General features: G+C 38.5%; 2 protein-coding genes and 2 long non-coding RNA genes across 15 annotated transcripts; 2 read left to right on the plus strand and 2 right to left on the minus strand.

Annotated features, from left to right (window-relative positions):
* Positions 1–15,617: 15,617 nt before the first annotated feature.
* LOC130145749 (uncharacterized) lies at positions 15,618–16,813 on the minus strand. Of its 2 annotated transcripts, none has more exons than XR_008820670.1 (2): positions 16,671–16,813; positions 15,618–15,811 (listed from the first exon to the last, which is right to left on the minus strand). It is a non-coding gene; the product is annotated as an uncharacterized LOC130145749 (long non-coding RNA). The 2 variants fall into 2 exon arrangements; XR_008820669.1 differs by lacking the exon at positions 16,671–16,813 and adding an exon at positions 16,196–16,282.
* Positions 16,249–109,319, plus strand: ZNF236 (zinc finger protein 236). 8 transcript variants are annotated; one of them, XM_056331026.1, is made up of 33 exons: positions 16,249–16,489; positions 28,912–29,054; positions 30,347–30,511; positions 35,197–35,375; positions 38,552–38,676; positions 42,012–42,184; positions 44,567–44,713; positions 46,642–46,713; positions 53,036–53,239; positions 54,805–55,033; positions 56,766–57,038; positions 59,164–59,367; positions 62,560–62,704; positions 65,631–65,891; positions 66,144–66,394; positions 67,088–67,189; positions 71,944–72,098; positions 73,241–73,347; positions 73,449–73,600; positions 73,716–73,925; positions 74,417–74,696; positions 75,139–75,242; positions 79,289–79,654; positions 81,562–81,707; positions 82,918–83,149; positions 83,587–83,766; positions 85,036–85,188; positions 86,551–86,741; positions 88,443–88,574; positions 94,459–94,656; positions 101,950–102,079; positions 106,961–107,137; positions 107,558–109,319. In XM_056331026.1, exons 1-33 carry the CDS (start codon positions 16,249–16,251, stop codon positions 107,683–107,685), a joined length of 5,955 nt encoding a protein of 1,984 aa, XP_056187001.1. In that variant the 3' UTR covers positions 107,686–109,319. The 8 variants fall into 8 exon arrangements, 7 of the variants coding, with proteins under 7 accessions (XP_056187001.1, XP_056187002.1, XP_056187003.1 ...); XM_056331027.1 differs by having other exon boundaries at positions 81,592–81,707; XM_056331028.1 differs by having other exon boundaries at positions 53,069–53,239.
* A 1,907-nt stretch (positions 109,320–111,226) lies between these two features.
* MBP (myelin basic protein) lies at positions 111,227–231,449 on the minus strand. 4 transcript variants are annotated; one of them, XM_056331380.1, is made up of 9 exons: positions 231,299–231,449; positions 203,103–203,177; positions 171,963–172,053; positions 131,197–131,627; positions 117,790–117,897; positions 117,259–117,294; positions 116,643–116,675; positions 115,556–115,681; positions 111,227–113,016 (listed from the first exon to the last, which is right to left on the minus strand). In XM_056331380.1, exons 2-9 carry the CDS (start codon positions 203,151–203,153, stop codon positions 112,960–112,962), a joined length of 933 nt encoding a protein of 310 aa, XP_056187355.1. In that variant the 5' UTR covers positions 203,154–203,177; positions 231,299–231,449; the 3' UTR covers positions 111,227–112,959. The 4 variants fall into 4 exon arrangements, with proteins under 4 accessions (XP_056187355.1, XP_056187356.1, XP_056187354.1 ...); XM_056331381.1 differs by lacking the exon at positions 231,299–231,449 and adding an exon at positions 230,991–231,087; XM_056331379.1 differs by lacking the exon at positions 231,299–231,449 and adding an exon at positions 230,556–230,921.
* LOC130145877 (uncharacterized) lies at positions 130,062–130,271 on the plus strand. Its single transcript, XR_008820717.1, has 2 exons — positions 130,062–130,160; positions 130,197–130,271. It is a non-coding gene; the product is annotated as an uncharacterized LOC130145877 (long non-coding RNA).
* Positions 231,450–288,358: the final 56,909 nt, after the last annotated feature.

A 288,358-nucleotide genomic window follows, 5' to 3' on the forward strand; every position in this document is an offset into this window, starting at 1 on the left:
TTCTGTACATCTTGTCTTTGAAACACTGAAAAATAATTTCATCATAAAAAGTAAAACAATATCCTTAATATAATGGATAATTGTGCCAACAACGGGATCCTCAGTGTGATCCTCTTAGGGCCTTGCTCCTTTATCATCATGATTTGAAAAAACTTACATAAAAATACAAAATGACTCATGAAGGGCGTTAAGGCTGTGACAGAAGCTTTTGTCTGACCTTTTGTGGGCTCAGAGGATTTAAATTAGTTCTGTAAGTAAAGAGCAATTCAGATAAAGATACTTGAATGAATAAATAACTTGGAGAAAAAAGGAACCATTTTATTCAGGTTAAAGCTGAATTCTTTATGCTTTCTTTATGCTGAGTTGATCTTCTTTTCCAAGTGAAAAGAATATTTGATGGCATAAAACCCCCACCTTTTTTCTCTCATACAAAATTTGCAACCAAAGGACTGTAAGAAGAAGGAAGAATCATGAAAAGAAGTTAAATTCAATGTAAAGGCTAATCAGTTATTTTTCATATGTTAGGTGCTTACAAATAGATTTTAAAATTTATGGGGGATTATCTGCTCCTTTTTAGCTAATCTAACATAGGGCACAACAAACAAATTTAGTGAGCAGTAGGAAGTAGGAATTATAAGACTTTAAACTGTGATAATTAACAAATTAAGATAATACTAATAGGCAATCTCTGTTCACACCTTATTGCCTCAGTTTTTCTGTATCATGTTAATGTGGAACATGATTATAATTTCACTCAATTCCTATATAATAAGCACAGCTAATTGCACAAGAAAACTAAGCAATATTTTGCAAAACCCGAAAGTCTTTAAAAACTATTTTCTGGGAGTCTCTGCCAGCCTAGTACCATTTAATAACAAATTATGCATTTTAGCTACAGGTATTAATGACAGCTATAGATAATATGCTATCCAGTGCCCAAAATTAAGCCCCTGTAATGACAGTTTAAAAATTGTAACGTCTTCTAAATAAGTAACTGGATTCAAAGACAACAATAGGTGTTGGAGAGAGAAGATTGCACAGAAGACGACTTCTGAATATTAAGAACAACACAAAACACTTTAAATTTAGTCATCTACTCCTAAATTTGCGCTAAAGGTCACAGAATTAATTCCAAAACCTGTAGACATCTTCAAGATTGTTTATGTTACTGAGTCATTAAAAGGTTGGCTGCACTAACATGATAAATACCACAAGACCAGAAACCCAGAACCAAACTATAAATTTGTATCTCTCAAGAGTGAAAAGGTTCTCAACAAAAAAGGTATTTGAGACAGGATTTAATTTTAAATGTTTCTTCACCAATAATCACCAGCCTTTATAATTTTTGCACTGTTGAAAAGAGTTTGTGGAATACACTGGTGAACCTAAGGCTATGTCTATGGTAGTGAATTAAACAGTGCTTGTGAGCATTCCCAGACACTGGAATATGACTGCTGTGAAATTATTAGAGCAGTCTCTGGCATGCTTTTGGCCTGTACCAACTAGCAGTCTCCCAAGCAATTCCCAGGCATGGTCTGGGAGTTAGAACATCCCAGGGATCATTACCACCCAAGGATTTGCATCCAGCCACCATGTTCTGGAGGCTGCCTGTGTTTGTTTACTGGTGTACTTGTGAGTCAGCCCATGCCAGTTGGCTTCTGTGCCTGGGAATATCCTTGGGAACAGGTTATTTGCTAGTATAGACATACACCTATCCCTTTCCCACCAGTGCTGAGGACAAGTAGGAGGCTTCAGGAAAGTAAAGACAAAATCAGCAAAGTTTCATTCAGTTGGAATCACTTTTGTTAGCCAGATCCGTAAGGATGGGGTTTTGTTTCCTTTTTTTTTTTTTTAACAAGCCACCTTCCCCTGTTATTTTAATCCTACTGCAACAAAGGCGACACAGCGTTCAGCTGAAGTCTGAAACAGTTTGAGCTGCAGGTTGTTTCTTCTGTATGTTGATTAAACCCAGGCAGTATGTTTGGCTGGAGCTACACTTAAAGGCAGAATATGTCAATATTCCGTATTCTAAGTAATCAGAAATGAGTGCCTCCCCACTTCAAGTACTGTCCTGGGAGCCAAGACAGCAGAGCATTAATTCTCGCTCCTTCACAGAGTTCCTATCTTGTGTTGGGCAAACTGTTTTCAGCCCAGTCCATAACATCTAAACTGTTAGGATACAGGATTCTGCTTCCTCTCTGCCTCCAATACAACCCATTTAAACCTGCAAGAAGATGATGACGCCCCAAAGCAGATCAAGTACCCCAATGGTTAAGGTAGTCCTAAAGAGCTGCTGATTTTAAATTATTCCATCTGAAGAGAGACAAAATGGAAGGGCCAGTGTCTCCCGTTTGCAGGCTGAACGCTCTAGCCATTAGGATAGAAGGTACAGTACAACCAAAGTTTACTTGCTCCCTTCCTACTTGTAACTACTTACTCTCAGGAAATCTAGATTCTTACCTTGCAGTCTTGATACAGATATGCAAGTCCCATACAGAATGAGTTTTCAGACAACCCTACATATTACCAGTACCTCTGGGATAATTTCAAGTGGCTCCTCAGAACATGACACTTTTGGGTTATCCTCACTTTGTCTAGCTCCCAAATTTCAGGCTTTGGATTCCACTCTTGAGTCCCAATCTCATAAAATGTAGCTGTGCCATGCTGAAGTTATGGCCATCTAATTGCTGTAATAGCTCCAGCTTTCAGATCTCTGCTGTATTTACGCTGTCTTGTTACTTGGGGCCAAAGCCAAAGCACCCTGGGGCTGCCTGCGTGTTGACTATCACTTTGATTCTCATCTGGAAAATCAAGGTGCCTCTCCAAACAAGAAATCTGCGCAGACAGCAGGACTGGCTCGTACCTGATCTCCTGCTCCTCCAGGCCATACAGACATAGCTCAAGCCATTTAGCTCTTTGAATTCAAACACAGATTTCAAAGTCGGCAGAAACAAAGCACTGCCTTAATTTCCCAAGTGTAATATGGGGAGGATCAGAACTTTTCTACCTTGCAGGGATCAGGAGGATAACACATTCCCATTTTGGAGTCGCTCAGGCAATAGACCATGGGAGTCATACAAAACGTGCAGCCAAAAAGGTGAAACATCTTTGGTGGTGCTGAGGGGGCTGAACAGTGGAGCAGTTATGGATCACTGATTCTCAGGGCCAACTCACACTGCCCCAAAATCCTGGTGAAAGCTTCTTTATGTGCACCAGCTGAATATAGCTGAAGGACGAGGTACTTGCAGCTCTGTGGCACAGAAGTGGAGCCGGGCAGGAGCCAGCAAAGCAGGCTGGATGCCAGCTGAGTCCCCCAGTGCCAGGGGAATTCTCAGCTGGGAGAACCTGGCTGCCTTCCAGCCTTGCTCCACTGCATGTACAGATATATATATATGTATGTATATATGTACAGCAGAAATTTTAAAAGAATAATTATCTTCCATATGTCTTCTAGTTTGACTAAGATTCTTATCTCATATCTAGTCTAGTATAGAATAAACCTGCAGCTGCCTGATCTGTGATTACCCTCAGCTTTCCCGTAAACCAGATGGTTAAGCAATCATGTTAACAAAAATTTCTATGCCTCTTCTCAGAAAAAAAGGAGACTAAATATCCCAACAGTGTAATGGCTGGAATACCTGTACTGGAGAAGACATATAGGTAGGCACTCCAAAGATCTGCGGTAACAGAAAAACTCTTTTTCCACCTAGCACAGAAACGTGGATGAATGTATTGGCTAAAAGCAGAAGAAAAGAGGGAATACCTAAACGGATTTCAAGATAAAAGTAAGTGTTCATTTCTTCTGCCCTGACCCCCCCTACTTTACTAGTTACCAGGTGTTTCTAATTTAACTCATTTCATTAACTTCTTACAACTTGCTCAGCCAGCTCTGCAGACAATTGATTTTTATTACTACATGCCTCAGTGACTTTCTACACTAGATTCTTTTTTCTCACTGACTATACAACTCTTCAAATCTCTTCAAAATTATATTTTATTTGTTTCTGTCTCTTCAGAGTTAAGTCTGTCTTTTCAACCAACCTTATCACTTGTTTAGCACATTCTTCTATAAAGCAAATATAATATTATATAACATCAAATATTTACATATACGGTTGCTGCTTTCAGAGGTGTGATTTCAAAGTTTTCATTATGGTGCTGCTGCTAGTGAAAATTGCTGGCAAGACAGAAATATAGCCTGATTATGATATTGTAACTATTTGATATATATCAGACATGTGAAACAACAATATTGGAAACTACTTCTGAGTAATAAAGGAGCTTTTAAGATCCACAACTGACGATCTCAAGTGATGGCACTGAAACTTCTTAATCAGATTGTTTTCACCTCTAATTACGCAGGCAGAGTTCACACTGACACCTGCTGTTAAGACTGCCTCATTTTTCCCATTATAAGACCATTTTCAATTTCATTGCCAATTTAACTGTGTGGGCTGATCTTTTCTGGAATGTGTCATCTTCAGATTTAAATAAAAGGAAAAAAGAGACAGTCAATGTTTCAGATGAAATGTTTTTGTGATTTTCAAGAATTACGTGGGGGATAACAGCTCACTTCATATGGCTCAGCTACTTCATTTTAAAAAATGAGTTATGTACATCTTTGAAACAAGAACTTGAAAATCAGCAGGCTCACTTGCTGAAGTTCCCTAGAAAGGTATCCATACTTGGCCAAGCTACAAGCCCCAGAAAAATCAGGCAATACACACTGGGGTAAGGGGAAGGGTATTACAATTTTGTATCCAACGTCTTTAAAGATTTCACTTGCTTTTACCTCTGACAAATTGCCAGGAGTGAAAAAAGACAGCTGGGGAAGGCAAACACCGACAAAGTAGGTAGAATGATGTGGACAGAGGTGTAGCAGTGGGTTGTATGAAACAGAAGAATAATAAACAAGTTCAGTAAGGACATGGAATGCCAGTGAACACTGAAAAAACCAACAAATGTTAACAGTTTAAAAAAGAAGGAAATACTGGGGAGGAGGGGAGGAGGCAACGGGTGTTTAAATGATGTAATATTTAAATCACAGCTCCAAAGTCTTGATGTTCCTCTGCTCTTCAGTAAATAATTCAGAGACAAGCTGTTGTAATTTTCCATCTCTTTTTATTCATGTGTCCACAATAATGATAACCCATTTCTTTTACTTCTTTGGTAATAAAATAATGACGAAGTTCTGTGCCAATGACCTAGTCAGCCCAGGCAGGTAACTCACATGGAAGATGAGCACGCCATTGTTTTAACCTCCCCCCAGGAAAGTCGCATCAGGTTTCTGTGCAGTTGACTGCATACCTGGAAACTGAGTCCAGGCATATGCTATTACGAAATCATTTGTTCTTCTCATAAAAGTGATATTACCCGATTCATGTTATGTAGGGACCAACTAAGGCGACAGTTCTGAAACACCCTTCATAAAAGTAATGATGTTTTAAATTACTGGCATCCCTAAAATTGTTAGTGTTGAGTGCTCATCTCCTAAGACCTACATACAAAATTATTGTTTGCTGTTTTATTAGGATGTTTTCACACTTTATTCTTCTCCTCATCACCTCTTGGAGAATTTGGAATCAGGAAGATGGGGGGTTTAACCCTTACTTTACCCCTAGTTTTCTGTATGGCTTTTGAAAATTCAGTAAACTCATCTGCCTTTGCTGTCTACAGTGTCTATAAAATAGATAGGAACGTATGTAATCTACCACCAATTTACAGAGCTTTCCACATATACATCGGCAACTACATTTTGGCCCAGGTCAGCAAACACTGAATGTAACAAAGACTACAACTTACATCAGTAAAGGGCAATCCTCCATGTCTGTCTTTGATGTAACACAGCTTGGCATTTACCTTTTCTTTCTCCTGTACTGATGACTCACAACCCCAACATTTTACAGTCATCTGCCACCTAACTAAAACTTCATTAAGTAGAACACCTGCAGTGATTTTAACCACAGTCCATAGTAATTTAGCCACTAATGGTCCACATCAGGCCAGCAGTCATTAACTGGTTGGAAACTATCTGGTTGTCTCAGTCCTATGGTGTTTTAAGGTAGAAAATAGATGAACAATTTGTTTCTTTTCCTTATTTAAATAAGGAAGAATATTAAAATAAAGATTTGTTATGATGCTGACATGTATTTTTGAGCTGGTGTATTTTTCAAATACTGATAAATATTATAAAGAAAAATTCATTCAAATAGCTGCCCTTCTGATGTCAATTGGAATTTATCATGGGTTTTGTTTAGTTTTGAGTCCCAGAAGGTCATCCAAAAGCTTCATGTGGAGTTGGACTCTAAAGTATATCAAAAGATATGTGTTTATAATCTACATTTCAACAAAATAGTTAAAAGAGAGAAAAAAAACCATACAACAGTTGAAAACTAAATGTAAATGAGTATTGAAATAATTGTATTTGGTTAAAAAAAATATTCAGTCTAGTATCTTGCATTCAGTTGTGGTCACGCATCTTGCAAAGTCTTTGTGCACAGAACTGCTGGGCAGCATTCCTGAAATCTCTGGATGCCCTCAGGGACTAACGGGTGCTATTAAAAGGTATTCTGCTTAGTATCTTAGTTTCCCCATTTCCCTATTTTTATGATTTTTGCCTTTTGACTTTTCCTTCAACTTTTTTTTTTTTTTTTTGGGGGGGGGGGGGGGTTTAATTATTCTAATGATTATCTGTTGCCCCTAATGATAATTTAGTTTCTTCCTGGTTCCTTTTTCTGTAGCTTGTCCCTTGTCATCGAAAACATGTGCTTTCAGCCTAAACAGTTGTAATTAAGTAATTTCTCCTATGGAAGTTATTCTGTATCACTGATCATCCTTCTTGACCTTGACTAAATCTTCTCCAGTTCCTTGTATGTTTTTGAGGTATCAGGGAAGGACAAAGCCAGCACAACATGTCAGTGATACAGTGAAACCACAGATTTACGTCACGGCAGAGTGACATTATCTCTTTGTTCTTCATTCTTCTCCTAATGGCTCCTAATATTTTACTCTTCTGATCACTACCAAGCACTGAGTGATGTTTCTGTGTGACTATCTACCATAACTCCCAGCTCTCACTCCAGTCAGCTCAGAGCTCTTGTAAGTGAAATTAGGATTTCTTCCCCTCATGTACATCATTATACATTTATCTACACTGAATTTCAGCTGTCATTTTATTGCTCAGTCACTAAGTTTTACTACCCTGAATAAATTAATATAATCAAACTTGATTACCTCACCACTAATGTGCTTTTAAAAGTAATTTATGAGCATGTTGAACAGCAAAGGCCCTAGCATAGATCTTATGGAACCTCATCTGCCACAACCTTCCACTGCAAAACCCGACCATTTATTCCTGACTTCCAACCATTGAACCATATAAGGATCTCCCCTTTCATGACGTGGTGCTAAGTTTCCCTAAAAGCCTCTAATAAGACACTTGTCAAAAGCCTTATGGAAAAACCAAGCAAGCTATGTGAACTACATCACTGTTACCCACCTAACTGTTGATAAGGCTTTGTCAAGATATTCAGTAACTCTGTTCCTGCTGGCTCAACTGCACAGTACAGATGCCATGCTTAAAAGCTTTGTAGTTTCCCAGGCCTCTTCTTAAAACTTTTTTTACTGTCCTTGGTCTGTGGGTGCCAAGGCAGGTTTGTGCAAGAACTCACCAGTCATGTTTGAGGAGCTATTCAACTATTTTAAACTGAATTCCTTTAAAACTCTTGTGAACACCACCTTGCCCTAGTGATGTGCTGTTCTTTTGGTCCTCCATTTGCTCCATGTGTTGTCTTCTATAACCATCTCTCCACGCAGGTCCTCTGAGGAGTATCTCACAAAGAAGACTTTAGATCAGAACCTGCCCAATTTCTTGTGCAGTAAATGCTGACGCAAGTAATTAATATAGCCCCTTTGCAATGGCCTAACCCTCCCTTGAGTGCTCTCTTTATATCACAGTTGCCATCCTGGCCCTTCAAACTCTGACTTACTTCCCTCTTTTGATGTATTTGAACAAAGATTTATTGTTACCTGTGGATCCTTCTGCTAGATTCCTCAGAATTCTTCTTGTCTCATGTTACTGTGCTTTTACATGTTACCTGCCAGAATTTATGATCCTTTCTATGTTTTTAATATGGACGTCAGCTTTTTGAAGAGTCATCCTTGCTTTCATGATGCTTGTCACTTGCTCCTTAGCTATGTGGGTTTTCCTTTGCCTTTTCCCACACTTTTCTTCATAAGCGGGGTGTGCTGGCCTTGTGCTTCCAACATGGAGATGACCTAAATAAATTCCAGCTGAACTAAGAGGATTTAATTAGCTTAGCCAACCTTTTTTGAAAAGGTGCTTCTTTTACACCCTTTTTGAGAGTTGTTCCCAGAAAATTATGCAGCCAAGCAGTAGAGCATCCCTGGAGCTGTGTTGCCCTCAGGCAGCCCTTGGGTGCTGCTGTGGACCAGCTCACGGGCTGCAGCCCCTCCTGGGCTCTCCCTAACCAGCTGCCCATGACACGGCTGCTGATGGTGACCTCTGTGTTATGGTCTGATGTAGTATTTGCCCGATTGCTGTGCGTAACTGAGGCGGCCCATGATTATTCCATTTCCTGCTTTGGCTGCTCCTTTGATGGCCTTAGGATACTGCCACCAACACCATCAGCTTTGCTGGGCGGTTATACAAAGCCAATGATAATTTTTTTTTTTTTGATTTAGGCTTCAAATCTCAGTCCATGTGGACTCATAGTTCCTTGATGAAGTGGGGAGTTTCTTCATTAGATTGTAATTTTTTAAAAATACATAACACTACCTCACCACCAAGAAGACCTACTTCATCTTTCACCTTCATCACCAAATTTTTTGTTTTGATGTTACAATCTGCTGTGGTTTATCTCCCTTTTGTCAAGCTTTTGATATGTGTACTATGCCGCTTCTTTCAGTCAGGGCTAGACTTGCTTCCCTCACCCTGGATCTTAGATTTCAAGCACTTGTTTCTGCCATGGTTTTTTCTTTAACAGGCAGCCTATTTGATTTTTCTCTGACTTCAAGGAAAATAATGGCTTATTTTCTTACCCTTATATTCCCTGCAAGCATATACTCACTTCTTTTTATGCTTTCTCACTGTGGGCTCATTTATATTAATAAATAATTGTGTGTGTGATACAGTGTGAAAGGCTCCCATCAACCAGTAGGAAAAATATATGCTTGTGAAGTTATAAAAATCCCTTAGCTACCTATCTAAATAAAGCACAGATTAGCACGGGTTATAGCAGCTAAGATCTCCCCCCTCCTGAATGAAGTTGGAAAACTTTATTTTTTCTTCCTCAGGATCAAAGTATTTAGCCTAAAGTCTAGTTCTAAAGTCTGTAAGTTTGTTTCCATGGAAAACTTTTTGAGGAAAACTGTTCCTGTGCACTTGAGTTGTCTTGTCAAACTTCTTGTCAAACTACAGCCTATGCAGCATCCAGATACCAGGGCTCAGTAGTGTGTCCAAATACAAGCAAATCCAATATATTTGGACAAATACAAGGTGTCCAAATACAAGGATTTTTTTTTCCCCTATTAAAAAAAATCTTTCACATGAAAAGACCAATTTACCAAACATAGTCTTCATGGTGAAAAAAAGTACGTAAAGTGTAATTTCTATGAACTGAAAGCCTTATTTCAGAAACTGCTTTGCAGGAGAGGTCTTTATATGTGGTGGGCAGAATGAAGTCCTGAGCCTGTACTCTTTTCTTTCAACATATGAAACATGCATGTGTCAGAAACAAGCTTACTCTTGCACGTACATGAAATCAGAAACTTGTAGGCACAAAGATAATATATTTAGTAGCCGGGCATTCTTTACAACAAAATGGACATAGGAATGCATTTGAAAAGACAGATCTTGGTCATTACTTGTAAAGACTACTACATATTCCAACAGCATCTGGATATACCAAGGGAAGACCAGGGAAGTTCATGCTTTTAGAGGACTTCTAGGATTTTACATTCTCTCAAGAACTAATGAAAGGGTTGTGTTTTTTTAAAAAAAACACAACTGCAGTCAAGAATCTGGGGAAGCAACAGACCAGTACATTTCTGAATTATGTAAGAAAGCTGCATTCTGTAATTCTCAGATTAAAATCCTCATAAATTAGAAATAGGAATGAAGCTTCAGGAGACTGAATGAAAATATGTAAAAGCTCCGTGTTAAGATTACAAAGAGATACAGACATGTGCAATATGGACAGCAACTCTCCAACAGAGCAGTCTCAGAAATAATTTGGCACGTAACATAGGAAAAGAACAGAAACACAGCAAAAAGCCTGCCTGAGAACCCACCCCCAAAACTAGAAACCATCAAAAAGCAATACACAGAAGAGAAGACAAGCAAACTACAAGATCAGGTAAAATCACTCATGGTGTACTATGAAGAAAACATAAGATGATGGATGGACCTTCTGTCTGAGGTCACACACTTGTAGCGGAAGAAATCATGCCAAAACTTGTAGACAAGGGAAAAGGAGAAAGGAGAGGGAAGAGGGGAGGAAAGAGGAGGAAGGAGGAGGGGGGAAAAAAAAGGCAACATAAACCAGAAAAAAAATCTCAGCCTATTGTAAGACACCAAGACAAGGCAGCATACAATCAGGAAATTAAATGCCAAATACAACAGTAAGGCATCAGTGAACCTAGTAGATTATGAAGACTCCTGTATTATTACTTGACAATAGAGAGCAAAATTGCAACCATAGAAAGACAGATTAAAATTATACAATGTATGATCATAAAAACAGAAGGATCATGTAATAACCCCAAAAAAAGGATGCACAAAGAAAACATACAGAGAAAGCTCAGAAACTGCAATTTCAAGTAGTACAGACAACACAGAAACTAACCTCACTAGAAGAAATCATGAAACTTTATTAGAGTAAATTTCTGACAAGTGATTTAAACAGATTCAAACGCAAAGCAAACCCAACACCCCATACTGTTTTGCAGATAATACACTACAGCATCCCTGCAGCAAAGCTGCTGGAAGATTAGCAGGTTGTATGTGAACAACTGGAACGTCTGCCAGGCATGTTACATCCGCAAACAAAATACAGTTCAGCTGTGGAGTACCTGCACCACAGGGTATACATTACAGACACAGAAGAAAAATGGGAGAATCAAATGCAATAGAAAAGACACAGCTCTAATCATAGAGCCTCAGACTGATCAATGTGATAGAAATTACTGTATATTTAGGAAAGCTGCACAAGAAAATTGGGATATCTGTGTTCAGTTTCAAAAGTGGAATGAGCCTTTAAATCCCAGTGTAGGAGCCAACCTCAGTAACAGTTTTGTAGGAATTCATAGCAATCCAATTAGAACTCCAACACTGACAACAAATGTGATTTCTATCCGTAAGATGATCCGTTTGAGTTAGGGCCTAGCTGGTAGCAGGGGAAAATCTCACAGACGTGACATACCAAGTTCAGTAGCATATATTAAAAGAAGCTGCTAGACTCAGTGTTGTTCTTGGAGTAGCCATCTTGGTCTCAAAATACACAAAGATTTCACCTTTAATACAGTCGTACTATCTCAATATACTATAGTACACCAGTTTACTACCTTACTATGCTGAATTTTCTCCTAAAATACTGAACTATACATGCAGCCTTATGGCTGCCAATGAGAATTTGATGGGTATTATTCAAGTGGCTACCAAGTATTTTAATTTACCTTTTCAATTTTCATTAAATGCTTTTTGTAACAAGTGTAAATATTAGATTTTTACAGAGTATTAGTTTTTCACTAAAGTACTGTTTTCCACTGGAATAGCATCTTTAGAAGCAAGCTATCTGTCAGGGCTGGAAACCTAAGTCCTTTAGCTGCACAAAAGCAAATCAAGAAAGAACAGGAGGCACCCTTTCTTTAATAAATGAACAAACCAATCCAACAAAGCAGAAAACATGTATCTTTCCCTGGAAATTAATATATTAACATTGGAAAACTACTACTTTAGTGAAATCCTTCATACAAAATGTATACTGCAGTTCCCACAGCATATAATTTTAACAATTGCATACATGCTAAATAGGCAACAGGTCTATTCTAGCTTTTGCTATTATAGTAATGTGAGAGAGAACTGCTGCTTTTATTGACAATTCCACATTACTGCAGGGTCTAGTTCAGGTTATGTCCTATAAGCATACAGTTGCTCTTTCTGGTACAACTTATTTCATTTTGGCAACAGGTATAAGTCAAGTTCTAAGTGTATTTGTGGTTTTGTGCCTACAGTAGGCCAATGTGCTGGTATAGCTATCAAAACACCCTTCTATAGAGGCCCAGCTGTACTGTGTATGTATGGTATAGTGATGTCCTTTATTTCTTTCACCTCTGGCTGAACACAGATCTACTTTGTTATATCAGTATTTCCATCATGCTGGAAAATTGTGATGTTTTTTTTCTTAAAATGCCGTTGCCTAAAGTCAAACCATGGTACAAAAATACATTCATTAGAAGTATGTTTGTTTCCAGTTCACAAGCATTCAGACATGCAAGAGCTAAAATACGAGAATTCAAATGTCATTATACTTATTTAAATGTCATTATTTTAAGGAAATCGTGGAGGGATTTGCCAACCTGGAGTACTACACACCTATGGGTTTAACTGACCCAGCTTGGAAAACATGGACAGAGAGCTGTTACATGACCCAGTTCCTTAAAATGAAAAGGGGGGGTGAGGAAAAAAATTATTGAGCACATTCTCATGAATTCTTTAAAACACATAAAAAGGATAAATTTGAAGTTTTATTGGAGAGAGTAATGGATTCATCCCGACTAAAAATTCATGCTATCATCAAAATTTTCAATCACTGGTTTTGCTGGTTGAATGCAGCAAATAATTTTATGTGCCCTCTTAAAAAAAAAAAAAAAAAAGGTTGAAAAAAGGTTGAGACATAATCTGACAAATAGAAGCAGTCTGTTCATATCAACCAAATCCAAACTAGTTAGACAGCTGGCATGGGAATTTTAGTCCAAACAGTTCAAGTGTGGCAAAGACATATGCAACTAAAAATAGTATCTTACAACAGTAAGGGTCTGACAACTGTAACAGTAAATAGTACCCTACTTAGTAAGTAGCTTTACTGAAATGGTTCACCAGATTTCACTAATTTGCCTTGAAATTCAGTAGCACATCTAGTACCACTAGCTGGTAGTAAAGCCTAGATTTCAATTTGTTCTGTGGCATTATGTGAACCTTACCCTCCCTGTTGCTATATTATTCATCTGTAGATAAAAAACAAGCATAACTTTTAACACTGCATATTTTAAGGGCTGACGCTATAGCTACTTTTCTTCCTAGAAGTTACTGATACTAAATAAAATTAATGATAGAAGGAGTTAAAGGCCAACCATCTAGCACTCTGTATTACATTACTGATTCCATCTGGGAAACAGACCCACGTTTCCTTTGCATGAACAGCAGAGCATGAGTAATGGTCTGCTAGGGTCTCACCTGAGGAGGCACTGGGTTGCAATGCTAGGGCACACCCCAAAACGGAGAATTTTCCTGCGTAGCACCTCTAGAGTAATGCCGGAGACTTTAGAGAAAGACTGTAATAGGTTATTATTTAAAAAATACAACAAATCATTTTGAAATATCAGTATCTCTGCAAATGCAGACAATGGGTTCACTAACAAGTAGAGCAACGGGTTTAGGTATGCTTGCAGTGCCTTTCTTCCAGGAGCTGCAACATGCAGGTGAAAAATATGTCAATCACATAGACAAAGAAGGGGAATTACACAGATATTAAACAGCTTCACTAGACTGAAAATGGCTGTAAAGTAAGACAGTATTTTGAGCATATGATTTACCACTGGGCTTCCTTATTAAGAAAAAGTTATTTTTATATGCTCTTCAACATTTATTCCACATACTCTTGATAAACTGTTATTCGTCTCCCAGTACCACAGGCTCCTTGAGGATCTGAAGCAAAATATGATGTCTTTTCTACTTTTATGCAGAACCAGTTTTGTACAGAATGAGAGAGTGATGCAGAAGTGTTAGAAGACTGATAGGCGACAAACATGTCACATAAATTTGAAACAGATGATGCACAGACTTTTGCAGTATAAAATGAACTAAGACTGCCATGTATTGCTGCCGAACACTGAAAGGCATGCAGGGAACAATAATATTGAAAAGCTAAAACACAAATAAAAGTTGGCTTTTGCATTAGACTTGAAAAATGAGGTGCAATTTTCATTACCATCAAAGTTGCCTGCACATACAATCCCACTTACAGTCCTGTAAAATGTACATCAGTTTTTTTCAAAACTGAAGCAAACCTCAACATTCAAAGTCCTTAATCATAAAGCAGAAGCAGCACCTCAAAAAAATGATAATACAGATAATACTGCTAACAAAGTTAGGACAAAATCAGAAGTAGTTAAAATAACATGGTTCTGCAAAGTTTTTCTAGATACTGATTTGGTTGGGGTTCTTTGGTTTTGAGTCCTCTCCCTAGGGTCTAAACTGAAACCATCTGAACAGCTGCCACCTTCTCTCATGTACTTGTAGGTTGTCGTTCACTGCTGAGAACTGGCAACTTTAATTTTCAGCACAGAACTAGCGTATAACCACCAGAGGCCACTGCTGTTCTTTGCCTTTTCCCTGCCTGTAGCTGGGCTCTAGTGAGCTCGCAGGAGCTCCAGGCGAGGATCACAGCAGCCTCAGTCCTCCTTTCTGTATTTATGCTCCGGTGCTGCACTTCTGCAGAGAAAATTAAATGCACTACACTTTTTACTAGGAGATAGAATAAGAAATCATCTACACATTGCTTACCCAACCGTAGCCTTCAGGAAGAAATGAAACCTTGCATTCCAAAAGCCTGATTTCATTCTTGGATATGATTAAATTCAGTAGCTAAAGGCAAGTTTTCAGATGTAATTTAATTAGGTATCTGAAAGGCATTTAACTTGGAACTGATAAAAAAAGTAGCTCCACACGTGTAACAGAACAAGATAAATGAATTAACTAAGTGACAATTAACATTCAATGATGAGAAAACTATTAAGTAATGTTTTGCTACTATAGTTTACAAGTATCTGTACCCAGCCTGCCGTATTTTTTTTTTTATCAGTGTTCTGAAGTACCTGCTTAATAATATTTGCAGAGACTGCAGAAAGGGACTTTTAAGTAATAAACGTAACGAAGGACAGGGTCATCCAGCTTGCTTAACTATGGCTACATCGCAATTTTAATAATACCATTTTAATACAGGCTACTGAAACAGTATATAATAAACAAAACAGAACTGGCCAGAAATAAAGAATACAGCCAGATGCTGGCCATATTGGATAAGGGGAGAAGAAAAGGGATATCCAGGAAAGCAATAACTTGAACATTGTTAACAGTTCAGCAACCAGGCTCAATGGGAAGTAGGTAGGTAGTTTCATCACCGTAGGCAGTATTCTTATAGCAGTTCCCTTTGTATAGAAATAGACCCTTTTTTAAAATTAAAAAAATTAAATTTTAAAATTAAAAAATTAAAAGACGCAGAAAGAAAATGTAACTCTGAAAACACTTTAGAATCTTAAACAGGCCAAACTACTGAGGTTATGAAAAAAGAATCATCAAGTCACCCATCAAAAACGAGTGTTTTGTATTAGAGGTTTTATTTAGCAAGAAAGAGGTGTAATAAAAATCTCATCTCAGAGGCTGAAGCCTATGAATTCCAAGATGACATACAGCAGCGTCTCGGGAGGCGATGAAAGCCATGAAGCGCTGGAACAAGCTATCAATAAACACATCTCCATCTTTACCGATCCTTTCCCAGAGGGCACGCTTCCCCTGCACACAAATCACAGGTGGCAGAACTAAACATTACGGCTTATAATACCCCGAAATTGCTGTCAAACGACGCAGTGGTCTTTTAGCACCTCCTCGGGATCCCCCCCCCCGGCAGCAGGCGGCGCGGGCGGCAGGGCTCAGGGGGCCCGGCGCGGCGGGCAAAGGCCGCCCGGGGGCTGGCGAGCCCCGCGCCCACGTCCTGCACGGCTCAGGCGAGAGGCGGCACGCACGGGGGGCGCCGGAAGGGAAGGCAGGGAACGATCGCCCCCAGGGACCGGGGCGCGGCTGAGGCCCTGCCCGGCCCGAGGCCGCCCCGCCTGTTTCTACGCCAGCCCCCCTGCCGCAGCGACACGGCGCAGCCCCACCGTACCAGCCCCGCCATACCGGCCCCCGCAGCCAACAAGCTCGGCCGGGCCAGGCGTTACCCCACCCCCGCCATGACCCCCCGCGCCCGGCCCCGCCCGCTGCCCGCTGCGCGGCGCATGCGCCGCCCTGCCCGTACGTGCCAGCCGCCGCCCGGGGCACGCAGGCACGCGCAGGGCCCCCCGGCGCGGCTCCCGGCGCATGCGCAGCCGAGCGGCCCTGCCACCGCCCCTCCGCCCCCCCGCCGGGCCGCCGTGCGCCCCCCGCCCGCGGCGGCGGTGTGCGCTCAGTGCGCCTGCGCCGCCTGGCCCTGCCGTGAGTTTGCCTCTTCCCCGCTCGCTCTTCTCCCCCCGCCCCCTTCCCTGCCCCGGTGGGCCCGTGTGCGCCTGCGCCAGCCCCCGCCTGCTGCGCTCCCGCAGCGCCGAGCCCGTGGCGGCCCGTGTATAGGGCCGGGTTCGCTCTCTCGTCCCCGCCCCCTCGTCACCCCTTCACCAACCGCCGCTTCCTCCGCCGTTGCCAAGTGTGTGTGTGTGTGCGCGCTGGGGGGGGGGGGGGGGGGGGAGGGAGGGGGCAGCCATGCCGAGGGGGCGGCCTCCCAAACCCAGCAGGGAGAGTAGCAAGGCCGGCACCGAGTCAGGTAAACTGCGCGGCCGGGCGAGCGCGATACGCGCCCGGGGGTGGAAGTGCGGGAGCCGCGAGAAGGCGAAAAGCCTCCGCGGTCTCCGCATATAGTCCCCGGATATGGGGGAGGAAGGCCGGGTCTATTGTGTGAGTGTATAGGCGAGAGGGCGGAGGGGAGGGGAGGGAGCCTGGCCCGGCCCTGCGGAATGATACCGAGCGGGCCGCTCCGCCGCCCCACACGGCGCGGGAGGCAGGCTGGCCGCCGAGCCCCGCAGCCTCTGCCTGCAGCCCCTCGCCTCCCCCTGGGCGAGCGGCGGCGGCGGCTCTCATGGCCCCTCGCCCGCAGAGCGTGCGGGCGGAACTGGTCGCGGCGCGGCCGCTTGCCTTCGCTTGCGGCCCCGTCGCGGGCCGGCGGAGAGGGGTCTCTCGGCCCGGGCCAGCGGCCTTGCCTGCCGCCTCCGGCCGCGGTGCGGGCGCCGCCAGCGCGGTTCTGGCGCCGGGCCGGCTGGAGCTGGTGCGGGCTGGAGGAAGAGCCCGGGCAGGCTGGCGGCGGGCAGGACAGGAAGGCTGCCGAGTCCTTCCGCCGCTTTTCCCCTTCCCCTCGCACTGCCTCCCTCCCCCCTGGCCAAATTAATGAGAGCTTCCAATAAAGGGTGCTAAACGAGTGAAATTAAGACCCAACTCTTCCATCTCTCAGATTACAAGACGAAGGGCTTGCTTTGTTTGAGGCTTTAAAAGGCACCCTTGTAGTCGTTTTCTTTGTGAGTGTATATATATATATATATATGAAAGAGCTGGGTTTCTTTCCCAAGCATGTATGAGTCTGTCTCACACTTCAAATTTTTGCTTGCATTTTAGCGTCGTTTCATGACTAGAAAATACTATAGGGCAGCGTTGCTTTGCTGGGCTTTGGTTTATTTGACAGCAGTTTGAAGTGAGTGAGTTTTGTGGCTCTTTTGTGTACATTCCTGCTGATGTTACTGGCAATCCGTGAGTAGTATCTGAATAAAGCCCACAAACTGCAAAAATCGCGTGTTTTGGGTAGACCTGAAAGCCTCATCAATGACTTTCAGTGCAAGCATGTAGCAGTGGATTCTTTGTAACAGATAGAATGGGGAGAGATTTCCTAAAACACTATTCCTAAAAATACCACGGTTATTTCAGTCATGAAAACACAACTAATTAATATTTTCAGTATATATTTAGAATATCTGGTTTTCTGGCTCTTGAAGAGGAATGTGTTGATGAGTCTTCTGTCTAATACTTTTTGTAGAATTGAAATGTCTTGGCAGGCCAAAAAAAAACCCCACGAAACCCCCCAAACCTGTACTGTTAAATGAGTGTTGGGAAGTCGGGTAAAATGTTTTCTCCGGTAGGGAAAGCCAAATGGGCCATAGTTTCCTACCAGAAGTTTTTATTGGGTTTTTTTGTTTGGTTGGTTTGTTTTGCTTTTGGAGCCATTGATCTCAGCTTTTGACCACCAGGTATTAAGTATATAACCCAAAGAGCTTTGGCTATTACCAGTTTTGGTAGCTGAGGGTTTTTTTTTTTTTAAATCTCTACTTAATTCTCTAGTAGTTCTTGCAAGGGTACACATGTATCATATGTGTGTAAGCACCTGTAATAATGGCACGATGTATGAATGAGAAAAAGATCAAGAGATAAGCTGTCCAGAAAACATGTCTAGTAGCCACATCCCTAGTGCTTATAGTTGGACAGTGATCTTAGACCCTTCCTATGGTGAGGTGTGGCTGACAGAATTTACTGTAAGTTTGTTCGTATTTTTCATGTATTTAAAATTTTAAAGTTTTTTAAAAATAAATTTGTTAACTTATGAAATTGCAGTCAAGCTACCTCCATGAAACAGACAGCAGTTTACAATTACAGGGTGTAGGGCTACTGCAGGGATTCAGAGATTTCTGCAGTCTGCAGCTGCAAGGATTCTGCCCTGTGTAAGCAAATACTGTGGGTTCTAGAGTCTAGTCCTTGAGATTTCAGCAGTTCAGAAAAGCAGCAAAGTCAGTGTTGGCGAGTGTCACTCTTTCTTCTACACTTACATGTGGCTAAAAGAAGGTCATGAATCAAGAAGTTCTGGCTGAGCAGGACAACTTGACTCTGGGAAATTTATGGTCTCAGGACAGTTGGCTGTTTGTCCCATTCATATACAGGCTGACAGACTTTGAAAACTTGAATTCCACAGGGTTCACTTTTAGCAGGAGGAATTTTATTTAGAAAATAGCTGTTCACACAAAAATAAATTTCATATCCTTTGCTTAGGAAATGGTATGGTTTTAGGTTTTGTGCCTTTTCAGGTCTCCAGGATTCCTACAACCCTGCACGCTAATGGCTTTCATGAAAGAGAAGTGTTGCTCTCTGTAATTGTACAGTCTGTATGTTTATGGTAATACAGCTTTATTTGGAAGAAAATACAGGTGAATTGGCAATGTTTTGTTGTGCAGGTTCCTTAGATGACTTTCACCACCTTGCATGTTAAAAAACTGAACTCTAGATGGCAATAGTCAAAACAATGTCTTGGCCTCAATGGCTGCTATTCTAAGAGAATTTTTTTTGCATTGGTAGTGTTTTCCCAAAACCATCTTGCAATTATCTCTCTTTTTAAAATTTGAACTGTTCAAATTGACCTCTCTGGTGGGCACAAACTGAAACACAGGAGACTCTGCGTGGGCATAAGGAAACACTTTTTTTTACTGTGGGGGTGACTGAGCACTGGCATTGGTTACACAGGGAACTTCTGGAGTTTCCTTCTGTAGAGGTAATAAAAACCCATCTGTATGCAATCCTGGGCAGCTGGCTCTAGGTGGCTCTGCTTGAGCAGAGGGGTTGGACAAAGTGACCTTCAGAAGTCCCTTCCAACCTTCCCATCATTCTGTGATTCTCCTTTGAGGTGGATGAAGTATGGGGTATGAGTCTCAAAAAGCTTGAAAAAGCTAATCTTCTGTGATTTGGGGTTTTGCTGCTCCTTGATTCTTGTTCTGGCTGCTTAGCAGTGGTTGTATATCAGATCATTTTACAGAGGTGTGGTAGGTCTTTAGCTCTTGTCTTTTGGAAAATTTCAGGGTGAGACCTTGAATATATATGAAGCAAGAAGAATGCATTAAAAAAAATGCTACTCCAGATGTTTTTAAAGAAAGAAAAGGAAAAGCAGCTCTTAACACATAATTGGTGTTAACACACTAATAACACAGTTACACAGGTTTTCATGACATAGCCTCTAACCTGAAAGGAAGTTAAAAAAGAATTATTCGTGTGTGGCTTCAGCGTTTCCAGTCTGGCTGCTGTGATTCTAAGTAACTTGCGTTACAGTATTTGAACTGCCAGAGTTTTAGGCCATATGAATCTTCTGTAGTCTGCTGTGCATTGTTGCCAGCATTCATTTGAGAATCACTGGCTGAGGGGCAGTTCTGTTTACTCTGTTCCTTAGGAGTCTCTAAAACACTAGAAAGTGATTTCCACTGCTATTGTGCAGCTAAGGCAGCACAAAGAAAACATGCAGAGGGACATTTATTGTGTTCTATTTATACTGGTATGTGTTTTGTCATGTCCCTTTCTGAACATAGTTATTCTCTCATTTAAGCTTGGATATGTTAGCAAGACAATCCCTCAAACTGTTACCTTTACTTTTAGTTTTACTGACTTTGCATAAAACATTCTTTGTGTGTTTTTTTTAAGATATTAGTGTAATAGAAGATTCTTGTTTTAAATATTTTAGGAGCTTGACAGAAGTGCCTGAAAATTGAAAAGAAAAAGCCGTGAAACACACAAGTATTTTGGAAGGTGCTATATGATTTTGCAGTGAGAAAATTTTTTAAAAATATGGTAGGCCTATATTGTAAGGGTGTGATTTTGAAATATCTTACTCAACTCCTTGTTTCAATTAGAATTTAGCAATGAAGAGTTGCTATTAAGTTGGAATTGAAATAAATACCAGGCTTTTACTGTTCACTTAGCTAATGAAAAGACTATGTTTGAAGACATATTTGTTATAGATACAGAGTAATATTTTGAGTGCTTATGGCTAGGTCCTGTGAAAACTTAGGTGAAAACTTGAGACTTTGTCACTGGTTCTTTCTGCTAATTTGTGAGTTTCCATTTTGTCCCAATAAAGGTCTAGTTGTTACCATGCATGCATGGGTAGTCACTGCTTTGCTATGTCTGTTATTTCAGGTGTAGGAGAAGGATTTTGAGGACTCTGTTACTGTCTTGCACAATCATTCTTCTTTTCTTCCCCTAAATTTTCCTTCCTGATCGTAAAAGTCCTTTCCATTTGTACCAGTGCTGCTTGTCACTGAGTAGCAGCAACATAAAATGAGCAAATTTGACTTCTACAACTGTCTGATCATTTTCAAATAGCAAAAGAGGAATTCTTTGAACAGCAAAGTGAAATACTTGCGGGGTGTCCTGAAGCAGTTTTTAAGCCTAGAGTATATGTCCTGTATTTAAACGGAAAGGCTACTTTTACACGTATAAACTGAATTCCTTTGTGAGTGCAGTTAAAACTTGAGTATTTTTACTTTCAGAGGGTCTGAATTTTAACAGAAGTCCCATATGAAGAGTGGTAAATATTAAATAAATATAAGAAATGCAGAGAAAGTGATGTAGCTTTAAGTCTGCCTCTGCGGAGCTGGCTGTATTTTGTTTGCTGCCTGTCATGTCAGTCCTCTAGCATTAGTTAAGGTGTGGGTATATTGAATTAGGGGAAAGTCAGTTCTGAGGCTTTACATTCCAATATTCTATTGAAGAAGAATGCAACTTGAACTCCCTGGTTAAGTATTTCCTGAATTTATATTATGTAGATAATTTTAGTAGCTGTGCACTATGATTTTCTATAGTGACCTCTGACGAGAGGAATAGGTGAGTGATGTCATGCAGGCAAGAATGAAGAGGTGGTGTACTGCTTCTGTGGTGTGGGCTAAACCATTTGAATACAATAGGTATAGGCAATTCCTTTTAAAAACATATAGGAGGGACAAACTGCTCAAACTTTTGCCTTAGAAAAGATAATCTTTAGGTTTTAAAAGTGACAGTTCTGTTTGGTCATCTCACTGTTTTGCAGTAACAAAATGTAATTTCATGTATGAGGATTATGTTGGGTCTCAGTGAGTAGAAGATAGACTTTGATTGCACTGGCATACTTTTAATTCCATATTACAGTCACTATACTTGGAATTTGTTTATGACTTTTCCCCAGTAAATTGTGGAGTTAAATAACTTGGTTTAAGTTCTGGCTGTGTGATAACTTCAGCCCTTGTTTTGTCCCTTCTCCTTAGCTTTCTGCCACTTGCAGGTCCTCATTATTTTATTCCCTATTACAGTTGTGCTCATACCTTCATACCTCATTAATTCCTATATATTAAGTTCTTCCAGTTATAATTAAATTTCTATTGGAGACCTCTCATGTCTTTTTCCTTTGAGTTTTTCTGCTGTAGTGAGATTGTGTTCCCTCTTGGGGAGCGGGAAGATCATGTAGGAAATCATTTAGTTCATTCTGAAGTTTCTGTTGATTTTGTAGTGGCTGGGCTTGGGTAAGTAAAGGTTGAGGTCGCAAGCATGGGACATCCAAGTCGTGTAAAAACAAACAGCTGAAAAAAGCTAGTTTAGTATATTCATATGCAGCTGTCAAAGAAGTGTAACTCCTGTTTGGGAATATTTAGCAATAGATACAGCATTATTTACCCGAATGTCAGATGAAGCTATCAGAGTTGGTTAAGGAAATACAAATTTGAAGTTACCTGTGTAGATGGGGGTGATGTGGATGGTATATCTATGTGGTGCGTTGACACTGGCCAGCAGTTAAGCACTCTCCAGCCCCTTGCTCACTTCCTTCTGCAGTAGGGTGGGAGGAGGAACTGGAGTAGCAAAAGCAAGAAAAACCTTGCGGGTTGAGATGAAGACAGTTTAATCAACGAAGGGAGAAAGTAAAAAAGAACAACAAACCCAAACAAAACCAGCAAAAACTCCCAATCAGCTGGTACAAAGGGAAACATGCACCACCTCTCATAAGCAGGCTGATACCCAGTCAGTCTCTGAGCAAAGACTACCTCAGAAAGACCACCTCCAAGTTTGTATTGCTGAGCATGATGTATGGCATAGAATATCCCTGTGGTTAATTCCTGTCAGCTGTCCCCTCCAGCCTCTCTCCCACCCTCAGGCTACTCATTGTGGTGTCAGAGTGAGAAACAGAGGTGGCCTTCACACTGTACAAACACCACGATAGGTAAACATTGGTGTGTTATTGGCATTGTTTTAGTCACAAATTTAAAACAGAGCGCCATAGGGGCTGCTGCGAAGTTAACTCCATCCCAGCCAGACCCAGTACAGTCTATTTAGCATCTAACCAGCTACAGTGGAGCTATCAGTTCTCTGTCCTGTCAGGCTTCTCTGCTGCCTGCAGTGTATCAGTGTGGCTGTGCCACTTCTGGAGTCATCTGTGGTAGTGAAAGTAGTACGCCTGCTTTGTGTTGGCAGATGCTGAGCAACTGGCACCTGGACATCCATTCCAGCAGTGTGCTCCTGGAAGCTAAGTGTCTGGACTGGTGCCACTTTAAATTGCAGATTGGATATTGACCGAAATGTAATAAAAGTACTTGTCTTATATGAGCAAGTCTCGACTGATTTTTGGATTTTGGTCTGATAATGTGGACTGAGAGCTGAGTCTTTGCCCTGCTGCTCTCATGAGAAGTCATGAGGAGTGACTGCTGTTTTTGTTTGGTGAGAGTGCTGAGTTAAACTAACCTGATTCTTCTATGGTTGCAGAACTAAGCAAAATGTTTTAATGATTCATTGTAATTTGTGTTCCATGACTCCAACTGTAGTATGAGAAAACATCAGTATTGCCATCTTTTTTTTTTTTTTTCTCTTGTCCTACCACTTTCCACTCATAAATTAGTAAATAGGTTTTGATAGGGTCAGACCCTTCTGTCCCTAGACTTGCCAGCTGCCATTTAACTTCAGTGACAAGTTTTCATCCATGAATTCCGCAAGCTTGAGTGTTGTATTCGCAGTGTCCTCTCGGTTGGATGTGAGCAGGCTATTAGAGATCTAATAAGGCTGTGCTGCATTTACAGCTGAATGAGCCCATCTGCGCCTTGCAGAGAGGACTACAGGCTGCCATGAGGCACCGTGCTGCTTACATAAGGAAGGAATGGTTGGGAGCGCTCTAATTCAGTCTTCCTCCTTCTACATTGAGTTGTCAGCAGTGGCTTACAGCAGAGAGCACCTGCTCGCTGACTCAACTCCCGAGGTCAAGTTTTCAGAAATCTGAGTTGACCCGAAGCTGGATTGCTGCTGCTCTGTGAGGGACAATTAATTTGAAAATAACTTTGTAACATTAAGAGTATTTAAATAAGTCCATTGTTAAACTGAAAGTTTATTATTGTGGGTACTTTGCAAATCTGATTCTGGTGTTTTGGGGCACTTTGGACAAACTAAGAATACAGACAAATGCATGTTTGACATTGCATAATGAGCTAAGTGTTCCCTGTTTAGTTTAATTGTATTGATACTTGACTGTCTCAAGCTGTGATGGAATAGGGTTGATTTATGTTGCAATTAGACAAACATGCAAGTTGAAAAAAAATGACAGTAGCTGTTGCATTGTTTCCATGCGGTTAATATTAATTAATGGCAGTGTTTTAAACTTTGCAGCTGTTAGTGAGGTTTATCATTTGTTGTAGTATGCAGACCTGAACAAATCCCTTATTTTTCAGGGGATTTTTTACTTTAAGACTAATTTTGTGTTTAATCTATGTTTATGGTCATCAAGAAGTAGCTTCTTTCTAGTAAGAGCACCGTTTTTTCATGTGATTGTGTTGACATTATATGCTTAACCAATTAATGTCTTCTCTAACAAAAAAATCACACTTTTATTTCTCTGTTGTTGACTTGAATAGCATTCTTTAGTTCGTTAACAGCAGACTTGTGTTTCCATCTGGACAGTGTATCTGACAATAAGTAGACTGTTTAATCTGTGTACCTAATATTTATATTTTTCTGAGAGCATAGACACGACTAGATATTTATGATAGGGTTGCTAATCTGATACATGATGAATTGTGACCATCAAATGCTATGTCACATATCAATAATTTTATTTTATTTGCCTTTTTACACAGGGAGTGTTTAGGGTTGTGGTGGGGGGTTTTTTTGTTTGGTTTTTTTTTTGTTTTTGTTGTTGTTGTTTTAAAATCAACAAATTCCTCAGAGCATTTAAAAGTACAGGATTCACACCCAACTGCCAATTCCTTGAATTAGCATCATCTGCATGCTTTTGGGTGTTCAACAATATTAGCCTTTCAGATAGGTTCAGTATTTTGTAGTGTTTGGCTTGTTCCGTGATCCAAGCTGATGCATCTAAAAGCATTTTTTCTCTGATATGAGGAAAGAAGATTGCATAACTGAGTTTTAGTGCTGATTTCCCTGAAATATGGTAATGTAGGTTATTACTTTGACTTACTATGATGTAGAGGTATCAGTGTAAATAATGTCTTCATCTGGTTATTAATTCTTCTAAAAAAAACTCTTGTCAAACTGTTACTTCATTTTTACATTGAAACTAAGACAGACCCAAGTCATACTTTATAAGCCTGTGATGCCTGCCTGAAAAGTCAAAATACAGCTCACTTGCTTGTTACTTTTTTAATTGACAGTGTCTTTCCTGTTTTTCTGTCTTTTCCAGTTCTAAACACAACATAACAGTTTAGTCCTTGCTGTTATCCAATTGCTTGGTTTCAGTAGGGATATTAATCTGAATACTCTCCCTGTTACTGGAAGAATAAAATAAAAAGTCACTTCCTGCATCTTCTATGAAAGGAAGCTGTGCAACTCTCAGCAATACCCAGTATTTGGCTGGTAATTGAGGACCAAAGTATTTTGTGAGGACCAAAGTGAGAGTACAAGTGAAAAAAGGTTGTTATAGCCTCATGTTTCCCTTAAGCTACTTCAGACATAGCGTTAATGAATATTTTTATTTTAATCTCCGTTAGATCTCAGTCCTGCACTTTGAGTGAAATAACTGAACTTTCAGAGTTCTTTTAAATCCAAACTAGACTGTCTTTCTATTCATGCTGGCTGTAACTACTTAGAGCAGTCTTCAAGTCTTCAGCCTGATCTTCCAGTAGTTGAGCCTTTGAAGAATTCTGGAATCTGATAAAAATTTATTTGCTATGCCTTATCCTTTAAGGATTTCTGCAGTAAGCATCCTCTGCCAAGTCAAGCTGGAGTTTACAGTCCAGTTGCTTATTGTAGAGTCCAGTTTTGGTTCTGAAATGTCTTTCCTTTGCTCTTTAGCAATATGAAATATAGTACCAAAAAAGCGTAAGATTTGGCTTTGGAAAGAGTTAGATTTTCTTTGAATGAGTAAGTCTTACAATGTTACAGACATAAGCAATGAATTTTCTAAATGTGTGCTTTCTATTTCTTCTTCCTTGGGGTCTGAGGGCCTTGAGGAAGGTGAAAATGCTTGCAGGCAGTGCAGGGTTTATGGTCACCCATGAACTAGTTTGGAGAAGTTCGTGATACTTCAACACAGGGTGTGATGTGCTCAACCATTCATTTCCCAAAGCTGTGGCTGATTTTCTGTGTTTACCTATGAAGTATTTTAAGGTTATGCTGTTGTTACCCCTTTCTGTTTGTTTTACTGGTGATCATTTCCTTATTTGTAAAGCAAAAACTGAAGTATCTTCTTCTGGTATGTTTTTGCATCAGGTGGTATGATTTCATACACTTGCAGTCATCAAATTCTATTGGAACATTACCAAGATTTTTAATTGTTCATTAAAATACAGTTAAACTCCTTTTTGAATTCCAGAGGAAAATTCATAGCTTGTCAATTAATCAGTATTGTGGTTGATACTGGCATGATACACATTTAATAAACATTATATATAGAAACGTTATTGACCTACGAGTAAGTCCTTTGGTAGTATTATTCAGATGCCAGTGAGCATGTTGCTTTTTCTGTGTTTCACATTGTAGAGAAGTTAGCACCTTACACTTTTGCTACTTCAACCACTTAAGCATTGTTTTTGTATGTTGTCCAGTGCCTTTGATCTCAAGAGTGAGTGTTTAAAGATAGTAATCTCTTCGGTTCATGGAGAGGGCTTAAAGGCCTTTCTGAAGTCATGGATTGTATAAATTTTCAGTTGCCATTTTAAAGCGAGAGGTCAGGCCTTCCTGGGGTTGAACAATTACCACTTTTTCTAGGGGAAAGGAAAGCTGCTTGCATTACATTTTCATATGGTCCAAGTATTGGAGTAGGTTTTTGTTCACCGTTTCTTGTCATGCCAGTATTTACAGAAATTGATTTTGTGCCCTTTATTCTACTCGGGTATATTTATCACAAGGTTGCTTAAAGGACAGTGACTTTGTAATTAAAGCTGTGCTTTTCGGCTTTTGAAGAAATGTGACCATTTCAGGGATGTTATTGGTACTGTCTGCATATACTGTGAACTTATAACCGAGAGCCCTTTAAAGGATGCAGTAGGTTTTATACATGTTAAAAGATTTGTGATACTTACGTAAAGTATTTCTCTCTAACAGAAAGATATGTAGCTAAACTTTGCAAAGCAGAAGTTAATTGTGTGACTTAGTCCAGAGGTGGGAAGCGTAAGTTCCCAGGACGTTGTTTTGGTTGTGATTTCTCACTCAGATTATCATGTACTGAAATGTTTTCTAGAGCTTTCTCAAGTACAAGCTTTTAGAATTTGTTTATGAGAGTTTTAGCAGGAAAAAAAGGTGGTCAGGACGAAAGGTGTTGGTTGTTTCTTTTGTGTGTCTGGTTTTCTTTGTTGTTTGTTTTGTTTCCTCTGTAAGTGGTGTGTTGAGTGAGACAGTATGTTGAGATGGGTAAAGTACTGAGCAGAAGTACTATATGCATTGTAATCTTCGGTTTCCTCACAGGAAATGTAAACAGGATGCTGTAAACTTCTAGTTGTGTTGTTACTTCCTATGCTGAATTCTTACATACGTGGTAAGAAGTATAGACTTTCTTAAAGGGAAACATCAGCCCTTGTGTGTCTAGATAATAAAATCAACATTCCCTTTTTTGCATCCTGTTGCATTCTGTTGTTTTGACGCACTTTGAGTTGTGACAGTGTTTGAAACTGAATTCTGTGGATTTTTTTCTCTTTATTGTCTTTTATCTGCAGCATGAGTAAATAGATTTTTATTTTCGTTTTATTAATACTGCTTTGAATGATCTTACATATTTTAACCCCTGCTGCCAATTGCTGTTCTTAAAGGTTTTCTTACAAAAGGATAATTTCCTTAGTAATACAGTATCTTTTCAAGTGTAAGATGTGTTTAACTTACTTGAATTAATATTTTCCATATATCCTGAATATTTATAGGACTGACTTCAGCGATTTGAGACAGAGGATATAGAAGCTTGCAAATTGTGTATCAGAAGTTGTGTGACTGTAGGAGTTCAAAAGAAGAAAACTGTATGGGCATAGAGTGGGTCTATTTAAAAAAAAAATTTTCCTCTGTTGAATTCATGTGTACACACTTTGGCTTGCAGTTTATTGCATCTCTGTCAGCTATTTGCAACATTAGTGTTGGTTTTACAACTGCAAAGGTAACCAGTAAGGGGGTTACATTGCCAGAAGCAGAAAAAAGAAAAGATGCCTAAATTTTTCTTAAAAAGAGGTGTGGGGGGGATGGACAGGGGGACAAAACAGGACAGAGGGGACAGAAAACCAATGTAGACAGAACTGTTGACTGTGTTGTGTGATAAAGGTCTTTTTAGAAATGTGTAATGTAATATTAAAAGTAACCCCAGCAGTGTCTGTCTTATACCTAGTGTATTTTGCAATATTTTATTTTGTTGCAAACTTGATGGGTGTTTATGAAGCACAGAAATAATGTATTTCATATTACTAGGAAAAGGTGATATTTATCTCCTTAGTGACTGGCAGTTGGAGAGATGGAAGTATGCTGTTGATCTTGTGCCAATGGAAGCAGTAATGTTTATGCCCCATATCTTCAAGATCCCATGAATCCTGTATAAGACAAAATCTTACACGAGTTTGAATAGTTTCTGGGTTTTATAATAAATTACAATGTGACTTCTTACAAATGTTTTGATGCTTGTTTTGTAGATGATGTTCTGACACCAAATACAGAGAACAGTAATTTTCCCTACCAGGTACCTAACTTCCATAAGTGTGAGATCTGTTTGCTGTCCTTTCCAAAAGAGACCCAGTTCCAGCGCCATATGAGGGATCATGAGCAAAATGACAAGGTATGAATTGTAGTAGGTGTAAACTTAGAAAATACTAGTGCATATTGATCTTTTCTATACTGACAAGTAAAAGTAACACAAGACAGAAATTTTTTTTTTTTTTTTTTTTTTTTACTCACATCACTAGTAATTACTATTTGGGGACATCAGAGTTCTATGAAGTTTCTCTTTCATGCTTCCTTATGTTTCCTTTGAGACAGGACCTTACTTTGATGCCATTTATTTAGATTGTTGTTTCCAGTTCAGTAGTTTCTAATTTTAGCCATTTTCTTTCATTTTTAAAATATTCAGGTAGATGAGATTTCTTTAATGTTCAAACTGATACTACACATTAACAATAAAAAGAAAATAATGGTTGTATTGAATAACTAGAGCCTGCTGGACTCTTATAGCTGTTTTCTATAATGTTGAGCAACCTAATCTAGTAGATATGTATTAGCCAGTAGATTAATATCACTACTCTAGCCGCTTACAAATAAAATTTGGGAAAGAATGAGAAAAACAGAGATATGTGATTGAGACTAGGCTGACTTTAAACGCAGTTTTTGCCACAGGTTTCATCTGTATTCTGAAGTATTTTATTTCTGTTCATTGCTTTTTGTTTCACAAAGCTAAAACTCCTTTACACGTGTGTGAAAAATAATTTTATTACTGTTTGAGGTAGCTGTAGGTACAGATTGTAGGTACAAAATGTAGGACTTTGGGATGGTAATTCATGTATACTATTAACTACTTAAGTAAAGTTGAGATATAAAAAATGGAGGTTGATACTGTTAAAACCATTCTATTGCACACTTGTGGAGGAACCATTATATCTAAAAGTGAAGGTGCTCTTAAAGAATGAAAACTGATGGTGCGGTTACCACTTGAAGAGCAGCCAATCCTAGCATAAACTAAGCTGTTTGCTTTGCTGGTTCAATTATTAATTTTGCTTAAGGGAATCTCAATCACAGTCTCTGTTGAAGTAAGAAAATTTATTCCAGTCTCTTGCTCATTCTTCTCTTCTGCTAACTTCCATCTCCTCAGACAGTCTGTTTTGGGTCTGCTTGCTTTAGTTCCCCTGCCTTCTTTCACCAATGGTTTTGAAATGCTACGTAGACATTTTCAGTAGTGAGATGCATAGAAGAGAAAATAACCAAGACTAGTATTACTAAGGATCATTATCATATGTAGGTAGTTGAGTTGCTCATTTTTATTTCAAACATTTTTATTTGTATGGTCATATGTGTCACCTAGGGTATATGTATTTAAGGGGAGATTGAGTTTTGTCTTTATTTTTGTGGTTTTAACAGCCTCACCGATGTGACCAGTGTCCAATGTCATTTAATGTTGAATTCAACTTGACACTTCATAAATGTACTCACAATGGTGAAGATCCTACGTGTCCTGTGTGCAACAAGAAATTCTCCAGAGTAGCCAGTCTGAAAGCTCATATAATGCTACATGAGAAGGAAGAGGTAATTCATTGAACCTCATAATTTAAATTTTGAGAAGACATGTCATAATGGCTATGCTCCATCCCTTCCCTATATGCTTTAAATTGGAGGACTGAATAAATGGTCTCATTCAGAAGAAATATAAAATTTCTAGTGGCGAGTCTGTTTTAATAATAGCAGCAGAAATTAATATAAGCAAATGTTCTTATCCTGTCTTTACTAACAAAGAGAATCTGTGCATGTTTAATAGATAACCAGATCATACGCGAACATTAACTGATCAGTTATTTACATATACTTTTATTTTGAGCAATTTCTGTGACTTCAGGTAGATTGATAAGCCGACACGTAATAGTTTGGGTGATCATTTTTGATGATAGATGTCATAGTGAAGCATTCTTGCCATCTTCTTTCTTGCATCATGAAGCTGTTCCCTTATCTAGAGCTCCCACCCCTTTTTTTGAGTGGTAGTTCACTTGAGAAGACTCTTTATTCCTTTCCCTCTCACAGTTTAATTTTCCATTTTTATAAGGCGTGGGTTAAATTCTTAGAAACAATGCATAGTAGTATTTTGCACACTTTATAGTCATTAACTGCATTACTGCTGTTGCCAGAGTTGATTGTACAGCCCAAAATACCAAGTTTTCATTCATGTAATTATCTCTTCCCCATGTAAAGCCTTTTTTAAAATTGCAGTTTGTTGGAGAACTGGAGCTGAGTCAAGTATGCACTTTTATTGCCAGACTTCTAATCATACACATAACAACTGTATGTTTCTCCATGCCAACTGCAGACAGCTTGCAGCAGTTTTGACCAGTAGCTTTGGAGTGATAGGCCTGTCTGCATTTTCCCCTAAACCAGGCAGAGAATGCCATCTGTAGAGAATGTTGTCTAAGAATGTTCTTCTGTAATCTTGCTATCACTTCACATATTACCACATACACATCTAAGTGATGAGAGGACCTGAATACAATTCTCTTGCATGTTGATATATCTATAGTGGTACATCGCGTAATGGCTATTTATTGAGGAAACTTGATTTATGAATTACTAAAAACATCGGAGTAAGGAAGCTGAGCATCAAGAAAGATGCCTAAGAGTGATTTTTAGTATTCATTTCTATCACAAAGTGACTTTTTATCCACTTCAGCAGCTCTGATATTGATGCTTGGTGCAGATGTCAGAAGAATAGGTTGTGTGATGCCTTCCAATTTAAAATTCAGTCTGCAGCTTGAAAATTGTTTATAAAAATATGAACACCTTTCAATTGCTAATGAATATATTCTTATAATGCCCTGTAATTCAGTGATAAAACAGAGATGAACATAACAATTCACAGAGAATTGCAGGAATGACTTTCCCAGTAGTTATGCAGAGGGACTGTAGGAGAGCTGGAATTTGAACGTGACGCAGAGGGTCTTGACGATGGCAGTAGCTGTCATTCAGGAATTTTTCGTAATGTGCAGGGTAAGAAGTTACCAGTGGAGTGCATTCTCTGTCCTGTTTGCTATTCCTGCTTTTGTTGTTCAAAGGGTTGAAAATTTGCAAACAGCAAAGACACATACGAGAACATAGCGATTGAGGAGCTTGCTGTACGAAGCTGAAGTTTGAGTAACTTTAGCCTTGCTTTGTGCTGCATCAGCCAGCTTTATCTACAGCTGAGTGCAGAAGGGCAATAATAAGAAACTAGTGTGATTAGCTTCTTGAGCTCTCCAATTACATTTGGGAGAGCATGTCTGTCTGTTGAAATGCAGATTTTCATAATCAGTTGCTCCTGTTAGAGGTTCCAGATAGAAGCAATTTCCTAGGCTATTGAAATCAAACTTGCAAGAGACCTAACTTTTCTCTTCACATTCTGTGGTGATTTATGTGTGATGAACTAGGTAACAGGAAAAAATATTTGAAATTCCTCACTTTCAGGTAGCTTTCTTCTAAGAAGCCATAAAGAGCATACCTTGTATAAATATGCCCAACCTTATAGATGATTCTTGGTTTTGTCCATTTCTTCAGTGGAAGTGGACAGTGGTACCCATGGCTACTTTTTGACCTGGTGAGACCGGAATGCTAAATTAAAACCTGAAAAATTCTGATTTATTACATTAAAACTGCTAATATGTTGTCTTTCTCCATGACCATGAGGTTTTCTTGGGCTTTAGGAAAACTTTAGTGTGTTGAAAAAGTTAAAACTGATGCTTGGTGGATATGAAGTGAAAATTCTCTTGTTATAAAATCCGGGGGGGGGGGGCGGGGGTTGCGGTAGGTGTTGGGGTTTTTTTGGTGTGTGGGTTTTTTTGGGTTTTTTTTTTTTTTTCTTTTTTGTGAAGAGTGTTTGCTGTATTTGATTTGTCCTGACTTATGATTGGGGAGCAATGGTCTGAAAAAGTGCAAATGAAAATCTTTTTTTCAGGTAGATTCAGTGACACTAAACAGGTGAATATCATGAGTATTAAAGGGTACCTTCAGATATTGCATCTGATAAGACAAAGATAGTTAATACAGGCAGAATTAAATGCATATGCATAAAGTGTTATAAAATTATTTCTGAGTTTGGGAATTTTAAGTATTATCTAACAATGTATGATCAGCCCCTTTTGTTTAATGTTAGAAGGTGGGTTTAACCACACTGAGGTTAGCAATGTGCATTTTTTTGTTTGCTTGAGGGACAAATGAAATAAATCTGGTACTGCCTATTCCAGAGAGGCTATTTGACGTGATAGATTGCTCTGTACAGTTCTGGTTTACCATTACCTTGCTTTCCTACAGCAAATTCCACAGTAACGAATAAAAATACGTGGAATTGTGTTGTCTCAAATATTTCTTAGGCTGTTATTTTTTTGTGTGTGTGTAAGTTGCTTAATATGATACGTGCAATAGTAACTTAATGTTATAGATATGTGTGTCTGAAAGATGCTGGGAAGCAATTGAAAACCTCTCAATTCTGAGAGGGTCCATGAGCTTGGTATAGTATGTGCACTGTAAGATTCTCTTCAGATAATTCTCCCCCATTTGTATGAAAGAATCATCATAAACCAAACTTGCATAAGAACAGTATTTTTCAATAAGAAGGATTTTTTTTCAGATTTGAGTGTAGGTCCTGGAGAAGAAAGTAGTATTTATTTATTGTCCTACACTGTAACTTGAGTCCAGTAATAATGATCTCTAGGTTAGATTAAACAAGTAATTTTTGAGGTCATTAATTTCATTAAATTTCATTTAATTTCATTAAAGGACTTCAGATTTTTAAGTTAACTTCTTGTGTAGTTATAGGACAAGGGGTAATGGCTTTAAACTGGAAGAGGGTAGATTTAGGTTAGGTATTAGGAAGAAATTCTTTACTGTGAGGTTGGTGAGACACTGGAACAGGTTGCCCAGAGAAGCTGTGGATGCCCCATCCCTGGAAGTGTTCCGGGCCAGGCTGGATGGCGCTTTGAGCAACCTGATCTAGTGGAAGGTGTCCCTGCCCATGGCAGGGGGTTGGAATTCAGTGATGTTTAAGTTCCCTTCCAACCCAAACCATTCTATGATTCCATGAAACGTCATCTGGTGATACCACAGAATTTTGGGGTTTTTTTTCAGGCTTAGGGCGCAAATTTATTGTCATAGCATTTTAAAAATAGTACGGCATATCTTTGTTTCTCTTGATTAAAACATTCTTGTCAGTATCTGTTTTTAAATGCACACTGGGTTGTTTTTTTTTCTCCTGTTGATAATTCAAGAAGAGAAAAGGGAGGAGGATAAAAAACAGTTCCATTTGCAGTGATAATCACTATTACTGAAAAATGAACTGAGACAAAAACTGTCTGAAGTTTCTTAGGCATACCAGTAAGGAATATGTAACAAGATGTGTTGCCAAAGAGATGGTGAATATTTTTAGACATGTAATCTTAACACTCTGCTTAGATTTTGTAAAATAAAAATACATTGAGAAATAAATGGCTTTGAAAAGCAAAAGGAAGTCAAATAAAGGCAGATCTTTTAGTTTTCATTGAAACAGTATTTGACTTTGATTCTTCTGTATTTTAGAGAAATGGCAGTGCTTTTGCATGAAACATTACACGTATAATCTCCATTCTAAATAACGTGGAATACTCATATAACTGGAAAGTGGTGTTTAACACTGCTGTAACATTAATTGGTTGAAGAGGTATCTGTCAAAAACAGTATGAGTCCCTATTTATTTCTGTTGTCTTTTTTGTGAAGCTATGTTAAAGTCAGTAGTAACTCTGGGGGGATCAATGTTAAAAAGTGACAGTCTGAATCACTTTAACCAGTAAAAGTGTAAAATCTCTTGAGTCTACAGTTAAGATGGTTTTGGTTAGAAAGTATTTTTTATAAAGTTTATGTAGACCATAGTGTAATGACACTGGTGTAGGTTTCTGTGTGTGTCTTGAACTAGCATACCAAGAAAGTACAAAGTGGTGATGATGGTACTGAACTGCTTGTTTCTGCTACCATATGAACTATTTCAGAACTAATTTTCAGTGGAGTTTCTTAAAATATAAATATTGCCATAAGCTTGCAGTGATTACTGTTCATGATTTATATTATGGGGCTCATAAACTTTTTTGCTTGTGTACTTTTGCTGCTGCTTGCTTGCAGCTGCCAATGTCCATAGAAGGATACGTTCATCTACTTGAGCAAAGCTTGTGCGTGTGTATTGCTGCTTGGGAATCTTTTGAAAAATCAGTCTCTATTATTTCTTTCAGAATCTTATCTGTTCAGAGTGTGGAGATGAATTTACTTTACAGAGTCAGCTGTCCATACACATGGAAGAACATCGTCAAGAACTGGCAGGCAGTAGGATCCACAGCTGCAAGTCTTGCAAAAAGGAATTTGAAACTTCCTCACAGCTAAAGGAGCATATGAAAACTCACTATAAAATAAGGTGACAATTGTGGGATTGTGACAAAATGAGCAGATGTTACTTTTATGGTGATAGCTGGGGAAGGCAGGAGTAGTATTTCCAGTCAGCAAACTATCATGATCTATGCAGATAATTTCTTTTCTCTGGTATGCTGTTATGAAATGGCATTAGGTTTTTAAAACCTTGTTAAACTAGGTGGTTATTTTTGGAGGCTTTTTTTTCCCCCTTCCTTCTGTTTTTGTATTTAGGCACCCATACTAATCCATAGTTCCATCTACTAGCTATTTGTAAATACAGGTTAAGTTTTCTTGATACAAAGTGATTTTTGAAGTGTGTTCATTCACGATTTTAAAGGCTAATGGCAGTACATTGAAGCAAACGTACACTAATTTTACATGGCATTTATTGTAATTGCAAAAGTCCTGATGCTTACCTTCTGCAAAGACATAAGTTGTTCCTTGAAGTTTAATCATCTTTTGCAAGTGGTCCTCATCACAACCTGCTATGACTTTCTTGTAAATCTGAAAAAGCACAAAATAAAGGGAAGAAGAGGCTTAATAAATGCTGTTCTTATTTTCGGTGAATGTTTGTTTTGTCCTTTATTTCAGCTCTCTAGTTTAGCTTCAGTTTTAGGAGGGTGAAAATTCCTTTAAGTTATAAGAAAGAAAACTTACTTCTCCTGATGAAGTTTATACCTTAAGAAAGCCTGAAGTTTTGATAGATTATTTCTCTTTCAATCTTCACTCTGTTTTTACAAAAAAGACAAGAAAATACATTTTTAAAAATGAGAAGTATTGGCGATTTCCAATTATTTTCATTAGCAGATGATAGAGGTTGTAAGATCTTACTAGTTGTGTTCCATAAGGTTTAAAGAACTGTAGTTGTGATTTCCATTTGCAAGCTGAAAATTGAGGGTTTGAAGTATAAAGTTATGTTTGTATTGGGTTATATAAGTGCATTACATTACACACAAAAGCATTCTTTTTACAGACATCTCGTGTAAGTTAGAATGAATCAATAAAGATTAGAGGAGTGAATGCAGTCTGATGGCTGTGATTTTGAGAGAGTATTGTGCATGCTACATTTTGACATAAATGAAATATAAGTGCTCCATGATGATTTGTTTATTTTCCTAAATGTGGATTATTTCTGGATTCATAGCTTCCTTATGTGAGATTCGCCTTATTTATCAGTTCAGATGTAGAAACATGTTGCATTTGAATTTGATAAACTGCTGTCCATAATGGTGTTTACTGTCCTTTCACCAGCAGTACCAATATAACCCACGTATGTGAGCCAGGTTAATGAATTGTGTTTCCCCTCCATTTCATCACAAAGCTAATGTAGCTCAGAACTTCTGTATTTCAATAGAAATGATTTTGAAAGGAAAAACAAGGAAATTCTGATTTTGTTTTTTTTTGTTATTTAACATATTCTTCTCATACTGTTAAACAGGAAAAGATGAATTGATGGATTATTAAAAGTTAGTTTGATCTAATTTGTTTGACTGTACAGTATATTTAAAGTTCAAAGACATAAGTCAGTTTCATTCCTGCTTTTCAGCTTCACAATATTTTTAGGATTTAAAAATATAAAGAGCCTTGCTCCCTTAGGTTTTTTTCATAGAGTGGTTGCACTCCCCCTTCCCAAAAAGGTATTTGTTTGGTCTCTGAATCATTTGAATGGAAAACTATTCCGAAGTTCTAATTCAAATTTAGTATCTGCCTTTTGCTAAAAAGCAAATGGTCATTACGACCCTAAATGATGAAATTCTTTAAAGGTGATCAGATCTTTAAGGGTTGTCCCTACAATTTCCTCCAAATTGAATATTATTTCCTTTAGTAAAGTGCTGCAGCTGTAGTTGAAACAGACATTGCTTATCAAAGAGTGTATTCTGACAATCAGGCTGGTCTAGATCTGCCCTGAGATGGAAAGAAGAGGTTGTAACATCTGTCACATGTTATTTCTCCTCCTCTTCAATCTTCAGTCAGCTTTACTCTGAGTACTTCAGTAAGTTTTTGTAGATAAAATTAATATGTGGAAGTAAAATATATTACCCGCATTCTGTGCTCACTCTGCAAGATCATAAAAAGAGTTTAAAAATGCATGTAATACTTGTTTGAAGTAATTGGAAGGGAAATGTGCTTTTCTTTAAATATACTGAATATCTATGTTCTCTTAGAGTAGAAAGCACAGCATTTGAGCAGAAGTTTAATGATTTCCTGTGTTAGCAGGGAAGTAACAGTTCATGCATATCTTTTACATTGGTACACCAACTTGTGTTTCAAAGGTGGTGGTGGTGTTTTGCACATCTGCTGCACGTTAGCTAATTCTTTCAGATCAGAAAAAATACCAGGTACTTACCTTTGTGTAATTTCAGTTAGCTTTAAGCAGTACTGACAAGTTGGATTACTGTATAAGTGTAGATACTGGGGCACTGTGGAAAATGTGGAGTACTCTATATACTGTATTGGTTTGTCCACTGCCTTCTGGTTTCCGCTTGTTTAGCTGAGTTGTGATGGCCTGTAAGATCTAGGGTTTTGTTTTTCCTTTTTTTCCAACATAAAATCAGTTGTTGATTTTCCACATTGCTATTGATGTTCTTCAGCAGTCATTTAAACTAATTAATCTGCTTTGTAAAGAAATGAATTTTGGGAATTTGTATCAACTGTTAACTGTGTCTCTGTGGAGAGTGTGGTTTGTATTTGAGGGGCAGTGGTGAATATTTGAGGCATTACATTCTTAACCTATTCATGTTAGACTTCAGCAACTGCATTGGTACTCTAGTTAATGAGATCTTCATACTCAAGTTAAGAATTAAAGTCTTGCTATGTTCAAGCAAAAGAAATGGAGATGCACAGAGTTGAACGTCCCCACCAAAATAATATCTGTGAAGTCACTGTATAGTTCTGGAAGAATTCATAGTGAAAATGTCTTTAGAGAACCTCTAAGATGTATTGATTTTATTACAGAAATAACTACAATTATTGGTGCTTGTAGGTACTTAGAAAGGTGCTGTTTTCATTGTTCTTTCAGTATCATTAAAATTGTTTGCTTTTTTACTGTTGCAGCTGATACTATATATTGTTATCAGATTTACACTGTTAAAAATTATGAGGTAAAATAAGCTTCTTCAAAGTAATGTTTAATATTAAGATTATTTTATTTAAATTACTAATATTTTTTTTAAATGACAGGGTATCGAATACGAGATCTTATAATAGAAACATTGACAGAAGTGGGTTTACCTATTCCTGTCCTCACTGTGGAAAGACGTTCCAGAAACCGAGTCAGTTAACACGACATGTTAGAATACACACAGGTAAGGCTGTGGAAGTAGCTATTTTAGTTTGCATCTGTTTTACAAAATTCAGTTAACCTGTCAAATGCTAAATATTTTTTGCCCTGTTGGGACTTGAAATAGCATTAATACATTTGGCTTATTAGATGCTGTTACCTGCTGATTTAAAACAACCTGTATGTAATTCCTTTGCTTAGGAAACCTGTATGCTTTTTAAATTTCCAGAGGTATCTCATTAGAAACAGTTACCTTTTTTTTTTTTTTTTTTTTCTTTGGAGTACTTCATAGGTTTCATTTGTTACAGAATACCAGTTTTGGTACTTAAAGTTTCAGCAGGGCCTAAAATCAGAATCATTAGAAAAGGGCCAGTCAGCTGCTCCAAATTAAGATCTTACATACTCCAGAGAATAGGTTCTAAAATTTAAAATCCCCAAAAGCATAGATGTATATGAGAATGAACAATGCCACTAACATAGTGGCTTTTGGTTTTAGATTTATTTATTTAAAGTTACTGCCATATATTTTCTGTACTTACTGTAACTGCCATTTCTGGGATATCCAAAGTGAACTTGGGAGGTGATGAACTTAGATTGCAATTTTGATACTTGGAGAAGTGCATGTGACTGGCCAGAATTGAATAGTAAATGTTTTTTGCTAAATTACTGTAAATAAATATGTGCATGTTTAACCCTTAAGCAATTGAAATAACTGAAAAATGCCAAGCATAAAATAATATGCAAGTTTTTGAAGTGCACAGGGGACTATAAGAACAGTTTTTAGGTTTTAACCAGCTATACATAATATAGCAGGAGTTTGGCTTTAAATGAAACCTTCGTTGAAGGTGCTCCAGTGATGTGCAATATGTATGTATTTTCCATCCTGTGAGTAAATTGCTTACATAATTGACTAGTTTATAGCTAATTGAACTAGTCAATTATGTAAGCATGTAATGTTGTTTGTATTAGCAGTCTGTTCAGACAGTGATAGGATGAGTTGCTGTTTACAAGAATGACCTTGTTTACCAAGACAGAAATCTAAATTCCATTGCATGACTTTCTTGGGAAACTTTTTAACTTTTATAGATCTAGTTAGAGAATAGTAACACAAGATGTCACCCTTGTACCTGCTCTGAATTTTTCCTCAAAGTAATATCCAAAGAAAGTAATTGAAAATTAACTTCGCGTCTATTCTCTACTTGATACATTATTTTAGCTTATTCTGGTCAGAATGAAACAAGACTATAGTTGGTTGAGGACTTTTTTTTTAAGCTTTAAAAAGATCAAGAACATTTATAGTTCTTTTTAAGAATAAAAAGACATTTGCTGTGGGGAGACCAGAGATGGAAAATGTAGTCCCAATCTGCACATGATGGTAGGTCATCTTAAGTTCCAAGTAGCTAGCAAATAGTCATTTGATCTGTGAAGTGTATTATGACTCTGAATCTGCAGACAATCTGTCTGGCATCCAATTGCTTGAGGTACTGTAAAACATGTAGAAAAAAAGAACTCTTCTTTAAAGAATTTAGAATGCTTAAGTCTTTAATTGTTAAAAGAGCATGTCTGTGCTACTTGTACTGCATTACATTAGTGTCTTAATTGCAATACTTCTTTTGTTCATAGCTATTAGTTTCTAGCACTTACATGCTTTGGGAAAAAATTTTCAGTCTCAGGGTTTGCAACTCCCATATTAATAACTAAGTAATGAACTCCCCATTTCCCCTCCCAAATCTGTATTTTATTGTTATACTTGAGAAACACAGAAATTCCATGTTTCCACACTATAAGATACAGTTTTTATAATGAGTTTTACTTAAATAGGCAAACTTAACCTGAAGCTATACTTGTATGTGTCCACCAGCAGCTATTGGTGGAAGCTAAACTTTTTACCTATGAAAACCCAATAGGAATTTTATCATTTTATTCCAAGATGATCTGAGTCAGTGTTCTGTATTTTAATCTTCATTAAAAAACATACAGTTAAGACCTGCAGACCTTAAAGGATCTTCAAAATCCAGAAGTAGCAGAATAGAAAATATACATTCCTTCAGAGTTCATACTATGTGAGTTACATGCTTGTAATCTATTTCTGAAAATAGCTGCTTTCATTTTAAAGTGAATTTAATTAAGAACTAATCATTCTAAACTAGATGTAATTACAGCTATATAATTAGAAGTTATATAAAAACACTGATGAAAACTGCTTTAGTGTGCATAGTATTTAGCACGCATTAATACTGGTGGAGCACACAATGTACAGCATTCTCATTGTGTTTTTGCTATAGAAAGGTGCAGAGGCAAAGTGTTAAATGTTTTCGAGGTCCTGGAGTTGTCACAGCTGAATTATTTCATGAAAAGAAAAAAAAAAAAAAGATTAATACCGAGTTCACAGTGGAGATTTCCAGTAGTCATTTAAGACACATGGTTATAAGAAACTGAACTTCGTTCTTAGTATCTGTGTGTTTAAAGTAAATAGCTTTGTAATATGTGTATGCAGTTCTATTATGTTTTGTCACTTAGAATTTCTGGGGAGTTTTTCATGCTTAATTCATTACTGTACAAATAACTGTTAAGTATTCACAGTACTGAGAACACCAGAATCAGGAAATAGTGACAGAGCATTCCTGTAACATTATTGCCTAGTTTTTCTTTAACATTCAGTAGTAATATGAACATTCTACTTAAATTGTTTTCTGAGCAGGGCTGTACAATATCTCATATAATAGAAACGTTATTTTATTGCGTATTTTCAGTAGGTGGTTGTAAAGAATGAATGGCTCTTAATATTTATTGGGGAGTGGGAACCATTGGCCATTTTTGAAGTGTTGCTGTGAGACTTTTTGATTTTAGACTAAATAAAAGGTTAAATTTTTAACTGTTAGTTATTTATTACTGTCCATTCCACCCTCTGGTCCCCTGTTTGTTTCTGTGCAGGTATATATGCATTTTATGGGATTTGGTGTGAAAGAATGGCATGTGTAGTTTTCGTTTTGTTTTCCCTTTTTTCTTTTCCTCCAGTGGTTTTGAGTAACAATTTGATCTGGCAAACCACGAGTTGAGGGAAGCTGTTCTAGATAGTTGTTTCATACAGGTTTCATTTATTTTACCCCTTTTAACTGATAATCATCAACTAGGTTGTAAAAGTTTTTCGCTAAGCTTCATCAGAGTAGATGCCAAGATGGTCAAGGTAAACAATGTCATTGTCAAAACACCGAATAACGTATGTTTGTGTGTGTGTATGTACAGATCTCTATATGCAATATTTTATTTTAGCTGATACAATTTTTCATGGAAATACAGGAAACTGTTAATGCTTATGTAAAGCCCCTTATCCCACCTCTTCCTCCTCTTTCCTTTCAGGTGAAAGACCTTTCAAATGCAGTGAATGTGGAAAAGCCTTTAACCAGAAGGGGGCATTGCAGACCCACATGATCAAGCACACTGGTGAAAAACCCCATGCTTGTGCCTTTTGTCCTGCAGCCTTTTCTCAGAAAGGCAATCTTCAGTCACACATACAGAGAGTTCATTCAGAGGTAAATACAATTATTCATAAAGTGGTTGGTGCTAATATACTGCTTATTTCATTTTCAGTATTTAAATTGTCCTGTTTGCTATTCCTATGTTCTCTGGTGCTTTCTGTAGCCAGTGTAGGTTTACTGCTGTAGTATAGGTTTCAGTTTATTGGTTTTACCTGTGGGCTTTTCTAAAATAGCTTAATCTGAATAAATGTGTACTTAGGATAATTAGCAAAACCTTCATTTACCATTGTCATTTCAGAACATTGATAGATTAACAAATGTTTAGTGATTTCAGGTGTATAAAAATGTACCTATGTCAGTCTTGGGAGAATGAGGGCTAGAATCAGATGAAAGTAAGCCAAAAGCAGCAAAGCAGAAAATGGTGAAAAATTTCAAGGCCAGACAGCAACCCACAAGCTCCATCATAGAGCATACTTGCAAATTGTCTTTGAAGTATATATATTGCTCCCTTTTTCAGAGGTTTTTCAGTTATAGGTAGAAAAAAATTACAAAATGAGATAAAAAAACATTGTTGTCTCTGACCTCTTCATGCTGATTTTTTCTTCTTTGTGACAGACAATTTTAAGATTTGAAAGGTACTGCTATGCTAATGTAATATGATCCTTTGAGCAACATTGGCTGTGCAACTTTGTTCAGCAATTCCTTGCTGACTCTAGTGATTTGTGGTTGGAAATGCCAGTAGAAAGAGACCTAGTTTTGATTTGGAAAGTATGAAGTGACAGAGGCAGCTTTTTTCTCTTTTTTTTTTTTTCCTGCATGCAGAATATCATCTCTGCTTTCACTCTTTCCCCTAACTCTGAGATTTGCTTTCTTGTTTTCCATTTTGTGTTCAACGATAGATCTTATTTATTGGATTCTTTTTTTTACTAAGGACCCTTTTAGCATGTTAGTTTTTTACTTTTAGGATGTGTCTTAGCATATTAATGTGTTTTAGTGGTTTGTGTTATGCATAATTATATATCATATGTTTACATTTTATATAACTTTGTGACTAGTCTTCCTCACTGTTCACAGGTCCCTATATGTGATAGCTTTTGCTACGTAAAAAAATGCACCAACATGAATTTCATAATTTACACTGATTTTTTTTCAATACTACAAGATTGTTGGGGATCAAGCCAAAAATATTTTCCACTTTTTTCTCATGTTACTCTTTTTTTCGTGAGAAGCTGGGGGGGGGGGGCGGGCAGGGGGAAGGTAGGTGTGTGATAAGGGACTTGAAATGTTGTCTCTTAATTACATCCTTTGCAGTGTTTCATGATCCTGAACCTATATTTTAGTTACTGCTTTGGATCCTTTATAGATATTTTTTTTCTTTCTTGCTGTCACTGTGTTTCCTCCAAGAGTGCATGCAGAACTCTGTTTTCTTTATTTTAGCCTGAGACAGTCACAAAATAACATTACAGGTGATAATGAACCAGCTTGATTCTCACTTCCTATTCACCGTTTAGTTGTACCAGTGTTTTATTAGTTAGTGCCTCTTCTGAAAGTCTCGGTACCAGTTTAAGTTAATGTCAGAAAATAAAAAAGTCCATGCTATATTGCAAGCAATGCAGCATGTTTCCTTTTGAAGACACTGTTGTTCCCTATATATTGAAAGTACTGCCCTGGATCTTACTTCTGTGGGATAGGCAGAGGAAGCCGGGGAAGTGAGGGTTGTTCTGCTTTAATTACCTCAACCCCTTGGCCTGAAGCACCCAAGCAAATTGCTGCTGATCACTTTCTCATCCTGCATGTTTAAATTAAGTACAAACTATATATTAAACATCCCTGCCCTTCACCATGTTGGGTTTTTTTGGTGGTTTGGTTTTGGTTTTTTTCATGGAGTCCCTATGGCCCAGTCTGTCTTGCCTTCATTCTTCTTTGACCTGAAAAGTGGATTTTTTTTTTCTTGGAAATTTGCAAAAGTAAACAGAAGAGCCAAAATTTGAAGATAAACTATCTACATTTTTTCTCTTTGTGTTTCCACATTTCTGTTTGTATTATGTATGATGTTAACATCTTCAGACACATCTTAATTGACAAAGTTGCATTTTGGTTTTCTTTCTAAGCATGTAACAGTAGGAAAGTATAAGGAGGGAAAAGTCTGAGGCCTCATTTGACAGATGACATTTGTTTTGCATTCTGGTGCTTCCTGATATTGAGGAGTGGTAATAGGAGATGACAGTCACGCATGTAGATGACAGTTGACTTGATATCCAAGAGACACCAGATAGATCCATAACTGGGTATCAGTAAATATTTCCTAAAAAGGAAAAATACACTATTTTACTTCCCATAATCCCATAGTGTATTTGTTATGTGGATAAATAAAGAAAAACATAGTATTTGGTAGATGTAGGCAAAATTTACTTAGTTACTTTTGTTTTACTGAAGGTGAAGAATGGCCCTACATACAACTGTACAGAATGTAGCTGCGTCTTCAAAAGCCTGGGTAGTTTAAATACACATATCAGCAAGATGCACATGGCTGGTCCACAGAATTCTGCGAGCTCTTCAGCAGATGTGTCTCATGTTACAGCGGTAAGCTTTGCTCAGTATATTGTGAAAATGCTTTTAAGAGTTTAATTGGGTGTAGATCTTCATTCCAGTAATTCTTCAGATAGGTTAGAACTAAAAGACCTGTAGCTGTCTCTTGTAATTTTACATTTTGTGCAATTTCTGGAATTGATTTGCATGATTACATATTGGCAGTATGTAAATTGGCCAAGTATATGCAAAAAAGGGTTTAGAATTTGAGGGTTTGGTTGAAAATACAATTGAATTCTACAACTAAGTAAACTATAGTTAAAGTGCTGACAGATTGTGTGGGTAGGAAAGGTTTCCTCTCCAGATAACATAAAAATAATCGAGAAGTTTTACAGGAACAATGAAGTTTAGAACTATTCATATTAGATATATTGATTTCAACTAATTTTCAGAAATTGTTCATGTAATTCTAGTCCCTATAAGCACATAGTGGATTATTCTTCTTCTGAGTATTTCTTACAACTGATTTTAACTGTTAGCTTCTTATATGACAGATGATAAGGGAAAAATGTTAGCTGTATTGGAAGCACTAAATATTTTTCTTTCTTTACCAAGGTACAAGAAGGAGCTAAAGTTCAGAAAGTGCTTCTGGATTCCTAAGATTTTTATTTTTATTTTTTTGAACCAGTGCATATTTGATATATTGTAGTACTTTTTTTGGGTCTTTGGATAGAACTACCTTTTCTACCTTTATTCTGCTCTGTTTTGCATAACTTCCAACTTTCATGCTTTAATGTTCAATGAATGACAAGTAACACCAGACTTTGAAGAGGAGGGTTAAAATTTAAAGTCTTAACTCCATTGTGCAGCTATATCTTGTTGAAAACAAGTGTCTAGTAGTGTTTGGAGAACCATTTTGAATTTTTTTTTATATTTGATATTTTTTTTTTTTGTGGCAGATGCTGTTTGTCTCTTCAGGTTAATTAATTTTTTTTAAAAAAAAGACTATTGTGTCCTGTTTGCTTGCAAGTACATATAATCTCTGGTTTTGTACATTTCTACATTCACAAGCCTAATCTTAAAAGCAGGATGGAAAAGAATTCCTTTGTACTACCTCATGTTTGCTTTCTCTGGCCAGCTCTGTTTTTTCTTGTTTTGGTTTGCTTAGGTATTTTGCATTTACATTGCATACAGCAGTGTGCTGGTATTATCTTTGCTGCATGATGCATACTTCTCTGCTTGCATGAAAGTGGGGAAAAGTAAATACCTCCATACAATATATAAGCAAAATGGGAGAATTTTTTTTTTCTAAAAACAGATGCCTAGAATTTTAACAAGGAAGAACAAAGAAAACTGACAAGTCAATTTCATACTAAGTGTTATGCTTTTTTATTTTTATATCTGAAACTGCAGATACATAATGATTATTTTTTTTATTGCTATAGAAAGATGCCACGTTCTTAGATCAGCACTAGCATTCCTAGATTAGTACCAACTTGTTCACTCTGCTCAAAACTTGCATAGCTGCTTTAACAACAAATGACCAGTATAATAATTCTGTTCTGAAGTTTATGATCAGTCTCTGTCATCCCTCGTTATTACCTGGGGATGAACAATGATTATGTCCTTAACAAATACATGTTCCAAAAGCTGAAGTTTCCTGAAGTGCTGTGCTGCCGAATAGTAGTGTGATACATGAGTACATCTCGTAAAATATGCTTACTGTAAGGCTGTTATTTGTCTTTTGCTGAATCAGTGCTTATAACCAAGTTGTTGGTTTCTGTAACTTGTGTTATTTCAACATAGATAAGCTATGAAGCAATGTTACTGATTCAGTGTACATTTGTATCTCTCCCACGGGCTCATTTCCTAGTCTCCATATTGTGGGAAAATGAACAGTGCTACCTTTCTGTGTGATATTAGCAATGTTTTTCTTCTTTTTGTACAAAGGCTTAAAGTACTTCCTTTTCATTTCTTTGTAGGACTCTGTCACGCAGCCTTTAACAACATCCCCTGCTAATCTTTTGCAACCTGTTGATAACAAGTGGAAGAATGTAAGTCTAGAGTTTCTGTCATATCTTTGTGTCAAGGCTGAAAGTGGGAGAAACTTTACAGTGTTGTAAACTTTCATTGAACTGATGAAAAAGGGTATGCAATGGTCCTCTGTGATAAGTTGTTCAACTAATACGTGAAGGCAAGCTTCTTGGTGAATGAAGAAACTTATTTAGAAACAGAACAGGTCTTGAATGGATTATATATTCCCTCCTGTGTTATATGCGCATGATTTTGCATGTAATTCTGTTCATTAGTTCCTCAAAATGGAGACAAATACTCTTGTGTATAAAAAGACCAGGGGACAGTAAGGACTCTTAAAAATACTGGGTTATCCTGCCTGTCTGACTTCACAGGGATACCGTGGTTTGGGTGGGGAGGGAGAGACCTGTGTTCATTTTGGTTGAGCTGGTTGGAATTGAGGCAGCAGTGGACCCATGGAACTCAGGAAAGGCCCGTGGAGCTGGAGAAGGATGATGCAGGGCTAGCTTTCTGGAACCCAGTAGCAAGCAGCGTTGATTCATGTGCGAGTCACAGTGAGAGTAGTAGCATGTTTTGTTGCGACCATGTAGCATATTGTTTGTCAGCAGTAGGTTGCAGCACGGTGTCTTAGTGACAGAATAATTTGACTTAAGTCCTCCCCTTTCCAACTTCAGCCACTGATCATAGTTTTGTGTACTAGAATCCACAAAACCAAGGACTAGGAAATGTGGCAGTATTGCTTTGAAGTCACCATAACCAGTCTGTCCACTTTTCTTTTTATCTTGTAGTGTGAATTCAGTGTTCCAAGACCAGTTAACTTAGAGCAGAACTATATGAACTAATTGATTACTAATATTTGCTGTATTAGATAAATAGTTATACTGTGTTTCTTGCAAGACTTTACAGAATATTAAAAATGGCTGTTCTTCAAAAGTAGTTTATTTAAAGTAATGTTTCATTTTCTTTTTAACCAATTGAAACTATTTTCTTTGGTAAAGACTGGTATCAGAAGTGATGCCTGGTTTTTAGGGAGGCTCTGTGTGTGAAAGCACAGGCCTAAAAAGAACATCATCATCCATTAGGATACACTTCATTGAAAATATACTGGATTAAATGTACCATATTACATATGCTAGGGAACATTATGAAGCAGATTATCCTGAGTGTCATCACGTGGCATGTGCAGGACAGCCTGGGGATCAGGCTCAGCCAGCATGGAGTTACGAAAGGCAGGTCCTGCTTGACTGACCTGATCTCCTTCTATGCCAAGGTGACCGGCCTGGTGGATGAGGGAAAGGCTGTGGATGTTGTTGGCCTGCACCTTAGTAACGATTTTGACAGTCTCCCACAGCATTCTCCTGGAGAAACTGGCTGCTAATGGCTTGAATGGGTGTACTCTACGCTGGATGAAAATCTGGCTGGCTGAGTCCAAAGAGTGGCAGCAAATGGGGTTACCTCTGGCTGGTGGCCAGTCACTAGTGGTGTTCCCCAGGGTGCAGTACTGGGTCCAGCTCTGTTTAATGTCTTCATCAACGATCTGGATGAGGGGATCGAGCGCACTCTCAGTAAGTTTGCAGGTGACACCAAGTCGGGGAGGGAGTGCTGATCTGTTTGAGGGTAGGAGGCACTGCAGAGGGGTCTGGACAGGCTGGACCGATGGGCCAAGGCCAGTTGTGTGAGGTTCAACAAGGAGAAATGCCGGGTCCTGCACCTGCGTCACAACAACCCCATGCAACGCTACAGGCTTGGGGAAGGGTGGCTGGAAAGCTGCCTGGGGGGAAAGGACCTGGGGGTGGGGGTGGACAGCTGGCTGAACACGAGCCAGCAGTGTGCCCAGGGGGCCAAGAAGGCCAACAGCATCCTGGCCGGTATCTGAAGCAGTGTGGCCAGCAGGACAAGGGAAGTGGTCAACCCCCTGTACTGGGCACTGGTGAGGCCCCACCTCGAATCCCATGTTTAGTTCTGGGCCCCTCACTGCAAGAGGGACATTGGGGTGCTGGAGCGTGTCCAGAGAAGGGCAGCGAAGCTGGTGAAGGGTCTGGAGCACACGTCTTGGATGGAGCAGCTGAGGGAACCGAGGTTGTTCAGCCTGGAGGCTTAGGGGAGGCCTTATTGCTCTCTACAACTGCCTGAAAGGAGGGTGTAGAGGGGTGGGTGTCAGTCTCTTCTCCCAGGTAACAAGCAACAGGACAAGAGGAAACCAGGGGAGGTTTAGATTGGGTATTAGGAAAAATTCCTTCACCAAAAGGGTGATCAAGCATTGGAACAGGCTGCCCGGGGAGGTGGTGCTGGAATCACCACCCCTGGAGGCATTTAAGTAAGTCGTGTAGATGTGGTGCTTGGTGACATGGTTTAGTGATGGACTTGGCAGTCCTGGTTAACAGTTGGACTTGATGACCTCACAGGTCTTTTCCAACCTAAATCGTTCTATGATTATGCTCTGTGATATTCCTAAATACTGAAATTTTACAAAATTACAGTCTGCATATAGTTATGCCAGATTTATTTTCCAGAAAAGGAATGTGAAAATTGCCTAGAATGTAGTCTGTCTATTCATATTGGTATTGTAGAAGTCACTTAAAAAAAAAAAAGATATTAAAGTTCAAGTCTTGCATAGCGTCTCCCCCATTTCTCTACCCCTACTCTCCTGTAAATTGACTTTGTTTCATGTAGGGTGGTTTGTATTCAAAAGCTCTCCAGCAAATAAACTTCCAGAGAGAAACTGATGGTGTGCCGCCTTCTTAAGAGTCAAGAGGATGTTTTTGTCTTTTTTCATTGAATCTGAATGTTGAAATTAGGCTCCTGTGTCAGGATGTCATATCGTGTGGTTCCCTGTACTTGATGCAGAGTGCCATGTTTTTTTTTCCTTAGTGGGAGGTGCCAGTTCAGAGCAATGGATCCCATTGCCTCCTTCTCCCGGAATTGGCTGGTGCTCTTGCTTACCAAGTGATAAAAATGGTCCAGTTCCATCCTTAGTCTTAGCATCTTCAAACTTGTTTCTTTTCCAGAGAATGACTTAGTAACTGCTGAGCCGCCAAGCAGTTTAAGTGTGAACCTTTACAATGTCAACTTCAGTCTCCATGTGGTGGATTTAGGAAATGAAGCAAGGAGAAGCCTGGCTTTCTAGTCTAGCAGTTAGAGCAGAAACCTCCTTCTGCTTGCTAGAGTACCTCCTCTTTTTACAGTAGTAACTATACTGTAAGAGGTGTGGGAATCCTGTGGAAAAGGAGTGCGTGGCATCACCTCAAAGCTAATGCAGACAAACCTCAATGCTAAAGTGAATCATCAGCAACTTTTTTACATGTTTTCAGATATTCTTCCCTTGATACACTGTCTGCTTGTTTCTGTGCCTGCAGATGCACAGCCTGCTTCTTGACGTGCAGTTGCTGTCATCTGTTGAACTAGGATAAATGTTCAGATATTTATGTTTAATGTTTAGTAGAGCTAGTTGCATCTTTAATGGTTCTTCGTTTTCCCCCTTGTAATGGAGGTGATAAAAAGTATGGTTGTTTTATATTTTCACATAGAATGGTGTACTAAAATTGTGAGGCACCATGAGTAAAACTGAGAGAACTTGTAAAAGAGGGACTTGGGGAATCACTGTCGTGACTGTGTTTCTGATGGGGTCCCTGGGGGATTAAATCTTGACTTAATGCTTTATCAATGACCTGGAAGAAAATAAAAAATCATCACTGATCAAAGTGATACAAAGATTGAGGTAATTTATAAAGAGGACAAATCACTGATACAGAGTGATCTGGATTTCTTGGTGAGCTGGGTGCAACAAGCAATTTATTTCCTAATATAGCTAAGAATAAAATCACATACAGAAAAACAGGAAAAGTAGGCCACATTCACAGCACAGGAGTTCTCAAGGATTTTGAATTCCCCTTATAAATAGGCATGAAAGAGGTAATAATAGATACATCAGCTGAAAGTTAGGTTTTCCTTGCCTGGAAAGACTAGTATTGGTCTTTTTATTTAGAAAAGAAACTGCATAGAAACAAAAACGTTTTATGTCCTGTGTATTTCATTCTGGCAATTTTTGCTTTTGTCATTTGGCTGTTTATAGTGTTCACTATTCATGAACTTGTGTTCAAAGATATAGGAGGAATCGGAGCCATCAGAATTCCTGATGTATTATATGATGTGTTTTATTATTGAAGAGATTCAAGGTGCATTTCCTATTTTTGCCCGTCAAATAAAATACTGAAGGATGACTTGATCTGCTGTTTTGAAGAAAAGGGAAAAATCTGTAATCTCTCTAATAGAAAAGAAAAGTTCTGAGGGTTGAAGCCAGACGAATTCACACTTTGAAATAAAGTATGGAATTTTAGTGTGGATAATTTACTGTTGTGGCAGCTTGTTGAAGTTGGATGGCAACAGAAAAAGTTACCACAATAAATTACTTGATTTAAAGAACTGCTCTAATTTCTGTACAGTTATTTTAATTGAAGGAGTAATTCATTCAGAGCAGTCACGCAGCCTGTGTTAAACAGCAGATCAGACAGACTAAGGGTGATTACAAGGTCCGCTATTCTAACTGAACAAATGTGGAATTATGAGGTAGTAAAATGCTTCATTCTCCATGCTATTTTTAAAATCTGAAATTTTTTATAATGAAAAGGGTATCTTTATAGTAATGGTAACAAATGTGCGTATGTTTATATTCTTTTTCAAAAAAGATAAGCTCCATGAGACTGTATGTAAACTGCAGTATAATATGTGAACACACTGGCTAATTACATGTACTACTGTAATTTTCATGTCAATGATACTGAGCAGTTCCTTCATTAACAATTCTTTTCTTTCTCTTTGTAAAGCCTGGGAGAATTTTATAGCCTTTTAGTGTAGGCTTCCTGCTTTACTGAAGAGTTCTCTGCATTCCATTCCAAGAAAATGAATGAACCCTATAAAGAGCTGCTACATGCTTTGCTTCAATTCCTATTTATTGCAATGAAGATGGCATATAGTGTGTTTTATTTTGTAAAATACGTACTGAAATGTTTATAGCACTTTTGCTGAATTGGAATCTGAAGGGATGGAGTCTTTCCATCTGTCCCACTGGTGAGGTGAAAAAAGACAAACTAATGGTTAAATTGGCAAAATAGCAAGTGCTGTTCTCACAGGCATGTCGGAGAAATGAAGTAAGGGTTTGTTTTATATAATCTCATGAGACAGCATTAAGAACACTTCATCACATTTGCACGACATAACTTGAGTCAAGACAATTTTTCTTAATATGTTTTTTTGTAACCATCCTTGAATATGGTGACAGTGTCATTTTAACTGTCCGGTGTAGTGTGTCAGTATAAAGAAAATCTCAGAGGATTTTTCAGATTGGGAGAAATATTACAAATGTGAAGCCTAAGATTATTCTTTGTTAAAAATGATCTGAAAGAAGATAGCATTTTATATATATATATGTGTGTGTGTGTTTGTGTGAGTGCACATATATACCTGGAAGTGATTACTTTTAGAGAACAGCAGTGAACATTAGAAGCAAGTATCCATTGTGTTCTACAAAACAGAATTATGGGGCTAGCTATTATATAAATATATATTTCTCTTCTGCAGTGAAGTAAGTGAATGCAAGCAGTGATTTCAGTAATGGTATACTTATTTGATCTTTATTTCTGATTTAAAAAAAATTCCAAGGCTTTTTATCACTTTTTTCTTCATATTTGTTTTTAAGGTAGCCTAAGATAGAATTATCAAATCAAAGATAGAGGTTTGACTTTTAGACTTTAAGGTTTTTTTCATATGTTGGCAGAGCTCCGTGGGTATTTAAATTTGTAAAGTATAAGGAAATTATTTTAAAGCTAAGAGATACAGAATATTTGAAGTTGAAGGGGAGAAGTTAGTAGTTTGTTTCTGAAAGGTTTTGATGTAACAACACAATTTCATGCAAAAAAATCTCAGCTAATAAAAGCTTATTTTTCCAAAGGACTTGCATTTGTTAAATGTGAACTTCAAAAAGATGACCATGTTAGTGCTGTTTATTTGGTTTGGAATTACTTTTCTTGTAGCCTCTGCATGCGGAATTCAGTAATTGATCCTGTGTTTTGTAAACTGGTTGAAGGTTCAGTAGTTAAAATAAACTTAATTCAAGCTGCAAGCTTAACAGTTTTCACAGCTTAGAACTCCAGAAAAGGGATATACAGAAACAACTCCTTAGTGGAATGAGCAGGTCTTGAATGACAGCTCTGTATAATCTTTATGTCTTAAACAAGTGGACATCCTTGTGGTAGACAGTTAACACCTTTCAGATAAGGGAGCCGAACAGGTGAGTTCATACATACTTTTCATCTTCCTTTACAAATGTACTGCTATATATTTCAGGCCACACATTTTCGGTCTCCACTTCTTCAACAGACAGAAAACCAGGTGTCCTCAGCTGCTGCTCATCAGGGTCAGCAGGCTGTAACTGATGTCATCCAGCAGCTTCTTGAATTATCAGAACCAGGTCCTGTAGAAAATAACCAGCCTCAACAACCTGGTCAACAACTCAACATTGCAGTGGGAATCAATAGAGATATTTTGCAGGTAAGAGCTCTGTGTTAGAATAACTACATTTCAGTGGTATCTTTCTTGCTTTTATTTTGTTCTGTCTTGTTTATTTGTTCTTGATATTTTCAATGATAGCATTTCTTCTGCATTTCTAAGTGATTTATCAGTCAAGAAAGAATTCTTTAATCACCTGACCAAGTATCTTTTCTGTATAATATTACAAAAGCAAGATTATAAATATTGATTATATGACCTAGAAGAAAGCTTTAAGTGTACAGATGTATACCTGGACATTTTATGGATAACTTTGGCTTATTTTCCTGTTGCCTAAGATGGAGCTTGTCACATGTCCTAAAGTTATGCCATGCTTAAAACTTGATGACATTTAAGAGGGGAAAAATGCTTCTATCTGGTTAAAAAATAAGAATGTATATGGGGCCTTTATCCTGTTCTGATTAAAAAGGGCTATTTGAGTATTTCCCAGCTGTGCAAGAAAATTCCTTCCTAGGTTGACCAATGCTTTTTCTAACCCATTATTCTGTCCTTGATACTGGCAGTAGGAGATGCAATGTAGCAGAAGATATGCAGGGCAGTAATTCAACTTTCTATGCTTGTTCTGTAGCCTCCACTGCATAAAGGCATAAACAGGATGGAACAGGGCAGAGAATATTATTCTTTACTACTGACGGTAGCCTGCTAACCTTTAAGCTATTTTTTTCATATCTAGTTTTTTGAGTACCATTTCCATTTCCTTTTGGAGGACTTCAGATGTTACTTGTAGCTATGTGCAGGTTTACCATGTTATCTGTGATGAGTTCTCTGACGTCTGGAAGGTGATGTGTAGTTGCAGCAAATTACAACATGAAATACTACTATTATCTTGATAGCTATTTAAAAAAAAGTGGGTTGGTTCTTAAGTTACTGTATGAGCATTTAATCACTAATCTTATTGTTGTACAAACTAAACAGAACGGAGTTTTCTTCTGAGCAATCAAATATCTACACATTCCTACTGAAATGTGTGTTTGAAGTCCTTGATCCAGAACCTTTTTGGGCACAATAGTATCCATAAAGGTGCCTGCACTCCAGTCCCTTCTGGGTGTACATGAAAAAGGGTGCATAGCTCTTGTTTCAGTCAGGTGGTTATTGGTGATTTGTTACAGAGGCTTTTGAGCTCTTCCAAGCCTTTCTTTGGTTTAACGTCCTTCATTTTTCTTTATACCATCTATGGCTTTTCCAGAAGCTGATGGGCTTCAAATGTGACTTTGTGGCGATATATTCTCTCATGTAGTAGTCGTAAGAGGTGGCTATATATTCCTGGCAAATGATTCTGTAGAAATAATTGACGCTTTTCTGAAAGGTAGCTGTTGGCACATGTATTAGTGCAAGAAATGCAACTTAAAATCTCACAGACAATCAGAACTCGGTGTTGTGTAAGAATGTGTTTGGAAGTTTGAAATCCAGCTGGAATTCTGGGAGGGTGAGACATATAATTCCTTTAATTATATTTGCATGATATGTTTTAAATAGTTGTTTGAGAAAAGTTGGGTAAACTGTGGAATGTTTCTTTTGTAATCTGTAAGTTTTTCATTCTCTTTTAGCAAGCTTTAGAGAACAGTGGGTTGTCTTCCATTCCCGTCTCTGCACATTCTACTGACTGCAGCCAGACTAAGACTCCTGGAGCCCAGGATCAGAACCCAGACATCCAGACTCACTCAAATAATCAAGCTGATTCTAATAATACAGAACAAGATAAAGAGCAAGAGAGTACAGATAAACTGGATAAAAAAGAAAAAAAGGTTATTAAGAAAAAATCATCGTTTTTACCTGGTAATGTGGCCACTGCTTGCTACATTTTGTGCTTTAAGGACTGTAGTATTTATGAGTGTGTTGATGGCTTTACAAAGGGATATCCAAAATGTATTGTGTACTAGTTATGAACTTAATTTACTCTTGTCTAAAACACAGCATGTGTATAAGTTATGATTAGTAGTATTTTTAACTTTCCTTATACTGATACAAAAACATGTTGGAATGGCATTAAGTGAAATTACACTGTTAAATCTTCTGAGTTTAGATCAGTGGAGTTTTTGGAAGAGGACTAAACAGAAAGAATGTGAATCTTTTTTTCCTTTTTTTCCAATCATCCTTCTCTGAGAAGGACTGAGTTTTCACAGTGTGTCCCAGAGCAGAGTTCTCGCAAGCACTGCTCTTTGTCTTTGGAAGTGAGGCCTCGCAGAGGCAGAAGTGCAGTACTGCTGCCTCATGCAGATCTTCACTGATCTAGGCCGTGTAAGGAAGGATGAAGGTTGGCATTGTCGATGATACTTCGTGGCACCTCTGGAATCACACTACTGATGTGATATTGTCACCATAAATACATGTTAACGTTCCACCTCCATACTGTATTGTGCGTATGCAAGCCTGGATTTTGTCTCTGTGTGCTTAAATGCAACTTTAGTGTTAAGGTAGCTCAAGCTTGAAGGTTGTTAGAAGTGGTTTGTTCCAAGTATAGCCATCATACTTTAATGGCTGGCCTGGTGGAGACAGTGCTATAATAAGCAGTCATTGAGCTCTGGCTGTAGTATCTTCATAGATACATTGATATTGCTTTTTCCTTTGCAAGGGGTGTAGAAATTGATTAAAGTTGAAAACTCATCTTGTCCAGCATAACTCTACTAAAAATCAGCATTAATTCTTAGCTCTGGTACTAATAACTATTTTGTTCCTGGTGTGTAACAGTAACAACATTTTTAACTCTGCAAATAAAAATAAAAGTTTACTGCTGTACAGTCAAACACAGCCGCCTTTATTTTTTGATAAAATCAGTTTTGTTGATGTGGTTTACAGAAGAAAACCACTGCATGAACAGATGTAAATGAGCAAATATCTGATTGAACAACTTATATGAATTAAAAACCCAGTAGGATTTAGAAGATTCTTTTGCCATTTTTGTTGAGAAAAGCTATGCTGTTGCTTTAGGACAGAGCTTAGGGTTCTTGGATCATAAAACAACTTTTGTGAAAAAGTGGCCTTAAATTGTAAATCTTTCAGACTTCTTATGGAGTTTTTACTCCTTTAAAAATTTATAAAGTCTAATTTGTCTGAATTTGCAGAAGAGAGTGCCATATAAAATATCTCTTCCAGTTAGATAACTCTTTAGTGCTTGAAATAGTTTGGTGTGGTTATGGTTGAGGAGTTATATTAATTGTTGTGTACTTTTGTGTTAGAAATGGTATTTATAAGTTACCTGGTATATTATATTGCATTAAAACTACATTCCGTATTTCTAAGTGGTGTGCACATTGCATTTGTTCTGTTCTCTGTAGTCAGACATTTTTAAGGGGTTTTTTTTTATCTTCTTCATTTTCAGTAGCATAAAAATGTTTGAATTTCAACAGGATTCTCTTGGGTTTTGTTTTTCTCATTCCAGCCCATCATTGTTTTTGTGAAGTAGACAGTATCTGGTAGAGAAGTTAATTGTTCACAAAAATGCGTTGTAATGGCATCTATTTTGCAAAATGTTTTTGTGACATATTCATTTTGATGTTCTTTATTTTAGGTTCTGTACGTGAAGAAAATGGAATAAGGTGGCATGTTTGTCCGTATTGCTCTAAAGAATTTAAAAAACCAAGTGATCTAGTGCGTCACATTCGCATTCATACTCATGAGAAGCCATTCAAGTGTCCCCAGTGTTTCCGCGCCTTTGCTGTTAAGAGTACTCTGACAGCACACATAAAAACACATACTGGCATTAAAGCTTTCAAGTGCCAATTTTGTATGAAATGCTTTTCCACCTCAGGGAGTTTAAAAGTTCACATTCGTCTACATACAGGTAAGGCCTCAAAACTGCTGTTGTATTTTCTAGGATGTGGATGAGACCTTGGATGAAAAACGACAATGTGAAGCACTTAAATTGTAGAGATGTCTATCATGTCATTGACATCTATTAAAGAATGAACTGTTTTTAGTGTCTTACATGATGAACTTTTATATTTTTGTTTTAGCATTTCATGGCTTTGAAACTTGGGGCTCTTAGAAAAAATATGGACATTTAATTTTCTGCTGATGAGTCAGCTGTCGCTCCTTTTTAATACCGCTATTGTGAATGTATTTAATTGTGCTTTCTAAAGACTCATGCTCTTAGAATTTGAGTTCTGATTTTACTTATCCCCAGTTACCTTTTGTAATTATTCTGCATCTTTGCTGCCCTCCCATTCCACACAGTTTTTGATAATTTCACTGTATCACTCAGGACTATTTCGTTACTTCCCATTTTATCTTCAGCAGTAACGTGTACTTCGTGTTTTCACCAACTTACCTGCTTTCAATATCTTACACTGCATATCCTAAAACTCCTCTGTTCTTATGGTCCTTGTTCACATCATATGTGATGTCTTCAATACCTGTTTTTCTGTGGCTGAACTTCTATCCTCTGTATAGAGAAAAATTAATTTTCTACTCTTGGTGGACTACCTGGTTGTTTTCCACTTTTCTTTTCTTTTCTTTCTTTGTTCTTTGCAGGTAAGTAAATTTTCAGCAAGATAAGCTTGTAAAAATGTGCTGTTCTTTCATTTCACTCCTGTTTCTGTATTTACATTATGCAAAAGTATCATTCATTAGCTGCTATGTGTGTTGGGTGTTCAATATGTTTTATAGTCAGATGACTTTAATCCATGAAATATCGATGTTGGATTCATCTGCAGAAAGTTTTTAACTTTCTTTTCTGTAAACTTGTAAAGCAGTATTTTTGCTGTTACTTTAAAGTCAACCTTTATTTATAAAGAAGTCAGACTTGTTCAAAGTTGCAAAAGCACTAGGTGGCTTGAAAAATAGGTAGTCCAGTGTTCGTGGAACTCCAGCATGTATTTAGCCATTGTTCAGCACGCCTGTTTTTCCTGTCTGATGTGTTTTCTTCCTCTCTTTAGCAGGTTAGGCTTACTGGGTCAGGTTAGAGGTTCATCTAGCCCCCATATGCCATCTGTGATGGCCGTGTGTGGAAAAGGGGAAGCCTGCATTAATGCTGTTTAGCAGTGTACAGCTAGCTTCCAGTAATCTTTGGGTTGAGGGCTTTATGAAGCAGGCTGTACCTCCGCACTTAGCAAACAAATTGATACTGAACCCATATGAACTTAGTACTATAACAACCTAACTAATGAATCCAAATGTTGAGCTACATGTTGAGTAAAGTACTTTCTGTTGATTCTGCTTGGTGGTTTCATATGATGTTTAAGTTACTGTATTGTGAAGCATGGTTCATTCTTATTTCCTGTGCGTTTTTTCTACCTACAATTTTTATAGAGCTTTCTTGATGATACCCAGTCATGTTTCCTAGCCTTCTAAATCCAAGATTTCCCCTTGAGCAAAAGCTGAAAGTTCACCAGCTCTGTTTGCCTTTGTAATTTACCAAGATCTCTGGTATCCATTCCAATGAGAGATTTTCTACCAGATTTTGCATTGCAAATGTCTTTCTTGATTAATTCCTGTTGGTGTGCTTTTTTGACTGCCATCAAACAGCGCTGACATTTTCAGACACCAACCTGGAATTTCTTTAAACTTTGTCACATCACTGTTCCTCTTCTTTATCCTATTAGATATAATTTTTCTGTGTGTTTGCTCATTCTTTTTTCTCACAATTTTTTAACAGTTTGTTTTGGAAGGACACTTGACCCACTATCTGCAATTCTTAGGGTAGCTTCTGGAACCCTTTGAAATTTTGCATCATCCAGTTTCCCGATAACGAGCTTGCTTGAAGTGATAAATGCTGCAGCCAGTTAGTAGTTCAGCAATTTCGTATTTACTTTTGATGTGATTTTATGGATCTCTTGAAAACCTATTTAATAGTGAACACTGATAGAAAACAGAGAAAATGCAGAAAAGAGAATCTGTATTTCAAAGCTACATTTTTAGAGTGGTGGAAATAAAATCACAAACTAATTTTTTTTTTTAATCTTTTGCAGGTGTTAGGCCTTTTGCTTGTCCTCACTGTGACAAAAAGTTTAGAACATCAGGCCACCGGAAAACTCATATTGCTTCCCATTTTAAACATACCGAACTAAGAAAGCTGCGACATCAACGTAAACCTGCAAAAGTTCGAGTAGGAAAGACGACTGTTCCAGTACCAGACATCCCTTTGCAAGAGCCCATACTCATAACTGATCTAGGTAAAGAGCAAGTAAATCCAAACTTTCTTGAAATTTGGATTTCACTAGAAAATAGAGGTCACAGTTTAATTAGGCAAACATGTTCAGAGTTTACTCAGAAAGATGCACTTTGAAATAAGTCATCAGAAATAATCAGACTTCAGAAAAGTGCCATACTTTATAGTTTGCTTGCACTAGAATTAGTTAAGAAGAATATTTTTATTTACAGAGAAGTTGCATAATCCTTACCAGAAAAAAGTGTGTGCATTTTCACATTGCATTAGGAGAGGAGTATAATTTAAATATTGTTAGACTGTGGGTATAGAAAAAATGACAGACAGTTTATGACCTAGATTCTTCTTAAGATAATCCTGTTTGTTAAAATTACATACATTAATGTGTTGGTATGTTGTATAGTTTTAGTGTATTTCTTATAATTGTGACCTCAACTGGATTAGTGGTAATTATTAGTGGTAATATTTCAAAAAAGGGCAGAATAATTCTGGAACATGCTATAGAGAATTCATACAGTTATTTTAATTCGTTGTAGAATAATGGTTACAGTATTACATAAAACCACCTTTTCAAAGAAGGTCAGTTTCTGTTATAGCTCAATCAAGAAAATATATATTGTTGTCAATGTAGTGGGCAAGGCATTTACTCTTCCCTGTTTGACTCACCACCAGCCTGCTAACCCCCCCTGCCTTGTCTGTTGCGGAGTCAACTTTACATAGCAGAATCTTATATTGGTAGTATCTTTAACTTCTAATGATAAAATCTTTATCATACTTTAAAAACCCTTTTGCTTTCACTGCTTCCAAAAATTACTGTATGCAGGTGTTATTTTGGTATTGGGTATAAGACATTCAAATTTTCAGGGTAGCAACAAAACTTAGCTGACAGCTTTAGCTATTCAGATCACACAGTATTTCTTTAAGTGAACTCTGAATAGGTACAGTCCTATTTCTTCATTTTTAAAGAAAAAAGCACTTTAGATCTGTGCAGTGAAATTCCAGGTTTTTTGGGAAGAAAAACATAGAAGAAATACTATAAAAGTTGTTTCCTAAAAGTACTGGTAACACATGAAGTCATCTGATACTGGAATGTTCAATGCAAAAATGAGAAGTTCCACCATTTGTCTAGAAGGTGTCATGTTTTTTCAACCTACTGACAATATGTCCATGGTTCCCAGAAAAAAAAAATACTTCTTTTAGAGTTGACAAGAAACTAGTATTGTTGCTCTGTAATAGTGGTAAAATCTTTGAGTGGCACATTTGATGGGAAAAATAAAACAAGTTGAGATACATTTTGCTTTTTTAAAAAAGTCTGAATTATTCTAAAACTATTTAAGTAGTCTACAAACTGTTCTTTACCTGTAACAGTTTGTTTCATTTTATTGCATTAGTTGATAGTATTTATTGACTAGGAAATGCAAAAAAAATTTGTTCTAACTTTTTGTGTGTGTGCTGTCGTTACAAAGATGGAACCAATGGGAGAAAATACCGTTTTTCTAGAATGTTTCCACTCAGAACTATTTACTGACTTGCTATATCCAGTGTAGAGCCACTTTTAACTGTTCTAACAGTCTGGAGAAATGTTTGATTTATCAGAGTTGAACAGGTTGAGTAAATAGTTTGGAAGTGTTTTATTAGGAATTTCTGTTGATTCTGTTCTCTTAAGTATGTTGTTAGGAATTTCTGTAGTGCTTCTGCAGACCAGAACCATTGTAACCTGGGATATGCTCACAAGTTACTCATCTGTCATTCATTAATTAACTGAATTACTATGTTTTTGTTTGATCAAAAATAATTGGGAGCAAATACTTGTCATACGAAATTCCTTCTCTTGTAATTGGAAGACTTGTCATCTGTACACTACTACTAATTACAATAGCAGATGAATGAGAGAAGGAATTGAGAAAGTAGGGTTGTAGGTTTCATTTTGGTGGGGTGTTTGGTTTGGTTTGGGATTTTGGGGTTTTTGGTTGCATTGTGGTTTTTGGTTTGGGTTTTTTTTGAAGAAAAAATGTTTTTCCTAGACCAACTGAGCGAGTTGGGAAGATGAAGGAAGTTTTGGCATATATGGATTTATAAATATATGTATATAACATACATGTATATACAATATACTTTTTCAAGTCTGACACAAGAAACTTGTTCTTTTCTCATTGTTGCCATCTGCTCTCAAAATTGAGAGAATTCCCTCTCCTTGTCTTCTGCTCTTTTCAATTTCATTTGGAAGTCAGCAGAGACCCTTTGGGCTTTCCTTTCTGAATATGAAACATATCAGCTAGATGAAGCAGTCTGAAGAAGGAAAAGATGGCGTACAAGGCTTCTGTGTGAACATTTAGGACCATGAAGGGATCTTCTGCATATTTGTTGAAACTTTTCATCACTCAGCCTTATGTTACTAGTATTGTGATGAGTGCTTTTGACTTCACAGATGTGTGAATGAGGATGAGTTTGTTTACTTGAGAACTCTGCTGCTGTTCCCATTCTGTCACAGTGTTTGGGATGATACCATTCTGTTGGCCGCTTCTGAGACAGCGTACTCCTGCATTAGCAGTTGGACCTTTAGTAGCAGGAACTTTTAACCAAGTTTTCCAAAATGACACTTGACTGACTTCAGGGACCAGTGTATAAAGAGCATTTGTTTAAATAAGTTGGTTTGGGCTTTTGGTGTGGTTTTCCCTATAAATTTTTGAAGATATGCAGAGAATTAGCAAGACTGATTAGCCAGTCAAAGGCAAATGCATGTCTTTAAAGGCACGTGCATATCATCATGTTTTGTACTTTTCACAAATTGAGTTTTAAATATTTGTTGAGTTATAATATATATCTGGGGTACATTGATTAGATGTCATTTGGTTAAGGTAGCAATTGGGAGAGAAAAATATTATTTGATTAGAGTATTTTTTTAAAGTTAGTGCTTATTTAGGACATAAATGAGTCTTAATGTGATGGGGTGGACCTATGGATAAAAGAAGAGCTATCACTAAAATGGATAGAATGTGCAATATAATATATATAATGCTAAACAGATGCATGCATAGTTTTAAATAAGTGCTGTCAACATGCACATTTTCTTTATATTCTCATATACTAAAAGTTTGGTCACTTTTTTTCCAAATAGTAGCTCTTCAGACTACTGCAACTTTGGAATAACTTTACGAACTAATTTTTCCTTTTTGTGTGTGTGTGTTTATGTGTGCAGGTCTTATCCAGCCAATCCCAAGGAATAGCCAGTTCTTCCAAAATTATTTTAACAATAATTTTGTGAATGATGCAGACAGACCATACAAATGTTTTTATTGCCATCGAGCCTATAAAAAATCTTGTCATCTTAAACAACACATCAGGTAAAATAAAAAGAAAGGAAATGTATGTAATAACAAATCTATGGAAAATCATGAGATTTATATAGTATTCACTGAAAAGACTTGATATTTTACTATTTCTTAAGTAGTGAACTGGTGATAACTGATTTTTCTGGTTAAGTTGGAGGAGGCTTTGGACTAACTCATACCTATGTGCAGTCCTAGTAGTGTAAGTGCTTGTATTTAGTGTGTAGTTTAGCAGTATTAACATTCAGCCTCTTTTTTTTCCTAAACTATATATAAATAATAGCAAGCATTGCATGTGCATTCTTGTTTAAATTTTGTAATTGCATATTCCAGGTCATCTGCTTTGTGTGTAACTCCTATTTTTGAAGAAGGAAATTAGCTTTTTATTCTGTGTGCTGTTTTCTGTTTACTAAACTTAAAAGAATTTGGAGTTACTCTGATTGAGTAAGGAGTTCTTGGGAGTAAATGTTGAGTAAATCTTCTTGGGAGGATCATTTTGTTGCTTGGAGTTCAGTTCAGGTTCCATATAGTGGGTGTTTCTTACAACCACGAGGTCATGGAGTCACAGAAGAATTTAGGTTGGAGGGGAACCAGTCGGAGGTAACTAATCCAAATTGTTTTCAAATGAAAGAGTAGCTTCAAAGTTAGGTTGGGTTGTACTTTTATAGGCAGTAAGCTTTGATGTTTAGTTAACAAATATTGCTCACTGATTTATAAAGTATGAATAAGTGGAGGAGAAAATACGAAAAAACCCCAAACCCTGAAGATGATTACTAGGATCTAAGGAAAGATTCCGTACAAGCAGGTGGCAGTATGCTTGTTTCTGCAATGTAAGCTCTGTACTGCTTTCTCACTTTCTCTAATTGAAATCATGACGAGTTCCTCATGTTCTCCTTACAAGTTCTGTAGTAGTAGGTTCTCAGGCTGGCTTGAAACAGTTCTTGGTTTCTATATGCTGTCTTAACAGGATGGGGGTAGCCTTGCAATGTCTTATCTTTTCCTTTTGTAATATCCTGTCAAGATTTCTCAATGTCTTTTGTAGACATGATCAAGCTGGACTCATTTAAATCAAAATAATTTTAAATAGTAAGTGTTGCTGGTTTGCATCGTTACCACCTTCAAAGTCCTTCATTGAAATAGTTTGATTTTAATTTTTTCACACGTCTCAGTTTCAGTAGCGGTCAATGACTAGTTACCATTAAAATGTTAGTTGCCACTAATGAGGACATTGTCTGCCTAAAGAGGGCCTAATGATAAGCTAAATTTATGCATATTTTACTGAAGCATTTATGTAGTTTACAGTTTTATTTATATTCATAGTTTTTAATTTTTTCTTTGTGTTAGAGAAATGTAGTTGACTGATTTACCTAGTTAATTTTTCTTTTTTCAAGTTCTGTCAAGATTCTTTGATAATTAAGTGTTTTAATCACACAGAACATGAACAGCTTGTGACTTAAACAATTGGTTTACATGCACTGAATACTCAATTATTTTTTAATATTTTTTTTTATTTTGGTCAGAATACGTTTTGAGTTTGAAAGTTCTGTTCTTCAAATGCCTGTGCTTGAATTCAGTCTGCTGTTGGGTATACATTTACTCCAGCCTCAGTATAAACTAGCTTTAAAAGCCTCTTATTATGTGCATCTTTCTTTTTCTTCTGCCATACTGAAAATGCAAAGTACCAACCGCTTGCCACTGTGCTTCTTTCTGATTGATGTTTGCAGGTGGTATTCGTGTACGTTGAGTACTGAGTGAGGGTTAGCTTGGCTTTATTAGGGGTTTTGTGGAGGAATTAGAAACTTCTTTTTCCATGTTTGTTCTTCGTAAAATGGCATTGCTATACCTAAACTACTAAACTTGACACTTGTGTGGTCAGTCTGTCTTCACGGAATGGTGCTGATCACTGCTTAGAAAGCTTGTTTCCCTCTCTGAAACAGAGGGAAATTTGTATTACAGGTATATTCAATAGAGCTCTGACTGGATAATGTGTCAGATTCTCCCACAGGCACACCAAGAAAGGGTTGGTGTACCCTACCACTGACTTCCATACACATATATTGGTAGCAAAACAGTCATCATGTTATGTCATACTTCTTTAGTATGGCGTCTGATGTGGTGGTCAAGGCTACTGTAAATCCTAAGACATCCCTAACTTTTCTCAATTATATTAAACCCTGCTTCCTTTATCTTCTGTTTCCTAGCATTTACATGGCCTTCCTCTTGGTTCTCAGTCCTGGGATGCTACAGTCGTAGCCTTTAAAATTTTTGTTGCACTCCATTTCCTAACCTGACCTTCAGTCTGTTTTATATCTCGATGTAGTCATAAAGGGGACGTCCTCCAGCACCTCTGAAAGGAAAGATATAGTGAGTGGGACACATTGATAGTATAGGTGAGAGAGTTTCCCCACTTGAATATTGTTTTCATATAGCAGTCTGCAAGACTAGTACTGTGCCTCGTTTAGGGGGTATTCAGGATGGACACAGTTCTCTTCCTGAAAGTTTCATTATTAAATGTGGTAGCAGTAGGATATTCTATGAGGAGGACCATATATTTTTCTCTAAACTTTTCTGAACATTGTTTTAGCTGAATTGAGGAAAAGACATGTGAATGATACTACAGTAGTCTGAAGAACTGGTATGTTATCTGGCATGGAAAAATTCAACCCAGATGTTTTAATTGAGGCAAAATATGATCATTAAAGGAGATTGGACTGTAGAACATAACTAAGACTGTCAAGACTATATTGCTTCTAGCCCTGCCAGCGATGACATGCAGATTATTTAAAGCTTTACATTTTGGATATTCTTAACTGAGGCCATTTCCTTCCGTATAGCAGTCACCTTAGTTTGGTTTATTTTGCTAATTTTAAAATATAGTCATTTAATAACTTCGTAAATCACACTGTTAAATCTACTTTACCTTCTGCTTTCTCTTAAAAAGGTCACATACTGGTGAAAAGCCATTTAAGTGCTCACAGTGTGGAAGAGGTTTTGTGTCAGCTGGAGTTCTGAAGGCACATATTAGAACACACACTGGATTGAAAGCTTTTAAGTGTCTTATATGCAACGGGGCCTTTACTACTGGTGGTAGCCTAAGGCGACATATGGGGATCCATAATGACCTTCGACCATATATGTGTCCGTATTGTCAGAAAACATTCAAAACATCACTAAACTGTAAAAAACACATGAAGACTCATAGGTATGTTTACAATTTTTACATGAATCCTTCAATGTATTTCAGTAACCCTTTCTTAAAGATACTTGGAAAGGCAGCTTTGCTGTGTAGCAAATGCTCATAATTGAATAAGGATGTTTATAGGTAGCAAACACTTAGGTTGCTCTGAAAGCATGCAGTAAGTTATGATGTATAGTAAAGTGAAAAATTGTTTATGCAAATGGTTAGTATAATTGTCTAACAGAAGCCATAAAAAGGCCTTACCTTCCATTGCAGATATGAACTTGCACAGCAACTTCAGCAGCATCAGCAGTCTGCTTCAATAGATGATTCTACAGTAGATCAGCAGAGCATTCATGTTTCTACACAGATGCAAGTGGAGATTGAAAGTGATGAGCTACAGCAGTCAGAAGCTGTTGCAACAGATCAGCAGGCTATTTTAGAGTTAGACCAGCAGCCAGTAGTAGGCCCAGAAGAAACAGCACTAGAGCAACAATTGGCTGATCAGCCTTTAGAGCAAGATGAGGGTGAGTGTTTGAAGTATGGTAAGGTTTATAATGAGCTAAGTTTGCAGGCTCTCAAATAACTTCTTTACACATGTCAATGATTTGAGTTTCAAGATAATGCAAGTAAACAACTAGAAAAACACATGGAGTAAAAGCTAACTAATTGTGTATTGTACTTTTTTTTTCATTCATTGGTGTTTAGTTTACTGTTAAAAATATAAAATGATTGATTAAGGTTTGTGCCATTTAGTTGTATCAATAAAATCTACTAAGCAAATACACAGAAAAATAATACTATGTGCACAAAACTTTACCACAGCACCTCTATTATTAATAAAAAGCACAGCTATGTAGTCTGCTTAAGAAGTAATACCTGTGTTTTGAGGTGGGAGGATGCAACATATTTCATGTACTTATTCTATCAGTAATAGTGGAACAGAGTATTTTAGTTTTCCTTATTTGCTCTTTTTCATAGTGTAATGAGTTAGCAAGTATTACAGAGGAGTATAGCCTACATAAAAATAGCAAAGATTTAAATACCTATTCAGCTAATAGTTTTTTATTTATTTTTAGTGCAGTAAAAATTTAGATGACTGTAAAATGTGGGGTTTTGGGAACAACTGAATTATCCAGTTAATTACATCATCTTTTCTTGATATTTTTTTCTCTTCTTGTTTGTTCCTTTTCTTCCTCCTCTTTCTTTCCCCTTTTCAGATAGGTTTGTGACATCCCAGCATGCTTTACAGGAGAACATCACTCAATTTGAACAAGCAGCTATAACACAGCAGTCATTTGATCAACAGGGCTTGTCACAAGGTTAGTAATAAAGGTTTTTAAAGTGATTTTTATAAATCTGGCTTTACAGCATAGTTATCATAAAGCATTTCAGAAGTGAGCATCCACAGTCAAAGTAACTGCAATGCAGAGAACTTGCAAAAACTTGTTCTTAAATTACTGTTTTGAAACTCTTATTTGGTAGAATATTTTGAGTACTTAAATATGAATAGATTTTGCTTTTATGAGCTGATGTGTAGTCATTATGGGGTTTATGGTCAGGCATTTCATATTCTTTCCTTGTTTGTGTTTGAAATCGCTGTTGCAGTAGACAGTTTACACAGTTTGCCCCCTTTTGTTTTTTATAAAGCTATGTAAGTAACAAATCAAGAAATTGTAAACATTTGGAACCCTTCCTCCCTCTAAATACTGAGAAATATGTGTGAGGCTTATGTAGCCTGCAGAGAATGAAGTAATGACTGTGTTCATTTGCTTTTCACAGCTGAATTTCTTGAGTTGTTGCTTGATATGAAACAGCTAGTTTGGTTTTGGTTTGGTGGGGTTTTTTGGGGTGGGCAGGGAAGGTGGGTATGTTCAAGGGGTTTTCATTGGTTGGGAAGGATACCTCACTGGCTGACGAGTTGATGTCTTCCTCCTTGTTTCAGACTCCAGGAAATAACTTCATATTTATATAACTTGTAACCAGTAATTGGTATTTCCATCTGCTTAAACTTCTCTGTTCTTCATTTCATTCCCTGTTTAATTATATAGCAGCAGTAAAAGTGTGATTGACTGTGCTAAGTTGCATGACACTATGAAGAAGTAGTATAATTTGTTGCAGGTTTTAATTCTGTAGGTTGTGCTGCTTTGTGTGTAACTGAAAAGAAATTTACAGTCTCCACCTTTATTAAACAAGACTGAACCAGGTTCTGTTAAAACCCTATGGATTATTTTCATTGGTTACCTGTTTCCAAATGAATGAAAATAGACTAGAGAGAAAAAGTGCAGCCTTTCACTCTGTGTTACTTTCAAGAGTGTCGGTGGTTTTTGTTTGAATTTGAAAATCCAATACATAAACCTTGTTTTGTTATCTCATTTAGACTTCAGTTTCTTTGTAACTGTATCTTCTCCATTAAATAAATATTGACTACTAAGTGATTTCTTGAGGAAGGGGGAGACTCTTCTAGATCTCACGAAGCAATTCTTCCATCATCAGAAACCTAGGCTGATCGTCGGTACATTTATAAAATTGGTACAGAGAATCGGAACGTTTGTGGTGTGGTTTTTTTGGGCTTTTTTTAAGTCTCATTTGTATAAGATCTCTCCTATTCTACTTGGAATCTCATCCACAGATTCCCAAATCTTTGAAGTTTCCTTGAAGATCCTGGAGCCCTTCAAAATTTTTGAATTTCAGGTAGGTAAGCATTTGCGCGGATGCATGCGTTAAATTGGTCGACCCTCTCCCTATGTCTGCATCTGTGCTTCATGCTCCTAATTTCTTTTTCCTATCAGCTAGGCAGAATATTCAAGCTTAAAACATGTCTTTTTTTATCTTTGATATCTGTAGGCTGTATTCTTGTTAAAATATTTTGGCTCAGTGTTTATTAATAAAACGATGTAGGAGTTTTAAAAAAATCTTTGGTGGGTTTTTGATTTTTTTTTCTTTTTTTAAAGAAAAAAGAAAATCTTTGCATTCCAGACAGATGAGGCCGATCTCTAGGTCTGCACAGACCTGTCAGTACTTTGTTTATTCTTTCTCTGTTTGTAATGCTTCTACAGAACTTCTGGTTTCAGATAGATTTTCTTCTTAATACGTTCAGGCTTGTAAAGAAGTGCAGATCTTATGAGGGTGTATCATGATCTGTTATTTATTTGAGCTAGTTTTGAAGACTGAGAAAAAGCACTTGTGTTCTTTGTAGTTTACATATTCAGGCATCTTTATTTGAAGACTTCTTAGTGAGGTCAGAACAGCCAGATGGATCTTTATGAGAAAATGTCTTTGGATTATTGAATATCTTCTGTCACCAAATGTGTTTTCATATAGATTATCACCTTTTCTTCCTTTAAGTCTCCCTGTAAGCATGGTTGAATGTTAATAACTCAATTAGTGGTGATAGGAGAATGATTTGAAAAACTACAGAAGTTCGAATACTGTTATTCTGTAGTCCATACAAATACACACTTGCCACCAGACTGCTGTTTTGTTTTCCTGAGTAGTTGATGAGCAATCTTAGGACTTGGAATTCTGATTCTTTCAGTAACTATTTACACATTGATTCTAGTCAATACTGTTCAGCTAGTCCAAAAGTTACCTAGGAAGCAAACCTGCAGAACGTTTGTTAGTCACTGACCTGCACTGAGATGCACATGTGCGCGTAGATATGTTTGTAATGTTAGAATTCAGATGATCAGTAAAGAATTCAAGTTGTGCCTCAACTAAAATACTGTATTTGCTATGAACTATCCTACTGTTGTTTTCTCATTCTCATATGCAAGACATATATCTTTCCACTAGTAAACTGACTTCTAGCATATTCTGTTTTTTCAGTATGTTTTGTTAATGTAGAAGAGAATAGGTTGGGTGGTGTCATAATGCCAAGAAAAAATTTGTACTGCAATAACACAAAATCCAAGTTTAGAGGACTTTGTAGTATGAGGCTCCCCTTATTGTACAGAGTTTAGGATACTCTTGTTCTTTGAAGATTAAGCAAAAGCTTCTGGGAAACAATTTCTAATGATGACAACGAGAGCAGAAAAAAAGGTTCTGAAATTTATTTGTCTCTCAGACTGAACATCTGGGGTTTGGTGCTTGGTTTGTTTTTGTTTGTAACGCTGTTCTGTAGAAATAGTATGGTGATAGCAAATGCCTTTAACATGCTCAGAATTGTTAAATCTTTTTAAAGTTTTGAGTGGAAATTGTCCTTCATACTAGGGTATTGAGCAAAATGGGGACACATCATGTATGTTCTTGTACAGCATTGATTTGTATCTATTCCAGAACTACTTTCAGGAGTAGTATTTCTTCCTTCAGTTGGTCCCCAAATACCTCTAAATTCAGAACTCTTCTTCCTGAGTGTTTTGTTGCTTGGTCCTGGGAAATTTTTCAGGATGTCAATAATTACTTTTATTAAAACACTATGAAGTGTGTCATGGTATGGTAAATTCTTTTATCTTTCTTACCTAGTAAAAAATACTTACAGTTTCAAAAAAAGTTGCAGTTTTTTTTAGATAGCTGTTTCTTTGTACATTTCATAGTTCCGTTGGGTTTTTTTGGGGGTTTTTTTTGGTTTTTTTGTAGGGCATGGAAGTGGCATTGCTTTTGCTTCAGTTTCTTGAGGCTTGTTTTTCGTGTGTTCTCATCAAGTGTAGTGGGAATACCAGTTTTTCCATAAAGGTGCTTTTAAAATGAATTTGAAAATAGAAATTAGCAGCCCTCTTATCACCGTAGAGCTTTGCATTGCTGTTCTTCAGGCTACTTTTTTTTTATTTTGTCATTTCAATAAAAGAGTTATTGAGGTGCAAGGTTCAGCTTATTGAATTTTTTTTTCTTTTAATCTTGGTAGTTCTAGGAGAGAGAATAATATACAAATTGCAGCATTAGGTTTGGTGAGAAGTTACAATCTGACAATGCTTTCAAAATTTGTTTACATGTATTAGTTTTTGCTCTATGGTGTAAGCAATAGCATACAAATAGGTTTTTTTCTTCTATTGATAACAGTATTCTGCTGTGAAAAGTGTCTTTTGGGAAAATTTCTGCTTAAACTTAACATATCACAGTTTTTGATACACTGTAATTCTGAACGTTCTTTAAGCATTGCTTTTTGGCCTTTGATGCTGTGATCATCTGACACGGGTTTGTTTCTACCCTGTTTTCATAATCTTCACCCTTTTTGTCCACTAAAGGCAAACTGCACAGAAATAGTAAAATTGCTGCCCTTAATTTAATTACTGGTACTTGTGGTTTCATTTTTTTCCACATAACATTGATTATTTTTTTTATATATTAGAAGGCTTAGAGGGGTTGATAAAAGGGCATCTCTGATAGCATTGAAAACCCCTGCAATCTGAGCTGTATTTCCCTGGCTCTGAATCATTGATACTGTCATTTCATTCATTCATTTAGAAAAGGAGGTGATTAAGATCTGATATTTCAGAAGAACAAAACTGAAAAATAAATCTAGGTCTTTATACTGGAAATGTGAATAAAAATGTTTATTTTTTACTTTGCAGTTTGCCTTTGAGAGGCTCTACTTTACTATTATCTAAAGAGTGGGAATATGTGGAGGAGATCCAAAGTAGGAGAAAATGGGGTTACTTTATCAGAAACTGGAGTTCTCCTATTGGGTCATCTCCTCCACTCACCCGCCATCCTCCCCACTGAGCTTTGCATCCTTGTGATCGGCTTCCAGTGTAGTTAAGGGAGCGTGGTACCAACGTGGATAAAGGGAGATGGGTCAACCTGTTTGACACATGCATGCTTACGTACAAGAAATTCAAAATTTCAATGGCTCTAAGGTAATTTTGGCACTTTGAAGAAACTTCAAGCAGTGTTTTTCTGTGGAGGAGATTTTCCAATAGAATTCCAGCTCATGGTAAGTAACCCTATTATGCATATTACATAGATGCCAGAAACATTTGTGTATTTTGACACTCAACAGTGAAGAGTATAAAATGAGTATTGTTGTATGGTAATACCGCTTAATCTCTTTCAAAGGTAGTCTTCAAAAAAGGTGTGGTGTTATTCAGAGTCCAATTCCATGTATTTTCTAGGTTTGTGACTGTTTAATTTCTGGCAGGTTTTACTGTGAATGACAGCTACAATCAACAGTCTCAATTTCCAGCTGTACAACAACTGCAGGATTCAAGCACACTTGAATCTCAGGCTCTTTCAACCAGTTACCATCCACCATCCGCAATTCTTCAGGTTCCAAATACAGACACTATTAATGTAGTAAGTACTGCCAGAAGGCAAAATTCATTGTTCTGTGTTCAGTGATGAGTTTCTTTGAATTATTTCATTGATGATTAGATAAACTGAGCAGTCGGAAAAGGTTCATGATTTCTTTCTAGATTGCTTGTGTTTAACAACTGGAAAATAAAAAGGTGAGTGGAGGATAAGTGACCTGGCCACATGTTTCTAAAAAAAAGTTGTACTTTTTGATGCTTGAAAAAGGATCTAATGCTATACAGTTGGATTAAGTCTAAAACAAAGAAAAGGACCTAATGTTATAAAACACTTCTACATTATTGCACTGTATTCTGTCCTAAGTCTTTAATTTCTATGGATATAGATATAATTAAGCAGTAAAAATAACATCACAAACATGTAGTGATGATTCATGGAGCTTGCATATTGTAATGTATGATGTGGTTTTGTGGTTCTCATCTGGTTAAATTTGTAAAAGAGTTTAATTGCTAAAAATAAAGTTTAAATATAACTTCTTATGATGGTAGCAGTACCTAGAATGAAGACTATCTGTAGTAATGTGTTTACCATGATGACCTGCATCATTATTGTCCCTTCATGCTTGTTTGCAAAGGGCCAGTGTCGGTCAGAGAACTGAGGTGGGTTTTAGGATCTGGAAGAGTTTGAGTGATTTCAGCATACAGGCTTTGGAGTTTTCTTCTCTTCAAATCTTAAAACATGTTGTCATTCTCAAGGATTTTTCTGTGGTTGTTTTTGGTTAGAGGAAAAAGCTGTTCAAGAAGTAGTGAAGTCTGTCGGCAACATTGCATCTTGCTACTCAGTGTGGGGCCCATACTGTTTAAAATGGCTGCTTTAGTATTAAGTTTAACCCTTCAAACACCAACAAAATACACAAGACTCACATGTTTTTGTCTAGATTCACAGGGAAGTGGAAGTGCAGCACGTTGTCTGCTTATTCTGATTCAGCAGGTGCACACTTTGCTGCTTTCTTTCTCACTATGAAAGAGTGAGGTATCAATTGCACTCTTAATTTCTGGTCAAAAATATATGAAATGATAAAACTGATTACTTGTGTTGTCTAGAAATGCTGTAATCTTTTTCTTGCCTATTTGTGTGACTGTTTCAGTACTGTGTTATTGAAATTTACTTGAGACTTTGATTTCTAGACTACTCGCTTGATACAAGATCAGTCATCACAAGAAGAACTTGAATTGCATACCCAGCGGCCTCATTTTCTTGAGGATAATGAAGATCAAAGCAGACGTTCGTATAGGTTGGTTATACTTTTAGGTTCTGTCACAGAACTTCCTGAATCTTTTACAGCTAACAGCTAGTAATTATATGCAACTAATGAAAACCATTTTCTTCTAATAGATGTGAATATTGCAACAAGGGTTTTAAGAAATCCAGCCATTTGAAACAGCACATACGATCACATACTGGTGAGAAACCTTATAAATGCCAACTCTGTGGCCGTGGCTTTGTTTCCTCAGGAGTTCTTAAGTCACATGAGAAGACTCATACAGGTAATAGAGTATACCAGTTCAATATTAGCTTAACTCATGCTTGGGTTTCATAAATGTCTTGTGTAAGTCAATTTAAACAAATGGCATGCTACTTATTTGTTTCTGTTACTTTAAGGAGTTAAAGCATTCAGCTGTAGCATTTGCAATACCTCCTTCACAACTAATGGCAGCCTTACCAGGCACATGGCAACTCACATGAGCATGAAGCCTTACAAGTGCCCATTCTGTGATGAAAGCTTTCGAACAACTGTTCACTGCAAAAAACATATGAAAAAACATCAGGCAGTCTCAGCTGTAGCAGCAGCTACTGAAACAGGAGGGGGAGGTAAATTATTTCGTTTTTACTCTTCTAGTCATTACAACATAGCAAGTACAGATGTTTCAGTGGATTACATGAATGCTGTAAGAGTAATGTTATAAATTAGCCTTCCAGCATGCATGATGTCTGATGTCCAGAGCTGCTGAAATTGCTCTGTTATCTAAATTGTTTAAAGAAATCAGTTTTTCAGGAGCCTGTCCAGTATATTAAAGGTATTGTATGTTACATAGTTAGTGTGTCACTAAAATAGAACATTTTTTGTCCTAAATTACTTTTATCTGTATTTAATGATTGTAAAAATAATAATTATAAATACAGCTTTATTTAAAAGGATTGCAGACATGAGTAGTTAGACCTCTGAAAGAGATTTAAATCCAAGCATGTGAGGTAGTGGCCATGGGTTTAATAATAAACCCTTCTATTTTTGTGATTTCAGCTGACAGATTATTTAAAATAAACAGACATATGTAATAGTTTTTGGTGTTTTTTTTTAATAGTTGCATGTGTTGAAGATGATGATGAAAACTCTGAAAGAACTTCCAGGAAATCTCGTCCTGGTGTCATAACTTTTACAGAAGAAGAAACAGCAGAACTGGCAAAGATTAGGCCTCGAGAAAGTGCCACTGTCTCAGAAAAAGTTCTTGTCCAGTCTGCTGCGGAGAAAGACAGAATTAGCGAGATCAAAGATAAGCAAGCAGAACTGGAAGCGGAGCCCAAATATGCCAACTGTTGTAGTTATTGCCCCAAAAGCTTTAAAAAACCCAGTGATTTAGTCAGGTAAGGAATGTGAAAATTTTGCAATTTTCTAAATTGTTCACCAGAAACTTAGCAGTAAGAGTTTCGTATAATTTTTTTATGTCTAAGCTAAAGTTTGACTCATATTTACATACATTTTTTATTTTTCAGAACAGTTTAAAAATGTGTCAAAATATTAGATATCCTGAATGTGACTAAACCAGCCTTTTCATATTTCTTTCCCTGTGGTATTATATTTATTATTATGAAGTTTTAGAATAAATTATATTTTTCTTCCTGTAGGACTTGCATATAAAAACCAGTTTGAAAAAAAGGCAAATGCTTAAATTGTCTTCTTTACTAGTTCTGCTTAATTTAATACAAGTACTCAATTATTCTAAAATCAGTAAGATACAAAATAAATATTTCTACATACTGACATAAAAGTAGAAATTCACATATACATGTATTCTGGAATTCTTAGGCATGTTCGTATCCATACTGGAGAGAAGCCGTATAAGTGTGAAGAATGTGGAAAGAGTTTCACTGTAAAATCCACTCTGGATTGCCATGTTAAAACGCACACAGGTCAGTAAGATTTTGAATGTCTTAGTTCAAACTAAGTTCAAACTGACTGTTTTAACTAAAGGTTTTGCAAGGAATGGTATGTTTCATTATGATCTGAAGAATGGCGTTATGAATGAAAGTGCTAGGTGAAATTTGGTACTTACAGCATCATCAGATGAATCACATTACCATATTTTGAATAAACCATATCATTACAGCCTTCTGTATTTAGGCTTATAAAGCCTAAAGTCATAGTCGTAGCTCATGGGAAAAACTATGTCTATATCTATAATATTTTAATTTCAAACCTGCTGTAGCATTTCAAGGGTAGAATGATTTTCCTGAATGAGACAGGTGGAGTTGGAGGATTTTATAGAATTAAGTTAAAGAAAAAAAAAAGATAAACATTAGTTTGTGCTGCGAAGTTGATTGAAAAATAAGAGTACAGAAGATTCAAGCATTCAGGTATTTTAATCATGCAAGTTGAATATAAACCTAATTTCTGTAATATTTAGATTTTTATAGTCATTTTCTTTGTATCCCTGAAAGAGGTCTGATTTTAATAGCAGTATTTTTAAATACCAATTCTGTGTAAATTAAAAAACTTTATATGTATCTCTCTCATGCTAGTTTTCTTCTTACCATCGACCTTCTGTAATAAACCCAGCCCTAAACTAATTGATTTCTAAAACTGGCTACAGTTTTGCTGAGGTGCATTATAAGCTTTTTTCAAAAATGCAAAAAAAAAAGCTTATATTTAGTGTATTTATACTTTCTACTGTTTAGTAAGAAATACTACTCTTGTGTGTTACACCAAATCCCTGTGTAAATTTAGTAACTTGTCTCAGACAGTAGCAGGTGCTAAGGGTAATGAAAAGAGCAAAGCAGGATTTGATTATGGTCCTCTAGGTTCAAGCAGTCTGCAAGTTCTGGGACTCTGAACTAGAGATTGTATCTTTTTGCTCACTGCCTTTAATGGAATATTTTACATTAGTTTTAGCCAATTGCTTTCTGAACCCAGAAAAACTGGCTGAAAACAAATGGTCCAGTACATCCAGTAGTAATAAGATCATTGATTCAAATCTGGTTTTCAGCATGCCATCTGATGATTTTGTTCCTAAGCCCACTAGTTCTTTTGTTTGAGAAATAATAAGAAATTTTTCCCCTTTTTCCTTTTTTCAAGCTTTTGCTGATTTTTACAAACGTTTTAATAATACAAAACATAACTTTGTAAATTATTGTTTTCATATCCGTAACAGATTCTTCCAAGCTGTTTTTCATTCTCTCTTTCATGTTATTTATAGTGCAAGTTTGACCAGCTTGAGTCCTCACTCAAGTGCTTAAAGAACTCTCTTGTCGACTTCCAGCCTTGTGAAAATTGTCCATGTAGTCCTACTTTTTGGTTTTAGCCTCAGAACTATTTTTCTTTAATTTATGAAAGGACTCTGCCCTTTCATCCTGTGACAGCAGTGTTTTCTGAGATCCTTTTTCTAAAAAAACTGTAAAACTCCAAAAGTCCAGACACAGTCTTGTTAGTGAAAATCTGGCCTCCTTCAAAGACCTCTGACAGATTTGTGAAGTGTAATTTTCTCTACAAATGCCACATCAACATTCCTGTGTTACAATTAATTTGAAACTATGGGTTTTTTTCCATTCTGCGTTGTAATTGGGACAGCTCGTGTTGGATGATCATGAAGTTTAAGTGGTGTGTAGCTTCTGCATTTGAGCTTGGATCCCTTTTCAGAGGGCTGTTTTTTAATCTGTGGGCAACACCTACAGCTAGTCATTCGTTGGTTATATGATGAGCCATGCTTATTTAACTGAACAATAAAAAAAACTATTAGTGTGATTGTCTGGAACTTCCCTAACAACAATTGAGTTTGAAAAGCTACTCTGCTCTTCATCTGTAAAAGAAAGTTGCCTGGATAGGAATCTGCCTGACTTTATCTGCAAAAAAACATTGATGCAAAGAATTAGTTTGGGGTTTTACTGGAGCTTCTATTGTATCACCACTTTTCAGACCAGCAGTTGGGCTGGAAGTTTTTCAGAGCTGAACGCTTAGTTTCTGTATCCTGATACAGCATACAGTGGGATAAATGAAGTCACGCATTTTGTTGCTTTTCTAATTTCCTGTATATATGACAGGTCTTGTTAACATTTAACTTGGGTAGCCAGTAGTATGCATAGAAGCGATGACAATTTGGCATTTGCCATTCCTGTATGATTCCTCATCCCGATTCGTGATCATCTTCCCTCCAGGTTTCTCTTGTGGCCACTACCTCCCTGTCCATGGATAGCTTTATGTTCTGGTTCATCCAGAACATATTTTTTTATTATTATTACTATTATTATACAAATTATTTTATATTATTTTATTTTTATTCTTATTATACATTTCTATATATTGTATAATTTTAATATAATTTGTATGTATATAATATATACTATACGTGCATATAATTTTTGTTATAGAAATTATTTTAAAAATAAAATACTATACAAAAAATTATACAAGAAGCCCAAGAGTCACATCATAGTCTGATTGAATATTTTAATGTTCTGTTTAAACAGGACTTCAGATGTTCAGTGTTTTCTTCCCTGCTTATTTTTTATTTTAACTTCCCCCTCTATCTCTCCCTCCTTTCTCCCGATGGTTTTTGGTTTGTTTTTTTTTTAGTGGGAAAGACTGTCCGATGGTTTTCTTTGTGGTACTCTGAATGTGGTAGACAGCTTTGCTTCAGTCCAGATCCCCATTGTCGGACTGGCTCATGTTATTCTTGGGCTTCTCTCTATTATTTGAAACAGAACATTGTAAGAGGTTTACTTAGTTTTGTTGAACAAAAAGTGACAACAATGTTAGGGTTCTGTAATCTTAAATCTGTAATCGGAAACAGGTTGAATTGTAATTCAGGAATTTGATGAGAGACACTTCCGTGTAAATGGAAACTAGAACTCATTAGCAGGAATCATAGGCACACATTGGTTTTATGACTTCTTTACCAACTATAAATGACTAACATCACTGGAATATAATAGTGCGTTCTGATGTGGAAGTTGTCAGCTTTGTTTTGGGGTTGATCTAATGGTTTGCCAGGTAAAAAGGATAGCATAGTCATATTTACTACTTTTTTTTTTTTAATTATTTTTCCGTCACAGCAATAGAGAAGCCTTGATTTTATTCTTTGGTAAGGCAGCTATGTAAAATACATTGATTTCTTTCCCTTGTTTAGCTAGGAAGGAATATTGTGCTGGAAGACCTGCGAATTTCAGGAGCTCTAGTAGATTTTCAGATGCAGTGGCATCTTTTCTGCCAGATGTTTACATTGTGCTTTTTGTGAATTGTACAATTGTGCATATGGTTAAATGAAATAAACTCCATAGTTAACTGTTGTTATTTGTAGTACTTTAAAAATTCTAGTTGAGACCAAAGATTTTTTTCAAATATTACGGAATCTGAAAGGAGAGAAAAGAAAGAGGACTGTCTAGACCAAATTTTTGGACCTCTAGATTACTTTGAGGTTTTTGATACTCTGTTTTACAATATTATGTCACTTATAAATTTTATTTGTTTTCTACTTGTAATCCATTAATACTAGTCAGTATTGAGGTAAAGGCTGAAACAGAAGAATAATGCTGCTGGAATTAAAAAGGAAATTAAAAAAAAAAAAGGGAATTAGTGACTAGGTAAGGAGAAGCCAAATGCTGAAGAGGTCAAGATGAAACTTCTAATTCTGCAATTTTATGAGCTGTGTAGTTGAAACAACTTGATTAGTCAGGAAGGTGAGATGATGTGGAGGACAGAGACATCAATGTGACCAAATTAAGATTCTGCATGAAAGTTTTAACCAGCACATCAAGTTTTAGAAATGTGAGAAAATTAAGACACCCTTCACTGAGATCCTTAATTCTTTAGAAAATCAGCCAAAATTATAAAGAAAAAGTCTAGCTATTTCAGATTTATTCTGTTCGCATTAGTTTAGAATCTGTATTTTTTTGAATTGTTGGTACAATGCTGTTGATTTTTAGAGGTTCTATCACTTACTATTCTGTTTTTGAAACTTTTCCAGGCCAGAAGCTCTTCAGTTGTCATGTATGCAGTAATTCTTTTTCTACAAAAGGGAGTCTGAAAGTCCACATGCGTCTGCATACAGGAGCAAAACCCTTTAAATGTCCACACTGTGATTTACGATTTCGTACTTCAGGGCGCAGAAAAACCCACATACAGTGTCATTATAAACCAGAGACAAAGAAGGTTAGGAAACCTGTCTCCCGTACTTCAGCTGAGGGATTACAACCAGTCAGTCTTCTTAATTCATCCTCTACAGACCCGAATGTTTTCATCATGAATAACTCTGTTTTGACGAGTCAGTTTGATCAAAATTTACTTCAACAAGGACTTGTGGGCCAGGCTATCCTGCCTGCTTCAGTGTCAGGTAAAAATGGATGACTTTTTGGTGGTGGTGTTGAGATCAAGTACTGAACTTTGCTTTCTATTAGAGTTCAGAAAATTATGCCAAACACTACTTCCAAACAGGTAAGAGTTGTGCTGAATTCATGATTCAATGCACAGTGGTGACATAAATAGAACTGTATTTATTTAAGAATGAAAGGGAAAATACATGCAGTTCACTTAAAAGATCTCTTCAGTTCTGCTGTGGTGTTACACTGCAGAAAGGAAGAAAATAACAAGTAGCTGGAGTACTTGTGTTCTTTTTGGTAATACTCCGTTGCCTTTCCTTAAAATGAGAGAAGCAAAACAATTATTCTGTAAGCTTTCGAATCCTTAAGATTTATTTTGTATTCAAGCATTAGATTATAGAGCAAAGAAAAGTTTATCTACATTAGTTATTTGCATGAATAATGAAGATTAAGTGATATGCTGTACATGTGTAGTTAAAAGTCCAAAATAAAAAGAAGAAAACACACACTCCCAAAAAACAAAAGAAGAAAAATCTTTAGGGATGCAAAAAAACCTACTACTGTAGGCATGTATGTTAAAAAATTAAATGTCTAGGATATGAAGTCTTACTGATTGACAGTGGCTACAGCTGCATTAGAACATTAAATGTGCCATAGACCATTCTTTGACTCCAAGGCCAGCTGGCACAGAATACCCAACAAGCTTCATGCTGCAAGAAAATGACCTTTTGAGGATGATCCTCGCAACTTCTAAATTGCTTTCAGGAATTGTTTGTGTAAGTGCTAGCTGGCCTCTGGTGAAGTTGGAACAGGGACAGTTTTAAGAGCAGAACAGTGTTCAGGTGTCTGAAAATGTTCCCTGGTACTGTTAAATGTACTGCTTAAGTTGTGGGCCTTGGACTGTCTGTCTGTCACTTCTGAAAGTAAGACTTTGATTTTCTGTGCTGCTTTGGCGCTTCTTTCAGTACATATCTGTGATTCTGAAAGTATGCTTACCAATTCACAGTAATGTATCAGTCTCATTAACTGTAGCCTTTCCAGTTTATCTCATTTGACCTAAACTGTTGCCCAAAACCATTGTTCAGAAGATACTAGTAAATTTTGACAGGCACAGTGAAGTGATAAATTCGTGATTAAAAGCTATCTGATGTTTGGTTGGTTTTTTGAGTAAACTCAATGAAAAGGAGTCTTTAGCATGTTTAGATGTCCTAGAAAGAGGCAGGAACCTTCTTAAATTGAGATTAGTGATGCGAATTTTGCTCAGAGCAGGTATTTCTTGGGTGCGTTGTAAAGCAGACTTATACTAAAGGATTTTGTAGAGGGAAAGATAGATAGCTTTAAAACATCAGCCAGAGGAAACTGGTTGGTCATACTGAGAATGTTTGGAGAAAAAGGTGCGTCAAACACAAGGTGTCTTGGTCTGTTCAACTTTTGACATTAGGAGTTTTCTAAGTTCTGAAGGTTTCAGATTGCATACGCTAATGTACCTTTATTTCCATTCACATGAGTACATAGGATGACCTTTGACACCTCGAACAGTGTTTGTGCTGTACAAAAATGTGGCAGGAGCTTTCATGTTCAGAGTCAGAAGGTACATATCACGTGTGAGTGCTACTTTTACGTAGGCGTGGCACACTCTCCAAGGAAATTTATATCAATTTCTCCAGGTTTCCAAAGCTACTCTGGAGTAGTGGTTCTTTTGTAACATGCTAGCTGATGCTTAAATAATAACAATCTCTAAATTACATAGCATTTTTGAAGCTTTAAGATAGGCAATCATCTACTTCAAATTATTTTTCTTGGCATAAATGTGTGTGTGTATAGCTTTTGTATTTGATTATTTTTATAAATTAAATAATCTGAAAGAGGCAGTCAGTAATGATAAAGAAAAACATTATAATATAACTGTTTTCTTTGGTAGCTGGAGGTGACTTAACTGTGTCCTTGACAGATGGTAGCTTGGCCACTCTTGAAGGAATACAGTTACAACTTGCTGCTAATCTGGTTGGACAAAATGTTCAAATTTCTGGAATAGATGCCACCAGTATTAACAACATAACATTACAGGTAGGTTGCTCGGAGTTGCTTGCTTTTAATTTTATAGAGTCACTTTGAGGGCTGAAGGAAGTTTAAGGAGCATACCTAATTCTGGAAGAGTTCCTTTGAGTTGAACAAGGCGTGCTGCAATACCATAATGTATCAGTTGTGCTATGTTAGAAGACTTCTAGAATAGCTGCAGTGGGTTTTTTTCTGGTTTGGTTTCTTTGTTTTTCAGTTTTTTCAGGTTTTTTTCACCCCTCTGGGATTTTGGCAGATTGCTTTAAAATCTTTTTTTTTTTTTTTCTTTTAATTACATTTTGTCTTTTCACTTCAAAAGCATTTTAGGCTCCCCCCCACCCCCGAAACAAACCAACCCACCCAAGTTATTGCACGAAAAGTTCTTTTGCTTAGCATAACGCACTTGCATCATTTAGCAAGCTTTTAATATTTAGAATAATGATTTAAATTCCTGTTGAGCTTATAAAATGAATGACAGGAAAAGATGAGGTGATTACATTTAAAAATTTATATTTTAAATTATGTGAAAGAATGATTTTCATGAACTTGGTTGTGTTTGATCAGTTTCACAGAATCATAGCGGTTGGAGGTTGCACTGGAGGTCGCCAGGTGCAACCTCAAGGTCAGGGAAGAGACAGTGTTATATTAGGTTGCTCAGAGTCTCTACTCAAGAAGTTTTCAGTGTAAAACAAAGAAAACTGTATTTTATTTTTGTTTCTCCCAATCTCCGAATATCCCTGAGAGTAAAATGCCTATCTTAAACTATCAAGAACATCTGTTTGACTGTGAATTGGGACCTTAATGAGCCCTAGGAGCAGAAAAAATAGATAATTTCTGATACCAGTTTTCTCTCTGCTCCATGCCTTTTCACTTTCAAAGACCTGAAGGCAGTGGTTAGAGTTACATGCAGCAATAAGACAGTACAGACAGTGTGGGTACCCGGTGCCCAGCACGCTTATATGTGACTATGATCACGATTCCCCAAACATTTTGCTGAGGGGAGGGAGGGAAGAAACCACAGGTGAAGCTGTTTACGTAGTGACTTTCAAGACTGGCTATATACAGACACTTGAAAAATAAATCTAAGTTTAAAATGGTTGATTATAAAGTTTACATATTATATAGACTCTGTATGCAATAAATATGAATTCCAGGTCTATGTTAAGAATATTGACTTAACCTGTATTTGTTAAATTCAGATTGAAAACTTGCTTTTCAGATCGATCCAAGTATTCTACAGCAGAGTAATTTACTTGCTCAGCAGCTAACTGGAGATCCCAATATGGCTCCGCAGAATCCTTCCCTCCAGGCAACGGAAAATGCAGTGCCAGCTAATGTGGTTATTCAGCCTATATCAGGCCTGTCGTTGCAGCCCACAGTAACATCATCTGCTAACATGACGATAGGATCCCTATCTGAGCAAGAGTCTGTGCTGACAACCAACGCTAGTGGTAAGCAGCGTCGACAGTTTTATTGTGCTTTGAATTTCTTAGTTATGGTATTACCACAGTGAGAAAATCCCACTACCCTCACTCCTGCTAAATACCTCATTTAATAAAATAAACATACTGGTTTTCGTATGAGCAGCTTCAGCAAGTTTTCCAACTTTGTGTTAACTGGTTTTGAATATAATTTTTTCAGAAGTTGGAGTATATAATGAAAATATTGAAGAATGTTTATAGTCATTAGCCTACAGAGGAATAAATTGCATACAAAACCAATTTATTCTTAAGATGTTAGAACTTGTACTCTAATCTTGGCTACATTTTTTATAGTAGTTCAGAAAATAATATATTAATTGCTTTAAAAAGTTGCATCTTACTGTTGTGTTGTATTATAAAGAAAGGATCTTAATGGAAATTTTTTTGTTCTACCCACTTACATTTAGGCGCGCAGGACATCTCTCAAGTCATGACTTCACAGGGTATGGTATCATCTTCAAATGGACAACATGAGATAATGTTGACCATAAATAATTCCAGTTTGAGTCAAGTTCTAGCTCATGCTTCGGGTTCTACTACTACAAGCTCGTCAGGAAGTCCTCAAGAAATCACTCTTACCATATCTGGTTGGTAATTTTAATGATCTTTAATGGTACCAGATCTCCATTTTATAAGGTAGCTATGAAGTAGCATTTGAGGATAATTTCACAGTCCACAGCTTTCCTGTGAGGTGTTTTTTATATTCATCAGCTTTAAAGGATACCCCCAAATCTTTTGAAAACCAAATATATTTGCTTTGAGGACATATGTTAGATTGATTCCTATGTTATTCACAGCCTTGGGTCAACAGATTATCTCTGTGACAAAGCCCATATAACCAGTTCTTATTTCTTTGCTGCACCTCACTTGAAGCAGTGCAACTCCTGGGTAGCACTGGGATGGGAAGAAGCAGGACAGGTATTGGGGATGAGTTTGTTTCATCTAGTTTTCTTTAAATGCCTGTGGACCAATGTTCTAATAGATGTTTTGATCACTCTTTGAGGTGTACTATTCAATCTCTGTAATATGTAGTTAATAGTTTAGGTCTTCCTGAATAAATTTAGACTGACTTTTTTACTATGTCTAAGAGGCTGATCCTATATATACTATACATATCTTTCTATTTCCCCCCAAGACCGTTTGTATTTTGTATCGTGACGTTTCTTTAATAAATTCAGTATAATATTTAGTGCGTTCCTCTTTTCTTTCTTTTTTCTTTCTTTTCCTTTTCTCTTTTTCTGTTCTCTTTTTCCATTTTCTGTAACATTGTTTAGTTATTTTAAATGTCATGACAATGATGTCTGTGTGAAGGTGTCAGGGTCTCCCACCTATGTTTTTCTGCTTGTTAATGGATGTTCACTCATCTAAGAAAAATGGAGTATAGATGTCCAACAACTGAGAGAATGTGCTTTCTGTTTCTGGTTGTTCTATGCTTATTAACCGTTCCACAAAATTATCACCATGTGAAGTTGTGTTTTTACGAAAGAGCACGTTCAATGCACTTCGTTATCCATACAGTGGATTGAAAAAATTACAATTTAACCATTAGCCATTAGGTTGCTAGTTTTTTATAGTTTCATGAAGTTGGTGCCTTGAATCTAGATAAGTAAGATCCATATTTTTCTAATATTAATACAGATATTCTCTACTTGTTAGTATCTAGACATGCATAATCACATCTGTATAAAAAACTTGTCGAACCTCTGCATAAAAATCTGCATCTGTAGAAATTAATTTTGTGGTTTGGTTGTATTTTCTACTTCTGTTATTTTAGGATCACTTGTTTATAGTTCTAAGTACAGTAGCAGAATAACGTTGAGACATTTCCAGTTATAACAGGATTAATTTCTATTCAGGTCAAGATCTTATTCAGCATAATTCTGGAAGCAGCGATCTGAATAGTGGCTTAAGGCTGACAGCGCCAACCATCAACAGTCAGACTACAGGTGCTACATTGACCATAAGCAATGACCAGCTTCTTTCTCAGGGCACTTCACTAAATGCTGCAGGTATGCATACAGTGATTTTCTAATTAAAAATAATAAAAAATAAATATTTAAATTTTAATATAAAATTTTATTTTAAAAATAAATATTAGACCAGGTTAACTTAATACAAAATGGTATAATCTTACACATTGTGATTCTGGAACTACATGGCTTTGTGTGTTTTCTCACTAGGTTTAAATTTTTATGCCAGTTTAAATGAACTTTGCGTAGCAAGAAGAAAAAGAAAACAAAAAGACTTACCTAAAATTAGTACTTTGAGGCAGTTACAGCAATATTGAAGGACAATTTCTATAAATTAGAGGATGAAGAAACCTAACACATTTGCTGCAGACAAATCATAAAATATCCTTCATACCAAATTGCTCTAGTATTCAAATTTTGAGATTTTATGTATATGAGTTTCTACTTATATCTGTTTATATATACATGCAAACATATATGCATATATATAGTTGGTCATACTTGCAACCTGCTGTGCTGGTTAATAGGTTGCACTTATTGGTTGCAGCAGGTTGTGTTAATACAGACATTACTAACATGTAAGTAATTTTCTTTACTCATATGCATGCTTACATTTTTTCTACCTTCCTTTTCCTTTGTCCATTGCCTTTCATAGCTTTCTTTAGTTTGCATATACATCAATAAAGCAAATCTGCTTTAATGTCGTACAGGGGGAAGCCTGTCCCAGAGTATGCTGTAGGATTTGGAGTTTAAGGCGTGCTTTTGTATAATGAATTAGTAAATGAAGTAGTAAAAACAGACAATTGTATTATACCGTCTCTGTCATCTTCTCAGGTTTATCATAAACTGAAATCAGTGAGGCCTCTAGTCTCATGTTGGAGAATCTATAATATACTATTATGCAGCTGTTACATCAAACTGTTAGGAAATACCTATTAATAATAAACTGGCCTTTTTTGCTATTACGGATTATCAACCACATTGCAAGGATAGGGTGACAGTGCTGGGTTGCAGTTACCAGATTTTTGTTTTACTGCTGTGAGTCAAAGTGTATTTCATTGAGAATTCTGAAAGTGTTAAGACTACAGAAACGTGTAACCTGAAAATTCTTCAAGTGTCTTTTTTGGCAGTGGGTCATTTCCCACGCACCATGTTACAAAATTACGGCTTTGCAGTGTGATGTCCATCAAGTTACATTTAAGTGTAATATATCCTACTTTTATCGTCTGACAATCTGACAACTTTTGACATGTGATAGCTGTTTAACTGATTTATTTCTTTCCAAAATAGAAAGGACTAGCAAGTGAGAAATAGAAATTAAGTTCAAATAAAATGTTTGCAGCTAAGAGTTCATGTATGTAACAGATTATTTGGTTTTTTACTATTTTGCATATATTCCAGAACTTAATACAACAGGTGGAACAAACCTTCCTTCAACAACACCCATATCTCAGTCTACAGTTTCTGCCCAGAATTTGGTAATGTCTTCATCAGGAGTTGGAGGAGATGGTAGTGTCACCTTGACTCTTGCTGACACTCAGGGAATGTTGTCTGGTGGTCTTGATGCAGTTACACTTAATATCACTTCACAGGTAAGAAATGCTTTTCTGAACTGATGAATAAACTAATGTTACTGTCTTACAGAGCAGGAACTAGAGATTTTGCTTAGGAAATATTCTTGTCCTGTAAATACCTAGTAATTGAAAATTCAGTTAACTTTCCTTCTTTCTGCCAGCATTGTGTGCATACTGGCATGTAGAAACATAAACTATTGAAACAGAAATATGGGTAAATTTTGCAGGATTTTGGGTTTTTTTTGCAATGAATAGATCTGTTCTGCTGTTTCAAATGATTGAGATCAGTTTTTAGTGACAAACTGTACTTCTTCATCACTATTCAGTAGTACAGCTTAGTGTTCCTAAACTTTTTATTGTTTACTATGATTAATTTTTCTGTTCCTCCTTGTGAACATAAGAGTTGAAGAGCAGATGCAACAACTCCTTTCACAGCAAATAACAGGATAGAATCTATATTAAACTGGCAGTTTTTAACAATAGGTAGTGTTATAAGAAATTTTATAATAGCAGCGCTGTATGGACTATCATCTTCCCAGTAGCTTTAGCATTAGTTTCATTTTTATTGTAATATAAGATTTTTGTGGTGTCATCAAGAGCCAAAGACATGTTTACAAGTGGAATGTATAGAGTGGGGAGGAAAAAAAAAAAAATAATATTAAAAGACTAGAAAGTGAAAATTTAGGGTCATCGTGTGATTGGTATTTCAGTGTAGATTTTACCTGTGAAAACTTGAGCTATTCTACTTTCTTGGCTTAACTAGGTTTAAGTTGTTTTTTACTTACCTTCTGATCTGAATTACGGAATGTGTAAATGCATATAAATGAAAGAGTACTATTTATCTAGCGTATGGTGTGATTAAACCTGGTGAGGCAAAGTCTGTAAGGATGCTTATACGCTTTCCTCTGCAGTTTTGCTCCTGGTAGGGTAGGAAGTGTCTTAAATAGTTCTTATGACACAGTTGTGATTTCTGGCATCACAGAGTAACAAAGCAACGTGATTTCATTTCAGATGTAATAAATCAAGCAATTACATTTGGCAGTGTTGATGTTTATTAATAAAGATGCTATGTCTGATATTAAGGCAGGCATAAATAAAAATGAAACATTGTTTTGGGCACTATGTGAACACAGTCTGTGTTGCAGGAATAGTGATGAACAGACATGTAGTATGTAAGGGCACTGCATTTCCTGGGGAAACCAAAAAGTCTTTAACAGTAATGTAGAAATAGTAGCAGTATGATTTTAGTAATTGTCTATCTTTAATGAATTTGTACCTTGATTTGATGTAGTTTGGAAGTAGGTTTAACCAACGAGATTTTTAAAAAAGGAAAATACTGTGGAAAGACCATGCAGGAAAGCAGAATATAGGTGTTAAAGAAAGTGTCGGCTGAAGAGACAAGGACAAGGGAAATCTGAAACATTTAGCAGTTGATGCAAGGCTGTGAAAAATAATCAAAACTGAATCTCTACTCTTACAGACTTCTAGGTGTTGTTACCCTTAAATTGTTAGACTTAAAATGGAAGGAAAAAAAGGAGAGGAAATTAACATTTGTTCAGATAGGATTCTGGAATGGTCTTTTTCAAGGAAAAAAAAAAGTAGTTTTGAGGTGTAAAAATAATATATGTAACTACAGTTAGCTGTTTAAATGTAGTTATTCTGCCCGTGTTTTTTTTTTTTTTTTTTTTTTTTTTTTTGTCCTTTCCCCTCTTTTGACAGGGTCAGCAGTTCCCTGCTATACTCACAGATTCCAGTCTTGCTAGCCAAAGTGGGTCAGGCTCACAGCAAGTCATACTGGTGAGCCATACACCCCATTCAGCATCTGCAAACTCTGACGAAATAACGTATCAGGTAGATACAATATATTTCTTTATCTTTTGTGGGTAATTTAATAAAAATATGGGACTGATTTCTCTATATCCTGAAGCAGGAAGGCTGATGTCCTTCCCAAATAAAGAGTATTGGGAAGAGGTTCGTTGTGACTTCCTAGTCACCCAGATTCCATTTTAAGTTTTGATTTAAAACCATTTTTTTGTATACAAAACAGAAGTGCAATTAATAATGTGTTTCTTCCTACAAATTACATAACCATTGTTTCAACACAGACTGCTCCAAAAATTTCCAAATAAGTTTGTAGTTAGATAATAAAAATAGACAAAGTTGAGACCTGTGTAAAAAAAAAAATAGCACCTATTGCTACACCTTTTCCATTCTCTTTTTATAATCAAACTGCTTTAATGGTGGTGCCATGTAAAGCCTTTTCAACTTCTTTTGTATTTGAATTTCAATAGAAACTTTTACATATGTAATACAGTATTAATGTTGGAAAAAGTAGTTCAGACTTCTCTTGTTGAAGGCAAATCGAATGTTTTCAACCAACCTGGTAATGCAAGTTCTAACATCAGAAAAATGGGTGAGGCAGATGGTGACCCACAACAAAGTGAAGAAGTGATGGACTGGACGGGCAAGCAAAGGGCAAGGTGTGGACAAGTTGTGGCTGATACGGGCACAAGAAACTTCAAAAATAAGGAGGACTGAAGGGAGGGGGCCCACCTCCGCTGCATGTGGGTTAATAAAGGTGCTGAGATGACAGCATAATAGAGGAAACTTAAACACTTCTTGGAAAACTTTTCACAGCTGGGTGTCTCTGAAGTGCTGGTACACTGTTGCATGCAGCATGGGGAACAAACAGAGGAATTAGAGGTCTGCATGCAGTTGCAGTGCTGCGATCTCACAGGAATCAGAGAGAGAAGGTGCTACAGCTCACACAACTGAAGTGCTGCCATTGCTTGATTCATGATCTTTAGGAAGGACAAATTGGCAAGACAGCAGTGGGAATTGTGGAGCTCTGCTTGGGTGGTGAGCCAACTGAGACCTTATGGGTAAGGATTAGCCAGCTGACCAGTGTGGGTGACGCTGTCATGAATACTAGCCATCTGCTACAGATTGCCTAATCAGGAATAGTAGGTGATGAGGATTTTATCTTCGTCTTGGGCAACCTGCCCTAGCTGACCCTTCTTGAGTAGAAGAGCTGGACTAGGTGATCTCAAGAGGTCCTTTCCAACCTAAACGAATCTGTGATTTCCAGTCCAAGGTTGATGTGGGTTCCTTCAACCTGCCGAAGATCTGCTGGAAGGGCAACAAGCAGGGCACAAGGAATCTGGGCAATTGATCGTACCTTCCTGACACAGATGACTGAGAAGCCAGCAAGCAAAGGTGTTCTTTTGGGCCTGATAATTGCAGACAAGGAAGAACTGATTGGGACTATGAAGGTCAGGGACGTACTTCGTTGCAGTGACCATGAGATTGTGGAGCTCCGGATCCAGGGGGAAGGAAGTAAGGCAAATAGCAGGGTCACAACCCTGGGCATCAGGAGAGCAGACTTGAGCCTGTGCAGGGACCGGTTTGTGTCGTGGGTTGGCCCTGGCTGGATGCCAGGTGTCCACCAAAGCTGCTTTATTACTTGCCCTCCTCAGCAGGGCCAGGGAGAGAAAACACAACACAAAAAGCTTGTGGGTAGAGATAAGGACAGGGAGAGATTATTCACCAATTAGTCACAGGCAAAACAAACTCTACTTGGGAAAATTAACTTATTAATCAGAGTAGGATAATGAAAAGTAAAAACTAAATCTTAAAAACACCTTCCCCCCCACCCCTCCCTTCTTTCTGGGCTTAACTTTACTCCCAATTTCTCTACCTCCTCCTTGCCAGCGGTGCAGGGAGGGAATGGGGGTTGAGCTCAGTGCATCACACATTGTCTGTCTCTGCCACTTCTTACTCCTCAGGGGAAGGACTCCTCACACTGTTCCCCTGCTCCAGCGTGGGGTCCCTCCCACGGGACACAGTCCTCCATGAACTTCTCCAACGTGAGTCCTTCCCATGGGCTGCAGTTCTTCACAAACTGCTCCAGCGTGGGTCCCTCCCACAGGGTGCAGCTCTTCAGGAACAGACTGCTCCAGGATGGGTTCCCCATGGGGTCACAGGTCCTGCCAGCAAACCTGCTGCAGCCTGGGCTCCTCTCTCCATGGGGTCCATAGCTCCTTCCAGGCCCCTGCTCCAGCATGGCCTTCCCAGGGGGTCACAGCCTCTTTCAGGCATCCCCCTGCTCTTGTGTGGGGTCCTCCAGGGACTGCAGGTGATATCTCCTCCACTGTGACCCCCATGGGCTGCAGGGGGACAGCCTGCCTCACCATGGCCTTCACCAGGGGCTGCAGGGGAATCTCTGGGAATCTGCAGGGGAGCACCTCTTCCTCCTCCTTCTGCACTGATGTTGGCGTCTGCAGAGTTGTTGCTGTCACATATTCTCACTCCTGTCTTGCACTGCAGTTGCTATTGCACAGTAATTTTTTCTCCTTAAATACACTATCCCAGAGGTGCTACCATGTTGACGATGGGCTTGGCCTTAGCCAGTGGCAGGTCTGTCTTGGAGCTGGCTGGCATAGCTCTGTTGGACTTTGGGGAACCTTCCAGCATCTTCTCACAGAAGCCACCCTTGTAGCCCTCCCTCTACCAAGATCTTGCCATGCAAACACAATACAGCTTGGAATAATCATATGGCAAGCAGACCTGGAGAGGAGGAGGACCAGGAGAGCTGGTTGATTTTAAGTGTTGTCCTCAAAGCTCAAAAATCATCAGTTCCAGCGTATAGGAAGTCAAAGGTGACAGGAGGCCAACATGGAGGAACAAGAAGCCCCTGACAAAATTCAGACAAAAAAGAACACATAAGTGGAAGCAGAATCAGGTGACCTTGAAGGAGTACAGAGACACCATTCAAGGAGATAGGGGTGAGTTTGGGAAAGCCCGGGCTGAAGTGGAGTTGAATCTGAAAGGGACATAAAATGTAACAAGACAGCCTTTTACAGGTATATCAGCAGCAAAGGGAAGATGAATTGGCCTGCTACTGATTGGTTCAGGGGATCTGATGACAGAAGATTTGGAAAAGGCTGATGTTCTGAGTCTCTTTTAGCTTAATTTTTACTGATAAGATTTGTCTTCTGCAATCCCGAAACAATTCTGAGTTTGTTTTGCCTGTGACTGAAATGATCAGTGGTAAAGGGTGGAGCATTGAATACGTACCCTCAATAGAGGAGGGTCATACACAAATCCATTGGTGATGGGTTACACTCGTGAGTGCTGAAGGGAGCTGGCTGCTGATGTCATGAGACCACTGTCTAGTATCTTTGAAAGGTCATGGAATTCCGGAGAGGTTCCTGAGGACTGGGAGAAAGCAAACTCCTCCCTTCAACAAAGGCAGGGTGGAGACTCTGGGGAAGTGCAAGTCGGTGACCCTCAGCTCAGTCACTGGGAGAGCGATAGAGCAAATAATTCTGGAAAGCATTTCCAAAACACAAGAAGATGATTAGGAGTAGTCAGCAGGGATTTCTGGAGGGAAAACCAAGCCTAACCGACCTGAAAGCCTTCCATAGTGAGATGACTGGCTTGGTGGATGAGGGTAACTGGATGTGTACTTGACTCTAGTAAGGTTTTTGACATTGTCTTCCATAACTTCCTCATAGACAAGCTGATGAAGTACGGGCTAGCTAAATGGAACAGTGTGGTGGCTTGAAAACTAGCTGAACTGCTGCTCTCAAAAGGGTTGTGATCTGTAGAACCAAGTCTGTCTCAAGGCCAGTTATTAGTGGTGTTCCTGCAGGCTCAAATACTGGGGCTAGTACTGCTCATTAATGTTCTTCATTAGCGAAGTGCATGATAGAGGAGTGATGTTTTGCAGGTTTACAGGTAATAGAAAACTGGAATGAGTCATTAACAGACTGAATGGATTGGCAGCCATGCAGAGGGACCTCTTCAGGCTGGAGAGCTGAACCAACAGGAACCTCATCAAGGATCAGCAAATGGGAGTGCAAAGTCCTGACCCTGGAGGACAACCCCATGCACTAGTACGAACTGAGGGCAGCAGGAAAGAAACTTTCCAAAGAAGGACCAGGGGGTACTGGTGGACAGGTAGTTGACCATGAGCCAGCAGTGCGGCAAAGGAGGCCAGCACCATCCTGAGATGCATTAAGAAGAGTGTTGCCAGCTGGTCAAGAGGGTTGATCCTCTCCTCTTCTCAGTAAGAACACATCATGTGGAATGCTTTGTCTGGTCCCAGGCCCCCTGGTATGAGAGGTACGGGTATACAGGACTGAGTGCAGTGGAGGTCTACAAAGTTGATTATGGGATTGGAGTATCCAACACAGGAGGAGCGGCTGAGGGAGCTGGGACTCTTTGGCGTGGAAGAGAGCAGGCTCTGGGTTGGGGGTTCTTAACAATGTGCATAAATGCCTGACGGAAAGGAGTAAAGCAGATAGAGCCAGGCTATTCTCAGCAATACTCAGTGAAAGGACAGGAGGCAATGGGCACAAATTAAAATAATTCCGTCAGAGCACAAAGAAACCCTGTTTTGTCATGAGGGTGGTTGAACCCTGGAAAAGGTTGTCTAGAGAGGTTGTAGTGTCTCCATCCTTGATAACATTCAAAACATGTCTGGACACGGCTGTAGGGACGTTGGGTTAGACAATCCCAAGCCATCCCTTCCAACTTCAACTATTCTGTGTTTCTAATAACATCTTGTGCGTACGATTTTTACATTTGTATATGCTTATGAGTGTGAGTTCTTAACAATTTTAGTGTTCAAATACGCTGAAGACGGATGTTTTAAAACTTGAACATACTTTCTTACTCTTCTGGAGTTAATAATAGCTTTTTGTGTCTTTCAGTATATAAGCTTTCATAAATCAGGGTGCCATTTCATAAGGCTTATTATAATGTCACTTGTGAAGTATGACTGTCTGAGTAGCACTATTATAATAACTCAAAATGTAATCTAATGTTAAACTAGTTTTCTGTCATTCCCTGTAATGTGCATTGTATTTAATCACTGTGACTACATTGATTGACTTTTCAATGTTTCATCTTTTTCCTGAGAGTTTCCAGCTAGCTGGAAACACACACACACACATCCACTCACAGGACTTCTTGTCATTTCTTCCATGTTTTATATAGCATCTTTGCTTTCTAGCATGGATAATATCCTACTAGGTTCTGTATCTCTTCAAGTTTAGTTCATCCTGAATAATTCATTGAGAGTACTACTGCTTTTATCTTTTCTTCATCTTCATTTTGCTTTCTGTAAGTTACTGTATTTAAGCTTCTTATCTATCTATAAAGTTGAAAGCATTTTGTGTTATTTTATTTGAATAGAACAAATCAAAAATGCAGCACAACCTCATCCAAATTTATCAGCTTTTCATTGTGTTTCAGTACTTCTGTAAGTTTGTTTTGGTAGCTCAGAGCTTTACTTCCTTATGAAAATCAGAGTACCTAATGAAGAAATTAAACAAATAGTTGGTATTCTTCCCCTGTAAAATCAGAGAGACTTTCTTTTTTGTCTGAAGTGTTTTTGGCTTTGAATTTTGTTTGGCTGAGGAATGTGAGACGCTCAGGAATATAAATAAACTGAATATAGGACAATACTGATACAAACACATTCTGTTTATAACACATAAATTAATTTGGTCATAGTTATTGTAGTCTTTCTGTGTTCTTAAAATCCATGAGTCATTCTGAAGAGCAATGAAATACAAGTTCGTATTTAGATACAACTTCTTTTGTATAGCTAAGTTGCTTGCAAGTGCTGTCCAAAAATAGGTCACGTTGAGGTAGATTTTGAAAAATAAACCACTGCTGTGCATGTGCCTATGAAATTATTTGATAGTGTTTTTGTAAATTGTTGTAGGTGACAGAGGTTTCTCCTAATGTGACAAAAAGCAGTCAAGCGGAAAAAGAAGGTCGTGTCCACCAGTGTTTTGAGTGTAGTCAGACCTTTTCTTCAGCCACCATGTTGATGCACCATAGTAAAGAGGTTCATGGCAAGGAAAGAATACATGTTTGCCATGTCTGCAATAAAGCTTTTAAGCGGGCAACGCATCTCAAGGTATTTGGTAATAACAGTTGATTGTTCTGTTAACTCCTCTGTTAACTCCTTCATTTGTTTTGGACTTTTTGCGATATTACTGAAAGGTACTATTAATTGCTTTACCTTTCCTTTCCTTTTTCAGTGTGGGACATGCATCTGAGAGAGAGAGTCTAAGTGATAATGTATACACAGATAGAGAGCTCTTTCCTAAAGCATGGATCGGATTTTAATGCATATATTGACTACAGAATGAAAAATGTGAATTCCTGTTGTGCAAATAATAGTGCCAGAAAAAGATTTCCCTTACTTTATTTGTTTATATGTGTCACTGCTAATCTCGATTTCCAGATAAGCTTTTGGAGTCATAGGAAGCTATTTGCTTTGCACTGTGTCATTTGATTTTCTTGGATGCTTTGTCTTGTTAGCTTGTCATCTGCAGAGGAAGCATTTGTTTTAAAATATCCTTATACTACTGCTTTTGTCTAGTGGCATTTTCTATGTAGCTTTCTCTAGATTATGAACAACCTGTTACTTCCAGGTCTCTGGTGTGTTTAAGTTCTAATTATAGAATGTTCCTCTTAGGAATACTGGGCTATACTAGATGAGTGGTATGTCCAGGCCAGCATTCCTATCTCAGAGAGATACTAAAAGGCAGTGATTTGAAGAAGTGCTTTATGAAAAGAGCAAACATATAACTTGCCCAGAATTTTGCCAGCTTCCCAGAATTTATAGCAGGAAGTTTCTGGAGCCAAAACCAATGTCTTTATATTAAATAGATCCTAGGAGAACTTTTCTTTCACTTTAGTATCATGTTTTAAGGAAATATATCCTGTCTGTGAAGTTTACTCCCATGGGAGTGATCATGTGTGTCAGCCAGACTATTGGTCCTTGGGGAAACTCTCATAAAATGTGGTGGTGTGAGACTCAGTCTCTGGTTTAGGAGATGTCTTCCAGAAAAGAAAAAAAAATACAGTATTGAGACTTGTTTTCCTTAAGTAATGATAAAAAAGCCACAAATGCCAGTCTCTCTTCAGTTTATTTTCCTAGAACTGGCTGGTGTTACATTTTTTTCATAATTAAATCTTGGCTTCGGTTATATACTGGGCCCAAATTAAAGATATGATGAGGTAACTTCTTACCCTGGCATGGCTTTCAGATTATTACCCGTTGTTGCTTTTTCACACAGGCAGCAGTGAAGTTGCAATAAGAAGTGCAAGGGCAACCTAAAGAGACTTCAGGACCTTGGGATGACTGGTTAAGGAATCAAGAGCACAAGTAGTGTTCTCTATCCTCCCAGTTGCAGGGAATGATGAGGCAAGAAACAGGAAGAGCCAGGAGATCATAACTGTCTCTGAGATTGGTGTCACCAGCAACATTGTGGGGTTTTTGATCACAGGTTAGTCTACGAGACACCAGGCCTGCTAGCAACAGATGGGTTACACCTGTCTCAAAGTGGGAAAAGGATCTTTGCACAAGGAGTTAGCGGAGCTCATTGAAAGAGCTTTAAACTAGATTTGAAGGGGGAAAAGGATAAACCCACACTTACTAGAGATATGCCTGAGGGCAGCATGCCGATGTTTGAGGGCTGGTGTGCTAGTGAGGTCCTTCGGTGTTCTCCATATGTGCTGAGTACACTGGAGCACATTTCAAATGTCCCTATACTAATGTGCGCAGCTCCCTAGCTGTCTCAGGGGAGGTAGAAGATGGAGATCCATGTGGCAGCAAGGACACAAGGGTTGTTGATGTGTCCAAAACCATGGAAGCACCTCTGTACCATCATATAGGAATTAGGGTTTCTTGTCCCAGAAAGGTGGCAGGATCAATAGCAGAACTGAAGTGCATCTACACCAATGCATACAGCATGGGAAACAAACAGGAGCTGGAACCCATTGTGCAGCAGGAAGATGCGACATAGTTGCCATCACAGAAACATGGTGGGTGACTTGCACAACTGGAGTGCTGCAATGGATGGCTATAAACTCTTCAGAAGGGACAGGCAAGGAAGGAGAGGCAGTGGGGTAGCCCTGTATGTGAGGGAGTGTTTTGACTGTCCAGAGCTTGGTGGTGGGAATGAAAGGCTCGAGTTCAACTTACTCATCAGTGGCCTGGATGAAGGAACAGAGCATGCCCACAACAAGTTTCCTGATGATAGAAAACTGTGAGGACTGGCTGGTACACCAGAAGGCTATGCTGCCACTCAGCCAGACCTGGACAGGCTAGGGAGTTTGGGTAGAGAGGAACCTGATGAAGTTCAACAAAGGCACGTGCAGGGTCCTGCACCTGGGGAGGGACAACCCCACGCACCAGCACAGGCTGGGGCTGACCTGCTGGGAGGCGGCTCTGCAGAGAGGGACCTGGGATTGCTGGTGGGCAGCACATTGCCCATGAGCCAGCAGGGTGCCCTGGTGGCCAAGAAGGCCAAGATGATCCTGGGGTACAATATGAGGAGAGTGGCCAGCAGGCTGAGGGCTGAGACTCCACCTCAGTGAGGCCACATCTGGAGTGCTGCATCCTATTCTGGGCTCCCCAGTTCAAGAAGGGCAAGGAACTAAAGGTGAGGTGACCAGACCATCTCCCTGTGGAGGGATATGAATGTGATGAGGGGACCAGACCATCTCCCTTATGAGGAGAGCCTGGGAAAGCTGGGTCTGGTTTAGCTTGGAGAAGACTGAGAGGGGATCTTACCAATATATACAAATACCATAAGTGTGACTGTGAAGAGGATGGGGCCAGACTCTTTCCAGCGGTGCCCAGCAACAGGGCAAGGGACAACGGGCACAAACCACAACACAGGAAGTTCCATCTGAATATGAGGAAAAACTTCATTATTTTGAGCGTGATGGAGCACTGGAACGGGCTGCCCAGAGAGGTTGTGCAGTCTCCTTCTCTGGAGATATTAAAAATCTGCCTGGATGCAATTCTGTGCAACCTGCTCTGGGTGGATCTGCTTTAGTAGGGAGCTGGACTAGATGATCTCCAGAAGTCCCTTCCAGCCGTGACCATTCTGTGATTCTGAGTGTTTATTGGTAGGAATCCGGGTGTCCAACAAGGCAGATACAGTGGTGGGAGTCTGTTATAGACCAGCCAGCCAGGATGAAAAGACAGATGAAATAGACTGTAAGCAGCTGGGACAAGTCTTGTGATTGCTAGCCCTTGTTCTCATGGGGGACTCCAGCTTCCCAGATGTCTGCTGGAAATAAAATACAGTGGAGAGGGAACAGCCTAAGAGGTTCCCGGAGTGTGTGGAAGATAACTTCCTGACACAGCTGGTCAGTGAGCCAGCTAGGGAAGGCACCCTGCTGGACCTGCTGTTTGTGAGCAGAGGGGGACTGGAGGGTGATGTGATGGTTCGAGGTTGTCTTGTGATGGTTCGAGGTTGTCTTGGGCATAGCAAGCATGAAATGATAGAGTTTTTGATTCTTGGGAATAGAGTCTTCTAAATCATTTTTGATTCTTGGGAATGGAGAGCTATGGCTGGAACTCGGGAAAAAAAAAAAAAAAAGAGTTTATGACCTTTGGAAGAAGGGGCTGGCAACTCAGGAGGACTACAAAGATGTCGTGAAGTTATGCAGGGAGAAAATGGCCAAAGCCCAACTAGAACTTAATCTGGCTACAGCAGTAAAAGACAATAAAAACTGTTGCTATAAACGCATTAGTAAGAAAAGGAGAGCTAAGGAGAATCTCTATCCTTTATTGGATGTGGGGGGAAAGGTAGCGACAAAGCTTGAAGAAAAGGCCGAGGTACTTCAATGCCTTCTTTGCCTCAGGGCTCAATAGTAAGACCAGGTGTTCTTGGGATACCCAGCCCCCTGAGATGGAAAACAGGGATGGGGAGCAGAACAAAACCCCCATAATCCAAGGAGAAATGGTTAACAGCTTGTTGCACTACTTAGACACACAGAAGTCTATGGGGCCAGATGGGCCACCCAAGGGTACTGAGGGAGCTGGTGGAAGTAAGTGGTCACAGAGCCACCTTCAACCGTTTAACAGCAGTCTGGCCAACCACAGAGTCCCAGTTGACTGGAGATTATCAAAACATGACACCCATCTACAAGAAGGGCTGGAAGGAGGATCTGGGGAACTACAGCCCTGTCAGTCTGACCTCAGTGCCAGGGAAGGTTATGGAGCAGAATCATCTTGGGTGCCATCATGTGGCACATAGAGGACAACCCAGTGACCAGGCCCAGTCAGCGTGGGTTTATGAAAGGCAGGTCCTGCTTGACTAGCCTGATCTCCTGTGACCTGCTTAGTGGAGGAGGGAAAGGCAGTGGAAAGGTTGTCTACCTAATCTTCAGTAGAGCTTTGACACCATTTCCCACAGCATTCTCCTGGGGAAGCTGGCTGTTCATGGCTTGTACAGGTGTGCTGCTCACTGGCCTGAGTGAACTGGCTGGCCAGGCCCGAAGAGTGGTGGTGAATGGAGTTACATCCAGCTGGTGGTCAGTCACAGGTGGTGTTCCTCGGGGCTCAGTGCTGGGGCCAGTTCTGTTTAATGTCTTTATCAGTGATCTGGATGAGAGGATTGCATGCATCCTCGGTAAGTTTGCAGATGACACCAAGCTGGGCAGAAGTGTTGATCTCCTTGAGGACAGGAAGGCTCTGCAGAGACAGCTGGACAGGCTGGACCGATGGGCTGGGGCCAATTGTATGAGGTTCAACAAGAAGAGCCAGCAGAGAATGACCTGGGGGTGCTGGTTGACAGCTGGCTGAATATGAGCGTGCAGTGTGCCCAGCTGGCCAAGAAGGCCAATAGCATCCTGGCTTGAAGATTTTCTCTATATCCTGTACAAACCAAATCCATGATTTCTGATGATGAAAGTCAAAATGAATCTACCAAATTGCCATTTTTGTTTACTTTTTGTGAGGAGGAGGATAGGATGTTTTAAAGAGAAAAGGAAGTTTAATTTACTCTTTGGCCATCAATTGTCTTAAAACAATTTCTGCCTCTTCATCAAAGTCCTCATTAAGGTGTTCCATAACATCAGTTGTGGGCAGCTTTAACAGGAAATTTGGTAAAGATAAATGAAACCACAGGTATTGGCTTAGGATTTTGGGAAGAGTTCAGTGATCTCTTAATGGCTTCATTTTGTACTGATGGTATTTGGGAAATCACCAAAACTATTAAGAACGCTGCCAAACTTCAGGCTTTCCAGAAAAAAAAACAACGGTAAGAGGTAAAGGTATACCAATGTTTAGGTGCTGGTACTTAATTGTATTTGTTTTTTCAAAAGGCATCAGCACCAGCGATTTTGTAATTACCCGCAATGTAAAAAATTTTCGGTCCAGTGTCTTTGGTTCCCCTTCTGGTGTTGGAGACTGCCCTAGTGTTACATCTTCGTAGAGGAGAATCCTAAGACATACAGAGCAACTAAACTGTCTGATTCTGTGTTGTTAGATAATGGAAGTACCTGCAGGGTGACTGTAGATAGTAAATAAAGCATGGACATCATTCCAAGATGAAAATAGAATAAGGTTTTGATATTATTAAAACAACGGAATGAAACAGACTCTTTATTGCCGTACTTTCAGAGGTGGTTACAATTAATGTTTCGAGATTTGAAAGAGTTTTGCATACCAATGCACGAGAAGCAGGGGTAAAGAGCCTTTTCATAGAAGACCTCCTATTCTTATCTTCTGATTAGATAATGCTCATTTGGGACCTCAAGATAATTTCTATCTGAAAAATACGAAAATTACACAAACTTTTAAAATGTGAACAATCAAAGAAATACATTTAAGTGTGTCTATAAAGAAGTGCTTGCACTTCAGAGCATTGTATTCCCATGAACAGTTTTCAAAAGCGTGTATTTTATAGCGAAAGTATAAGGGACTGGCAGATCAGTGGAACAGAATTGCACCACAAACTGTTTCTTCAGAGACAGGTGACTCAGGAAGTTTTACAGCAGCTATCTGGATGCACTCCTGTTTCCTTTCAAGTAGAAAATGGGGCATGGGGATTGTTGGGATTTTGGGGTTGGGGTTGGTTGTTTTGGGTTGGATTTTTTTGTGGTGGACAGAAAGAAGCAGTCAGTTTCACATAATTTGTCTAGAGTAGGTCATAGCATGCTTCCTCCATTTCAGTGCTTCAGGAGGTAACTAATAAGATAAAAGCAAAAGATTGTCTTCAGCTAGGCTGTGGTTTGTGGATCTCTCTGTGCTTTTCTGAGAATACATTTTATTTTTTTGCTACAATACCATATTATTATAATTACTATGATAGTAATATTCTTCCCTGTTACTGTGTCGCTGATTTTCCAGTGAAAACAGATCCTGCAGACACAGTTTGCTTCAGTTCATGGAGTGAGGAGTAGGACTTCATAGACATCAAGAAGACTTGTTGTTTAGGCGTGGTAAAGACTAATTAATAGTCTGGTCTGTAATAAATAGACTAGAAAAGAACGTTCACATGCCTCTCAGAAAGTGAACAAGTACTCACAGTACTGTTTCGCATACAGTTTGTGATTAGATTTTTAAATTAAATATGTTTGTATTTGCTTTCTTTTGTAATCTGAATTGTATGTTGGTATTAATAAAGAGATTTAAATGAAGAAGTTAATAGATAACATAGGATACTCCTTTAAATTTGCAGAACTGATGTGTCCAGCATCAGTGAATTAAAAACACTGAAGTTAGAACTGTTATTAATGTTTCTTCATAAAGACAAAACGTGCGATACCCTCACTCTGCTTTTTTACCTGTCAGGACCTTAGTCGTTCTTTTTAAATTTTTTTTTATTAATTTAAGAGTTCATTGTGAAGTGGTTCTGATTGCACGTTGACATAGTGCAGCTCTGTGTGTGTATGTTTTGATAGTCCCCTCTTTGAGGCCTCTACAGTTTTACAACGATACTTAACTTGGGTGCTGAGCAGGATTAACTGTGTCAGGCGAGGTGGGGAGGTGGATACTGTAGACGGGAGGGAAGAAATCAAATATTAACTTAGAATAAAGAGTTGTCCAGAATGAATGTTTGTAAGTGAACAAAGCATTTCAAGAGAGCTGGGGTTTGGGTTTTTTTTTTGGTTTTGCTTCAGATAATTAGTGGAGGGACTAATTAATGCAAAAAAAAGTAATGCATAGAGTTACTGACAGAGGTTTTGAGAAATGTAAGGATAGCACTGCTTCAGCCTTACAAAGAGTTTATATAGAAAGATAGTCTCTCATTTAAATGAAAAAGCAGGCTTCCATCTTCTTCCAGCTTATCTGCTAATTACTGAGATTCTCTGCTTTCGTCTCCAAGTGTGATTGCATTTCTATGTTCAATACTGAAGTTTTTTTACATGGTCTGATAACCTGTTTTCTGTACTGGCTTAGGAACACATGCAAACCCATCAGGCTGGACCTTCACTGAGTTCCCAGAAGCCTAGAGTGTTTAAGTGTGATACTTGTGAAAAAGCTTTTGCTAAGCCGAGTCAGCTGGAGAGACATAGTCGCATTCACACAGGTAACACTAGATACTATTTTTATCTTGCAAGATTTTATCATGAATATGTAGGTGTTATTTTTGGAGTCCTTGTTTGTGGGTTTGGGTAACTGCATTTAAGTGTCAACTTAAGCTTTAAAAAACCCAAGTAAATTTCTAACCCAAATTGTTTAGAAATTAAAATGAGGAACAGCAGAGATGTCAGAAACTGTGAGAAACTCTTTAAAGCCAGAACATCATGCTTCACTAAGCTTCTCCGTATTTTGGGACTGGCAATACTGACTGCAACAGTAATGTGATCGCATGAGCTTGAATTTAAGTTTGTCAGTCTTTGAAACAGATTAACGATAGGATATTTTAAAGCATTGTGTAAAGTGGTGTTAAGAGGCTGAGTATGATTGTTTTAGGAGGTGGATATAGGAGAATGTGCAAATGAGTGGGTGTGCTCAATGACATTAATTAAGGGACAGTCAAGTGCTGATACTGACAGCTGTATGCAGTGCTTCATTGCCATTGAACTAATTTGTTCATTTGTTTCTAGTACCAGAGCTTTTGATTTGTTGTGGCCTTTTCTGCTTGATTATTTTCTTCAACTGTCATTTTATAAAAAGACTATACTGACTTCTAGGGAGCACACGTTTTCTGTGATAAAAGTGCTTTTCAGGTTGCAGCTTCTGCCGTACTACAAGTTAAGAACTGTACATAGGATAACCCAGCTGCCTCCCCCTTTCCCTTCTGTATCTTAGTTAAGAACAGTGTTCTGAAGAACGTGAGTTCTAAATATAGGAGTCAGTTCTCCGAAATAACTTCTCTCTTTTCCATACCACTACCAATAAAGAGCTGTCATGGCCGCTAGAGTTAAAAAGGACAGGGGAAAGTTATCTGTGTTGATGGTAAGCTGTAGCGGACCAAGGAATTTGACTGGATGTGCTATAGTGTAAGACTCCCAAAGCTTTCTCTTTCCCCAGTGTCAGCTTCTGGTGGTTAGCTTTTGATTGCTTTTTGTGCAAAGTTCCTAATCTCTTCCTTTCAGTTATCTTGTTAACCCTGTCATTACTCCTTGGTTAGTGTCACTTGCTGGTCTTGCAATGGTAGTTTGAATTTCATTTTTGAATGGACCTTCACATTACACCCTCGGATTCAGTGTTGTAGTTTTTAGTATTGCATCTCTGAGGTACAGACTTGCCTGTATATCCGAGCATCTAGTGCATGCTGGCATTTTGTGCATCAGAACTTCCTTTTCTCTGGCTTTGACAAATGCAATCTTATATAAACACACACACACTCTCACATGCTTTCTACCATGCTGTTTCATATGTATGAAAGGGATGTAAATGTTTGTTCAGTGGTATCTTTGAATTCTTTTTATGTGTCTGTATGACATCTGGTAGGCTGTTGATGTCTTGGGACCACTGCCAGTATTGATAATGTACATTATCTTAATGTGTCCCTATATACTTGTCCATCTGTTAACTTCTTTTCTCTTACGTGACGTTTATGGCGAGTTCTTAAAGGTAGGGTCTGTGTCTTTGCTTTTTTTTTCATGAAGCAGTTAATATGGTGGAGTGTCAGTCGATCTCTAACGCTGTGTACTGTGATGTTACCAATAGTAAATGATAAAAAGGGTTTCTGGGGAAGATGGGGGGGAAAAAGTAGATGAAACTAAAAACATGTTAAGATTGCCACGGGCTAGGAAACCGCTTGAACTTCCCGTATAGCAGTGGCCATATAGAAGAGTCATTGTTAGGTGATGGATGACGCTGTCTTCCATTAGGCTTAAGGTAGTTGGTACTTACCACTGCACATAAGCAGATTCTGGAACATAACTAGTCAAGATAAGGTCATGCTTTTTCTGTCTGTGCTTTCTCACTGGCTTTTGCAGTGTATCATGAGTTTTGCAAAGGAATTAATGTAGTCTGATAATTGATTTATCATGGAAAAAAAGAAGAATTGGAGAATAATCAGTGATTCCAAATGTTTGTAGATTAATTGGATCATGCCTATACAAGGTGCAGCCTACTGTGGCATTTTTTTATTTGTTCTGGTAAAATGAATTTGGCTCATTTCAGTTGCCTAATTTGGCACATAGTTTGTTCACTGTCAGAGGTCAAGTAGGAGCAGTAATTGCAAGAGCTGTTGCACCTGATTTACACATGAGCATTTGAGCTTTGAGGCACTAGGGTTTGCTAGGCAGCTGAAAGCCAGAGAGGTCTCAGGTCATTGCCCTGACTTTTTTTTTCCCCACATTTCATTTAGTTGCTGACAACTCTAGCAGGAAAGGATAGGCGATTGGATAGAGAGGATTCATGAACTTGGTAAATTCATAGTTTGAGTTCTTTTGCTAAGCAAATTGGGAGATTTGGGAATCCTAAGAGCAGGTTTAGAGTTGCAATGGGAAGGCATGGATAGGTAGGAGACATTACGGGGCATAAAAAGCAGGTGAATGTGGATGATCGTATTGCTGCGAAGGGTTAAGATCCTTGTGTATCAAGTTGTGAAATACCGCAATGTGGTTGATACGTATTGGCTGTGGCAACGAGAGTATTGCAACAGGAGGGAAAGTTTTCAGTGCAAGTGTGATAGGATAGACTTTAATACTAGTGGCTGGGCCATCGACTTTCAGCAAAACTTAAGTTCTTGTAAATAAGCAATAATTCTTGATAAGGGTAATGGGTATTTGCAGCTGATTGTCAGCTAGCAGCATTCATTGTTGATCGATTGCTGCTAGTTGCAAGTACTGTACTATGGGTGTGTGTAAGCGTGTTCTGTAAGGGGTTCTTGAAGGTAGTTTCTTATCTGAGTATGGGAGGAACCTAATCGGATATACTAGAGCTGGTTTTGAGTGTTAGGGCTCTCTGCTGACCTGTGTATCCTCATCTAACAGGATGACTGTTTATCTTCCCTTCACCCCCTGCCTCAAGAGAAATAGTGACTGCTCTTCCCGAGAGTAAAACTGAAGAAGGCAAACAGCAGAGCTGCTTTGTGGTTATTCTGCTTTGTGGTAGAAAGGAATATTCTGGTCGTACTTGGGGCAGGAAAAGAGAGGCAGGAATTGCAATCCAGGGAGATCAAAAGTATTTACAATTCCCCAATAACTTGCTTTCTGCATAACTGACTTAAATAATACAGACTTTAAAAAAAGCAATGTTCTAGTTAAGAGTGTCACAAAATAATCCAAAAGCAGGAAAGAAGGGCAGTTTTCCTTTTTCCTGCTTTGATTCATGCTGCCCATTATAATAGGCGCAGAGCACTTCAGGAAGGCTGGGAACGGAGCAGAGTCCCTTTATGTGTAAGTTTCTCATGAATCCGCACCATCGTAGGAAAAATTCTTTCTGTTTTGGAATGACTTGTAATTTACTCAGTAAATCCTCAGATATTTTTGGGTGTCTTGTACTTGGGTGCTCATGTGCTAGGAATGCCCACAAACTGTAACAGTCCTTGCTAAATTAATTTTATATTACCGTTGTCTGATGTTGAAACAGCAAGTCAATCTGTATGATAGCCGTTCTTTCAGAAGATAATATTCTTTTAAAAGAAGTCCCTTAAGGTCAAAGGAGTGAAAATGTGCTGCATAGAAGTTTTTAGATGGGTGCTGTTACATAAAATATGATAAGAAAGGCTTACATAAAATAAGAAATCTAAACTGATTTGCTTTCTTAATGGTATGATCATTGTGAGAAAGTGTGATTTCTATGTTGATTAAACATTTTTGACGATTTCTAATGGGCAATAACTACTGAATCAGTGGCCAGAAGGTAAACACACTGAATAAACCTCTGAATAGCTCTAAATACCTAGTAAATTCAGATTTATTAGTGAAAAGTAGTTTGAAGAAATGTTGCCGAAATTAGAGGGTAGAAAGTGCTTCTAGTCCTAACAAAGCGCCATGTGGTAATGCATTACACACCACCAAAAAAGTGTTCATCTTAACAGAATAGAAACCTGGAGTCAAAAGTATCTGAGGAAATGTAGAATTTACTTTAAACTAGTTCATTGTTAACAAAAGTAGAACACTTCTGTGGTTTAAAGGACCTTTTATTAATTGCCTGAGAAGTTGCACTTAGCATGGAAGCTATGGTGCATATGGGGACACTAATATATACGTAATGAAGGAAGAGAGAAATTGGTCCTTTAAGGAAAACAGTGGAAAAGTATTTGTACTGCTGCTTGTGTGTTACTGTGCTAACTAAATAGCAAAGTGTATTTTTAAGTGCAGAAGGTGCTTTTAGAAGTCCTTAATGACATACAGCAAGGTGTCTTGTGTTATGTTCGAGGTTGTGGTGTAGAGTGTTGAAGTAAAGGTCTGGTTTTGCAAAGTATGTATTTTAAAATTGTGAAGTATTTTTATAATGAATATGTTTTTGAGTTTATATTTAGAAATCAGTAATTTTCTGGCAGATTTGGAAGGATATGCCTGCTTTGGTAAGATATGGGAATCACTAGTAGCTATTGGCATAGGAGGCCACAAGTCCCATATAGAATTACCAGAACTTTTACTCTTAACACATTTGAATTCCTAGTTTCTCACAGACATTAGCTTTGTTAATTCTAGAACATTCCCTGTCTGAATTAGTCTCAAAGGTGTAAAAAGGTCATGGTTCCCTTGAGCAGAAAAGTCAAACTGGTAAACTAATTTTCTGCACCTCATATATTTTACTTAGGTAATAAATTGGGTAGGAAAGATGGCAATATCAGAGGTTTAGGACTTACATAAGTATTCTGAAATTTAATTTGGGAGGTTCTGATGATGATGATGAGCCATAGCACTGTTTTGAGAAGGTCTCAAAGAAAAAGTTCATGTCTACTTAATTTCTAGGTAATCTTGATGATTTTTACTGAATTATGAACTATGTTTTCACATTGAAGTGACAAATAATTAAATACATTCTTCTCTTCCATAAGGGGAGCGGCCATTTCAGTGTACACTATGCGAAAAGGCTTTTAACCAGAAGAGTGCTCTTCAAGTCCACATGAAAAAGCACACAGGAGAGAGGCCTTATAAATGTGATTACTGTGCAATGGGATTTACACAGAAAAGCAATATGAAGCTGCATATGAAACGGGCTCATGGTTTCACTGGTATGTAGCATAATGATAGTAATGGTGAGTGCAGGAAGCCATATGCTTTACTAGAAAGCACAAAACACCTCCTTTAAGTTATTGAGCAATTAGGGACTAATAGCCAAAGACCAGAGTCGATGAGCACATGCAACCCAAAAAGCAGGTTGAGACAGAGCTTGGTTATTGTTTATGGTTCCTTGTTTTTTACGTGGAGCTCTGTAGTATAGAAATACAAAGTTCAAAACCTATTACAGGCAAACAATTACGTTGGGGGGGGGTTAACTTTTCAAAGAGCGTCTAATGAATTTGCAGAATCTGAAGTAGCTGTGTAATACCTTTCTCAGTATGCTTCCTTTATTCCCAAGTGCTATATTTGCATTTTTCTTACACTATACGTCAAGTCATTCTCACTCATCTTTTTGTCTTGTACTTTGATAGGTCCTGTACAAGAGCCTACTAGTCATCAAGAACAAGAAGGGGAAGATATTAGTCGTGCTCTGAATTTAGAAGAAGTGGTACAAGAATCTTCAAATGAATGGCAAAGTATAGGCAATGTTTTTCGATGACACCTTAAAATTTGAAAGATAAAAATGTTTCTGGGACTCAAATTTCTCAAAACAAGTTTTCAGAAAAGTAAAAGATGGATCTTACAGTTAAAGCTTGAAGCATTGAAAATATTAACAATAGAATAATATATTATAGGGTTTTTAATTATTTACAGAAAAATACCTAAAACAATCGTTCTTTTTTTTAAGCTTGTAGAATATTGGGAAAACATCATTTAATCTGTGCTAAGTTGTCTGTGAATCAGTGAACTCAGGTAATACTGTGTACAGTTTCATCTTCTAATTCACAGCCAGTATATCTATTTGAAAAATAAACTGGAACTTTATATCAGAATACAATGATTCCCATTTTTAAAGGAGGTGAGGAATAACTTCATGGGAAAACCATGAAACTGTTGGTCAGCTTTTTTTTTATGTGTTTAAAAAAATAATTGAGGTTGGCAACAAATTGTTACAGAGCAGATGCATGCAGTATGAAATAGTTTGGGGTTTGGGGTTTTTTTTTACAAGGCACAGGAAAATGTTGTATTTCTGTTGTAAGCTTTTTTTTAGTACACTTGAGAATTTGTTGAAAAAAATAAAATGCCATGAGCTTACGGCTTTTCTTGAGTTAAACTCTTGAGAGAGGGAGCATGTTCATTTCCATTCCAGCCACAGAGGCTAGTATTTGCTAGTTTTTACATTAAAAGTCTGGAGTTTTAAACTCAGCAATGAATTATTTAAAGAGAATCCAAACTACAAGAGGTTCCAGTGAAAGCCTCTTGTTTGCTGTATTGGGTCAGCAGGTACATATCTCGGTATCTGTGGAAAACGCAGCCATATACTAAATCTGGGAAGTAAACATACAATTTTGTGTTAGCGATGAGAAAGTTAGATGCACACTAGGTCACCTATATTATACAATATTCCCCAGTGCTGTAAGCAGTTATTTCAAATGAGTAAATTCCTCAATATTTTCTTTGTGAATTTTGGATATATGTTACTTTTATTTGTTGTTGTATAAATCATTGTTTCAGCAAAACTACCTAGTTGACCAAGTAATGCTTTGAAAGGTGCCACTTGTTTATTCATAACAAAGAAACACTGGAGTAAAAACATAGTCATCTTTTAGACATTCCAAAGACAGAAGCTTTTTTCTTATTTTTACCTTGTTCTTTTGAATTTTATTTATATGTTACATATATATAGATATATATATGTGTGCTTGTATATGTATATATATATTTAAAGTTATATGAGCCTCTGTGTGGCTGATCAGTATATTTTGTAAATACTAATCCCAGTTGCAGGAAGTTCATCTTTTCAGTTTGCCGCAAGTACTTCTAGGTCAGTGGTGGATTTGTTTACTATAATACAGAGCTGGATTTTAATTTACCTTCTGAAAGATAATTGCTCTCAGATCCAAAAAGCCCTTTTCTGTAAATTTTGTCTATACTTTGTCTATGATACAAACTAGTTCTTTCAGGTTGCTGAAGCAAGAAATCACTGTTGGTTTTGATAGGGCATCTCTTAATTCTTTTGTTAACTCTTTGGCATATGTATATAAGTAAAAGAGTTGGTGACATGAAAATAACACTTTTGTTATGTGGAATATTTAATTCAAAAACATGTTAAATAATATTACTTTTTTCCAAGTTCTGTTTCGTGTATTTTTTAAGCATTTGATCGTGGATTCTAGGAAATTCTAAAAACTTTGCCAGAAGTGCGTGACTCAATATTATATCTAAAGAATGTATATGAAGTCCTTCAAGCAGTGCCTTTCCTTCCAGACAGGCTATTAGTGTTTCAGCTCTTTAAGAAAGTCATTACATTTTACAATTGTCTGAAGGCATACTGGCCCCGTGGCATAAGTCCATAGTAAAATGTGCTGCGTTGCATGTACCATGTATGAAACCTTTTCCCTGTTCTTTAGGAGAATACCTATAAATGCACAGCAAAATTATTTGCTGTATAGGGGATGACACTTCGCAGAGGTTGCCAAATCAAGTGTGACCGAAGATGATTTACAGCTGGTCAGATCCAGTTGCAAATCCATCCTTCGTGACGGGAACATGATTCCTGAATGTTTTAAAGCGTTCAGTCTGCTCTAGCTGTGATTGCTTTACCAGCAAATAAAAACTGGTGGTTGATAACTTAATGAGCACGTGCTAAAAGCAGATCTCATGAGTAAAACGATGCTGTTTTGAGATGGTCACTTCTCAAAGTGTTATGTCTTGATTAGAGGCAATGAGTGTGTGTTGTAAGTCTTGGAAGTGTTAAATAAGCGGTACGAGTTACAGAGCCAACGGCCGTTTTCCCTGAATTCAGTTTGCTACTCCTCCAGCACTTGGAGTCCTGTCAGTTACAGTAAGTAGACTTTTAAAAAACTCTTTTGTAACACAGTATTGGATTTGCTTCCCTGCATCCTCCTCCACCACAAACTTCAAGAATTCATTCTGGAGTATACTGACATAGAAGTTTTCATAGCTTATGTTCCTTGGTAAGATTGAGTTGGGGGTTTTCAAAGCAGTGTATCTGTTGATGTTCGGTACAAATACAGAAACTGTGTCCGATGGGTTGATATTCCCAAAATACCACTAGATGCATTTTTTTAGGAAGCAGAAAGAACTTTTGTTCTAAGGCCTGTTTGAAGAATCACACTGTACAGTGGGTAAGTGAATGGTGCTTAGGAACGCCTCTGTTCTTTCTGGTTTGATGCACTAGTAGGCTTATGCTGGCTTCGGGCTTTTTGACTTGTGTGGACTCAAGTATTTCTTTCGGTTTATGTCCATTCCTTCAGTACAAGAAATAGCACTCCTAGTACTGGTTGTGCTCCTAGTACTCATGCATTCTTGTTTCAGGAAAATTCCTGTGCTTACGAATTAAATACCCATTTAAGCTGCTGTTTTCCAGCAAAGCTACTAGTAACTAATTAAAAGAATAAATTTCAATCTTAAGTTTTAATCTCTTTTGAGAGAACTGTGTTGGTAAAATAATGCTTTAAAGTACCATACATTTTCTTCTATAGGAAGTAAATCCAAAAAAGCCACTTCCAGCCTGTGGAAAAGATGACTGGGGGGAAAGCTGAGTGATGAAGGAGAGGAAGAAGCTTTGAATAAGTTCTGTAGTTCTGCAGTGCGGTAGTTTGAAAAATGTATTTCTCGATATTTTTTTTTAATATTAAATATTCTTTCTATTTTTGAAGGCTGCTTTAAAAAACTTGATTTTTACATAATCTGTTCAAAGAAGATACTTTGTGCTATACTTGTTTATGAAGTGCAGGATTTTGTTGTCTGTACATATGCCTTTCAATATCCCCCTGGCTTTTAGCTGCCACTCCACAAAGACACTGGCTTCCCATAAATCTTGCATCATATTTTCAGCCTTGGGGGCCATACTAAGTCACCAGCAATGTCACTAGAAGCCTGTGTGCAGGCAACTGGGTCCTACAGTGTCATTTTCTAGTATCACAACATAGTTCTTAAATCGTGGGGGGAAAGCACCCACCACCACAGAACCTCATCAATATGATCTCTGCTGTAAAAGACAAAACTGGTCCAAGTTTCATTTCAAGTTGATTACTTTATTTCAATAATGAATATTTTTAAGAGCTGTGTTCCTATAAGAACAATATGTATTCAAATTAAATCAACTATTACGTTGCAGAGTATACATCTGAATGAAGCTACAATAGAAAAATAAACATAGCAACCAATATAGGTAATAGAAGATGTAATACACGTGTGTATGCCTAATAATTTTGGTGGTTTTGTTTTCTTTAGTTTCTATGTAGTTTCTATCCTCTCATCTTCCATTGCTTCATATTAATGGACACTGATTTAAACCTACAATAGATTTAGATGTGAAATGCAATTAACATACATATTTATAGGTAACTTTTACTGGGTACTTATTAGGAATGCAGTTTCAACCTGGGAAGCATTAACTGTAGTCTACAATGCATGGGCTAAAACTAAAAAAAAAATAAAATAATTAATCAGACACTTAGATGACAGCTTGAAGAAACAGTAAGTTTAAGTAACAAAACAGTGCAATTCAGAAGAGCATTTTATTTCCCTAAGTGTGGTTGAAAATACCATTGCCACACATTCATTTTAGTAATTTGTGAACAATTAATATCTAAGTCTAACTCAGCTCTAATTTATTTCTATAAGGCAACTACAGTACAACAGTTAAATGTTCACAGTAGTTTACTATGAGTTTGGTGCACTGCCCTTAATAGGTATCCAGATGCTACTTGGGCAAAAGATGAGCTGATCAAAAATAACGCTGCTGCAATACCAAGAGAAAGATCTGAAATGCTAACCTGAGATGTGCAGGACTATCTGAGATATCAATACTGAAGGGCTCTCTTTCAGAAATTAGACTTACTTGTTTATATATTTATTTACTTGCTTATTGTACTGCAAAGTTAATGCTGTTGCAGCAGAGTTTGTGTGAAGCACCAGTGACGTCCAGTGGTCACTTGTGCAATCTTAGATGTTTCTTCTCTGGGAATATCCCTTGTTTCTTAACATTAGTCTAATCAAATTTGAAATCCTCTTTCTCTCCCTCATCTGCTCATAATTCTAATGGTTTGGATGCGATGAGCAATTCATGGTATGGAAAGAATTTCCTTATTACTATCGCTCCGCTCCGTATTGATTCTACAACATCTGCCCCCTCCCACACTTCACGTACCTTGAACTCCCAATGTTTGGTAAACCTTTCCATGACTGCCTAATCCTGTTATGAAAATAAATTATTCTGTGAGTGAGAGAAGGAAGATTAAAACAAAACAAACAAACAAAAAAAAAGTATTTGGATAAACAGTCCTTACAACTTCTGCACATGGTAGATTATTTTTTTTAGCAGCAGTGTCTCAGAAATCCATTAACAGCAGTGCTCAGTATCCAAGACATTAGCTCTTTATTTGTAGTTCTGATATTCACTAAAACGAAACCAGAAGACTTGAGCTCAGATTAGGTGCTTGGGAGAGATAACGAAGTCCAGCATACAAGTTAGGGTATCCTGAAGAGGAATGAGTTAAGTCAGAGATCTTGTTACTTCACATAAAATAAGGAAAACATCTAGTAAAGCTACTTTTTGTGTTCCTTTCATTCAACTGTTGGTCAGGGATTGCCAATAGAAGTTTGTATAATCTACTGCATGCAGAACCTAATTGGCATTAAGTAATGGATTGCATCTATCTAGATAATTGTTGCAGCTGTTATTAATTTTAAGGCAGTTACATTATGAAGCAGAGTACATGATCCTCGATGACGTCTTAGAGCTTCAGCGCCTAGCGACTGGTGAACCAGACCGCGATCCAGGTCGGGACCCAGAGCCTCCCTGTGGAGGGAAAAAGAGAGTTAAGTTAATGAAAAGGTACTGTATAATTTGGGGCTATAAATCAAAAAACATCAATCTGTAGTATGAAAAAATTGTAAACGTTACCTAGTGAGGATGGCTTGCAGTGGCCTCTAGTGTATTGCTAAATATTACTGGAATTTTCACTTCAAGGAGATGATCGCTTTTCATGTATTTTCATACGGGATTAATTTACCCTCGTTAAATCTCTCATACTGGGCTAGAGTGTCATGAATTATTTGAAGGTACATGTTCTAATTCAGGCCTTCCTAATGAAAGCAATTTATTTGCTTGGACAGCTTGGAAATTTTCATTTTTATGGCTACCCCTGAAAACTGTGTATGCTTCAAATAAACCAAATGAACACCAAAACCAAAACCTCCAGACCTTGCACACAAGTTGCAATAGCCTCACATCTGAAAGAACTGAAATACAGTAATTGTATTCTGTAATATTTATTAGGGTAAATTGTTAATGTGTTATATCAACATGAGTCTTGTATGGAAAGCTCAGGCGCAAATACAAACAAACCCTAAGATGAAGGGCTGAAACCTCTCCTATTTTTACAAATAATAAGAAAACATCAAACTAGGAAAAAAACCCACTTGGTGACTGTTCCTAAACCTGCAATTAAGGAAAGCCCTACAGCAGTTTTATAGCAAAGATGATCCAGACTGAAATTCTGGTGCTTCATTTTTAGTTCAGCTGAGGCTCGCTGGGCATCTTTTCCCATAGCTTTAGCAACTCTCTAAGGAACTTGAACGACATGTTTAATGACTACAAATGTGAGATGGTGTGCTAATTGTTACTGTAATCAGCTGATGACTGAACTGTTCACTTCAAAAAAATTAAGCATGGGTGTACTTTGGGGGTGTACTTTTGGATTTTGTTTTCTTTATATTCTTGTCATGTTTCTCCCTCCTTGGTTTTAGTGAGCTGTTTCAAGGAAGATTTAGTGTAATCCATGAGGTCATTGGCTTTTTTTCTTTCAAAGTTATCTTAAAGAATGGATAACTTTTTTTATTGTGAAAGACTGTAAAAGGTATAAAGAAATAGTTACTAATGTATCTTGCTATAAACAATGAGTCTAAATGAAACGGGCCTGAATAAATCTGATACGAGTTCCAGAAGTTACAATGGCTCAGAAAAGGCTATCTCAAAAGTAGAACTGGTGTATGTATACCATCAGATATATATATAAATGCAAGCTAAAATAGTTGTGATGCTTATGTTAAGAAGACGCTGTTAAATTTTTGGGGAGATTATTGTCAGATATTTTGAGATGTTTAAAAGAAATTTTACCAATATTGTCAGTATATAGCCATGGTATTGTTGATGAATCTGAACTCCACTAAAAAGCTGCAAGTGCGCAGTGTGAAAACTAGACTTACAAGGTAAATGTGTGATTTCCACCTGGGCCTCTGAAGAGCTCATTCCTTTTCTTAAATTGCAACATAAGAATTCTTACTACCTTCTTCAAGTTTTCAAGCCGTCACTTGGTGCTGCAATATGTTTTAAAAAGAGCTCTACAATGAGAGACAGATACCCTAAAGCATGTATGAGACAAAAATGTATTTTTGCTACAGGTGAAGGTGCTGTTATGTCTCCTGTCACAGAGAAGAGCAGTAAGTGTCTGAGGTGATCAGCTCTGCTAATGGGACCTCAGACCTTCTGCCCAAAGGTTAAGATTACTGCCGATTGTGTTCTTCACGTGCGAATGGTATACTAACTGATCTGCTACGAGTGAGTGCTTCGCTACCTTTGAGCAAAATACAGTCTTATTTAAAGTAACTGCTAGTGGATATGATGTGCTTTCCATTTGTCTTTTTCCTGACATAGATGAAAAACCCTCACAACTGACCTTTTTTTCCTGTTCTGTTTTCACTTGTAAGCTGGGGCAGGGAGCTGGAAGTGCCATGACTCGAAATGGTGGACTGAACCAGAGTAATGATAATTTGACCAAATGTTTCTTTTTCATACGATGCAGTTTTCTAATTTGCGTGATGATGTGCTGTCACAGCTCACTGCACTTGACTTGATAGCAGCTCTCCCACTGGGGTGGGACCAAGCAGGGACTGTTGAAGTTATTACTGCGTCTCAACCAGATGCATGTCCAGCCCTGCCCTGTGGCACCATTCTGCAGCTTACCAGTTGGCTTTCATTATCACTGTTCTAAATAATCTAGCGGCAGCAGCAGCAGTGTCACCTCACGCATCTTCTGTGTTCTGGGTCATTTGTGAATTTAGGAACAAGGCAGATCCTGGTGCAGGTCTTTATGGGGCTTTGTGGACTTACCTCCTCTCCTGATGGTAAGTTACTGTGTGGTTTTTACCTTTGACTCCTATCAAAGTAAGTAGTTACTAGGCCATGAGATAACCTTCTGGTTTATCTGTGCAAATTTAGTTCCTTCAGAAGCCTTAAGGAAATGCAGTTCTTTCAAACATGGCAGGTTCTGGAGAGGTTTGGATTCTTTTTCTGGGACTCAATTTTTGTACTTACGGTAAGTTGAATTGTACTTTACCAGTTTAAAGATTCTGGAAAGAGTGCCCTGGCCCTCATGATAGGATCCCTTGTGTCCCTTGTGAGCAGATTTATGCTCATAGAATTTTCCGCTTCCTCCATATCCTGGCTTGTGTCCTTCACCACCCTGCAAAGATAGATTTTCAGCTATATATTGCAAATTACCACATTCAAATTATCATATGCACATTGTAATCTTTGCTGTTATTGAAACGTAACACTTAAATGCAGTATTGGAGTAAAATCATCTTTTATGTAACAAGCAAGGATGAAGGAAGATGCTAGGATATTGTCTGAATACACTCAAATCTGAGGGAAGCACCAGTCTGTAAAAGACGAATTAATAATCCAAAAATGGATATTCAGAAGGTTAACCTGTGTGGCAAAACTTAAGTGTTTCAATTTCAGGAGTTCTAAGATGTCAAACATGTTGGCTAATTTGTGTTCTGATCGTGAAATAAATGCTTGATGGCTTCAGGGCTTTAATATTTTGCCTTAAAATGCAAGCAATTTACATGTCCATCTCATATAAAATCAAACCTGTGGTAGAGAAGTAGAATTTAATTAGTTGTGAAATAACTGTGGGAAGAACTTGTCTAATAACCGTTAAGGCAGATCGCTTCTTACTGAACGAGGTTGCAAGGAAAGGTGGGACAAAATACTTGAATTAGTGACAGCGTTAGTTTTGCAGACTTTACTGTTTAAGAGCTGTGGAATAAGTGCCCCTCTCATCCCAGCCCTCCCTCCCATTTTTGACCTTCCCAGGAAAAGAAAAATGCAGCAGGTAAGTCTTCCAGGAGTCTTTAAGGCAAGAGAGCTTTGCCATGCAGTGGATTTTGCTCTCTTTGTGCTGAAGCAAAAGAAATTACCACTGCAAGGCTGTCAAGTTGCTGGATGAGAGCAAGCAACAAAATTACCATCTTAAAGTGCTGTGGGAGGAGGGAGGAAAGTCAACAGGAAAAGCAAAATAGCAAAACTGAGACAAAACAAAATTATCATGTTGCTGCAGCAGCTTGAGGCAATGGAGCAAGATACACTTTGGCCTGGTAAATAAAATGGCTGTTACTGAAAGCGCATTCATCACCTACCCAGCTAAATCTGGTGAGGGATAATCCTCTTCCCTGTACATGTAAGAAATAGAAATAATGACATGATGATCACTATAGAAGATAGCATTGGGGTGTACCATATACAGAAGAAGATGAAAATGCAGTAAAACCAATTAAATACTGGCCGGATAATGAGGCAGGAATGGAAACCAACAATGTTCAGTCATTCCATGAAACAAAAAAGGAAAAATTCTTCATTACAATAACAAGAACTGACTTCACTAGCCATGGCTTGTCAGTGTAATGTACTTCAGAAGCCAGCTGAGCCTGGTTAATGTAAGGACAGTTCCTGGTGGGTGAGGCTCGATTGAAAGCATTACCTATTATTAGTTTATTACATAAAGCAATCACAATATAAATTGGATCTAAAAATCCCTGTGAGTGGCTTTAATTTGTCATGCAGCAAGTCAGGAAGTATTTGAGGAAGAGAACCACGGCTTTTCTGTCTTAGTCCCTTACTTCAAATTTTCCCAGTGATAGCTCCAGATTTTTACTTGGTGCCATTGAAGAAAATGAATCAGGCTAGCGGTTGAATTGCTATAAAATTAGCCCACAAAAGATCTTGGACAGTGTTGCAGCCTCTGAAAATGCTTACCTTTGCTTGCATTGGGGGAGGTGTACGGGGTGAGACCTAAAAAGCAACACAAGAAAGTTGTAAAACCAAGGCAGAAATAAATGTAGGGAGTTATCAAGCCTTTTTCATACTATCTGTGAGTTTGTAGGATTAAGTGCTATCTGAGCCATTGCACTGAGAAGCTACTCTTCCATCTCAGGCTTTGCCTAGAACACACAGGATTTTTGCCCGTTTTTAGACAGAAAATATTCCTTCATACAGGCAATGGTGAAGGTGCAAGGACAAAACCTGTAAATGCTGAAGCTGTATAATTGTAATAATGGTTGTTGAAATTTGACTACGGTGACGGAGGGCTCGCCCACTTTTTGTGTAGCATTTCAGCATTGCTCATGTTTCCAGGTAAAAATCATTTCTGTATTTGAACGAGCTCAAAGGCACGGTACAATTCACAAGGCTTAAAATAATGGCTAATGCTTGGGGAGTGTTTGGTTACTGGTGGGTCCTAAAGAAAATATTTCATTTTAGTGCATAACAAGAAGCGAGGAGACTTACAATGTTCTTGAAGAAGTGGACTACAGGGTTGTCATCACCAGGCCGGCCATGCTGAGATCTCGGGGGGATGGACCCTACGTGGTGGCTGGCCCTGGCTGCATGTATATCCTGAAAAGCAGAATAGGCATATTGCCAGGTCAGCTAGGAAGGAAAAATAATCGATGACTGTACAAAGAGAAGAGTCATTTTCACCAGGAGTGAGGAGAAAAATGCCTTGGAAACCTACAGAGACTGCAACCTAAAAACGTAAGTGCTGTGAAGGAACATTTTTTTCATGCGATGGCAAACACAGAGTATGTATATGGACATATGTTGTGCATATATATGTGTGTGTGTGTGTGTGTTTTTAACATCGTGGCCCAGTGTGGAATTAAATCTGTTACTTGAAGGTTCTGATAACAGAAACTTTGTAACTTTCCTCCTTTCGTAAGTAAGATCATGGAATGTAATTTTGGAAATGAAACCTGAAATGGAGAAAAACTTATAATTATGTTGGGTCATTCTCCATGCAAGAGCCATAATGGATCGTGTATCACTTCTTAGTTCCCAGAGACTACATTGCTTCGGCAGTTCGCCAGTGTTATGTTTTTTTCTAAAATGAGGAAACCAAATGAGACTGGGGATACTTCCTATTTCCAGTAGGGCTTCCTGAGCAACACAAAAGTCCAGCAAGCAAAGGTAAAATAAGTAATAAAAATAACACATTTTGAATAGTGAATACCTTGACCGGTACTCAGAGCGTGATGCATCTGTTGCAGTGAAAATTAGTGTCAAAAATTCAGTGTACTTCCCGCTGTCTGGATGCAGTATGACAGCGTTTAAAGAACTGTTGCCCAATGACTGACCCAATCACAGGCATCTGCACATTGTTGCAAATGTAGAGGCACAAGGCTTTATGTGCAGTGCAACAGATCTGACGTATGTTCAGTGGGGAACACAGAAGGTAGGAGAGAACGAAAGTAGTAACAACAGTGCCACAGTGACTCTCTTAATGTAATGAATTCCCTGAGATTACAATGGTGATATCAATACCATGCAGATACTAAAAATTTCATTGGCCTCTAAAGATGAAATGGAAATCCCTAGCAAGACAGTAAATCACATAAGGAGTTCCTTAGCAGTACAAACTGAGTGAACATTTGACTGTAAAACAGTATGAACAGTTATTTAAAATAAACAGACTTTGTTTTCATCACATACAGAAAATCGTTGGTCAGCTTGCCTGGGGAAAAGCTTAGTGTCACTGTTGGAGCGGGACTCCTGACTTCAAGTAAGCTAATATCTATAGGCTTTCAAAGATTTGAAGAGTCTCTTTGCACTTCAACTGAAATCTCATGCCACCAATAGCCTTCAGAATGACCCCGACTGCCTCCAGCTGATACTGCTGAACATGGCTGCGCAGAGATTTACATCTTCCAAGACTTTTGAAGTTCTAAGACTTTCCCATGAAACCATCTCGTGTTACTGCTCAAAGCTGCTACGTGGAAGTTTTATTTTTGAGTGGAGTCAGATCTTGTGATCTTACATGAACGAAATGGATTTATATTGTGTTGGATCATTCAAAATGAAAGTAAAAGTATCCATCTTCATGACTGGCCTTTTAAGTTACATAATTCTGAGGAGAAATGAAATTCAGATACATTGTTTATGAGACAAATTTCCTTAGGAAAAAAATAAGCCAATACAGAGAAGTTCAGCTGGTATTTATCAGCATAATTTCTTTGCATGCTGGTGATATATAGAGATGAACTTTTTAAAAAGCAGGAATTTTTGAATTTTAGTGGGTCTGTGAAATTGGCAGTGTCAAGCAGTCAGTCCTGTTTATGCTTCAGCAGCAGTTCCTACTTTATTACTAGTCCCAAATATCTCACCAAAATATCCTCTGTTGCCATGATTAGGAAGAGGGAGCCAGTAAGGTATCAACGTGCGTTTAGAACAAGTTGCTTCAGCCATGTGTTTGTCTTTTTAATCTATGTTGGATCAAATGAAGCCTTGCGTTGCATCTGAACCAGCTGTCTGCCTTGTCTTTAGGATAAATAACATAATAAATATCAGGGCATTGTAGATCTAAATGTCCATCATTAGCAGCGTAAACTGGTCATCATCTAACTGAAAACCGTTACAGTACGTGAAGCAGAAAACTTAAATCAGATTTGATTGCATGTAGCCTGCAACTCTGCAGTGGGGTATGGATTGCCACCAGGCACAGGGAAAAGCTGGGGTAATAGGTTTTTACAATGTAGATGAGGTTGAGTTTCCTGAATTTTAGCATTCTAAAAAATCATTAGGTGCAAATAATTAGGCTTATTGAAAAGGTTATCATGTAGTAAATACAAAGTTTATTCTGTCTGTGGTGCCGCATGTCAGCGTAGTCTTGTAGTTTGTTCTTTCCATTTTTGGACTCCTAGGGGCAGGGAACAAAATCCACTTTTTTTTTTTTTTTTTCTTCCCCCCCTCCCCCCCGAGATTGCTCACCTTCGTGATTTCTGAAAATCATTTCCCAAAGAGTAATAACTGATATGGTTAGGTGTTAAAAGTTAAATTTGAATGGATTCAGACAATTCTTTGCTGAATGAAAAACAAATCTGGTTTATCCTGCTAGGATGGGCTGCTGAGGTGGTGTTTTATAATTGGATTTTTTTGAATGAGCTCGTCTAGTAGTCATTGCATGTTTCACCAATACATTCAGAAGACCACTGTTTATCTTTAAATACGCTTTAAGCACTTGGCCTTAAATAATATTCTTATTAAAACCTGATAGGAATAAAGTAGAGCAACCATGTTTTAGGAAGGGGGGAATTTACTTGTTTCTACTGCCCATCAGCTGCGGTGAGCTCTCCCACACCTCTTGCAACATTGTCATAAATTTCTGTCTTAAGACCATTGCCAGCAAAAGGCAACCTCGTCTTCCATATGTATATTAGGAAATGTACTTGCAAAGTATAATCCTGAATTCAGAGCCCTTGGGTAGTGTGTCATTTAAAACAGAGGTGCCTCTGTTTGTGCCCTTAAAAACAGATTTTAAAAAATAGTTCTAGAGTAACTGAGTAGTTTGTAGTCATACACAGTCTTTCTTTAAAAAAAACAAAACAAACAAACAAACAAAAAACAACCAACCAAAACCAACCAACCAAAACCACCAAACCAGAAAGGGCAGAGGACACTCCGCTTTTTCCGTTCCTGGTTAAGTTTACGTTTGACCTTAATTAAGGATCCCTACCAAGTCAGCCCTGCTCTACATTCAAAAAAGCCAAAAAGGAAAGATCCCTTAAGCTGAATAATCTTAATTATTAGAAAATGTTTGCCAGTACTGGAAATCTAAGCAGTGCCTGGGAGATCTGATGACACAGATGCAATTTTCAGCTTCACTGTGAAATGAATAGTTCTAAGGATCAATAATGTAAATAAGAACACTTAAAAATGTATTCAAAATACCCACAGTTATCCTGTAGTGGGGAGTGGTTCAGTATTGGAATGCTTTGCAGCTCTTTCTGGTGACGCACACAGGACAGTTGCATTGTTTTACTGTGCCACCTACCTTACATCTGTTGGCCACTATGGCAAAAGAAAAGAGACTAACGTTTAATATAGTGCGAAGACAACATACAGGTATTTTGTCTTAACAGTAGCTATGCACTGGCATTGCTTTCTGTGTTAGCCGTGTACTTCCACAACAAACTAATTAATACAGGTTGTGTCAGTAAATTTAATGTTGTGAAAGAGCTGTTTGGGGAGGGGGGGCAGGAAATTGCCGCTTCTCTTAACGCAGGAAGAAGAATCCATATGTAATTCAGTATGTGCTCCGTTTGGGGTTTTGTGCACGATAATTACATTTCCATTTGAGGTGGAGATACCTGAGCATTTGCTTTTCGGTGTTCTGTGACAGCAGGCAGAACCCCGTCTCCTGGTGTTTTCTGCGGCGCTTCGTAAGCGTTGAGGGCAGTCACCGGCTGCGCTGGGTTAAAGGGACTTTAAAATGCCTTATTATAAGCTCTCGCTGAGAGCTGTCATCTTCCACAAGAGGATTGCTTACAACTGATCACATATGCACACAAATATAAACTCAAAGCTCTAATCACCAATTAGTAGGTGCTATGCATTAGTGACAATAATAGTAATAACTTATTTTTGGTTTGGAGTACTGAATTTATGGCTTTTGCCAATTCCTTTCAGTATCAGTAATATGTAGTTTTGTTGTCTACTTTAGGATGTGAAATGAAAATCTGAAAAGTGTCATGTCTGTAATGGCAAAATGCAAATTGATATGAAATATGGAAGCAGCTGATTTAAAATGCAGTTGAACTAAGTAAGTATGTTTACCTTAGCAAGAATGAAAAACAGTGGACTTTTTCATGGGTTCAGTGGGTTTCGTGGTTTCCAGTGGGTTGTCTTCACAAGGTACCTAGTGAGTCCCTGTGCGTGCATTCAAAACAAATTACACAAAAACTACAAATTTGAAATTCATATTGATATGAGAAGTACATTCAGATTGCCTTAGAAAACCAAACTGTTCCCCACCCTACAGGATGTTACGCTTAACCCCCACTGAGAAATTTGCAGCCGTACTGGTAGGCTAAAATTAGCCTTTGAGCGATGCATACTGTTTGTGGGAAGAGCAAGATGAAAGAGCAGCAGGCAGTTTGTAAGCCACTCAGCTGATTTTGTGTTAGTCCTTGAAATGGACTCTGAATCCAAACTTTATGGAAATTCCTACGCGGGTTGAAATTTTCTGTAGTTCGTTTTCAGAGCAGTATGCCAAACAGAAATTGAGATGCATCCTTTCAGTGAATATATACACTGGGTTTTTTTTAAAACAAGAGGAAATTCTTTATATACAGTTTGACTGGAGTGATTATGGGAAATCTGATGGGCGTTTGGATACAGTAATTGCTTCATCTGGGGATTTGGAGATGCTTTGTGCGTGGGGCTTTGTGCTCCTGGGTGTAGCTGCCGCTGCATCAGAGCCTTTCAGCGCTGTTACCCAACGTCTGTCTCACCAGGCAGTGGCAGGATATATATAGCACGTGTCATGTGCGGATGTGTTTCTCCATGCTTGTTCTAGTAGTAATATACCTCCTGTAAACACGCACTGCTAGGCCAGAGCTGTGTTATACTGGTGTCACTGCTTCCATTTTCATTCATGTACAGCCCAAGCACTGATTTGCTCTCCGCGATGGTGTTTGTTCCAAGCTGTTCACAACTTCCAGATCTGTTTCGGAAAGCGATGGGAATGCTGACCTCTTCCCCTTATGGTGGGCTGATGGTGACATTATAATTCATTAGGTAATTCAGCAGGCCTTTCTAATCACTTCAAAAAGGATGAACCACACATCCTTGTAACGGTACTGCTCATTTTTACTAATGTGTAAATTAAAACAGAAATGAAAATACTTGCTCAGAGTTGCAGAGGAGAATTGGCAGGAAGAGAGCTGTGGAGTCCAGGCGATTCTGCAAGAGATTTTGCCTTCTACTGTTGTGTTGAGATCATTAATACAATCTTTGTCTAGAAACAGGTGGTGAACAAAAAGCAGGAAAACAGATGAACATCTTAGCAGAAAGATGGGAATAAAAAACATGGGAAGAAAGACTAGAGATGACTGAAACGTAAGAAACCCAAGAAAGATGAGAAGATGAAGAAGGAAACAATGGAGAACACTGACTATCACGAGAGGCAAGTGGTAATGATAATCCAGAACCACATTTGTCCATAATCCCCTTACTCCTTAGTTGTGCCTTGATAATTAGGGTTCACAAACTAAAAGGTGAGAGGAAAAAATTACTGAGGGGAAGAAGAATCAGGGCAGTTGTTCAGGGTAGTTCTGTTTTATGATGGGTCCCACTGAGACACTGGTGCCATCACACTGTGGGTTTTTCTCTGTGTCCAATTTATTCTGTTGTTGTGGTGCTTGATAAATGGTTTCAGGGGCAAAACCTGATGCTTTAATTTAGCTTTGCTTTTCTGAAGCATTTTTCTGCCTAGCATTCATCACTTTATTAGAATATTCTTCATGTCAGAGGTTCTTCACATGCTTGGACACAGTCTCTGGTGCATATTCGGTGTTGTCCTCTGTGCCATTTTATGAAGTTGGTATCACCATAGACATCCACCACAGAAACCCAGTGCAAGCCTTTGGCATTTTGGGTTGGTTTTGTTTTGACAGTGATCACCCCAGCCAAAAACAGATTTTTGGCTAGTAGGTATTCTCAGGGTAGTTTCCGGGGTAGCTTCTGCTACCAACAGATTCATAGCCTTTATGATTTAATTGCACATGCCCAAGAATGAAAGACGTGATAGACTAATATTCAAAATTATGAATTTCTGATAGTCTGTGTGTTTGGTGGAGATGCAGCTGTGGGTGCTGCTACAGCAACAGAACGTAACATTGTGTGTATGGCTACTAGTAAGAAAGCAAAAATTTTTAAAAATTATAAAAAGGCCTGTTTCCTACCGTTTTCACATAGTCAAGAAGCTCATACAATAATTATAATATTAATTATATTAATATATAATTTGTAATAATAATTTAAATTATTTGGAACACAAAACTATAAATTCCAGATGTACACTATTGCTTTACAGCTGCTGGCCAGAAATAAGGTTGTAGCAATGCTTTTCTCCTCTTTAATTTCTGCGAAACACACATTTCTTCTCCCAGGTTGCACACACTCACCCACCTGCAAACCATTTTATCAGTTCTCATCTTTGAAGGGATTGGCACAATTTTCTTGCTTTTCTGCCTTTAATAGGTAAGCAGATGCCCAGCTGAACTCGTACAAATTGCTGAAAGTACTATTGCCTACATCAGCGTAACTTGGGGAGAGCAGAATAGTAAGGAGAGTTTACCATTAGAAAGTAATTAGACATGGCATGGTTAATAGCTTATTTCTTTGAACCAAATACTATCCCTCGGAGGTAAAATTTCTAGTAACGTAGTCAGTATAACATGGGAGCAGATGGACCACCCAAAGCCTGGGCTTGTACAGTTGCCAAGGCATGTGAATTGTATGGTACATCAGATGTGAAAAAGTAGATCCGTGATAAGCAAAAGGTGAACCATAGCTAAGGCTCATAGTGGGTCTGCAGCAGTAACTCAGTACATTTTATAAACATTTTTTAAACATTTTTTGAAATTGCTTTGTAAGAAATTCAGTAAAAGCACCTGAAAATGGCAGCGGGGGATTTCTTGTGTAGCTCAGAAATAAACCCAAGTAACTATTCAGAGTGAAATGAGTAACGGAACCTGCCTAGTCTAACTGGAGGCCATTTCAGCAAGGTGTGAGGTATTTTGCGTCAGTACATAAGATGCAATCCAGCAGTTGTCGCTAATGGTATGTGATGGAGGGTACAAGACAAGGTCAGGAAAAAATCTATTAACTTTTGCCTCAATTTTCCATTGGGCAGCATTTACCATTGGGCAGTCTCAGAACGGCTGAAGATGAAAGTCATTAATTGTGGCATTTTAGGATGGAAAGTGCTAAGGATAATGCAGTTCATTTGCAAGGAGCTAATTTATGTGATGGGAAACACCACCACCACCCCTTAACAGATTTTAATAGAAAGCTATTCCTTATTGTTAAGTTTGGTTTGTATAAATACAATGAGAAAAATCTGATGTTAGGTAGAGAAAATCCTCATGCTAAATTTTTAATACATCCATTTGACCGTTACGTGAGTTTGGGGGTTCCTGCCTGCCCCTCCCACTTGTTTAAACAAACACCCCCCTGGGGTGCAGCATAGTAAAATTAAATCCAGACCTTATTCTCAGCTGGGCTGTGGTACTGGGCAGTTGAAAAACGGAGGAATTGCTGCCGAACAGCCAAGGTCGGCTCCCTCCAAAAGACCCCAGAGCTGCTGCCGCTGCCTCTCCCGTGGCCGTGGCTCTGTGCTGCCCCTGTGCCGAGGCACAGGCAAAGCCTATGGGCGAGCCCGCAACTTCACCAAGCGCTCCGGAGAATCCTTGGAGCTCCTCCTCAGAGCGTGCTCTTAGGTCTTTCTTAAACAGATTATTATTATTATATATCCGTATTATATATATATATCCACCAGTATACTGGTGGATAGAAGAATCTAGAAATAGTGTAGCAAAGACTGAACAGGAAGATACTTTTAGAAGTTTAATGAAAAGGGGAAATCTTCTTTGCTATAGACCGATTAGAAAAAGTGATCTTTAAAATGCTTCAGTTGATTAATTAGTATTTTAGCCTAAACATGTTACTAAATAAATTTCTCAACTTCAGAGGCAAAAAGACACCATATAAGACAGCAAAAGCAGTGGGGCGCATAGGTTTTTCCTGTCTACCCGGTCATGATTCTTCAACTTCCAATACAAATCCGTGACCCCCAACTATTTCATCCCATTTCTGAACAAGCCCTCCTGCCGTGCCGCTGCTGCTGGGCTGAGCACAAAGCATCACTAACACAGTGATGTTAACTTGCTCTTCTAAGCGTCACTTACAGAGCGTTTACCCCAGTCTGAGTTCCGAATTCCTTCCTCTTATAGTTTGTAATAATTGCTTCAAGGAGTAACTTCCTTGAAAATGCAAGAGATAATGCAATGGAACTAATACTATGTCAATTATTAAGGATGTATAACACGTATATGGTCATACGTGTGTGAAATGAACATATTAAAATCAGTCCTGTATAATGTTGGCTCCTAAGCCCTCTACTTGGGATGTGCTATGTGGTACTCACCTGTTGATACTTGCTTGTTTTGCACAATTTACTGTTTTTTAATACAGTCAAATCTAAAGCGCTCAGAGGCCTACCATACAAATGAAATGAGCTTTAATCAAACTGGCAGTTGATACACAAATTAATTTTTAGGTCGTTCATTACTACCTGCTATGAACGATTGGGGCTAGGTCCAGTTTCCATTATCATAAAGCAAGAACACCAGATGCAGTGGCTTCATTATTGAAAACCTAGTCATTCCCTTACAGAAGGCAAGCTTTATTGATTTCTGTCCAGTAAACTGTTCTAACTGAACTTTGCAGAAGGACATACAGCCTCCTTTAATGATCTGAAACCCCATCATGTACTACCAAGTAGTTTGTTGCAACTTCTGTTAATGGATTAAAGTACTGAAAACAAATTAAAGCATTAGTACACCGGTTTTGTGATGTAAACAGTTTAATGAATACATAAAGCACATATAAAGCAAAAGATTAAAACAAAATTATTGTTACAATCACCATAAACCATATAAAAAAAATTTTACAAGCATATTGCTTGGACAGCAGGTTTTATAAAACAATTTATCACGAGCAATACCACTCCCTGAAAACTAAGACTTGGAAATAAAAATCACAGTAAGTATTTACTTAAATCACATCGTATACTAGTCAAGACTACCATTGATTTAACTACTTTTCAAAGTCTCCACGGTGCTGTAGTATACATTAAAGCTTGCACAAGAAACGTGAATAGAGTTCAAGTGCAAAAAGAAAAAAGATGCCTGGATATTCTGATTAATGTTATCTGACTATGTTGTTATTTAAAACCGTGGTCCCTAAATGCATTGCCTGTGCATGTTTATCACAACCCTTTTTGTTGGTCCCCGTTACAGAACTGCTTAACTCTGGGGTGAGTTTAGAACTGCTTTTTTTCAGAAATGCTGATCCTAAACCATGGTTCTGCTCAACTTGAGAAGAACTTCAGCCCAGTACTGCTCACACCTTGTACCTGTCTGTAGGAAGGAGAAGCCCTGTGTCCACCTTCCATATTTCTTGTACCCAAACACTTATATATTGGGAAAGAAATACAGGAGCAAGGCTTCATACAGGCAACAGGAGAACATGAGAAGACTGCATACAAAACTGAAGCAAAATGTAAAAGAAAAACTTTCTTTCACCAAGTCTGGCCTCAGCCTATTTACTGTCACTCACAATGTTTTGATTTGTTGCATGTGTGTCACAAATGTAGTTTAAAGTTTAGTACGTTAATGCATGATGTTAAACCAGGACTGGAAAGTTTTTGTTTCACAGTGCAAACTTTAGTAGAAAAAAAAAATATAACCAAAAGAATTACAAAAGCATAAACAACTGCATAAAAGAAACAAAACAGCACTCGGTACATTTTGAAATTGAATACAGATTAATATCTAGGAGGCATAAGAAAGACTCGATCGTTTTAACAAACTTTCTTACATGCTTTACAAATGTTTAGATAAATGTAAGATTAGAAAGGGAATAATTTATAGTTACACTACACTCTTGCATGCTTTTTAAAATGTCTGCAGTGCAGTTTCTGTCACCCTTTTAAATTCTTAATACCGTAAAGTTTATGCTGTGCACAACACTAGCTTTGTTTGGAATATTCTACCTTAAAAAAATCCTTAAAGGTACAAAATTCAAGCTGTCTTTCATTTGAGTTTCAGTTATCTCAAATCTTGATGGGGCAGGGGTTGGGGGAACAATGGCAAATGCATTTGCTGCCCTCTTAGAGGAGGAGGAGTATTTCTGTATATGCCAGTATTTCTATTTTTATTTACTCCCGTGGGACTCCCATACACTTTTAATGTAACTTTAGAATTCCAGGGTAAGGAAGAACCTGCTCCACAGGAGAAAAGGAGGCGATGAAACAGTCCCTGCTTTGTTCCTACCCTACCTTTCCCTGCACAACAGTGAGTATTATTCATTAATGTACTTTTCAGCTATGGATGCAAGATGAAAATGCCTCCACAAAGAATTTATAATGTGTTTTGCTTGAATGTCAGCCCTAAATCTGTACAAAGAGCAAGTGTTGTCCTTGCATTCCAGTGCTTGCTGGTGTGGGTAGATGAGATGGACGCTCCCACTGGGGCACAGGCTGGCTGAAAAAGGAAGATTGCAAGAGAGGCAGCTGCAGAATTGCTTTGAAATGCTTCAAAAAATGATCAGAAACAAGTGCAAGCTAATGAAAACTGCAGCTCTAGGAACTTTTCAATTTCAAGCCTTATGAATTTCATCGTTTAAGGTGCTTTTCATGGTATCTCATTTAGCTAAGACTTGTTTACTTAGTGGAGTCTGGAAAACTGCAAAGGGACTTTATTTCAGCTCACCCATTAACACCTTCATTATCAGTACTCTTGACGCTCTACAAAATTCAGCAAGTGACAGGTGTTTAGGGTTTAAGCACAAATAAGACTATTAGCCATCTACACTTCCTCTGTATACACATGTATAAATAAATGACACCACAAGCCTTCCTTGATACAGGAAACCTGAAGGCATTGATTCAAAGGTTAAATAAATAATAGTTGAAATAACTGTCTGTGCCACTTGTTCAATATTTTCTGCACTGAAGCCCTCCTACAAGAGAGCTTCCTAGGACATTTTTCATGCATCAGTATTATCATTGTGTGAAATAGTGCTAGAGATGCTTTAGGACTTCTAGGGCCAATATGACTGAGTTTTGCCAAGGTAATAGAAACTTCTCTGTGCTTCCAGCTGAGATCTGCAAGTCAAGACTCTGTAGCATTGTATCTAGCTGTTCTTAAAAATACTACTTGTGCTAGGTTAAAAAAAAAAGTTAGTATTGTCCATAATTCTGTACTGTTTTGCAGACATTTAAGTGCTTCGAAATAAGTTTACTGAACAGCAGAGGTAAGACAGATGATATCCTGTCTTCGCATACATAATTACATAGAGATCTTCGAATCATAGCAATTGTGTTCATGCCAAAGGATGAAATACAGAATCTGTACAACTTGCAGTCATTTTTTAAGTCATCTCTACTAAAAAATGAGTTGGTTGGTTTATTTTATTGCTAAGCAAGAATTTACATACCTCTCTATATTCTGTATGCAGAATCTTAAGTTTTTGGTATTGTTTCCTTGGTGTATAAAGAGCATTTCATATACCATTTTTCATTGAGTAACATAGTATATGAATAAAACAGCAAGAGTTGAGCTGGCCAACCAGATTCCAGAAAATAGCAGTGCTGGGAACAGTCTGTGGTATTTGCAGAAAAGTGGTTTTCTTCATTCTCACAGCAACTGTTTGTTGCACGTATGAACATTACTTACAAAAACAACTGCATAATTGCTAAATCTTTGTCATAAGCATTACAGGCCCCAGTTTGTAAATGTGAGAAACAAAAAGACCAAAATACACAGCTTGCATAGTACTGGCTTCTGCTTTTAGTTTCTAGAGTATTTTTCACCCACTGGTCTATATATTACAACTCTTTAGGGAAGGCCTATTATACACTGTGCTTCCAGGTACAGGCTGTCAGTGTACTTCACAGCTCTGCAGCTGTCATATAGATGATAAATCATTGTTAAACCACACAGAGTGCAACACTATGAGACAGCCGATTTGGGAAAGCTGTACCTGATGACCCATCCTGGCAGGTATCACAAGCTAGAGCTACTGCACAGACAGCAAAGGTTGTCAAAGCTAGAGCTACTGAACAGACGGCAAAGGTTGTCAAAGGTTAGTGAAAAATTTGGGCCTAGTCAGCAACTATGACCATTTTTTTTTTTTTTTTTTTTTGCAACGCACAACTTGAGCAACTGGATCAGACAACATATTCAGCAAAAACAAAGGTTTTACAGCCCCTAGGGTAGTTCCGTTCAAATGCTTATGTAGTGTGCGAACACACAAACACAAGATTCCACTTATCGTTACATGGCAAAGGGGACAGTAAAAATATCTCAAACTTTGCCACTCACAGCACTGAACTAACATGCCGTCAGAGGCGGCAGGTTAATCCTGGAAAAGGAAAGAATTCAAGTAATAGTCTTTCGTCAATACCTTGTTTTCAATTCATAATGAATAAATGGCTTGTTACACAATTTCTAACATGAAATGCTCGGAATATAAATCCTCGCTTCTTGCCAGAGTAAAAGCAGCTGGACTGTTTGTACACCTGGAGTTCAGAAGCTATCTGTCAAGCCATCTCCTCAGCAATGCTATTGCCCACCTTAAAACATGCTCTTGCGCCAGCAGGCTGAGAATCTGGCCACAGTTGTGGGGTTTTTTTCACCCCTAACATCTATTTCCAAGTCTGTCCCATCCCCCAAACTACATGGAGATTGTCTTGCATTTAGTGCTGTCATCCAGCTCCATTTTGCAGATATTTAAGAACACACAAAAGCAGACTGAAGTTTCTCTAAATGGCACAGCATACAAATGCATACAATGTACCATATTAAATGTTCATAAAAATTTCTCTCAGTAACATTTCTAAAGCCACCTGGATTTCTAATACTCCTTGTTACTACCCAGAATAGCTCCACTTGGTTTTTTTGTTGTTGTTTTCAGTTTAAAGCCAAACATTAAGTTACACATCTGCAAGTACTATCTTGCTGGCTAAGTCAACTCTTGCATTGTAGCAGTTTTAGTCGTGTCCCCCCCCCCCTTCCTTTTTAATTGTACTTTATTTTGCTGTAGCTGTGCAGTTCTCTACTCCTCAGAGCTCACCTTGCCCGAGCCCCGCCGGGGAACATGTCTTTCACCTCCAAAGAATCTGCCCAGCGAGTCAAGTAGACCCGAGTCTCTGTGCCTTGGCGATCCGTGTCTAGCATGGTCTGTAGTGCTTGCAGATGCCATTTTTGATCCGTGCCGGAAAGAGGAGCGTTTTTGTGAAGCCATCAAATCCGAATTCTCTGAAGCTGCTGCACTGTCCTCTTGGATGGTCTGTAGCTCGTCTGACTCTGAGGGCCGATCTTTGAAGGTGTTGTCCTCTCTTCCTGGGGCATCTCGGGAAAAGAGGCGGATCAAGTGGGGGCGACCAGTTGTGTCAGCTGGGTTGGCCTCAGGCCAGGCATTCTTCGGGTCTGCTGTGCCTTTGGAGTCTGTCACCGCTGGGCTCTTCGTGGAGGTCCCATTGTTCTGGTTCACATCTGCCTCTCCTGCAAACAACAAGGATGAGATATGAATACAGGCCTGTGAAAAACAGCCCTGGAACAATGCTGCTTTCATTCCCTTGCCTTGAGATGCTCATTTCATACAAAACCCGTAATATGTGCAGTTGTAATGAAACTATGTTCTCTACCAGCCTTTAAGAACATTAAGCTATCTTGGAACTGAAACCAGGATGATGTTCTCACACAAAATTTGCAGTAGTTCTAGGTGGTTTTTTCATTGAACACATTTCTAAATAGATCAATAGGTTGTTCGAAGCACAACTGAAACTAACTTTATTTGCATGGGAGTCTCACTGATGAGGAGGCTTTCAGTGAACAGTCAGAATTCCCGTACTTTCCCTTGAGGACTACAACTCTAAAATGGTGCCATTTTTCTCCAAAACAGGAAAAACCACCCAATAAATAACTACAGCGACACTGCAGGACTGTGCCTTCTGAAGTGCAGGCTCCCTCTCCATAATGTCAGAGCTTTTGTACCTGAAGGTTTAGTCCCCATCTGGAATCCCTTACTCACACTTGATTGATTGATATTGAAGTTAAACGAGGGGAGGCTTTTTTCACTGTTTAAATTGTATTCACTTTAAAAAAGGCAAAGAACACTAAACTGCAATTTCTGCTTGGCCTCCCATGACAGTTTTTCTCCATATACGGTCCTGAAACTCGGCACACGACGTCCTAGCACTGATGCTGAAGGCCTATAGCAAAACTGTCTGATTTGCATTTAGTGCTTGTGAGATCTTGACAAAAACAATTATCAGAAACCGATGAGCTTTTAGGCAAGAAAGGTGCAGAGACAGACCTCTATGGTGTGAGATGTCTGCTGCTTTCTCCACAGTTGTGTTCTGAAGCCCACAGTAAAATACCTGAAAAGAATCAGCTGCAGCACACTTTAACACCGAACCTGTAGTAGCTCCTTCTATCAGTGACAAAAAGATTTATGGAGGGTTTTATTAGTCTATACTATTACTCGTACTGTTCTAATGGAAACTGCGCCCACTGAGGAATATGTCTTATCTCCACAAAATACCAAAAGAATATTACTAGGTCATTGCCTGAGAAGCAACCTTCAGAGCAGACACCTCCCACACACTCACTCTCTGTCAGAAATGTCTTTTGCAGTTAACTGGGCTCAAAAATTTCACAAGTAGCACTTAGTCAGATGTTACCTTTAGGGTCCTCTAGTTACCTCATTACATCCCCATTCGATTTGGTCCTTGTTGCCGTGGGAGGGATAGGATCTGGCAAAGACCTACGTTTTCAAAGTACTCTGGGTTCAAGTATTTTGCTGATTCACCAGAGCAATTTTCGACTTGACGTAGTCATTTTATGATTTCGCCCACCCACAGGGCACTAAAGAAACCTTTTTTCAGGCTGAGAATAAATCTGAAATAATTTTATGGATAATGACACAAGACAGCAATGATGGCCTCAGCAAATATATACTGGTAATTAGGTTACAATTTGTTGTAATCAGTCAGTCTGCTACAGTTTTTCATAGAATAATGTAATGTGCAGTTTTGCTGTGTAACTTTTTTTCTTTCTTCTGTATAAACTACCTAGAAAATGTTGAGGAACTTCAAGAAAATTTTCTTCAGTTAAGACATCTGAAAGTATTTCTTGGGAATGCAATGATTTAACCTATGGTAATGGTCACTGAAGACCTCATCAGCATGGAAAAGGAAAATACTTCTTGGCAGCTTCAGGATTGGGGTTTTCCTGAAAAGATAGTTTCAAACTTATCAAAAACTATTCAAGTCCCAAAATTATTTTCTTAATCAAACAAAAGAGAAACTAAGATGGATATATATGAGCATTCTAATACTGCAAAAGATTTTAAACAGCAACTCTAAACCTAGATTCTATACCATAATACAAATCCATTCAAGGACAGAAAAAGAAAAACAAACAAAAGAGCTATTGTATATAATTAAATGCATTAACAAAACACCAGAGCATCTGCATACTAATATTTTTTACAACAGTTGTTCTTTGTGTCAGTGAATACGGGTATTGGTGAGCAGCAAAGAAGGGTATTTGTGCCACAAAAGTAGCTTCTCCCAATGCACACGCAGTGAGCTATAAAGTAGAAATCTTTCTGTATGATTTATTTCAGTAATGAAAGCACACATCTCAGTTTTCCTCTGGATTTTCTGCATGCTCTAGTCTTCTCTAATACTTAAAAATATGTAACAGAGAGATGTTAATATTTGAGCTAACTACTCAAAGTCTTCAAGTGCATCTAGCGAGACAGATCACTTTAAATAATGTCTTAAGGATATCCAGAATTAATGGCGCGTGTAAACATATGCTTATTTGTTCATTTAAAAAACAAGTATTTAGACAACTTCTATTAAAAACCATTATAAATGCTGTCCATATGATACCAATATGCTTTTTTTTTTTGTTGTTTCTCCCTGCAAGATGAAGCGCTGTCGTTAATTAATTTAAAAAAAAGCTGCCCAGGGAGGAAGAGGTCTTCAGGCATTATTTTTTTTAAACCCTTCTAAAATGTGTTGAAGAGTCAGTACAGCAGAACGCATTGCCATAGGCATTAGCAGAAGGCTATTAAAGCATTGTCTATTCATATTTAAGTGAGTAAAGTCACTGAAAGCTGTGCAAGTGAGACCATGAGAAAAGCACATCCTCACATTAACCCAAAAGCAGCAGGAGGGAGCCAGATGCCATGCAGGGATTTGGCACTGCAGGCGTGGCTGAGGGCCACTGCCAAAGGCAACGCCACCTTTCCACTTCCCCTCGCCCTGTGCAGCTCCGGAGCCTGCTGCTGGCACGATTTTCCCTGTGCATGTTGGTCAGAGCGAACAAGCCATTTGTTCCCTCTATACACAGTGACTCCCAAAATGAAGGAATATAGGTGGACTAAAAATTCTTAACAGTCGTTAATGAAACAATATTAAACCCAACCCGCCCATTTCTCACTGGTCACTGTGGTAGCCCCTCCTTGTATATAAAGCCTGTAGTCATCTTCCATGCAAAGGACAACCTGGAAAGAGGTTGTTCAAGAGTTTTAATGTGTTAAAATAAAATTAAAAAAAGGACTACAAGTTTTTCATCTCCTCCCACTCCTTCCCAGTCTTGCTTTCTTGCAGATACTTGTAATTCCTCTCACATTCTTACTGCTGCTCCCTCTACAAATGCTGTAAAATAAATGAGGAAAATGAAGCTGATAAAAGCTGAAGCATGTTTCCCTTCCGTGGCTTCTCAAGAGAGGCTCAGTTCAACAGAGTCACAGCGTACTGCAAAATATGATTGTAATAGTACATAAGAGCAGCTTAAATATTTGTACAAAATCTTAAGAATTAAATGTTACTTACTTGTTACAAACACCATAAAGTACACTAATCAAATTTATAACACCAAATATTTAATATGTTTTATCATAACTAAGACAGCTGTGACAGATCACTGATTTCCTTTTTCTTGGCTGCCTTAGGGTATAAAGATGAAAATTATTTCGCTTAACTTTAGGGACCTTTTGAGTCAACTTTTCATTTTAGATTAAGTCATGCATCTTCATAAAGCAGTGCTCTTCAGTATTTGAAATACAACTTGTATTTGTCCTTTTCTATTTTTTTTGTCCTTTCTCTTCTATAAGATGACAACTGGATAGTTAGATATCATACAGTAAAGTTCTCAATTCTGAGTCAACTGTATTTCAGTATGTTTACTGGAAATGCTGGTAATATTAAGTAAAACATCTGGAATTTTGTACTGATTTACCTGGGTTTAGTCACTTGAACAACAAAAGGACACGCCTAAAAATTACGCAGCTTTGTAACACCTAAGATTTCAAGATCTTCAGTAAGCTGTAGTAGCAAGGTGTATGTGCAGTGTATCAGGAACAGTTTGCCCTGCATTATCTAAGAGGCTGAAAACCACTATTCTGCAACATGTGGCTTTTAGTAACATTCGTGGCAATATCGGGACATTTGAAAGAATGAAAAGGTCAGAAAAAGCACATCCATCATTACTTACATATAAGCTGCAGTTGAGGATATCTGGGTTCCAACTCTACTGTTGCCCAACATTTTGCCTTTCCTTTTCATGAGGTGAAGTTCTCCATAAACAGGACCTTTAAGGAATTGTTTTGCAGGAAGTACAGCATAAGGCACCGCTGGGAGCCCTAATTCAGCTCTGTCTTTGGATACTGTTACAAAGCCACACTTCCACTTCTGCTGCACTATCACACACCTCACCCCAAACTAACATTCTGGAGTAGATGGGACAATGGAGCTTTGGATGCACGTGTAAATGAGGAGACAGAACATGCAGCAGTAATTACACGCTAACCTACTACAAGAGCCAGGATCAAATAAAAATCAGGCCAATTTAACACTGAATTTCCTTGGAAAAAGGATCCAACTATTTGGTGCTCAACTGTGTCAAGTATCAAAGGCAAAGTGCTGCAAAAACTGTTCATCCTGCAGGCTGGTGCTGGTCATCCAACCAGAAACAGCAAGGCCAGCCCTGACTTCCAGCCAGAGCCCTGACTTCCAGCCAGAGCCCTGCCGCTGCACCCAGGAGTGCTGCACGGCTCAGCATGCAGCGGGAGCACCCACTGATCAGACGGAAAGGAGAAAAGGGGATGAGAGAATGGGTGCAAACCAGTAAACTGGTGCGCAGAAAGGTTCAGCAAACAAGGCTGCGGATCTCCTGGTCATTTGCCAAGTGGCTTTAAAAACTACAGGAGTTTCCAATCAACATGCTTGAGGAGGTTCCACTGCCTCCCTTGAGCACCAGCGAGAGGTACGACCCAGTTCCTGGCTTGGACTTGCACTGCAGCGCAGCTCACAGTAGAATGGACTGTCTACAGCCATTAGGCTTCACTACAGAAGTATTTGGAGAGAGGGAGGAAAGAATTATGTCTGCATTGTTAAATCTGAACTGCAAATCTTTATTTACCCTCATTATGCTAAGAGATTGCAGACAAAAAGTGGTGCTCAGCCTAACTTCACTAATATGGTTAGAAGGCAATATGCCATCAGACATTTCACTTCACAGATCTAATTACTGGGTTTGTCTGATGCTTGTCAAACTGTTGGAAATGAATTTTGAACAAATATTTCTGTTTGGAATCGATGGCATGCAGCATAATTGTGAAACAAACAGTTGGTCATAGCTCTGAACACAACTAGAACCAATCTGCCGGTGCATTTAGCCTTTACACAAAGATTTTTCCCATTTGCTAACAGAACGAATGCAGAGAGAAATGCCAGTGTGTCTCATAATACAGATTCACATGCGTTTAACACTTCTACTGCAGTTAGCCAAGAGTTTGCTTCCACTACAGCCCACTGCCCTCCTTCCTCCTTGCCAAAGCTTATAACTTTCAGGGAAAAAATTCCACCCAAAGGCAAATTTTCTCTATAGCTCCAGAGTAACCGAAGGAAGAGTATTTTTCTGCACAAGACACTCAGCTTTTCCTATGGGCTAACGAAGCTGTAGACCAAACCGCCACAAAAATGAGCAGCCATCTGCTAAGCATAACATGCACTCCTTTGACTTTCTTCCCTCACTGCATACATTAGACCTTACAGAGCATATAAGGCTGTTACAGACAAGAATAAAGGTTGTAAGGGTGTTTCCATTCCACTGAGCTGAGTACACTTCTACACTGATCTGATGAAGCAGTTAACAAGGGGTCTGTCATGGCACAATTTTCCTTACAATCATCCATAGTACTAAAAATACAGTAAAAAGTGGAAAACCCCACTCGACCCACTATAGACTCCTGAATACCTGTTACTACAGAGTTGTATTTACTTCTGTTGAACTAAGCTGAATAAAAGACCAAGTTTAGTTCTGTACTACATCTTGGCTCAGTAAAGATCACTGGCTAAGCCTGCTGGAAAGGATCACGCTGCTCTTGGTAAAGGCACCACACATCGTTAGAGCTGACATTTAGAGACCGCATTGCTGTGGCCAGATGAATGAAACTTCCACTTAAAATTGTACAAGAGGAGCCTAACGATTACTGCTTTCCCTGAATCCCTGATACCTTGTTGGAATATCAGTTCTCAGCTGTTCTCTGCAGGCAGCGTTATGCCCCTTGAGAGCTACTGCCAGACTGAAAAACAACAGGTCAAACAGGATCTATAACTGCAAGACCCTCCCTAATGCCAAAGCCTTGGCACAGTTGCTTTCAGACCCATGAAAGATCTCATCTCTCCAAGCCCTCCTCGGCAGCCTCCCGCTGAAGAGCAGCCACTGAGGAGCAGAGCCTGGCCTTGCAGCAGAGCTCGCTCGAAAACACAGAAATGTTTTGTAGAGAGAAGGGAAGTGCCAGTTCACATCCTATTATGGAAATGCCTGTCTTTGCAGGTTTAGCAGAAGAAAGGAGTGACGCTACGTCTGTATTTTTTATGCTCATATTTTGAAGGAAATAAATACTGCATCCACTCAGGTAGAAAAGGAATTTGTACTTTTTAGCCTAAAACTATGCTGTAGGAAAAAAATTACAATTGCATAGGAGAACGACAGTTCCTTCAGATACTACTTACTACGTATGAAAAAACAAACACAATTCTTCTCACTTAATTTCTGATACTAACCTAAAATATATTCCAGATCTGCTGAAAAAAAACCTCAAACACTTGACATACTTCAGCATCAATTCACAAGTAGCTGTTTTACTAGGTAAAAGACCCAGTAAAATCCCTCCTGAAATGACTAACAACCTTGTTTCCAAGGGGCCAGTCGATTAAAAACTTGCTGGCTGCCAAAGGTGTCTGTAACACTAGTGCTGTTCTTTTGACACCGGCAGAAATAAGCCTTCCAAGCTGACCTGACAGTTTCTTCTCAGTTGCCTCAGCACAGCAGACACTAGGTCTTGTTGTCATCCTGAGATGTACCATTTTCAGGACCTCCCTCAGCTACATGGAAAAGACTTCTCAGAGCTCAAGCAGGAAGCAGAGCTGGAAAGAAAATCTATCCATGAAGTAGTTTATCCTGAAGGTTGCCAGTGTAAGAGAGGTAATCTGCCAGAAACATTCTCTACTACACACAGTTGCTGTTGATCTGTATAATCAAAGTCATCAACACCCTGCTTGAGGGACAAGAAAGGACTTTTAAGATTTTAAATACGGGGCCTAATATATGCAATGTTTGTACAAACAGTACCAGTTTGCACGGGTCACACAGAATCTTCTTAAAATAAATAATTCTTTCAATATGGGCAGCAACTGTTTCAAGGTCATATTTATACTGAGGCAAACCATTAAATTACATGCAACACGACCAGTAAATTACATCCTTTAACAGCAAATATCATCTGCTTTCCTGTATTTGCCTCTTTCATTTCAGGGTCCCAATGCTTAAAAGCTAGGTGATGAACGCAACGTAGAAGTCAATACACACGTATTTAATCTATAAAATTAGTGCTGGATTATGGAATGATAAACAGTAAGAAGTATTAATTTTGCATGATCGTTAAGGTAATCAACAGCCAGATTATTTTTTCCTTCCCCTAAAGTCTGCTAGACTATTGTCCCAGACAAAGCGTTTAATATTTACTGTGAACCATCACTTGTTACAAAAACACTGGTTTTGTGATAAATGAATCTCTTAAGCATCATTCTGTAGTAAAGGTAACGAAGTTGTACTTGTCACTTAACAGCCTTTGGAAGATGGATCCCTGTAACATGTGGTACTGGCACTGTGGGGAATTGTTGCTGTGGTGTCTCTTTTGGTAGGGTAACTATACTGACTTTTTCAATTTACCTGCTAAAACCATGACACAACCAATCAATGACCAAGTGAAAACACACAGGAACATGACATCTTGCTGGAATAGTGACATTCTAATAAACATGCCCAAGTCTTATCTCATGAATTAGCAAACAACACATAATTCTTAGTTTTGCTGACTAATCATGATTTAAGAGGGTTGGTTCTATGAAACATATAAAAACAAAAAATACACTGTATAATCATTACAGCTTGCGTTCAGCATTATTATCCCACTGAAGGCAACTAAGTTTTACAGTATCACAGTGTAAAAAGCAGTAATACTGGCTGAGTCAGAGATTTTTGATACACCATCACCAGGAGTCCTCTTGCTGGAAAACCCTTCTGTACTGTCAGGCTTTTCACCAAGGCACACCCAACTCCTGGCATCCACATGTCAGAGATGTGAAAAACACTTGTAGTCTGTGCAGTAATATCCCAATGTTGCAGTTTGTGCCCAAAGCCTGGATATTAATAGGAAGCACGTGTGGTTACTGTGGTCTGAAATGCATTAATATCCCATTACCCACTGTGAAGGGCTGCTCTCTGGGAGCCAGGTTTTAGACTTGATAGAGAAAAACAATGTCATACCTTCCCCAGAATTGTACACCCTGTATTATCTAAGTATCCTCTTTCCTCTCAGTTCTCACCGAAGAAACTTAGCCCTTCACACAGATGCTCAATTAAAGCAGCACAATGAGTAGTGGCAGCAGCTGAAACAGCCATGCTCGTTCTGGCCAAGTCAAAGGGAAGAGATCAAAGCCAGCCAGTCAGCAACGCATTTCAAACCATAGGAATTGTAGCAGTAATTGCATACCAACTCCATGTGTTCTCCTGTTATAGATGATGCTGAAGCTTAAAACTAGAGGTACAGCAGGCCTTTTTTTCTTAAGCCTACTCTGAAAGTCACACCACATTCAATGTGCAAGAAACCAGCTGGGGGGCCTAAGTTACACATTGTCTTGTCGCTGCGCTGAGCTTAATTTCTTCCTCTTCTCCTGTTCTAACGGGGTTTTGTAGTACAGGCTATATATGTATTTCTGCAATTCCACAATGCATCTTTGTAAAAAGTTACCATTTACTCCTAACTTTTGAGGTCTTGCCTTCTACTGGGCCATCTGCTGCCTTTACCTATCGACATTGACCAGCTACATGTAAAGAAAGCCACCTCATTGGGAATACATGGCACAAACCACTGCAAAAATAAAACAGCTTTGCACTCTTATTTGCCTCACGGGGGTGTGAAGGTGCTGTATGCTTGTCAGCACATTTAAGTAAAGAAATATGCAAGTAAAAAGGGGTGTTCAAAAAGTTAAAAATATCCCCTGTGGGAAAACAATTTTTCATTGTAATTAAAACCAATCCACTTAGCTGCACGAACTGCCTTGCACTCTGCGTGTTTTCATAGAGTTGCTCACTCAGTTATCTGTGCCACTGATTTACAATGAAGAGCTGAAACGAAGCCCACACGGTGGCCTGCCCTTGCAGAGGAATGCAGCAGTGTAGGCCTGGCTTGCAGCCTCTCTCTCTTGTTTTCCCGAACTTCAGGCATTGGCTCCATTTGCTGAGGGTTACAAAGAAGAGTACAGAAAACAAAAAAGCCTGTGGTTGAAACCAGTGGGACTTGCTATGGCAGAAATTTGGAATCTATGAGAAGCATGTGGCAATTCTCCACACAGCCCGCAGGGAGTTTTTAAAAACTAAACCGAAGAATTTCAACCACCCACCAGTTTCAAATAAAAATGTTCCTTTGTGTTACTAGAACATATAGGTTTGTTTTAACCTTGAGTATCTCACAAAGGACCCTCCCACAGCGAAGTGAGCCAGGGAATCGTTTGTAACTAGCAATCTCACATACTTAAAATAAGTATACTTAAATCACCTGTTTGATCCACCAGCATTTAAAAATGTCTTTAAAAATTGTGCAACTGACTAGTATTAAACAAGCATTGCTTGATTATTTCTCTTTTCTGCTCCAGTCATTGAGGCTAAATAATCATTAGGTTGCAAAATCTGTACTATCCCACCCCCTCCCAAAGTATTAGCACAACAAAATGACTATGCTTACATCAGATTTCACAACAACATCCACTATCTCTGGTATTTTCCAGTTATGTTTTCCTGAAAAATAACCTGTTCTGGCCAGTGAAACTGAATATACAATATTACAGTTAGATTACTTTCAGAACGCCATAGAGAAACGGGGCCTTAAAAATCAGCAGAACAAGAAATGTTGGTGAAACGAGTGAGGTGAGGATAGTGACTGAACCAGCTGGTTCAAAGGAAGTTGCTCAGAGCACAAGCAGCACAAATAGCTGTAAAATATTTTCTGTTAAAATCCACCATGTAGCCTCTCCAAAACAGGGCTTGGACTTGACACCATTGCTGTTTTTTCTTGACCGGGGTGAAAGTGTCCAAGTGATAGATTATTTTTTAGGAAGTATAAACTGCAGAGTAAAATACAGCTGTAGTAAGTTAAGCAAATATGCTAACTTTAAGAAACACACTTTGATTGTAACCACAGGGAAACTGCTTACAGCATGAGGCTACAAAACCCTATTTATATGAACAGCATTGTAGTCCCACAGACTAATACTGTTCATGTGTGTTGTTTCCCAAGATCAACTACCAAAATCTAACCCCAACAAAACACTTTACAGTACTGAATATAGCCTAAAGTACTGTATACGAGTTCTTCATGTTAAAAAAAGAAGACCAAAAAAAAGACAACATGAATGTTTGTAACTCCCCCAAATATAAAGCAACGATCTGCAGTTTTGGAGACAGAACATCAAAGTTTTATTTCCAAAATTACAAGCAAATTACAAGAATGTGGCAGTCCTAGAGAGCACAGCACACAATGCAAGCTGGGTATGTGGTAGCTGTGAATTACCTGCAGGATGCTGTACTCAGTATGTTTGAAACTTTCATGCAACCTTCAGGTGTACATTGCATATCTCTGGATTTCTTTCTTTTGCCCTGCTAATGTATTCTGAACTGAAGCTTTAAAAAGACCACTTGATGTCAGGGAATCACCATCATTATAGAATTTGCAGTAAAGGGAGTTACTTTGATAGTTTTTAGAAGAAAAATTTTTCCAGAAACTTCCAAGACACACTACAGTCCTATAAATGACACATTTGGAGTATGAAGTATATATTTCCTAACATTTCTAAAAATACCCGAAATACCCAGGCACAGATAAGCGTACAGACCATTTCCCATTGTGTTGCACTCTTGCACACGTAAAACAAAATTCAAGATCTGGCTCCATAGAACACAGACAAAAAATACTCAAAAAAGCCAAGAAGAGGCTGTAGGGGGATGTTCAAGGCTGCTGAGTTTTCTACACTCAGAACAAGTACCCAAATGTTAGACACTGTATCTGTCTGACACTATCTTCACTTCAGAATTAATTTGCACCTTACATCTGTGGTGAAAGGTCAGAGGAGCAAAAGAGAGCAGGAGTTTCTTCCAGCTGCACAGAGTTTTGTTCACGAAGCTTGTCACATCCCAGAAGCTGATGGATTACTGTAAAAAAGACGTAAGTACCGCTATACCCTGTGGGAGGCAGAAGCCCAGCTGGTGACCCCCACCTCCCACCCACTCTGCCCACCATGCCAACAGACAGCAGCTCCCTGCCCCATGCAGGTGCAGAGACCCATGTTGTGACCTGCATCTCCAGCTGTGTCCAGGAGGGAAAAGCCATGAGTTCCTCTGGGTTCTGGGACAAAGCAACGACCATGTTATAACACACCTCCAGCTCACCCCAAGACATTAGCAGTGGAATAAGCTCACGACTCTGCGGTGACAAGAGCCACACCAGCAGCTGCATCCATGAGGTGGAAGACTGGAGCACCTGTGTGCCCTTTGGGGAAGCGGAGGACTAGGTCATGAGCTTCAGCTCCAGTTCAAGATCCCTGTCCAATATGGACACTGTGTGTAGTGGTCATCTGCAGCTCCAGCTCTGCCTTTGGTAGGGACAGTGAGAAAGTAATTCTGCCTACAAGATTGGCAGCTAACTGCTGATTTTAAAAACACAGTAAACGCTTCGCAGATGTGTCACTTGAGGGATGTTCAGCATTTCAGATTTTAGTCTTTGCCTGTCTGACAATGCTTACTCTAAACAGATTTTTTAAATGTATTCATATAATAATATGGGATTCTAGAGGGTGACATTCAAAATGATTGCTCTGAACTCCGAAGATGAACCCAAAAGCCAGAGAGATAATCAGAGGACTAATTCCACATGCCATATCCAAAGTCATGTTGAGAAACCACACTTGAGAACTGTGACAAGGACGCTGCTGAGGAACAAACTCCCGAGGCTGCGTTTGGCTGGTCTTGCAGTTCAAACTCTCTGCAGGCCCTGGCACAAGGAACACAGTACCCAGGGATGATGCATCCTGCTGACTACCATGAAGGGAAGAAACAGAATTTTTGCCACCATGCTCTGCCTTCTTGTCACAACAGCTTTGTCTGGAAGCTGCATAATGGAGGATGTCAGCACAGACCTAGGAGCAGAGCCATGGAATTGCCGTGACAGAACAAATGGAGAGTATAAAAATATTGTAACACATGCAAAACACTACCATTTCTTAAACAATTAGCAAAAATGAGTTCAAGGTCTTCGTATTTTTCTAATTTATATAATTTAAAACCCAAGAGTTTTAGAGGTAGGTTGGATCATACAGCAACCATAAACTCTTCAGAGCCTTCTCAGTGAAGTGATTTCCTCAGTGAAGAAATTTGATATCCAAAGAAATATTTTTCAGAAGGAAAGTCTAATATATGCCTGAACAATTGATATGAGATTTAATTAAATGTCTGCCAGCCTGGCAAAAAAAGACACATTAGGATGAAACCTTATCTCCAGAACTTATTATAGGGTTTACAGGAGGCAATATCTTCTTCATAATAGCCTCAACTGCAGTCCTAAAACCAGAATAAAGAATACTTGAACCAAACGGGAAGTTCCAGCAAATGTAACAATGAATACAAAGGACTAAAGCAGTCTGCACTGACTGAATTGGCACAGGGTCTTAGAGCAGAGAGATTATTCCACAGAAAGAACATAAAATATTGGCAGAGAGCTGAGAATAAGATGTTTGGAAGACAGATACCAGAAAGAAAGAGATAAGTGTTTCTTTTGATGATGAAGAGGTTAACAAGAAAGGTGAGCTCAGACCTTTACAGCCAGATACAAATCACCCTGTCTGTCTATCCTGCAAGCAATGGCCAGCATTTAGCAGGGAATAAAGAAACATGTTACAAGAAGTCACATGGCAAGACCATACACTCCGCAGTGAACCACAGAATCCACAGCCTTAAATATCTGGATTTAAGTCTTCCAGCCCTGAGGGAAAGAACGGTATTTGCACTTCTGATTTGTCACACCATCTTGCTGCTCTCGCACGTCAAGCACCCTCTCCCTCTGTGCCCTGCCACCAGTTGCCAGTCCTTCCTCCCACCTCCTCTTCACTAAGCTCCTGGACCAAAGCTGCTGCCCGAACCGCTCTGCTGTGCCACCTATCCCACTTCCACAAGCTCCACCTCCACGGACATTGCAATCCTTCACCATACTGCTGCAGGCTTTAGCAGGCTTCTTCTGGACCAAGTTCCAGTCATCTCTGCACAGCAATTCACCTCTGAAACCTCTCCTGGCTGTAAAGCCTACCTGCCCAATACCAGTCAGAGCGGTCAGAAGCTAGTACAAGGAGAGCACACATACTCATTTCTAAATCAATTAGAAGAGTCACAAGACTAAAGCACCATCTCTCCTAACTTACCCTGTCAAATGCTTAAAACCCATGTACATCTTATGACACTTGGAGTTAACACAAAATGTCTAAATTCAAAGGGTTCCGACTTGGAAAAATAAATACTGCATGGGCTTTTGCCCTTTCTCAAATCCTTCTGCTACTCTGGATTACTGACATTCGTCTGCCCTAACTAAGAGCTTTCAAGGTCATTTCACAACACATTTCACAAACATCTTTCCAGCAGCACCCCATCAACCCTCTAGAGCTCTGCTAATGGAGCACTGCTGGATCAACATCTGCCCACAGTTCTCTTACCCAGCCTTAACTGTCACCTGGGTGGTGCCACAGATCGATCCAGGTTTGGAAGTCTGTCCTTTCTGCACTGAAAGAAGAAATACCTCATGTCTCACCCTTCCCAGAGGGATTTAAATGGCTGCACTAACACGAAGATCATACGGTGCTGCCTCCTCTGTGTCTCAATTACAAAGAGGTTTCTCCTCATTTCATGTTACAGGCTCATCTATACAGGTAGTGCATGAAAGGAAACCAAAACGCTTCTATTCTGGCTGGCAAAATTACAAGTTTTCCAAAGCAGCCTGGGCCATGCGTACCACCTGTGCAGCATGAAACCTCTCCATTTCTAAAAGACATGTGTACATGATGTTTGCTAGATTGAGAGCAAATGTACTCTGCCCATGTGGCTTTGAGCAACCTGGTCTCATGAAAGGTGTCCCTTCCCATGGCAGAGGGGTTGGAACTAGATGGTCTTTAAGGTCGCTTCCAACCCAAGGCGTTCTACGATTCTACGATCAATTCAACGTCATTTTGTTTCCATGCACTTGAGGCCAACTGAAAGTTGTACAGCTTCTCTAAGGTACAAGGCATAAGCAGTTCAATCAGAAGAGTTCCTGACAACTAGCTGAAGCTTAGCACAGTGCTAACGTGGCTTCCCTCTGGCTGCAAAATACAAAGCACTCAAGCTCCAAGTTTCACAGCATGCCTGAACTGGACAAAAATGCAGTGCATAGACTTGTTTCAGGTTCTTTCCATGGATTAATCTCCAGTACACAGCATGGGCAATCACTAACTCAACATTTTTCTGCTAGAAGATCAAAGGAAAAACAGATGAACTTAGCACAGTGGTGGTCATCTTTCACTATTTTTAAATATTTAAGTGCAGCTCACCTACTGTTCTTTGCTACAATTATTTGTAAAACTAGTGCATGACTGAATTTTACACTGTAAAGTTTATCAATAAGGACAGCATACTTTTATAACATACTATTTATATGCAAATTTTATGTCCTTATTGTATACTAAGTGAAAGCAAAAAAATTAAAATTCCCTATCCTTTTCACCTTCCCATGTTCACTTCTGCTTGTTTCAAGGTAGATACTTTAAGTCATCTTTCTCAGCTCCGCTTGCAGAAACGGTACAAACTTTTCACCTTACTGTAGTACTTTACCCTGATACCAAACTTCCTTCTGTACATAGGGAGGCAAGTTTTAATCTCTTCTTCCTCAGGCCAATACTCTCCGGACCACAAAACGGTCGTGGTTGGAATGGACCTCTGGAGATCACCTAGCCCAATCCCCTGCTAAAGCAGGTTCACCTAAAGAGGTTGCACAGGATCACATCCAGGCAGGTTTTGAATATCTCCAGAGAAGGAAACTCCACAACCTCTCTGGGCAGCCTGAACTGGAGTTGAACTGGGGTTCAACCACCACAGTTGAACGCAAAAGCCACAGGCTGCTGTAGACCAATCTTCCTGCTAAGCATTCAGTGGTCTTCAGTATAGCACTTGATTTAATTTGTCTTACTTCTTTTGCCTTATGTGATTTTTTTTTTGCCTAAAATATGTAAAATAAAGTCTTCAGAATATATGTTTTCCTTTGCTGAATTTCCAGGTACAAACATGCACGAGGAAAATTACCTTTAACAAATTAAATTGAATCAATACGATTTCTTCATGCAAAGTGACAATTGCTGTCAATCTGCAGGGTTTTTTAAAGATAAAAATTAGTTAGAAAACTCACACAAATGTGTTGTTCCCTCTCTGCAAAACTAAACCACTCCAACCTCCAGTAAGTGCTAGAAGTTTCCAACCATCAATTTTTCAGGCTGTTTCACCTTCAGAAGAAACATTTCTTAGAATCTTAGTCCTATCTTTCCTCACCCCAGAACACAGGTTATAGCAATAAATGTACAGAGATCTGTTTATATATATACACATTACAGTAGACCGAAGCAAGCTCAGCATAGAGAAAAGCATTTACTGTGCTAACTACTGCGGTAAGTGGCAATGATGGTAGTGTCAATTAGCATGGCCATCAATGCAGCCAGAAAAATCTGCCAAATGAAAACAGAATTCCTGGTGGAATCACTAAAGCACATTCATAGGGAATCAGTTTGTTCAAATCAATGCTCTATTAGAAGAAATAAATAATATCTCAGGAAAAATCTGAATCCTGCAGTAGACTTAAGATTCTTAGTTGGCAAAAGCAGAAGGTAATGGGTCCTAGCAACACATTCAGGCAGCACAACAAACTCTGTGGCACTGGGGGAATACCAGTCTCTATTAAAAAAACCAAGAAAATTTATGCAATTCATCCCTTTAATGAAAAATACACCCACACACAAACATATATATAAATAATTTCAGTTGGATTTTATCTGAGATACAGTATGCTTTTAGTCAGAAAAAAATTCAGGAAATTATTAGGAAATCCCAAAGCTGTTAGAGTAAATCTAGACATACAACAAAAGTCCATTTCTGCATCTGAACTAACCATCTGTCAGAATAGCCATTTAGATTTCTGCTTTAATATTTTAGTATCCAACCTCAGCTATTCTAGGTCTTCACAGAAACTCCATCCCACTCTCCACCATTACAAACCACTTCTAAGTTTATTAACAAACCTGTTCTCATCTAGACTAGGCCACATTAGACATATTTTCTATACACTAGCAAATCACAGATATTAGATTATAAATAATAAGGGGTTTTTTTAAAGAGAAAAAAACCCAACACTTTTTCTTTTTGCTGCTGAACACTTGTGAGCTGTACCATAGTTCTAAATGTGACTCAATGCTATATGAAGAACAATGGTGACAAACTGTATAAAACCGCGGCAGTGATCGATGGTACTTTACACAATATCTGCTTTTCAGTAGCAGCATTCTAAGAGTGAAAAAACTGCTTGCACAGTACCAAGCCTTGTACCAGTTCGTGGGAGTTACTGCTATTAAAATAAGAAGGAAAAGAAAAAGAATTCAAAAACTTTATGTTACTATTTGAGTATGTATAAAGTTACTTTTTATGTGACGAAGGACACATTCAACAAAAAGAACTACTAGTTCCTTAGACTAAAATGATAGTACGATCGAGCTACATGTGATCTGAAATATTTTAATGGATAACAAACTCTATAAACACAATTTTCCCAATGTAATTTGGGTATGTTCCTCTCAATCCACCCACCAAGTATAAGAATGAGTAAACCCACCACTTCTAGAAGAATCTACGGAGAGTATGAGAGTGATTCAACAGGTTACACCAGAAGGCATATCACAAGGCAGCACCTGTATACAAAAGGCGCACAATGTCACACATTCCTGGTTACCCTGACTGAAGATGCAACCCCAAGAAGACAGGCGATACCCTGCCTGCCTTTTGCAGGCAGAGATTGCTCCACAGACAGCAGAAGTCATGTCACAGTTGTCAGCACCACACTCATCCCAGCCAACAAACCTGGCTGATGCCTGCAGTGGGCTTGGTGGTGCAATAACCTGGATTCGCAGCCTCCAGCTGGCAGTTCCTCAGGTGCAGCAGACGTGTGCCTGCATGCAAAAGGCTGAACAATTAGCAGTTCTAAACTATGCTCCATTTGTGCTTGCATGACAAGAAACATGTGTGGGCGCCTGTGTGTGCAGGAGCACTATGTGCAAGCCACCATGTGTTTCTTAATTTAAGAAAGCAACTCTACCTTGATTTTCTCAGCGAGGTTTTCATTTTTCTACCTCCTAGGAAGCTATGCGGACAACTCACGAAAGGTAAAAATGCTCCATAGACAGAAAAAAGCTGTGTTAATCTTATCTCTGAAAATAAAAGGTCATTTATTTCCCAGGTAAATGCTTTAAAAACATTTCCGTAGCCACAAATCATGATAGTTTGGCAAAATAGTCTTTCCTATTCACAGTCTGTGCTATCCCACAAAGTTATTCAGCATCCTTTTGAAATATGTAAATAATGCAATCTATTTATAAAGCCCTTTAAGTTTGGTTCAGTTCTCAATTTAGGACGTAGTCCATCGTAGTGAAGCATGGACTTTAGTTATCCTGAGAAACCAGCCTGCCAAGGGAGTGCCACAGACCGTAGGTGCTGGAGGATGTACAGGAAAATTGCCCGTGTACCTCCAGATTTGTGTTCATAGATTACTGACGAGGGTCTCATTTGTCTTCCCCACTGAAAGCCTGAAATACTGAAATCAAGAAAGAATGGTATAATAAGAGGCAGGAAAAAAGTTAATTCTGTCTTTAGTAACTGTGAAGAATAGTTTGGAAAGAACGTGGCTTAAGGTTACCTTGCCAGTGTCCTGAGTGCACCAGCAGGCTCTGCAGCCTTTTCCCACCCACACTGGGAGCTTACATACCCATGTTCAAGGTCAGCTCTGCTACAGGGCGGCTGTAGCCCAGGCTCAGACTGCTGGGAAGCAGCTCAGTTAATAGAATGATCTGCAAGAAGCCTTCCAAGGTGGCCTGGCCTGTGTGACACTGTCCGTGCCCAGCCTTGTGTCACTGAGGTGGGACCTGCCAGGTCACTGAGATTTGCCTGGCAGGCACCTCGCTCCAACAGCCGTCCCTGGTGCCACCCTGGTGCCCTTGTTTGGGTACCTCAGGTGCCTGCCCTGCCTGCCTTGCTGTCACCCTGGGTCCCAGCCTGCCCCTTGTGCTGGGCAGGCCACTCCTGCTGCTCCCTTGACAGCCTGAAAGCATCAAAATGCGAAAAACAATTACATTAAATTGAGTACCAGTTTATTATCTTCAGCCTTCAAAAATCACTAAAAGATAACCAATCTGCTCAATCTGATGAGCAGAAAAACAGAGGGTTCCACCTTGTTTCCATCTCCACGTCAATTTACAGAACTGCCTCCAGTACACCCTGAATTATCCCAACTAACTAAACAAAATTAGACACAGAGGGGTGGAATGTCAAGGATATCCCTTCCAGCAGCAAAGAAGCCCACCAAGTACAGTATTGCCAGAGAAACAAATGCGCAAACAAAGCAATCACATACTGATGAGCAAACCTAAATACATTTTACAAAAAAAGAAAATAAGTAGTTCATAATTAGAACAATAACTTGCACTTGCAACAGCCTCCAGCTCTGCCTGCCTGCCTTTCAGAAAGTGTCATAAAGAAGCATTTACTGAAACAAATCCCCTCCTCTCTACCCACATCTCCTGCTGACAATTCTTTCTGTGACATTAAGTAAGATAGGTCTATCAAGCAACAAATAAACTAGAAGAGACCTAATATTTGGAATAGAAGAATATCCCCCCCATTTCTGAATTCCCAATTTTCTACTCAAGCAAGGAAAATATGGTTTTGTATACCTGAAAGGAATAAAATGAAGGCCTGTATTCTTTGCAGGTGGCTGACACAACTTGGCTGAAATCAGCAATTATCAAATTATCCTAGACTTCTATAATGGTACAAGCAGCATGTTGCAATGCATGTAGAAAATGAGAAGAAGATACAGGATAACTTGATTTGGAGTTGTATCATGCCATTATCTGGACATGTATTCTTTTTCATACAAATCTAATTTATGATTTGCTACCGTTTGACTAGATGATTGCAAGCTGAAGTCATGCTGGTTACATCTTTTTTTCATTGCCTGGTCTGCCACATAATAAAAGGCTTCAAGCTTCCTGAACACAGTTAACAGTGAACTGAAGCGGTAGTTCACATTTAACTCGTGCATGCTTTGTGTGGTCCTTGGAAGTTGTATGGGGCTAGCTAAGTGCTACCTATCATCACCACCACCACTAACCAGCAGAAACACTGCATAATTTTCAGCCACTCTTCTGCTTGCACTGCGATCTCCTTATTTCCTTTAAGATTATTTTGACTGGTATTCAAGTCATTACAAGCCACTTGAGCTCATGCAAGTGGCAGGATCTATTACACCCAGTCCAGTTCACAGCCACTTTAACATAAATGGATAGATGTACAGCCTTGTATATCCAAGATGTATCTTGTATACTACCACAAGTCTCAACTCTATTGAGCCATGCTGTGAAAAAACCATTTGCACCTGTACAGCTTGAAGTCAGCATAGACTCACAGACAACTGAGACCTATTTTATGTACCAAAAAGGACTAAGTTTTGTAAGCAGAATCCTTTTGTCAGCAATATCGTGCATATACACATACATTAGCAAATGCCAGCCTACCTGCTACCTGAAAAAAGGCAATTCCCTTAATAAGCATAAACCGTAAATAAACGGATAATGTCAGCAAAAGGCAAGGGTGGATGTGCTCCAATACAGAGGCACCATATACCTGAGGTTACCTTCTGCCAGTGAAGCTTCTCATGGTGGGCACACACAGCTTCTCTGGCAGCACCTACACAAACATGAGCATTTCTAACCAAGAAGTACCAGCAGCATTAAGCTTGCAGAAGGGTTAGCTGACTAGTTCAAATATGCCTTGAATGGTAGCCAGAAAAGGAATCAAAATGAAAAAAACCGAAATACTTTTAAAAGACTTGGTGATTGAAAGAGGGAAATTTATTCAAAGAGACTTTTCATGTTTTGTAACGCCAACTGAAATAGAGCAAGAGGCTCTGCTTCAGAAAAACATAGCACTTGATGAATACCATTGCACTTGAATGCTGACTGGAGAGATGCCAACGATGCCAATGATACCAGAGAAGCAGCTAAGTAATGTCTTTTCCTCCTTTACAGAAAGGCTGTTTGCCCTATGTGATCTGTAAAAAAGTTTAAAAAAAATAACCGAGTGAACATTTTTTACCTCTGACCGAGCATACGTATCAGGGACTACATGCTTCATCTCTCATATAGGAATGACACAGTATCATGATTCAGAACTAAGCTGATGCATGCTTGGGAAACATCCATCGTACTGTCCAAGCATTCCTTAGTTTTTCCTGCACCTATTTTACACAAACTGAAATCTGACCAAGGCTACTAATCACTGCAAATCTCTAAAGAATTAGGAGGCAGCCTTAGCTGTACTTGCAGTGGCCTGACTGTAGGAAAACAGTCTGTCCTCTTTGTTCATACTGGATGCATTCAGGTTAGACACCCGCACCCATGCTACATATCAGGAAGTGAGCTCTGACATCCTCTGTCACCCAGCCTGCACATTCAGGTTTCTTTGACATGGGAACACGGACACAGGGGTGTGGAAGGGGGGACTGAAGGGACTGTGTGCACACAAATACAGGGAGAAACCAGGAACCAGTCCCAAGAGAGAGCTGGAAAATGTACCTGGGGTCCTTCAGTTTAGACAGATCCTTTGTATCTCATTATTCTCAATTTTGAAAGAAGGGAGAAACACTTCTTTGTTTGCAATGGTATACATACAAAATAAATCATTTACTGAGAAAGAATTTCAAAGTACAGAAATAAATCTTTACATTCCAGGATCAGTTATGTGCTTTATCAGCCAACTTTTCTATCCCACTTAGAATGTGAACTCTGGTATTGAACCTGCCCAAAACACAGCAACGAGCAATTGCTCAAAGCTTTCCACCTATGATTATGGCCAGTGTGTGAAACAATTTCAGACCGAGATCCAGTTGCAGAAGAAGGAAACATCCTGCTCCCCTACCAGCCGAAATATACTCTCCATACCTGTACAATTCTTTTACTTTCCTTCTCTTCCTGCTCCATGCAGTCATAACAAATAACTGCTATGTCTCTTCTTTCAACATACTATGGAATATATTCACCCAGAGCAATTAAAAAATGAGTGGTCTCCAAAAGTGAAATTATCTTTATTGTGCAGTTACTGCCTTAAAATGCCCCCCTCTTTGGAGAGGGCTTCTGCATGGCTCTTCATCAAATTGCTTTTAAGGCAAACATTGATACCTGTTAGCAGGCCAACTTTCAGCTTTATCGCTAGTATGGCCAGGTTGTTTTGGCAGTAAAGTCAAATGGAAATTAAAAACAAACGAGCCAAATGTCTAACCACTCTACCCTGTAAATAGGTTTTGTTTGAAATGGGCTGTGTGTGGAGGAGCTGGCAGTAAAGCAGTGGCTGTCAAGTTCTGCTTTAGGACTATTACAGCTAACTTAACCAACTGTTCCAGTACAATGTATTTAAAAAAGTAAAAACAGTAGCAAAAGATCAAATTAGTGGGTAGCCAAGTGAAACTGGACCTTACAAACAGCTGCTGTTCAAGAGTAGGCACCCTTTTAGCCACTTCAACTTGGCTGTCCCCAGTTAGGGACCCTACTGCAAGCAAAACTGGAAAAGTTGAGCGGTGTGGTGTCACTATTTCACCTGTCAGGTTAGAGCTCACATGCAGTCTGGCATCAATTATTTTGACCCTCAAGTCTTCAAAAAAACACCTGGTACAAACTCGCAGATGTCAACAGTTATTTTACATCTCCAGGTTCCCAGAACATGGCATTTGCAGGGTGTTTATTACTAATGCTTGCATGGTCCAGATTTTTCTAGTCCTTTCCTTCCATTTACAATATTCTTCTTTGAGACTGAGCCATGAATGTGAAAATGCTTTAGGATATTCTGCAGATCTCACCTCTCTGCTTAGTGCTCTTTGTTATTTACAATACATACAGCTTATGATTTTTCTGATGATTTTTCCAGAGTATTTAAAAATTCCCTTTAGGTATTTAAGAAAATCCACCCACAGCATAGAAATTGCCTGCTTAAAAATTTTACATCTGCTTTTTATTTTGTACCAGTTCCATACTCTATAAAAGATAGGGTAGCACGCTGTCAATTTATCATGCATTTTCATCTGTTTTTTTGTTTAAATTTTAAATCTGAAGCAAAATAGTAACCCATAGGACTCAAAATAATTAAGAAAAACCATCAGCAGTAGATTCAGACATTAAAACTACTTGTCTATGTACTAAAAAGTATTGCAGCTGGATATTCAGAAAACTGGCTGTGCTAAACAGCCTCTGCAAGATAAAACAAAACCAGAACCTTCTCACCTCCCCGTTGGGACTGTAGTTATGCAGCATTCTGTTGCTACGTAAATAACCACTTGCTTTTGGACTCATCAGGTGTGTTTTGCTCCATCAGGAGAAAGTAAGATTGAGAAGGGAGAAACACGTGCAGCTTTTACTCATCAGGAATCATTAAGCACAGCTTGTGGTAGGCTCTTCAGCATGTGATTAGTAAACCTGGCAACAACGGTACAAAACTTGCTTTACTGTCTCTAAAATTCCTCCAAGGCAAAACCTGAAAATTCAGTGTCAAGGGCACCTATGTATAGACCTGTAAGTTAAATAAATATGAAGTGGATGGGAAAAAAAGGTCATGTGACAATGTATAAAGAATATCAAATGCATATGCCCTCATCTTGCGTCTCTGGCACTCTAAAAATGCAAAACCTAACAAATTGTGTGTTCCCCGATTATAAGCTGCTCAAAACCAGCCATCGTAGCCTATTCTACTGGGATAAGCTGGCAGAAGAGGAATGTCAACCAGACTGTCCTACAGGGTCAATGGTATCGTCTGTGTGATTGGTCTCTGTTAAAGATGCCTTTGTTAGAAATACTTTTTACTGAAAGTAAAGCAGGAGTTTTACTTCAAAACTTTGATGTTGGGCAGAGTAATCCAGCCCAAACAGAGCACAGTAAAACCTTGAATTCTGCAAGATGGTGCCTCAACTGAGAATAAGAGCACAATGGTGAAGACAATTACTCACAAGGCAGTAGAAATGAAAAAGCCAAGCGTAAAAATACCTTAAGCTCAAAGCCACTATATAAACCAATATATTAAAATGGCTTGATCTTCATCTTTACCCACAAAAAAACCCTACTAAAATTCCATTGCAAGACACACTGCTTCAATAAAACCTAGTTTTCAATTTTAATTTTAAGCAAAATAAAACAACACAGGAAATTCACAGCAATTACTTTTCCATGAAGAAATGTTTAAACTTTACGCAGTTGAACAAAGTTCTCGTTAAATCAACTGCACTCCAAGTGCAGACTACAAATGTCTCAATCTATACAGAGCTCAATTTCAGACAAAGGAAGCTGCAAGCAACTGTCAGCCTAATTTGGCTGGATTTAACAGCACCGAGGGACTCTAAAGCAAAGCAGGACATAGTACAGAGTACATGCGGATTAACAGCTGGTATTGGATTTTTCTGAACTACTAAGAGAGAAATATTGGTGACAAACAAGTTCCTTTAAAACTACTAATCAAAGCAAAATACTCTCTTGGAGTAGTAGCATCAGTAGGAACAGCTAGTGAGGACAGATTCCAGACACAATAATAGGTCATATTTGAAACCTAGGCTAAGACTGAAACGCATCTCCTTTCCTAAAGGGTACAGACAAATCTGAAATACAGATAAATAGTGTAAATACAAAAGTGAAAATATGTTCCTTGGTATGAAGATGGTAAGCTGACAGCATCGGTCTAATTAGCAGGAAGCAGGGCGGGGTGGGGGGGAAGCCAGTAAAACTAACACAAGGTGTATCGATATTAAGTCAAGGCCCATTTCAGCAGCTGAGAACTAGCAATTTTGCTTAAGATTATACCCCTTCTTGTTTTAGATTTTAATAGGGCATGGGCACTGCACCAGCAAAAAATGTAAGCACCTGATCTTAAACAACTGACGTTTACAATCATCTACTTTTATTCTTCTTTATCTAGAAGGAAAAGATTAGGTAATATGAACATCAAAAACCACAAAACATAGACAATGTTTGTATTTATTTTGCTGTGTAGCTGTGCAACAGTTGCATGTCATACAAATACATGTTTGTACACACGCATACACAACATAAGAAAATATTGGCTTTGGTTTTAGTTTTCAGATTCAAAGAAAAGAATTCCAAAACTGCACTGATTTAATTAACATTTTTTAAAGTTCTTAGGTTGGCCAATTCCTTTGCCTTTCAAATACATACATTCAATCATCGTACATTGGCCAAAGTCTATTACATGCTTAAGAGACTAATACCAAGCCAGTACTGCTTTCTTAAGGCTTCAGCTTTTCAGGGATGCCACACGTTTGCTAAATCCATTTAATAAAAGTTCTGTTAATAACCATAAAACCAAAATAACTTAGTTCACTTTATTAGTAACCACTGTGGTGGCTCAATCATAATAAGTTAAGATCTCTGCATTACAACGTACAAGGGATTTGTGGTTTACAGAATGTACTTCAGCACGCAAATACTTCCATGGCAGAAGTATTTTTTTTCCCCACTGGCATAATTTTACTTTAAAATTGTTGCTACCTAAGCAACTACAAATAAACCCTCTCTGTCTAGTAAGCAGGTTACAGACAATAGGTCAGATTCCAATTTCAACCAAGATTTACATTTCTACTATTTGTAAAACAAACGAACCATTCAGTGATGACAGTATTTTAAGTTCTGGAAAGTGTGACCAACTTGTAACAGCATTTACCTGGAGTCATATTTGTAACTTATTTTGCTGTTTGCAAAGATAGTACACTTCTCTTGATTCTGACTCTGTGTATCTTAGGCCCAAATCTCGTTTGACTACAAGGACTTTTATCAAAACAGAGTATAATTTGTTAGAAGAAACTTTTCAGAGAAACTTCCTTTTTCAAGGACATCCTGTTGCAGAAGATGTTTCTAATCCCGACTAGAACTTGTTATTACAACAGAATGTCTACAACAGTCCTGAGCAGTGCTGTTAACCCAGGTCATCTCACCAGTATTCATCACTGCAAGGCTGGAATATTTGCTGGCACATGGCTCGCTGTGTCACTCATGCAGCATATATCCTATCAGCTTATAAGGAAAGGCATTTGTCTTTTTAAAAAATCAAAAAAGAAAAATCTAAGTAACTTTAAAAATGACCCTCAACATACAGAATTTTTTCTTTTTTTTCTGATGTTCAGGGATGCAAGAAGAGAGATGGACTGCCTAATCCTGTGTAGTATGATTGTAGTAACATTCAGGTTAATAATCAAGAAGCTCACCAGAATGAGAATTTTGGGTGTTTGTGGGTATAGTAGCTGCTAGAAAGCAGCTGAGGTTTATTAGACCCCTGGCAGTAAAGGAACATCATGAAGAAGAGAACAGAGTAATGAAGAAACAAAACCAGCCAGATGGAACAACGCAAGTGAAGCTAAAGAAGGTCTGGCAGAACAAAATGGATCAGTAAATGAGAAGAAAATATGGGGAGAAAAGCACATGGAAAACACTGGTGGTAAGCAGAAGCAGGCAAGAGCAGTAAAATAGCATAGTCACACACTGGGCATAAGTCACAGTACATAAGCACATTACTAGGTTGGAGAAATCACCCAGAGCGTAAGAAAAGCATAGCTGGTAGTGCAGGTTCTGTTTACACCAGAAGCATTTTAAAACTGATTAATGCAAAGCAGGGTAGGCAGAAAAGGGATTGAAATAAAAAAGCACCTGGCACGTGATAAAAATCGTGAACACTTATTTAAGCAGCATCCTATTCCACCAAAGCCAGGGATCTGGCAACAGGTTACATTGCATTCCTTGACTGCTGAAGTGATTTAATTTGAGATCATAACAAGAAGGTAACATACAAACTCTGACTTTTCTCCTCGGAAAGAAATCATGGCAACCAGTGATCCTATTGTGCTTTGTTGTTGCATAATTGTTAAAGAAATGCTTTCCGATGCCCTGTGAGAGGGGGTACTATCTCGAAAGCTCAAAGGGATTGTTCATTTGATCACTAAGCACAGTGTTATTCTAACCACTCATGCATGCAGAGAATGCCCCTATTCTTATGTTCCCCTGAGAGTTGAGATCATCTGAGATATGTCGGCTATCACATATAGAGGCTGAGGTAGAACTGCTGGCAGGAAGTTTTAAGTGAAGGATTTTCACAGAACTAGAATTTCTCTTCTGCATTTTTGGACAGCAGTTGAATTTGCTGACCACTGGGCTAATTTAGGTATATGTATACAAGCAAACCTTTAACTAAAGATTTCAAGCTTGAGAGTTTGTGTGTTGAATATTGAAGCAGTTTGAAGAATGACAAAATAGATACAGATGTGTTTCTAATCCCAGATCCATCTGTCTGACCCCCAAAGCCACAGATACCTGTAAGTGTATTTGATCCAAAGCTCTTAGCACAAGCAGATATTAACACACAAGACCAAAAAAACCCCTTCAAAAGCCCCCACCACCCTGACCACCTTCCAATACAAGAAAAACTCCTACATGTACAACCTAAACACTAGCTGCACACAAAGATAATGTAATTAGCAAAGAACAAGGTTATTCCATGCTGTCCTGTTTTACCATCTCCTAAGAACGTGTATTTTTATTTCTGACCTTTTAGAATTTCTTTTACAATATTCCATTCAAGTCCCTAAGATAGTTTTGTGATGCACTTTAATGATTCTTGAATTGTTTTGTTGAAAACATTAAATTTACCAATAATCTCAAAAATGAAATGCCAAGCCTCTTACCCATATATATATATAAATAAAAAAAAACCCCCACACCTCTGATTCATGCCATCCCTAGCCCAAGCAGCAAATAGGCAAGAACTCATGCTTTATGTTAAAATCTACAGAAGACTGATGTACTTTCAACTTACACTTGAGAAAGACGAGGAAATTGCTTATGCATCTCCACTGTGTGCATATTAATGTCCTCTGAATTAACACACAAACTAGCCTAGACCCCACTAGGAATTAGACATATGCATGTACAGCACACGAAAGCTATAAATATGCCTTATTAAATTCCTTCCCCCAATCAGGGTTGTAGTCTCCCTGCCCCCTTGGAAAACATGGCTTACTAGCATGATTCCTTATTTTAGTGTATAAATAATACCCTTAAAATAAATGCACTATTGTAACCATGAAATTTTAAGTAGGTCTGAATGATTCTGAAAACCTACACTTCATGCAAATAAACTGCAATTTTTAGAAAGATGTGACCTCATTAGAAGTTCTACAACCAAGAAATACTAGGATATTTCACTCAGATGAAAATATCATTATTTGGCACAGATGTTTTTTCTTTTAACATTATAGGTCAAAAAAATGCCACCTTTCCAACATTCTGACTGAGAACCTCCAAATCAAACCCCTTTTTATTCTCTAATCAAAACAACAAATAAAACATCTAAATAAAACTGCTATAAGGATCAAATGTTGTCATACTTCCTCAATGAAATCTGTTAAAGGGGTTATATTTTTATTCAAATCAGAATATTTGAATTATGAATCTGGCCCTTAAAAGGCAAGTCTTTATGTTGCAGTGCTGCATCACAACTATGTCAACATAAGCAGACTAACATAGATGATGGAGAAAATGCCCTAATTTTAAATAGCTCCCTATCTCCAAGTAGCTTATATTCAGCCTTTTCCCACACTTCACTCCTGATAAAGAGCATGATTATGATACCTGAAAAACACAGGGAGTCGACTAGAAAAATCAAATATTTGTATATGACAGTAGTGATTATTACAAAGAGGTCGGGAGTCAGAATGACTAGCCAAAGCAGCGTGTGATTTTGAGTAACACGCTGATTTCAAGACATTCACTTCTGTTTTCTTGAAAGGGCAGTTCCGCCTGCTTTCTTATTTTCTTTTTACTGGACTCTTGAAAATAATTTGCAAGAACAGTCAGACTCAGAAATCCTATAATAGGTACCTTAACTTTAGGTAGAAGTAAAAAGGGTCCTTTTACATGAGAACTAAGAAAATACACTAGAAAAGGCCTCATATTTTTGCTGCAGGAGACATTTGTAATCAGCATGTATGTTAAACAAAAGCACCAATAACACAGGTGGGAAAAGTGTAACTTAGAAACTAGAAAGACATTTTCCCCGTCACTTATTTAGAATTGAAAGTCAATATAAAAAGATTGTTGATGAGAAGGGCTGGAAAAAGAAATAACTGAAAAGTTTGCCTTCAAGGAGCAGTCCCTAGCAGAGCTATACCGGTATAGGTAGGACACTGCAACTGTAACTCTGTCCAGAGCAGAAATGGCATGTAGAGAGGGTGCTAATGAAGCACACTTCTAAACAGAGTAATTATGCTGTTGTGATTCTGCCACTGAATCTTCCCAAGCACAACAGGCTTTATCAGGAAACTGGAGTTCCTCTGCAAAAACTAGAGCAATTTGATTCTTGTACTGCAGTTAGAGCACAACAAACCGCTTGGTGCAAATGTAGCCTGACTGGCAGAGAAGGTACTTACTCTGAGAAACGGGAATCAGCTGTAATGGGTGCAGAGCAACTTTCTTACGATCTTCCCATTACGTTTATAAATCAGTAGTCTTAGCGAGGTCCTAGTCCTCAACTAGGTGCTTCTGCAGCATAAATAATACCTGAAATAATGCTAGAAATTAGTCTGCATTAGGATTATGGTACTTCAGTAATAGAGGAAGAAAAATCATGCGCACCATAAAAATAATTAGAGCAGTTAAAAAGGAAAAAGAAAATTCCCAAGCATGCATGCATTTAAAAGTCTCACCTCCTGGGCTTCTCACTTTCAGAAAATTCAATTAATTAGATTTAATCCCATTGATTGCTCCAATCCACATTCTGAAAAGAGGCCACTAAACACAAATTGCTACAATCAGGTGAGCATGATTTTGAAATAGAAGCCAGATTTATTGTTGCTGGCATATGGAAACAGAGATAACACCTCTCTGCTGGAGCCCGGGGGATTTATCACAGAGGGAGAAGGGCAAAACAGTTACTTTGCCCAATCTTCTGATTCTCCCTTTAAGCCAAGTTCCACCAAAATAACTGTGTCAAAATCTGCACAGTATTTTAAAGTGTTAAAGCATATTCCCATTTCTGCTGAAATCTAGGGAAATTCCTCTGTTTAGTTCCATTTATCATTGCTCCTTTGTAGGCTGTGCAGTTCACAGTGATGTTGGCCAGCACTGATTCCTCACAGCAAGGGCACAGTAATTTGGTGGAAAAATAAGATGGAAGCTTTTCTTATTCAGGGGTCTTGACAGTTTCTGGTTGAGGGTTTTATTTCAGCATAGATCTTGAAACAGATTTTCTTTCAAATCTTCATATCAGACAGGTATTTTTAAAACAGCAGTAAAATTATTGCAAGAAATTTTGGCAAATCAACTGAAATAAGTAAACTTTCAGAATTTATATTTCATGTTGAGTAGGGGATTCAGAATTAAATTAGTATTGTATAACTGCTGTCCACACTGTCTTAACTTTTCCATTTCATCCTATTTTATAATAGTTTTCCTGTATTTACGAGTGCAGAAGGAATGTGATAGCATAGCAATAAAATCTGGAGACAAAACAAGAGGATCTTGTGGTCATTTTAAGGATGTCCAGTTTATATACAAGATGGAATATGACACACAAAGCAAAGGACAGCCTGAAAGAAAGTAAAAGGTAACAGAACAATGCTGCTGATGTAGTAAATTCCTGCTCACACCATAACCTTACCTTACAAAAATGAAATAATGGAACATTTTAGACCTGATGAATAGGGGAAGCAGCAAAAACTTACCATGACTAGAACCAATCTTGCTTGAAAAGGCTTTGCAAAAAATTCAGTTCACTCATGACAGTAAATATCAGAACTGCATTTAAAACTTAGCCTTCCGATTCAAGAATAAAATTCTCTACCTCTCCCATTTGACTTTGTATTGCAAGACACCTGCAGACAAGAAAATGGCAATGTCTTTCTGCCTGAAGCCGCCTCAGTGGCATGCGGAATGTTCGATGTGAAAGATGGCTTCCTCAAGCCTGCTAGTCAAGCCAAGAACTTCACGTTACCATGGACCTAAGATCAGGATCTTCCTTGGTAGGAACTCAGGCATAACCACTGCATAGCTCTGTTGAAACCAGTAGAGTTACTGTGCTGGAAAACCAGCAGGTCCTGCCTAGATAAATCAAGGCAAACAGAGTCAGCACATCCTGATAAACATTCAAGGAAGCCCACTTATTTCAAGGAAGGAATACTTTCTCAAATGTTAAGTACCTATTTTAGAAGCATCAATTTTTTTATTTTGTCTCCGCTGAGTTCAGTGAAACAAAGTCTATTTATGGTAACGTTGCGTGGTGGCTTAGTTAGGTGTCCAAAACCTATCACTTTTTCCGCAAGCAAAGGTTAAAAAGAAAATGCTATTACAGATCTTTCAGAACAGAAATGAGAACTCTTGTGAATTTCTTTTATCTCTAGCCAGTTTCTAATGAAGTCACTTGAGATAAACAGAGATTCAGGAGTACTTTTTGCAATAGCATCCATACATGTGTTTGTTTAAACAACTGACTTTAGTCTTTGAAGTGCTGGTTTCTGCTGCAGTCCTCCTCATCAGCACTATTAGCGACATTTTTAAGTTTTCCATGGTTAGTACCATGCACAACAGCAACAGAAATATTAAGATGCTACAGTAAAAAAAAAAAAGGGGGGGGGGGAATCACATTGGATGATAGCTACCACAAAACACTCAGACTAACTTAAAGTTCCATTTTGATGGAGATACTTTGTATCCAGTAGAAAAATGGTTCTTTCTAATTAAGTGGAAATATTTAAAAGGCCTAAAGAAAGCCAAGCTTTTCATTGGCAACAGAGAAGGGAAGCATAGGGAAGGCTCTAGAGAGAGAGCCCGCTCTGAACAGCACTGGAAATAAAGAGCAGCATTATCATGGCTGTTCTCTGCTCCTTGCAAGGCTTGTAAGCGACTGCAGTCTTGTCGCCACCAGGATGTTTCTGTACAAGTACCAGTGTGTGCACACCAGTAAATACTAGTCCTTTTCACTTCTATTTTCCTCATCAAAAATAGATACCTCAGATGTGAATTTCTGCTCTGTGCCTCCTTGTCAGCACTTAAAGGGACACTGTCACGCCCATAAAACTAAGCTATTGCACGAGAGCTGCCAAGCTGCATTTGAAGGAGTTAAGCCAAACCACAGTCAGTCTTCTTGAACAAATGTGTAACAGAAAGCCATAGCTTCAAGTAAGGGTTGGATTTGCTGCCTGACATGGTACTGGAGCCGTGCAGTTTCACAGAGCTCCAGGGTACAGAGATGGGAGAACCCAGGGGAAGCTGACAGATGCCAAGTCCTGCAAATTTTAATTCACTCACTCAAAAGCTCTGCATTCCTCCTTGCTTTCACTTTCCACTATCATTAGATTCATTTTCAGTCTTGCGGACACAATTGCAAATGTCATACATTAGGCTGAAGCACAATTTAGATTAACTCAGCATAGAAATAAAAATATTTTGTCAGGGTCACCACCAAAACAGCTTGTGTGTGGTGTTTACAATATGCTGTCATCCATTCTCACCCTTTCACAGTGGGCTTATTGGTGCTTGGCTTTCCCTTCCAGAGCTCTACCCGTAACATACCAAGTCTGGTACTTGCACAAAAGAACTGCTGCTGGACAAGAGGATGCAGCCACAATGCATCTCTTGCCACCCTTCCACACCCTTCAGGCAACAGCCTGAAGATAAGAAAACCCACACCGTTTTTCATAGTCCAGTCCACCCCTTTAATACTGGAACGACAGGTTGATGGATTTTTTATTTTTAAGCTCAACTCATGATCTTTACAGTTTGGCTGAAGTCAATAGAGCTAATTACGATATCGCCAAAGAACGAGGCTTAAATAGGGGTGTGAGTGGAAAGTACCACTAAAAAAAAATCGAAGCCGGAGTTTAATAGGCCCATCTGACCTTGTCAAGGAACTGAAATTTCACCCCATCATCAGCACACTGGATAGGAAGCACCAACTTCACAGTGACCTATTGTGCTTATGAGGGCAAGACGTTTACCTCTGTATACCCCTTCCCCCTGGTTTCTATCTTCTGCATTCAGATAAGAAAAAAATCTGGGTTAGGATCTCTCTCTCATGAGATGTGCTGGCCGCGTAATGGAACCCAGTTGCACGAGGACAGGTAATTAGGGGGGCTAGACCATCAGTAAAGTGCCTCTTTTTAACCAGGACAACCAACCACTGAAAGCCTGAGGAGAATCCATTGGGTTTATACAATTTTTGCAACAGGACATTATTCTGGCTTAAATGAAGTATTATGGATTTGATCCAGGAATTACCCAATGAAATTCTGTAGTTGTTATTATGCAGTAAGTCAAAGTAGGTCACTTTCTTATTTTATTTAATACAAAAAGGCTTATCAATCTCAGCTGGTGTTTCCATGTCCTAATAGATTGTACAAAAAATTATTCTGGCTCTCTTCTAGCCGTTGCATTAAAATGTGAGTCATATTGTAATGAAACTTTAATGGCAACAGCTGTTTCAGCTAACACAACAGAAGAGTGGTTGGCTCATGGAGGACTATTTCACTTCTTATTTCACTCAAACCAGAACTGAGCATTTATTCAGCCTCAACAAAACTGGAAATGGGACAACAGCAACATCCCAGCTACTTTCCCCCAAATAAAGATCTTTCAGAAGCACTTTTAATTCATTTACAGATAAAAATTTGCCTTAACCAAACTGGATGGTACATAAGGATCAGTGGCAGAGAACACTAAGGACTCTGTTTCTGAAACAGAGCAAGGTCTTAAAAACATTAGTCAGGATGAGTTTGGTACAATGAGAAAGGAATGTACTCTGAATAATTAGAAAAGGTTCCACCGATGATGATGTTAAAGGAAGGTACTCTGAATAATTAGAAAAGATAAGGTGGGCACCTGAAGGAGAGGAGACCATGAATCAGGAAATCGTTGAACAAAGACAGTTGAAAGGTTTACTCCACCTAGATCCACCTATTATGAATAGAATGATTAGGTGTTGAAATCAAATGAATATGTATGTAAAGATGTTGTGTAACCTCTCACAAAAACTGTATAAATTACCTGACTTTTCACTGAAAACTTCGGAGCTAGTTTGTCCGGTGCAATTGGCTAGCTCCCCAACGTTGCACGAAATAAATACCTTTGCTGCTTAAAGACAAAATTTGTCTCTGAGCAGTTACTCTGTGCCGTTTTGGCATCATTTCTTCTGTGCAAACAGAATACTCCCTTGGGCCACAGCCTGCTAACAGAACAAAGACAACAAAATACACTAGGAAAGGAGTAACTTGTTTTCATAGCCAGCTAATTAGCCAAAGGCCTCATATCACCACCCAGCAACATGTGATGTTAGACCACCCTTAACCATCCTCACTTTTACAATCAGCTACAATGTGTGCTCTGGATAACAATAGGATGGTAAATGCCTATTGTGCTTCCCCCCATCTCGCATACAGACTCACTCTTACTGAATAAACAAGGGGGGGCGGGGAAGCAGCACATACTGTACACTGTATAGCAAGCATTAAAATAATAAACAAGTCATTTATTATACTGCTATTATGCTGATTAATTACAGCGAGCACAGCCCACCAACCCTGCACTGCTGAAAATACAACAGGCATCACTGGCTCAGGTCCATGTCTATGCTAACTAATCTAGTTAACAACTCCAGCCCCTATGAAAGAAGACAACTCCAAACCTCTGTTATGCATGTAGCTTGAATATGGTACAGATGAGAAAAATCATACCAGATCAGACTCGTTAAAAACCCTTAAGCACACTGTGCACTAATTTTGTGGCAAACGTTAGTGCCATGCTGAAAGTAATCTTAAAGGTTTAGATGCTACTGTAGAGCAGTACCTTAATTATAATGGCATATTAACTAGTTAAATGTCCAAGAGCTACTGTTACTGTTTAAAGCATCAGATGGCTGCCAGAAAAACAAACACATTTGAATGCTATTGTTAAAAAAAGAAAATCCATTAAAATGAGCCATAACCAAATCAACCACAGAATTAACGTAACATATACAAGTATCTGTACTTGAGAAAAAGCTTCAAAACCTAAAATAACAAAAAATCCCACCAGCTGGCCTACTGCTGCCTCTGAAATCCCGTGGATCTCTTTCCACCACAGCAGTTGTCTAGTCTTCGGTTTCTCCTGTCCATATACAAACTACACATAGTTTGCAAAAAGCATTGTATGATACATAAGATCTTGCAAGAACAGAGTTTCAGTTCTTTTCTGGGGTGGGCAGGAAGCTTTAGATGGACATAAACACACTAAAAAGACAAAGCTGTGAGCAGCACCTCTGAGATCCAACAACTGCACAAAAATGCCAAACTTTTTTAATAAAATGTAAACCTATTCTTTCTATCTCAGAAAGTTAATCCAGATTTTCTCTTGTAATTTTGATAAATCAGTGATCTCTGGATGAAAGCAGACAGGCAAAGTCTTGCAAGAAATTGGGAAAAGGAAAGAGCTGGTGAAGGAAAGTGGAAATATGTGGACAGTTGGAAAAAGAGAATAATTACTTAGCTTATAATGAAAAACTACAGGAGACTAAATTCCCCCATTTACCTCTCATGCAAGAGGGAATAACCGCATTGTTATAATAACCTATTTTAGGACAATTTGCTTTCTCACTAGATTGATTTTTTTTGTGAGTGTGTAAGCTTGCCATTATTTTGCATTAAAGTCATAGTTTGTGTCCCACAATTGATTGTGTTTACAAAGAGAGAAGCTTCCCAGTAAGGTCACTGAACTACAATAACCCTCAGCTTTTAGCAAGCTCCTGACAGGACCACATCACCTCCTGATAAAGGCATTGTGCAGCCCAGAGCTGCTAAGTGCCTTCCGGCTTCCTCCTTTTGCATTCTGCCCTCGCTGATTTTTAAACAAGGATCAAAAAGCAAAAATGTATACAAGAAAAAGAGTGAAATCCATGCAAATATAACACACAATCATATACATTCCCACCTTGTAAATATATTCTGTACGACCACATGTTAATTTGCACTAGATTGATACTATCTATTATTTCAGGAGAATGGGCTTTATATACCATCATTAAATCCCCAACTGGACAAAAAAAACCCACCCCAAACTGGTAGCTGATACACAGCATCCAAAAAATTCCTACAACTGTGGCTACCCTTGTCCTCCCATGTTAAGGGAGGCTAATGGTGAGCGTGACTACATCGGTCAAACCATTACAGATGGAAATCTCGTGGAGACAGAAGTTCTTCAGCCTGCATGAGGTTATACAGCTATCCACAGGGCATTCTGCGTAGGGCACAGCAGCAGGCGTCAGCATAAGCACTGAATCAGGGTGAGTCAGGGTTGCCGTGGAATTGTGCTGAATGTACAGTTTCTAGCTATATCTCTAAGTGCTGCATACAAAAAGATACCTCAGGATGTACCCAGTACTGCAATTAGAATGGCATAATGACAGACAGAGCTGCATTTAGTGTCACTTTGCCATGCTCGGAACACAGCTGGCTCACCTCTTGCCTAAGTGAAGGGGGAAGAAAAAAGAAGTATAGCTCTGTAATTCTGATCTTTTCTTTTAGAGGAAAAAAGAGAGTTAATTTCACCTTTTTCATAAAAACAAAACACACAAGAAAAACCATCAAACCCAAACACCACCACCACCCAAAACGGATGCTCCACAATACAACTCCAGTCCCAGCACGAATGACTGGAAAGCACCAAGCCATGGAGAATCATGGCCACATCCACAGATACAATTTCAGACCTGATCTGCTAGATAGGAATAAAACTTTCCTGTTTGAGAAGACCAAGACTTACTGTATCTTGGAAAGTTAGTACACTTTGACTATTCACTCCTATCAGAAAGGGAAATACTCTGTCAACATACTACAGTTCCCCCATGGAGAATTTTTCCTTACTTGTAATTTTACGTTAGTTCAACCCTATGGAAAAAAAGTATCAATAAAAATCTGCCTATGTCCTTTTCCAAGTTAATGCAATATGGGATTGTACCAGAGGAAGGTCAGACAGTTTGCTCCCATGTTTCCATCTCACAGTTGTAGAGTACTAGTGGATCTAATAGACTTCTGAAAATAATCTCTGGAAGTCACCTTCTGATGCATTTCTTCAAATGCATAGCACTCTACCCAGCAATTTTCTTCTCTTGCTTGGACTGAGATGTCATTCATGATCCTTTTCTGAATACATACTGGTTGCAACAGAGACCATGTTGACTACGTGCAAGTTCAACAGAAGTTTGTAGCAAGCAAGACATTCTAGTTGCACATCACAGATGCATATTCAGTATATATCAGACAACAGAACTCTGTTGGGTGTCACAAGAAAATCCTTTCAAAGGACAAACAAAACTAACTCTTGTTAATTCAGAATTTCAGTTACAAATGCCATTACTGTGCAGACTAGATTTCCTTTCTTTCCCATATCCTTACCCTTATGCTCCATTTCTCCACTCTATCCTCTCGTATAAAAAGTTCATCGCCTTTGAGAATTTGCTCTCTGAAACACAAGACATACCTGACTTGTTTGTATGTTTTTAAAGCAGCTGGTACAATACAGCTTTATCGTTGGTAAGGACATTTCAGCTATACCCCAGTATAAAAATAAATATTAAAGAGAAATTTAAAAAAACCTCCAGAACGTTAACTCCCAAATGCAACCCATACGAAGAAGAGGAAGTAGAAGAAGAAAGCTGACATTCATGTTCGCTCACAAGTGGCTCTCCACAGTAGTGGATCAATCCTTGCTTGTATCTACAAAGAATGCTATTGGGTCTAGCAGACTTGAAAGAGGTATCCATACTTGGTTCCTTAGTACCGCAACATTTTCAATCAATAATAATGTGCTTGCCTCCAAAACTGTACCCCACCAATAGAGAATGCAGAAACCACATTTCCAAATGAAATACTGCTGTATTCAAATGTTGCAGCTCCCTCAGATACCTTCTGTATAACAATCTCTAGCAATCGCATCTATTCCAATCTGTCCACAGCACAGAAAGTTCCCTTTTCCTGAAAAATCATATTGTCACCTGGTCCAAGACAATACTGACCTTGGAGAGGGGGCGGGGCACAAGAGCAAAGGAAGGTATTTCTGTCTCCTTTGCTCAAGAGCCTTTGACCTGACAACCCAGGCACTCTGGTGGCTGCCAGGGACTGGCAGTTGCTGCCACCGGGTGGCTCAGCGAAGAGGGACAGGCGGTGCATGCAGGGGGACACCACCCCTCCGAGTGCCTGCTGCACACCCAGCACCAAGACAGAACAGGCAGGCAGCAGGCAAGGGTTGCTGCCCCCGTTTCTGAAGAGGGCTCAGCGGCTGCATCGGGCAGGAACTGACTTCTCTGGTGCCTGCGCTAACCTTTCTGTAGGGGGTGGCATTGTCCAGAGAAAGCTGGGGACAGTGATGTTCCTGAAAAATAAGTAAATAAGGCACAGAAGATAGCGATCTATGTGAAAAGGGAACACTGCGCTGTACCCACTCAAAGAGACTGGAGGCTATTTAGAATTACTCAGAAGAGGGATTCCAGTCAAAGCTGAAGCTATAAATTAACCAACTGCTGGTGCGCTCATTATAACTAGCATCACTGGGGAAAAAGAAAAAAGAAAGAAATGAGGGATAGCTTGAAATAGATCAGCCCAGAGGGAGAATAACTGAGCAGGGTCTGTAATCTAATCACTGAAGTCACAGGACAGCAAATAACTCACCTAGGGAAAACTGTTTCAAGCTTACTATTTATCCCCTATAAGATGGATTTGAGCATCTTAAGAAATTGCCCACAACTGCAGGGAAAGGCAAGTACCTACAACAATATCATTCTCAGAGCCATGAAATTTGTTATCTGCCAAAATTTTTTCCCCGACTCTCAGGGAGTCTCACACTAAGGTGGTTTCATTTGCACCTTCAATCCACTTTGATTTCCTCACTTGACCAGGGTGAAAAAGAAGATTACAGACTCCATTTACACCATGTTTCCTTTTTTTTTTTCACCCCATTTTGACCTAATCTTAAAAACAACAAACAAACCAGACTTTCATTTGTAAAGTGGTAAAAGGGTTGATTTAAGACCCTAAAGTCTGAGTGGTTTTGAGTTGGAAAGAAATTTTCCTCCTTGTAACATCAAGTTATCAAAGGCTGATCATTGGCTTACCTTAGATAAGCAGTTCAGTTACAGATTTGGAACATGGAAATATTTAGCAATCTGTTAGTAAATCATTAGCTTTAAAGAACATGCAGTACACTGCATGTCAACCTTCTTAAATGAGTACAAGAATTTATAGTGAGGGTATGGATCACAGGATGGTGATTTTAAGCCTACCAACAGTGAACTTCAGTGTTTTTAATTCCCATTTTTAAGTTCCCAGTCCCCATACGGACCACAGGCTTGACTACTGGTTTAGCTCACTGGTACATGGGGCTAGGGAACAGACCAGAGAAGGTTTAAAAGCCTGAGATTTCTCTGGTAGAAAGAGGCAGACAGAGGTCTCCTTGCTTTGCTGTCTACATCCTTCTCACAGAAAGAAAACCAGAGATCTGAACTGGGAAATTACACGCTTTGAGCTGCACATTACACAGTGCTGTGGGGCTCTATAAACAGTAACACTGGATCTACTGGATCTATGCAAATAACCAGTGGAGCAGTCGTAGAGCAAATTAGGTAACAGCTTCACTACTGAATTAATGAAATTGAAACCTAGTTCTTAAGTCCACTTGTGGATTCTTGAGACACTGGCATTATATGATCAGTGTTGGAATCATCCACACCAGGAATTCAGGTTCACGTGCCAATCACACTACACTATCTCATTGAGGAAAGCTGATTTGAAACTAGTTTAAATGATCACAAGCATTGTTTCCATATATAGTAAGAAGGATTTAATTATTCATACTCCATTCCTTTTGTACCTTAAAATAAAAAAAAATCTTTACTGTATTCAAAAATATTTGACTCATCCAAAAGTTTTCAAGCTAGTCAGCCTTAATAAAATCCACATGTCTTCCACAGACATTGAGCTTCCATTCTAGAACATAATAAATACATGGAAACAATACTATACCAACTGATAAACTTTCAGTCTTGCCCTCACCCCTCCTGCATTAATGTTAGACTATTGCTTTTTTATTTGAGTTCTACTAGCATAAAATCAACAAAGTTATAAGGTTTCCCTGCCCATTTTCCAGATCTTAATGCAGAAGAAAAGGCCAAATACAGATTTCAGATCAAATAATAAAACTACCAGCAAAACCTATAGGCAGAGGGGGATTCACAGAAAACTATCACAATGAGTTTATTTAAAATCTAGGCCTCCAAGTATCTTAAAAGGTCATCTAGTCTATCTGTCTGCAACAAGATGAACTACATTACGTCAGTTTAGACTGTTGTGTAACCTGTTTTTTTACAGGCCCACAATGATGAATCTTCACACTTTCCAGATGATGCATCCCCACATTTTAGTATTTGTTTTAGGATTCCCCTTCCCAACATTTAACCATATCTTTCTTTCTCCTATTTAAAGAATTCACTCTTTGTCCTAGCCATTACGGACTGAGAAAAGTTTATTTTCCCTCTTACTGCATACATCTTTAATTTTATCGAACACTTGCACTCAGTCTTTCTTCTCTGTGGTAACCAACAGCAAGTCCTTCTTCAGAGATGATTTATTTTAGACCTTTGGTGCCCATTTGTTTTCTTCATGGTCCTCTCCTCTACCTTTCTAGGTCTCTGTGGAACTGTATGGCCCACACTCAAATGCTATACACCAACATTAAGCAGATCACAAGAATTTTGTGGGAATTCTCTTTTCTGAACTAACAGATCAAATAACATTTTCCAGATGTCCAAGTAACTCACCAAATACTTCATTATCCTCTGAAGACTGCTGTGTTAGTCTGGCTGCTTTTGGACTTTCTTTAGCTGCTTCCTCCACCTTGACTTCAGCATTCTGTAAAACAAACAGCTTTTCAGATTAGGGTTTTTTTTTAATAATTATCAAATAGAAACATTCTTCAAATTTCTCTAATTATGCACACATTACATTCTTAATGAATACAGAATCATTAACACAGAGGGTTTTGATATCTATATATATGTGTGGTTTTGCAAAATATCAAAGGGAAATACTCTCAGAAAACACAGATTTTGGGGGGTTCTGAATCTGTTTCAAACTCACTAGAGGACATAAGAAGAGGGCTAGAAAAGCCCTATCTAAATGAGATAGATCTTAAAAACCATGTCAAAACTTGTAAGTTTCCACCTTTCCTCCTCATATTTCCTTTTCTTTCTATTGACATCTTCCATTGTTTACTTAGTGAACCAAGAGATCAGAAGATAGTGCACAAATATTTCTCCTTACAGAGCAAAGATAAGTGAGCTAGAGATTGCTTAGAAGCAGCCATCTTCAAGTCTTCAACCAACTCATGTACTTCTCTCTTTCTGAGACAAACCTGCCAAATAGCTACCTGGTGTTAGACAGGGCCCAGAGGTAAGTCAACAGTTTCAACACTTAAATTGCCAGAAGTCAAAGCATTTCACTCCCTACCTAGAAAAGACTGAAGAAAGCATACCCTGTGAAACCCTGAGTTTTAAATATTTACATTGCTACTAAAAAAATAAACAAACTGATGTTTTCAAAACATTTTAGTTTGATACTCAAGAGAAATGTACATGCATGCTTGCAGCAATGCACACAGTAAATTTCACATGCAGTCAACTGTTGAGCAATGGATATGAAGTGACTGATGCAATATTAAACATTACTGGACTAAGAGTTGAGGAAGAAAAAAAAAAAGAAATGCAGTATGCCTATGCTTTTTAAAGGACAGATATCATTCTGTTCAAGTACATACTCATTCAGAAGACTTTGTGTGATGTTTTGGAGCAATCACCTTTGTACAATGTATAAATTCTGACTTAGGTTTTGAAAATGTTGCTATACAATCTTTCCATGAAAATTACCAGCTCTGCCCTCAGAAACATAGCACACTTCCAAACTGGTCTCTTCGTAAAGTGGTCTCTTATTTCCCCTTTTTAACAACCATATAGAAGATAAAAAATGACAGGTAAGTTAAGTCTATCAACCTCCCTACAGAACAGAGGAGTACAAACTTAAGGCACATGAACTCAAGAGACTTTGAAGAAAGACAGTAAGCTTTGTTAAGAAAAAAAATGAAAGACAGACAGACCTAGGAGCCTACTGGTGTCACCCAGCAGCAGACAAGAATTAGAGAAAGCAGAGAGAACAGGAAAGAAAGGAGAAACTGTTTCAGAGGAAGAAACACCTGCAGAAAAGAAAGGATTCTGCACTGCCTCAAGGCACCAACCCGAGCATCCCATGCAGAAAACCCATCAGCTATCTATCTCTCAAAGCTGAGGAGACAAGACAGTTTTAGCAGATGCTCACCTCAGTTTGGGTTAACTAGTGTCCCTTGGGAAGATGGAGGGACCCAGTCAGAAATCAGCAGTGGCTATACTGGGAGACAACTTGCTTTTGGTAAACAACTTTGTCATCAGCACAACTACTTAAGCCTTGTCCCCACAGATATGATTTGTAAGTTGTGGATCCACCCAGTTTGCAGTGTGTTAGGTGCTCTCCACACACCCAGTAGGACACATACTAAAGTCTACAGCATCTGTACTGGTTTACAGAGCCACTTGAATGTAGAGGCCACTGAGATTCAGTAAGCTGCATGTTGCGGTCAGGTTCACCAACCTATTTTAGTTGCTCTATAGTGAGAAGCAACTCAACTACATCTTTGTAGAAAGAGATGGAGAACAGCCCTGAACACTGAAAAAAAGGAAAGACAACACCTGCTACAGCAGAATAAGCCAATCCCAAAGCAAAACGCCACTAAAAATTGTGCCATGATGGATGACACACAATTCATACAATTAGATGATCAAACCAGTTTCAGGGCTTTCCCAGATGATGGGAACAGCTGAACTGATCAGAACTATTCATCTAGGTTTTGCAAAGATAGTGCCTGTTAGCTCCATTTTCAAATATATTCCATTGTATTTAGCATATGGTGAAGCTGGTGGCGCATGAGGAGAGGGATTGCTGTTCCTCTTTGGAAACAGCTGGAAGTCTGACACCTGCTGCAAAGGCATTAAGAGCAACAGCAACAAAACACTACCCAACAGATACTCAGAGGTGTCTATAAAACAAGTTGTCAATCCAAATCCTTACTAGGAAGCTGTCTGCATCCCTTACTTTAAAAACATGTTTTTTGGCAGTCTCAGGGAAATTAGAAAGACAGAGCCCTGACATACTCTGATTCGAGTTAAATCACTGGGAAGAACTGCACAGAAGCTATGCTGTCTGCTCCCTGGATAAGCCACAATGTTGATGTTGACAAATGTCAGCTCTGAGATACTGACAGGAAAAGTTGTGTGGCATCAGCCTAAAACATGGCAGTGCACGGCTGGATATAAATTTACTTGGCATGGCTTCTTAACAAAATGCAAACTTTAAAAAGATTTCCTTATTATTTGCACTAAAAATTTACATGACACATGATTACCGGCATACTTAATATCTGTATTAACAAAAACAATACAAGAAAGATCACTTGAAAAGAACAATGATCCACATCCTCTAAAACAAGTTACATTATGAAAGAGCATTTTAAAATACAAGATTTAGCCAGTTGCTTAATTCTGTTTTCCAGTGTCCTAAAAATTATAAGTGTCTCTATCCTTCCAACCAATAAACAGAAGTAAAGCTACATTCCCTCACACTGTGCCAGGAGAGATTCTTTACCTGCAGTTATAAAGTGCTTGTGGGTGGTTATACAATAAAGGCCCTTTGTACATAACATAGTAAATGTAATTCTATCTAGCTCTTACTTTCAGGTCGACGACTCTGTGCGATTTCAGAAGTGATAGGCAAAATAGTTTTATTTTACAGCATCAGTTCCTAAGAATTATAGATTACACCTGATTTTAGCATGAAACAATTATTACATAGGCCTAAATAAAAAAATCCTCCCTCACTCTCCCCAAAACACATTTCCTCGATCACCACAAATTAGCATATAAACTGGAACTCAAGTCAAGTTTCCTGACATGAGACAGGCTTTCTCAATGTTCTTAGACCCTCTTCTGAGCTAGGGCCTCCAACCTGTACTTCAGAACAAGTGAGGAGAACGTCCCCCATCCTGCAGGTGTTCTGACATTGGGAGAGAAACCACTGAGCACCAAGATCACAATCAAAGCAAACTGGAGTTACATTTCTTACATGAATTGGGCCACTCGTGTTCCAAAATACCATGCAACACTAAAGTAGCATGCCAGCACCTACTTCATGGTAACAGCTGGCCACAGAATAGAAATATTTCTATCATTTCATAAAGTAGTTACAAAACAAGATGCGCACATATACTGCAACTGTGTCTACGTGAATATGTACATATATAGCTGCTCTTCACTCAGCCCTGATAAAAATTAGAAATTGCATTGTAATCTGCCAGTTTTACAAGACACTTTTGGCCCAGCTTCCCATTGTAGCTGCTCACCAATGCCTTGTGATTCAGTTCACCTGTTTCCTCATTATCCACCAAGTGAGCACCACAGTCTCCACGTTACACAACATTTTAAAAACTTTGATAGGTAAATATACAAACAGGTAGCTATCAAAATATTTGCAACAAATGAATAGCAATATCAAAAATCATGCTTTGACTGTATATACACCACTAGTGCAAGAAGCAAGGCTGTTTGTATTTTGCTGCTATCAGTCCTATTTAGATGATCTTTACCTAATGGGAAATACTAAGAAATGCTGAGTTACAACGAGCTGTATTCTGCAGGCACCACAGTACCAGGCGAGGCTGAAAAGTGCCGTGAAGCATATCACATCTACTGCAGTAGCTATGTCCTCAAGAAAACATAGAACTTGGAAATGGAAAGTTGTACTCCGGAGCATTCAAGCCAGCTTTTTAACTACCTTGTCATTTTTGCATACTAGTTAGGAAAGGATTATTTCTTTTCCTTTAACCATAAGACTGCTACTCAATTACTTCATTTTGCAAATGACAAAAACACACAGAAAAGTCAAAACTTCTCATCAGAAACCAATTATTCAAGGCTTGTTATGTCTAAAATTAAATAAATTAAACAGAATTAAATAAATCCAAGGTGAAGCAGAGACTCGTCTGTGCTGTCATTCCTACCTTATACAATCTACTCTGCTTTCTTACATACTTAGCTAGCATGTTTAGCTCCATCCCAATGGCACAAATGAGAACAGACTGAAATTTCTTTCTTTTTTTTTTTTCTTCAGAAAAGTGCCACACTGACATCAGAAGTTCTAATTGCAGCAAAACAACACAGAGCATGAGCGCATGAACTGCAGCTTTGGCCACACAGCCATTTCTCCAGTTCCTTCTCTCATTCTCATTTGTTCATTCCTTCCTATCCATAGCATGTTATCTTCCCTGCACTTAAGTCCACAACACCTAGCAGAATTGGGGGCACGGTAAAACACTTGATTCTTTCTCTATGCTACATTTACAAAATTAAGACAAGCAACAGACACCACCTCAAAAGACAGACAAGAGTTTCTAGTGTATAAAACCAGATCTGACTTGCAATAAACCTCCATTTTGAGTAACAGAAAAAGGGTAAATTGTTGTAGGCAGTAACAATCTTGACAATCTAAACTGTATCCATAGCAGTAGATCACGCAACTCCAGACTTGGCTGAAGAACTCTGCAAAACATTCCTGAACTTCCACCTCAGCAGTGATATTCACCTAAATTCTATCATGCAAGGCTACCTTTCATTTAATATTCACAAAATGTGTGTATGATGTTCACGTTCTAGTTCACCTTAAGGACATTGTATGTGTTGCCTCTTCTCAGACATAACTGAACTTTCACAGAGTTTCAGAGGAAAAAAAAATTAAGAAAAATCTGTAAGTCATGGATATGTGCTCCTTCAGAAATGTGACAGTAACATGACTGAGGGTCATGTATCGCTAAGTCCACCAAATGCGTGAGTGTTTCTCTACATACCAAATACATCCTGTCCTTACGATTGCAGCAGTATGTCATTCTAACAGTGATCATATTCTTTGTTGCTTTTGTATTCTGCATCTCCAGATTAAGTACTAACAGCGTTGCTTTCATGAAAGCTGGAGAAATTCCTTGTTATTTTCTTTTCAGAGACCTCTATCAACCTCAAAGTTTTTAGCTCACATCCATTGTGAGGAGTTTTACAGGCAGAGCGTAACACAAACAGATGAGATGTTGTGAACAACCCTTATTAGCAGCAAGAACTCATGAAATAGCAGCTGGGCCTATTCAGGTGGGCAGAAATCTCTTGGACCTGCATTAATGAGTATCTTCAAGCATCTTCCTGAAATCATCCATTAATTCCTCTTAAATTGTGGAGATTTTCCAACCCCCTTTCCAATAATACAGAAATTCATACTAGCAAGCACCAGGCTTCTTGCACAGAATGTGAATGGTGAATTTTAGCAATGCCATAGCAGTTATCTGTACTCCCTGAGCAAGTCTACTGCTGTAATTCAGAATAGGGTTATGCCAGACTGAAGCTTAGTTCATCTTTACAGCTTCAAGCTCTTGCAAATGTTCCAGGAACTCCTCTATCAGTTCTTCAGTCCCCAGCAGTCATGAAAAGGATTGAAATTTTCCCATTAATTTTCAGATAAATGAAATAACTCCTTTAAACAGCAAGCTAATCAGAATAATCTCCAGTTTTCTGGTATACCGCATATTCTCAGTTTAATTTTCACTTCTACAGATTCTTTACATTCAGTCTCTAAAATGGAACTCAAAATATCATCTACTCAGTAACTTCTATATAAAGAGTAATTAGTCTCACGTTCCTGTGCACATGTCAAAATCTTATTTAAGGTAAAAGAATGGAAAAAATGACAGTGATGGAAAGAGAGAGGACTAGAGTTTTCCAAGGACAGTTTTCTGTTCCTCTCAGTTCCAACAGTACAGTCCCACTGCTGCTAATGTCATCGATGGAGGATTTCAAAAGAAGTTTCAAACAAAAGGATCCCATCACTAACCCTTAAGGCAGACAAAGGCCCTTTGAAAAAGGTTTAGAGATGCTTCAAACACATTATCTGGGTCTTTGAAGAAATGCATTCAGTCTATTTTTAAAACCTTTAGATACTGAGGGGTTGTAGTACAAAACACTGAATTTCAACTCAAAAATTTGCTACATTTCCCATTACCAGTTCCACACTATTTTGCTATATGTTTCCCTCCATTTATGAGAGGGAACTACTTCTGTTTGTGACGTTCTTACAAATTGGGTTAATACACAGGATATCTTGCCTTTATAGCAATTCTGTTTCATTTTCAGAAAAGGTTCATGACCACAATGGGGTTCTCATATTTAATAACTGAACTAAAATTTCTTCCCTTCAGAACATAACAGATAGAGACAACTAATGGATCCACAGTATGCCGCTAGTCAGCTTTCACTAGTCCATAAGGGATTCCCCCAGTGCTGAGGAGGGAGCGCAAGTGATCCCATTGCTGTGTCCATACTACTGACAAAGGCTAATCACATTTGGGAGAAAGGTGCTAAAATGACAGAGTTCATTTGGAAAACAAAACAAAAAAATAAAAACCAGGACAGACAACCCTGTGCAAGAATCAAGGTTTTCCCATGAGTACCATGAACTGAAAAAAACCCCAACAAACCCAAACTCATGTCCCCTATACATAGGGGCTGAGGGAGAAGAAAAGCTATGTGAGTGACCTGTTATTCTGTAGGTACTCCAAGACACTGCCAGAATCAGGAATTCTCATAAAACGGCAAGGAATTTGCAAAATTACTTAAGACACAAAAATACACTACGGGTCAATATTTTCAATTTGAAGCAAGAATCCAGTCATATGACTTTTGCTCTGTGCACATTAATCCTGAAACCATACACAGGAAACCTGCATCACCTGAAATTCAAACAAGTATGGACAGAGCTATGACTTGTTTCCTCTACAAATCCCACCCTGGTCCCACAGAGCAGCACAACGACCACCACCTCAGCTGTAACAGCAGCGCAGTGGCACACACAATACAGAACAGTGAATATCAATATAAGGACCAAAAACTACACTTGGGAACACACAGAGTTTTGACAGCCTCCAGAACACTTGACCTGAAACTGAAGTTATTAAAGTACACACACTGCCTGCTTTGAACCCAGACAGTTTTTCTACAGTGCCACTGCAAACAGTTATCTGGCAGGCACATTGATGGATGCAGCTCTTGACCTCATGAATCAAAGAGGAACCATAACAACACTCAATGAACAAACCCAAAAATAAGTACATTTGACATCAAACACAATAGCAAATCTCTTTTACAAAAGGTGTTTAAGCAGATTTCCAGAACAGTCTCAAGAGTGACAGCTACTAATACTAATGCTTTCACAGTCCATTCATCACCTTTATCCTATCTAGACTGAGTGTTCGCTAATTTACTTTCCTTTAAGCACTCATTTTAGCCACGTGTTGAACAACTACAAATAATTCACTCTCGAATGTGGTTTAAGTCATAAACACAATGTTGATGCTGCAGCCTCAAGTCTCAGTGCATCTCCTAAAGGGCTTCATAAATACATTGAACAATGGCAGTGTCTAAACCCAGCAGAGTAATAATTTTCAAATGCCACCACTGGAGGTCTTTCTGAAGTGTAATAATAAAAAAAGCATACAAAAGCAATCCTGTTTCCTTCTGCTAATGAAACCATTGCTATATTCTAGCACATTGAAAAAGATGAAAATAATTCCTATATCTGATATACCAGAAAAAGATAAAAAAAGGTCATCTCTAAGCATCTGAATACTCACTCAATCTATGCTAAAAGCACAAGAGATGCAAAAAACTAGCAACTAGTTCGAGAATGATACAAAATAGTTAATAGGGAAAAAAAACCCCAAAACTATGACCATTTCAAAAAGTGCAAATAACAATCCACTAGTCATGGAGAAAGGATTACAAATATTTTGAGCTTTTTTCAGGAAAAAGTTGCCTTTCAGCATTGTACATTGCACTTCTTATATTGCTGGTTTGAGTTTGGCAGTTTGTAATGGATAAAAAGCAAAACACACTCCACTGCCTGAATTATCAGAGATCCTCAGCCCTGAATGCTCCTTAGGGGTCTATGGCAGTAAACCAGTTGATTTGCCTCTTCTACCAGCAGGATGAGAGAAGAGGTAAAAGAGATGGCAGCTCTCTGTGGGGAGCACACCGTAATGAACAGTACAGCATGGCACTCAGCAGCACTACAAATCTGCCTCAAAGCAACGCTGCGAGGGTTTCCACAGGGTGCTGGGCTGCACAGCGGCATGTGTGCACTTTTACAAAGCAGCACTAAACAGCAAAGAAAGCAAAGGCACTGAAAAAGCTCTTCAAACGCTTCCCTGGGGGCAACCTAGAAATAGCTGGTCACAAAGGAGTATGTCTGGGAGATTTCACGATTCCAAACCATGACTCAGTTCTGAAGTTACATGATGTCATGATACTCAGAGGAGAAACTACAGCCCTTTCCCAGACTCCTACCAAGCACTGGCTGTATGATGGTGCATTTGCCTGCTGCTTATGGAAGAGTTCTAAAAAAAATAAATTTTTTTCAGACACCTGAAGCAAAGTCCAAAGCTGCTTCATCACACAAAAGGATGCTTGCAGTGGCCCAGGAACAAGAAGATACTCAAGTGTGCCTTAAATGAGTAAAACCAATATCAAATATTCAGTTAAATATTTTTCTTCATTTTTCCTTCCATTACCTAGAAGGTATTTTGAGTGAAATTATTCCAAAATGAAAGTTATTACAGAGCATCTCGGAAATACTTACTGTGAAAGCATCAAGCTAAGAATGATTCAAGATTATTAGAAACAAGCCAGTCTGCCACCTTACAGGCAACAAAACACCTTTTCTGGGCCACCTGCTGTGAAAACTTTCTGGCTTCTGCAGTACTCCAGCTGACAGTGGACAGGTATTTTTGACAAAAACCCAACACAGCAGACATCCTGATTCTGCAGCCAGCACTACCTTTGGTAAGGGGAAACACATAAGGCTTCCCTTGTCAGTACAAAGTGTTGACTCCACAGGCCTGCAGAAACCAAGTGGAACACATGTGACTGTGGGCTACAAAGAGCTGAAGCACAACTACCACACAGAGAAGGAACTGGGCACCCGACAACAGTTTAGCTTTGCCCACTTCCCCAGCAGCAAACCAGATTGCAGGGAGGCTAGAATTTCCCTTCTGGTATTTCATTCTTAATTTCAGCACGTGCAAGAACCAGTCCTTCAGCATGTAAAATAAACATGCCAGCATGTATGTGGGTCATTTCTATACGTGGTTGAAGACTGGCTTTACTCAATGTCTATCTTTTTACTACTAGCTCTGTACTAAGAGGGTACTACAAGAAAAAAAAAAAGTATAAAAAGGGTAGACAGCTTTAAAGGACTTTCTCACTATATTACTCACAGTGAAATACTAGACTAATCCAAATCCCCTTTGAGCTTAATGGGTAGGAAACACACCCTGAAACACCAAAAATGGACTTTCAACTTCTTGAATTTAATTTTCACTTTCAAGCTTCTAGCTCATGAGGAAAGAAAGCTCACAAACTGCTATGTAAATACACTTTATATTTAAAATTTTATCCCTTCAACGCCCTAAAAACCACCAAGTCATTTTCAGCATTTAAAAACCAATGCTTACATTTATTTGCCAAGGATTAAAAGAAGAATTAAATTCCACACCAAGCAGTTAATTTCAGAAGGAAGTTTTTCCAAAATACTGATTTGGAAGGAAGACTGTTTTCACTGCTTTAGGTCATTTGGCAGTCTCTAGCTTTGTGAAGTATATTTCTAGGCCAAAGCTAAGTAAAGTTTTACCTAGTTGTCTGATATTAAAATATATTTACCTGCAAGACCCACAGGTTCAAAGAAAATTTTGACCACAATACTGACCAATGCATTTGTTCCTGCACTGTGATAAGAGAAAATCATCAAACGTTTCTTAAACCTTGTACAAAGAGGGTTTGGGGTTTTTTGAGGGGTGGTGGGTTGCTGAGAAAAAGACACCTTTGTCTTTCAAAAGCAGCAAGGTATTTTAACCCAGATGCCTTGGTTCCTCACTTGCACCATGGCCCCAGCCTTGCCCCATTCCCAGGCCTGTGTCCTCCCTCTTCACCATCCCCTCAAGCTGGGCTGCTCCCAATGCTTGTTGGCCCCTCAAGGAGCTGAAAAAGGGGTGGGAGAGGGGCGAAAAAGAATCCTTCCTAACAGCAGGGGAGAGAGAGGGAGAGAACTGAACCAGACCAGCTCTCAAATCCAATCCAACACACAGCCTCTCTCTCCTCTTGTCCCAGTTTTAACAGCAGAAACAAGGTTTGCTACTTAACATTTGGTTATGGGGGATGCCACCATGAACTCACCACCAGTGACACAGCATGAAGTCTTTCTATGAATACTCCTGTCTATCCACCCGAGACAGAAAATTATGGACTTTGTAACTGAATGATAGGCGCTTTTCCACTTCCCTGTTTGATTTAAATCAGTCGATATTAAATACATGACCCTGAAAGAAACTTTTATTATTCTGTGCTCCCAGAATGATCACAGGTCGTGTAAATGTGCCACATAAATAAATGCACAGACACCACTTAAAAGAAAATATTTTCAAGCATCCAGATTTATGAGGGTAACATTTAGAAAATATTCAACAGATGATTGCCCTTTTCAAAATTTCAAAAGATTTCTTTTCAAGTAAGAGTTTTGAAATGCAGTTGGCATGGAAGTAATTTTTTTTTTAGTTACAAGGAGATGATAAAGACACAAAATAGATTGCATGATTGTAAAACATTAGCATGACACCTTTTAACTCCCATGTAAGCAAATAAAAAAAAAAAAACAAAAAAAAAACAACCACCAAACCAAAATCCTCTATTCCCTTCAAAAGTGTATAGTTTTGTAGAAGACCTCAGAAACTGAAACTTAAGTCATCGGCACAGAACAGTCATCAGGAAAGCGTAACTATCAAGAGTAGAGACATAATTTCCTGCAGTCAGTCTCATTTGCTCTGTTGTATTTGAAAAGTAAGTGCAGCCAGCAAACACCACAGGTGATTAAAAGCTCCATCCATGAAAGCATGGGCACAAAAGTACGGACACTTCTTTGCTTTAACACATTCTAGATTAGTGTTACCTTTACTATCAATATGTGAAGATAAGGAAAGACATTGACCATTTTATCAGGGATCGCTTCATCAAGATACGAATGTGTCAAAAATAGTTCCTCACTATAAGACTATATACAAAAATTGCTACAGATGTTAGATGCTAATATTTGTCCTATTACTACTGAAACCTTGAGTCTAAAGAAGACTCACCATGAATGTTAGACACTAGGCAAAAATCAGTATCATTTTCCTTCATAGTCCATGGAACCAACTTCTGCCTTCAGCCCTGCTGTGTTGTTTTCAAGGTTTCTCTTGGCCACATCACCCTGTGCCCTTTATTTGCCAATCCAGTCCATCTATCACTTTCTCACTTGTCTGTGGGTTGTCATCTTGGTCCCTCATTGTTCCTAGTTTAAAGCGCTCCTCACCAGGTTGGCCAGCCTGTTGGTAAAGATGCTTTTGCCAGACTTCATCAGCTAGATTCAGTCTCTTCTGAACAGTCCTTGATCCTGAAAGAGGGCCTCCATGGTTGAGAGGGCCTCCATGGTTGTAAAAACAAAATGCCTGTTGTCAACATAAGTTGTGCAACCGGTTGTTGACCTCTAGGATCCATCCGATTCTTCAAGCCCTGCACCCCCAACTGGGAGGAATAAGGAGAAAACTCAGGGTCTCCATGTCCCCTGTTCCTCCACCGCTGAGCCATATAACCATGCTTGATAGGCTCCAGGTCTCCTCTGTGGGTATCAAGGGTGCCCATGTGGAAGAGCAGATGACAGGGGTAATAGTCCAAGGATTTAACAAGCCCCAACAGCCTCACCAACACTATGGATCCAAATCTCTCTCCTAAACGAGAAAGTATGTGAGAGAGAGAGAGAGAGAGAAAGCATGCACAAAAATGTATCTGCAGTTTAAGTAATGACCTGCGATTTAAAAAGACAGGAAGGAGGGACAATTGGGAAGTATATGTTAAGTTTTTAGAACCTATTAAAACACAGAGGTGTTTGTTCTCAATGTGCTTAAAAAAAAAATCAGAAGTTACCTCCCTTTCCCATATCTCACCAAAGACATAGCAAGAAGACCCTTAGAAGTATTAGTGACCTTTGCAAATCTTGAACAAAACCAGAATTAAGAAATTAAGAAACTATTGAGCTTTCCCACTTCTATATCAACACAATATGGTGGTGTAAGAATTTGGATTTAAACCTTTTCATCATTAACTATTTCTTAAAAGGAGATATGCAGGTAGATTGTGCTCCAAAACAACAGCAGGCATAAATAGATTTTTAAAACAACTCTGGTGGCAAATAGGTATATTTATTGTGGTTTTCTTTGATAAAGAAGCAGTGTCAGAGGTTCTGGGTAGTAGTTACATGAATACAGAACTGCAAAAAGTTGCAAAGGAAAACCATGACCTGAAGTACCATCTTCTTTCCCTGCTCCAGTAAATCAGAAAGCTGCAACTCAGTGTAAAGAACCAGTTCATCAATAATCGTTCCTGCAAAACGTTTTACACTTTTGTAGCTTAAAAGGCTTTCCCTCCTTCAAAGAAATCCAGTAAATAAATATTCAAACATATTCCTCTGGAACTACCACTAAAATACATTTTAAAATTCATCATTTTAAGAGACAGACTTTGCCCATGAACTCTCCGCAACTTCAATTCTTATGCAAGACAGTTAGCAGGAATGAACAGAAAGCTAAATGCTAAATTTTGACATGAAAATTACATGGCAGGAACAACTACCTTTTCAGAAAGCCAGAGTATCATCCCAGGGGATTTGTCCACTTCATGTCCAACTATGGGCCCAAATCTGGCTGACTTTCCTTTCAGCAGGCCACTGCAAGTCTCTCACATATAAACCAAATGTTAACTAATACAGAGTTGTCAATGATGCATAAATAAAATTACTTACTAGAACAATATCCACAATTTTTTCATGTTTAGAAAAAAAAGTCACCCTAAAGCCAAAGAATAAACACTGAAATGTATACAATACTTTTCTGAATATTTTTAAGAAAGCAATTTCAGAACACCTGTTATAATCAATTTACCATTTTGCCTGAGGTAGAAGCAGAAGGATCCCTTTTTCACTTTCCCTAGTTACCTTACCAACCACAAAATGCAAAATCAAAAGAGAAGATTAACTGATTTCTGAAATATTCTAGCTGTCAGTCAGTTTTCAAGAAACTATCTAAACTGAACCAGAAAGACTGTCATAAAATATACAATAAATAACACTATACATACACTATACACTAAAAATACACCTGATTAACACTAAAGCAATACAACACAAGTCAAGAGAACCTCAAAAAAGGTAACCAAAAATAATCTACTCCAACAGCAAGGAAAAAATTCCACAGTGATATCTCCAACACAAATAGAAACTTCTCCCATTCACTGCTTGCTTTGATTTCAGCATCCATTACCAGGAATAGAGGAGCAGACCCTTACTGAGACAGTAACTTCCATTTCACAACGGTCATATTCACTATACAAGATCATTGTTCTTCATTATTATTTTTAGAGAGAAAATCATTAGGAAGCCAGTTGTTCTTCAGACATTGTATATATTCTCTCCAAGTCTGCAGCAAGATTTGGAGATTACCAAACAGATTACTCGCCATGCAAGAATGCTGAGACAGGAAATCTGACATTGCACAAAATTTAGTATTTTCTTCTCTGACAGTCTCTTCAGAAGCAAACAATTTTGTGACGCTGCTAACAGTGAGAATTGCAACTCCAGAGACTCCAAGCAAGAGGCTCTACTGAACTCTCCTAAACCATTAAACTCTGCTCAGTTTTTCACAAAGGTGAATGCCTTCAAACCAAAATGTCAACCGCCTCTGTGTAATTGGTATTATGTCAACAATTTCTGTAAAAACAGATATCTCTTCCCATGATTTTGCTCCATATTCTGTTATTTTGTTTTCTAAAAGTAAAACAAGAGAAGAGTGCTTTCCTCCATGCTTTAAGTCAATACAGAAGCACTCTCACAAAAACTACTGTGCAGAATTACAATTGCACCAATGTGATTAGAAGAAACTGGACCATTGTAACATATGAACTAGCAAGCTGAAATGCTAACCTGCATGTTATGTTTAATAGCTGAACTTTCCCATATCAGGGGAAAACCAGAGTCTCAGAGGAAAAACTTTTTTTAAAAAAAATAAATAATACAAAATTGTTTACCCAAACATGTCCAGACAGATGACATTTTAATTGTTTATTTTCAGGCAACTGTCCAGACTGTTTAAAATCTCTCAATCGGCATTCAAATCTACCGACCACTGTGAGGGGGAAAACAACAAAAAACCCCAAACCCTGAAGCACTACCTATGTTAATGAAGTGCAGAGGCCAATTTCAAAAGTTGCCCCACAACTGGTATATGAAGGCCCTCAAAAGCAAGAAGTAAGCTACAAGAAAATAGAGGATACATTGTTTCATTCAGCAGCCATAATATCAGAATGTGTAGGTAGTTATGTAGTATATAAGGGCATATTTTAAACCAAATCAGAGCACTCTATCTCAGTGGGGCTTCTAGACATTGTAAGGGCTATCACTCAGAGCCTGACCTTAGTGAGTTCTGGCTACCAGGCCACCAAGAGGTTTGTTACAGGAGTTCCACTGCCACTTTCAGATTTTGGTACCCTCCTCTGGAGCCAACTTACACTCCAATGCAGTCCAGACTGTAACGTGCAGGTGGGGTTACTTACATATGCAATTTGAATAATGTTTATCCAAACCTTGGAAAAGTGATGATGCGGCTAGTCTCTAACATGTCTTGGTGATTTCATACTCAATGAGTACAAGTAAAATATTACATTTTCTTCCTATTTATCAAGAACTTCACACATTCCTAACTTTCAGAAATAGTCACCTCAAGTTAACTATTGCTGCTTACCATAATAAGCCAGTGGTAAGATAAACCTTGAGAGCCCGAGGAAATGACTCAGATCTCACACTCAGTGCTTCTTCAGTCCCAGGTGACACCTGATTCATCAGCAAATATACACTATTACTCACCTGGAAATAGGTGGAGGTTTTCCTGTAGAGCTAACTGCTTCCATTTACGTACACCGCTGTAATCAGCAAGCACTTATCAAAACTGTCTTCAGATGTCCAACATGATAAGATACATGCTCCATAATGTTTCATTAGGCTGTTCTCATACCTTTTGAAAAGCATGAACAGATAATCTAATCGCTAAATAAGAGAGATGCCATCTGCACTACACACAACCCCGTTCTTCAGGAGCACTTTTTGTTTTGTTGTTGTCTTTTAAAATGAACAGTTTACAGAGACAGTATTTTTTAAGCAGCTGTAGTTACCATTTTCCAAATATATAAAGCCAAACAAAGAAACCAAACCTGAGGAAGATCAAGCAATAGAAACATCCAAATGACTGAAAAAATAAAGAAGATGGACTGTAAAAATGTCCATCTTCCCTACTACCAATATAAAGAAGTATCAGAAGTGATGACAATGAAAGACTCATGCATGTACAGACAGGAGAAATGGTAATACCAGAAATACAACTCGCCAACAGCCACCTTATCACTCAGTGAGCCAAAAAGCAAATAGAAACTGACATTTAAAAAGATTACTCAGTTTACCAGTTTGATTAATTAATGTGGTTCTACTAAAAGCCCTGCACACGTTCAGGAGAAGAAAAGAGGTGGGGGGAGGGCGGGGGGCAGGAACAAAGGCATATCTGCATATCTGTATCATGTTTACATTCAAGAGCTATATGTTAAAAAAAAGTTATTTAAATAACTGCTTTTTTTGCACCATTTACAGTCATCATGTGTGCAAGTCACAGGCTCTTGGGGGAGAATGAAGCACTACCAGCAAGCATGTCTATTCATTGCCTGGGTCTGTCTCAAACTCTGGGGCAGGAACACTTGTCTTCTTCAACCTCCACCTTTTTCTTCAGTGCCTAGTTTTCAGATCCTTCCTCTTTTTTAGCTATTTAAAAAATAAAACTAAAAAAACCCCAACACACACACAAACCCTTTAACTTAGCCAGCCAGCATTGCCTTTTTTCTGTGAACACTCAAGTCTGTGCTGTAGAGTTACCATACACAGGCTGCTATATTGATTTGTCAAGTCTTTGTGAATCTGTGACCAGCGTCCATCTTTCCAGCAAGGTTTCAAGCAAGCAAGGAAGGATCATCATTCAACTACAAAGTGCACTTCATATCTCTTCTCCCTTATGTCAATTTGTCTTGAAAGAAAAAGGCCTCATGTCCAGGTGTTGGGTTTGGTTTTTTTTTTTTTGTCCATTATCCCAAAGTGCAATACTTTATTTCAAGTATAAAAGACTGTCAAAGGTAGGGTACATTCTGTGCTCAACAGAAAACTCTGCATCTACAGCGAAAGAGCAAAAATGCATTGGTAAAGTGAGAAGCACACTTAATACACAGCATTTCAAATGCTTAGCTGTTTTTATCTTTTTTATTAAAAGGCAGATGACATAACAGCTTTAACAGCAATTGTTCTCCATGGCTAGACGATGCATGGGAACAGCCTCATCAGATTTACCAAAGGCAAATTGTATCTGACCAACCTGACCGCCTCCTGTGATGAAATGACTGGTTCTGTGGAGAGGAAAAGCATGATGTCATACCCCTCGACTTCAGCGTGGCCTGTGCCAGCCTCCCACAGTCTGCCACTCTACCCTTACAGTCAAACTGAGAAGATAAGGTTTGGGTAGGTGGAATACAAGGTGTGGCTAATTAGTTGGATCACCTGGCTCAGAGGATTGTGATCAACAGCACAAAGTCCAACTGGCTGTCAGTCAGCAGCCCCATCCCTCAGGGATCATCACTAACACCATTATCATTTAATGCCTTAACTAAAGACCCAGGTAATAATAAACTGGGGGGACTTGTCACTACACCAAAAAGCAGACCTGCTACTCAGAGGGACCTTGACAGGCTACAGAAATAAACTGACAAGAATCTCATGAAGTTCGTTAAAGGCAAATGTAAAGCCTTGCATCTGAACTGTGATAATCCCATTCACTAGGATTGGCTGGGGGCCAACTGGCCAGAAAGTAACTTTGCAGAAAAGGTTTTGTTTATTTTTTGCATCCATTTTAGTTAAGTGACTATAAAAGACTGTATTACAGGTGTTCGGAACTGATGAGCAGCTCCTGAAGTACATGACAAAGGCAGGCACTATTAGTAAAAAGGCTTAACCTCAGTTCTCCCAACTCTGACATTTGAGATAAAAAGACACACAAGCCCCTATCTCTATAGAGACAACAAAAAAAAAAAAGGGTTGGATGAAGCGGATACACACTTAAGAGTTGTGCTGACAACGTTTCTCCCCTTGTTCTGCTTTGCTTCTACAGACTTTAAAGACACTTTGCTTGGAGCCAATACTGTCACCAGAGATGACAGCTTCCCAGCGGAAAAGCTGTGGCTAACATACCAGTTTAAAACAAACAGTCACAGCTAGGGAGGTCATGTTACCTTCCCACCATAATAATTATTCATGTACACACACCCCACGCCGCCCCCATCTTCCAAGTATATGCAGACAAAGAGCTTTATAACAGAGAAATGAATTAAAAGCTGTAGAACTTCATGACAGTTCCACAGTTCATTTTCATCAGCATATAAAAGGTCTCCAGCTCAAAGGTCTAGTTTAAGTTATACTAGCTGTGGTTTAAAGGAAAGGTTGATCACTTAAGGAGAACATTTTTCAATACATAAGCTCCATAACAAGGTTAGACACATGACCTTTCCAAAGTAACATTCCTTGAAACTAAATCCTTAGAAAAAACAAATCCTCTGATAACCTCTGTGCAAAATTACAAGTAAATACGGTTACTACAGGAGACACAGCTCAAGGCAAATTTCTTCTTGTATTATCAACACCCAATCTATCCACAAGTCACAAAGGCCTTTGTGTTTGTTTGCCGCCCAACCTTCCTTCCCCTGAAGGAAGATACACATGCAAAACTTACTGATTACACATGGTAACCTTTTTATCTATAGATAGACATAGTTATAAATACAAACACACACACAAATATATCATGGTCTGTAACTGTGGTGTGGTACGGAGAAGATTATGTAGAAGGGGAAAACTGGGTTTTCACCTCCTGTCTGCAAGACCGTGCTGCAGGGACGCTCTTCAGACTACACTGCTATTGTTTTTCCCCAAGGTTTTGCTCACACACAGCCCACAGCAAACCCCATTACATTAACGTGCAAAATCTATGTTAATGCACTACTTGGCTGGCAATTTTAAGTGCACAGACGTCATGCAGTTAAAGACTGCATTTCCCTCAGCAACTGTTACTTAGTAACCCTCTGCACATAAATAGAATTTTACATTACTGCATATGTGTTGTGAAGGCTAAAATCCATGCCTCAATTCTACAGGCAAGCAGGACTTAATGCAGTCATGCAGGAAACTGTAAATCAAACTTGCATCAGCTCTGTGCAACTGCTTCTCTAGGCAGAGAATTTAACTGGGGAGAGAAAACCTGTGCATGAACAAGGAGGTGTTTCCACCGCCGCTCTCTTGCTCATATTTCATTATAAAAAAAGACCAGGTACAACTTCAAAGAAGTTAGACCTGGGACAGCCTTTCTGGTATTGCTCATACGCTGTGCAGTGGAGACTTCAGACATAAGCACAACAGACTATGCAAAGCTCTTCACCTTCTCCCCTAGAGGTAGTATAATCAATTGGCTATGAAACTTCTAGGTAGAACTGGCACCACCAGAGCCACAGTCAAAATGTGACTTAAAAAAGCTGTGCAAAACAGATCCAGGGCTGAAGAAAACAGGTGGAGCATGACAGATGCAAAGAAAAAAAACCGAAAGAACACCAAAACAAACAAAAAAGGAAACCTACACAAAAACCCAAACCCAACACCCCCAAACCCAGAAAAACAGATTAGAATTCATCAACTCTAAATAAGTAAATAAATAAATAAATAAATAAAAAAGCTGTATTGTATCAACTTGCATATTTGATCCTTCTCATATACAGGCTACTTGTGAATTGACTGACAGCCTATTCAAGCCACTTAAGTAACTATCAACATGGGACTTCAGAATCACTTTAGACCAAGAGTCTGCCTTTTCAATATTGAACAAAATTTCCTGCTGGAAATACCTAGGCATCTTTGTAACTGAATTCCCCACCACTGCAAAGGACATATCGTTACTCTGCTTTGCCCCATCCTTTGCCTCTAGCACACCATAGTTTTATCTCCTAGCATTATTTATTGTAACAGAAGTGGATTGTCTTGACACAAAAGCAACTGACTGAGCCACATATATTGCATTTCACAAATACATTCATATGAAGAGGTTACATGTAAACTATAGTTGCAGTTATTACACTGAGTGACTAAGTATAAGCATATAGATAAGCAAACACACTTCATTTGCAATTTTATTAGCAAGTTTAAAACCCCTTACAGTCTAGCACATCTTTTTAAATACAGAATTCAAATAATCATTTCCCATCTCTTCCTAAAAATGAAAAATAATTATCCTAGAAAAGGACTCTGGAAACTCTGGCAAACTAAAATACCCTCCAAATAACCTTTCCCTCAAAATTCCTCCCACAATTCTTGTCCTGTAACTCCACAGATATAAGTTATCCTTGCAAAATCCCAGGGAATCAATTCTTTAAAATATGGGAAAGTTTTTTCTCTGTCAGAACCATACCTCGATACCAACAAAGTTGTAACAAGCAAGATGTTCTAACTCAGACCAAGAAGTTTTTACTCCTGGTAAGCATTAGGCATTTTTTTTTCTTTTAAGAAAATGAAAGTCAGCTAGGAACCATTTCAGAGTTTGAATCTAACCCCGCTAAATCACAACTAAGTAGTCCAGATGCTTAGAGATGTCCCTGAAGTCCTCATTTTTTTTAAAGACACAAGACCCAACCTGGCAGTGCAGCAGCAGAATTGAGAACTGGGCAGGAGACTTGGCCAAGTCTTACTCAGTGATTGGGACAATTAACTGGCCATCTGGCTCTCAGCACGAAGAAAGCAGCTCAGCACCTGCTCCACCAGCCCACAGCTCATAGCCTAATTGGTTAAACCGAGCTGATCAGGGCAAAAAACAGAACAACTTGTCAACTGCTGAGATCCCTGCTCCAAAGCTGGGATCGAAGCCAAGGCCCCCTGCTCCTGGTGGAGCCATCTGCCTTGTGGGCTACATGTGAGACATGTTCAGAGGGTCTCCTGTCCCTTACATATACCAGCAGGAGGCTCAATCAGAAGTTATTGAAGACATGCAATTTAGTTGATACAAGGTCTCTGTGTCAAGCCCCATAGGCTTCCAAAACACCACAAATCTTTTATTCTCCCATAATCAGGTGACTCAACAGCTGCAACACAGTGTTATTACAGTATTAACTGCATTATACTACTGCATTATAAGCTTTCTGCAAAATCCCAGGGCACAGTCTGACGCCTGCAAGTTCTCAGCATCACTTTTTCAAAGCAGATTTTGAAAGGCAGACAGAGCGCTCGCTCCCCTGTCTGTTCATGTACTTGGCGTTAAGGACCACTGGCCAGGGCAGTCACCCGGGCAATCTGGTCAGGGGGTATCAGAACTCAGGGCTCCCCATCCCACCTGAATGCATCCACTTACAAGCACCTTTTGGCCTCCTTTCCCCCAGGTTCCACAAAACTTTCATTTTTAGATGGTTTTATTGATCCTTACAGGGCATAACACAAACAAGATGCCAAAGGAAAGGAAAAGAGTGTAACAGGCAGAACAGGTGCGTTGAAGAAATTTCTGAATACAATTATGTTCCCTCTCCTCCTGAGAGAACTGCAGGAAAGTAAAACACAAAGCACTGAGGTCAAAACCATGAAAATGTGTCAAAGCTTAGTTTTAAGTAGAATTTTCATCTATTTTTTTTCTAATTACCAAACCCTTACTTGTAAAGCAAGAAATGAGCGGAAGGAAACATAAAGGAACACATTTTATTAAGAATTAGGGTTTTCTTTAAATGTTGATTTGCAGAAAAAAAAAAATTAACATTAGAAGTAATTTGTCAAGTAAATGAATCTGCAAGAATCCTAAAGCTAAATGTTTAGGTCCACATTGCCAGCACCTACAGATAAACATGCTTCATTTAAGTCAATTTGAATGTAATGGATTACAGTGGTTCAGAGCCATCACAAAATATAGAACGTAACTTCTCCTAACACAGATTCAGTTCTGAAAAAACTGAAGATTAGCACAACATCATAGGAAAGGACCTCTTACTATCAGCAAGTGTCCTGCAGCATAAAGCAAGTCACTTATTTCAATGAAAAAAAAATAAGTTTTAGTCTTCATTATGTACAGCCTTTGACATAGAATCTCATCTCATGTGACCAAGCTTCAGAAGTAACATCAATCACCCCGAACATGCTGAGTTTTCTGTGTGGCAGTGTACCAAAGACAAAACAGTTGTTACTTTATGCAGCGGGTCTGACCTACTGTGAGCTCTGAAATCTTTCCTAGAATATTAAGATATATTTATATTTATTGGTACTATGTATTTGTTAAATATATTAAAGATAGTTAATTTTTTAAATCAATACATAGTATTAGTAAATATAGAAATACCTTTAATTTATTTAATGAGATATAAACATTCCTCAACTGTTACAGGCACTGACTTGAGATTCTCAGTCACACATTCACCAACCTTTCATCTGCCAAGTCTCAAAAAACCAGGATTGTCTGGAATTTCAGACATTTGGTTAATAATAAAAAAAAAAAAGACCGTGATTATTCAGGCTTTATCACTGTGCACCGTAAGGCAAATTTCATTTGCAGTAGAAAGCTCTGGCTCAATGTTAAGAAAACATTCAGCCTGTAGTTGACAAGGGTGATCAGAACGGATAGCCAGACTCCCCAGAGTGGAAGGCTTACTGGTCTTGCCTTTTGAAACTCATATAGTGAGAACATTTGCAGCCATACAGGGATATAAACAGAGTGTCTATACTTGAATGTAAACCTGCATTTGCACATTATTTATTTTTAAATATACACTTGTACTTTTTTTTTATATGGATGTGTGCATACATATATATGCATGCACACAAGGAATTAAAGTGGGATTTAAAGTTTTTGTACACAGTTCCACTTCACATAGACAAATTTTAGCCACATTTCCCCAAAGGAATTCAACAGGAATTCCTCTGTTCCTGCACAAAACAAATTCTTTAACAGGTACAAGGTACAACTGCAAAAAAAGAAACACAACTTTATGACAAAACAACATATACATGACAACAACAATTGGTCATAAAAATAACAGGAGACCATTTTGATTTTCAGCTGTAAAACACTGGCAATGGCACTACTGGATTTCTGTGTAAAGCAATGTACTGTGGTAGTCTGGGATAGCTGCTGAAAGTCATATGTCAACATGAAGGGAGAGAGCTGGCTGGAAGAGAAACTCATTTTTCAGGTGGATACATGTTGTCAGAAAAATGTGAATTTTCTCTCTTTTCTTCTACGGTGTTCCCACCTTCCAAATCAGACTGTGTTAGCTGGCCATTTCTTCACTCTTTCTGAATATGCAGTTCAGTATTATTTAATGCCTCAGAAAAATCAAAACACAGCACTGAATTTACACTGCACCAGAGATGGAGATATGGAGATGCTGGCAGAAAGTAGTGTGCAGAAAGAAACTGGGTGTAAAGAAGAAGGAAGACAAAGGGAGGAAGGCAGGCGGGGGGGCGGGGGTGTGAAAGGCTGGGAAAATGTGCTAGACCTAAGTCAGTTATGACGACAAAACAAAACAAAAAAATCCCCAAACCAAACAAACAAAAAAATCAAAAAACAAAACCACTCAGATTTCAATGTAACCGTTTCAGATAGTATCTTTTAACCAAGATGTTTGCAATGTATTGGGATTTCCATAACTCACCTCAGCACTATCAGACAGTTAATCCAATCCTGAAGCTCTTACACAGAACAGGAATAACTGAGGACCCCAAAATGATGGCTATTGTTTTCATAATAACTGACGTGTTTAAGGAGAGATCTCATCAGCAATAGACTTGCTAAGATTTATGATTTCTGGCTCTTAGGTCTTTTCGATCATGAGCAAGCCAAGTACCCTCACATCTCCCTAAATTAATCTTAAAGTTCTAGCGAAGTTCAGCTACACCAACCTGAATGTCACTCTGCGGCACTGTGACAAAAATGCAAGATTTCCATTATTGCCTTTTCATGATTATAACCGATGTTCAGAAGTCCCCCTAATTATCAAGGAAAAGTGGTATGTATCCTTGTGGCTTTCAGCTCTATGCAAGTTTTGATATTTTTATGGCCACATCCACAAGATGCTGCACTGAAATATCAGATTGGTTTTAGGAGCAAACCTTATCTCAGCAATCAAAAATAAAGTCTTATTACTCTGCTTAAAAGTTTTTCAATTTCCTGTTGCAAAAAAGTTTTTTTTTCCCCTCTGGCAAATGCTACCAAAGTATTTCCATCAACTTAAAGCAGAGGGTATGAGGAAGTTAAGTAAAAAAAGAAAAACATTCCATGACATTTTAGCTCAAAGTGGAAAAATGAGCTCAAGTTAAATTCACTCAGTGTACAAATAACTGCAATTATGTAATAAATTAATCTTCAGCCCCTGAAGTGCAAAAAGAAACTACTGTTAAAGTGGTATGTCGTATGGGAAAGCCCTGATCATCTTCATACCGATGTCCGCTTCACACTTGCTGAGTTTATAAATGAGAGCTGGAATCAACTCACCTTAGCAACATGGAAGTCATCTTTTCTCACGGAAAAACATTTAGCATCAAAGCTGGGATTTTGTCTTCATACTGATGCATCATGTAAAACCGTGTCTTACAACCAGTTACACTGACCTAGCTGCACAGGCAGTTACGTTACCAGAAATACAGGTGTGTGAAACTGACAAGTAAAACACGGCTCCAGCGCTCTTCTTCCCAGCAGCGTCAAAGACCACAGAAGTAGCATTAGGGGAAAAGATGGGGACAAATTTCAAAATGCACTTTCACCAGGGTTTAATGCTTTGATAAGTGCTACAGGACAGATTTACTAGTCACTGTCTTAGATACTGGATATTCTGCTGTGGCTTGGCCCTGGGTACCCATAGGTAAAGTCTGGCAACCTAACAGGGAGAACACACTTCACTGCAACAGATTTTACAGATACAACTGCACTCTAAGGTAATATGTTACTGCAAATGTTTTTTTAGACTCTTCTCAAATATACCTAATGTTTGTTGCTTTGACATATCTCAACCGATTTCAGAGCAGGTGATAAAACATACTGTCGTATGCTGATCTGTGGCCAACAACAACAGTAAAAGCACAAAAAAGATTATATGAGGAAGGAAGATATTTCTCCCTTTCAGGGTGTCCATGTCACTTACTGCTTCCTCAAGATTAAAAATACAAACAACTTTGCCTTCATTTTTCCAGCATGAAGATGTTAAAGCATTGAACAACATGTTCTCAGGCTCCAGTAACTGACTCTTGTTAGAAAAAGTCATCTCAGCAACTAGAACAGTTCACAGGGAGTCCACCAAGGACGGCTAGTGCATCACATCCCCGTTCTTCCAACTCCTTGCTAATTTAAGTGGTACTGTCATTAAACTCATTTGACAGGACATTTATCCAGTTGTGTATCAAAGCTAACAAGAAGGGAAGTATAAGAAACTATACCACAACAGCATGGTATCTGAAGCACAAGACATTAGAAAGTACAGTGTACTTCCCTCTTCTAGTCAGTTCTACAGGCTGAGGGTGGGAGAACAAAGCCTAAGACCCTACCTCCTCCCCAGCCAAAACCACAGCAACTGCACCTCTTCCTTTTACACCCATGCAAGTTCAACCAGCTCAAGAACAAAATCAAGAAACACTAGAATTTAGCAGTTGTGTGCACAACAGAAAAACATGCTCTCAACTTACCTCATGTAACTGTTACCTACACATTTACTCACGGTTTTACCAAATTGCAGATCTAGCGACATACTACCAGGATTATACAATCCAGGTAACTCCTCAAACACTAGCAGCAGGCGCTGTGGCAGCGACTAGAGCTTGCTCCTTACTTGCATCTGCCTTACCTCACACCTTTAACTCTTCTACCAGTCGCCCTGCACAGCACAGCATTGTACCTTCACATACATGCAATGAAGGGAAACATGGAAGTGTAACAAGTACCAGCTCTGACTGAGGGTCAGTTTATCCTCCACACATACTTACAATGAGCTTACAATATTTTAGACATTAGGAAGATTAAACATTACAACTACAATGGACCGTATCAAAATCAGCATCTTAAGAGTATAATGAACAGTCAAGTATTTAAACACATGACTTGGATTTTGACACATAAATTGTTCCCTTTAACTTTGTAGTAGAGATACTAGCCTACTTAAACATCAGACATAGACTTCTAGTACCATACTGAACGATGGTCTTAAGGTTAATTTTTGAGAACAGACGTCATAGCTACTGCAGACTTGACATTCTCAGAGGTTTCAAACAGCACAGTCATTTCTGTATTGCTACGGTACCATCTCAGTAGCTGAAGCACAGTAGTCCCTGAAGGCTCCACTCAGGGTCACCCAGCACTACTATTAATACAGAATGACACTACATCCATCCCAACAAACAATCCAGTTAGACAGTATGAAGGTCAAGAAATTCAGTAGAAGGACAGAGCGAGCACCAAAGGATTTGCTCAAGGCCAAATCCAGGTCGATGCTGGAATTTGAAGAAAACAGACATCTATCAATTTGAACTGGTCCTGCTTAACCTGACTGCCCAGAACTTCCCTTCATGCCCTGGAAAAGGATTTGCGTCTTCCAAAAGCAGCACTTCCTCACATCAGGTACCAGCTTAACCAGACATTGGCTGGTCACAAGAATGGTCTACAGTCCATAACCTGTAAAACTGGCTGGGGAAAATGCGCATCAAATCTCTCACAGAAAACACTGACGCTCTCAACATTTTAAAGTTTTTCTCTCTCTTTTCTTTGCCTTCAGAAAGATATTGACTTGAGAGAGAGTGTTTAAATCAATCTATAAAATTACAGAGAATACATCACTATAGCCCCCGTGATCTTTATTGCTTTACAAAAGGTAAGACTGAGAGAACACACAATTGTAGTAGAAAATAAGCAGTGCTATACAACTTTGCTAGGGGGAAAAGTGAAAAGGTTGCACTCTAACTTATGTTAATTAACTTATGGTAATAAGACTATTTATTCAAAGGTAATAAAATCAAATGCCACATTTGAATTTTCTTTGTTTGAGTTTTTTTACAGAAAAGTACACCCTAGACTTCAAAATCTACATAGTCCGTACGTCATGTATGTAGAAGTGTAAGTATTACAAATAAATCTCTATATTACAAAAATATCACTTCAGAGCAATCAATAAAGCAAATAAAATTACTTCATCTGTTGTTTTTTTCCTTTCTTGATACTTTATGATGCATACCGAGAGGAAGCACCTGGTAAAAACCGTATCTATGGCTCAGGTCTGTAATCAGTCTCAACCATGAGAGATAGGGCATCAGATAAGTTCAGTGTGAAAACCCTTTTGCTTCCAGATTGTTGAGCATCTATGAGGTGAACAATACCACTACCATCCTGTGCCAGGCCATATTCAGAATTTCAGCTCCTTCTTATCAGGGACAGCCAGAAAACTTTCTGCCAATGTTATCGGGGGAAGGCTGCACAGGGGGCACATTTCTGAACATTAGCAAGACAATTGGGGAAAAAAAATAGGAAAGAAAACAGAATCTCCTCAGAAGCAGCACAGAAACCAACTGAATTATTGATACGTGCTCATGGTAGCAATTTAGCTTGAACTAATTACGAGAACCAGTCATTAAAATTATCAAATCAACCACTGCAAAACACATTACAGGCTCTAGGTTCATACATAGGGCAATGAATGGCAAGATTTTTCATAAGTTTACTACACAGCAAGACTTTGCCAATGTTAACAGATAGCTTTTAGTTCAAACAAAAATATTGTTTCATTTAGTTAAAGAAAAAATAAAATTTAATTCAAACAAAACATTAAAAAACCCATTAGATTAATAAAAATTATATTACATCATTGTAGACAGAGTGCCTTATCATCACTACAACTGTTTTCAGTTTTGGCCTGTGAGAAAGCAATATAGTGTGGCAATTACATTTGCCAAAGTTGTTCAGAGTTAGATATCAGAGGTAGCAATTGGGTTCCTTGGTATTTATTTACAGGGTACGCCAAGTATATCAAGGACGTCAAACAGGTTGATGACCCAATAATCTAACATGTTCTAGGTCTGTATGAGTTTCTCAAGCAAACAGTCCCTTGACATGCCAGGGCATTGGGTTTCGATGTTTTATTATAGGTCACAAGCTTGGTTTCTGGCTCCCCACAGTACTGAAGTGATGTGACATACATGGAAATCAGGCTCTACGGACTTGGTGCATTTGGTAGTTGCTGTGGAATAAATGGGACAATGCTGGAAACCTTCCTTCCAACCCCATCTTCCCAGTCAATGAAGTTAAGGGCCAGTTTTGACAGATACCAAGAAAGTTCAGAGATTTGGGGATGGCAGTGTATGTGCTGTGCAGAATTCTCTGAGGGAGACAAAGTGGAGAGTAGCAGAGAACTGTGCTGTTGTAATACTTACAGGCAGCTTTAGTCATTTCAAAAGAGCACATGGCATTTCATAGCTTAAGGATGCCAGACTAACGCAGATCAACTACAACCCCGAACAAAGACCAATTAAACGTCAGTTGTCTGTCTACTTCTCTACACTTAGCTCTCTGAGAATTTAAAGAAACTCTGGGCATGAAGGACAGCCCACTGTGGTTTTTTATTGTTCTTAGATGTATTTATGTAAATTTAAATGCAAGTATTAACACTAAGAACAAAGTTAAACAAAATGAATACTTACAAATTTACTAAAACTTTAAGCAGACTGAAAAGTCCGGTATAATCCAAAGTAAAAAGAAAGAAGATAAATTGCTGGGTTCATTGAATAGTTTTTATCTGTCTTACAAAACTAAAAAATGCAGATCCATTGAAGAGAAAGAAATCTGACAAATGAGACTGAGTATGTTATTGCTCTGAGAAGAACATGAGGGTTTTGTCACTACTTTCTGCATTATTTAGATCAAATAGACCAACTATTTTTCAAAGCATTCAATTAATTTCACAGTATCTCCTTATTTATTACATAATCACTGTAGCTTGGCATATTTATAAATCAAGAGAAGAGCAATACTTTGAAAGAAGTATTATAGAAGTATCACAGCATGGGAAGCCATCTTGTCTTTTGCAAATTTCCAGATTTGAAAGCATCTCGGTGTCATGTTAGACATCTGATGAAATAATTGCTTTCCAGATCTCCATTTCTAATTTCGTAATTCAAATACTGAAAGCTAAGCAAAGCTAGATGCCAACTCAAAAAAACCCACAAAAACAAAGTCAACAACACTACAACCGGTAGTAGTTGCAGTATACAGGACATGTATTGGACAACCAAGAATTAAGATTGCTACAGTTTAGCAACAGTTTCTCTAATGTCACTATATACAAAATAACCACTTGGAGAACTAGTCTATCCTTCAGGAGCCCATTGTTTGTGCAGCAAATTTGGCATCACAGGTTCAAAGAAGCTTCCTAAAATGATATTGTTCTTTGCCACTATAATTTTGGGAAAGGAAATAGTAAATACCCTTAAATTACAAGTAATGAATTTTAGAAAGACCCTCAATCAGATGTTAGCCTCTTTCATTCCAGTTCTATTGCTAAGAGCAAGGACCAGCAATGCAGCATTTCCACTATAGTCTGCAAACCTTCAGCAAAGCTGTCTCCCATACCACACACCAGAATGGTGGTGGGAAACCAGTTCTAATTTACAGCTATATTCAACAGCAAAAAGAAAAAAAGCATGACATATGGTTACTACTGCCAGTAATAATTTTAATGCTCCCTGTAAGAACTGAATCAAGATTGACTAGTTTTGAGGAATACGTACTAGCACCTTAAATGTATATTTCCTCATTTTAAATCTGTCGCCTTATAATTACTATCTGACATGCACAAAAGGAGATTTTGATCAAGCATTGCCTATTTTAAAGTTTAGGGATTTGGTGTTTTGGTTTTTTGTCACTGTAGAAGGATAAGTAAGGGACAGAAGATATTACTACAGAAATAAATTCCCCTTTCAAAAGCATTTTAGGTAAATGAATGTTATTTTGATTGCAGAATCAAGTATTCTCCATGAACTGATTAGGAAGATGAAGGAATTATAAAAATTTGCAGCAATCCACTTCCTTGTAGACCTGTCTTGCACACTAGGTGTAAGACCTGCAGTCACCTGGCTCTTGCCCACCACTGCAGAACTCACACCTATTGCACAGGCTGCTACAGTTTGAAGAATCTTTTACATTTTGAGGAGGCCCAATATGTGCTCAATAGCTCGCTCACTTGCCACCCAGACGCATTAGACACATGTAATCCCACAGCAGGAGAAAAGTTAGGATACGTTTTTGTAACAAAGTTTTGTCCTTAAAGACCAAAGCAGGGGATACATGCAGAACAGCCCACCACCCTCTGCATGCCTGCTGTATCACACCTGCAAGATCTCACACCCTTGGTCAGAAAGGATCAAAATATTTGGCTAAATACATGCATCTGTTTCATGCATTTGAGTTTGCTGGATCTGCACAACAAGAGTTTTCTAGAGGGGAAGTCCAGAAGACCACAGCTTGGGACTCATACTATTGTTTGTACTGAAACTGAAACTTTGGGGCACAAAACTGTTTTGCAAAATACTGCACAAACACAAGCCAAAAACATACGTAGCCAGCTGTCCTCTCTTCCTGCTGTTTTCTCCCTATTCCTTCCAGTGTGTTTATGTATTTTCCTAAAGGAGACAGCAAAGAACTAATAACTGCATGAATTCTAGTTCGTATACCTTTTAGGGATAGCTGCTTATCTGTCGCAGCAATGCACAACATCCACATTCCTCCAGATAAAGCACAGAACTATCTGTTTATATCATCTGTCCAATGCAAAGGGCAATAGCTTTATACAGTGTGGGCTCAGACTGTAAACTGTTATTTTTGGGTGGGGATGGGTGGAGGGAAGTTAGCAATTGCTAGCAACAAGAAGCATCTTGGGTTTTTTTATGTCTAAAGAGATGTCTTTTTTTAAGATACGTGTAAATGCTCTTCCGGTACAATGTAGAAAGAAAAATAAACAAGATATTATCACAAGGCAAACAGAATACTATGTTATGTGCAAAATACACATAAAAAGTACATTTTGACAGTTCCATTATTTTTTTCTGGGAAAGACACTTTTAAAGCGGTATCTTCTCAAACTGACAATCTTTTACTTTAGAATTCTCTTATTTTATGTGTTTCTATATCGCTTCTTATGGATAAAGCCAATGACTGCCCAAATGGAAAGCTGTCAACACAGAGAACATTATTCAATTCATTGGCTCTTTAAAAATGTCTACAATACCATGCTTCTAGGGCTTTATTTAATTCATTTCCACCATGACTGAGAAGCTTTTTAACAGCTGTGGATCTGATACAGAAAAATATCACACCTCTCATTAAATCCAGCATAGCAAAATCCAGTTTGGCCACATCTCATAGAAACTTTTTTAAAAATGGTGGTCATTTTATAGTGACAACTACAGAACAGTAATGGTGAAAGTGATCTTGTAAACACACAAATGTACGACAAACATATATATATTTCATTTCATGACATACACATTTCTGAAGTGGCCTTGCCTCTTCAATTGTCTACAATTACCTTGGTTGACTTTTCAGCGCTATGTTCTCTTTTTCCTACATGGTTCCCCATGATGGATCACCAGAACTTCAAATTCTGAAAAGATAAAACCAAAAGAACATTTTGAAATCAACACATTTGTACTGAAATACAAATTCATTTTTCACCTGACACTGAATAAAGAGATTGTTCTCATACAATAAGCATTTTTACAGTCCAAGGTAAGACCTGTGAAAGATCCTAAAAAAAATAAAATATTTATCTGGTCTTATTTGCAAATCTAAGCAGTACCCAAAAGCTTTCCTTCTAAAAAAAACCAACCACTATAAGCAGAGGAGGTAGAATAAAGTGTTTATTGTGAAATTTGCACATAAACAAGACTAGATTAGAAATTAGGTAGGGGGTCTTCCGATATTATCTCCATAATAACAAAATGGTGTAATATGTATCAAATAATCTTAACTACAAATTTCCATAAAAGATCAAGTAAGTTCCTTCAGATTCAGATTTGCCATTATATAAACAGCAATTACTGAAAAAAGCACCAAACTAAACTGCTAACAATTTGCTGTGGAGGTGAGAATGGATACGTTCTTTACAGCCCACACTGTCATGACAAGCACATAAGAAAGGAATGCCAACTCTTTGTATTTTCTGGCTCATCCTGTTGTATCTCAGCTTTAACAGAGCTTATGTAGGTTAAACCACAACACATATTTCAACTTTTAGAGTACCCTTGTGGTTTTGCTACATATTTCTTCCCATAGAAGCATGTGTTTGTATAGGATTTTATACGCAGCTGCTGCCTTCAGCCGATTTGAATGCAGTGCAGGGTAGCATTTAAAGTCCTGAAATCATAAAGTACATGCAAAAGAAGTTTCAAATGGACTTTTTCCTCTCAGAATTACGAATTGAACTTTCAGGAATAAAGTTCAGTTTCTGGTGCTAACAGTAACACTTCATTACTCTGCAATAAACAGAGGTATATACCATAAAACCTTAGCATAAGAAACCCTGGCACAATGCTGTTGCTATCAGAGGGCTAAGCTAGCTCAATTAAGCATAACTTTATGAAAAGGCTTGGGAGAAAAGACCTTTGCTATGATAGAAAATGGATGAAGTACAACAACAGGCTATCAACCAGTTACACTCAGAACATACAAATAGTTATAACCCCAGCGACACACGCTGATTTGTGTACCAAAGGACTCTACAGACAGAAACTTTGATTCCTCCTGACTTTCCACTACAGAAATGTGTACTTTATCAAAAGCAATCTTGTCCTCCATCTCTACTGCAACTTTTGGAGAGACCGATAGATTTATTTTGCCTACCTCAGTGATAAATTTTCAAATGAGACAGTGTCTGCAGTGCCCATCTGACCAGTCACTGAACTCCATTCGCTCTAAAATCAAAGTGCCACATATCACCACATGCAATTAAATAACTCCTTATGAATATTGACATTGAAGCTTTCACAAAGAAAAAACTAAAAAACATCCAAACTCAGCAGATGTACTCAAGGCAAAGTTAATTGGCAAACTGGAAACACATTACTTTTTTTTAAGCAGCCACTATCTACTGCATAGAAGACTGAAGGAAAAAAATCCATCCTTTCAAATTGTGAAACCAGCACAACCAATTCACATTTTTGTGAGTTTATGAAAATTTTCAAGGAAAAATGCAAATAAATTCATATACACTGGGTTTCAAAGCTGGACTACCTCAAACTGGCCTTTCCTCTACAAATTATGAGCAGCAGCTCACTTCTCATCACCTACTTTGCAACATAAAGAATAACAGAGTGGAATGCAGAAATTGTAGACATTTCTTACAGTGGAATACAGACATAATGTTCCAAGAATTACTCTGCTAGTCATTCATTGAAAGATTAGCTCTCAAATTTGACCTCTAATACACACACATTTAAGTAAACAAATTACGGAGCCAAGGTAAGACTTGCAAAATCAGAACTCTTAATCAGTGTCCTCCTGCCCGTGCCTCAAGTCTCCCTGCTGTCTTTGAAGTAATGCTCCAGGAACAACCACTGTACCCTTGAAACACTGATCACAGCAGAGTCCCACTCCTGCAATGCCAAGGTAGAAAAATATAACAGATGCAGATGAGCTATGATGTGAAACTAAGCCAGAAAAATATTTAAAAATAGTTTGTTGGCCAAAGAAAAGAAAAGCAGTAAAAGCTTCCATGCTGCCACACCATAAATACCTGAAAATGGTAAGGCTAGTTTTCTGCTCCAAAGCCTGCACAAAGTAAGCAAACAAAACAAAAACCAAGCAAAAGGAGAAGTGTATTAAATAATCAACACACTCCTAATTCCCACGTGCATAATTCCTTCAGCTAGATGCTAAAAATTACACATGGAAGGGAATAAAAAAGAAGAAAAAGGCTTGAAGAAATGGAAATGCACAATGCTATTCAAAGTATGAGTGTGGTTTGAGAGTTTTATGTTTCTCTACAGGAACAGACTTAAAAGCTGAAAACTAATCACATTGATTAAGCCTGTAAATCTGCAGTTCTGTTTTCGTTATTGTTTTGAATGTGTCAGAGGGACAGCACACGGCCTAAATTCACATGATCAACCCCTTCTTATTCTTCCCTCACGTCCAGAAACTAACACTAATACAACTAGCTTTTACTTCATCTTTTTCACGCATAAATGAACAGATGTTTAAACTCAAAGTTAGTTAGCTATAGGTACCAGCTATAAAATCCTTATGCAGCGATAAAGGTACTTTTTAGCCAAAAGGACAAAAACAACCAGCTGGGTAGCAACAGTATCCTAGAAGTCACAGAAGTCTTCATGCTACCTATTGAATGGAGAAAACTGCAAGTAATCCTTTGGGGGAAAAAGGCTTTAAAAAAATTTGAAATTAATTAGGAAAGGAAATGTATACTGCCAGCTGTTATGTAGATATCTGATTAGGAAGCAAAAACATACACACACACAAGTCTGTAAACATGAAAACAATTTACAGCAACAAAAAGATGTAATTTTTCACTGTAGCCTCATGCAGAAGTCTGCCTTACTTGGTTAAAAACAAAGCACATGGGTCATTTTCACTTCAGGATGCAAGTGCAAGTGCATCCTGAAGTGTTAAGATGAAGACTGATTCTGGTTCTTACTGTCTTGAGGAGACCCTGCTGCACAGTTTCTGTCTGCACGAATCTTTATGCAACAAGTTGAGTCACTGACTTCAACGGGATTACTCATTGCATGATCTTTGTAGGAACTCGCAGGCAACTATTCAAAAAATCTGGGCTGGAAAAAGATTTGTATTTTCTTTTTAGTCACCTTCATAACATACAGGTTATCAGACTAAGCAGCTCTTTATAAAGCGAAGAAGCAGCTTCCTGCACTTACTAACAAATGTCAGTCAAGTGATCAACATTCTTGTTGGCAGAGGAGCCTGTACATGCTTTACCACTGATAAACAGTCACAAGAAAAGTCACGAAGCTCCAAAACAATGCAAAACCAGAAGCACTGCCGAAATGCAGTAACCTTCTTTGAATCCAACGTGAATCACATCTAACAATGAGCTACCAAAATAGGCCTGAGCACAAGGTTGAGCTTATGACCACAACAGCATTTGCCTGAAACTTTCCTGGTGAAACTCTGCAAGTTTCCTAAATCCTGTGAGATTAAAGATTTTGCACACAAACTTGAGTCACAAAATGAAAGGGGATACTATGCAGGTCTGCAAGCAATCGGAGTACATCACCAGCTCCCCTATAAATCTCCACATCAAGCCAATGGGTTTCAGCATATTAAAGCCACCTGAGAAGCTCAGGAAACAACGGGTTATGCAAGCAAAGTGATTTAATAAGACTAAAAGTTGAAAACATTTCAGCTTTAAACTAGCAAGTTTTTTGAGTGAAGTGAGTGAATTACGGCAGGAAGCTGTGAAGTGCTGCTGCAGACACCACCAGCAGAGTCACCCAGTCACCTCAGCACTACGCCGCAACCACGTACCGAGCTGAACCAGCTCTGCTGCCAAGAACCAGGCACTTCCCCATCAGTGACTGATAGAGAAATAACTCCAGCTATCTGGCTGCTTCAAGTAATTCCAAAATCACCACAGGGAACATCCCTTGGGAAATAAAGTGTCTCCTCCCATCAATTTCCCTTCTTACAGAGTCAGTCGAGACGGTAACCTGATGGAAGCCTAGACCAAGCTGCTTTCCTGCTTTCTTCGCAAACGGAAGCCTCGTTCCAACTAGCAACAACTACAGAAATGCCACTGCCTTACTCAAGGAGAGAAACTTCTCCTTGCTGTCTGCCAAACACAAGATAAACATAGAACCCAAACAAATATACAAAGGGATGCAAAACCTCAGTCCTACACATCACATACCTATAAAAATACACGTATGTTGTGATCATGTAACTTTTTCCTCTTCATCTGAACAGTTGATTAAAAATAGCCTTTTAGAAACATGTATCAGCATTTTTTTAGCCCATTCTAGTCTGCTGTTGAAATTAATTGGATATTTATAGCTAACAAAAGAGGTTCTAATCATCTTTGCATATATATACACTGTCCTACAGAGAAGTTTAAATTATAATTTTCACTAAAAGGCAGAGAAACACTTCTCTAAACTTTTTGAGCATACCAAGAAATGCAATGGTATCACTTCCTGCTGGTTACATTTTCTTACTCACTCATGGGAGCCTAAGAAAACTTCACTCCTTGTAATTGTCAGATTCTAAAGAGTGTCCTTCCCCTGTAATATCTCACAGAACATTATAACTTTTGTACACGCTAACTACAAATGACAAACTTCAGCCCAAGAGGAGCTGATTTACAGTGACAGCTCACCAACGGTAACTCAGGAGTTACAAAAGGCTGTAAGCCAATGCACCTGAAGCACCTTTATTGAAAACTAATGGTTATTTTGTACTAAAATACATAAACTACCCAATGTAAATCACAGGCTGCTGCACATGGATTATTAGAGATGATCCTTGAAGAGTAATTTAGTTATGTAAAATAAGGGCTCAATCTTACCTCTTCCCACACGCTTAATTATGACTCAACCAAACTACACATAATAATAAAGGTATGCAAGTGCTTACATATTTACAAGTATCAGAACATAATTATTACCTTGTCTAGGAATTCATATTCACCGCAGACTGATGCTGGATAATAGTGCAGAGCTACAATGCTAGATATGTTTAGCAAGTGCTCATAGCCTTACTCATGCATGGGAAGGATAACCATAGAATATAAAAGTATTTGAGGAATTTACTTAAAACTTCCTGCTACATTAACGACTACTATTATTCAAGTATTAAATTCTACTAATATAGTCAGATCTTATTAGACAAAATAAAAAGTGTAATCATTTCTAAGAAATGTGCAATTTCTCTCCAGTTTTAGTAGCTCTCTAATGTAGACCCTTAATTACAAACTTACCCAGCAAAATGACATGCAGAAGATTTTTTTTTTTTACTAGTGTCAGGTCTAGGTTACGTAGCTTCCTGGGAAGAAAGCTGACACAATGCCCTGCACTGGCTGTCAGCTAGATGGAAACCTTTGAGAGAATTTTTTTTAGGCTCTCAGTGTGACATACATCATTGGAAGGAAGCCCTTCACTTCAGCCTTCTTTCAACGCAGATTGAGACACTGGGCATGCATCATCTGTTTCTTCAGAATTCTATCATCGAGGTAACCTAGTGCTCCAATGCACCAAGAAAGAAAACCTCCAGCGGGCACAGGTGAGTGCCCTGCAGCTAATTCCATCAGCAGCCATAGTCACATGCTTCAGAGAGAGATGTGAGCAACCACGTAACAAAAGTAACCTGCCTCGTGGGCAAAGGTCTTCCTAGGAATCCTGCCATTTTAACTCAAATGTTAAATTATTTCGTAAAATATAGTGCCTTATATCTCTTAGAAATTTCATTATTATTTAATGCAGATTTAATTTTTTATTACCCGTGAAAGTGTGCGATCCTTGCTAGATCAAACCTTATTTCATTTTTGACTTCCACAAAGATAATTCTCTGAGGAACCCTTCCTGAAAGAAAAATACATTATTCCAGACATATTTCCATCATGAATAATCAAAGCCAAGCTTTCAGAGGTGACCATAATTTTTAAATCAGAGAAGTCACCAGGAATTTAGCACCAATATGTGTATTTAACCATGCGTATATTTTGCATATCAGTACTGCCATTCCTGGCCTATGTAGATATTACAGCAATTTCCATGTTTACAGACAACTGTAGGTGCCTTAGCAAGGATCACAGACCTAGAAAACCACCCCTCTGAGAGACAAGCCAAGTTCTGAAACACTACTTATCTGAGAAATTAGTCCTCAGTGCTAGCACAGTTGCTCGATAATTTACATACACCTCACACACCATTGTAAAGGACACCAAAAGTATTTAATTTTCATTACAATTTTCTGCAAACAGTATGACACAGGAAAAAGGCTCCAAGCCAGAATATGTTCTTGGAAAGTACATTGTTACAAGCTATTTCCTAAAATTGCCATTGGGTTAAGCACAGCAGACAGGACCCGATGTTTAAGATCTTTTTTAACTGCTTTGATTACAATTTCCCTCTATCTATTGCCAATAAGAAGGATGTTGCCTTTTTTTTTTTTTAAAAAAAATAAATAAGCACGTGATTTTCAGGAATCTCACCTCACCACAGCTAAGGATAGTCCAAACTTGATTATAGACAACAGTCTGTAAAAACAATTATCATGTAATTGCTAAACTATATATTATTTTTTTGTAGCTTGGGTTTCTCTCTCTTTTCCTTCGATCAACTCCACACTCCTTGATGGAACACCATCAGCCTCATGCCACCCATTAAGAAAAACAAAAGATACAATTTTAAAACAAATTTCTCAACTGGACTTTTCTGCTTCCCTCCATGAACAAGAAAAATGCTCACCTAATATCACTTAGGAAACACTGATATCTATACTCCCTTATATAAGCACAAATAATCAACAATTATAATCAAATGGCATTAGCCACATGCTTACTGTTCGTCTTCAAAACACTATTAGTGGAGCCCTGAGAACTCTAAGTCAATCCACCTGCAGGGTCATAAGGAAGTGTTCTTAATCACCTCCACTTTAAAAGAGAGGCCAGTGCATTTGATGGGGGAGCTGGGTACCATCCCAAAGACCTGGGGCAAGGCAGAGATGCCCTCAGCACATCCAAGCACCTGGCCACACCATTCTTCCTGCCTGTTGCACTTCTGCCACAGCACTCACACCTCAGGGACTTGAAAAAACTTGGATTTCCTTGCATGTCTTCCATGCCTTTGCTGAGATACTTGTGCCTTACAGCTGTTTCTAGTTTAGGGAACAGAGAGGACCATAGGTATGTCTAACACACACATCCCTTGAACCTATACCTAAAAGGAAATGTTGCCCTCCTATAAAATTAAGATTGATTTGTCTATTTTTATCTCAGTCACTAATATCAACAGGTTTATTTAATTTGCTATATACTGTTTTACACAAAACACCACAAGTCAGGCTGATTTTTAATTTTTTTTCATATTTTTTCATATTGGAGGACTATTTAGGTCTGCATGGCATACAAAACCTAGAAGCAAGGAACAGTTTTTCCCAGCCCTCTGAAAAGGATCAGATACATAATCATTGGTGATTTTTTCCCAATACTTGTGTGCTCCAGAAACAAAATCATTTGACATCACAGTAAAATAGATTCTCTAATAAAAAAAAAAAAAAGGGGCAGAGAAAGATATAGACAGAATAGTTAAGAAGAGAGACACGTCTTAACCTCAATTCTCTATATTGTAAAAATATGCAGCATACTCCTAAGACCATCAGTTTCCACTGTCATTGCTCCTGAAGTACTGTATTTCCTCTAGGAATACACCTCCACAGCTGTGGACTTCACCTCTTGGCCTCAATGAGTCAACAACTAAAAGTACACACTCATCCTAAACATTAAAATATTTTTTTAAAAGATAAACCAGCACACAAGAGTATATAATACAAGTACAGCATTAAATTAAAAAGAAAAAAGATTGAGATTCAAATTGAAATTATAGAGAATTTCAGGCCAAAGTAATAATGTTATCAGTACCAGAGGAGTAAAAGCACAGAGCAATCAAGAAACCAGAGACAAGTGTAATTATTTGTTATTTGGAGACTTTCAGGTTTTGAGAGCAAGGTAGTCTGAAATCAGATAAGACCTAACATCTGTTTTCACATAAAAATGAGAAAAATATCATGAGAATAAAAGCAAGATATATTTGAAGACTCACATTTTTTTTCTGTTCTCTGCTTAGAAAAAGTCCTCTCTGAATGCTGAACGGTATAATCTCCTTTTTAAAGTGAGGCAGGTCATCTAAGCTTCCCAGTGAACACGGCCACTTTGATGATCAGCATTTCATTAACACACTATAGAGACTGATGACAAAATGGACACGTGCAGTTCTAAACGCACATGATCAAAGGCATTGTATGCTGGCTCTTATCTGTCAGTCTGTTGAATATGAGAAGATGGGACAAGAAGATGATTCACTTTCTCCAGACACGGTTAACTGTGCTGTGAGAAAACAGTGAACCTCTACATCCTTTTCAATTAAATAACTTTTTTTTTTTGGGGAAAAAAAAAAAAAAAGAAAAGAGGAAAAAAAGCCTTTCTCTGCCCAACCTTTCTCTCTCTCTCTCTGTGTTCCGACTTCTTAAATAATCTATACTGTAAACATATCAATCAGGAGACAGGTTTCCTGTAAATGCTCCTCTCTTACATTTGGCATAAATATTGACATTACGAAAGGGTCCAACTCTCACCACGCTCCAAGTTGACTCCCTCTTGGCTCAATCCACTGCTGTAAAGTCATGTCCCTCCCTTCCCATAAACACACTGCCAAAGAGGCACAAACCTCAGTCTTACTTGTCTGACATGAAAAAAAAGCATCTTTCACTATATATTTATATTTCTCACTTTTTGTGCAATGTATTTTTCATTTCTTTTGCCATCTCTTTTACTAGCTTGATTTCCTGGTGGTTCACACATGAGATTATGCTCTTAAAGTATTTTTTCAAGTAATTTGATTGAAACTTAGTCCTCAGCATTTTCGTTTGTGAGTGTGCTTATGACATGTAACAAGGTTCAAAGTTCATGTGACAGCCTCCTAACAGGTTACCATTATCATAGGCCACTACCATAAACACAAACAAGACAGTTCTCCAGCTTGGTCTGCTACACAAATTGCAAGTGACACCTCATAAAGCTTAAGTAAGGATTTGTGAAGTCCTCTGCTCCTAAACCAATAAAAATGTTTACGAACAAAGTGATTTACAGAGCTGTAAAGAAGTAATTTTTCTGTGCTCATAAATGCCTATCCAGAAACACAGATACTAATACATTAATTTGGGATTTTCTCTGGCAATGATACAATGGTTTACTTTCCCTTCTGAACAGAGAAAGCAAAATTACTTTTTGCTAAGGATAATGGTATATCTGAGAAACAAATAAATCTATGTCCTTTTCAAATGGAATTTCAGTCCAGGTATTTTGCACTTTAGTTGTTTAGGTCAGAGGCTCAGAAGGTTACAGTCACTGAACTGTGAGTTGTTGCACTTGGAATTTTAAATAATTAATGAGTAACAGCAGCAACCCTGGCACTGAAATCTGCATGAGAAACTACTTAAGTCTTTACACCACCTGATACAATTATTGTACTTGTGTGCTTCTTCGAATATGCTTTCATGTACTTGTGCCTCATACTTGAACATTGCCTCAATTTATCTAAATCCTAAATTTCATGCACTAATGTTGCTTCCCCAACCTTTATCCAGGATATGTAGAAAGACAGTGTAGAAACAGTCATTACTGAATTACTATGGAAGAGAACAATGACAGACCCAGGGAAAAAATTCTATTTGAACATGAGAATGTACAAGATGTACACAAGGCAATTATTTCCCCTCCTTTCATTAAACAGAAAATCAAGACTGTTTATTTCATGTTGAAAGGAGGACAAAAGAATGTGACAGGCCAAACGCTCATTTCTCCAACACAGTTTTCCAATGCAGTTCACCACTTACATCAGTGTACAAAAGAAAAAAAAAAAAAAAAAGACAGCAAAATCTGGCAACATCTCAAAATAACAGAGTAAGAAAACAGTGTTTTAATAAGGAGACCAGCAGTGTGCTCACTTTCAAAGATGATTACCAAAATATACCTCAAATCCACTATATGATTAAAAGTAAACTTATATATAATATTCACAGCACCCATCACAAGAACATCTTGTTCTTGAACAAGTTGCATTTGTAAACTATTTTACTTTTACTGTCAGCTGAACGTTTTTAAAAGAAGAAAATGTTTCAAATACTATCATTAAAACTGTTACAGGGTCCACAGCCTTCAACCAAGGGGGGTGGGGGTCGTTCATTCCAGACAGCATGCAAAGACAGCAAAGAGGTTGCTCCCCTAAAGGTCTTGCAACGTAAGTGTACAAATCACACCAGCAGGAGATAAACCTTTCTCCCATATTACACATATAGAACAAAGGTGGAGATAAGTTAAGGGCAGTATGTGAAAAATTACTTACGGCCCATTTGAGAAGCTTAGGCAGAGATTAGAAACTTAAATCCAGAGTAGTAATTCTGAAAACCTGTTCTCAGCTACTGCATAATGCTGGGGTTTGTAACCACAACAGACATCACCTTTCCTATTTTACCAGTGCTTCATGGCCTTCACATTCTGCCATCAGTCATACAAAATAACACTCCAGCCACGACGACACTGCCAGACAGCTTCACATGATTTTACACCACAACCCCATGAATATACAATTAAGTTATTCCTCTGCCATTCTAGGTCTTAATTCAGCAGATTTTCTCAGACACAGAAAATGCTAACCATCAGGCTCAGGCTTATCACAAGACAGAGCAGAAATCACCGTGACACCCCCCTCCCGGCCTTTCTTTAAACAGCAATAGTAGGAGGTCATCCATACCATTAGATAATAAGCTTGTGATTAACATACTCATACAGGATGTGGGAAACCAGGGATCGTTTGAGAAGATACTGAGGGGAAAGATCAGCCTGACTTGATCACAGGATAACTATGAGTCACCAATGTGATCTGGCAGGGGAAAATTTAAAGAAAAGACAGGCTGACCGACCTACGTTGTATCATGAAGGGATATTTCTAGTCAAGATTGGGAAAAATTAATGTCATCATACAAGCCACTAGCATAACTTCAGCTGAATACAAGGTAAAACTCTGGTCAGCCATATTTAACAACATGAATTTTTTACTACAACAGATGCGAGGATGATGAGAGTAACAGCAGCCCTATTATACAGGAATAAGACTAAAAGCCCATGACATGTCAAGCCTAAGTAAAGCAAAGCTGAATGAGTGTTCAAATAGGAGAAAATACATGTTGCCCACTTATAAATCTAAGCTGAAGTCAGAATGTTTCTAAACATCAGAAGAGCAGGGCTCTGGAAGAAACAGAGGAGCGTAGAAAACCTAGCTATGTTCAAGACAGAAACCAAAAGTCTGACCACTGTATTTCAGAGACTGCATGAATGGTGTGGTTCAGCAGAAGAGCCCCAAATGACACAGAGGACTCCTGCCTGAGGATATTCCGATCCACATTTCTAGACGGTGTACCTGGAGCATTGCAGGGTAGGGAGGAGCAGAGAGGGACTGTCTTTGGCTGAACATGTTCATATACTGACAGCTGACTTTAAAGAAAGGTAAATAATCAAACCCCCAAACAAAATAATATCACAAGAACAGTGACACCCTGGAAGGAGACAGCAAAAATAAAATGTGCTAGTTTTAGCCAGCTGGGTTTCACTGGGGTGTAGGATACTGGACAAATAGACTTTATTCCCCACTCTGAGCTCACTGATGAATTCCTGTTCATCCATTTTATCCTGTAAGTGATCAGTATAAAGTACAGGAAAACTGTAAGTCTCCTGCACAGACACACATCTACTGAAGAAATGGAGCATCACTCCTGCCCTCCATAGCCTCCACCTTTGCAGCCTGCTTCTTGGAGTGGGAAATGCAGGTCTGAAGCCTTTGGGGAAGCAATGGAGCTAATCTCCATCCCAAACACAGCACACTAGGGTCTTGGCTAGTCAGCTCTTCTGCAAGCTTGTGGGCACCTGCCTTCAGGAAAGGGTTGTGAGATACACACAAAGCCCACCTCTGCCCCCTGGAGCTCTGGGAACATGCTTTGTTTGGATGGATACTGACTTTAAGGAGCCTTCTGCTCAGCTTGTTGGCTACATTGGGTAATAATCTGAGAAATCTAATTCTCAGCACAGGATAGACTAGATTCTTTATACAAGGCTCTTCAAGTCACTTTAACCCCTACTTCCCAAATCATTTACAAACCAACTGGTCTTTTCATTAATTTCCTCCAAGACTGTGTTTCAAAATAGTCCATAAAATCCCCTCCCTTCCTCAAGCACTCTGCAGTAAATGCTCCACTATGAGAAAGCAATAATGAGTAAGAGTTCCAGAGTCTAGGACTGAAACTTTGTATCACATGCATACAACAAACTCTCCAGCAACAGACATTTCAAACTTCCGTGTGCACCACATCATCGATTCAATTAATAAACATGCCTCTCATCCCACTCCTTAACAGAGTTAAAACCTTTCAAAAAATAGATACTGGGCTGCTGGTTTGGCTGAATTCCTTACTTTCTCACCTCAAACAATACTTCTACCCAACCTGTTACTATCAACTTAATTCACCTGTAGCACTCTCAAGCAACAACAACTCATAGCACTAAAAGTGCAGTCATTGATGCAAATTACTTTCAAAGTACAAATTATACTATAAATGAGAGGTTTTGAGTCTGGTAACGTGAGTTATCTATGAGTGAAAACAACGTGCATTTCATTTAATGTAGCATCTTAAACCAGCTTTTATTGAGATTATAAAGGAACAATCTGTTTGCAAGCAATTAAGATACACTGACAGCTTTTAACTGTTTTATAACTCTTCTTTTTAGTGGAAATCCAGCTGTTCTAAGATAGTGGTTATTATCAGAGATGTTGCATCCCTTCTTTATGCCAACACTGCCCAGCTGTAGTCCTTAATAATTAGTCTGTGGCATTTTAAAACCTTACAACAATTCTGAATGACCAAACTTGCCCTTACTAAGCTATTGCTACAGTTTTAATCACTATCTTCTTTTAATGCATCCAATAAGTCTAATGCATTACCACTTGTAAGTAAGTATCTGTTAGTAAATCCACTCCCAATTTGGTATTTGAGCATCTGCCAAAATTAATGTCGATGTCCAAAACAAAAATACAGCAATGCTAGGAAAAAAAAAAATATAATAAATTGTTTCCCCCATTTATTATCTTGAAGCACAAAAAATGTACTCAGAAAAAAACACTCTGATCAAAAACAAAGCTACACCCCCAAACCACAGACTTCATAGTATCTGGCAAGGATGTTTAAAAACATACTAAAAGCACTGCAAACCTTGTATGACTGAAGTTAAGCAAAGCGAAAAGCAACTACCAACACAATTCTTCTGCATTTTTTTAATCATGGCTGCATGTAAACATTTAATCAGTTTGGATACATCAGACTTCACTTATATTCACTTTTAAATTCAGCTAGTAATGGACATAGATTTCCCTTATCTTGCCAACTACATCACATGAATAGCCAGTCCTAAAGCACTTAAAATTACACTGTATGTTGGCTGTCTCCTAGAATGGAGAAGGTTTGCAGGCGTACCACAAATGCTCTCTGAAACGCCACACGGGGAAAAGGTACAAGCATGGAATCAGACACACAGTGATATCAGGCCCAGCGGTAATGGCACATGCACAGGTTAATAAAAGAATGGTATCACAACATAGCAGAAACAAGGGAGACTAATAATTTTGGTACTGATTAGTATTTCACTCATTTCAAGTCCTAGCACTCCTTCAATACCAGCATCTTGCTCAACACTTGCTTACCCTTTGCACCCTGCAGCTTGCCCATACCCAAACACAATCCAGAATATATCATTTTTCACAAAGGAGATAGGCTGGGGCAGGGAAGCATGAAAAAAACTATGTGATCTCATAAATACAGTACTGCAAGCAGAAGGAAATCTCTCTTGGGCAGAAACATGCTATGTATGTCCCATAGCAATGCTACTCAGCATTCTGTTCAGTCTGAACTCTAATTTCTTGCCCCAGTTTCCCCTGACAGTAATTTTTATTTTCTGTTTCATGTGAACTGGTACTACTTTTGTGACTTGCCTACCTCAGGCTCTTTGTTACAAATTTCTGTTAGGACAGCAATCAGAAGAATCTCTCCAATGAGGAGCTAGTCTTGTTCTTTACGACAAGGGCTGAAGTGAAAATTTAAGTGTATATTTCAGTTCCATCTAATGACAGCTTAATTTTCAGGAACTTGAGTGATACCAGACCTCATAAAAATTGGTATTCTATGCAAAGTCAGATCACTACATCATAAATAGTTATTATAAAAATATGGTCTCTTAAGAGTGGCAGTTTTACTTACAACAAAGATTAAAATCTGTTCAATAACTTCAAGGCACAGGGCTCCCAACCAAATATAAATAACAGTAACTTCAAACATTCCTGAACTGCAGCAACCTTTACATAGAGAATATGCACAATGCTTAAACCAGTAAATGACAGGCAACTTACTCAACCGACACTACAGGAAGAATTTTTACATAAACCAAATGTAATCATAAGCTGGAACTGAGTCAACAATCTCTAAGTCAATGCCCCTCTCAATAAAAAAAATCATCACAAGCTGATTCAATACCACAAAGACATATGCAGAATAACCTTTTTATCTCTTTATTATGTTTTTAAAATCAGTGTGACAACAAACAATAACATCTTCAAATCTTCTTGCATTCATTTGATTTTACTTATTTGGGCAGTCTGTTTTTATACAAGCAAGCCCACTGAAGACATTCGTATTGTTTTGCATCAGGAAGGTGCTGCAAAACCAGCTTTCATGCTTATGTGTGCCAGTATTATTGCTGTACTGCTTGAGTGAGTACGAAATTATTTAATTCCTCCTCTTTCCAAAGTGCTGGGGTTTTCTCTCAGGTTAAAGTAAAGAGCTGGCTGATTATGAGATATTTTTATCTTTAATCATTTGCCCATCTTCAACTGTAATATTCTACCAATCTCATATTTGCATGCTCTTCTTTTATTTGCAGTGATTAATTTACTGAAGTGGACAAAAGGAAAATGTGATTTTACACTTCACAAATAATTAAAGCATAAAAAAAGATTCCTAAAATATGAGAGACTTAGAGATAAAAGAACTTACGTACCTAAAACTTACTATGGAGGTTCTATTTACCTCTTAGCATCTGACTTTTTCCCCTATGCATTTCTCAGTCTCAATTTAGAAAGCATCGGTATGATTTTGGGGTACATGCAAGACTGAGTTAAAGTACTAACAATTTGCAATCTATTATGATTTTTTTCCTGAGCTACTAAAATCTTACTGTAATTAAACACTATTGGAAAATCATCAATTACACATGCCATTCAAAACATATTCTAAAAGCTGTATTTCTGATTAGTTCACTGCTGACAGCATTGTTACTAGAGTATTTCTAAACTGTAGAATTAAACTCTTACAATCAGTTCAGCTACTGGCCCTGCAGAAATGTTTCACTAAGTTTATTTATAACCTTACTCCCAAGAGGTTTTCCAGATCCTAAATAATAATGCAGTGAATAAAAACAAATACCTAAAACATAACGTATAGTTCTGTACTACATGAAACTAAGGACAACTATCATCACATGACAAAATCATTTTGATACATGATTAAGTACACAGAGTAATCACACACAGAGTAATTCATCAATAACAGAAAAAGTTAGAAAATTAAATGTCTGAAACAGTAAGGCATGTGGTGCCAATTACAAGACCTGAGAAATACTGAATTCCCCAGTAAGTCATTGTGAACTTAAGCACTCAGGCACCATAAAATCAGGTTAAAATTGTTTGCTTCTTACTACATGTAAATCAAGAAGCCTCAGTTTTACTGTGGGTCTTACTGCATTTGAGGGTTGCTGGTGTTTTCCAAATACCACCTAAAAAATTATTAGTAATAAGGGAATACAAAAATGGTGATTAGAAGAAAAAAAAGCCACCACATGACTGGAGAAGCTTTAAGTGCCTATTAGCAACAACAACAATCAAAAAACCAATAATCACCAAAACACCAAAACCAAAAAGCTTTAAATGCATATTAGAACGCAAAAAAAACCCCCAAAACCAGTTTCTCACATGCCCTCTCACCGACACCTACATATGGATTTCTTCTGATTATCAAGCTAATGGCAAGATTATGGACCTAAATCAATACAAAAGAGAACCCAAGACAAAGCCCACCGGCTGTAAGCAGATACAATGATCAAACCAATATCATTATTAAACTTACTGTTACTTTTGTTGCCTCCCTCCTTTCTGGCAACTTCCTCACACACAGGGAGCCAGAATCACTCAAGCAGTGACAACCTGTTCATAGCAAGCTTGTTAACCCCTGGTCACATGAAGTCACTCATTTATCACCACATTCCCAAGATGGCAGGTGCTCCATCCTGTGACCAGCATGCACTCAAGTCACCTACAGATGGACAACAACTGGGCATCCAGAAGAGAACAGCAGGAAAGGGATTACACCAGGTTACCAGGCCTGGGATCACTGGCAAAGCAAGCATCACAGTCCAGCCTACTTTCCTTGTCTGTTAGTTTACTCCCACAGTATGCTCAGACATACGCCCACCTGGATGTCATTTCTGGGCATATGAAGGAGAAGGTGGTGACTGGAAATCACCAGCATGGATTTACCAAGGTTCAATCATGCCTAAACAATATGATTGCCTTTTGTCATAAAATGTTCAGTAGTATCATCTACCTTGATTTTAGCAAGCCTCAGCAATGTCTCCCACAGCATCTCTCTACCTAACCTGATCTAAGTTACAGCCTAGGTGATAAACCCCCCTATCTCTATCATAAGGCTTGAACAGTCACTGTTAATGGTTCACAACCAGCTCATAACCTGGTTACAAGCAGATAGGTTAGGAACCCTATCCTGCTTAATATCTTAAACAGTGACCTGGCAGAGCGTACAGGACATTCAATAAGTCTGCAAACATGACTGGACTTAGGGGTGGAGCTGATACACTGGAAGGCTGCCATTCAGCGTGACTTAGATAGGGCTGACATGAGAACACAGCCAGAAGACTAACTTACTGGTGAGCAGCTCCACTGAAAATGACCCAAGGGGTCCTGAAGAGAGGCGAGACATGAATCAGAAGCCCACCTGGCAGCGATGAGAGCTAACAGTGTCCTGGGCTTTGGCAACAAAAGCACAGCCAGTGAACTGAGGGAAGCAACTGTTCTGCTTCAAGCACAATCCATCACTCTGGTATCTGGGCTACTGGATCTACTTTTGGATCCCCAGTGTGAAGCATCAGCCAACTGAAGCAAGAGAAAAGGCCACAATGACATCTGGCAGCTGGACCACATGCCCTGTGAGGAGTGGCTAAAGACACTGCGATTGTTCAGCCTGGAGAAAGCTCTGAAGCACGTAATAGCAAATTTCCAGTATCTAAAAATAAATTACTGAAAAGGTAGAACCAGGCTTTTCACCAAGACGCATGAGGGAAAAACAATGTCAACTGAAACCAGGGAAGTTATAAATATTTATTAGATAAAAGGGAAAAAATACACTACGAGGATAATCAAGCATTGGAACAGACGCCCTGAAACACAGTGGAATCTCTGTCCTTGGTCTTTTCCAAGACACAGCTAAACAAAAACCTTAAGTTGCTTGGTCTGACCTTATGAATGACCCTGCTTTGGACAGAAGGATGGACTGGAGACCTCTTGAAGTCTCTTCTGATCTGAATGAGTGCACGAATCTATGTTGGAATCATGTACATACATTACGCAGAGCATGCGCATTTAGGCACAATGCATCCAGCAAGACACAAGAAACTTCAGGCGTACTTGAAACACGCTGTACAAATAAATCATCTATGTACGTGCAGTAAATAGAATGCCTTCACTATTCTCTGAATTGTATGTACTTAAGCAGATCAAAAGAACTGCATATGCATGTATTTATTGAGTCATGTGACTGACAAGGTCCCCACAGAACATGTCTGTCAAAAGCCTCTACGAAGCTACTTGACTCACTGAGCTAGGAAGACCAAACAACTTTAATCACAATTAGTCCTAATTCACTTAGTAGCACTGAAGCTGGGGGGGGGGGGGGGAGGGGGGGGCGGGAGGAAGCCACCAAAACCAAAAGCTGACTATAAATAAGAAGAGCCTACAGGTACAGCATACGCCTCATAGCTGATACAACAGTCCCTAGTGGTAGAATATAAACCGCAGTTAAGAATCCTGAATATGATGCTAGTCAGCATTGTACGAGGTAACACCACCAAGTCAAGTAGCGTACTTTCGTTGTTGCTACGTGCTGTTTGTGGCCTGACAAAGGCCTAACCACTGGACAAAATATTACTCACAGAGATGAAATGTACAAACCATTTAAAATACAAGGCCAATTAGGTTGCAAAATAGTTTTCATTACTTCTTTCTCATGTTTTCCAGGGGCGTGAAGAATTACTGCTTGTGGCTACGATTCCAGCCTTTAGTTGGAACCAAAATTCTTCCTATAGTGCTTTCATTAATAAAGAAAGTTGTGGTGTTCAGGAGCTAGAATTAAGGGAGGGGAAAAAAAACCCAAAACAAAAACCCAAACCTAATAACCACATACAAAGCTTTTTACAACAGGAGTAATTTCCCAGCCCCACTCTACAAGTCAGCCAAAATTTAAGATGAACTTTTCAGCACCAACAGTCCTGCATTCAGCTCTAAAGCACCTACTAAAATTTCCATTAAAACAACTTTTCCCTGTGAGCCTATTACGGATTCTTTCCCATTTGACAAGGGTATCTTTCTGAAAAACACAGCAAAATTATTGCCTACCCTCCAGGTGAACACTGCCAAGTCAGACTACGCTGATGAAAGCTATGCAGGAGCTTATACTTACCTCTTTTCCACAAACAAGTCAGGACAAAGTAGTAGTACAGATAAAAGATTATGAAAAACCAAGCCAGGGAGTTTCTATTTGTAGAAGCTACGCAACTCTGTTTAGTAAGAAGTCCTTCGATATAGCAACTTCCGCCATTTGGAGAAAGTCTAAGAGAAAAAGGACCAACAGGAGCCAAAGTAAAAGATATTTGCAATTGTTTTCCTTTAAGTCAGCCCCAATTATTTCAGCATGTATATTACGCTAAGAAACAACTATGAATAAAACACTATGGTTTTGTTTTCTTTCTACTTTCACAAAACCAAAAGAATTAACTTCAAGGCTGACTTAAGAAATGCAAAAAGGTTCTGCCCATCTTTGCTATCACTAATTCTGCTAATATATGAAGCACATCAGGCAACTATTTCTACAACAGTTCACCACTGTCTTCTGGGCATTCTTTCAGGTACTGTGGTTTTTCTCCTCTGAACCAAGCAACATAAAGATGAAAATGCCTGAAATCGAATTGCTAACTACTTTTCAGTGACCATTTCACTAAAGAGCCAAACTAAAATGGGATCACTATATAACCTGACAGTGGATTTTAATATTTTGAGGGAATATGGGTTTTGCTCCTATTTTAGCTGTCAAAACACTACCAATGCAACACAGTAAGGGTCAGAAAGTTTCCTATTACAAAGACAGATATACTGTTCTTTATGGACAAAGCTTCAAGGTACACACCAGTCTCCAAAGTTACTGCTTTGTATTGTTTCATCAGTATCTTATCCCATACCACAAATCTACTGAAAACATCAGCCTTGGTGTGGCTTCTCCCTTTGCTGCCATAGTTTTCACTGTAACAGGTCCTTTCTGGACACAAAGTTGTACAGCTATCAAAAAAACAGCAGATGTGCAAATCCATCATAATTCCTTCTGTACCTTCTTAACACTCAAAGGGACAAGTACGTGATTTTATTTTAAATACTGCAAGCTCTGCCTATATTCCAACACTACTTTTCATCCAGAGTATTAAGAAGATTTGATAAGAGAGTTTAACTAAGGACTGATTTTTGGGTTTTTTAGAATTAGAAGAGAACAGAAATGCTGACATTTAGGAAATAAAAATGATGGAGAACAGTAAGTGAAAAGCATTACAATACATTACAGAACATCATAAAGCGATGTTTTACTATTAACTATGACATCTTGTAGACTTAACTGTGATCCCAGAAGCTAATGAGTCTCTTTAAGATGAGCTGAGAGTCTCGGTTACTCAAGGAATTTGTCACGAACTCCAAGAACACTTCCTGAGAGTGGGTACTATGAGAAGCCAACGGAAGTTCTAAATATAGATGTTATTAAATATATTAGTCAGAAGAAAATGACTGTAAGTTAGGGATATGTTGGTGACACTCAGGTTTATGCACAGATTTTAAGGCCAGAGGACAATAACAGCTGTCACTGGGATCTGCAGAATTGCTGCATTAAAAAAACAAGTCTAGGCTGTACCTTCAAGATACTAACTCAGCCTATGCAAACCCCGAGGAATCTGTGAGATTTGGTCAGTTGTAGTGGACAAGGTGAAAGTGATACTGTTAGGTTGTTGAGGAAGATTTAAGGAGACAGCAAAGACCATCTCTACTACTTAATGCACCCAACAAGTATTGCAAACCTGAAGTCACTCTACCTTACTTCCATTCATCTGTCTGAAATCTATGAAGGAAAACTAGGAATGTGAATACTAAGTAGAAGGTACATGACAACTGTCCTTAGGGCCCTGAGGCTACAGTTACATTGGAAACTATGATTTTACTGTGATGGTTTTACTACTGAAACACCTCATGTCCAAAGGTGAACCTACCTCATGGCTGGCCTCTTCTCACCGTACCACACTTCAGCAATACCATGCCCCAAAAGGGCTGACAGTAGATTCCTAGACACAACAGAATATATATATATATATATATATATATACTCAGAATATTTAATTACCTTCCAATCTGGAGGCTATCGTGGCCCAACTCATAACTGCAAAAAAATTGGCAGGGCACTGACAACTACAGAATAGCTGTATTTCAGGGCCTTCTGAATCTCTGGAGGACAAACATATTCCCATTGAGATGATAGGCTGCTGTTGTGCTATACAAGTCCTTGAACAAACCTAATCCATTGCATATAACCATTATTTTTCATGGTCTTGCATGTAATCACAAGATCACAATCCAGAGAACTGAAAAATGCAGCCAGGTGCAATGCACCTATCAGTGTCTTTGACAACAATGTTCTGTCTGCTGTATTCTTGAAAAATTGCTTTCAGAAAGTCAAGGATTAAAAGCAAACATTAAGACCAGGTAATACGGGGTAAACAATACATAAATGTTCTGCAGAACAGCTTTATGTGCGTCTGTTAGTACTGATCTCTCATGCTGCCAAGCCCTTTTTTTCCAAGTGTCTGAATTCCAAATACAGCTGTAACTTGTCCAACTACATTGTTTTACCTGAGTTTTGTGACTTCTAAATAAGAAAGCATCTAAGAACACACATATTTTCACTTATGATCCAGAGATTTCAACTCTTTAGCAGTAGCCAAATGTAATGCCAGGTAAATGTATAAAAATACACCACATGCCTGAATTAATTTTAGGAATATATGTTGATGTTTATTTGCTTTGGTTTTCCTTTCCCTCTCACTTTCAAATTGTAACAGTTAGATGCTAAATGACCTCAGTTCTTAATTTCACCAATCTGGAAAGGCTTGACTTTAAACGTTCCAAAATATTTAAGCTCTCCCAAAAGTTTAAGTAACTAAATACTAAGAATTGCAATTATACACTAATAAATTTTGCAAGTGTTGGAACAAAATTCAAAAAAGTAAGATTTAAAAAAAATCTTTCCTTCCAATGTGCAAAACAGACCTAGTACAGCTGATACACTCATCAAAAACTGTTGAAATTTAAAAAAAAATAATCACTATTGTACCTTCAGTCACTGTGTATTTAAAAAAACAACAACAAAAGATAAACTCTGATTTGATCCATTTTCTCAGATTTATTACTTTTCTTGCTTCTGCTCTTCGAAAGGTCTTACAAAAGCTTCAGGGGAAAACAAAAAGCAATAGTGCAGCAAAGATTTAGAAAACTAAACTTCCCTAGTGAGTTACTTCCAAATCACTTCAGGACAGAAGGAAAAAAACCTGGCTGAAAACTTCCCTGTTATTTTTTGGTTTTCTCTCACTTGCCCTTTGCGTGGGCTTCCCTGGGATACATCCAAGATTTACAGCTATTCTAAGCAACAGTGCAGGGATTTCACAGTTACTGCAACTGATGCAAATATCCTCATAGGAACAGTCTCACTTTCTATTAGCCAAAGAGTTCTCCAATTATTTTTAACTGAGCATTTTAAGAAGCATAAAGCTTTTTTCCTAATATGAGAAATCCAGAACGTTAAAATCCTAACACTGTTGTCAGGAACTGTACAAGTATCTGGTATTCACAAATTTTTAGCCGCATAAAATTGTTCATAATAGATTCAGAATCCTTTAAAGAAAACAGTAGGAAGTTGTATGTCAATCTCTGCAGAAAAGTTAAAGCAAGGATGGTCAACCTTTTACAAAAGGATCAGTCTCTCCAAACATTTCAACCATCTGAGATGATGAGGCGTAGAAAACTGAGATGAGAGTGACTGATATTTCCTGGACAAAAAGAAAATTTCTTTAAAAAAAAACCCAAACCAGCAACAACCAAACACAAAACCCAAACTTTGGAAACAGCTGGCAAAGCCAGAAAATTTAAGTAAGTGCTATTTGTTCTTCAGAAGTTAATGAAGTTTCTAATTATCGACATAACTAACTTCACAATTATTTACGACTGTTTATTTACTACTATATATTTACTACTACCCAAAAGGCCACGTGACACAAGGATTCAATCAGGATTACATTTGATATTTGCGTGGTGATGAGATGGTAGGAGAGAGAATTTTCTTCATGTGCTACTATTACATGAAATTAACCAGAGAAACAAATACAGAAAATCCACAGAAGTTAGAATGAGATTATTAAGTAAAAAGAAATCTAAAACTAAGTGTGACATAGCCTTTAATGTCACGGAATACGTAAGATTAGACAATATCATTCTCTCGCTGGGTGAGACCCACCTATAAAATTTCATGCAACTCTTTCCAACCGCAGGTAATTCTACAATGCTTAGCATACCTAAGAACATTTTCTCTAAATTCTCAGGTGGGCAAACCCCCTAGAGAACTAGATAACAATGTCGGCATTTTAATTTATAACTTAGTCAGTTTCACCATATTGTGCTCCTTTAGTTGGAACGCAGCATTCGCGTGTCCTCTCATCGGGGTGAGAAGAGTCTGCCTGCAGACTGATTAGTACAGCAAGACCCAGAAGTACAACTGAAGGCTACAATAATACCTCTCTAATGTAATATCCACTGAAGTCAGCCACTGCCTTTGGCAATTGGATCGGTCTCTCAGACATCAACTTGTTCATTTTATGCCGGTTATCTAATTAGGTCCAAATCAAGCAGTTTGTGCAGAAGGCTGGGTGCCCCAGAAAATGGGTATTAACACAAGTAATATGCAAATAAAGTACCAGAGCCTAGTTTTATCTGTCTGAAACTCCAGTTGTGTAAGTTATTCGAGCAGTCAAGCTCTAAAGTACATATTCTTTTTCTGATTATTCTTCCACTGATTGTTAACTTTCTTTTTAAAATATGTATAAATTCAGGCTTCTTCAGAAATGACAGTGTCCCACTGATTTTTTCTTGGGAAAAAAGCACCTAACAATTCTGGACAACTGTAATGGCTTTTTCCCTTTCCATCTTCAACAGAGCATTTTAAAGAAATCAGACAAACATCTGTTTTACAAAAGACTACCAACTGGCTATATTCAAAACTGCATCTAGAAGTTCCTGACCTACTGCTCTTCATCACCGGTGTCCTTTAAGTAAGAGCCTCAGCACAGAAAACACAGATCACAGCTTCAATGGGACATCTTGCCTGAGAGAAAAATTATTCAGGTAATTAAACACCACAGGACTGGGCACTTTATCAATGATCCAGAAGACTGTGCTATTCTTTAATCCATGATGCAGTTTACACTTCAAACCACCTGCACGCAACACCAAAGTCTTAAACAGCAAACTTTCCAGCCTTCTCCCCATTAAACACTGGTTACACTTTCAGTGTTTTAGCCCAAGAATACTAGATTTCACGCACAGTAGTCCATATACTGTGCTGACTGTCAAAACTTGTTACTTTCTCATGTCAATTAAATCAATGTAGTTCTGATAAATAAAAATCTGAACCAAACTGCCCAAGTTCTAATAGACGAGCACTCATCTATTTTCACAGCGATTCCTTTTCGCAGGTAAGAAGTTAACAGAAAACAGGTAGCATACCATTTTGAACACTTAACAACTTTTGCTACTTATGCTGCAAGTAAGTATGAGACGTGGATTTCAGTTTAAACTGCCTTCTCTCAACCGTTTATAATGAAAGTGTTTCTTTAGTCTTAACAATCACGTAGCAGAGTAATTAAAGCCTAAACTATAATGATATGTTCTATTTGATGGAATAAATAACTGAAGTGGCTATTTCAACCATATGGGTAATTTATATTGAGTACTGAATAAAAACATCAAAAAAAAGAGTGAACAGGAAATTTGTGCATGCTCAGCAGTACTGAGACTCAAGCATCTATTTCCCAAATTCCAAGTTTCTCAAGGCAACACCAAAAGAGAACACTGTCATTCCCCTAGGATGGGTTGATCTCTTGCCTGATCCTACCACTACCACTCCATGTACCTTCATTTGTAATCCAACACAACATTAACATTCATCTTCTCAGACTCTCAGAACTGGAAAGAACTGGACGCATGTCCCAATTATGTCATTGATTCACAGGGTGACTGACGTCATGTTTTGGTGGTTGTCATGCCTTGAAAACAGATTTAATCCTTCTCTGCATGTGCAGGGTATTTTGAGTCCATGATTTTTATAATTCTGACAAACTTGTCTTTAAAAAGGATCTAAGGCCTTAGCTGGCTAGAAATCCAAGTATCATACGGGAGCTGACCTTTTGGAGAATAAAATCTAATGCAAGAACAATTCTGACATGAGAATGTTCATGAACACACACAATTTAGCAACGAAAAATACGAAACTATTTTTAAGTAATGTGCTGCAATTTCTATCGCAAAGAAAAGGGTCTGTAGTTGGCCAAAATTTATCACTACAATAACGACCATAACATTCACTACCTTAATCATAGTAATTATCATTGTAAAACAGGGGCTTTGAAAGTTTGTGTACATTCTTTAGTTGCACAGTATGGCATAAACTCTCAATTTCTACTCTTAATTCTCTACTTATTATAAATCCAGGGAAACTGACAAGACATGACTTCTTATTCATGCCTTTCTTCCAGCTCAGTGAAAATGAATTTGAATCCACTTCATTAGGATACGTTAGAAGAGCATAACAACTCTTTGCCTTTTTTTTTGTTTGTTATGTTATAAATATCAAGCTTTATTTCAGGTGGATTATCTCAGAGCATAGTGCATGAACATTGCTTGGAAAATTAATGTATGCACGAGCCTCCGCAAACTAGAAATCTCCTTCTGACCATCTTATTAGTGATCACTAACACCTGTAAAACTCTTCACCTGGTTACGTATGTCCCCAGATACCTTTCTATTACCTTAGTAAAAGTCTACATAGCTTCAAGAACTACCGTGTAAGAGCAAAATAAAAAAAATCAACAATCTTTGTGTCTGTCAAGCACAAAGGGAGCGCTTCTACCCAAGGGAATCCTTGAGCCATAGCTACTTGGAGAGAGTATTCTGGGGAAGCATCACTGCAATCCTTCCCTATCGTGGTCCTCTCTAGGCACCTGCTCTTGGCTGCTGCCAGTAGAAATGTTGGTATATCCTGGTATGGAGTTTTTAATATTCTCATAGGTGCTCCTTGGAATAATTCAGGATGCATACAGGCAGTGCTGATGTAAACCACAAAAAAGTATACAATCCATGAAGCTCCAAGAGCTTTGACAGAGTCAAACCAGTTACCACTAACTACCCTAAGCCCATTTAAAGACTTCAGAGAACTGGTTCCTACTCAACTGCCCAAAGTAATCAAGTCATTAACACAAAAGAGGACTGTTCTCTTACTCTGTTATTATTTACCTTGACTGACAGGGAGCTTCATCATCCTTCCAGCCAGGTATTTCAAGGCTTCAGACATAACCACCCCTCAATCTACAGGTTAACTTGTCTGCATCTGTGATCCAGCAGCACTCCACAGACACAAAATTATATTTCTTAATCTCAACATTCCAAAAATAATTAGGGGGGTTAACAGAAACAAAGCAGTGAAATATACATGCTGTCGCTCCTGACCACCCCAGACTCAATTCTGAAAAGGGGGGAAACTTCTTAACGAGAAAGCCTTTATTCTCACAGTTTCTGCATGTATTTTTTTTAAACCAACATTACCCCAAAAGTAGCCTCTGATATACTGACGGAAAAACCCCAAACGTAGCATCTGATACACCGACGGACAAATGTGATGCCCACAGGAAATACTATCATGACTGACCTACTTAAAATTACAAAAATACATGTTTACGTTCTTCCCAAGACAAATCGTGCAGCGATTTTCCAGAAGTCCCCACGGGCACACGAAGGACCTGGCACTGCCGCCGCCTCAGCCCACCGCACACTGCCCGGGTCACCGTCAGCACTGCCACCCCCCCGGCCCCGCGCAGCCGGTGACACGGCGCCAGCGGCACGGCAGCTCCAAGCCGAGCCGGGCCGGTGAGGGGCGCAGGTGGCGGGCCCCGGCGGCGGGGCGCGGGGCAGGCCGGGCCCGGGGGCGCTGACAGGAGCCGGGGCGGGAAGCCTCGCAGCGGCACCCCACAGCCGCCGCCCGGTTCCCGCAGGGCGCGCGCCGCGCTTTCCTCACACCAACTTCCAAGGGAACGCCTGGCGGGAGCCGGGCGGCGGGGCAGCACCTGCCCCGCTCCCCCAGCTCTCCGCCTTCTTCGCACCATGAGGTAAAAAACAGAAGGGGCGGGGGGGGGGGCGAAGAAAAATGAAAAAGGAGAAGTTGGCCGTTTCTGTTTAAAACTCCGGGCACGGCCACGATGTGAAACCGGAAGCCCGCGGTACCCGCTGCGGGCCTGCCGCTGCCGCACACCGCCCCTCCGCACCGCCCCGGCTGTAACGCGCCGCCCCGGGCGCCCCGCGCCCCTCCGCCGCGGCGACGAGGAGGAGACCCCCCGCGAGGCCGGGCCGGGCGGCTCTACCCTGCCCCCCCTTCCCCTCCCCAGCTGTCCCGCCGATGGTGGCGGGCCGCCCCGAGCGCCGCTCGCCCTATCCGCAGTTACCTGTCCCGGAGGCGGAATCAAGGGCAGAAGGGAGCCCAGGGGCTACCTATCGCTGCCCGTCCGTGCTGGCGCCACCTGCTCCAGGTGTCCCGCAGCGCCGCCCGCTCTTCGCCGAGCCCCCTGCGGCCGTCCCGCCGGCGGGGAGGCGAGGCACACACGGCGAAGAGGAAGAGAAGCGAGTCGAAACGCTGCCCCCGCCCCGGGTGAGCCGCTGGCTCTACCGCCTCCCTCCCCGGAGCACAACAACAACAAACACGGCGGAGCCCGGCGTGCGGGGCGTGCACGGCCCCGGAGCCGGCGGCGCTGGGGGGGGAGGCCCGCCAGGCCCGCACGGCCTGCCCCGCTCCCCTCCCCGCACGGCTCCCCTCCGCGAAGCCGCCGGCAGAGAAGGGGGAAAAAACCACCAAATAATAAAAACAGTAAATCACAACGCACCCGGCGTGTCCTTCCTGGGCTGCGTGCAGCGGAGGCAGCCGGGGTGCGAGAGTGCAGCACCCGCCCCGATCCCCGCCACCCACCGAGAGAGGCAGGGACGGAGCCGGGAGCGGGGGGGGGGGGGGAACACAACCCCCGCGGCGAGGAGCGCGCGTGGGTCCCGGCCGCCACCGCCCCACCGCGCTGCCTCCGCCCGCCGGCGAGCGCGGAGCTCCCCCGACTCCGCTCGGTGTCGGCGCGGTGCCGTTTGTTCCCTGGCTTTCTCCTGCCCCCGACCCTCCCCGTGAAAGCACAGCGGCCCCCGGTACCTGCGCGGAAGGTGCGCCCCGGCGGCTGCAGCGCCGCCCGGCAGCCGCCCCCCACCAGGAAGCAGCAGCGGCGAGGGCAGCCGCCCTGCCCCGCACCCCGCCGGCGGGGGCGGCAGGACGGGGGCCCCCGAGGGCGAGGGGGGACACGAGAGCCCGTTACCGGGCCGGACGGGTACCGCTCTCCTGCCGAGTAAGGGAAGCGAGCGGGTTTGGCCCACGGGCGCCGGGTTTGGCCACGGCTCCGGCGAGCGGAGGCGAGCGGTGGCAACCTGCCTGCCGCGGGCCGGTAGCTCGCCCCTATTACTTGGCCTGGGGCGGGTTAAGACACCCGACTCCTGGGAAGGAAAAGCTTTCCTGTATAACATATAATATATTCCTACATATACCCAAAGCCACGCACCCGCCGCCCGTGCCGTGCCGGGGCAGAGCCCGCCCCCCGGGGCATAGCTCGCTGTCCCACCGGGAACCGCGGCTACGGAGCGGCCGCCCGCAGCCCCGCGACTCGGTACCGCGTTAGCGTGAGACGCAGGCGAACTGCGGCCGCCTCCGTGGGAGCAAGTTTGAGAGCATGAACCCCGGGGCAGGGGCTGTTCGGGGTTCAGAGCAAAGAGAAACCGTCTCTTGAATTTCATCGGACATTCTGGGCGGCGGGGGGGCAGCTCGCTTTTATGAGGGCCAAAACGCAAAAGTAGGAAGTAAATGTATAGATGACTGCTTTTTTAAGAAGTCACTTCATTTGGAAGGTTCGTTGGTGATTACTGTGTTTATCTGTTGCACCTGTCAAGTGTATCTCATGTTCAAACCTCGACAGATGGAGGGTTACTACATCAGGTAGCCATTACTTCGTCAATACATATGGTCTTTTTTGGGTTGCTGTTTATCTTTGAAGGTGGAGGAGGTTTCAGAAAAGTATTTTGGGCCAGATTATAAATGCTATGTTCTTATGGCTAAACAGTTATTTGGATAAATATTTCCAGCCTATGAAAGGAACATCCTACCATTAATTCTTTATGGTGGAAGAGACAAGTTTGTAGTGTGGGTCTTTATTGTAGGTATGAAGACTACCTACCGTACATCATGCTAAAACCTGAAGATGAAATGCTGAAGTGTGAGTTAAAAAAGATCACAGAAGGAAGGAAGTATTGCAGAGGAAAAGAATAAATGGAATATCGCCATTATGAGCAATTCAAAGTCTGGAGATTTTAGATGAAGAATGCAGAAAACACTGCTTTGAATCAGTCTCTTTCCTCACACTCCACTGGCAAAAAGAGATCGCTTTCTTTTCTTGGAAATTTGAGGAGCACATTAGCACATTAAATGAGTTTGATAGTTAAGCTTTGTGTGTGTGTTTACTTTTAAATGGTAACTTTCATACAAAGCGTGACAGAAAGAAACCAATATTTATCAACTTCAAAAGACAACACTTTTTCAGTCTTCAGGTGGTCATCTCTTCCTTTTTTGCTTAAAATCTCAGGGGAAAATTAGATGCAAATTCTCATCTGATTGCCCTCTCAGAATGTAGATTAATAAATCATGTTAAAGAGACTAGAACCCCAAGTTTACATACTTTATTCATATTATGTGTAGCTTTGAGATAGAATAATTATCCTGCAGGCAGCAGGTCACATATTTAAACTGTGAACATATCTTGGCATACAGATGTGGATACATAAATTATACATTTTTATATATATATATATAAATACCTCTGTGTATGTGTGTGTCTACAAACAATTATGCACAGTTACTGTTTTGAGGCCTAAAGGTGTGAGGAGAGTCACAACTGCAGAATGTGAATGGCCATAAGGTATGTGGGGGAAAAAAGAATTGGAAATATTATTGCCTTCATACAGCTGCATTATATGGCATAGCTGCATCAGCTCTTTCAATGTGCTGAACAATGTAGCTTCCCTTATTGTTTCAGGATTTTTATATGTAGGCAGATGTCAGTACATTCATTTATGTATTCTCAAAAAAATTAAACTTCTGTAAAAACACTAGAATCACTGGACAGCACTGGTACCTAGAAATGTAGACATTCTGCTTTGCCCCTTATAATTCTGCTACTGATGAATGCCAGCTCCTGGAGACTCTTCACAAAGAAAGCAAGTGTTTATGTTCAGCAGCAATGTGTCCAGTTCAGGTCTACAAAGCCAGCAAAGCCAGTATCATTTCTCCCTCTGTTTGCTGCCTGTTGCTTAGAGAAAAGAAAAATGTTGTCTTCTTTTTAAAACATTACACAAACACTATTTCACCCCTACTCTTTGGGCCACTGTAAAGAGCTCTACCTGAATGAACAACAGTATGAAAACAAATGACACAGGGAAATTGATCTTGATTTTTTTTATTTAACTGTCCAGTAAAAATTGCTGGACAATTAATTAACTGTCCAGTAAAAATGAGTCAAGTATAAAGTGTTTCTTTATGCGAATCAGAGAAAGGGAATGGAAGGAAAGCAGAATTTGCACAATATTTCATATGTACTTTTGTACTGTAATTGGCTATTTATTATTCCTAATGAGAAACAGTTGACCTGGTTGGCCAACAGGTTAGACTTATTAGGGAAACTGTGGTTTGAGTGTGAAAGCCTCATCATGGGTAACCAGACCAATGTCATACAAACTCAAAGAATCATTTAACTGAAATTCACAGGATGCCACTGAATTAAGAACAGCTATTCAATCTCAAGAACTGAAACTGGCAAACGGCAAAATGCTGTAATGAGGAACCATCATTCAGACAGCAGTGATTGCTGATGCAAGATTAACAACAGCAAGACCTACCTGCAGAGGAAACATACTCTAGACCCAATTATGAACTCGTGACATTTTTCATGAATGGACCTTTAGTGAACTCCAGATGATAAAACTTTCATTTAAGTCTTAGAATCAAGTCTTCCTTATAAAGACTTATGAAATTGCTGTATTTCAGAAAAGCTTTTACTATGTATGAATTCTTGAAAATAACAACACAATGCTTACTATACTTTTATAAGCAGAATCAAAATGAGTTCTTGATGCTTTTTCTTCCAAGAAGACTCCAAGAGCATCATCTCAGAATGTGCTTGTCTGAGTAATCTCAGACTATGTATGTAGGCAAACAGAACACCATTATCTGCAGGTGCTGAGATGTCTCACAAACTGGGAACTATGTGTTAGTAACTGATGAATCCCAAAGCAGACTTGGTTGCAGAGAATTTCTGATATGGTCGTGGTGGCTAAACTGTAGATCTCTGCCAAATATTTAAAAAAATGGTTCAAAATATGTCCTTCCTCAGCAAATATGTATGAAAGGGGCACTGAAAAAGCCACTGTTTCTGAAGCCTTTGAGTCTTAAAAAAGCTGCATTCTTATTTTCTAAATGAACCTTCAGAATCGAGGAGGTCTTCAACCAAAAGGGGACAGATCCTCTCCAGAAATCTTGCCAGAACTCATAGTTTCTTACTGCCTGTGGGTATTAAAGCATATGACCTCATTGTAAATACTCATGGGAAAGAAAATCTTTCTCCTGGTAAATTATGATTCCTTGCTGGATGAAGACAGCAGTGGATGAATGACAATGTAATAGATATTGACAGTCCTTGCAAATAGTATGTTATATCCTTGCCTGAATGAGAAAGAAATAGTTTACAGAAATACTGGCATTTAAAGATCTGAGTGATATTACATTTTAGACTAGAAATAACCTAACAATGATCAAACAAGAATTGTTGTACATAATTGTTACCTAAATATTTTATCTTCAAATTCTAAAGCATTTTTCAAGAGATTAGCATTACTTTTATGACACCATCAATATCCTATTTGCTAAAAAAATGATCAAAAAATGGTTGTAGTTGCACAGGACTGTGAAGATGAACACAGCAGACTTAAAAACTCGTTTTCTCCATTTTGTAGGGTTTTCATCTCTGTCTAATCGTTGCCTCTGACAACCCAGTTTTCTGTAAAACTGATCATCTCACAGGATATTTCAAACAGATCCCATGTTCTGCTGCAATATTGGTCAAAAAAGGAGGTTTTGCTCTTCGGCTTCTTCTGACACAAACATTCCAACTAATGGAAAAGTTAGTAGAAAATATTTGTGTGTATAGGTGCTATTAAGCATGTTTCTGTTTTTCACTAGCACTTAATCAGTAGAGAAGACATGCTTGATGTGTGCAGTTAGTTTACAAATGAATAAATGGAAAACAAGTCTGTGTATAAATACCTCTTCATTTACACATATTAAAGTGACTGTATTCTTGCTAATTACTTACAGATGCATGCACACATACATATGATGCATGTATATCCCTTTTTTCTTAAGCCATGATACAGTGTGGTAAAGGCTTCTGTGGGCAGATGGAAAGCTAACTTGAAGAGGGACAGAAATGGATATATCCAGGACTTTACCTACTTTAAACCTCTGTTCTCATTTTGCCTTTTCCACATATTACACTTTGGCTCTTACACTGCATGTTCTTCAGAACTGAGGCTTCTCTGAGGGATGACCAGCACACTTCCTCTGTTTCAGTGTTTTTAAATTAGCAGTCCTCGGGCAGCTCAGTGTCAGAGGAAGTTCTGACTGTCTGTCTCTCTATTTGCAATATCTATTTTCTGAATCCAGCACCTGTAGTGTGTTGAAGTGCTGATTTGTTTCTAATGCCGGTTTATGGGAGCCATTTGGATAAATCATCTTTATTCCAGAGGCATGAAAGCTCAACTGCCTATTGCACTGAACTTGGAAACAAATGTTACATGTGGGGCTGTCCACTTGGAAGACCTTTTATTTTTCCATATAAAAAAAAGGAAGAATGCTTTTGCTCTCTTTTAAAAAAGAATTACAAGTCTCCAGCTGAAAGTTTCCAAAAAAAGTAATTGGAAAAAACCAGGTTTTAGAACATAAAAATGGATTTTGTGTACTTACCAGTAAGAATGATTGCCTGGCTTGCACAATGAAATAGCTTATTTGTTATCCTTTACATAATCATAAGATTCTGATATTTGAATTTAAAAATTCATTTTTATAAGGGAAATGAACAATGTATTAAAATATGTGATATAATATGACAATATAATTTGTTTGTTACAGTGTAATTCTTGAAATGAAAATTTGAAAAGTCTAAGATTTGTATTACCTGAAATTTGTGATCATCTGGCTCTTGAATTCACGGCATTTTGAAACTAAACCACGGAATGCAGATGAAATATGATGTGTCTTTACAGGAGAATCTAATATGTGCTCAGATCAGTTTTACACTAAGTAAAACATATTCTTTAAATCTGAAACATTGTAGCCATCATTATGTTTTCTGCTGTTGTTGAAGAGAGAAGTTACAGTCACTGTGTGGGCAGACATCTACAAAACTCTGCTTTATTGCTATTCAGCGCGGTTCCAATGAGAGGAAGTCAACCAGTCGCACACGTAAAACATACTCCAGAATGCCTGAAGACAGCTGCGGCAGCATCAGCATAGAAACACCAGAAAACATTTCTACTAACTGAACTGGGGCCTTCCCCTTTTCACTGTTTCCTCTCCTACTACAAAAACAATCACATTTTGCAGCTGGGCTTCAGCTTCATGGAAATCATGCCTTTTTTTCTAGTTTGGTTTTGCATAGTCTAGAGGGATTTGAAAACAACAAGCAGTTTTCAGTATAAATCTATGCAAAGTGCACAATTATAGGGCATGTACCTGCTTGCACTGCCTTCTCTTTTTCTCCACTGGGAAATACTTTTCTCTCTCATACATGGCAGTGTGCTAACCAGTCTCTTATCTTTTCTTTCAGCTGGAGCAGATTAAATAGCTAGTGCAATGTAAATAAGAGGGAATTCTATCAGCTATGCTTACAATGCTTGTTAATGAATTGCCCATAACTTTGTTCTGCTACTGACTTTAGCTGGAGTTGTCAATGTGTAACATTCCCTCCCCCAAATTTTACATTTGTAGAGTGTTTAAGTTAACAAATTGAAGGTGTACAACAAAAGGAAATTATTTGCACCTGGCAAGTTTGTTTTTGGAAAGGAAGATACAATACCCTGGCAGGGTCTTGTGTCACTGCAGTGAAAGAGGCTTTCAGTAGCAGTTCATTCCTTTGCACATTGCTTAATCCTAGAGTTTATCGCAAATTCAGAGATGGTGGATAGGAGGATGATTCAAACCTCAATCAGAAAGTGCTTCAGGTTTATACACCTGATAAATTTAACCATAATAAAAGACTGCTATTTAGACTGGCTATGAAAAAGGCTGTGAAAATAAGAACAACGGAGAAGTCTGAATCTGTTAAAACAGATATAATATTCAATAATCCTTGTTTTCATGAACAGTGGTAGATTGGATAGCATTGTCTTCAATTCCCTTATTATTTGTATGATTTTTTTCCACACACCAGTCTTCGGGAGGCTTTCTTTGCAGTCACAATGCAACAAGACTCAACTTTGAGAAGCCAAGGCCTCCAAACATTCAGATGACACAGGACTATCCTGGAAGTTTTAAAGGGGCTTGAGCAGGTTAATTACTATCTTGCCTCCACAGCCAATACTGAAAACTTCACCTCAGATCAACTGTGGAGCTGACTAGGCCAAACTTTTGATTTCTTGGCCAAGACAAGGCCAAGACAAATGTAAGGTATGATAGGCCAATGCTACCAGATACTCATTTTAACCTGCATGGTAGATCTAAATTCTAAATACTACTAACCCTTGTGGATTTTTAGATGTATGTCACAAAACCTAAGTTTGCTTGTTTGTTTTTGTATACAGAAAACAACCTTCTGTACAATCCTAGTATAAGAAATAGTTCAAAAAATATTTTGGAGTGGTCTAAGGGTATAGCCCACATAAATTCTTTTCCCAAATAATGGAAATTTGGCAAAATGGTAGATTGTCAAAGCTGAGTCTTCCAATGGGTAGCGTTGACCACCTAGCAATACTTGAAGGTGTGTCTATGATGTTCTCTGTTGCTAATTATCAGGTATTTCACAATATATTTGATATTAATGTATTGTAAAAAAAAATATATGCAGTCTGGAAACAGGAGTGAAAGTATCCAGCTTTTCCCCAAAACATACTATTGTATAGTTTTTAAGAGATTATATAATCTCTGTCATGATGCAAACCATACAGTTTCTTCATATTTAGTTGTCTTATATATTAAAGCTTCCTCTTGAAAGAAAATGAATAGGCAGCTCAGAGATAGCACTAGTCTACCATATTCCTGGTAAATTTCTCCATTCCTGATAAGCTCTAGTTACTAGTACAAAACTTCATTTTCATTAACAGTTACCCTGAAAAAAAATTAATACATAGGAAATTAAAAAATAAATTAACTGGGTGGTACAAAGGAAGGTGGCAGTAAGACGAGGTAGAGTTAAAAAAGAGAAGTTATATAACACAAAAAAAGAGAAGGAAAATAAAACATTTTAAAAAAAAAACTTAATTCAGAGACAACTGAATTGAGTAGGTAACAGAAGATAGAGGGCTTAGTGTCTATTCCATGGAATTAAGATTTGCTTGAGCATAATTGCCAATGAAAATAATTCATAGGTCAGAGTTAATTGATTCTGTGGGAAAAATAATTAATTGCCAGTGATTACTTGGATTTATCTTGTCAGATGAGCTGTATCTGATTTTTAGCTACTGTTACTGTTCATTGACAAATAGACTAATTTAAAACTTTACTTATTATTAGCTAGTTTTGCAGCTTTTGCTAAGAATACTTTAATATTATGAGACTAATTAACAGTTATGACTTGGTGAAGCAGAGAGTGACTGTATTTGTTGGTGCAAATTTGTTTCAAGGAAGAAACCCTAAACTTTTCTATACTGCAGACTGAGCAAGAGGAAGAGCTATGCTTATGCAAGTTCACTTTTTTCATAATCCAGTTAAATGAGGTGTTTTCTTCTACATATAAGCTACTACGATTTGTACATGTCCACTGCTTCACATAATGGTCATTGGCACAAGTAGTTAAATAGGGGGTTTTGAGAGTAGGAGCTTAAAATGGGCTCTTTAGTCCATTGTAGGCCACCTGCATAAATGACCTGATCTGCAGTAGCAGTGCACTTCAGCAACATCCAGTGTGGTATCAGTGGGGATTATTGAATGTGTAGATACCAAAGGAAGATTTGGGACTCAGATGCGTTTCAACAGGGACACACCCTACAGTTATATGTCTGGATTCCTTCCTGTTTAATATGAGCTAGATAAAAAGGATGCCCATAAAATAGGTGGAGGATGCCAATTGAGAAAGGATGCAAGTAATTTGATAGGACACAATGAAAATGAAAAACTTGAAGAAATTAAACTGTAAACTTTCCTGGGCAGTGCCTTTAGGAAAGGGAGAACAAAGGTATTAACACAAATGGGGAATAGGCAGCAGTACTGTAGGAAATGGCTGGGGTGTACAACTACACCATTCACTTCCTCAGAGAAGCTTGGGGGGTGAACCTGTAAATCCTCCTGTGTATAAAGTATTTTTCTAAGCAGGACAAGTAAGGGCAGAAAGACAGTAATTTCGTTTGCAGCAAAGGAGTTTAGAGTTGGGGAACACTACTGAAAAGCATGGGGTGAAGTACCAGAATGAGCTCCTGTGGCCGCAGACATGTTCTGCCTGCAGCAATGCGCAGGTACAGTCCATGATCTCCCCTGGGGCTGCTTCTTGATGCCTCTGTAGTTCTCAAACTCTGACATCTGCAGTGCTGATGGCATGCATGCCATAAAAGTGACACAAATGATCTTTTTGGTAGTTCAAAATATCCTGATGAGGACTAATCAAAAGGCACAGTGGTGCTCACTGCATTAAGGAATGCAACCATGCTGCGAGCCCCCAGCTTACTACTGGTACTTACAGCTGTGACAGTACGGAGGCAATGTTGAGTGGCCCAAATAGCTGGCAAAGTTTTCTGTAAGATCAAATATTGGGAAGAAATCTTTTTGTTAAATTTCTCATGCAAGTCCAGGGTAAGGTTTTAGCTATACTAGCTGAAGGAGCTATTTGTCAGATTAAGTGTCTTCTTTCTACCATTTTTTTCTTGAGTAGAACCGATTTTTGAAGATTTTTCTTAAAACTGGTAATCAAAATGAGGTGAAGACTAAGCATTGGAAAAAAAATACTGTGCACAGTTATGCTATCTCTGCTCCAGTACTAGTTGTAGCTAAAACAAGGATGTTTGTGTATGTAAATGAATGCTGTTAAGCAGAGGGGTGACAGCAATGTTGAAGGAGCAACACTATCTACTTAAATATTGCATAAATGACTGACTATGTACTGTCTTTGGTTACTGGGATGAAACATCTAGTGTTCAATGTTTTAGAAGGATGCCCTTTTTCTAAAATGAAGAAAATGCGAAGTATACTGTTGTTGTACTGCTTACCCAGCTGTGGAAAGACTGAAGTTTGATGCATCACCAAGAGAGATGACGTAAACTAGAAACTTGGCATTTCAAGGGAAAAAAATACTTAACAGGGAAAAGAGAAAAAAAATGCTAGTTGATTGATGGCTGAATTACAAAGCTGAATTTCCAAGAAGAAACAAAGCAATTGGAAAACAAACAGATCAAGATATTTTTTAAATTTGCTATCAGCACCTCCACTGGGGAACAGCCAAATTCAGTGAGTCAATGAGTTTAGAATTAGCGTGGGTATATTCATAAACTGTAGTATATTTTAATAATTTCATAAAAATAGTAAAATTTGATGTTTCAGCCCAGAGCATTCAGTTCTGTGTATATGTTCAGAAAAGTCTTTGTAAGTTAATAAACCTGTGAAGGCCAACATTTATAGTTATAGTTTATAATTATATAGTGATAGTTGTAAATTATTGGAAAAATGAATCACAGCTGAACAGCTGCCAGTGGCTGAAACTATCCCAGTAAAATGCCAACGTGAGAAGCTTTTTGTAGACCAGGTTTATCTATGGTTCAGCCTGATCCCAAGGAAGTCTTTGTCTGAAAATAGCTCAGTTTCAGTCATCCTTACTATGCTAACACTACATATGTTGTCTTCAGATTACCTTCTGTAATGTTTCCTTCCCATGTCATAAACCATTGCATATCTTTCATTAAATTTTGGGTTTGGTACAAGAGTGATTGTAGGCCATGGGCTGGTTTCTCTTCCGCAATTTTCCATCAAGCTCATTGAAAACCTGAAAAATTCAAAAAAATCTTAGAAGTTAACAAAACAAAAAGTGTTTTTCTAGTTATATTTTAAACAATATTTGAATTAATGAATGCAATAAGAAACCGCTAAAATAATTTTAAAATAGCCATTTTAAGATGATAAGAAAAAAAATTTATTCACCACACTTGGAAATCAACATGATTTACTGTTCTATTTTGAACTTTGTTGAAAGATAAGTTTTGTGAAAGTATTACTGTAAATTAGCATGTCGTGGAACCACCAGTCTATCCAGAACAGCAGAAGATAGTTGTAATTTTTTATTAGTAATATAGCTGGTGCATAATTTTTACATCAAGTGTCAGTATTTCACAGCATGAGAAAATGATGTCTTCAGAAAGGACATATTACAGAGTGAAGAATATTAAAGTGTTCTACTGTAGAAAGACTATTAAGGGAAAATGTGATTTTGATGACAGTAATGACCCATCAATCCAAGTTAAATCAGGCACGTATTTAATACCATAACAGACCCTTAGATGGAACACCTCTATATATTACAATATCTGGTTTTACAGGTAACATATACCTCACCCACATTACAAATATCTCAGATTAAAATTCTTGGAGAGTTGAACTTCACCAAAATGAAGGTAGGTTTATAGTATGAAGTTAAAAGGTCTGAAGGCAGTTATTTGCTTATTGAGTATATAACCTGGTAAAACTGACACAAATCCTTAAAGGGCAAGGTAGGGATGACATTGTGAGATTATCCGTGCCCTTAATCCTCCCTGCAAACATCTGCAGAGCTATCTCTTTATCCTCCTTCCAGTTGCTTTAATGCCTTCAATTGCAATAATGTATATATTAAAAAAAAACCAAACGATGCAAAAACCACACACAGTCCCCTCCCCAAATAAAAACACCCACCCGCAGCATGACTGTGGTTAAGCTCTTGGTGTACTGAGAGAACTGTCAGGCAAGCTGACCGATAGTATTTGTTGCCTCCTTATACTCCTTCCCATCTGCCTGTGTCCATCTGCTGTCTTGTCTATTAAAATCTTTTTTAATAGTCACCATCTTTTACTTTCCTGTTCAAAACAGCATTTAACACAAAAAGGCCTTGAGTTCACCGTGGCATTAATAAACATTATTACAGCTAGGACACTTCTCTTATAGCGTGTGGTTTTTTTTTTTTCCTTTTGACTACATCTGTTTCTTATGCTGCAGGATTGTAGTTCATGAAGATCTTTGAAGAATTCTGTACTACCTACATTTTTAATGAAAATGCCTACTTACTGCTGGTTTGGCACAAACTAAGGGCTTCAATACAATCTAATTTATAGCTGGATGGGGGGAAAAAATCTGTTTTAACATTGAGCAAACCTATTTAGTTCATAGTTATTAGTTAGCTCCTGTTTTTCCCATCAAACAAGACAGAAATTACTCAAATTGCTGTTTGCAAATCTTATGCATGTCTTTCAAACCTGTCAATAAATGTAAGAAGTAATGTATTTCTAGAATAGGTTTCCACACTTCCTTTGTTGAAATTAAACTGCAAAAATTAAAGGATTCCTTACACGATCGGGCCTCTTTTGCTGATTCTGAAGGCTTAACAAGCTGAGCAGAATGTCTCCAGCCTCACTGAGATCTTGTGTTTTCTTCTACTTGTGCTGAGTGCTGGGAGCAGCACTGAAAAACATCCCACTTTTTCAGTGGAAAGCATCTTTGAGTGGGGGAAGAGAAGTGCTTTGATGGGTGTTCCACTTGCAAAGAACAGCTTGCTGAATGTCATCTTGCACTTAGATGCACTGAAGCTGCCTATTCAAAGCACTATGTGACTGTGATCCTTAACTCTAAATCTGGGCCGATGTAATCAGTCCCTTTCCCTTAAGTTAATGAACAGATCTACGTTGATTTTAATGTCAGCTTAATCAGAGTGTAAGCTCTTCAGGGGGAGGAATTGAATTTTCTGTTATGTGTGGCATCCAGCCTGCTGTCAGAGATTTCATTCAGGATGATAACAGTAGTTACAAAAAAAGCTGGAAACCATTTTATTAAGTAGGGAGAAGAGTATTTTAATGATAACTTCTGTCATAAGGCTTCTGTTTAAGTGAAATATTAGGTTAAAATGAAACATATCAAGCATCAACTAATATTTATGGATACTTTACATGTCTCTCACTCAGCACTGTCTATTAATGAAGTCTTCTGTTTCTTCAATAATAGATTAATATTTTCCAATTTTACATTCTGCATTATTTCTCTTGCAAAATACTAAATTTGGAAGAAAAGTCTATGTTGTAAATTTCTCTCTCTCTCTGTATCCATGTGTTAAATATTAGATTACAAAGTCAATAAATAATTCTGCTTTATCCAGTAACACTGAGAATTAGTGACACAGTGCACCATTATTACGTGCCTGTACTTTGAAAAAATCTCACTTTATGATTAAATCTTGCAACTTCTTAATGTGGTGTGTAAAAAAATGTAGTTTTTTTACAAGCACTCCTATTAAAAAACACTGACATTAGTTGCAAAGTTATTTACTATATAAGGTGTTGGGATAGGTGAATTTGCCTTTTGTACTACGATCTGTATTATCAAGACCCTTTAACACATGTGCATGTACTGCTCAAGAGACGTGCTGTGCTAATAGGTCTATAAAAGTGGGGTAGTCTGTCCATATTAGAAAAGTATCTAATATATGTGCACTGCCACCTGTCTTCTTCCACATAAACTGTCACAGTCATTCAATTTCAAGGCTATTTCTGAGTTAAGTCCCCAGCTTGTGTGGCCCGGTTCAATGTCTAGCTTCTGCTGAGGCTGATAATTAACTTTTCAGTTGTAACAGGCTTCAGATTGAACTACTCTGAAAAGAGGTAAAAAGAGTAGATGTTAAACTTTTCTGGGGCAAGAGATAGAAGATTCTCATTTAATTTGATATATTCTGAAATTATTTTTTTTTTATTTGAGAAAAAATGTAATTTACCTTTTGCTCTTGAAAAATGAGTCTCATTGAGGAAAAACACCAGGTATTTTCCATAATTTTTCCTACTGTTAAACGAAAAGAAGACAACTGTCATTAGGAAATAAAGAGATTATTTGGGAAAGGATAATGTGATCATCTTGATGCCTCACACAAAGTTCATGCATAACAATTAGTACCTGATGTGCCCATTAGCTATATTGATGCAGAAGATCAGTTTTATCTATTATGAAACTGTTTTCCCTCCTCCAGATCCATGAAATTGTTAAATTTGATCTTTGTACAGAATAAGATGAAAAGATGGTAGTGGAATTGTGTCAATATAGCCAATGCTTTCTGGATGCATTCAATCAAATTTAAAAATATAACATCTTAAATTTTCCATATTTCTCTCTATGTTTATGTTGAGTTCCCATGAAGAAAAAGACATTACTGGTTGAGGCTTCCTGTCATAAGTGTTTGGGACAAGTATCTCAAGGAGCAAAGAAGGCTAAAGTGGAATGCTTGTACAGTTACTCATTTTTGTGGCAGCATATATATTGGATAAGAGACCTTTCAGGGTAGTGAAATAGTGAATAGGGCTCTTTAAGCCTTGTCAAAGCCCTGGTACAGAGGCAATTAACAAACCCAGCCATTAATCAAACCTTTCTCTTCACTGCTGGGAGGGCTTATGCATATATAGTGGATTGCCCAGCAATGACAGGAGAAAATTAAAATTTGCATTCAGCCACTTATCCTGTCAGGAGCTTAATTCTTCTAGAAATTATGCTTCAGGTAGAGGACTTACGTTCCCCAAAAAAGCAAAGACTGTCTAGATGAAGCTTCTTCTGGTGCTTCTTAACCCTTTGAGGGCTGAAACAATCGTGGGTATTTTAACTTTTGAAGGATGGAAAGAAGGCGCAATATCTGAAAAGCAGATCTATGAGATTTCTGTCCATCTTTACTCACAAAAGACCTTTAAACACACCCTTACAGCAACTCCAGTGGGTTCTGTCACGTGTTCTAAGCTAGATATCAATGGTGCTTGGAAGAATCAAGGTTAGTAAGTGTATATACTCAAGTGATTGCACAGTGACCAGTTTTCTGGCTCATCAAAAAGCATGAATTTTGAGATGCTACTGACTAGGTAGAAGATCAAGCCAGATTTGCTTAGAATACTTAAACAAATACTGGAAAATCATGGAAACTACTTGATAAGTTTAATGTCACTTCCTGTTCATCAGAGTCCCTGGTATAAATTATTCTTTCAGCTCTGTCTCTCAAACACTGTTTTCCTATCTTAAGCTGTTATTCAACAATACCAGCATCACCTCAGAGAAAACCTACCATTTCCACATCTGAAATACAAGATTGAATTACCTCTGCTCAGTGTGGTTTTGATGGTAGTCAGTCTGTCCAGTCTTCAAAATGCAGCTTTTTACGAAGATTTCAAGTTTTCAATATTTTTTAACCTGAACAGAAGTCACTATATTGTTATAGTGTTGAAAAGCACAAGTTAGTCTTAAATCTCTCCTAATCTCCTAGTCATGCTCTTATGCTTAAAAAAACAAATTGCACTTATAGCTTTGCTATCCTAAGACCATTAGTATGTACAATTGAATGCTTTGGCACAGAAAGTTGGAGATCAGTCACCAAAACTCATTGTCAGTCCAGGCAGTACTCAGCCAGTAGGATGCAGACAAGCACCTAGGTGTAAGTATCTCAACTACGGTTTTAATGTACAGATTGATACAGAATATAAAGTGCAGTGAAAGCTACATCCCACACTGAAACAATGCAAGCAGTCACTAAAGAGAGGAGGAAAGAATTTTACTCACTGAAGGAAAGTATTGTCTGATAGCTAGTTATATATAGGCAGTAACCCCTTGGCTAACAAAGCAATATACACATATTGAAGGAGGGGAAACAATTCTGGTTTTCATTAAGAAGAATGGCCTGATTATCTCCTGCATAAGCATGTATTAACATGAGTTTTGGAGCAAAAGAATAGGTCTGTCTGGGTGTCCTTGAAAGACTGAAGCGGGGGGGAGCTAACACACCACCAAAGGGTAGGAAGGGGAGCAGGCAGAGATGTCAGCTTACCTGAAGATGCACTGTGAGGGTGTTTCTCTGTTGGAAGTTAAAGAAGCTGTAACAAGCAAGGTTTCAGCTGGAGACTACTAAGCAGAGGCAGTCTGAGACAGGAGGGAAAGACCCAAGCCCAAATGATAATTTCTCAAAACAGACATAGTATTACATGAATAAGGGAGAAAGACTTTTCTTACATAACCTTTTTTAAAGTACACTAGGCAAGTTTTTCTTTCATTTCTGCATGTAGATCTTATTTTGTAATGATTTGTAACTGTGATGGTTTGGGTTGTTGTGAATAAATGATTATATTTACATTCTACCATAATTGAGCTTGAGTGGCATTTAACCTAACCGGAAGACTGTGACGTTGCTCATCTAAAAATATCTATATACTGGGTTATGTCAACAAAATACTGTCTCCATAGTACATGCTTCTATACTCAGAGGGTAACAGAACAGACTACATTTCAGTCACACCAGTCAGGTGGAAGGTTCATACCACAGACATCAGGAGATAGCAATGGTAAAATATGAGGCATGCAGGGAAAACATCAGTATCATTATTGGTTTCCACTACATTAAAGGCTGAAAGAATCTTTTAAAAAATAGAACAAAGCCACATGCTCCACAAGGTGCTCAATAACTTTTGAGTGAAAAACTATATAGGAGAAAAGGAATAAACATTTCATGAACCAGTAAGCCTACAATATCATCTTCCAATGCAGCAGGCTACTTTCCTAAAGCTTTACCGTGCATTGCTCTTGCTTCCCTCAGGGGTTTTCTCCTTTCTGAACAGCGGAATGATATGAATTCCAAAGGGAGGGGAGAAGATGTTTCATTCAAAACCAAAATAGGAAAATTACTGTATTTATCTGACATTTACACTTTGTGTTTATCTTCAGATATGGGTGTCCATAGTCTGAAATTGCTCTTCTGTCCTCTTACTCAGCTTTACTTCTGTATCTCTCTGAAAGCATAGGCTTTTAGTGTAGGTCTCTGATGCTCAGAAACAAAAAGAAAAGGTTTTTTTCTTTAACGTTTCTATGTTCCACAATAATTTATAAAAACAAAGTAATCATTATTTAAATCAATGTTTTGTCTCCAGGTATATATTGGTTATTTTATTTTTAATTATTATTATTACAACATTTCTTGCAAGATCCTGCCAAGATTATATTTGCTTGTCTTAACAGCAGAGCCAAAAAACAAGGTAAGGGCCATCATGCTGAAGAAAAGCTAGCCTAGGTTGACAAGTCAAATGAAGAGGCAAATGGATGCAAAGACAGAAGAAATCGCTTAAATCCACAAAGTCTATCTGTGACAGTGGCTGCAGAAAACCTGGATCTTACTGAAACAAAACTCTCAGATCTAACAGTCTATCAACTTGGAAAAAGTCTGGTCACACATCTGAAATCTTCAGTTAATCTCACCCAAATTTCACAGATCAAAGTACTACACAAGAACTATTTTGGGAAAAATTAAAACCATGAAAACAACACATCTTCATCTGTTTTATGTGTTTTATTAAACTGCTTCTCCATTCCTCATTAGTTCCCTTCAGCCTACTGATATCTGTCCCCAGATCTTGAAAAAAGCATAATATTCTGTACAGAAATGAGTTTACAGACAGAATCATCTGTCTCTTTATAAGCAGATTGCCCCTGAGGGACATGGTCAGTGGTGAAGAGAAAACATCATGCCTTACATAATCCTTAAGTGTTGGTTAATGCCTCAAATCAGGAAGAAGGCACCGTGGGACACTGGCTAAAGTGTAATAAGGAACTTGAGCAAATCTGTGTGTGTAGGGAACGTGAGTCAGTCAATCTTCATAAACAGCAAAATTGACCAAGGCAATTGCTAGATTGCCTGTATATCACCTGAAGCTACATCATCTGAAATATCCAAGTCTGAGGTAGCAATCCCTACACCATGTTTAGCATACAGTGCATATGGTTGAGTACTTTCTGTGAACAAAGCAGATAAATTTAAAGAGGTTTCAAGAAATTGTTTCCCCACTTAATTTTAAGTCCTAGACAATAGGGATAGAGCAAAGATGCATTTCACCAGAAAGCAGTCAAAAACTAGCATCTTTGTCTTAGTATGTGGCTTGCGCATCTATGAAGATGGAAGAGTGAAAGACATGGAGCTGCCATCAATAAGAGAATAGCTCACTCCATTCTTTATGCTTTATGAACTGGAAAATACAAGATAGTGCAAGCCTGCATGCTTATTACATGAAGAACTCTAGTCTGCTAGTGGAGAGCAGTTATTGACAACTGTGATGGAATTTCTTTCTTAAAATTCCAATACTACTGTTAGAAGAGTGGAGGGAAAGGTAAAGAAATAAATGACAGGCAAGATCTATTACAGGTATTGGGTTTTTTTTGAAGATATTTATCCCACGTAAATTGTATACTCTCTACTGTCTGGCGCACAACATCTGGTTTTAGTCTTCAAAATAGATCAACAGAAAAAAAATGTCTTTTTTTTTCTGTTAGGTAGATATGCATAATCCTAATCTATTTTTTTTCTTTCTCCTAATCTATTTTTTTTTCTTTCTGTAGTCAACATACTACTATTACTACATCCAGTGGCATCCAGCTGTGGCAGGTTACCAAAGCTCTAGCCAAACCTTCTGGACAAGATTTGGAACAAATCAGCACTCTGACACTTTCACTTTAGGAAACTTTTCCAATATGTTGTTCTGAAGCACGTGATGACTACACTGAGAGTCATGATCTGCTTCAATAGCTTAAGACTTCCTCTTAGATGTGTGATAACAAGTTCAGCCTTCACCACTCTTAGTAGACTAGCTAACAGTGAAATACTGGAAATCCAAAAAGTGGCCTCATTAATCAAACTAAAATCAATATAAGATATTAATGTAACGGAGCACAGAAGAAGCAAAGTCAAAAAATGCTCACCTTGCCTCAACTGTTTACACTTCTGTGCTGTTGCCAGTAACACAGTGTGACTGGTACACAAGCAAGCACAGACAACCTTAAAGAAGACCACTTGTGTCAACAGAAACGTTGCATACTGGCCAAATCTCTTCTTCCTCTGGAAACTCACCCATGATTTAACATATCCCTTTCACTCCAATATAAGGTTATTGCAGAAATAAATTCTTCTGCAACATTGGAAGAGATAATACTATTCCACCACAGGTCCCACCTGCGTGTGCTCCCACCTTTTCACCAGAGTTATCTGCAGTGGAACATCCCAAGCAATGCAAATAGTTTCTTGGTCTTGTTTACACACAGTGTTTTCCTCTTGGTGGGGAAGAAGCTGAAACAATACATTTGTTTTTAACAGCAATGTAATGGGGTGGCACCATGAGACACTGCCAGCCTGGATGTCCTTCCCCGGCCCCTTACACAATAGTGTAAGAACTCAAGTTGCCTTTACTGAACAGAGGGATGGGTGTGTATTTTCTGAGGCTCTTGGTCCAACTTAGACACAGAAAATGGCTCAGTATGAAATTTAGTTCTCTCCATCTGAAATTTATCCAGAACAATTTAGACTTCTAGTTTGTGTCCATTTTTTCAACCAAGGACCTTGGTTACTTGCTTGTTTGTGATACTCTGAAATGTTGAAGGGGAAGGATGGAAAAAAAATTGACTGTAACGGATAGCAAGTACAAGAAAGGACCCTGAGTGGCACACCACAGAACAAAATGTTCTGCCCCTCCTGCCTCAAACACGAAAAGCAAGATCCCTTCCAAATGCAAGGAATTAAATTATGTAAGGTGAACACCATCCAGACCCATCAGCTGTCCTTTCCTTGGATTAAAGAGTATTATTCAGCAGAGGACATTTCATTCTTCCTTTCATATTTTTTAGTTAACCAAGCATTCTCCTGGTTCTCATTAATTATATGTGTTCCAAAATATTTGCTGGTAGTTGCAGTCACTCAGAGATGATCAATGAGAACAGAATATGAATAAGTATGTCATAAGCAGCTCTTGCCAAAGTACTTTTAAATTAAAGGATCTAAAAAATTATTCCTTTTCTAATGAGAATCATTAAACATGAGATTGAATTTTAGCAACATCTGAAAAGGCGTGACAGACTGTCAGTGGTTGCAAAGACTAAGCAGCAGTTTGAGCAGTTACTCTCTAATATGACAAAAAAAAAAATGCATAGGGAAAAACTCCTAAAAACATTAAACTAAGTATTTGACAAACAAGTTACAACTACAGGTACAACCGATAAATTTTTTTGTTGGGGATTACCAGTTAAAATGCATTTAAAGGGAACCTAGAGAAAATGAACCAAGCAAATATATGGAAAAATATAATGCCTTTGCCTGGAAGAACTTATGATCTAAATAGATAATAGAAAGGCAAGAAATGGATGATACAGCAAGCAAACAAAAACAAGTGAAAGGCAACTGTATTTACCATATTCTATGGACTCTGATCATTCGTTATCCAGTCAGAAAGTTAAACCCTGTGCATTAAAACAGTATTTGATAACAATTGAAACATAGAAATAGAAAGGTTGGGGGAGAGGGAGCAAAGTCAGTAGCACTCAACAGAAGCTGAACAACAGAATGGCTGAATACAGCAAAGTCTCCAGGTAGCTTCTGATACCCTTTCTTGTTCCTTTAGCTGGCAGCTGTCGGCTGTGATTTGACCCCTGAAAAATGACAGAATGTAAAACAAATACCAGAAAATAAACTGAGCACCTAGGAGGAATGCTGGATCACCTACCATTGCCTGTATTTTACTGTATTTTCTGTTACCCACCTCCTAATGTTTCAGTGGAAGATGAAAACTTTTTTACAATACAATATGAATCAAGCTGGGTTAGATAGCCCATCTTGAAGAAGGTCTTGTTGCAACACTGAAAATTACCTGACATAATAGCTTAGATGCACCAGGCTTTAAGTATAGTAGATTTTAATAGCCACATAACTTTCTGTATTCTTGCTGCCTGTATAAACAATAATTTTCTGGATCCAAAATCCAAACCCAATCCTTAATACATGCATTACTTATCATGTGTTAGGAAATTTCACAGTTCAAAAAATAGCATCTTCGTGCATATATGTTTTTAAGGTTTTGAAAATTGGTAATAAAAAAAAGCAGCTTTTGTCTGGCTACAGAGCCAGGAGTTACAAACTTACTTATCCTATTAAGTTACCATGATTTAGGGGGCCACAAAAGATGATAATGAGCTTTTCCTGAACAAAGACAGTCACTATAAATTTAGTATTTCCATTTTTCACTATTTTGGCTACAATACTACAAGAATACGGGAAATAATTCTGTCTGGGTTTCTTCTTCAATTTTGACTGAGTTAACTAGAGCCATGACAATGATACACAGTAATGAACAGACAGAAGTTATTTTTCTTAGGAGGAATATGAGCTATTAATATTGACACTTAACAATGGAAAATCCTATGCAAATTTGTGAGTATGAACAGTCTTCTAATGGAAGAAATCTGACTAAATCTAGGAGAAGTGTCATATGAAATATTGCAGCTAGAACACAACCTGAAATCAGATCCAGAGATCTTGGCTTTCATTTTCTAGCACATTAATTAGTACATTGATCTTTCCTTCTGAACCCTTAATGAGGCCCAGCTTCCTCTGCCCACACAGAGGGAGAATATTTAATATGACTTAATTGTTAACAGAAGTGTGAGTCAGTACATTCATTATCCTTAATGTCAGTCATTTCCCCAGAGCAGGAAACTAAACGAACCATAACAAAAAGGAGGACCCTGTTTTGCTGATTGACTGGATACCAAGCAAAAATGAATTCCAAATCAGATAGATGAACAAATACAATTTGTCCTATTATGATATAATAAAGGAAAATAGCATGCAATATGATAAAAGGATATAGTACTTGTTATTATGCACAGTATGATAAAAGAGCAATAGGAGCGAAGCATCAAATCATTACTGCAAAGAGTTACAGAGACTAAGAAAAGAATACACCACCAATTGCCACCTTAACTTCACCCAGGACCACACTTTGGCTGGGAAGCCCCATTGCAGCTGGTGCCAGGAGTCTCTTGGTAACTGGGAAAATTCCTACGCAGTGTGTCCACCCATTGGTGAGGCTTAGGGCCCAGTCCTGGAGCCTGCTCGCCTTTATACTCAGTGAAAAACAAAATAGTTTACACACCTATTGTATGAAAACTTCTAAGTTTTGGCTAAGTGCAGGCGTGCACTATCTCACGATTCATAAGGTTCACATACACCTGGGACATTGGCCAGGTGCCCGAGTGTGGTGGGGTTACCCTCGTGACACCGCTGCACACAGCCTTTATTGTCTGCACTGCCCTACTTCATACCGTGCTTGTTCCGGGGGCTCAAGGCAAACACCACCTGCTCATTAAGGTTGTCCTTGAGTTCCCTGAGCTCACTGGCCAAGTTAAACGATTCTTAATTAAAGACTAAGACTTTTTCATAAACAGTAATCAATTCAATAAATTTTCACCATGGACCCTCTGGACAGAAGAACCTGGAGACCTGCTGGTCTTTCCCCCAACAGCTGATTTAGGGAGGAATTGTGAAGACAACACCATTTTGCTACAATAATCTTCAGCAATTGTTCTTGTCAGAGTTACACCTTAGGGAGACTGTAGGTTTCATCATAGGCATGTATGTTCCATTAGCAGATGTAACTCCAAAGCGTTTGGGTAATTCCTGTGAAAAGGCTGAGAAGGCCCAGTCTGAGCAGGAAGGAAGAGGAACACAAGCGGAAACCTCACAGATCCCTGATGTCTGCCAAGGAAGTAAATTTCTTTCATGAATCCTCTGTTTCAAGATTAAAAATGATGAGCAATTTTCTCCTGCTACATCAGTACTGCAGTTTTAAATGTCTGCAATGGCAAATGACATAAAAAAGGATTAGTTTGCAATGCTGTGAAGCACGGCTGTGGCACTAGGTCCCCGAGTTCCCTACCACTCCACACTGCCTTCCAGAACCATCCCTGCGTTATTCAGAACCTGCGTTCTGCAGAGGCCGGGTATTTGTTTATGGCATGCCTGCGCAGAGGTGGGTCCTAGGTGGTAGCTTTGGCTAGCACACCTCGTAACACATAGTAAAACATCTTATACACTTTGAAGAGTTGTTTCAGTTAATTCTCATTGGTTCTTACCAGCCTTATCTCCATTTAAAGGTACAGCTTATTTATTTTTTTTCACAGCACATGTTGGGGGGGGGGGGCTTGCTTGCTTTCTTTGCTCGAGGGTGGATCTTTTAGTGTGCTAATTAGGATCTTTCACACATAGTTAATTTTCTGTTTAGTCTCATTAACCATTTGGTTCTCCTTGACTTTATCTTGTTATGTCACACCTAGATGTATTTCTGGTGTCTATTTCTTCTCCCAAGGCCATGTCTTGTTAACTATTTGTAACATCCTCTGTTTTTCAAATTCTTTCTTGTTTTTCCGCTATAGATATTTACATATTTCCTTTTCTTCCTTTTTTTTTTTTCCTTCTTCTTTAAAGTAAATAATTCTTTTATTGTCTGAGCCATCTAGTGCCAGCATGCCTTTTCTGGACCTCGTTGTCCATCCAAAACACCCACTGAACCTTTCTCCAAAGGTTTAAACAATTTTATGCTATTTGGTGGCATATGAAGACAAATGAAACATCAGTTCTGCAAAATATTAAAATGCTAGTACACACTATCCTGAAAGGTGCACCTCAGCTTAACAGTGGTGAAGGTACTATTCTTCCTGAGTAAAAGAAAAAAACCCTAGCAACCTATACAGGCATTATTAAAGTCTCATCCTCTCAAATTTTCTATCTTGCACCGATGGTCATGCACTATCCTTGGCATGCCATTGCCATGTCAGGAAAACCGACATCGCTGTGGCAACTTGTCGGTGTTATGCAGATTGAACAGATTCAAATATAAACTGTGTAAAACATGGAAACCTACTGTGCATTGCTAACACATTAGACTTACAGGACAATTTAATTATATGTTAGATGATGATCTTTAGCAGATATGGCATAAATTCCTCTAAAGCGAGGTAATTGTTTATTAGCTTTAAACAATTTCAAGTAATAGAATATTCATGCAGCTCTACACCTTTTTCCTTTGTCTCTGCATTGAATGAGTCTACTTAATGTATAGCAATGACAACACAGAAATGAGGGGAACCTGGCTGACAAACTAATGACAAATGTTCATGATGTTGTCAAGTTGTCTGTTATAAGACTTTTAGTTTTGATCTATGGGAAGGTTACAACAGTTATTGCTGTCACATCTGAATGGTATAGTATTTAAATTTACAGTAGGAAATTACTTGAAAACATAACAAGAATTAATAAAAGAGACATTACTGATTTTTTTAGGATATGAGCAATTTTACATAGATTTTTTTTTTTTTCAGAATTTGGGTAACAATTCAATCCTGAGAGCAATACTTGCACTTGCTTCTGAATTTGAACAGAAAAAATTCAGGATCTTGTTGCTAGAGATAACAGTTTATTTTACATACATCTTTGCATGTCTATTACTAACTTTATCTTAGTAATTCATACTGCATCTGATTTACACTTTCTTCCATTTTATTGCAGATATGCAATTAACTGGCCAGAATTAATGCAATGATTTAGTACAGAACTTGACAAAAAAAAAATAATTAAAAAATAGCAATGTAAGAATGAAAAGCATCCTTCTAAATATTAGTACAGCATAGATTTTCGGACAGTTTTAAAATTTTCTTTATTTTCCTTTAAAATTTTTTGTGAAGTTTTGGCATTTTTGAGTACATTTTACATAGTGAAAATCAGAGTTCTGATGTTGGAATCACTCGCTGCAAGTTCATTATATTTTTATTGTAATATCAAAATAAAAAAGGGATTTGGAAATAGTCATTCTCATGCATATTTTCAGCAGTAACTGTGCTGAAATGCAGTGACAGCACAGGATGGACAAGAAGGAAAGACCGAGTCTGAAGAAATGTTAGCAGGAAGAAGAAAAAGAGGGAAAAAAATAGAAAAATGCTATAACACTGCAAAGTTATTAAACTTTCCTGTGACATTTATGAACCTTCCTCTACCTTTTACGTCTTCCTTTAGGAGCATTATTAGGTGACATGAAAGAAGTCATTATTTTATGACTGCTGAGTAAGGAAACGTGAAGTTTATCTTGACTGTTGTTTACCACGTTACAAGAACTTCAGTATTACTTGAATACATAATATACATAATACTTACGCAACCAACTAACTAAAGACAGGAAGGGTATTAAGTCAACGTTTCTAAAGTTAAGAAATGCAAAGATAAGGGCCACCACTCTCTTAACTGTGGAAGTGAACAATATTCTTCAGTGGGACACCTGCCTCATTCAGCACACAGCTGGGTAGCATTTTATAGATAGACAGCTATTAAGTATTTTGGCTCTGTTTTCCCCACAATGTGCAGGTAATGAATTATTATGCCTTATTTATCATATTTACCCTAAACTGCAGAAATGCTGATCTGAAGACAGAATTGCGTAATCCCATAATCTTTTAGGCTGCTTGTAAACATGGCACTAGAGTGTTCCACTACTCTCACTTGATACATGAAGAGAAACATACAGCCAAAAATTAAAACCAGAAGTTTCTATTCAATTAGATACCCAGTCTGAAATGTCTGCAGCTTGGTTTCAAAGAATCTAATAAATCTAATAATTGTCATATTCTTGCCTAGAAAGCCAAGTTCTTCTTGGGTTTGTTGGTAGAGCAGGGGCATAAGAGAATTTAGCAAGGAATGTAAAATTGTAGTCCTGCATTTCTAAAAGCGAGAAAGAACTATAATAAAGCTTATAGATAGACCTAAAATCACAAGTTGCAGGCCTTTTCCATTTGCTTTTCAGTATTGCAATGACATTATTAGTTTGCATGTGTGCCCCTACAGCACAAAAGAAGATTCTCATTCTTCCAATGGAAACTTTCTAAGTTTGAGGATATGAACATATGATTTGTTTTCATACTTGGTTTTACTGCATTAAGATTTAAGCAGCTCTGTTGTACGGCATCTAGATTTAAGCAAAGAGTTCTTCTGCAAGACGGTCCCTTAAATTTTGATTCCGCCCTTATAGGAATTTATTCTTGGGATTTTGCATTTACATAGATCTCAGTTTGTGTCAGAAGGAGCTCTCAACAAGGTAGGGAGTAAGGTAACCAGAGGGATTCCAGTGTCAGCTGCATGAATGTTATCCACCCAGAGTTTTGATAGTAAAGATGCAAAAATTTAGCTTGAGTGTTAGTATGCATGGTATGGACATTGCTGTGCAGCCCCAGGTTGGGCCAGGGCTACCTCTTACCCTGTGAGCTGTGTTAAATTTAGATTAAAACTCTTATCCTCAATGCAGGATGAAACTGTAAGCCCCACTGTAACTACATAGCCTGTATTTTCTAAAGCTGAAGTGCAGTTTGCCTTAATGTTTGATTACAAGAAATAAAAACTCTTCTTATTCCACAACTGTTTATACTGCTGAAATCGGAGACAAGATTAATATAACTGCAGTCATGCACAACAGGGATGGCAGCTACAAATTGGCTTTATGACAGTTACAGCTTGAACTATATTAATGATGCAATCGTCTATGGCATGAAATTTGCAACATTTTTGGGACCTTATATATAACACAATACCAAACCGGACAAATACAATTCACTTGATCAGACAAGTGAAGTAGCAGGAAGTAACAGAGGCCTTTTTGTTCACAGAATGAATTTTTACTTGTTTCAAAAATCAGAGAACAGCTATCTAACACATGCAGGTCAAATAATGTTACCTCGAAGTAGCACATTCACATTTTTTAACAAGTACTGTACTATTTCATGTTTGTCATCTGCACCTAGCAGCCTCTGAATTTAGAAGAAAGGCCTGTCTACACTTGAATTATGGGTGTGAATATACAGTACGGTATTTGTAGATTTAATCTAATAGAACATCCAGGCCTGATATATTCTATAAAAATTTCTTCTCAAATAAACCAACATTTTCTTCCACCAATCTTTTTATGCTGCTAGCACAGAAGATAAACACCATTTATATCAGCAGAACTGAAGTATATTTAGACTTCTTCAATGGTGCATGGTATCTGCTTCTCACGTTTTCAAGTTTTAGCCATTACATCTGATAAGAAAAGGATATCCTCACTGATAAATAAGTTTAAAAAGGTTATAAAAGAAATACAGAAAATACTTCGGCTTCCCATACTTATTGCTCATCTTCCCCTTGAATGTAGAAAGAGTTCTTTCACTTCTGAAATGTAAGACAAACCTCTGAAATACATTTGGTTTTAGCTGCCTTTCCCTAGAACCTTGCAAATCAGTGGCCTGGTCAGAATCCATTTTGCTCACAAAGGAATGTTTAGACAATGTAATAACAACCTTTTTATGGGGACTGAAAGTATCAGAAAGTGCATTTCCTTGTGTTGCAGAGGATGGTTGCAGCTGTGCTACCAAACTTCAGAACATTTGAACTGCTTACAGGGAACTGAACTACTTACTGTAAAACTAGCTTTTAGTATGCACCTTTACTCAGCAGTTTTATCCTACTTCAGTTTTCCTCTGATCTGCTGGATGTGTTCAACCTGCATTATTTTTAAAGGTTTGTTGATGAATTTTCAAATTCCAGCCCAATTAATGTCTTGCCTTTCACATATAATTGTACCTCTGTCTCACTATACATTGACTGAAAGACTAATTTTCAAGACTAAGGCTGACAATGACTATTGCAATAATCTGGTTTTACCTCCTGCATAAGATTCAGCCCATAGCATTAATTCCACCCCTTAAAACCAGTTGCAACCTCTCTATACGTGTTTCTAGAATCTTGACTTCAATGGATAAAGATTTAATATAATGACACAGTTTCTTCTTAGATTCAATTAAACCAACCTCTAGTTAACAAATATTATAACGGTTAGCCCAACAGAATTCATCAAGATAAAATTAAAATGTATTCAAATTCCTGAAAATGATACAAGTTGCAAGAAGTCACACTTAAGAGCCATTATTGAATAGAATGGTCTTAAATCTTCATGGTTTTCTTCACTGCTTTTGTGTCTTTAAACAACTTTAGATCAGGTAGTCAAGGTTTGTTTATAGAGCAGTAGATCCATTCAGTCTGGATTGCAGAGATTTTCCTTCTCTACAGGTTCTCCTGGTACCTTCATTGCCTGGTGGCCAGATATTTTTCATGCCTTTGTCAAATAATCCTTCTGACAATGCTAATGGCTATTTCCCAACCTGCTATAGTACCAAAAATAAACCTGTGACAACAAATCCACAATCTTTTGCTTCCAAAATAACTGTGTCACATGGGGTTATGCCAAAAGTCAGTTTTACTATTTTGTCTTTTTGGTCAGAAGCCACAGTGTTTTGGTACAAGGAACAAAGGGTGAAGGTAAGGACACAGACAAGACCCAGCTGACTCTGCTACTGAGCTTCAACCACGTGAACATTTCCCAGGCAAAGTCAAACCCCTGGCTGATAGGGTTACACACGCTCCTGCTGCGCTCAGGAGGCAATGCCTGTGCACTGAGATGCGCCTCTGAACTGGCACTGTGAGACTGAAATAGTAACTGGTGATGTCGGCAAAAGAGGGAGACTTGCTTTCCTACGTGTAACACCTTTTATTTAAAAGCAGTGAATTAACATATTCTGGAAAGTAACAGAGCCACGTACAAACTTCTGTTCATTCTTTCACCTGTATCACAAACCTGATGTATATGGTTTCACCAGACTGAGACAGCCCAGTGATTCAGCAGACTTGTGCATGGCATGCAATGCTTTAAAGCTTCTTGTTCTGGGACTAGATAGGAACCTTTCAAAGTCTGGACTAATCGTGAAGCAGTGCAATCTCTTTAACCTTTCTGTTTGCCAACCGACACAACAGCTTCATGAAGCAGGAGCTGTTCACATCACTACATCATATCTGAAACTACATGTCACTTCTGATTAAAGTAGGCAAGAAAGAGGCTCAGAAAACACAAGCATAACACAAGTCATGTTAGATTACAGTACATAATAGAATAGAGAACTTTAAGTTATCTATTGTGAATATGTATGCAAACTTCATCTCACCACTGGGTAGTACTTATCCAAGTTGTTCTTCTCATTACAGAATTAGCAGTTCTTGAACCAGCCGAAGTCATTGGTGGCCATTCCAAACCACTTGTAAAAATACAAGCATGTACTGATGAAAGGCTAGCAGGCTATCGCACTGTGCCTGCACCTGCTTTCTGATTATTAAAATATTGCGAAGCCCAAATATCCTAAAAAGAACAAATCTTGCCTGTCTAGCACCTAAAACCATGAAACTGATTTAAAAATTGTTAAAACAGTGGAAGTGTGGATACCTTCTCACTGCATTCTGGCTTTTGAGTCAGCTGCAGAGGGAAAATAACTCTTCAGAGGTTTCAGTCAAGTGACATGAACTTTTGATGATTTAAGGGAAAATCCCACTAATATCTGAAGGGTCACGGTAGGGGTTTGAGACTTGGAAACTTTAACAAGAATTGTGAATGATTTCCATTCCCTCTTCAGGACAAACCCTCGCTTACTGCTACTGTTGTCACTGGACTGTTTCTCTAGCAGAGGAATTCTGTTTGGTGAGAAGAAATGTTTTGCTTACAGTAAATGTTGCATTTTGAGGCATCAGTTTATAGCTGTCAGGAAAGTAGTAAGATCAGAGGCAACTGAAGATCTGCAGGTGTTTCTGGTAACATTATGCAGATCCAAAGATTGTACTATGCAATATTTACTTTTTTAGAAAACATACCACAGACCCCAAGATATGCTTATTCTCTGTATACAGTACATCACTCAAAAGGCATGTAGTACAATAATTAACTTCCGGAATTTAATGTGAGACTAATCAGTACTTCAAGAAAATTTAAATTTGAACACCTTGCCAGCCTAGATTTCATTTGCTCTGGTAGCAGTTCTAGTACTTTTTACCTGATCTTATACATTTTTGCAGTAGAGTCATGCATATGTGTGCAAATAATGGAGATTGGAGAGAACATTATAGAAAATAAGAGCAGTATGGGTCACTTATCATCAAGATAATACTAACCAAATTAAATTAATTAGTTGTTATGCTTTGGAACACAGGAAAAAAAAAAGGCTGTTTATGTGTAAAAGACCAGCCATCTTGTGACTTTCTCCCACATGTTCCTTTTCCTCATCAGCCCTAGTTGCAATACACCTGCCTTCTGCAAGCTCGGGGATAGCAAAATCCCTAGTGAAGGCAGTGAAATGCAGGAGAACTCTGTGACACATTTAAGCATTAGGAAAAGTTATATTTATATATACACACACACATGAAAACTTGTTATACGTTATCTCTGTAATTACACATTACCTCCATACAGTGTGTTATGTTGCCACTGCATGTCAACGTTCATTAACACAGAATGACAGAAAAAGTTTTAGTGAGATCTGCAAAGTTCCAGTTGGAATGGAGCCCCATTGCCCCTCGTGTAGGAACTACTTCCATCTGACAAGAAAATAAAAAGCATGTACAGCAGAAGGGACATTTCCTTGGAACAAAGAACACAGCTCCACTAGAGCCCACGGAGTTGCCAGATGCACAGTCAGCACAAAACATTGGTATTAATGAAAAAGACTGCAGGAGTTGCTGTGCTGGGTGTTTCATCCTGCAAGAAGCAGTTGCCCCACTGGACCCTAGAGTTGGAAGTTGGTGCAATATTGTCAGGGCATGAAGTTGCATTGCAAATCAGGGATTTTTTCCATTGGTTTAGCTTTCTGCAGGATGCTTTGGTTTTCATTGTGCATCTGGAATAGCCAGCCACTGTTAAGGGCAAGCGAGAGGTAGAAGCAAGTTAGGTTAGGAGAAGGAACAACCTTCTGCTGCATGAGGGGAAGGCTGCTGTCTTCTGAGCAGCTGGTCCCATGGGAAACATTGTCCTATCGGCCAAAGCAAATTTTATTTGGCTTTTGGGTGAGATGTAAAAGCATGGCCCTACCCACCTATCACTGGTAAAACATGTAGTTCTTTATCCAGCAGGGTTAAAGAAAAATTTTAAGCAAGCACAACATGGCTTTACACAGAACATGCGAGTGAAGGACTTGTCCAGAAACTGCCGTATGTTGCTGGTACAGAACAACAGCTTCCTGCCCCCTGGCTTGCTGCTGTGGGAAAGTAGAGAGGGATTTGGTGACACCTGTGTGGTCATGGGAACCTGTTGTCTGGGGGAGCTCTCCCACTGCATGGATATACATGTTTGGAAAAAGCACAGCTCTACACCATTTACTTACAAAACTGAAATATGGACGAACCATGTGCACCAAACCTATCTGGTGCTTCAGGCTTTTTACAATGTAAGCTTACTTGTTTAGGCTACTGAAAGTTTCTGATTCGGGAGTCATGTCCCTGGAAGCCTGGTACTACAGAAAGATGGATTTTGGATCCCCAAAAGATCATACTTTGGATTTACAGTAATTCTTTTTACCAAATATGCTATCTGCTCCAAGTACCATATATGTAAAGCATACAAATTGTGATCTCTCCATTTTCCCTGAGAAATCACTCCTGTGACTTGTTCAGCCAGTATTTCAGCACTATTATTCTATCTGGGACCACAGATCTGGCCCAAGGATCTGGGCCATCTCCTGATAGGTATTCTGTCATTGCAAGCACCTCTACCTCCTCAGTTTAAGAGTCTGAGGTGAGTCAAGTAACAGAGTACCACCTGAAGCCTGTGGCTTTATTGTGGCTTTCTCTAAATAATTGAATCAAGAAAAAATGTTCTTTCTATTTCCTGACCTTACCAATGTTGGTAAGTGTCCCCTTGCACCTCTAACAGCAAAATCTACTCTTCACAATACATGCAGCAAGGGTATAAGAGCAATTACTCATGATGTACAGCCACTTGGCCAAGACAATTTTCCAAAGCTTTTTTATTATTAACCTCTGAATACTCTGACCTAGCAGGATGCAGCAAGAGAATTAAACTGAGCAGACTTACAAAATATAGGCTAATTAACTTTGTTCAACTTCCTCCAGTATCAGTCTATAAGCAGGATAGAGTTTCAAATAATTAGGCATATGAGACCTTTAAAATTTCATTAACTGGTTCATTTTTTAACTGCACTGTGTTAGCTGAATGACTTTTGAACCCTTTGGATTTGTTTGTACTTTGTTAGGGCCAATGCTAATGAAGAGGTGCTCTGTGGGCTCCTTTCTGTAGGCAGGAGAAATCTCATATTCACATCCTACTCACAGCTCAGTAAAAGGAGGGATACTGAGCCTTACAGACCAACGGCACAAAATAATTCTACATAGTAAAAATGTAAACCAAGAAGTTGAGCAGATTTCCTTAACTCAGAGAATGCAGGCTGATCTATGTACAAGCACAGACCAAAAAAACCCCCTTTTCACACAAAATTAGGAAAGGAGCACGGCCAGCAATACTACTTCTCTGCTACTCATTGAAAAATCTGCCTATTTCTGACACTGCTGATTCTCCCAAGGACTGTCCCCTAATTCCACAGAAATCAAGGAACATGTTAATGTTTTTTATAGATCATTACACAGGCCAGACTTCTATCTTTGCTGGGGGAATTGTGTGATTCAAGACAGCTGTGACTATACAGCTGCAGTCATTTCTCTTCCCAGAGAAAGAAACTTTCTCTAACTCCAAAAGAAATTATTTCCCTTCAAGATAACTTGTGTTAGTATTAAGAAACACTCATTGAACAAAGCAGGGAGATTCTAAACAAAAAAGTTGCAGACAGGTAATTCAAGGATACCACAGATGCCTTGACCAAGCAGGGAGAGAAGTAACCTAGTGTTAGTAGGTCTGTGCTGACACTCGAACCTGGTTTAGTATTTCTCACTTCGGTTATCAAAGTATCAGCATTAAAACTGATAGCAAATTGCTTATAATGTCTGTGTATCACCTTTGACAGCACAGCAATATCCTGCATGTTCTAGATGCCGTCAGTGTAGTTTTCTTCCTTACACAAACCACCAATTCCTTGCAACAGGCCAGTATTGTCAGCTTCCTTATGCCCCAAGTAGCTTGTATCTCTTTTAGCATTTCTACTACCATGCTACTTCAACTTGGCACTCTGACTGCAGAAAAACCTGGAATACTACTCAGCTTCAAAAATCTAGAAATAATATATTATTTTACCACTTACTTATGTGCTTTTATTTTATCTTTTATTTCTAGTTCCTTTTATTTCAGATTTACAGTAATAAGTTTGTGGATCTATTAGTCAGTAAGCACTGAAGACCTCACGCACTTAAAGAAATACTAAGTTCAGCAATCCATCAACATGATTTCTTTTCTTAAACTAGTGCCTAGGTACATTTTCCGCCTCGAAGCAAAGACTTCAGTTTAGCTGTTATGCTAACAGTGGCTCTTGACCATGATACTAAATAAAAGGGGCCTGAACAACGAACCCAGGCTAACTCTGAACTTGAAAAATGCAGCTCTAATTTACAGTAAAATCAAATTTACACTCTTCCTACCTTTATTATAATTTACAGCTTAGCTCATCCAAACAAAACCCAACCATACTAGCAGCTATGCTCTACCCAGTCCTCTCTTCCCAGGTATCCAGCTCTGGTGTGATTACCCCCAGTTTCAAGACCCCACCCTTCTCCCAGGTGAATATAGTTTAGGTTTACTACTCCTCCTCCCCACCTCTTTATTAAATCTCTTGTTTCAGTTTATTTGTTGTGGTGGGAAAGACTCCAGCACTGATCCCCTCAGGTTGGTTTGCAGAAGAAAAGAGGCAGAGGTAGCCGGGAAGGTCTGGAAGGCTCCTTGCCTTCAGAAGCCCACCTTCTCATTAGCTTTCCACAGCTATCCCATTGCACTGCTCAGGCATCCTCCACTTTTCCTTCTACGTGGTGCTGAACTGTCCCTTATAAAAATAACCACTTGCCACTAGTGTCCTTCTTTCCTGCCACTGCATCTCAAAGAGAAGCCATCACAAAATAAATTACTCCTCCTACAATAACACTCCATATCTAAAAATTCCTGCATGAAGACTTCCACGTTTCTGCCGGGAGGCCAATAAACTGTACAGGGAAACAAAAACATGCTAGGTCTGCAATCGCCGAAACACTCCAATGGTTGGTGCAAAGTTAACATGAACGTGTGGTGCAATTTTGTTGGCATGTGTTAAAGCAGAACTGGGTCTCAGAATTTTGAAGTGCATTCTTTGCAGATTGACATAGTATTTTACTGAGTAATCAGTGCTTTATTCCTGATAACGTAACTGTACAGCAAATACTTTGTGATGGGAAAAGCTAGAACTGTTGTCTTCCAACTATTGTACAGTAGAATGAGAATGTAAGCATTGATATGTAGAAGCAGGGTAAAATCTAACTCTTGCCAAGGCCACCACTAAAGAAATTTTATACTCGTCAGCTCCTACTTTTCTTTCACAGCAAAAATCTCATGTCTTCTACAGCAGGAGGAGGAAGCTCAAGTCCTGCCTGCAAAGCTCCACTAGATGTGGGACTGGGGACTGACTGATGGGGACAGTGGTGACACCTAAGCTAATGAAATGCTGGTGGGAGTGAAAACAACTGTGAAGCTAAGCATCTCTGCTTACAAGGTCCCCAGATCTGGAGAGCAGTATTAAGAAGCATAAAAGAAGAGACCTGAACAGTAGGACGAGGACAACAGTCACTGTATACACAAGGTACAAGAGGAAACCAGGGGCTGGCTGTCACTGCTGAGGCACCTTGATGTGTCCTCCTGAGGGGTCACCACGTTTCTCACACAAATCATGTCTCAGTTCTTGCTGATACACCTGCTCTACCTCAGCATTTCTCATTTAAATCCTGTCGCTGCCCCCACAGAGGCATCTCGGTGTTTCTACCCAAACCCTGGTGCCGCAGTGCCCATGTTTCCCACCCCTAGCTCCAGGACTGGCCCCCCAGTCACTCCAGGGCTGGCGCTCAGCCCCTGCGGGCAGCCCGGGGCACAGTCCTGCCCCCACAGCTGTGAGGAGTTTCCCACCTCAGCCCCAACCCAGCTGTGCTGGCATGGGACCCTGTGGGAGGAGGTAGTCTCTGTCGCAGGCCTGAAGAGCCCAGTCCCCACACCTCATCCCTTCCTTACAAGCCCCGATGGGGATCCCAATGGCCTGTGCCTCTGCTTGCAGAGCTGCAGTCTCTCCATCCCCTTCTTGCTGCCCACCACCCACGGCGGGTCTCAGTGTGGCCCCCCCCCCCCCTCAGCGACACCCCCGGGTGCCCACTGGTGCCACCATCTTGTTGCTACTTCCTCTTGAGTAAGGTGATTTTCTGTTGGAATCATGTTACTTAGTTGCAAATGCAAAGGACAGAACATCTATTTATTCTTATTTTATTCTTATTTCTTAATTAATTTTGCACAGGAGCTGGATTAAGTGAATGCCAGAAAAGACCCTTCAAGCCACGTACCAAGTCTACTTGTAGAACAGGCCAGGGTCAGCTCTTGTGGTATGAAAACGTGAAATTTTTATGCATTTGATTTAGGTAAAATCAACCTATTCATTGCCTGTACCTGTTCCAAGTGTGAAGTCACTAGGGTTCAGAAAGCCTTGTAGTGGCCAGAGATCTTCCTCTTATCTCCTGATCAGGTATAGAAATGGCACCATTCTGAGAGGTGATCAGATTTATTTTTAACAGCAAGTGTTTCCATCTTCTCAAAAGCAGCTTAACCACCTGGGCTGAAATTTCCCTTACCCAAACTTCTACCCTTGAGACGGATGCTTGAGTGGAGAAATTCAGCTTAAATAATTGTTGTCAGCAAAAGCAAATACTATTGGAGGGAAAAACCGTCACAGACAAGGCTCTTATAATGTCTGCTAATTTAGGTAAAGGGTGATTAACACTAGGCTAGAACTTCAGCACTTTACAAATTGATGACATGGTATCTCTCTGTATGTCCTGATGGCTAAGAGGCAGATGGATGAGGGAGAGGCTATGGCAAGAAGTAGTAAGTATCCTTGTACAGAAAATAAACTGGACATCTCGTAAGCCTGGGTCTCTGGGTACACATTTTTGTCATGTTCAGAAAAAAAGAGATCATTGTGGACAACACTCACTGTTTGTTGAAGTGTTTCATTTTCTCCTTAATGTTTGTTATACTTTTTCTTTTATTCTGCGGTCTGCTATAAAGGCTACGTTGCTGAATTGCAATCTGCCATTGACAGAAGGGCACTGTATAGTCTAAGTCACCCATTAATGCCTCTGAGGGTAATGACCACAGCCAACTAAACTCACATATTTAGTAACATTTGCCATGTGAAATCCCACTGGCTGTATTCCCTTTCCTCTGACTTTCTGCCATTTTCATTGTTCCTTGTACTTGCGTTATAGGTTGTCCTGGTTTCAGCTGGGACAGATTTAATTTTCTTCTTAGTAGCTGGTGCGTCGCTGTGTTTTGGATTTGGTGTGAGAACAATGTTGATAGCACACTGATGGTTTTAGTTGTTGCTGTGTGATGTTTATACTAAGTCAAAGACTTTGGTTCCTTGGGGCCTGCCAGCAAGAGGGCTGGAGGGGCACGGAACATTGGGAGGGGGCACAGCCAAGACAGATGACCCAAACTAGCCAAAGGGATATTCCATACCATATGCTGACATGCTGAGTATATAAACTGGGGGAAGAAGAAGGAAGGGGGACACATCTGGCATTATAAAGTTTGCCTTCCTGAGTAACTGTTACACGTGATGGAGCCCTGCTGTCCTGGGGATGGCCAAACACCTGCCTGCCCATGGGAAGTGGTGAATGAATTTCTTGCTTTGCTTTGCTTGCATGCTTGGCTTTTTCTTCACCTATTAAATTGTTCTTACCTCAACCCTTGAGTTTTACATTCCTTTCTGATTCTCTTCCCCATTCCTCTGGGTGAGGGGGAGCAAGCGAGTGGCTGAGCGGTGCTTGGTTGCCGGCCGGAGTTAAACCATGACATAGGTGCATCGGCTGATCTGCACCGCTACAGTGTAGAAACTGGACCATTTCCCTGATACTGGGCTGGGTTTCTTCATTATATGATTGCCAACAGAACACTTCCTGCTCCTGCTCTTTTGTACCATGAAGGATGGCAATGAGAGGATGTGTGCAACTACTAAGAAACTGGATGTAGGCATCAGCCCTTACTTTAGCCCTTCTGATTTGTTACCTTCTTAGGTGTAACTAGTATACACAGAAAACTAAAACTAAAAAAAAAAGTTTTTCAGTGAGGCTATGAAAAAAATATTCCTATCAACCACTCTAACAGAAGAAAAGAATGATGTTTCACTAGAGGCTAGTTAGTATGAAGCATCATCAGTGGCAACTCCAACACATTATGACTGGTGAAGGTCTCAACAGGAAACTTAATAGTAGATTTGTGCACAAGCACAAATCCGTGCATGTGTAACACAACTGGTATTTCAGTGAACAGCACAGCACAAAACAGGAACAGTATGTTATTGTTATTCCTAACAGTAACACAATGATACTAAGAAGACAAGATGACTTAGATTTTACACTTTAGAAAACAGAGAAAATAGCCATTACCTCGTAAAAGACCTTGTAATTTTCTGCTATATGCCCCTAATTTTTACATGAAGACTGAATTGCCACATGCTCATCTCTGAAAGTTTGGGAATAGCCAGAAGGTTCCCTACAGAGGATACTGTGCACTTGGGCAAATGTGTGAAAACTCTATGAAGCATTGAAGCACTAGTGAAAAAAATACCAAACAACCCAAACCAAAAAACCTATGTTAGTACATACTGTAACTTATGACATCTTACATTTGCTGAGGCAGGTTTCCTCCTTGTTACAACTTCTGTTTTGCTACATGCTTGTTACTAGTAGGACAGAATGACGATTAAAGGTTTCAGTGAGATGTATGAAGTTCTGCTGGGTTAGACCCCACTATTCCCAAGGCAAGAGCCACCCCTATTCTCTTTGTCTGGCTCAGCATCATTCTCCTTCTCTGCATCAGTTCTCTATACAACAGCCCATCTGGGCACACTAACAAAAAAAAAAAAAAAAATCTGGGCTGAACTGGGACTGACCCATGATAGATGAACACGTTGTAGCTCCTTCCTGGCCTGAGCATGGCCTTATTATTGACATATAGAAAAACCCACCAAAATATAGGGCTAGTATATGTTTGTGCACATCAACACATAAACACTCATGCTGACATGGCACAGGTTTAGCATAGGACTCAAAAATAATTGTGGGTCCACCGGTTTAGATACAAATTTCACACTTCGGTGCATGTTGTTCTTGACCATATAATACTCCTATGTCCTCTTTAAGTAATAAAGAAACCTGGGAACTTTTGCAGGTTGAAAAACACTAGGATATCAGAAACTTTTCTACTGACTGATACTAACACCACCCTTCCCATATTCATGGGGTATTGGATTTCTCAGGCAGAAGAAATAGTGCAGTTGTACTGCACATGGGATTTATTAGAGAAGCAATGCAGAGACTGTGGCAGCAGTAGGAGCAATAATGGGAAGTTAATGTTGTACCAAATCTTTTATTCTCCATTATTGAAGGAGACATACTAAGAGACACTCTGTTTATATCACCCTGGGAATGAGGATAATTTTGCAGCTGGCAGGAAGAATTTGCCCTTTCATTAGGAACAGGCCAAAAATTCCCAGATGAAAGAATTCTGTGTAAGAAAATACTGTTCTGTGTGGGCCATTTCAGGATTGTAACCTATGGCTGCAGACTACCCAGGAATATTCAGTGCATAACCCTTCAACATAGCTATGGGAGATTTGCTTTCATTAGATAAAATTCTGTCTTTCCTGGGAGTAAATAAACATCAAAAGCAGATGCTGTAAATAAACTGTCTTGCAAACCTTCTAGGAAAATCACTGGGAAACGATTTTTTTATTGGAAGAGAAATTAATCATCACCATTTCTCTTTATCACTGGTATGTGCAGGTGACTATTCTGCAGAATAAACCTGCATGCATGTGTCGTGTCAGATGCGGAAAGTTTCTCCCTCCTGTTTGATGTTTCCTGTCTCATGTGATACAGACCTGGAGCTTGATCCACCTCCTGTGACATCTGTGGAGCTAAAGGCCTTACAAACCTCACTCACAACTGGAACAGGTGATTTTAAACAATGTAGAAATAATCTTCATTGTAGCTTGAATGATTTTTGTAATGCCTGAAATACTTGGTAACTTGAATAAAATTATGTGGGCTATCTTTATGATGCTTTTAATAGAGCTTTGGCTCCCAAGAAATACTTAGTGTTTTATGTTCTAGTACAAGCAGTAGAGTCACATTAAACAGAGAACATGTTGTTCTTCTCTGTGATGATACACTCTGAAAATGGATGTTAGCCTTTGTGCTTTGTGCTTACAGAACGTGTGAATTCACTTGACTTCTTTCAAACAAAGCTCAGTATGTGGAAAAAGCATGACGTCCTTGCTTGGAAACCGGCTAAACTGCAATAACAACCTTTACTCAGCCTTGAGCTGTGGTGCCACATGCTAAATAAATACAAATACTGTGTAGCAAAAGATGCAAAAGGATTATAAAATAAACAGTTGGTCATTATAAATGATAGCACTTACTGTGCATTTGACAAATAAAAGAGGGGCAACAGCCTTGCCATCAGCAGCCTTGCAGGGCCCTGCCACACTCTGTATCTGCTAGATACACACAGACCTGCTGTGCTGCACCATGTGTTTCCCTCAGCAGCTGAGGGGAAAGCATCAAGCCATGCTGTCAGAGAACATGCATAGCAATTGACCTTGTCAGCAAAGCTTCTCCAAGCAGACTTTGGCTGAACTTGCCATTTCAATTAAGTCATTTTCTGCAAAAAAATAACACCAGTTTTGGCAAAATTTCCCACAAACAACAACAAAGAAATTACAAATGGTGCTTCGTTGAATGAAAGTGTATTTGCTTTATAAAACTTGTAAAATTTTATCAAAACAAATTTCATTACTTTCTTATGTTAAATGATGACATGTAGAATTGCATGACATGGTATAATTTTCATGAAGATATTTGGAACAGCAGTAGGTAATATGGCATGGTATGAAATATAACAAAGTAGTACATCAAAAGTGTAATGGTTCTTTTTAAATTAATTTTTTTTAACTACTGGGTGAAAATATGTCATACTTTTTGTGAGAAAGGTGTTTTTAAAATTGGCTTTGCTTCCATTTACAAAGAAATTGACATTAAATTTTTTATGAAAAAAAAATATTGTTTTTTAACTGGTTCTAATACCAATAATCCTTAAAAAGAGTATTCATGGATAACTATATAGAAAAGCCAACTTAAGCCCCACAATATTCTGTTAAAAATATTATCCTTATTCAAAAGGAAAGTAAGACAGTGAAATCTTATTTTATCAAACAAACATGACAAATCCCTGGGATTTCACCTGAAAGCTAGAAAAAATTTGGTGCAAATAGCTCTGGAAACATGAAGTTCCCAGATAATACAGGCATATGACATGTTACTGGTTCACAATGTTATAGTAATTGCACTAAGTGATGCTTGCTTTAAAAGTAAGAGTTTATTTCTAGCATTAAGTGCCATTCTGAAAGAAAAATTATTCTTCCTAAAGAAACAACAATCCACATATATATATGAACACAAAAAGACATTCCAGGGCTGCTAGTTTGTGTGAAAATTATTATTTCAGTTAGAACATTTTAAAAAAAATTATGTTAGTGTGAAGAATGTTTTCCATTTTATTATCCTTCATCTTGTAACATTTCTTTTAGAAGTCCCCCATCATTTATCAATGGATTTCCTTATAATATCTCTGGAGCTAAAGAAAAAAGATTTCTTTTACTGCAATTCCCATCAGGACTTCAGAGGAAATGTTTTTGTTACAGGCACTTTGAATGAATGTATAGTCTTCTAACGTACTTGAGGGTTTGAACAAACCCTCTGACTGTTTCCCAAATGTTATCTTCAATGAACAAAGGAAAAAAAAGACAAAGATTTAATGCTCTGTGGAAACAAAACAAGTTGTTACAGGTATTTCAAGTTATAAACAAGATTAAATTAAGAGCCATAGACCATATGAGATTACTCCAATTTTGAATGAGAACTGTGCTGTTCCTTATAAAGCCATTTCCTCTACAAAAGCTAATTTCTTTGAACATCTGTAGAATACAGTATCATCCCTGCATGCTTTACATCTTAAATACTTTTCAGCTCACATAGTGCTGCAATTAACCAATTGCATATTAATTAATAGCATGTTGGAAAATTTTTTCAGACTCTTTTTTTTTTATACAAGAAATTGCAACTGTTGAACACGAGGCAGCTGATGCTATCAGAGAAACAGCTACCTTGTACACTCTGTTGAATAGTACATGGTAAGACTTCTTTTCTTGCTGATTTGATCTGTAGTAGGAAAAACACACCAATAGAAATAATGAAAAATATGATATGATTTAGGGATTACTTTGCAGCCTTGGTTGTGTGATGACAAGTATACAGAGAAGGAAAAAAGAATTCAGCATCAGGTAATTTGGCACTGGGCAAAATTTTAGCTTGATACCCATGGATAAGTTTTGGTGCAAGAGTGAAAGACTTTGAGCAAAGCTTCTGGTGTTCCGTGTACCACTGAAGCTACTAAAAAAGTTTGCCCTAACTTCAGTGCATTAAGGGCTGAAGGCAGAGTGCTGGTCTTGACACTCATGCATCCTCGCAGGCAGCCATCAGCAATCCATGAAAACATGGACCATATAAAAGATCCTGTCATCTCTCATAAGGAAGACTCCGAGTGTAGGAGGTTGCACAAGATGTTTTTTTCCTTGAACACATCTAAGAAGGACTGTACAGCACAATTCACCCAGCACACCCTTGCTGGGAAATCTCATGGCCTTTTTGCTGTTCCTTTTATAGGAACATAAGGAAAGCTGTTGTCCAGAAACCGTATTTTTGTTTATTACATTATATAATGAATAGAATAGATTTGCATAGTTTTACTTCAAATCTTCAAAGGTTTTGTTCAAAGCCTTTTTTGAAAGGACCTTTAAGCAATGTCTTGCTAAGATGTGCTACCTGGGTTTTTCTGCAACATAATTCCTCCATAAACTTGCCACACTTCTGTATCACTCCCTTCTAGTCTTCGTCTATATTTGCTTCTTGGTAGAAAGGAAGCAGTGAAAATCCCATCTGTCTTTGAAGGTGATAGCACAATGTTCACAGCTAAAATACATCAGGAATACTTTTCCAGAAAGAAATGTTTTGTCTGTGAGCATTGGTAATAGCTGTCTTGACTTACATAAAACTTTTGACATAGACAAACCAGCAGGAGGAAGTACAGTCTGACACTTGCGTTGCTACATCTTTTGAAGACAAAGGCTACCTTAGACAATACCTTTAGATAAACAAGTCATCTATCTGTCAGACCTGGAACTGTTCAGATAACCTATTGACCTGCAGTTAGGCACGTGACCCAGCTCTGATTTCAAAAGGAAATAAAGCAGGCAGGTGGCCATGGGAATTTTGAGATGAAAACCAGAGCTGACTCTGAAGTGATCAAGCTGCAGAAAAATACATCTCTAACAGTGTTCCTTCAGCATGTCATACAACTGAGATACATCCAGAATTAATGGCTGAAGTATACACGGATATCAAACTGGTTTTGGGATCTTTTTTTGATATGCTGAGTGTTCAGGCTGTTTGATGCTGACAGTTTACTCCTGTCAGTAGATAAGGATAAAAACACCCATGACATACATAATTGCATGCTTCATCTTTTGTTTCAAAGATTTGGAGAGTTGTTCAGTATAGACAAAAGCACAGCATTTGTGTGAATGTCTAAACAAGGAAACTGCAATTTGTTGTAACTAAGCTTCTTTGGAATAGTTCTGTCAATTAAACAGTATCAATAATGATTATTTTTCTGAATTTCTAGAAATCAAACTGCTAAAAGTCCTAAAAGTCACTGTCTCTTCCATTTAGGCCATTTCACTCTCGTGCTTTGAAAGAGAACATCACTACAGTTCCTGCTAGGATCTTCCCCTCCCTCTCCTACTCACTAAGAATGCTTCCACTGCTCCTGAATTATATTTCAGAAAGACTCACAAGGAAAATCAATAGCAGCTGCTCCTCGGTCTGCAGAAGTTAGTCTGCTTCTACCTACAAAAAGACATTTTTTTTTTTCTTTTTCTACATAGCCCTTTTTTGTGCTTCCAGACAAGGATGACAACCATTTATATTATCAGTTAACAAAAGGTCCAATATTCAAGTGTAGGGGAAAGTAGTTAACTTTACAGGTTAAGTGTCTCCTTTTCCTTTGCCCAAGCCCCAGAGAGACACCAAATGTTGGACTGTCAAATACAGGAAAATTTCTTCATTCTGCTTCCACATGTAACAATAGAACTTCACTGAGAGCTGTCAAGTTAGTAGACTAGATACTTTTCAAAATAAATTGAGTTGGTGTATTATACCAACACATTTTTCAGTCAAACTAGGGGATGAGATTTGCTCAACAGTCTTTCTAAACTGAATCATATAAAACCCTTTTCTAGCAACATGGAGATTTAAAAGAAATGGATAATTAATAAAGAAGAAATGCACTAGTACTTTTGTTTTGTTTGTTTAGTAGCTATAAAGTTAACCATCTTATCTTCTATGAATAACTTGTACAAAACTCTTTCAAAAGTACTGCACAATTTTTGATGTTCAAGGACATTCAACTAAGTAAAATAACTACAAATTTTTATTATGCCTTTTCCATGTCTCTTTAGCAGCTGACTGAAATGTTCAGATGAACTCGAAAAACTGTGGTAACAGGATATATAAGCTATTTTTTGGACTCTTTTTCCTTCTTCAGATACATAAAGAAATTTAATAAAAGGAATCACTGTATAAACTTGTCATACTTTAAAAAGCATAAGCAGAAAGATCCATTTCTGGTATCTTACATGACCCAGAGCAGAAATCAACTAATACAATGCTTTATATATAATATAATTTTAAAAATATATAATGTAATTTAATAATTTAAATTACATAAATGTAATTTTTAAAAAATGAAATAGTATTAGTTACAGAATCAGTCCTACAGGTCATTCACATCATGTCTTCTCCATAGGGAGTGAGATTAAAAAGATGACTCACATTAACCAATTTTAAATGCAGCAGACGGATCCCTACAAGCTCTCTCTCCATCCTTTTTTTCCTTTTCCTTTTCCTTTCCCTTCCCCTTACCATTCTCTTTCCTCTTCCCCTTCCCCCCTTCCTCCTGCTCCATAAATAATTTTTCATAACAGGCCCAGTAAAACTGTTTTAACTATACTTCCAAAGCTCACTCTTGCATTTTACCAGGAAAGTAAGATTAAAAGATTAAGAAACCTAGGGCAAAATAATTCCAGAAAATTGAAGTACTCCTAGTTGGAATGTATTGCCAATAGCTCCCTGCTTGATTAAGTGGATCTGTGTGAGCAGCTATCTGGGAGCAGGTCTGTTGATTTCCATAGTATGACACCGAGAGGGGAAGATGCTTACTTAGGTAACTCTGACCCAAGACCTCACTACACTTAGTAGGACCACTTCCTTGGAGGTCAGCAGATCTTAAAAGGAACCAAGATTCTAAAGTACATAGACATTCATAGGTATGATTAATATTTTCTCAATAGTTCTAAATTTTTCTTAAGCGCCCACTTCAAAGATTATAAAAGGAGGTCAAGTACTTCTTTAGAAAAATAACCCTTTCCAGTTGCCTGGTCCTCAAATCACTTACTACCTCACAAGCATATCTAGAGCTGTCACACAGACCAGGTATAGCAGAAAGGCAGCCACAAGTGCTTTGGTTACAACAGATTCGTGAAATTCCAGGCATCATAGATCTGTTGTGTTTTCAACTCCTTTTGAATTTACCATTGGGATAAAGAGGGACTGTTAGGTTTAGTTGCCAAACCCTAAAATCCTATGCTGGATGGCTGGGTTTGTTGTGCTGAGCAACCTGTGCTTGCAAACCCCGTGAGCAGCTTGCTCCAAAAAAAATCAAGAACAACCTTCATCTCAGTTGAGTTATTATTTAAGTTTAGAAAATGAAGACAAAACTTTCAGAAGAACAAATAAGTTGGCTTGTGCACATGTTATTTTAGAAGGCTGACAACTCCTGCATATGCAGTTTCTCTGAGGAATTAACTCACTGGTACCAAAGTTTTCCAAATTTGACATAAAACACTAGGTGTGTTAGCATGAACTTTGTATTTGAATTTCAAATGAGAAGTTCCTCTTTTTCAGTCTGAGGGCAATATATTGATTTTAAGATAAATCATGCCTGAGGAGAGAAGGCAGCTCACTAAGCAGCATAAGGGATCAGCATAAGCATATTAATAATGCAATTATTGCAACCCAACAAACAAGACTAAGCAAAGTAATTATCAAGATGAGAACAAGCTGAAATTGGTATTTTGCAACCACAACTGCTGCTGATATAATTAATGTTCATGAAAAATTCTTTAAACTGGAAACTGCACAGGCAATTTAGGTACAAGTTCTAAAAAAATGTAACTCTTTAAAAGCTGAGGAGATGGTATGGTGAGGAAGAATGTCATCAAAATATCACCTTTGGTCTAGTTTTGCTCTCAGTTTGGTAGGTGAAAGACAACTGAACTGGTGGAGCCAGAAGGCAGCACCATGACAAAGAAGAAATAAGGCCAGTGACTTCTGCAAATTGCCGTTCAGATCTCTAAGCTCTCGAGTAGTAATCACACATTTGCTCACAGGGCTTCAGTTGGTGAATTGTTACCCACAGCTGACACCAGTATTAGACATGCACATAGCAATGTTTACACATACACAAATGTTTTGCTTGAATAAAATAGAAAATGCATGATCATACTTCACAAATTATTTTCATATTACTGCCAAGAGTTGTAAAACAAGACACAAGGGAGGTATAGTTTTTCAACAGCTTTCTACTACACTGCAAGGTGAAGGCTAGGACAAATTGAGGCAATCTTCCAATTATACTTCCTGATTGAGGAAATCTCACAACTTCTCTTCTTTAAAGCATGAATTGTTATAAATAACTGTAAGTCTTGGCTTCCAATTTTTTTTTTCTTCAGCGTTGCTTTAACCTGAAAAAATATAATTTTGCATTATACTCCAGAGATACACATTGCATAGCTATGCAAAAAAAGCTAGGTTAAAAACAGCACTTGAAGTTATGAGGTTATGCTTGAATTACAAATGAAGGTTTGTACTTTTGACAATAAACTGAAAAGCTCCCATAGTTTTTCTTGCCAAAGAAATATCACTGAGTTATACTGACTTTGATGTCTCTTGTCATGTCTTTGTGCCATTCAATGGACATAACTGATGAAACATATATACTCCCTGATAAAGAGATTTTTAGAGGTTTTAAAACACAAAACTCTCACTGTTTGAGGCAGTAGGTTTACAAAAGCCTCAGATTATTTTTTTTTTATATATTTTATATTTAAGAAAGTTCCAAGAAACTTCAAGGAACTCCATAGAACTCTACTGTTTTTCAACGAGTCCCAGCGAGAAAAAAATGGAAGAATAAGAATATGGAAATAGACTGTAAATGTCACTATGATTCCAACCTGCACAGATACATGCATGTCTGAAGGAACAAAAGCAAACAGTGAAGACCATTTATGTAAAGTAGTATAGAATAAACAGGAAAATTAATTTCATGAACGGCAATTCATGGTAACCTGGCTTTCAAATTCAAGCAGCCTCTTAAAACACATCTGGTATCATTCAAAAATAGTGTGCGCTCTTGCGCTCTCTCTCTCTTTTTATATATAGGCACATATATAGATTATATATTAAAAAAATCTTGCAAAATAACTTGTAAAATTTGATAAAGTACACAGGCACTCCACTTGTTTAGCACAGACAAGTGATTCCATTAGCTAAGTAAAACAGGTTCATGTGCTGGTCTTCTGAGTAGTGCTCTTCGAAGTTTCCAAGGAAAAAATATGTATCAGATTTATCAAAAGAGCTCAGAGTAAAAAACAAAATTAGGAACATGAAGTCTGGTCTCAAATTTTCAACATCTTTCAAATACAACATTTTCAAAACTTTGGATCAAGATTCACTGCCAGCTTTGTGGATAGTCAGCTAATCAGTGGCAAAATAGTCTCCTTGGGGTTTGAATGCAAAGAAAGCAGAAAAAGGACTCATACCAAAGTCTCCCGTGTCACATCCACCTTCTCTTCAATTTCAAGAACTCTCTCCCAGAAATTTCTTTCAGAAAAAAATATTTGTTTATTGTCTGATGAGAATCCAGCTGCGAGCACAGAAGGCTACAGCATTTTTTCACTGCTACTATGTTGACATCTATGTAAAAAATATCAGTTAATGTGGAATTCAAGAAGCTTGTTTTGTCTGTTTAAACCAAAAGTAACAGACTACCAATTCTTTAAATATGTTTTGGAACAAACCCCATGTAATGCATCAGAGAAGCAGAAAGTAAATTTACGCTACTGCTTATTTTCACATGGATTTGATTAAATCCTAATTTCTTGGTTTGAAACAGTGAAGCGTGACTCTTCAGTGGGCTCTTGCCTCTTCTCTCAAAGAATTGAACAAGTACAGCCTGGGAGTAAGTTGATAACGAGCTTTGTATCCAAAGTACTGGAGTCAGTAGTTTGTAGCTATTTAAGAAATGCTTTAAAACCTTGGTTGTAGAGGTCACCCATTTGTATGGAAACATTTTGTTGATCAAAAGATTATCAGCGTAGTTCAGCATTGCTAACTGAACAGTGCTGGGACCGAACACAGGGCTGCCTCTTCCTGCCAGAAAGATTCCCAAGTCCTGCACAATTCCACATTCTCCAGGGCGAGCTTTCCCTCCTTCGTTCCTCAACTATCTTTGCAAGAAGATGCACTTGATAAGAAGGCCAACCCCAGGTCACCTTTTGGTCTTTTGTGGGATATGGGCCAATGTAGCTAAATTGGATAAACAGAGCAGGAGTACATGTATTAGAAACTTAGGAGACTAAGTTTAATCTGATATCTATTAGGAAGTAGACAATTATGTGAATACTATTATTTCGGATAGTGTGAAAATCAGAATGGTGTGTACAAAACAGAAGTCATTTATCAGCAAAAAATATGAAGTTCCCTGGGACTGCTAACAACTGAAAGGGTGTATAAAATAAAAAAAGGAAAAAGAAAAAGAAAATAAGAGCTAAACATGGATTTTCTTGGAGGATGTTTTACCTGTTTTTTTAGTGCTCCAAACACTTTACTGGCGGTTTCTTCAAAAATCTTCCATATACCTCAGTATAGCTCAGCTAGGGCTGACTGAAAAAGTGAAAAGTTTACTCTTTTCGTATATACATTGTCAGGATGGGACTGAGTTCTTCCAGTCATAAAAATTAATTATTATTTGGGTTTTTTACTTCTTAGTTACCCTCCAGAAATAATTTTTGCTGGTAAATTAAGCAAGAAGATTAATCTCAAAGATGGCTCTGTTAATTTTCAGACATCACATCACAGGAAGCAAACACACAGAGTAGGGAAGCAGTCTGGAATCGAGCCATGTAATACACTCTAATTATAACTTGTGTGTCATTTTTCCAGTAGACTGTGTGTTTACAAGAAACCATCACTGATTTTTGATGTATGTGAGAGCAATTGGATTGAACAGTGTTTTCAGCCTCTCAGGGAACTTGAGAGTGTCTTTTTCTATTTATGTTTTTACTTCTCAGTATGGTGCATACCGTCATTTGCTGTAGAGCTATAACATGGGTGAGTAGTCTAGTTGTCCTTGGTTGTCAGTAGAGAGTTGACCTCTGGAAGGCATTTTAGAGTACTTAAATTCATCTTTGTCTTTTGTTTACTTATGGAGCTTAGATTTCCTGGTTGAAGGCACGTAAATTAGGTCATTCTCAAGCTTTAAAAAAGTGCTGTATCATTAAAATTTCAATAGTATATATTAATCTCATAAGTACGTGGAGATCTTCATCAGAATTTGCTTTTAATCTCTTTCTGTCAAGGTGAGCAAGTCAGCAAGAGCTTTTAAGTAACTTTACCTGGTTACCGTATTTGTAATGACTAATTCCTACAAAATTAATAGAATGATTGACAGAGCATAGACTAGTACATGTGGATGTACTTTATGAGAATACTCCCATTCATATAAATTACTGTGAAGATCTTTTAAATATGTGTCTTTAAAATATTTGCTTTTCTAACCCACTTTACCTGTTAGATGGACTCATATGAGTAATGAGGTGATGTATAAAGAATGGCATCCTTTGCTGCTGATTCCGCCCTTTGTTCGGATCCAAAGGATGCCTATCAAGGGTCAGTATTTAAATTCCTTGAGAAGGAAAACCAACATGATGTGAGAATTTGGGACAATCATATGAATGGGAGGCTTGCAAATAAAGACTGGGTGCCTGAACTGATCAAATTTTAGTTCCCAAGTCCTGAATTTTTAAAACTGAAGTCATAAAAATGTAGAATTGCTTTATTAATTAACAGGAAAATTAGATAGGTGATATCTACTCTGGTGAACAGCTGCCAAGTAAGGTGAGTACTCAGTGAAGTTTTCACTTGGTGATTGAGTTCTGGACAGCAGTCTTGGCAAAGCAGCCAGACCTCCATGGCCGTTGGTTCCTCATATTTATTTCTGAAAGGTATTTTTACATGAATTTGATTTTATACTGCCTAGCATCTTATCCTTATTAACATTTTTCTGTCATGGTGTTTAATGTGATCTGAAACATTTCCATTTCCTGGACTGAAAAATAAGGGTACATCTGTACATGCATACACATACATGCCTACAGAAACAGCTCTCTGTCCCCAAAATGCTAGTAAAGAAAATAACTATATGAAACCAGAAGTTTCGAAGTTCAGGTAAAGAATCTCAGAACTGATTTGATACAGCAAGTTTAGATTCTTTAAGTGTTATCTAAGATTAAAAGTGTTTGTTTGTTGTTTGTTTTGGTGGGGTTTTTTTCAATCAATATTCTCTGAAAACCATGGACTAAGCAAAAGGCAAATAAAATTGGGTGTTTTCAAAGAAGCAGTACTTCAATAATGATGAAATTCCTGCTGCTCCGTGACATTAAGAGGACTGTCATCTTTACACGGTGATTGCCTGCAATACACTGACCTAGAAAGGTCCTTTCTAGACTTGAATTTCTTTATATAGCTGACAAAGAAGTTAATTTGAATAATTTCCCATTCTGTTCATTATTTCTAAGCATCTTTACAGCATTTGTATGATTCATGTGAAGGAAAGAGGGAATATATTTGTCATTTAAAAAAACCCCAGACCCACAGCTGCAGCTGATTATTACTTTTCAGAGAAGAAGTAAGCTTATTGCAAGCCATTATGAGTTCAAAGTAAATAGTATCTGGGTTTCTTGCTGTATCTATATTGTATGTAATTAATAAAGTTTGGTATGAAAAGTCTTGACTTTTAATAACTCATTAAGTGAATCTAGCAATGCAAGAAGCTAAACACTATTATTTCCCACTGAGATGTGTTTCTTTAGCCCAGACTCCTAAGTGAATTTCAGGGATGATTAATAGGGAGATTCAAGCAAGCACTTCTCAAATCTGTTTTTCTTATGAATTCCTCTCTAATTACCACTTCAGAACTCTAAGATTACTATTATGAAACTGCTTTTATTACAAAAGACTGGAATGGGCTAGATATATCTGATTACTATTATTTTTACACATCAAATAATAGTGTCATCAACTGAATAAGGATGCAAGTTACAAATTATTTGTGCAAAAGCTTCTTTATTTTTCAATTTTCATTTCACTATTTCTCATTACTCTCACTAAAGGAGATATGAGGGCAGATCCACTGCAAGTGTAACACTCATTACCCCAAACAAAGCCATTCAGGAGGGATACATGGGCTAATGAAATATCAGCTGTAAACAAAGGCTTAAGTGACTGCATACTTGTTCACAACAAGCACAGCAACAAAAACTTGCTGCAATTATTCTACTTAGTATAACATGTACCCACATTTATCCTAAGGGACCTAACTTTGGCCCAATTCAACAAATTATTTAAACTGTGATTTTGACTACTTACTGCTCTAAAATGATGGTTTTCGTCCTGCCTTCAGGCGAGAATTACATTTTGGCTGTGTTACGGGACCAAGTAGCATGGCACAAAGGGAGCTGGTTGGTCAAACCAAATAGTTAGTGCTGGGGACCCAAACTCTACAATACACATATTTCCAGCAGTTTTACCTTGACCCCACTCCAGTCTGAATATCCATCAGCTGCTGCCGCACACGGTGTGTACTATGGAGCATATCATATCCCCAGCTCAGCCTCAGCTGGAAGGCAGAGCCCAGGCCCACCCTGAGTGGGAAGAACTGAAGAACAGGAACAAGGGTCAGCCAGGGACTTGCTTCAAAATCACACTCTTGATAAAAATTCAGATCTAACGTAGATATAGCCTAAGTGAACCCCTGGCTTTTCTTGCATTCAGCCTTACTTTATATGTTTTCTATGTCCTTCACTGCTGTCCTTAATAAGAATTTAGGCAAGAATTATTGGGAGTAAATCTCCAGAGCCTAATTTATGCAGGCTTAAATCTGGGGCTGAACTGTGCCCATAACTTTAGGGCAAAGAACCTTATCCAAAGCTATTTGGATACATTACATTCCACTGCTACAAGGACTGTTCTTTGCACATAATTCTTTATCCAGTTTCTTACTTCATTTAAACTCATTGGTTCACCCTTCCAGCAGATTAGTTCCTCATTGTTGTTCAAGGGAATATTACCCTTTAAAAAAATATAAAAGACAATTTATTGTGCAGGGATTTTAACAATTCTGTAAGGACCCGTAGTACTAATTCTGCTCAAGTTAATTACTTTAAGGTCTGGTGGATTTGAAACTAATTCTTTCTTGATGTGTGTCTGACAGAGAAATTAAACTCAGAAAATTTGAATCCAGATGTCTCAGAGTGAAATATGGTTCTATAGTATGGCCTGCATGGAAAGAAGGCAATGTTTAGCTTCGTGTTATCCAAAAATTGACTCATAATCTTGGATGAAAATGCACAGACTCAGGAGATGGCCAAAGACAGACACACACATGCACATTAATTAGGGGGTATTTCTTAGGCTATTAATTCTAATAACCTTTGTGAATAGAAAAGTTTTTTAAGCTATTCTTTGCATAGTTTGTGAGGAGAATGAATGTTTCTAACACAAGTTTTAGTAGCCAGTTTGGCATTTAATTCAGTAGATTGGCACTGCTCTGAAAATAGGATTTGACTCATTACCTAAAACTGAGATGCTGTCAAGTTTTGCATTAACTACAATATTATGGTAATTTCCATAATACCTTTTATTTCTGTGCATTTTGTTTATAGCCTCGATGAGATACACAGTGTTAAGGGGGAATGCAGGCATATGGATGCTACTCTTGAAACAACAGATGTCATATGAACGAACCTGTGGACCAGGGCTAGTCCTGATTCCTTGGCATGAGCTGGTACGTATGTAGCCCACAGGCAAAGCACAGTTTAGATCTTCATGAACCACTACTATGTCTCAGCCAGTCACTGATATAGAAGCAGGTGGGTTTTTCAAATTGAAAAGATCTTGTTCCAAAAGCATGTATAATTCATCCTGATCATGACAGTTTTAAGTAGTGTAAAGAATCCAAAGTGTAGATGTCACTGTGACTGCTGTTACACCTCTTAGCTCAGCTTCTCATGCCTCTAGCATTGCAGCTCACAGCCTGATTCCATCTGCTGCCGTTACAGACCTTACTCCTGTCTGTTCTTACATCCCTGCATTACACCAAGTAACACCAGTAAAGTGTTTAATATCATTATAGGATCAATAATTTTAAGCACCTTTCCTTCCCTTTTTAAGAGTTCTTGATGCTTTTCCCACAAATTTATTATTGCCTTTGAAATCATAATCAATGATGCTTCTTTTCCAACATATTCATAATCTCCTTTGAGTAATCAGTGATTAGAAAAGCTTTATCCCAGAGAAGCAGTGTAGCAGTGTTATTTATACAAGTAAAAGGAATCCCTCCAGAAACAGATAATTACAGAAACATTAGCCTAAAATTAGATTTTTTTTTCCAGAAAATTACATCTCATTACACTGTGTCTTTCTTGATCAGCATGTCCTGAGTTGAGCATAGAGATGGCAGCTCAGGTATTACGATCAGTCACTACAAATCTATTAGCTTTAACAGTCCTACAAAACATCATCCTTGTCTATTATTACTTAGGCTTATTTGCAGAAAATGTGGAAAACATGATAAAGCAAATTTGTCATTTCATTCTCTTTCCAAGCAACTTGATGGAAAATTTTCCCTTTGACTTCAATACTGCAGAATCAAATTACTTTCCTTTTTTGCAATACCAGTGGCTTATTTATACAAGAAATATCTCCTGTGTAGACCTTACAAAAAAAGTTCAGGATAACTGATAAACTGGAGATTGCTCCATTAAATGAAGTTCTGTCCATTTTCCCTAAAAATTACTTTTGAGATGCTATTTCTTTCCTTACAGATATATTTTCTATTGTTTGTATGGTCTTGGGGAATTAAAATTTAACTGAAATTTATTCTATTGCCATTTCATGTTCATGTCTAAAGGTCTTAATGAAATGTCACCAGACTGCATTATTAAAGGGATTTGCATTGGATTAAATTTGTAAATCAACCCTAAAGTTTCCCTATGTTGAAAGATTTTCAGGCAGTGGGCTCACAGCCATCATCAGTGAATTGTTCCCAGGTCTCTTCAACCTCTAGTCACATTTCTATGCTCTGCATTTTTTTTATTTTTATTTTTGTTTTTATTTTTTGGTGTGTGTTTTTTTTCTCTCTGGCAAGTCATAAGGCCATATGCAATGCAGACAAACGATTCTTACTGCTGTAAGAACTGACCTTAGCACAATCTTCATCTGTGAAGTGGGCTGTAATGCTCTAGCTCTTCCAATCATGAAAGACAACATGTGCTTTTATAAATCTTCCCAAGCAGGCAAGAACTCCAGTACCAGTGATTTAAGTGTCATTAGTGATAGAAGTGTACTGATTGAAAGGAAACTTTTTTTGGGGGGGAGTAGTAATAGCATGCTATTTATAGTCAATTTTCTGGAAGGAGAGGAAAAAGAGAATTGAAACCTTTTGATGTTAAGAGCTGGTAATTTAGCTTTAGACCTGGGAATGCTTTAACAAAATGTCCTCTGAGGTTTTGGTGGTACTACTACTTAAGCACATGATTAGCTATTCTGCTAGTCCTACAGAAATCAGTAGATACCCTATGATATTCCTATTTATAGGAGCTATATAGGTAGCTACATGTACAGGTATTTTCCACATGACTCTGAGTAGCTGTTGAATATTTGCATTTCCTTAAGCATGTGAAGTAATTAGGTATTGTTTGATCATGGAGACTTGTCAAAATGTTAGGAATATTAACAGTAATTTAGAGTTGAAAGATTTGCTGGTTTAGGACAAATAAAACCCAGGAGAGTTTTTAGAATTGCTGATAAGAGGCAATTGTTTAGGAAGATCAAACAGCTGCATGTCTGAGTTGGAGCTCAGGGTTTGAATTCTTATTATTAATTGACTCACTTTGACTTTGTGGGAACAGATTAGGAAACTGTTCTTTGTGCTGGCTTGGTTTTAGAAAAATGGTAACTTGCAAGCATGAGCAGGGAACTGATAAACAGGTAACTTCACTTGTTGCCATCAAGTCCAGAAAGGAAAATCATATTGTGACTGTTTTCTGCATTAGGTATTCATACGTCTCTGGCCAGCAATTTATCTGAGCAACTGAAAAACTCCTGGGAATTTACTAATGACAAGGGAGAAAAAAAATATTTGATTACTTCCTCAGTGTAGCATTAAAAACTGCCATGGAAAGAAGTGAGTCTACTTCTCTCAGTCTTCTAGTTGTAAGTGTTTTCCTAAGGGTAGCTGGTTTCTTTTTCCAACTTACAAATACATCTAATCAAAGCTGAAGAATCAGTCCAGCCTGCCCTGTTTAAGAAGACATACAATATGTGATACAAGGGTCTCATAGGGGATAGTGCTAATATATGAAATAGGCCTGGCTTTTTCCTTTCTATCTTGCAGTTTGAAAATGTGGTCAGGAACAGCAGCTGCAGACAAAGCGAATTCCTACTGTTTCCTCCTATTTTTTACCGTAAGCACAGGAGCTCCAACTGCAGAGAAATGCTCGTTCCATTCTGCTCCTGTGCCAGTCTGCCATTCTCTAGAACTGGATCTTGTCACATCATGAAACAAGGTGTGAATCGGAGAGGCTGTACAGAGAGCAGGTGGTTTAGCGAACAGAAGCTCTGTGTCTTTTCTACAACTTTTAAGGCCTGTTGCAGCTCATTACTTTTTATTCAGTACCTACTATCACTCAGAGAAATTGCCAAAGAGACACTTGCACAGGTAACACTGTGTATCGTACCTTTACTTTTCAGAGGATAAGGTATAAACATTGAAACAGATGTTGGGAACAGAGGATATGGTATCACATAAAAACCCAATTTTTACCTCTGAGAGGAAACAAGTACAATTCTTCTGGTAAACTGCAGTCATATTTCTTATGCCATGCAACCATTGCAAGCTTTATGGAGTCCAGCTATTGAGTAGCAGTCAAAACGTCAGCACATGCACTCATAAACCACTGAATGCTCTTGTGGGATATTAGCTACAACTACAATTATAATAGTACTTGGTCTGATGTTAATTGGGATTATATTCAAATTCTTAAAGCAATTATCTCAAATACCAATTTTATTGCATGAGCTAGCATGCAATTAAAAGATTATTTAACACTAACCCAGACTGCGATCCTAGGTGGTTGAAACAAGAAAAACAAACATATTTCAGTACAACTTCTACAATTAATGATAATACAGTAAGAAAGTTAAAGAATTCTCATTTTCCGCAGAAGTATTTCAAGCTGATGAAGTGGAAAAACTTGATTAACTTTATCCTGTATAAAAATACAGAAAAGGACAGCATTAATTTTATAAGGCAGTGTTAAAACTAAACTTGCTGGAAAGTGAGCCCGTGCTTTTACAAAGGAGAATCTGGATAAGCTGCCAGTGACATTGCTGAATTCTTCAGACCATGATCTGAAGAAATCATCTCTTAAAAGGAACATTAATTCCAATTATAATCCCGTATTTCATCTAGGCTAAGAGCCTTTCAAAAAGGCTAAGAAAATTATGGTGGATCATTGCCATTTACGTGTAGAAATGTAAATCCTATTTTACACATGCAAATGCTGTTTTCAAACCACAGATGCCCATATATGCTGATGAAAACTCAAGAATTCAGCTTCCAAATTTAGTACAGGTGTTGGGTTTAAGTGATTCCAAAAGCAAAAATATTTTTTTCTTTTATTCTCGCAAATATTTCAATATTAGCAGTCATTTAAAATTGGTTACCCCAAATTTTACTTTCAATGCATGTCACTATAGCAAAATAAAGCAGCCTCTGCTTCCTGTTTCAGCTAGTTTATAAGCTAGTAGGCTTTCAGTAATTAACTTCTTCTATTAATATATTTTCAGCAGTTCACAAAGTGCACAGTAAAATCAAATAATGTTTTGGTTTGGGCAAGAATTTTAGGAGACAGTTTTATTTATATATTCCAGTATGCATTTGCCCTTTTTGTAATAATGTCATGCTGTTTAGTCATGGTCCAGCCTAAAATCTGTCACGATCCTGAGCTCTTTTTCTACAGCACCGCTTCCTCGCCTGTTGCTCCTCACCTGGATGTGTGCAGATGCTATCCTGCCCAAAGGAAGTGCCACTGCTACTCAGTTTTTCTCAAATCCTTTTAATTTCTAAGCCTGCTCTTGAATGTGTTGACAATAGGGGGTCTGCAAATTTACTGCATGTAATCTTTATGCTACAATCCAGACAACTACTGAAATTACTGAGCAGAACATGGCTGAACTAAAATTTTAGCAGTTGTCCTATGCAATACATCAGTTGGTTTTGACATCAAACCTTTGTTAAACTAGAAAACTATACTCGGAAACAAGTTTTCACCTGTGCATGTTGTAATTTCATTTCTAAAGCTATGCTACCTTAGTTTCTCCAGTTACTGTTGTGATATCAAAGGGGTATTATCAGTACCAAAAGAAGAAAACACATTTTTGAGGTTTTAAATCTAATGCCTTTATTTTACATATTGAATTAAGGACAGCCCTTATGAGAAGTTAGGGTAAATTATCAATTTTTAAAAGGAAGCACTTTAGCTACTGTATACACAAAGCACCACTAACTATTTAATTTAAAAAATAATAAATAAATCTACAGATGTGGTTTAAAGAAATGAGGATGCATCACTTAATCTTCATTTCCCTCTTGCAGGATTTCAGTCAGGAAACTATTCAGCCACACAGATTTCATTACTGAAATCAATGGAAACATCGGTTTGTATAAAAGCTTCTTGCATAGGAACAAAAATGCAAGATGATCTTTCCTTTTCTGATTGTTTTTAACGCTATCTTTGCGTTGCCACTTTTCTATATCGTTTCCTCTCTACAGTCTCACCCCGCTCCCTCTGGTGGTTACTGAACACAAACATCGCTTCGCTTAGGGCCACGGGCAACACCGCGAATTGATGGCATTTCATCAGCACTTCTTGCTCCAGTAATAATTGAGAAACTATACATTTATTAAAGTGTAAGGCTTTGTGTAGCCTACTGTTGTGTAATCTAGATCATAATATGCTTTCTAAGCTAAAAATACTTGAAAAATCCATTAGGATTTTTTTTCCTTTAAATTCTTTTTGTGGTTTGCAATGTGAGAAATAGATAATATAACTAACCAGTAGGTTAATATCCCATAACATCCGTGTTAATGATCCAAATAGAACATCTAAATCCATAATTTAAGTGACTTTTAGTATCTCTCTTTACTCAGGCAAAATTATCAGATACTCTGGATGTGTCATGCTCTCTCTCTGCTGACA

This window comes from Falco biarmicus, chromosome 3 (assembly GCF_023638135.1).
Source record: "Falco biarmicus isolate bFalBia1 chromosome 3, bFalBia1.pri, whole genome shotgun sequence".
Taxonomy (NCBI): Eukaryota; Metazoa; Chordata; class Aves; order Falconiformes; family Falconidae; genus Falco; species Falco biarmicus.

Coding starts and splice junctions, on each gene's coding strand:
- ZNF236 (XM_056331026.1), top strand. CDS start 16,249: ATGACCCCCCGCGCCCGGCCCCGCCCGCTGCCCGCTGCGCGGCGCATG. Junction 65,892..66,143: donor AAACACATGAAGACTCATAG/GTATGTTTACAA, acceptor CTTCCATTGCAG/ATATGAACTTGCACAGCAAC. Junction 67,190..71,943: donor TCAACAGGGCTTGTCACAAG/GTTAGTAATAAA, acceptor AATTTCTGGCAG/GTTTTACTGTGAATGACAGC.
- MBP (XM_056331380.1), bottom strand. CDS start 203,153: ATGGGGAACCATGTAGGAAAAAGAGAACATAGCGCTGAAAAGTCAACC. Junction 117,295..117,789: donor TCCACTTCTTCAAGAACATT/GTAAGTCTCCTC, acceptor GTTGCTTTTTAG/GTCTCACCCCGTACACCTCC. Junction 115,682..116,642: donor CCCTCACCAGATTTAGCTGG/GTAGGTGATGAA, acceptor CTATCTTTGCAG/GGTGGTGAAGGACACAAGCC.